This window comes from Sarcophilus harrisii, chromosome 5 (genome assembly GCF_902635505.1).
Source record: "Sarcophilus harrisii chromosome 5, mSarHar1.11, whole genome shotgun sequence".
Lineage (NCBI taxonomy): Eukaryota > Metazoa > Chordata > Mammalia > Dasyuromorphia > Dasyuridae > Sarcophilus > Sarcophilus harrisii.
Genome location: NC_045430.1, coordinates 14899255 through 15187612, shown reverse-complemented (window position 1 = coordinate 15187612; position 288358 = coordinate 14899255). Strand labels below are relative to the sequence as shown.

At 43.0% G+C, this 288358-nt stretch overlaps 4 protein-coding genes and 1 long non-coding RNA gene across 5 annotated transcripts in view; 1 reads left to right on the top strand and 4 right to left on the bottom strand.

Annotated features, from left to right (window-relative positions):
• Window positions 1–7476: 7476 nt before the first annotated feature.
• TXN2 (thioredoxin 2) lies at window positions 7477–18356 on the bottom strand. The gene is made up of 4 exons (XM_031940110.1): window positions 18212–18356; window positions 15213–15469; window positions 13678–13801; window positions 7477–8144 (listed from the first exon to the last, which is right to left on the bottom strand). The coding sequence occupies exons 2-4, from the start codon at window positions 15467–15469 to the stop codon at window positions 8028–8030; spliced, it is 498 nt and encodes a 165-aa protein (XP_031795970.1). The 5' UTR covers window positions 18212–18356; the 3' UTR covers window positions 7477–8027.
• A 23531-nt stretch (window positions 18357–41887) lies between these two features.
• Window positions 41888–58886, bottom strand: FOXRED2 (FAD dependent oxidoreductase domain containing 2). The gene is made up of 8 exons (XM_031940109.1): window positions 57977–58886; window positions 55317–55568; window positions 54002–54271; window positions 53518–53684; window positions 45803–45968; window positions 45010–45251; window positions 44150–44320; window positions 41888–43644 (listed from the first exon to the last, which is right to left on the bottom strand). The coding sequence occupies exons 1-8, from the start codon at window positions 58510–58512 to the stop codon at window positions 43409–43411; spliced, it is 2040 nt and encodes a 679-aa protein (XP_031795969.1). The 5' UTR covers window positions 58513–58886; the 3' UTR covers window positions 41888–43408.
• A 2518-nt stretch (window positions 58887–61404) lies between these two features.
• Window positions 61405–70799, bottom strand: EIF3D (eukaryotic translation initiation factor 3 subunit D). The gene is made up of 15 exons (XM_003771120.3): window positions 70665–70799; window positions 69885–70017; window positions 69684–69729; window positions 69359–69495; window positions 68213–68298; window positions 67757–67829; window positions 67458–67570; window positions 67166–67298; window positions 66717–66864; window positions 66394–66524; window positions 66185–66270; window positions 65977–66106; window positions 62978–63120; window positions 62580–62860; window positions 61405–62001 (listed from the first exon to the last, which is right to left on the bottom strand). Exons 2-15 carry the CDS (start codon window positions 70005–70007, stop codon window positions 61988–61990), a joined length of 1644 nt encoding a protein of 547 aa, XP_003771168.1. The 5' UTR covers window positions 70008–70017; window positions 70665–70799; the 3' UTR covers window positions 61405–61987.
• Window positions 70800–100618: 29819 nt separating this feature from the next.
• CACNG2 (calcium voltage-gated channel auxiliary subunit gamma 2) lies at window positions 100619–253387 on the bottom strand. The gene is made up of 4 exons (XM_003771121.3): window positions 251752–253387; window positions 123251–123334; window positions 105589–105729; window positions 100619–104306 (listed from the first exon to the last, which is right to left on the bottom strand). Exons 1-4 carry the CDS (start codon window positions 251960–251962, stop codon window positions 103771–103773), a joined length of 972 nt encoding a protein of 323 aa, XP_003771169.1. The 5' UTR covers window positions 251963–253387; the 3' UTR covers window positions 100619–103770.
• Window positions 253388–287702: 34315 nt separating this feature from the next.
• LOC116419333 overlaps window positions 287703–288358 on the top strand; it is a 4902-nt gene continuing 4246 nt past the window's right edge. Inside the window, exon 1 of the long non-coding RNA XR_004229607.1 lies at window positions 287703–287777. This is a non-coding gene — a long non-coding RNA (uncharacterized LOC116419333). The remainder of the gene's footprint in view (window positions 287778–288358) is intronic.

Here is a 288358-nt window from a genome sequence, read left to right as displayed (position 1 = left end):
AATCAAGGAAAGAAATAGCTCTTGGAGAGGTGCTTGGGTCACCTAAGATGCTCCTCAATCCTCCTCCATATTCTCTTCTTTAATCCAACAGAGAGAGGGTCAGGTCTAGCATCTCTGTGGCTGGAGAGCTCAGTGCTCTGCTCTATTTCTTCAAAGCTTCTAGCACAGTGAGTGACCTCTCCCTCCTCCCTACAATTCATGCCCCTATAACTAATTATGGGCCCCAGTCTGCCATGGCAGTCTAGGCTTAGAATGCTCCTAAAATCACTGGCTGGGGCAAGATGGGCCAGTGGGATCACACTAACACCGACTGAGTAGTTTCCTGTATGGCTTCGAAGTTCACGGCCATGTCCAGAGCTGGGGTTCCAGTAAACAGAAAGTAACCAGTCAAAACACTGCCTGGAATGCCTTTTGTCCAGCAGCATCCGGCCATAGAAGCAATACCAGCAGATGAACCAAAACAATATTCCGATCCAGCCCAAGCCCCCACCTAGTCACATCAAAACCTTCCTGCAACTTGAACATCATGTAAAACTTTTTAAGGATCATTGGGAAATCACGGGGAAGGCACTGGACTACAGGCTTCCTTTTTAGCAGAAGGAATTGCTGGGAAGGCTCCTCTATCCCACTCGGAGAGAAAAAAGAGAGAGAAAGAAGGGATGGGGGAGAGACAGAGACAGAGAAAAGGAAGAAGAGGAATGACATAGAGATTGGTAGGATAAATGTGTTTAAATCACTAACAACAGGTTCTACCCCTAGCTTCGGATACATAGTCCCTTTATAACAAAGATTCACATACCCATAATGCTTTAAGATTTACAATTACTTCCTTCATAGTCACCCTGATAGAGAGAGAGTGCAAGGATGGTTGTCCCCATTCTATAGATGAAGAAAATGAGGGTGAATAAATGGCAGAGCACGACTCAAACTTAGATTTCCATATTCCTAAGTCTGATTTCTTCCTCTATTACCATGCTGTTCCTTCCAGTAAGTAAACCTATATTTGGCCAAAGACAAGGGAAGTCAAAGAACGTATCTTAAATTCAGAAATAACTTGGGAGCCTTTCAGGAAGGGCCTTTGCCTCAGTGTCTCCGATAGTGCGTGTTCCCTCACTTCCTTTGACACTCGGATCAAGGGCCACCTTCTGGGCAAAGCCTTCCCTGACCCAGTGTCTCAATGTCCAGGCACACATCCTGGAATAGGAATATTCCCAGTAGTCCTCTGGGTGCCAGAGCCAGAGGATATTCCCAGAGCACTCTGTGCCTAGATGTGCACATCCTCTCCAGTCAAATGTACCTCCACCCTCCTTTTTGGCATAAATGGCCACCTTCTGAACAAGATTTGGAGTCCAGTGTCTCAAAGTAGCTCAGCTCCCTAAGTAACCTTGGTCCAGTAACTCCCCATCTCTGGGTCTGTTTCCTTCAAAAGCAAATGAGCTGACCTCTGAGGTCCCTTCCTGTTTTAAATCCTCTACTTTTTTCTCCTGTGGCCATGGGTAATACTCCCTTTTAGAGAATAAAACTCAGTAACTTTTGGAAATGGCTTGATTGTGTCCAGTCATCCAAAAACTGAGATCCTGCCAGAGTAAACAGATCATAGATTTGGAGTGGAAGGAATCTAGTCCGGCCTCTTCATCATAACAAGCTCATTAGCTTCTTTTCATCACAACATTTGTAAGGCCAAATTGAGGACTTCCTTTTGTCCTCACAACAGGCAGGGAATGACAGAGAAAACAAACTTTTTCTAGACTATCCCCCTCTCCAATCTAGACTCTGAAAGATCTATAAAGGGACAGCTGTTTTCCATAGGATCTCTGAGCTCGGAAGAGACCCTGAGCATCATTTAATCCAAGCCTCTCCTTCACAGATCAAGACTCTGAGGCCCAGAGAATGGCAACAGGTTAGGAAAGGTCTGCCTTTTAAGTCTCATTTCAAACAATTTATCCTTTAAATGTACAGTTCTTTTTGACATGCATCCCAGCACAGGTCAGGTACTGGGAAATACACACACTAAGGGATGGCTGCCTTTTTATAGTGACAAGAAAGTAGAAACTGAGTGGATGCCCATCATTTGGAGAATGGCTGAATAAATTGTGGTATATGAATGTTATGGAATATTATTGTTCTGTAAGACAAGACCAGCAGGATGATTTCAGAAAGGCCTGGAGAGACTTACATCAACTGATGCTGAGTGAAATGAGCAGAACCAGGAGATCCTTATACAGGGCAACAACAAGATGATATGATGATCAATTCTGTGAATGTGGCTCTTTCCAACAATGAGATGATTCAGATCAGTTCCAATGACCTTGTGATGAAGAGAGCCATCTACACCCAGAGAGAGGACTGTGGGAACTGTGGATCACAATATAGTATTTTCACTCTTTTTGTTGTTTGCTTGCATTTTATTTCCTTTCTCCTTTTTTTTTATTTGATTTTTTTTGTACAGCAAGATAATCATATAAATATGTATGCATATATTGTATTTAACATATATTTTCACCATGTTTAACATATATCCCATTCCTTGCCATCTAGGGGAGGTAGTGGGGAAAAGGCGGGGAAAAATTGGAAGACAAGGTTTTGCAAGGATCAATGTTGAAAAATTATTCATATATGTTTTGAAAATTAAAAAACTTTAATAATAAAAAGAGTTGGATGTCCTCGAACTTCAGCCTACAATCTAGATCTAAGGAAAGTTGTTTTTTTGATGGTAGCCTAATTTATAAAAGATATTTTCTTGCTTTACTCTGGTAGGAGCAGTATAGTATGGAGGAAAGAGTGTTGGGTATAGAGAAGGGCTTTGAATACTGGGGATGCGATTTATTAGTTGTGTGACTCTAGGCAAGGCTTTTGGAGCCTCAGTTTCCTCATCTCTAATGAAAGGCTACATTTTTTTTTTTGTGCTATCTAACCCATAGGATGCTTGAGAGCTAAGTGCCAGAGAAAAGGGGACTTGTTCTATAATAAATCCTGTTGCTATTGTTACTAAAAGGCACCACTTCCTCATTCAGGCCCATACTCTGCAAATAACACATCCAGGGCAATCTCTGACCCAATGCCCTTTGCAGGTAGGCACAGCACCCGTTTGACCTAAGCTTAATATCACAAATACAGAGGGGCTCTAGAACCAATTCCTAGATTAGGTGGGCAGAATAGGGCTGTCTGAACAGAACCCCAAGAGAAATTTAACAGCCAGAGACTTTCCCTTGTGGTTGGCCCGGGCAGCTCTTCTTCATATAGGCTGGTAGTTTGGATCCTAGGGATCAGTTGTCATTGGCACCTCTCTTTTTTTACTTTCTGTCCTCTTCTCTCTTCATTTCTTAGGCCTGCCGGTGGTATCGTTAGAGATTTTTTAACCTCACCCATGCTACTACATGGAGGTCAAGAGTTGTTGACTACATTCGAGTACATTTCCTCCTGAATCTCTTCCTATTTTTCCTTTTTTACCCCCAGTCAACAAAAATCTATCTTCACCCTTTCCACTCGTCAACCTTCATGAGAAAGAAAATCAAGATCCTTGTTACAAAAGTGTATATAGTCTGGCAAAGCAAATTCTGCATCGATCATGTCCAAAACAAACAAATAAAGTCTTCATCTGCAAGATTAGTCCATGGCTTCTTTATCTGGAGATATTTCATCAGGATACTTCTAGAACTGAAGTTGGTTATTGTACTGATCAGAGCTCCTAACTCTTTCAGTTGTTTTTCTAATGTTCTCACCATTGTATAAACTGTTCCTGGTTCTATGCATGTCACTCCCCACAACTTCATACAAGTATTCCCAGATTTCTTTGAAATTCTTCCATCTTTTTTTTTTTTTTTTTTAACAGCACAATAGTAAGTATTCTGTCACGATCATATGCCATCACCTGTCTAGTCACTCCCCAATTTGGGGGATTCCCTTCAGTTTTCAATTCTTTGCCATTGCAGAAATAGATGCTATTTCATCATAAGAATTTGTTTTGCTCAGGGCTAATCCTTTCTTATTTCTATCTTTTTTACTCCAATGAATGAAATGTATTTCTGTACGCAAGACTGTGTATTCTTCCTTTCTTTGACTAATTCAGGTGAGAATGGGGTTCAAGTGTCACAAGCACTCTACACACCTTCCTCTGTGTGTATTTTTACGTGTATGCCTAATTATGAGATAATTTCCCCCTTCTGCTTTTTTTCTCCCTCCTCCCAAAGTATTTCTCTTCCTTTTTTTTTTCCATTTTCACTCAGGAAATGAGGTAGCACTGAGGATAAAGTGCTTGAGTCAGGAAGATCCAAATTCAAATTCTGATTCAAACAGCTATGTGACCTTAGGCAAGCCACTTAACCTGTTTGCCTTAGTTTCCTTGATTGTATGATATGGGAAACACTGGCACAGGATGGCGTGCCCCCATCAGAGAAGTTACGATGAGCAAAGCAGAATTTAATTAACTCAGAAGAAATTTGAGATGCGCAAAATTAGAGAAGCACCCCAAATGTTCACAGGGACTATTTGTTTCCATCCTATGGTCCAGAGCATCTTGAACTTGTATTGGCCTGATGAGCCAAGTGGACACACTGTGATTCGACTCTAACATCTCTTTCAAGAACAAAGCACAAGCTGGTCTGTGGAAGGATCCTAAATGAGTAGCAGTTGAGGGAAGTTTAACCTAGCAACTTCTTGTTGTCAATCTTAGTTTGTAATTGCAGGGAATGTGCTGTGCCCAATAAACCACACCTATATTTTTGAGGCCTTTTTCTACACTTTTATATACTTAACTTTGGTATGCTACATAATACTGCAGCAAAAAGAGTAATGACTTTGGAATCAGAAGATTTTCATTAAATCTCACTTGTTACCAATTTAAAAAAAAAGAACAAAGGACAATCACCAAGCAGTTTCCTCAACACTAAAATAGGAATGGTAACATCATCTCCCTCCCAGGGTAGTTGTGAGGATCAAATGAAACATTTGTAAAGTGTCTAGTACATAGTAGGTGCTACATATTGTTACTTTCCCATTCTTCTTTGAAGATCAAGCTATAAAATAACTCTGTATCTAGTCTCCCTCTGCCTCATGATGAAAGTTCTGAAGGGATACAAATATCGCTCCATAAAAAATGTATCCTTATGATTGTTCTATCATGTTTGTATTTTATCTTTTTCTCTGGGGACTTTTAGACTTGGTCTTTTCATCGGAAATCTTCTATTTATTTCATTAAAGATCCTTTCTTCCCTCTTCCCAGCAAACCTCCCATCCATTCCTGCCAATAGGATTATATTCAGTTTTGTTAGTTCTTGTTTGTAAACTTATATCCTTTGCCTTCTGGAATATCACTACTCCTTTACAGTGGTTCTTAAGCTGTAATCCTGTCTAGATTCTCAGCATTTTAATACCTTCTGGCTGCTTGTAGTATTTTGCTTTGATCCCAGAAACTCTGGGTTTTCCCTACAATGACCCTGGTTTTCATTTTGGGATCTCTTTCAGGAGGTGACTACTAATTCTATATCTACACTGACTCGATTCTGAGATCTGGGCAATTTTCTTTTGATTTCTTAACATATGATTTCTAAGGTTTTTTTTTTTTTTTCTTTTTTTGGTCATGGCTTTCAGGTAGTCATGTTTGTTTTCTAATGATCTCTCCTTACTGGTTTCTAAATCAGATTTTTTGCTATGAGATACTGTTTTCTTCTTTTTGTCCCTCAACTTATTTTTTTAAAATTTTGAACTGCAAATTCCTTATTTTTCTTTTTAAATACACATTGTTTTATGCATTATATTGGGAGAGAAAAATCGAAACAAAAAGGAAAAAAAACAGAAAAAAGATTGAACACATCATGTGTTGATTCATATCCAATCTCCACAGTTCTTTTCTGGATGAACATGACATTTTCTGTCCAAAATTCACTGGGATTGCTTTGGATTTCCTCTGACTTTTCATTTTTCTTGATGCTTTATTAAGTCATTAACTTCTATTTGCTCTAATTTTCAAGAAGTTTGTTGCTTGGGCAAAGTTTTGTATCACTTGTATGAAGCTGTTAATTCCCTTTTCAAGTCTTTCTTCTATAGCTCTTTTTTTCCTCCAGCACTTTCATTTCACTTATGCCAAATATTCAGGATCTCGGGCACAGTTCAGGCTATAGACTAACAAGCTTTGAGTGATCTTAAGAATGATCTGATCCAAAACAAAGTTTGATTTCTACCCTCTCGGTCTGGGCTTTACAACTTCCTGACCTGGGTTTAGCTCAGACCAAGACACCCGTGGGCTTGCCCTATTTGACTACTGCTGGACTCGGGTACCTGGAAAACTGCTGGTTCAGAATTATGGCCTTTTTTATGGTCTCTGCCTTTGCCCTATTACGCTACAGTCTTCGGACTAGGCTGGAACCTACAAGCGGATCCTGCCCCTTTTCAAGTGTTTGTGGAACACAGCTGCTGCTGGCTTTCCCACTCCCTAACCTTTCCACATTGTAGTTCTCCAGCAGGTTCCACAAGGGCACTGGACCTTTGCAAACCATTTAGACCAGCTCCCCCCATTCCACATTATCCCACTTGGTTAACAGTGCATCACTTGGGCATGAATGAAGTATATTCATGGTACTACAGATAAAAAGTTTATAGAGAATCACAGCTCGTTGGGAATCTTAGAAACCGAGTCCACCTGTGAATCCACCAAAGGTCAACCTGGGATAAGCAAAGTGGCGGGATGGAAAACGCCCCACACATCCTGCTCCTATGATTGATGACTTTTATGACCTCTTCCTGGTCTAAGGCTGATATAAGATGGGATGGCACCTCCCTTGCTGTGTGAATAATAAACCCTCCCGGCACAACAGGGAAACGGGGCCATCAAGCTGAGATGCCAAAGTGGCTCGGCGCCCCACAAGTAGGAGAAAAATGTCCCTCCCTTGACCTCGGGAACGTGGCCTTTGCAGCTGCTATGGAGCACTAACCCAGAGACAAAGATGGAAGGGCCAAGAAAAGCTCGTTTGTCCCAGAAGCGGTCCCTTGTGAGTGTGGCTGGAAGGCCAGACATGTCTCCTTAGAGAACCTCCCACGGTGGGAGAGGGAATGGCCACCAACAAAAGGAGAAAGCAATGCCATGGATCCTAAGGTGGGCATGAGTAGATTTAATGAAAAGGCTTAAGGGCCAGGAAGCCAGGGGGTTGCCTATTAGTGTAAATGAGGCAGGGAACCAAGCAGAGACTAGAGGTCTGCTCAGAAGAGTTAAGAGGGTCTCTCAGAAAGGATGGAAGGTGTCTCTGCTGGAGCTCGATTTGTTCCAATTGTCTGGGCTCACACCTTTGGAGGGCTTCAGGGAGCCTGTGGCCTAAAGAGCCTCAGAGAGCTCCTCCTCTCCAACCCGGAGCCATCTCCTGCTCTCCCAGCCTCATAGTTGGAAAGGAGAGTAGGAGTGGGGGTCTTTTACAAATGGTGGTGGCTACAGGGGAATTTTAGGGTGTATCTTGGGGGCCTGTTCTTCACAGCAAGTGGCAGAAGTGATCAGTAAAGCTCTCTTTATTGCAGACCTACAAAATATGAGAGAATTTTATATATATCTCACTCTCTCTTTTCTTTTACAAAACAGCATCACAGGAGAAAATGTGGCAAGTAGGTCAGGCACAGGGTCACAGAGCCTCTGAAGTAAAGCACAGGTACCAGAGGACAAGAGAAAAATTTCACAGTCAAAACAGGGTGACCCCACTATGAGTAATCCTGCTGGAACAGGTCACTCTCCAAACTCTGGAGATGGTCACAAGCAGGGCCTAGGTTAGGGAGGGCTTGGTGGTGGTGATGGGAGGAGGGGGTAGGGAGCAAGCAGGGAGCCCCCACCCCCAGCCCTCCCTTCCACGTCAGCAGCAGCGCCACTTCCCTAAGAACCAGTCCTCTGCAGTCAGACAACTGGGAAATGCTCCCGGTCCCCAAGTTTGGAGATGCAGAACCTTCCCCAGCAAGACACAGGATGGGCCGACGGGACTAGACAGGTCGGGGCTGGGAAGGACGAGAGTTTTTCTAGGAAGGCCCCAGGGGAAGACTCGAGGCGGCCTGGCTCAGCAGCCAATCAGCTTCTTGAGGAAAGCCTCCAGCTGGTCTTCATCTTTGATGCCCACAAACTTGTCCACCACGTCCCCGTTCTTGATGGCCAGCACGGTTGGCACAGCAGAAACCTGGAAGGAGCAGGATCGAGGGGGATAAAGGACAGGACGTTATCTCTAGGCCAGAGAAGGCCTGCTGATTCCTGGGGGCAGCCTCCGTGGGGCAGAGAGGGGTGGGGGACAGCAACGTTCAAGACCACCACCGGTCCCTTCCTCGAGAAGGGCCATAGGGAACGAACATCCCAAAGTTCTGGGGTTTCCCCAATGGAAAAATACTTCTCCATTCAAGCTCCCAGTATTTACCCTTCTCTCTGAAAAACCACACACTGACTCATCACCCAGTGGTTTGACTGAAGACATGGCAGGGATGAAAATAACTACCACTATAAAAAATAGCCACAAGATGGGGGAATGAGAAGAGATGCAGACAGGGGCCAAAAGACCTTGGTGCGGTGCTTGACTGAGTTTTCTTGCTGCTTAAAGGCAGAGGGAAAAAGGCAGTATGATTTGTGGTGAGATTTACAGCAGGTACAACTCATCAATAGGAACCAAAATGGAGACTAGAATACAAAGCTGATCAAGGAACCATGGGGAAGTCTTCCCATATCCTGGGTGTTAGAGAAGGGAGGAATAGGAAGGGTCAGCCACGCTGCTTGGGATGGAGAGGAAAGGCAATATGGACAAGGTTCGGAAAGAGAGGCCCAGATGAGCCAGGCTGCGTCCCAGGCAGCTACTTTGGTGGGGGGCTAGTCCAAAGCGATGCAGATGGAGGAAGCCCACCTGCCTCCGTTACTTAGTAGCCACATAAGCCTAAGTTCCAGTACTTCCCTGAGCTTCAGTTAACCCATCTGTAAAATGGGGATAAAATCATCACCTCTTACCTCACTAAGTTGTTATGAGGCTCCAGTGAAACAAGGCCTTTAAAGACCTTTGTCAGCCTTTCACAAGCTATTACTGTTGTTGTCGGGTCCATAAACTATTTACAAGAGACACGAACCCTGCCTTCTTGGAGCCTGCATGCTGACAGAACAAAAGGTCCAGCACAAACATCTATTTTTTCCCTCCCATATAAGTAATGGGTATAAGATAAGCAGACTAGTTAAATATCTTAAAAGTCAGACATACAGCTGAACTTTGCCCTTCAAACAATCGGCTAGATCAGTGGTTTCCAGTTTTTGGTGTATTCTGGGCCCTTGCAGAAGAAGCCCATGGACCCCTACTCAGAGCACAAAATACAATACAGGGGTGCACAAACCAGTGAAATTAAACCAGTTATTAAAATATTTTTTAAAAAGAGGGTCATGGATCCCAGATTTGGAACCAATCAGGAGCTGATGAGGAAAGGGATTATGTAGATTTTATCTTTGGATATAGCTAGTGTCAAGCACAATGCTTTTTATATGGTGCCTGTTTTAATGTTTGCTGAATGAATGAAAAACAGTCAATTGTGAAGAGGCACTGGGATCACTCCCAAAGTAGCTGATGAACTGCATGTAAAAATCAATCTCATAGTCACCTCTCTCTTCTGATCCAACCCTATAATCAGTTGGATTCCCACTTTCCCCAACAAACCTGGGGCTGTGTGATACCCAGCAGTCTATCTACCCCCCCAAAAGACAAGAGTGGAGCCCACTGAGGGTACTGCAAAGAATGTCCTACGGGCTTAGGAACAATCACGGAGGAGCCTCAAAAATGATCAGGGCCAAACCCAAAGTGAACAATGGGAACCGTGGTGGGGTAAGGGAAAACGTTCATTTCTGTGTCTAAATCCTAAAACCGTGATTTCCTCAGTTTTATCAAAGACGCCAGCACAGGCGCGGACCATTCACGGTCACTCAGGCCCACCAAAGCCCCATGCTAAGTTGGTGAGCTACCTGAAGGACAGATTATGGTCTGTCTGTTGGGGCAGAAAGATACCCCGAACAGGGAAGTCCCAGGAGAGGCCGAGGAAGCTTTTGCCTGATCCCTTAAAAACTGGCTAAGTCTGCTCCTTGCACATGCAGGGCAGTGAGGGCCTGCAGCACCAAGGCTGAGGGGCCAGGCCAGCAAGCTGCCTGTGGGCCCTTTGTTTCCATTCCCGGCTTCTCGGAGCCCTCCCAGGCACATGATTGGGTGGGTGGGCACTGACAGTGCCAAGAAGCCTGCACGTGCCCCACCCCTTTCCTGCCCAACCAATGACCAAAAAAGGCTGCAGAGGCTGAAACAGGGAGAGGTGCCTGGGCCTGGCTGGGCTGCTCTTGGGCACCCTCTGGTGGCAGCCCACGCCAAGCCATGCAGCTGGCGCTCAGGGTTCTGCTAGAGAAGGGACACCTGGACTGAGGGGACACCCCCTCCCCTTCCTGCCCCCCAAGAGCCTTCAAGGAAGAGATGGTGAGGACGCCGGCTGCCTGCGGGATAAGGAAGGGTCCCCTCTGCCCCCAAGTGTGACACCACGAGGCTTGGCTAAGGCTGGTCCCTGGGAGGGGCCTCCTCACTGCACAGAGAGTCTGAAGCTTGCCTGAGGCCCCCTCCCCACCCCAGCAGTGGTGGGATACGAATCCAGGCCCTCTTGCTCTTCCCATCTCTGACATTCTACATCCTACGGCCCCTCAGTGCTCTCAGTGTGTGAACTGAAGCCAGTCACGTGTCTGCTCACCAGCAGCTAAAGGAAAAACGGACTAGGATCATTGGGTGGAAAGCCAGGGGCTAAAACACCATCAGGGAAGGGCCTCCCGCAGCCTCTCGTTCACCCCTCCCTGGGTCCTCGGATCACTTACAGCAGACCAAGGCCAGAGAGGAGGCCGCCGAGCTGAAGCAGGAACCTGAGAGCAAAGCCCAGCTTTTTGCCACCCACTTAGAGCGAGCCTGGCCGAGCTGCTCCGCCTGAGACTGGGTTCCTCATCCAAGCAACAAAGACAATTCTTAGACCGCCAACTGCACGGGGCGCCGGGCGTTACAGGAGAGCCCGTTTGCTGTCCGGTCCCTCTTTCCTTCACTTAGCCCTTACTAACAGCTCTAAGGCAGTCTTGCAGGCTCGCCCACCCAGTCCAAACCTCCTTCCCTAGTACAGACCCAGGCTGAGGCTCCATAAGCGGAGGAGAACATGGGGCAGCATGGGCCTGAAAGTTCAACAAGGGGTCCCTGCAGAGGAAGGGGGAGGGGGAGCTGCCACACAAAGAAAGCCCCCATCCTTCCAAATGAACAGCTCCATGCATTTTGGAACAGGAGGTTCTCACAACTGAGAAAAGGCCAGTCACCCGCAATCCCACCTCTGTTCTCTCTTGGACTCAGGCTTGGTTCTGGGACGAGGGAAGCTGCTGCCTGGGAGCACTCCTGCTGGGCTGCAGCTCCAGCTCTGACACCCCTGCGGGGGCCACTCTGCAGGACGTCCCCAACACTCTAAACGCACTCCCACTCTTTACAGGCTCCGGCTAAGGGGCAGACCCACAAGCTCCCTTCTCCCCCCCCATTACCTGCACCTCAGGCTCCTAAAAGCTCCCCTTCTCATAGGAAACAGAGGCATCATGGTGTCAGGGAGAGAGAATTGGATTTGCAGGAGGAAGAGAAACCTGGCATCAAGCTTTGGGGGATCACCTCTCTGAGGCCTCAAGTTTCCTATTCTAGAAAATGGGACCAATCCTTGTTTTACATCCATCCCAACATGATGACAAATGTGAGTCTTAGAGGGCTTAGTGAGTGTGGACTAGTTAGGTCCGTCTCCCCCACAAAGGAGGGGCCGAGGCTTTCTAGGGTCACCACACAAACTTTGGGGAAAGCTCTGACAACCGGGGCCAGCCCGGTAACCTGGCTGGGAGAAGGCCAAGAAGGCCCATCTCTGAATCTACCGGCTGTGAGCCTCGGCAGCCACTAAGCCTGAGTGCCCCAGACACCCCTAACAATGAAAGCTAACCCGCTGTGGTAAAGGAAGTCTGTCCAGCCAGAGCTCCTACACTTGAAAATGAGATGAAGGTCTGGGAATGATCAGGATCTTCGTCCTGCCCCCAGCCTGAGCTGGCTGGCAGCCACAGCAAAGTCCTGCGGAGCGGGGAAAGGCGATTTTACCAACTCCAGAACCAAGAGAGGTGAGGGCAGAGGGCAAAGAGCAGGACAACAGGAATAATAAAGAGAAAAGAAGTTGTTGCCTTATCCCCAGATATGCGGAGAAAGGGACTGGTTCTGGAAGCCAGAAACACTTGAGGGATGTAGGCTTGTGGAGTCAGGACAGCCTGGAGCCTGGGGGGCATGCTGAAACACAAGGCAAAGAATGCATACACATTCCAAAGCTCTGAGGGGGTCTCCCTCCCCCTGCTCTCCCCCCCCCCCCCCCCCCGGGGGAATCTGCTGAGGATTGTGAAATCTGAAGTTGGGCAGCTGGCCAGGGGGACATCGATTGTGGGGGCAGAGAACAAATGAATGCGTCTGGGGTGGGAGGAGGAGAAGGGGCTCTGAGAGAGGAGGACCAAATGAGGTGAAATCCTGGAAGGTAAAGAAGCATTTAACATGCTAATCAGGCACCTCGCCTGGCCTCAGGAGCAAGGGGCAAAGTTATGGGGGACCGATTTCAGCTCAACTGAAAAAAATACCGTCCTGACGAGTGGATGTGAACTCAAGTCTAGGAGGCTTCTTGGAATGACAGTGAGCTTCTCTCCAATAGAGTATGACAAAGCTGGGGTGGGCAACTGGCAGAGACGAGATTCATTGGACAATCTTGGAACGAGGAAGACCCGGGCCCTCTTTGGGCCAGTGCTATAACCTCTCTCTAAGGCCATAACCTCAGAGAAAACATTTACTTGGGCAAGTGTTTTCTATTAAGCGAACTCTCAGGCCTAGCCCCTATTTCTGCCAATGCTAAAAAGCTTTGGGTCTTTAGTCCACGAGCTGAGATTCCCTTCTCATTTCATCAGAAAGATAAAAGGGAGATAAGAGACTGAGCAGGAAAGGGGAAGCTGGCCTGCTGGCTATGGAATCTCAGCCATTTCCCCTGACCAAACCACTGGGCTGAAGCTTGGTGACCCAGATCCTCCGGCTCGTTGCTGCCCCAGGCCTAGCCCAGGCCCTCTCCAGCCTGGTGCAGACATATGGATTACCTCATTCTAGCTGCCCTAGGACTCTGGGACTCCTGGTGGGCTTCCTGATTGGGCAGAGGTCACCAGAATCTTTGCTGCTGGGGGAGGGGAGATCTCAAAAGATCTGTCTCTGGGGATCAATAAATGCTCTTTACAAAACGAAACAAGATTCTGTTCAGAGGAACGTTGTGAGGGATGTAACCTTCCAACTCTACCAAGGAACTGCTGAAACCTCAGAAGGGCACCCTCCCAAGGCAGGTCATGAGAGAGGGACGTGACATAATATGATCTGGAGACCCCAGAGGCTACCTCGCCCACTCTTTTCCTTCTCAAGGCAGCTTTAGGGTCATAGTCTAGAGAGGGTTGGTATGGTGGCTCTGATGCCTAAAACAAGAATCCCAGGAACATCAAAAGCCTAATGGGTATTTCTGTCCAAGGCAGAGGTGGGGGGAAGGAGGATGAAGGTAGGGATCACCAATCGCATCCTGTGGTTCAGGGGAGCAGGAGAGTGCCAGGGGCTGTGGCTGGGTTCCAGGTTACTGCGGGTACCTGTTTCATACCTCATACTCAATGGCGAGGTCTGTGTTGTCATCAATGTCCACCTTGGCCATCAGCACCTTCCCCTCCTGCTTTGCCACCATTTTCTCTAGCCGGGGCCCCAAGATCTTGCAGGGGCCACACCACCTCAAGAAGGGAAGGAAAGGAAGCATCTCTGTCACATAAGGCTTGTCTTACTGTCCTGATCTTGTTGCTCAAAGGGAAGGTTTTGTGGGAGTGGGAGCAAGCAGGCTTACTGGGATTTGATAGGGATGAAAAATAAAAAGTTATTGATGAAACTTTTTAAAAAGAGGCAGCTGAAATGACATGAGGAAAACTCAACAGCCCAAGCCTCAGTTTCAAAGAATTCTCAGTGTATCTCCATTTAAATATATCTTCCTCATAAGAAAATGTTTGTCCTCAGAAAACGCCATCTGCACCCAGAGAAAGATCTAAGGAGACTGAATGTAAATCAACACATGCTAGGTTCACTTCTTTTTTCAGTTTTTTTTCCCCCTGGTTTCTCCCCTGGTTTCTCCCTTTTGCTCTGATTTTTCTCTCTCAACATGGTTCATAAAGCAATGTGTTTAAAAAAAAAAAAAAAAAAAAAGAAAATGCTTGACCTCCTGGGAAGCACCATCAAAGTTGTGAGCTCCAGCTGAACATGACCAGGAAAAGTGCCGGGGCTGACAACTGGAAGTCAACCACACAGCCTTGGTTTCTGACTGTGAATGAATACGGCTTATCAAGAGATGGCTTCTCCTTCCTCAGTTACCTCAAACACCCAGAGGGAAAGTGAAGTCAATCAGTGAGTCCTAACGAAGCACAAGATTCTAATAAAGGAAGAGATGTTTGGTTCAGGAGCTTTAAATTCACCAACTCTGGTAGCAGAGGAGGAGGAGTGCTTGGGGGATTGCTCGTCTACAGCTTATGCAAACCACTGCCCCATCCCCAAGCAGTCAGGAAATCCCAGATTTCTGGAACTTCAGAGAACCCGGAAGCTCAGTCCAAGAAATATGATCTCCATGGACAGATGAGGAAGAGAGTGAGAGATTAAGAACTAGAGAGATGTCCCAGGTTCTAAATTGTGGGGACCTCCACCTTTAACTCTCACCTTCGACCTAGGAGGGAGTGAAGCCAAACCATCCCATCCAAGGACCACAAAGACGTCAGGCCAGGCTTAAAGGGGAGGCTGTGGGGGCTTTAAGCAAGCACGTGACCACGGCACTGGGGATCCACAGCTTGCTGGGGGCATTTCCATTCAGGGTCAAACCTGAAGGTGACGAATGTTCATAGGGCTTCCCCAGTTTTAGAGAGGGACAACTTAAAAATATGACAAAGCTTCTCTGTGAGGTTATTGAACTGTTTAGAAACCTAAGAGGCCAAATACTACCTCCTAATGGTATTCTGGATACTTAAAAAATAAAAACTACATTTATTGAAACTGAGGATAATTTTGAAAAATATTCCAGAGGTGGGGCCCTGGAAACAAGGGAATTCGTGGGAAAGTGAATTAAGGACTTAAGAACCCTGGTCTCTGCATAAGCCCGATACTCACTGTGCATGGAAATCCACAACTACCGGTGTCTCAGAGTTGACAACTCTGTCCTGAAAGTCGGGCCCATCCTGGACGTTAAACGTAACCTTAGAGGTCTTGGTGGTGGAGAATGTCCGGGCCAAACTGAGTGCAGCAGTGGGTCTAGCAGGGCTGCCCTGGGCTAGAACCTCAGGAGAAAGGGGCGCCCAGCGACACTGAGGAAGCTTCCTGGAGAAGACAGGGGCCAAAAATCTCCTGAGGACCAAACGCTGAGCCATCTAAAAAGGAAAAAAAGAGAGGGCGAGGATTTGTGAAGGCAGTGAACTGGGGCAAAAACAAGGCCGCCAAGACCAGGACCACAGAGAGGAAGCATCCCGGAGGGGTCCAAATTCAAAACAAGGACGCCCAAATAGGAGAACGAGTGTGGTACTGGAGAGAAAGGGAAAAAAGGATGATTGGCAGAAGAAAGGGTGAAATCGGGGGCAAAGGTAAACAAGGTAGGGAAGGTATGATCTCGGAGTATACCATTGGCAACACCTAGATGTGTAACCTTGAGCAAACTGCTCATCTGTAAAACAAGGAGGCCAGAGGATTTCTGAAGTCCTTATGAGAGGGAGAGCTTGACCCAAAAAGCCCAAAGATTTACCAGGTGGCTGTGTCAGATCTGCTGGACCTAGATACAAAAGAGACGCTCTCACTCAGCAGCTTCCTTTGAGGGTCTTAGTCCACTAGGCAGATACAAATCAACAATAAATGGAAGGGAAGGCAAGTATATTTGGACAAAGGAGAAATCCACACAAAGTGCTGTAGAACATTGTGAGATCTTGGGATGGCAGGCCTGGAAGAGGCCTTAAGATGTCATGTTGTTCTACTTCCTTTTGTACCCCCAAGGCCACTGATGCCCAGATCTGAACTGCGTCAGATAATCAATTGATCTACATATTTATTAAGCATTTACTATATGCCAGACCCTGCAAGGAGAGAAAAGCATGAAGAAGTCTAAGGAATTGATATTCTAAAGGGAGATACAAGTAACAGAAAAACAAACACATAAAGATAACAGACACAAGTATATATATAATAGTTAAATATAAATAGCTTCGGAAAGAGGGCATCAGCAGCCGGTGTTTGAGCACCATCCTCAAAAGAGAGGGAATCTGTGAGATGAAGAAGTAAGGAAGGCATCAAGTCCACGCAAAGGTGTGGAGAGGAGAGTTCTTATTATCACCCCCATTCTACACACAAACAGAGAATTCAAGCCCAGGATCACACATCTAGGAGTGTTTTCCTAACTCCAAATCTAACACTCCCCACTGTAACAAATGCACGCTGGAAAATAGGCTGGGTCCGACTTACACTAGGATTTAGAAGCTAGAGGGTTTATTTACATTCTCTGTTTATTTACATTCTCTTTTAGATTCAATAAGGGGATACCAGAGTGGCGAAGTCCGGAGTTAATGGCCACATTTATTTTTAAGTGACTGGTGGCTGTGTGTAAGTTGAACTGGGGAGGTAAGCCTGGATGGTGGGAGAAGAGTTAGGAATCTGCTATAATGATGAAAGTCAGGGGTGATGAAAGTTTGAGCTAAAATGGCAGCTGTAAGAATGGGGCGGAGTCATATGGGAGAACTTTAAGTTATAAGGAAAAGAGCACTCAGTTATACAGGAGATTTAAATACAGATCTTCCGCCTCCAACACAATTATCAAGAGCTTAAAAAATCTTGTGGCTCTTCCACTTGGGGCAAACCATTTCTATCCCAGATTTTTGAACTGATTGGTGACCCCATGTGAAGTCTTGCAATTGAATATGAAGGTCACGAAATTATGATTATCAGTAAATGTTTAACTTGAATGCCTATTTTACAGACTTATATACTCAGGGTCACATAAAAATTTCTAGTCCTCTTCTAGGGAAGAGAAATGGAAAAGGTTTAAGAAGCCTTGATTTCCCCGGATGGAGGGAGCAGGTGGGAAGGTGAAGATTCCATTTCCAAGGCCCTTGACCTCTGAATGTAGGAAGCCACCCCTACATAGCAAGTGTGGGGCCTGTGAACTTGTTTTTAAAGAAATATTTTTATAATCAATTTGATATAATTAGTTTCCTGAGAAGAGGTTTGGAGGCTTTACTAGACTGACCACCCAGACTCCAGGACAAAAAGAGTTAACTCCTGTTATGAAGGGTCAGAAGATCAAAGGAGATAACGCATAAAGTTTTCTGCAAACCTTAAAGTACTATGTTAATGTGAACTATTTTAATTATTACAGGATTTGAAACTAACGCAACTTTAGAAATCATCCGATACAACCCTGTAATTTACAGATGTGGAAATTGAGGCCCAAAGAGATACAATATTGCAATCCTTACACCTGGCTAAAGGCACACGACATTGCAATCAAATACAAAGTATTTCCTACACGGGAAGGACCACACTAGAGACTGGGGGTGCAAACCACAAAGATGACAGTTACTACCCTTAAGGAGGATATCTACCAGGGGAAACTGTGGTCAGGAGGGGGGACATTTGAGCAGGGAGAGACCACCCAGTGATGGGGGCAAGGGCACGGAAGGAAGCTGAGGAATGCAAGGGGCAGAGATGAGGAAGGCGGGCACTGCAGGTTTGGAGGGACAGGGCCAGCCAAAGCACGGAGATAGGAGTCAGCAACTGTGGCAATGGGCACGTCAGTCCTCGAGGGCAGGGGCGCTCTTGTAAATAAATTGGTCTGGCACGGAATCAATGCCCGTAAATGAACAGGGAACGCAAGCAGCGGCCGGACCAGTAAGGCCTTGAATGCTGGGCTTAGCAGTGGGCAGCGAGGGCCCGGGCGCAGACACGTGCCCAAGGGAGATGGTGACCCCGAGGACCAGGGAACCCGAGTTCCGGGGCCTGAGTTTCAGGGACTGGGCGGAACGCGGGGCCCGGGTGGGAGTGGGGAGGGGGCCGCCAGGGCGGACGGACCCGGGAGGAAGCTGGACGCCGCCCGCCGCCCGCCCCGGGGATTCCCCACGCGCGCCTCCTACCTCCCTGCGGCGCGAGCGCGGCCACGAGACCGAGCGAGCGGAGGCACTGGGGCCGCCCTACCCTCTCCTTTGCCGCCGCCTCCGCCCCCCACGGCCCGGCCCGGCCTGGCCCTGCCCGCCCGTCAAGGGCACGGCGAGCGTCACTTCCGCCTCGGGGTCGGGCTTACGTCACTTCCGCCAGCCGCTCACCGACTGCGTTTTCCTTTCCCTAGAGAGTGGAAGGAAAAGGAGGACAGTGCGACCGGAGGAGGCGGGGCCTGGCGCCGCAAGCGCACAGCGCAGTAAGCGTCGCTCGCCGTTGGGGCCGGAAGTGGGTGGGAGGAGCGAGCGAGGGGACGTTAACGCCCCGCGGGTCATTCTGGGTGACCTCGGTCTCCCTGTTTGTAACGTGAGGGGGTGGGGCTGGGAGAGAGCTTTGGGCCAGAACAGGCGGTATGACCTTCGCGGAACCCCGCCCGCCCCGAGCTTTTGTTCCCCATCTGCAGAATGAGCGGACAGTCCTCAGCCACCCGGAAGACTTCCGGCTCCGCCCCGCTCCAGAGAACCCCGGGATTAGGCGCTTCAAGCCCCTCCCCACAGGCCTTCGCCCGACCAGTGCCCCAGGATATTCTCCACTCCGCGACGTTAACCAATCAGTATTGTTTAAGCACCTACTATGTGCCGTGATAAATTCTGCCAAAAAATGGCAGAAGACTAACAGGTCCTTTCTTCAAGGAGCCCAGAGTCTAGTAGGGGAGATAGTAATTAATAATCATGAAGTGCCTACTATGTGTCAGGTGCCTTACTAAGCTCTGGAAGTACAAAAAGTGGTAGAAGACAGTCTGTCCTCAAGGAGCCCAGAGTCTAGTGGGGGAGACATGAAATGCCTACTATGTGTCAGGTGCCTTACTAAACTCTGGAAGTACAAAAAGTGGTAGAAGACAGTCTGTCCTCAAGGAGCCCAGAGGCTAGTGGGGGAGACATGAAATGCCTACTATGTGTCAGGTGCCTTACTAAACTCTGGAAGTACAAAAAGTGGTAGAAGACAGTCTGTCCTCAAGGAGCCCAGAGGCTAGTGGGGGAGACAATAACCATGAAGTGCCTACTATGTGTCAGGTTCTGAAGGTACAAAAAGTTGCAGAAGACAGAGTCACTGCCCTCAAGGAGCCCAGAGTCTAGTGGGAGACAGCAATCAATAACCATGAAGTGCCTACTATGTGCCACGCACTGCGCTTAGCTCTGGGAATACAAAAAGTGGTAATAGACCCTGCCCTTGAGTTCATAGGCTAATTATTAGGGGGTGGTGACAAGCAAGCAAATATGTATAAAGAGCTATAGAGAGGATAAATAAGATAATTAACTGAAAGAAAGCATTGAAAAGGGGGTCAGGAAGACCTCAATAGGTGGGATTTTGGTTGGGACTTGAAGGAAGCCAGAGAGGTCAGTAGTTGGGAGTGGAATAGAGAGTTCCAGGCATGGGGGACAACCAGGGAGAATCAGGAGCCAAGAGATCAAATGCTAATTGCTGTATAGGACACTGCCATCTTCCCTCTCTGAGTCTTTACCCTGGCTATGGCTCCTATTTGGAACACACTGCCTCAAAATCTCTGGCTTTCTTCCAGACTCAGCTCAAATCCCCCCCTTCTTTAGCAGGCCTTTGTGACTTCAGTGGCTCCTGCAGATTTATTTTATTTTTTTTGTTATTGAGTCATTTCAGTCATGACCAACTCTTCATGACTTCATTTGAGGTTTTCTTAGCAAAGATGCTGGAGTGGTTTGTCATTTCCTTCTCCAGTTATTTTTACTGATAAGGAACTGAATCAAACAGGATAAAGTAACTTGTCCAAGATTATAATGCTAGTAAGTGTCTGGAACCAGATTTGAAGTCAGGAAGAAGAGTCTTCCTGATGCCAGACTCAGTTGTCTATCAGCCGCATCACTTAGATGCTCCCTACTACATCAAGTAACAAATAATATGCGTGGTGTTCCAAAATAGTAATTCAATTTTAGTCTTTAATAGCTTAAAACTACTTTAAGATTTTTTGGTACCCTCTCTATAAAATATCACACAGATAAATGAAATTGAGTAAAATACTACCTCTGAATATAAGCGTATCATAAGATACCCACTTTGTAAAGTTTTAGGGTAACATCGGAGCAGAGATTTTTATCATTTATTACATAAATTAGTAACAGTCTACTCCCATAATTGGAATAATCTCTCTCTCTCTCTCTCTCTCTCTCTCTCTCTCTCTCTCTCTCTCTCTCTCTCTCTCTTCTTTGCTAAGGCAATTGGTGTTAAGTGACTTGCAAAGGATTACAAAGCCAGGAGGTGTTAATTGTCTGAGGCCAGATTTGACTCAGGTCTTCCTGACTTCAGGGCTGGTAGTGCAGATTTTTTAACTTGAGAATATGATCTTGGTTCTAAAATATTTATGAGCAAATTTTTTTAATTAGTTTGTTAAAACTCTAGGTATTTTATCCATTTAAAACTATTATTCTGAGAAAGGGGATCTGTAGGCTTTATTAGACTTGTCAAAGGGGTCACTGATGTAAAAGGAAAAATAAAAGAGAAAAGAACAAATATTTATTGAGGACCTACTATGTGCTGGGCATTTATGAATATTATTTCTTAAAGCTTTTTATTTTCAAAATATATGCATGTATAATTTTTTTAACATTGACCCTTACAAAACCTTATGTTCCAAATTTTCTCCTCTTTGTGCTCCCCCCACCCTCGTACCCCGGATGGCAAGTAATCCAATATGTCTTAAGCATGTTACAATTTTATATTAAATCCAATATATGTATATATTGTTATCTTGCACAAGAAAAATAAGATCAAAAAGGAAAAAAAATCAGAAAGAAAACAAAACGCACACAAACAACAAAAAGAGTGAAAATATGTTGTGATTCACACTCAGTTCCCACAGTCCTCTTCATCACAAGATCATTGGAACTAGCCTAAATCATCTCATTGTTGAAGAGTCACATCCGTCAGAATTGATCATTATATAATCTTATTGCTGTGTATAATCTCCTAGTTCTGCTCATTTCATTTAGCATCACTTCATGTAAGTCTTTCCAGACCTCTTTGAAATCATCCTGCCAATCATTTCTTATAGAATAATAATATTTCATAGCATTCATATACTATAACTTATTCAGCCATTCTCCAACTGATGAATATCAATTCAGTTTCCAGTTTCTTGCCAAACATTTTTGCATAAAGGATCTTTTTCTCTCCTTTTAAATCTCTTTAGGATATAAGCCCAGTAGAAACACTGCTAGATCAGAGTATGCACATTTTGATAGCCTTTTAGGCATAGTTCCAAATTGCTCTCCAGAATGGCTGGCTCCATTCACAACTCCAGCAACAATGTATTAGTATCTTAGTTTTCTCCCCTCCCTTTCAAAATTATCTTTTCCTGTCATTTTAGCCAACCTGACAGTTGTGTAGTGGCACCTCAGCGTTTGCATTCCTCTGATCAATAGTGATTTAGAACACCTTTTAGAATGACTAGAAATGGTTTTAATTTCTTTATATGAAAAGTGTCTGTTCATATCCTTTGACCATTCATCAATTGGAGAATGGCTTGAATTCTTATACATTTGAGTCAGTCATATATTTTAAAAAGAGAGCTTTATCAGAACCTTTGAATGCAAAAATGTTTTCCTAGTTTATTGCTTCCCTTCTAATCTTGTTTGCATTAGTTTTGTTTGTACAAAACCTTTTTAACTTAATATGATCAAAATTATCTATTTTGTATTCAATAATGATCGCTAGTTCTTCTTTGACCACAAATTCCTTCCTTCTGCACAGATCTGAAAGGTAAGCTATCTTTGTTCTTCTAATTTGCTTATAATATTATGTTTAAATCATGAACCCATTTCGACCTTATTTTAAGTGTGGGTCAAAGCCTGTTTTCTGCCTTATTAGTTTCCAATTTTCCTAGCAGTTTTTGTCAAATAGTGAGTTTTTATTTCAAGAGCTGGGGTCTTTGGGTTTGTCAAACACTAGACTACTATAATCATTGACTATTTTGTCCTGTGAATCTAACCTACTTCACTGATCAACTAATCTATTTCTTAGCCAGTATCAAATGATTTTGATGACTGCTGCTTTGTAATATGGTCTAGTACAGCTAGGTCACCTTCATTTGGAATTTTTCCATTAATTGTCTTGAAATTCTTGACCTTTTGTTCTTCCAGATGAACTGTTATTATCTTTTCTAAATTTGTAAATTAATTTCACGAAAGTTTGATTGGTAAAGCATTGAATAAGTAGATTAATTTAGATAGTATTGTCATTTTTATTATATTCACTTGGCCTACCCATGAGCACTTGATATTTGTTTTTTTTCCCAGACAAATTTTCATTTATTCATGAGCAATTTGTCTAAATGTAAGCTATCTTTGAATATAGGCCACATAATTTAAATAATATTAATTTCTATATATTTCTCCAAATATGAACACACGAATGCATGAATTTATATGTGTGTGAATAAATAGAAATAGATCTATATATACACACATACATATATTTACTTTGTGGAAAATGCTAATTATTGGACATTTTATAAAAAAATTTGAAACACATTTGGATTATTTTGACATTTCTTTAAATAAAATATGAAGCCATACAACTGACACACAAGAAGGAATCTAAGTAACAGATTGTGAATATAACTTGTTAACAATTGGTCTTTAACTATGATATGATATATTATAATATAGTCAATTGGAAGTTGTATTTTTATCAAACTTTCCCCATTAAAATGACTTGTTTCTTGGTTAAGTATAAACACACACACGCACACCTCATATGCATCTGTGTGTATATATATGAAGCACTTGATATTTGAATCATCTCATTGTTGAAAAGAGCTGTTTCCATCAGAAATGATCATCACATAATCTTGTTATTGCCATGCATAATGATCTCGTGGTTCTGCTCTTTTTATTTAGCATCAGTTCATGTAAGTCTCTCCAGGCCTCTCTGAAATCATCCTGCTAATTGTTTCTTGCAGAAAAATAATATTTCATAACATCCATATATCACATCTTATTCAGCCATTCTCCAACTGATGGGCATCCACTCAGTATGAATATTATTTTGTTTGACCTGCACAGCTCTATCAGGTAAGGGCTATCATTATTGACATTTTACAGTTGAGGAAATTGAGGCAGAGAGCAGTTAAATGACTTGTTTAGGGTTACATGTCTGAAGTCAGATCTGAGCTCTAGTATCCAGTACTCAATTTACTGAGCCCACCTAGCTGCCTCATAAAACCTCACAAAAGGTTTTTCCCTTCTGTTCTGATTTTTCTCTCCTAACATATTTCATATGGAAATATGTAAAAAAAGGAATGTTAAAAAAATAACCCTAAAAATATTTTAATGTAATTGGGGAAAAAGAAAGAAAAAGGGAAAAAGGACCTATGTGGGCAAAACAAAGCGGTTTTTTTTCATAATTGCCACAAAATAGAAACTAAGATGGTATTCTCCTACTGAAGAATGGCTAAACATATGAATAGAAATGTGCATTTACATTGTATATATTCATATATTTATTATTTTATGGAATTTTATTTTGCTACAAGAAATAATAAACTTTCAATTTCAGAGGGAAAAAAACCTCACCAAAAATGTTTAATGCTAGTGTCTAAGATTACCTTATACTTTTTATGTCATTTTATATCTGTGTTTATGTATATATATATATATATATGATACATATATTCATATTGGTGTTTCTCTATTGTTACAATGTTAGCTTTTTTGATGGCAGAGATACTTTTGTTTTCATAGTTCCAAGTCTGGCTTCTAGTGTTTAATAAATGCTTGATGTATAGGAGTAATTGAATCCTAGTTTCACATCCCCTCATTTACGGCTTTCTCTAGTCATTCTGATCCATATTTTGCCACTGGACCCGGATGACTCTGGAGGAGAATGGTTGGCAATCTTGCACATCCCCTTACTTAAATCCAGTTCAATTGTGTGTCATGACATCACCTCCCTGATGACATGGTTCTCTTAGAGAACAAAGAACAAACAACAGCTTCCAATCCCCACTGTTGTGTGTGAATAACTGAGGAAATAAATTTTGAACTATGTAATTTATTTGCAAGGAATAGAATTGTAGAACAAATTGGGACCAAGGTCCCTCAATAGGCACAAGGACCTTGAATAAAGAACTTGCACAGATTTTAATATATTAAAAGAAAACAATAAATAGGATACAAAACAGGACATTGGATTAGGTAATCTGATTTCTTGTTGGAGCAAAGATTAGAGAGTCTTTGAATTGGGAGGGAGAGGGAGAGAGAAAGAAAGAGAAGAGGAGAGAGAAAGAGAGGAGAGCAGCAAGTGAGTGGAATTCCCAGAAATCAAGTGATTTACAGATAAACAACAAAGTGGAGTCAGTGTTCATAAAATGGAATTATGTTGGTTCTTTAGTTTAGATAAAGATACTAGTAGACCTACTTTACAGGGTGATAGTGAGGGTCAAATAAGATAAGGAAAGGATTGTGTTTTCTGACTCTTAAAACCAGTATCTTTTCTAGTCTTTGAAGGGTTGTCACTGGTACACAAGTGTTGTCTTCTACATCCCCTAGGATTATAGATTTGGGGTTACAGGAGCTCATGGGCTTACAGATGGCAGAGACATAAGAGGTCAACTAGTGCCAATTCTTAATTGTGCAAATCAGACGATAGAGATCTAGATCCGGAGAGGTCCCACTGGTGTTTAAACAGCAACAGAGCTGGCATTTTAAAACACAGGTTCTCCGACTACTCAAATTCTCCAAATATGTGGAGGGCTGTCACATGTGAGAAGAATTAGGGGCTCTGCTTGATGTTTGTGTGTAGATCTGTGTCCTCCAGATAGCTAATAAGTTTCTTGAGGTCAGGGACTGTGTAATCTTTATCTTTGTATTCCATACTACAAAACTGACTTCAGAGGATAGGCTAGGAGTAAGGGGAATGGGAAGAGAGGCTTTAGCTATGTAATTCTAGTCCCAAAGCCCATTGATATGGGACTTTTCTCCTCATTGATGGAGATCAAGTCTGATCCATCCTCACTCAGGCATGACATTGATTTCCACCAATGAGGGGAGAATTATATACCAATGGACTTTGGGTCTAGGGTTACATTCAAATGGAAGGAAAAGCTTTCTGACATGTAGAGTTGTCCAGATGCAGAATGCCCTGGGATAGAGTTCTCCCATTAATAAGAGAATTTCATGTAAAAGCTGGATGATCACTCTCATGCTAAAAGGGGCATTTTCTCTTCAGGGTTGGACTAAATCAGCCATAGATTATATGACATACTATGTAAATATGAGGTGTTATTATTTTTGACCTTAGGTAAGTCTCAGTGCCCTTTGTTTCCTTATCAAATAAAGGAAGGTTTTGGACTGAGAAGTAGCACGCATGGCAGAATAGAGGAAAATAGTTGTTTGTCCTTCATTCTCAAGAGGATGAAAGACTTCAGAATGATGACTTGCAAGTGAATTGGATTTAAGTGACCTATGGATTTGATATAGGACATTTGGGTTTGAGTCTCAGTGATCCAGCTCACAAATGCCTTTGATTGAGTGAAAGTTGTAAAACAAAAACAAGAAACAAAAGCTTCCGGTCCTCTGACTTCCTCCTGCTGATTTTGGCCACCTCACATTATTCTTTGTTCTCAGATGGGGCCATCCTCAGCTCGGCTGCTCTCAACTGTCTGCCCCTCCCCAAATCAATTGCCCAACTCCTTTGAGATGCCAGCAGCAGGCCTGCAGCTGCCTCCAAATCCTCAGGCTCAGGATGGGGTGAGGGGAACGCTTGGAATGAATCCACATTCACCAAGCAGCCTGTGCTCCGTGCCAAGTATTCAGCACAATGAGCTTTCTTGTCACAGGCAGGGATGAAGATGGGGGTGGGTGGTGGGGTGGATTAAACTTCTATCCCCTCTGTAGTCCTGCTTTCCCCAACTGACCTCACATTTCAGTATTTGATTCCTCACTGTGCCAAAGTCAACCCAGGCTCTACAGTGGTCACCAGGGGGCAAGGAGCTCCAGGGGCAGCACAGGACAATTCGGCTTCTGATGAACACATCCTGCAATGCAGCTGTGGCCGCTAAATAGCTGACGCTGGCTAATAGGAGTGCTCAAGTCCCACCTGCTTTCATTTCTGCTTCTTTGTTTTAATCAAAGTTCTCTTCAAGAACTGCATATTAGTCTTATTCAGCATTTGTGCAGAATTTTGCAGAGCCAAATTACATTTCATCCTTAGAATGTCAAAGTTGTGCCAGGATTGGTATCCCCATTTTACAGCTAGCGGAGTGGAGAGATAAGGGCTGCACGTGAAGGCAAGGGCATTAAGTAACTGTACCATTGAGACTTCTGGTCCAATATTTGCCCGCTGCTGTTCAATAGCGATATTTAATAATAATTCTAGGATTTAGTAATAGGCCCGTCTACCCTTTCCATTTAATCATCTTATCCACATCCTTTTTATCGTCCTGGAACAAACCAGCCCAGCCTTGTACTTATAAACATCCCTGTGGGAGAGACAATTCATAAGGTTCAATTGGGCTTAATTGATCTGTTCTCAGCATGTTGGAGTGACAAGGGGGCAATTCGCAAGAATTTTATTATGAGAAGGCACCAGGATTGGTTAAGGGGGACATGTATATGTCTCTTAAAAAAACCTCATGTGCAAGATAGCTACTTAAAGCCTGGAACCACTTGGGTTTCTTTATCTGTAAAGTGATGAGGTTAGTTCTGTGATCTATAACAGTGATTCTCAGACTTTTATTCTTGGTATCTTTAAGCTATCAAAATTTACTGAGCAGAGACAGCTAGATGTCATAGTGGATAGAGCATCAGCCCTGAAGTCAGGAGGACCTGAGTTCAAATCTGGCCTCAGACACTCCCTAGCTGTGTGACCCTAGGCAAGTCACTTAACCTCAATTGCCTCAGCCAAAAACAAACAAACAAAAACTTACTGAGCATCTGTCCAAAGTGTTTTTGTTTATGTGTGTTACATTTGTAGACATTTACCATATTAGAAATAAAAACTGATTTTGAATTTGTAGACCTACTAAAAGGGTTTTGGGGCCCCCAGAATTATCTGGACCACCCTTTGAAAACCACTAGTTTATTAGGTCTCTTCCAATGCTGAATTCCATCTATGATGTTTCTGAGGGAAATATTGTGTTGATTACTGGGGCACAGTTCCCCAAATGAACACTTGGACTCGCTGGTTAGGTCCCCAGAGGCCAACAATACCTCCACCCACAAGGTTCTAGGAACCATTTTCAGAGGCTGGGGTTTCCAATACGAGTTCATGAGCCCCCATCAGTGCATTCTCCACTGTTTATCAGCCATAGTTAATTAGTTTTTATTAAGAATATTTACTAAGCTAATATGGGTTAGTAAGCTATATAGTTTATTTTATATAAGGTTAGCTCTTACAAAATCATCTCACTCGATCAAAGGAGATTGTGAGCTGGATCACTGAGATTAAAGCCCAAATGTTCTATACCAAATCCATAGGTGCACTCTCAGTGCAAAGTTCAGATCTATGAGCCTAAGAGTTTTAAACTCAACATATGTGACCAAATAACAAACTCACTCCTTATTACTGGAAATCCTTTTCTCCCTTCTGGAATCCTCATAAATTTCCCCTTAGGTATTCCTCTGTACCTGGCTTTAGTATATCTTTTAGTTCTTGATACAGATTCTGCCATCAGGCATTTCTGCTTGAAAGACATTGCTACTAATAAGGGACTCCAGACTTTAGTACATTTGGAAGTTCACAAGTCCCATGAGTAAGGAAGGGAGAAAAACTTGATTCTTCCCTTTCTCCAAGGCATTTCTCTCATTAATCCTTCACCTTACTTTGGTCCATTACTTGATTTACCTGCTGCTGGACTGCAGCATTGCAAATTGACTTTCTGTGTTAAACATGAGCTCAGAGGTGATGTGATTTACCTAATTACAAGGGGTACAAGTGTTTGCGTGTGTGCACACATGTGTATATGAGAGAGAGACAGTGAGAGAAGAGAAAGAGAAAGAGAGAATGAGTTGTATCTAATAGTCAAAGCATCATTCTTCCAAATTAATGAAATATTTGCTCATACCTTGTTCACAACTTTGATGATTCAGTGAATTGATCTGGGGTTTTTGTGTTTACATTAATTGGAGTAAAGATAGAAACCCCAACCCTTAGACAAAGAAAAAATTTGTTAGCCTCTGCCTGCAAAAGCTTATTCCTTATATGCAGAAATGAGACAAATAGAGCTATGATAAAGTTAGGTAATAAGTATAAAGGAAGAATATAGCACATGAGAAATAGGATGAAAAATGAAATTGGTAGGGTAGAGGGTGAGCAAAAGGGGGTTGGGAAGGCTTCATGGAGGAGGTGGGATCTAAGCTGAGCCTTTAAAGGATATGGTTTTCAAAAAAATGTCTTTAAGCTTGAGCAAAATTGCCCTGGACTTAGGAAAGTTGGATATGAGAAAAGTAGGATCAACTGCCATCGTTCTTCCCTTTAAAAATGCTTTAGTTAGTTCAGGGATGTTGATGGGGATAGGGGAAAGCACTGATTTGGAATCAGAGATCATGGATTCAAATCCTGACTCTGCCACTTACTGCCTATATGACTTTGGGAACATCACCTGATCTCTGTTCATGATTCCATTTGGATTTTATGTGATTTTTAAGGTCCTTTACAGCTTAAAATCTCTGCACCTATGAATATATTTGTATGTATTTATTGGTCTCTGTGTGTATTCCAATAGTATTCCAATAGCTTATAAAAACCTAACAATAAAATAGTAACGTTCTAGTCAGGAAGAAATGGGGGACATATCAGTTGGCTGTGTTATAAATTTTTTATCTAGTATTTTTATTCAGTAAGTTGGCTTGAAAATGTCCTGCAGTAGAATTTTTGGCAAGAAGTAATCTCAAGTTGCTTTGAGCTAGTGTATTAAAATTGGAAAAGAAGGTCTCTGCTTTTTTCTTGGCTCGACTACAATTCCTACTACCCTTATTCCTTCATTTGTAAATGAGAAGGAATTACATTTTTCTATTGCTCCCCTTTAAGATCCCCAGAGGCAGCTTACCAGATGTGGAAATCAAAGATAGGGATACAGCTACATTTTATGTTGGGAACATCTGTATTTCTTCAATCTGATGACTTTCTAGATCCTTCCTTTCATAAGCACTATGATTTTCAATACATAAAGGAAAGGCTGTGGCTTTGAAGTTTTGAATTTTCCATGTGAACCTTAAGAAGGTCATTAATTCAACTGCCATTTGCTTTGGTATGACATAGTGTAAATTAGCTTGCTGAATTTGAAATTAAGGATCAGGGTTCAAATCCTGTATCTGTACCTTGCTTAGCATTTAGTAAAGATGTGTTGAATGAATAAATGAATGAATGAATGCACTTGACACCTGTATGAGCTTGCTAAGGCCCTTGATTCCTTTGATGACATCTCTAACATAAGTAATTTGAACAAAAGGACAGGCGACAGGGCAGTAGACACGTGCTGACTGAGCCTCTCAGCAAGTCACACAAGTCACAAACGAGTGACCCCAAATTCTCTCTATTCTCTAGGCAACTCTCTGAGGCTAGAGGCTTCAGGGATGGGTACTGACCCACTTACATAGTACATACACTTCTCTTCCAGGTGTTCCATATAGGAAGTCCTAAGTCCTATCCCTAAAGCCTTGAGCAAGATGACTTTCAAGGTCTTGTCTGGGTCAGGATCCTTGGAACTTGTGTTCTTGACTGGGAGTCCAGTCCTGTATCAATGACTTCAACAGCTTCTACTCACTATAAATAGAGACTCTTCACTCTTCAGAAAGACTGCCAAGGACTAAAGGGAGGAAGAGGGAACCACAATTTGGCCAACTGTTGGCAGCATCTTGGGTTGGGAACTTGTTAGTGTCCTCCTTCTTCCCTCCCTCCCACCCTTCCTTCCTTCCTTTTTTCCTTTTTCTTTCTTTCTTTTTTTCTTCCTTCCTCCCTCTTCCTTTCCTTTCCTTCCTTCCTTTCCTTCCTTCCTTCCTTCCTTCCTTCCTTCCTTCCTTCCTTCCTTCCTTCCTTCCTTCCTTCCTTCCTTCCTTCCTTTCTTCTTTCTTTTCATCTTTTTAGTTTCCTTTTTTTGAGAGAGCTTTAGAACCTATTCTCCATGAATAAGGCTACTTTCCTGTAATAACTTATTCTTAAACAGAATAGGGAGTTTATTTTGCCACTACTAACATTTCTTATCAATGGTTGAAGTGTGTGTAGTAGTTACTCTGCTTCAGTTGCAATCCATATGTGAGCAAAAATACCAAGATAATAAGCAATATTTGCCCAAATTGGTTTAATGTTTTATCCTTTTGTCTCTAGAGGCAGTCCCAGGGTTGATTTCCTGTCTTCAAACTCTGTTCTTGGGTTTATTTGGCAAAGAATTCTAGGGCTAAATAAAGAACAAGTGATATGCCATTCCCCATAAACTATGAAATTTTGGTATTATCATTTTTCTGGAAGGTTCACTGAACTATGGGGCTCTGGAGATATGAATTCTAGACCTAGTTGCTCTGCTGAGTAAGATATTACTATGGCCAATTCATTTCACTTGTCTTGGTTTCTTAATCTGTAAAGTAATTGGATTAACATTTTGTTTTACCTATTCATTCAACAAATACATATTGATCATGGTGGGAACTTAATGTTTGTTGAATGGAGTCCATACTATATGCAAGACTCAGTGAATCAAAGACATGGGAGTGCAAAACCACAGGGCACATATTGTTCTTGAAAAAGCACTTTTGGCTGGAGCAGAGTCTGTGAAGGGGAGGAGACAGGAGGTAAGGTAAGAAACATAGGCTGAAGTCAAAAAGTGGAAACTCTTGAATGCCAAGGGAAAGGGCAATGTTTGTAGAAAAGCTATTGTTTATTGAAAGAGTGTTAAAAACTCTGTAAATTAAAGATATCATTATGCTAGTCTATCTCACCATAACTATATATATATATATATATGTGGGAACCCTAGTGAGATGTAGCTCAGAAGAAGGAATATGTAGCTCAGAGGAATGGTTTTACTCAGATTTGCCTGGAAAGTCTCCCATCTTGTAAAATGACCAAAATTTAGAATATGAGGGAAAACTTTTGCATCAAGAATAACCTAACTACACTTATCTAAGTAAACATTCAGAACCAGTTCCAGGAACTGTAACCCTGCCCCACCCCAATGACTGTTGAAACCCAAATGATTTGAAATAAAGAAAATGTCAAGACTCATTCACTTAGTAACTGAATGAGTGATTATCAATATGAGACAGAAGGACAGTATGGAGTCTGGTTAGTAACCAGATGAATTCATTTTCCTGTCCCTTTGCTGCCCCATGGATCATATAATTGTATTTTATAGTAGAGAAAGAGAGAAGCATTAATTTTTTTTAGCGTAAAAGTGTGTGTGTGTGTGTGTGTGTGTGTGTGTGTGTGTGTGTGAAAATACACACTTAGCTTTGTAGTTTAGCTAAGTGATTCCTGGGGAATGGTTTGCTTGGACTAGGGATATAGTGGGAATTAAAAAGAATTTTGTGAGAATTGCTCACATGGCTTAGACAAGTAAATTGGGTACTGGTGCAGGGTCTGTAACACAAAATAATTAAATAACCTCTGAAACCATGAGCTGCTGAAGCAAGAGACCCTTCTCCCAAGGGGAAAGAAGCTGAACCCCAGATAAAAGCCAGCAGATGTAAGGAAAGGACAGAAGCCCCAGAAGCAGCATCAGCAGTCACAGCAGAGAAACCTAATTGACTGTGACGGTGCAGTTCAGTGAACAGAGCAGCAGAGGTCGCCAGCTTACTAGTGCTGTGAAGTTTACTCCATGACTACTACCCTGAAGAACATCAGCAGCTCTAAGTCAAGTAGGGGAGGACTGCCCTAGTCACATATGCATGTTTTCTGTGTGTATGCACCTTCTTAGATGTCCCCTGTAATTCCCCTCCCCTTCCCTGTCCCAGTGATGTGAGAGAGAATAGCCCTTTGTGTATGAGAAAAATCTTTCTGTTCATTTATTTTTATATGTTGCTTAATTAAATGTCTTTAATTTTGCACTAATGTGACTGGTAAAAAAGAAACACATTGGTGGGGGCTCACAAGCTGAGTGTTTGAGTAGATGTTGATCCACACCTACAATATGTTTTGAAGACCCATAATGAAGAGGGTCTGATTTAAATATCTTCTTAAATTTGTTTATAGTTCGGTCACTAAGTAAACATTTACTAATTATCTACAAGGACTTTGGTTGGAGTCTGTTGGGGATAAAAATGAATAAAATAATTGCTGCCCTCTACAAGTTCACACTCTAATGCAGAGGAAATATGAATATACATAATTATCATAGTCTCTTTACAAATTGTAAAGATACAGATGTAGGCGTAATGTCAAGAAAAACTAATGATAGGAGGTGTCTAAAAGTGAAATGGGGGGGCTTTGGAGGTGGTGGGCTCCATTTCTTATAAGGAGATTGGACAAATATTGTTTGGTTATCTTATGGTGGATGTTCATCCCTTTTGTATATAAGTTGAAGTAGAGGACCAATAGGATGCATTCTGATTCTCTAGTCTGTGACACTATGAAGTGACCACAACAATATGGTACGAGGCAGTAAGTGTTGCCATCTGGATTGAATAAAGTACTGCAGGTATTCTGAACAGGGAGAAATCATTTGCAATTGGGGGGAGGTAGGAAAGGCTTCCACGTGCCATTTCTTTCTTGTCTTGAAGGATGGATAGGATTCTAAGGGATGAAAATGGCATGGTTGGGAATACGTGATCATTCAATTATCATATTAGACAATAAATGCAAAAGTCAATGTAGCAAGAAATAGAATCTAAGAAAGTATCTTATCATTTCTATTATATCTACATCTCAGTCTCTCACACAAAGGCTGCTAATACCTCTGTCTTACCTCCCACAGATTACCCAATTACCGAAATGGAAAGCCTCTTATTCCTGGGAGTTTGGCAAAGTGTCTCCTTTGTGTTTAGAGAACACTACTTTAAAATATATGTTTTGGTTGGTGTTCACTCAAAATGAATGGGTGCATTTTGCTCATTCAACTGAGTAATCAGTATTGCTTGAATAAGGACATTTCCTAAGCATGGTGTGAATTGTACCAAGACCTGGGTGAAGTACAGTGTCTGAAAAGCTCATTTGGGTATTGCCATAAGCTCTAAGAAGGCTGACTCAGAATGGGAAATGATGGGTAAATTCAGCTCTGAATTTAATATGGAGAAAGGTTTTATAGATTCTTTAGGGGTATCCAGGGGGCAGTGCGGATTGTTTTGAGAGGTATTGGGTTTCCCAGCTGTAGAAGAGATTTATAATCAGATATAATTTCAAAGTCTCTATATCCCTCCATCCCAACTCATGTCGGAGTTACTACTCCTGAATTTGTCCATTGTGCTACCTTGGAATCATGCAAGCTTAGGTCTTGAAAGGGACTATCTAATTTATCTCTTATGTGACTGAGGATCCTCTCCACAATAATTATTCAGCCCTTGGCTTGAAGATCTCCATGGAGGAAACCCACTGTTTCCCAAAGCAGCCAATTCCATTTCTATGGATTTAGGAACTATTTCTTAGATTGAATTAAAATCTGTTCCTCTGAAATTTCTATTTGTTGTTGCCATATGGGTAGAACCCTGAATGTGGCGTCAGAATCAGGAAAAATTGGGTTAGAATCCTGCCTCAGATACTTAAGAACTATGTCATCCTGAATTCACCACTGAATAAATTCTATAAACCTTAGTATCTTTATCTGTAAAATGGGAAAAATAAAAACACTTACCTCCTACAGCTATTATGAGGTTAAAATGAAATTGTGTATAAAGTGCTCTCTAAACCTATGAGCTCCCAACTACTTTAGCTCCTAATTCTGTCTTCCAGGGCAGTCAGAACAGATCTACTCCAGTTCTCAACCTTTCTTATGTTCTGGACCCCTTGGACAGTCAGTCTGATGAAATCTAAGGATCCCTTCTCGGAATTATGTTTTTAAATACATAAAATAAAGCATATAGGATCACAAAGAAAGCCAATTATGGTGAAATATAGTAGTCAACATATTTTAAAAAATAGAATTTTATGGACCCCACATGAAGAATTACTGATTTAATCCTATTCCCTATGAATGCTCTTCAGATACTGAAAGACAGCTAGTCAGTACCCACTTCCACTCTTAATTTCTTCCTGGATAAACATCTCTAGTTCTTTTATTGGATTCTTATAAAAAACCTTTTGTGATTCTCACAGTTCTGAAGTTCTGGGAGCTTAAGGAGTCAATACGTTATTCTATGGGCAAGAGGGCAATGTTGGTTGTGGGGTAGGGAAATGTCATAATTAGCTTTGCATTACCAAAAAAGCTGGAGCAAGTGTTTTGTAGAACTGTAGGCTGGATTGTCATGGTGGCAATTTCAAGGTGAGCAGATGATCTGGAAGGCTTCAGCTTGCAGGTCTAATAGGATATGAGTCTGGGCTTTGGCTGGTAATAGTCAATATGAATTTCTATTGGGCTCTTCTCTCAAGTTGTTAAAATAATGTTGAAATATTTTAATTATTATATATTTATAAAAAGAAATGAGAGGTCCTATGGGGTAGTAGAGAGCTGGCCATGGAATTAGGAAGACCTGGTTACATCTTGGCTGTATCTGGGTCAGTTACTTCATCTCCTTAGTGTCCCCCCACGCAGCTTCTAAGACTTGAGTTGCAGAGTGGGTGCCGATCTGCCTTGGTAAAGGGAATCACTCACCAAGTTACCAATGAATTAAAAAAAAAGCTTACATTTGGAACAGCATTTTCTTTAGTTGCAAAAAGAAAAACACATTGTCTCATGTAATGCTCCTAGCAACCTATCAGGTAGATAGGGTATGATCTCCATTTTGCAGGTGAAGATGGATGTCGAATTTTCTCTGGGCAGTCCAGCCTCCCTCTTGAAGCCACAGGAATGTTAATAAAACATAGCAATGATTAGGTTCCCTCCCTGCTTGAAAAACAACATCGAATTGCTGAAATTCATACAGCTGGTAAATATAATAGTGCCAGATCTCCTGGCATTGAAACCAATTTGTTTACCATTTTTCCACATCATTTCAGCTGTGGTATTCATATGAGAAAACTCAGAATTATCAACCCAGTGCTTTTAATGAGAACACACTGACACAGAGATTAGATTAATGAGAAGATCGGCTGTTGTTCAGGGGAATGTGGCTGCTGTCCCCATGACAAATGATAGTTAACACTATCAAGGTGCATTTCTACTCCCTAATTGTACTAGAGCTGGGATTTCTCCAGGCTCCATTTTGGCTTGATGGTGGAATAGCATCTCCTATAACTCATTGGATGGAGAGCAGCAGATGGTTTGGGAACAGTGGGGTATAATGGGAATAGTCCTGAATTTGGCGTCACAAGAGCCAAGAGCAAATTGCAGCTCTGTCCTCATTCTCTGTGAAATCTTGGGGAAATGATTTCCTCTCTCTGGACCTCAACTTCTTCAACTGTAAAAAGAAAGGGGTGGAACTAGATGGTCTCTGAGGCTCACCTTTCCAACTTTTGAATGGGATCCCATGATATAGCTATTACAGCATGGATACGAAGCTTGTATCATGAGTATTGCTGAGGTGACAGAACATATTATATCTATATCTATAGATATACACACACACATATATATGTATATATATATATATATATAGTATCTTTATATTTTGTTTTATATTATTTAATTTATTAGGCTATATGTACATTCATTTTTGTATAATAATAGCTTTTAATTTTTCAAAATACATGCAAAGATACTTTTCTCTTGAAAGAGATCCCAAAATTAAAACTCTCAGGAATATTATAGTCAAATTCCTAAATTGTATTAATCACTGTTGTGCTAGAGTAATTTATCTTTATTTTCTCAATGGTACTTTATTTTCCCCAATACATGTAAAGGTAGTTTTTCTATGTTCATTTTTTAATAACAGCTTTTTATTTTCAAAATACTTGCAAAGATAGTTTTCAACATTCACCCTTGTAAAAAAAAAAAAAAACCCAAAACCTTGTGTTACAAAATTTTCTTTCTTCCTTTCCCCCAGCTTCCTCCCCTAGATGGCAAGTAACCCAATATAGCTTAAACTTGTGTAATTCTTCTAAACAAATTTCTACATTTTTCATGTTGCATGAGAAAAATCAGATCAAAGGGGAAAAAATGAGGAAAAAAAAAGCAAAACAATGACAATAAAAAGGGTGAAAATATTATGTTGTGATCCACATTCAGTCCCCATTGTCCTATCTCTGGATGCAGATGGTTCTTTCCATCACAAATCTATTGGAATTGGCCTGAGTCACTTCATTGTTGAAAAGAGCCTAGTCTATCACAGTTGATCATCACATAATTTTGTTGTTACTGTGTACAATGTTCTCTTGATACAGAGGATACTGTTGAGGAGATGCTATGATCAAGGGCATACTTGGGTTAAATGCATTCTGAAATCATCAAAGTCGTTTTTCCTAAGCAGGCTGATCTAAAATTTAGACATGGTTCATTTGTTTTTTTTTTTTTTTTTTTTTTTTTAGTTGTTCTCAAATTTCAGTCTTTTTTCTTAGATTCTTTTTTTTTTCTTTTTTTATTTAATAGCCTTTTATTTACAGGATATATACATGGGTAACTTTACAGCATTAACAATTGCCAAACCTCTTGTTCCAATTTTTCACCTCTTACCCCCACCCCCTCCCCTAGATGGCAGGATGACCAGTAGATGTTAAATATATTAAAATATAAATTAGATACACAATAAGTATACATGACCAAAACGTTATTTTGCTGTACAAAAAGAATCAGACTCTGAAATATTGTACAATTAGCTTGTGAAGGAAATCAAAAATGCAGGTGTGCATAAATATAGGGATTGGGAATTCAATGTAATGGTTTTTAGTCATCTCCCAGAGTTCTTTTTCTGGGTATAGCTAGTTCAGTTCATTACTGCTCCATTAGAAATGATTTGGTTGATCTCGTTGCTGAGGATGGCCTGATCCATCAGAACTGGTCATCATCTAGTATTGTTGTTGAAGTATATAATGATCTCCTGGTCCTGCTCATTTCACTCAGCATCAGTTCGTGTAAGTCTCTCCAGGCCTTTCTGAAATCATCCTGTTGGTCATTTCTTACAGAACAGTAATATTCCATAATTTTCATATACCACAATTTATTCAGCCATTCTCCAACTGATGGACATCCATTCAGTTTCCAGTTTCTAGCCACTACAAAAAGGGCTGCCACAAACATTCGTGCACATACAGGTCCCTTTCCCTTCTTTATAATCTCTTTGGGATATAATCCCAGTAGTAACACTGCTGGATCAAAGGGTATGCACAGTTTGATAACTTTTTGAGCATAGTTCCAAACTACTCTCCAAAATGGTTGGATTCGTTCACAACTCCACCAACAATGAATCAATGTCCCAGTTTTCCCACATCCCCTCCAACAATCATCATTATTTTTTCCTGTCATCTTAGCCAATCTGACAGGTGTGTAGTGGTATCTTAGAGTTGTCTTAATTTGCATTTCTCTGATTAATAATGACTTGGAGCATCTTTTCATATGACTAGAAATAGTTTCAATTTCTTCATCTGAGAATTGTCTGTTCATATCCTTTGACCATTTTTCAATTAGAGAATGGCTTGATTTTTTATAAATTAGAGTTAATTCTCTATATATTTTGGAAATGAGGCCTTTATCAGAACCTTTGACAGACATGGTTCATTTGAAACGGGAAACTTATACTGGTAAATTATTTTTAGTAATTGCTTTCTTAAGGAACTCTATTGTCAATTGGGGTTTTTATAACACAACAGCTTGCTAAGCTTCATTGTCCTGATTTTGGGGGTGCTATATCCTGCTCATTTGTGGGGGGTTTAGTGGATAGAGCACTGGGGTTGGAGTCAGGAAGATTCATCTTCCAGAGTTCAAATTAGATACTACCTAGAAGTGCCACCCTGACCAAGTCACTTAAATTAATCCTCTTTACTCAGTTTCCTCATCTGCTGGAGAAGAACATGGCAAACTGCTGCAGTAACTGCCAAGAAAACCCCAGTTGGGGTTTCAGAGAATTGGATATGACTAAAACAACCGAAAAACAATTCTGCTCATGTTATTCCTATTTTCAAAAACTTTTAATATCCTTCTATTGCCTTAATTAAAATTTAAATTCTTTAATCTGAAATTCCTGGATCTTTGAGATTGGATTCCATTTGATCTCTCTAGACCTATTTATTAATTAACATAATATAATATACATGATATTTCATGACATAAAAATAACATAATAGCACAACACAACACAACATATGTCTCACTATTTTCCCTCATACTCTATGCAACTTCTTGTGCCTAAGAGCCTCCACTGCTATCCTTTCTCTGGCCCTTGCTGGTGTCATGCATTCTAATGGGATTGTCCCACCCCAGAGGTAGACTGGAGCCAGGACTATGAGAACTGACTTTTAAAACTTCAGCATGAGCATTTATTCCTTGGAAACTGGCAAAGGCTGTGGATCAGAACTTGATTGTTTTGTTGATTGTTTAGACTTGAGAGGGATGGAGAAAAAAGGTTATGATGCAGATTAAATTTAAAAGTATGGGTATTTTTCTGGTGGTTAAACATTTACCAGCACATCCCTTTCCATCCCTTCTCTGACTGTTGAAATTCTACACACCTTTAAAGGTTCTGCTCAATTCCTCCATGAAGTTTTCCCAAATTCTCACAGCTGGTAATGACCTCACCCTCAATTTTGTGCTTGGTCATCCCATAAACTTGCAATATATAAAGCTACATTTATATGACACATACCCACAGATACACTTAAAGCATGAACATTATGTTTTATTTATGGGCATGTCTCAACTCCAATGGAATGCAATCTCTCAGGGTTTCTTTGAAGGCAGGACTCTATCTTGCTATCTTTGTTTCTCCTTCATTACCTAGAACATAATGAGAACTTACTGAATTCTCACTGAGTTACATTTTGTAGTTCTCACTATGGAACTGAGATATGGTCAGCTTCTAGAGCTCTGGCCTATTTTTCTACGTGTGCAAAATGAAATCTGAAGTGGAAGTCCTTGAGGGCTTTCCTTCCCCTGTAGTGAGGATGTGGGTCTTTTCTAGGTTGATTCAAAGAAGTGGTATCGTAGTTAAGTTTGAAATAGCGTGGGGTCAGCGATATAGCAGATGCCATCTCCAAATGAAAGATGAAGCGGGTGCTTCCAAAAATTTTGGAGCTGCCTCCAGCAAGAGGCACATCAGCAATGTATACATTGAAATGAGAAAGGAGAGAGACTAAATGCTCTTCCTTCCATGCCCGTAGACATCTGTTGCACGTTATTTTTGTTTCTGGGTAAATGGATTGGTGCTGTGATTTACTTAGATTAAATACTTGGACTGAAGTGTCTCATATATTTCCCCATCAACTTCACGATGCAGCAGATTTAGTTTCAGTCTGGGATGCCAGATTGAATTAAATGCTTTTTTAAAGCCTGAAATCTGACAAAAATCTTTCCCTCGTCAGCTCTTTTAGTCTATTTTTTTAATGAGCATCTGCAGAATAATGGTGTGGTCTGTGGTTTATTTTCTAGAAAGGAATCCAATTTGGCTTTTGGGGATGATGTCATAATTGCTCAGATAATATATTATGCTTTAAGTGAGGATAATGCTGAATGACTTCTCATAATACTGCATACTCAGGAGGAGCCTGGCTTGTGGGGCTCCTGTGCCACAGGATGGGCACAAGGCTCAGCTGATGGAGAGGGCTAATCCTCTTCTCTGGGGCGCCTTTTATCTCATCAGCACTTTGTGCTTTGACATTTTCTTTAATCTCTTCTTGGAACCACGCTTTTTCCTGGGTCGCATCTGAACCACTCCTTCATTTCTGTCACTTTGTACTTAGAGAAAGGGAGACTAAGAGAAAGGATGGAACAACTGATGGTCATATTGAATATTCAGAGCGAGTTCCTTGTCACTTTGCAAGTCTGGTGGAAAATGATGAACTGACCAGGTTCTTCTAGGTGAAATTTCATTTTCTGGAAGCAGAGTCCAAACGTGGTGGGTTTTGGATGGGTGCCACTAAGCAGATATACTCATTTCCCCATGAGTTTATCTTATAGGAAGGCTTTGGGGACAGGTTTTGTTTGCAGAATGGTGCTGCCAGAAGAACACTGTACACAGTAACAGCAATATTGTACAATGATCAACTGTGAATAACTTAGCTTTTCTCAGCAACACAATGATCCAAGACTATACCAAAAGACTCACGTGGAAGAGTATTATGCACCTTCAGAGAAAGATCTGCTGGAGTCTGAATGCAGATTGAAGCATATTTTTTAGCCTTTATTTTATTATTATTTTTGGTTTTGTCTTGTTTTGTTTTGGTCTGTGTTTTCCTTTACAACATGACTAATATGGAAATATGTTTTGCATGACTGCACATGTATAACCAGTATCAAATTCCTTGTCTTCTCATCGAAGGGAGAGGCGAGGAAAGGAAGGAGAGAATTTGGAATAACAAATGTTGAAAATCAGTTTTACATGTAATTTAAAAAATTAGAAAAAGAATTTTGTTTCCAGGATATATGTGTATGACTAGGAAAGCTGCTGGTACACCAGTTTTCTCCTCTGTGCACATTGTGTTTCATAATCCTATGGCATGAGTGGGTTCAGTGTCACTCTCCGGTGCTCACCTCCACCTTCACACACACATTGTTTTAAGCATACTTCCTCCTCATAGATCTAATTACTTTTCTCCCCAGATGGACCAATCATTTTTTACGAGCTTCCTAAAAAAGGCACCAGGGCCTACTCAGTTTAATTTGATTCTTATTACTCTCTGACTTCAAAAAAAATCTAGTGAATTAATGGATCTTGGTCCAGTTGAAAACAGAGAACTTGGAAAGAAGTATTTTAGACCCCAAATTGAATGATGAAATTTTGTAACAAAAAAGCAGGTAGTAGTTGAGGATCGTGAAGATGTCACCATATTTAACAGCATATATGATATTTGAGTTAATTACACTTATTTTTGAAAAATTATGGGAAACAGGGAGGCAAGGATAAAAAAAAACTAGACAAAGTAAATGTGGTGGAGATGAAGGCAGTTCTTTGTGTGAAATTTAAAAATTGGTAAGAAAGCAGACTGTTTAAAAAAAAAGCGAATCATCGCAGACAATGGAATCATGGTTTTATCACAAGTGAATCAATCTGGTGGGAATGCTGACTGAATTAGCAGATGAAGAAAAACAGCAGATGTCATACTCAGACCACAGTAAATCAGTGGTGATGACAGCAGCTTGGACCCTTGTCGACTGAGCTGATTTCAAATTGCCTTTGATGAAAGTACATTCTCCAGCTCAGCTGAGGAGGAGCTCATTATAGGGACAGGAGGATTCAGGATCAAGCTCAGCCATATATATTTAGAGAGCCATGTGGCTGGCAAAAGCAGGTCTTGTTCTAACTTAAAATTCACCCAGGACAGCATCAATTCCATCCCTTTTAATTTATTTTTTATTATTTTTTTTTCTAAGGCAATTGGGATTAAGTGACTTGCCTTGGGTCACACAACCAGGAAGTGTCTGATATCAAATTTGAACTTAGGTCCTCCTGACTTCAGGGCTGGTGCTCTTCCCACTGCACCATCTAGCTGCCCCAGTTCCATCCTTTTGCAATGAGACTCTTACTAGTGACTACTCCTAAAAGCAACCAGACACAACTTATCCCATCCGTGGGGTCAGGGTCATTTAACTGTTGCCACCAACGATTGCTCCCTGACTATTTTGCTGTGTCCACTGCAGAACAGAGGAGCTTCTGCTCAGAGGATGCTAGGGAACTGTGGGTCTGGACAACGGGGCAGAGAGAAGGTGGGGGTGGGAGCCCAGGACACGCAGCTCAAGGGGGGGCTCACCTTGGCATTTGGACTTAAGGAAAGAGCTGTCCTGCGCTGGAGCACAATGAGATGCAGGAGAAAATTTGAGTGCCGTCGGCCTAATCTCGCGGGAGGAAAACATGACTACCTGCGTGCTGCCAGGGCCAAGAGAACTGCTCTGTCCTTCCTGAGGAGAGCTGACCGCCAGAGGGTCACCTTCATATTCCAGTTGGAGAACTCCCTAATTCACAAATGCACATAATTGTTCACTTGTGATCCAGACAAAAAGAAAGTTTTTTTTCCCCTTTATTTATGTAAGGGTTAGAGTGGCTTGGTACAAAAGAGGAACTAGAGGATTGTGGGTCAGAACCCCTGGCTGCAGCCCAGTGAATCTGGGCCCCCGGCTCCCTCAGTTTGCTTCAGACTGAAGCAATATCGCAAAGGTGTCCATGGCGTCTGGAGAAGGGGAATGGACTCATCCCAAGAAGGAAGTGGGCAAGACCAATGGGAAGTGAAAGAGAAGATGGAGAGAGAAAGGAAACCTCTCGGTTTCAGTGAAAAGCCGGGTTCACCACCTCACTGTCAGAAAATGCTCCGGCCAGTGACGTAGAACTGTTCTGCGCAAAGAATTATGGAGACAGGACCAAAGAACTAATTACATGTTATTTTGTGGAGAAGAGACAGCATGATCACAATCTATCCTTAGGAGAGGGTGGGTTGTCGTGCCGGATGCCAAGGGGACAGAGGGAGTAGAAACACCTCGGTGTGGTGCAGGCAGGGTTCCCTGGAAAGGCATGGACATGAAGTGGGACGAACACCAGGCCGGACGTGGGCTGGGGGGCAGAGAGAGTATCTCGTGGGGAATCGGAGGGGAGGATGAGCTGACCTCTGGGGTGTGCCCTCCAAGCCCCTGGGGCACCCTGGGCTCTGAGACCCAATGCCTGATTGGTGGGACATAGGGGAAGGGTGCTCCTGGGAGGACAGGCCGTTACCTGTGAGGTGGGTCCTCAGAGTAACCACCCCCCACCCCTCCTTGAAGGAGAGGGAACAGCTGGGTCAAAGGGGTCACCATGAGGCCCCATGGGCATTCAGTGATCATTGGACGGAGGCAGCAGCTCCCACCCTGGGGAGGACCGGGGGCTCGGGCACCTGGTTCTGCACAGAGGGCACCTCGTCCCGGCACTTCCCCCCCACTCCTATGGCTAACAATGGTCAGAGCGGGTCTTTGGCAGTCGAAGGTCGGGTGTTGAGCCTGAGTCTCTCACAGGTCAGAGCTCCTCCCTAATGCTGGCGGCGTGCTGGGGTGGGTGATCCGGAGCCCTGGGTTCTCCCGGCTTCCAGTCTGCTGGCTGTTCGTCCATAGCCGCAAAGTCCTCCATGAGACCGCTTTCGACGGCGTGGCGCCGGAGCCTCTCATTCCCCAGGAGCCCTTGCATGTTCATGTAGCCATGCTGGCAGAAGGGGGGCAGCTTCTGGCGTGTTAGGGCAAACAGGAAGCAGGACTCTGTCCAGAGAGAGGGGCAAGAAAGGATTTCCCTGGGTTACTGTCTCAGGAACCTTCACAGCAGCCAACAAGCTCACCGGGGAGGGAGGCTGGTCGCCGTGGCTGCGCACGAATACTGCCCGTTACTGTGTGGAAGTGGGGTTTAGGCCCACAATGGCCCAATGGGACCAGCAGGCTTCTCAGCCATGGGGCTTAAAGAACAAAAATCCAACCAGAGAATTCTGGGAATAATTCCATAAGCTAGGAGTCGCTCTAAAAGAGCTCAGCTCTTACGACATGGCCCTGCCGAGTGTTCTGCACAGCCCAGGAGATGAGGGGAGGTCCTGGCAAGGAGGGCCAGACCCCGTGGCTCGGCCAGGTCTGGCCTGGAGCAGCCGCCAGGGCCCCATCCCAGTCTGAGGGAGGAGGCAGCGAGCAGAGGGGGGTGCAGGGCCCTGGAGCAGGTGGAGGACCCAGGAGGATTAAGCCCCTTTAGACGCTCAGGGCCCACACCCTCGGGCACTACCTGCATAGAAGCTTCGAAGGTCACTGTTCAAGCAGTTTTCCAAGAATCGCCTCAGGGGGAGGATGTGGGCGATGGGCGCCGTCCAGTCCGTGAGGAAATCCTCCACAATGTGGTGGATGGCGACAGGGCGAGGCAAGGGCCAGCCCGGGGACCGGGATGCCATCTCCTTCTCTGGAAGGGGAGAATCAGAGCCTGTTAGCCAGCCTGCAGTCAGGCAGGGGGCAGAGGGCCTTTCAATTCCTGCCCACTGTAATGCCAGCTGTGCCAACAGGGCTCAGAGCTCTCCTCCCGGACACAGAACCGAGCTGACTGGAGACTCACCACTCAAGGTGAGCCAGTCCCCTTCTGCATCCTGGAACCTCAGGACTGGGGGGATCTTGGGATGCCCTGGTCTAACACTCAACCACTGAGACAGCCCCAGGGAGGGTGCGAGGGTGAGCTTGGAATCAGGAGGACCTGATGCTTCTGAGCTGTGTGCAAATCCCATCCCCTCTGCTAAACCTTAGTTTGTTCATCTGTACAACGGGGATGATGAGTTTCATGAGCCCAACAGTAATCTGGGGAGGGGAACTCATCGAGACAAGGTGTGGAAGGAGAGTGCAGAGCTCTCTTGGAGCAAGGGCCAGGGGCTAGCTGCCACGACCATGCAGGATTCCTGCCCGGCACCCCCGAGAGCCTTCTCCTGCCCTTGCTGGGCACTTCATGGACATGAGTGTGCCCCCTCAGGCCCCTTCACTTTCAGAAGCCCTTAGAAATCCTGTTCTGTGGGGCCCTCACTAAAGGCCTAGTTTCTCAGCCTCCTCCCGCCCTAGAAGGGCTTCAGCTCTGCTGGCCACCTGCCTGGGAAGGGCCCAGCTCACCGGTGGGGAGGCAGTGATAGTAGTAGATGACCGGGTGAAGGAAGTTGGATTGCCAGGCGTCCTGCACGTCCCCCACGGCGCGGTCGTAATAGAAGACGTCTTTGTCTGGCCCCGAGAAATTCTTGCCATACTCCATGGTGACGACGAAGAGCCCGTGCTGGGCTTCCCGGCCCGTGAGGGTCTCCAGCTCTGCCAGCATGCGGATGGGGAACTCCTCCAGGTACTCGAAGCCTGTGGCCTTCCTAGGGAAAGGGCGAGAGGGGGACCCGTCTCTGCGGGCAGTGCCGTGTCCAGGGGGCCCAAACCTTGTGCTCTGTCTCATTCCGGGAGCCAGACCCCGTTACCCAGGGACAGTCTGGAAAAACCCACCAAAAGAAAATGTGGTACTAGTAAAGCTATGGAGAAGCTGGGGTTAGGGACCGGTGACCAGAAGGTCACAACCTTCTTGCATTTATGCACAGGCCGTGTAATAGAATTAATTATTATATGAAACATGGATTTCTACAAAAGAGGGAGCCCTGGGGAGGGAGGAGTGGTGGTGGTGAACCAGATGCAACAGCTGGTGGACTGAGCAGGCAGCCAGCCCCCTCTGGGCTAGGCTGGGACACATCCAGGCAATGGGTCGTCCTGTGAAAAGTACTTTATGTTCTGAACATCCACCGGGCGCTGCGACCCCACTGCTGCTGTTACAGGGCGAAGAGAAGCGCGAAATACCAGGACAGGTTTTCCAAAAGAAGGGGATGGGGCGATTCCAAAAGCCAGAATGAAAGGCTGTGAGGGCCTAATGACTTACTCCTTCAGAAGGATGACGTCTGCCAGCACACTGAACATCTGGTACAGGCCCGAGGCCTCGTTCACCCGGCGGATAATGGCGTTGGTGAGCTGGGTGATGGGATACACGGGAGAAGGCCAGGGGATGCCATGATGGCGGTGTTCCAGTAGCCGGTGAACTGCTCGCGCTGAAATGGAGACAGAAGGCAACCCAGTAAATCAGGGTGGGCGGGAACCGGTTTGAACAGGCTCCAGAGAGCCGATGTTCAGTGTGAATGTTCACTCCTTGGAAATCAGCAAATATTACAAGTCGGGGCTTGGTTTGCTGTTTGGTTGATTGTCTAGACGCAAAGTGATGGAGAAAATGTCAAAACTGCAGACTGAACGCAAAAACCGTCTTGCATACACTCCCCCACCACCCCCACCCAACAGCTTGTTGACAAACGTTTACCAGCACCCCTTTATGATAAATGGAAACGTGGTATTTGTTTTTTTCCAACAGGAGGCCAATGGAGGAGTCATCAGCTTTTACAGAGCGTCCATTGCACCTTCCCTGGTCCTGCAATCTAGGGTGTGTTGGGGAGGTGGAGAGCAATGGTGGCAGAAGACCGTACAAGCAAATCAAAGAGCCAGCACATCCCAAGCCAAGCTCGGCATCCTCCCCCCACCTCCCATCCTCCCCCTTCCCATTTTCCCTTTCCCTCCGTGCCCCCACCTTTTCTCCAGGCTTTGACGTCTTTCCTCTCCTTTACCATCTATGTCCAATCTGTAAGTTTTGTCAATTCTTCCTTTAAAATATCGGGAAGATATTTTTTCCTTTTTCCCAGTTCATTTAAATATGATTTTATTGCTATTTTTTGTTTCCTGGTGGCCTAGATTTCCCTCTGTATCCCTTCCTCCTTCGCTCTCCCAGAAAGTTAACGCTCGCAATGTAAAATTTTCCAAAAAGGAAGAAAAAAAAGGAAAAACGATTCTCTTTCCTTTCTTTCTAACAGGGTCACCCCCCCCCCTTGCCAGGCCATCTGCTGGCACGGGGTCCTGCCTCATTGTATCAGCCTTGATTGCTCTCTCACTCATTCCTTGCATGCAGGATCTCCTGAAACCCTTCATTTTGTCACAGCATTCACCGATCGAGCAGCTGCGGCTGCCCCTACTTCCTGCTGAATGGTGTTCATTCAGCCTTTGTCTCTTTGCCAGGTGTCTGTCCAAAAGCATCTCCCACCATTTGCCAGAACATCCTCCAGAGTCGGGTTGTGCTCATTTGTGCCCCTGGATCTTTGGTGGATCAATCCCCTCCCCCTCAAATACCCTCATGGCTTGTTCTTCAAGCCTTGCCTGCCCCGTGAAATCTTGTAGGATAATGGGGCAGTGCCTTGGAAATTAGCTAGGACCACTGCTCATTTCAGAGAGGGGGAAACTGAGGCACAGAGAGATTTGTGCACTTTTTCCAAGGTTTAAACTCAGCCTCTTTGGCTCACGGCTGGACCAGGCTTCCATGGTGAGCTCAGAGGCTCATTATCTCCCTCTCATCTGTCAGGGCCCTTTGTATCTGGGGCACGTGTTGGTATCTGTTTCTTTACTATATGTTTCATCATCTCCCCCCCAGATTAAGAAGCTCCTTGTAAATAGAATCACAGGAGCCCGGATTTTAGAACTGAAAGGCAACTTGGAAATCCCCGAGTCCAACCTCTTCATTTTCCAAATGAGAAAGCTGAGGTCTTGAGAAGGGAAGTGATTTGCCCGCCGATACCCGGCTAGGGAGGAACCCGCAAGGGTTCCCCCTCTAAGAGAAGAACCCGCAATCAGTTCTTTCCGACTCCAGGTCCAGCGTGCTATCTGCTGTGCCCCGCTGCCACGTCTCCATGTTGTAGCTCACGCAGCACTGGCTGGACATGTGCCGGTCATCCAATAAACAGCTGTTGAATTAAATTGATTAGATTACTCTGAAACACACCATACACTCTCCGGGCTGGGGAGTCACTCTCTTATTTGCCTTCGGATTATTTGCCTTCGGAGAACAACGGCTTAAGCCAGGCAATAATGTGCTGATTTACTGTCACGTCTGTGCACTTGCTGGGGGCAGGAATGGGGGATAATGGGAGCTCCACGTTTAGGTAACAGTCTGTAGTTTATAAATCACTTTCTTGTGGGAAGGTTGGATGGGGGGGGGGAGGGAAGTTTTTTGACATTTATATGAAAAAGCTGTTCTGTCTGCTTCCCATGCAGTGTGGGCGGCATTGGATCATTGCTGGATACACAGCTGTTCTCATTGTTCCTCGGTGAGTACTGTATTTTTGTCTGCTACCACATATTTGATCAGTCAGCAAGCCCTGTTGATGCTTCCTTAGTAGGGTGTTTTTTTAAAAAATCTCATTTTCTTTTCTCTTTTCACCAGCCCTTTATCATCTGATGTCTATGAGTGTGATTGCACGAGTCTCCTCCTGGTCTCTCTGCCTCCTGCCCATTTTCAACTCTAGCCTGTTATGCACATTGCACCCAGATTCATCTTTCCTTATTAAAAAAGGAAGTAAGCTTTCAGCAGTCACCTCTGGACTCAATGACCTTATTACCTACAGGATAAAGTTCAAATGTTCTCTCTAGGGCATTCAAGGCTCTTCATCAACTTAGCCAACCTTGTCTATCACTAGTCCCCCGTGAGAAACCTTTACTTGGGTCAGACTAGTCCATAGTCACTATGCGCCTTAAAGAGACCATAAAAACATCATTTGTTCATATCCTCCTCACCTAATATACGTTTCTCCAATCCTGTCATAAAACGCCTCCTTATCTCAAAGGAACTGCTTAAAACCCATCTTCCCCTTGAGAAGCTCAGCCCCTTTAGTCTTGCTCGTTCTCTCAAAATTAATTCCCGTAGCTTCATGGATCTGTGCTGTCCTGGATGAGGACACTGTCCAGTTCTCCAGATTACAGCCCTGCAGGCATCCTTAACCTGTGACTTCCATCCCTGTAAATAAATTCTTCACAGGTTTACCCAGGATGCAGAGGGCTCATTCTGCTCCCCCCGGCCCTTCTTCCATGACCAGGCCACCTCCTTTTCTGGCCACACGTGGCTATGACCATCTCCTTGATGTCACTTCTCATAGATCGCCATATGTTGTAGCTAATTACCTTCTAATTTCGAAATTCTAAACTCCTATTTCTTAAGACTCCTCCATAGCACATAAAGGGCATTAGGTGGAGCAGGTCCACGATCTCAGCATTAGAAGGGATCAAACAGCAGGAGCTCCTTTAGCCTCCATGTTGGAACCTTACAGCTTCTGGAAGCAGCTCAGTCATACAGACATCAAGAGAAAAGGCTCAGCCTTCAGCATCTTTACTTAAGCCATTGTGTAAGACCTCGGCTATTGGAGTACCTGTGGCTCTCTACTAGAGAACTCACCCCAAGATGACAGGATCCAGTAATTATTATTCTTCGGGGCCAGCCAGCCAATCAATTCTGAACCTGTCCAACTGTATAATCATCTACCTCCCGTTTGTCTGTTGTGTTCACAAGGATATCATGAGACCTTGCAAATACGGTGAAATCTTACATGAATGCTCCTTTTCTAGCGGTCTACAAAACATGATAAAAAGGCAGTGAAGTTATCTAGCCTGACCTAGTCTTGATGAACCCATGTGGTCCTTACTGATCATAGATTCCTTTTCTAAAAATCCACAAATCATTTCTTTAATAGTACATTCTAGAATTCTGCCAGGAATTGGAAACCAGATCATTTGTTTAAACCTTGAGGATGTTAAGCTTTCTTTTTTTTTGAAAATCAACTCTAGCACTTCTCCCTTCCACCACAATTTCCCAATGATCATTAAAATTGACTCCACAAGCAAATATGCTAGTTCTTTTGTTATTCTGGCCTGAAAACTTGAATTCATGAGGGGTAGGGAGGTGCCCTGTTGTCAGCCTGTCACATGTTTTTGGTTTCAATTTCCTGTTGATCATTTTTAGTTTACTCTTGTCAGTCTAGAGATAGTTCTTGATACAGAAGATAGAAGTAAAATAAAATGTGAATGGCGATTCCCACGCCTTTCCCCAACATCCTTTATCATCACCCTATCCGTTCCAACTCAACACACTTAAAAAAAAAGCCTTCTAAAAAAAGAAGCATTCAATGCTGGTTTCCTGTTATCTTCAGTATTCAGTGCCAGCTTCTTGTTTTCTTGAGCAATCAGTGCTAGCTTAAACTTATGCTGAACTAATTTTCTAGGATCACGCTATTATTCCAGGTACCTGCTCTTCTGCAGAAGTCTTCTCAAAATCTAAGCTGTTCCATGAGCTTTCAGACATGTTGCTCCTCTCGGGGCCCATGTCTCCTGAATAATCTGCCTTTGTGCCATCGGAGTTCCATCCTCTTCTTCAACCATTACCCATTATAAGATGGAGTACCTGCTTCCTTTCAAGGATCCTTTCATTTCTGTTCGGCAACCAGTTTATTCTTACTGGTCAAGAACATAGTAGTTCTCCGAGCATGAAGTTAATTCAAGAATTCATCTTTTGGGGCAGCCTGAGGGTGCAGTGGGTAGAGCACCAGCTCTGAAGTCAGGAGGACCCGAGTTCAAATCTGACCTCAGACACTTAACACTTCCTCACTGTACAACCCTGGGCAAGTCACTTAACCCCAATTGCCTCAAAGAAAAAATTCATCTTCCATTCTCCATGTTCAAAAGAGAAGATCCCAGCAACATCCAGAGAGTTTCCATCCATCACTTGAATATTCTACCTTTGGGCTAGATTTGCGACCAGCTTCTTAAACTCATCATCCATGTCCTAGTTCTGGCCACACAATCTGTCCTACCCTCTCCCCATCACATTCTTTCTTCCTCCGCTGGCTTTTATTTATGAGCTCTTCATTCATGCTCTCTCCGACTGGGACACAGATCTCTTTGTTCTTAATATGGTATCTAATGTGACTCCACCCGTCCACTTTCATCTCATCTGTGCCTTTTGAATAAATTTTCTGTTTCTAAAACCATATGGCTGTCATGAATCACATCCTATCGACTCAATGAACTCAAATTTCCCTCCATTTCTTAAGCTTTCTGGCTTATCTTTTTATTATTTCAATCTTGTTCCTTAATATATTGACACATGAAGCCATGAATTTTTGCCTTTTCTCTGTATTCAGATGTGCCAAACCAAAGTGTTTTATATTTACATTATGCATTGTAATGGGGCTGGAGAGCCATGAAATCCCACTATCATTCTCTATGCTTGGCTCATCACTCATTTAAAATACTTTGTCTGTTACCACATATCCATTTAACTTTTTTTTTTTTCTGAAGCAATTGGGGTTAAGTGACTTGCCCAGGGTCACACAGCTAGGAAGCATTAAGTGTCTAAGACCAGATTTGAACTCAGTCCGCCTGACTTCAGGGCTGGTGCTCTACCCACTGCTCCACCTAGCTGCCCCCCATTTAACATAGTTTTACAGAAGGTTATTTTTTTGCAAAATCTACTAGGGAAGTTAGGTGCTGTGGGCATGGGGGTAGGACTGGGAGGGATGCTGAAAAACCCTCTCCAGACTATTTCCCTGACAACATGCATTCGGATGTAAAATATACGGTCTGGAAATCAACAGAGAAAATGATGCACCTTCCCTGCCAAATTGGAAGAATAATGAAATGTAAAAGTTAGCATTAAGGCAACACTGGGCCTTGGATTTAAATACAGAGATGTCAGGGTATAAAGCCCTTATGGCTTTTATGGCAGAATTAATTGACCCACGTAGAATCCTCTCTGCAATAAACCGTGATTCAACAGCAGAATGAGCGATCTAGAGCATCACGCAGATCCAAGGTTTGCATCGGCCGCCATCACTAATGAGAGCCTTAAATTTCCCCGTCCCAAGCTGGCGTGCTCCTGCTCAGTCTTCCATTGAGGTGGGTTTCCGCATTTGACTTCCAGGGGGTATTTAAAGTAGTTTAAAAGAACAACAATGCAATAAAGCACCAAGGAATAGAGAGTTTCGCAATGTGGCAACTACGTCTCCATTGCACCAGCCTGCAGAAGAAGAGCAGAAGACTGGATTCTCTCTTCAGCTTCTTTGATAACCTGGTAACTCTAAATGACTCCCCTTTTCTGGGTCCTGTAGTCTTCATTTATAAATGAGGGGCTTCCAAGCCCAAACAAATGGCAGATGGGGGGGTATCCCCCTGTTGTAGCCTTGGCTAGAGGGGAATGCAGGAGTGGGAGCAGGAACCAGGGAGAGGAAAGAGGAGAATTTCAAGAATCACGCTTATAGTCAAGAACTTTGGATATCTGATGCCAGAGGGTGTGGGATGTTTCTGGCACACTGATGGTGTTGGAAGTCCCTGGTCTTGTCCAGGGCCTGGTAAGTGGCTCTGATAAGGTTAGATACTTCTGTCTCAGAAAGAATGATGGGAAACCCCATATCTCAACTTGAATTAGCGGAGCGACTGGGCAGCCCAAGAAAGTGAGGGAGATGTTGGGCTGTGTTAAGAGGCTCCTGGGAGTGTGGAGGCGAGAGTTCTCCATCCTGTGCCCTGAGCAGACCCACCTCTGGAACACTGTCTTTGCTTTTGGGGACCACAACTTGGGAAGGACCTAGAAGAGTCCCTATCATGGGAGATCAATGGAAGAACCCGGGACTTCTTAGCCTGGAGAAGACTCGGAACAAGTGGAGAGAGACAAGATCCGGCTTTGGGGCTCTAGAAGACCCAAGAGGAATGAAGGAGGGAAACTGTAAAGGCACCAAGTCAGACTTAAAGTCAGGATGTGTTTCCTGATAGTTCCCACCTTCCCAGAGTGGAAGGGACAGGAGGCGGTGGGTTCCCTTTGTGGGATGTCTTCAGGCAGAGGGCGGAGGACCACCTGTCAGGGAGGTTATGGGGCAGGGAGAATCTTTAATGTATGAACCAGACAAAATGTAGGCATCATAGGGAATAGAGTGTCAGGAATTCACATCCAAGCTTCAACACTTCCTAACTCTTTCCACCCTGGGTAAATCCCATAAGCCTGACTGCCTCAGTTTCCTCATCCATCAAATGGGTTGGAGAAGGAAATGGCAAACCCCTTTGGTATCTCTAATACGACCTGGAGATTCAGGCCCTCTGCTTGAGAATTGGCAGTAATTAAACGGCGAAGTCAGCTGGCCAAGATACCAAGCAAAGAAAGAGCCAGAATATACCCATTCATCAGCTCCTGTGACTCACCTCCCAGCCACAAAATGTCTTTCTTAACTTCATGCAGAGAAACAAATACGAACATTATTTGATCACAGATTCACTGGAGGTCAGAGCTGGGAGGGACCAAAGAGTTCATCAATGCTCTAATTTTGTAAAGGAGGAAACTGGTGTGGCCCAGATCTAAACGTCCGAGGTGGCACTGGAACCTGAGTCTTTCCCAACTCCAAGTTCAGCACGTTACCTCCACTAATAAAGGACCTGAGCTTGGGACATCCCATTGTTCCTAGGTCAAAAATGGAGTTAATTGTTATAATGAGTCGTGGCTGCTAAAGTCTCCAGCTAGCAAGGCAGAGAGAGGACAAAGATGTGATCTGCCGTTCCCCAAGGAAATGTAGGAAAGGATGGGGGAGGATTCTGCTCCATCCCCACCCGGCAGGGAGGGGGCACTGAGCCTGGGCCTGCCAACCTGGTGCCAGCTGCGGCCCAGCCCGCGACCCTGTGCAGAGAGGCTGCTCTAGAAGCCCAAGCTGCTCGGTCTGGGGTCAGTCCTTTACCTGGTGACCTGCCTGTGCTCACCTGTGTATCGGAATCCGTGGATGAAACCTCCGGCAGATTTCCTGTAGTCCACAGAGTGGCTGGCGGTGCCCAGGACAAAGAGCCCACGCGTTTTCTTGGACTCGTAGCTGCCTTTGATCAGCGGGTACTTTTTCTTTTGCCCTTTCCCCGGTTCCAGCCCGAGAGTGCTGCAGGAAGAAAGGAGGGATGATGGCTTGGGCTTGGGATCCCAACTGGTCTAGAGCCCTCTGCACCTGAGCTGCCCAGACATCTCGGACGCAGGCTCTGTACAACCTCAAAGCTGAGTCTTGGGAAGGCTGCAGTTTGGGGAGAGTGGGGAGAACGTCCTGACCTCCCTAGAGGACACAGAAGACCCCGGTGGGCAGCTGGCCAAGGCCTTCCCACCCGGAGCCGTGAGCAGTGCCGGCATCGGCCCTCCTCTCTCAGGGTGTCAGCCCCCGGGAGAACCATTCCCTCATTCCTGGTGGGCCCGGCTCAGACTCACCTGCTGAAGATCGAGAAGTCGAAGGTGAAACCCAGGCAGCGGATTACGCGGTCGTAGGGCACGCGCATTGCAAAGTTGTCCACCTCATCCTGGGGCAGGGAGACAGTCTCGGCGCTGATGTTCTGGCTGGCTTTGTCCAGGAAGACCTGCAGGGTGATGTGCAGTCTGCCCTTATGGTCCTTCACGATGGCCAGGTCCTTCAAGTCCGTTTCCAGCAGTCCGTCCAATGACTTCAGCTGGTAAGTGTCCAGGAGGCCATTGTTGACCGCTCTGGGGCCCAGAAAGAGACTGTGAATCCTCTTGTGCAGAGGGAGAGAACTAGATCTTATTCTGTCTCTAATTGTGAGCCTTTCTCCGAATCCAGGGGAACTCTGATGGACCATCTACACCTGGGGCCTTCAAGGCTTTCATAGCCTATAATTTCCCTGGAGATGGGACGCTCTTCACTAACTCTACAATTCCTCTCTGATGGAAGATTTTTGAGAACTGGGACTACATGAAGCCAGTCCTCATGTTGGACGTGCCATGGATCATGAAGCTCACTGGCAGAGCCTTTCTGAGGCAGTAGCACCTGTTCAGTTTTGTGTTCTACAGGTTTAGCTTTCAAGTACCCATGGCCACATCCAGACACTGAGGAAGCATCAGAGGAGGCCTGAATAAAGAAAGCTGAAATCCCCAAATCTTTTAAACCAGTGGGCATTGCCTTTATGACTCAGATGCAGTGCACTGTAGTACAGTAAAGAATCCAGAGCAATCGCTATGAAAGTGTTCTCCCTACCCATGATATCACAAAGCTACCCATCTTACGTATATGTGTGTGTGTATGAGAGAGAGAGAGAGAGAGAGAGAGAGAGAGAGAGAGAGAAAGAGGGAATGATGATGAAAAGAGAAAAGGAGAGAGGAACACAGAGAGGCAGAGAAAGAAAAGAAAAAAAAATAGGAGAGAAAAAAGTAAGAGAAGAAGAAAAAAGACTGGAGAGAGGAGGAGAGAAGGGAGACAGAGAGAGAGAGAAAGAGAGACAGAAAGAAAAGGAGAAGAAGAAAAAGAGAAAAGAAGAAAGAGAAAAGGAGAAAGAAGAAAAAGAAGAGAAGGAGGAGAGGGGAGGAGAAAGAAAAAAAGTAAAAGAAGAAGAAAAAGAAGAGAAGGAGGAGAGGGGAGGAGAAAGAAAAAAAGTAAAAGAAGATGAAAAGAGAAGAGGAGAGGAAAGGATAGGAAAGAGGGCAAGCACTTATGTTAGAGTTCTTTATGAAGCCCTTTCATCTGGTCTTTGGTTTTCTTTGCTATTTCCCATTCCAGCCCCACCAGGGACCCTACCTCAGGTCCCCAACGTAGTGGGTGGCCCAGGAGAGGCGGATCCGAGAACGGCCCACCATGTGGATGAAGTTGGTATAACCGAGGATGTTTTCAGCTGTCTCAAAGGCTGAGTTCCCACGGCCCAGGATCAGTACATTTTGGCCCACAAAGTCCTCTGGGTCAATAGACACTGATTCATAGCCCTCCACATATTCTGATCCTGGGAAGTCGATCTCATTGGGGATTGACACACCTGTAGCCACCAAGAGCACACTGCAGGGAGAAAAGTGAAGGGCGTCCTGGTTAGTTCTAAAGGTACTGAGGATATGACACCTAAAAATTAATCTCATTTATACAGTTTACCAGTTTGCCTGTTTCTAACAATCCCCAATTAATCTTTCTTTATTAAATGCCCACTATGCCAGGTTCTCCTTTAGGGCATGGGGATACGAGTACAAAGAACAAAATGATCCCTGGCCATGAGGTGCCTGTGGCTAGGTTGCGCAGTAATGCACAGCACACCAGGCCTGGAGTTAGGAAAATCTGAATTCAAATCCAGCCTCAGATACTTCCTCGCTGGGTGACTTTGGCCAAGTCACTTCATTCTGTTTGCCTCAGTTTCCTCATCTGTAAAATGAGTTGGAGAAGAAAATGGCCAACCACTCCAGTATCTTTGCCAAGAAAACGCCCAATGGGGTAACAGAGTCAGACAGGACTGAAAAATGACTCAGCTGACTTTAATGAATGAAACAACAAATATTCAGGCAAAACCAGAATGAGCCTTAGACCTGCAGGGAAAGCTGGAGATGAACATGTCTAACCCCTCATGTTAAAGTTGAAGAAGTTGAGGTCCATGAGCTTAAATGTTTGGGTTAAGATTATCGTGCAAATAAAGAGCAGAAGCAGGACTAGACCCCAGGTTTCTTGGGCTCCTTGCCCAGGGGTCCCACAAAGCAGAATATGAGCTTGTCACATCCTCATGCTGGGCTGCTGTTAGCATGGAGCTTTCTCTGGCACCCCTCCAGCCATGCATGGAAGAAATCTGACAAGTGGTCATCCTGTGTCCGCTGGAGAACCCCTACAAGGAAAGGGGAGCCCAGGAGCTCCAGAGCCAGCCCACTTTATTTCTGGCCAGTCCTGCTTGTTAGGAAGCCCCTTAATTCCATAGCTATTGACAGTCCCCAGAGAGGTTACTCTGGCTTATTTGGGAGGTGCCCCCACTCTACTGGGGACCTTATCGAGTAGAGACAAGTCGAATCTGAAGCCTGGACCACTTTTGGCTTTTCCTGAGCCAGGCTCGAGCCCACAGTTCTCCCGACGGCCTGGCCTTTTGTCTCCCAGCTCCTACTGGCCCCCCAGCACCTGCAACAACCTTATTCTCCATCTATGGCAGGAATCCTAAAGAGACCATCACCAACAGCCGTGTGAGCATCTTCCTACTTCACGTTTGTCTCCAGCTCACCATGGGATGACTCACTTCTGTCTGGCAGAGGCTGCACCTTCTTTGGAATGCGGTGCCAAGGACACTGTGCTCCATGTCTGTGGCCTGGCTAAAGTTACCTGCACTGGGAACTCTGGCCCCTGTGGGCGGTGAGGAGGAAGAAGTGGACATGGCAGTCCGTGCCCACCGGCCCGTTACCTGCACCGGCAGCCTCGCCCCTGTGGGCGGTGAGGAGGATGTAGTGGACATGGCAGTCCGTGCCCACCGGCCCCTGTTACCTGCACCGGCAGCCTCGCCCCTGTGGGCGGTGAGGAGGAAGAAGTGGACATGGCAGTCCGTGCCCACCGGCCCCTGTTACCTGCACCGGCAGCCTCGCCCCTGTGGGCGGTGAGGAGGATGTAGCGGACATGGCGGTCCATGCCCACCGGCCCCAGTTACCTGCACTGGGAGCTCTGGCCCCTGTGGGCGGTGAGGAGGAAGAAGTGGACATGGCAGTCCGTGCCCACCGGCCCCTGTTACCTGCACTGGTAGCTCTGGCCCCTGTGGTCGGCCAGGAGGAAGAAGTGGACATGGCAGTCCGTGCCCACCGGCCCCTGTTACCTGCACCAGCAGCCTCGCCCCTGTGGGCGGTGAGGAGGATGTAGCGGACATGGCGGTCCGTGCCCACCGGCCCCAGTTACCTGCACTGGGAGCTCTGGCCCCTGTGGGCGGTGAGGAGGAAGAAGTGGACATGGCAGTCCGTGCCCACCGGCCCCTGTTACCTGCACCGGCAGCCTCGCCCCTGTGGGCGGTGAGGAGGATGTAGCGGACATGGCGTCCATGCCCACCGGCCCCAGTTACCTGCACTGGGAACTCTGGCCCCTGTGGGCGGTGAGGAGGAAGAAGTGGACATGGCAGTCCGTGCCCACCGGCCCGTTACCTGCACCGGCAGCCTCGCCCCTGTGGGCGGTGAGGAGGATGTAGTGGACATGGCAGTCCGTGCCCACCGGCCCCTGTTACCTGCACCGGCAGCCTCGCCCCTGTGGGCGGTGAGGAGGAAGAAGTGGACATGGCAGTCCGTGCCCACCGGCCCCTGTTACCTGCACCGGCAGCCTCGCCCCTGTGGGCGGTGAGGAGGATGTAGCGGACATGGCGGTCCATGCCCACCGGCCCCAGTTACCTGCACTGGGAGCTCTGGCCCCTGTGGGCGGTGAGGAGGAAGAAGTGGACATGGCAGTCCGTGCCCACCGGCCCCTGTTACCTGCACTGGTAGCTCTGGCCCCTGTGGTCGGCCAGGAGGAAGAAGTGGCCGTTCCAGGCGCGGGGGCTCTTGCTGAGCGTGACGCGGACGATGGCCGTGTGGTAGCGCACCTGCAGGCCGAGGCTGCCCGCAAAGTCCCCCAGGTAGCGCAGCATGTCCTCGGCCCGGGGGAAGTACTCCTTGGAGTAGCGCCTGAAGAGGCGGCGCGGGTCGTGGCTCAGCAGCGAGTTCCAGTCGTGGCGCAGGTTGAACTCGCTGTTCACCTTGCCCGTGTACCGCTTGTTGATGCTGATGAGCTTGCGGTGGCGGGGGTAGCGGACGAAGAAGCTGCCCGGCGCCCCTGCCCGCTCGAACACCACGTAGTCCCTGCCCGCCTGGCCCAGAAAGTAGGCCATCTGCAGGCCCGCGGGGCCGGCGCCCACGATGCAGTAGTCCCAGTGGGGGAAGAAGGGGATGTGGGGCGGGGGGCTCAGGCTCAGGGCGGAGTGCAGAGTCAAGGTCAGCAGCAGCCCCGGGGGGCCTCTCGGCAGGGCCATGGCAGCGAGGGGCTCAAGCCAAGGGGGGGGGGTCCTGTCTTGGAGAGGAGTCAGCTGTCACCTCTGGGTACTAGCCTGCCCATCACCTCCTCCTTGTTGCCATGGCAACTACTAGGGATGCTACTTTCTCGGGCAGGGGGGAGGAAGTTCCCCTCCCACGCTCCCCCAGGCTCAGGGGGGCCATGCTGCCCACCCTGGGCTTGCACCTGCTGGGGAAGTCTATCACTCTTCCCTCAGCCCAGGAAGGGGTGGGATGGAGGGCAGCACGATGGGGCGTGTCCCTGCCCTAAAGAGGGCGTGGTCAAACCAGGCCCCTCCTCCGTCACGTGCCCCTTCGGACTCCCCCTCCCCCAAGCCACGCCTTCCCCTGCCCTCCTCACCGCCCTCGCCTTCCCAGGTCCCAGAGAGGGCGAGGAGCCTCCCGATCGCGAGGCCGCCGCGCAGTCAATGAGAGCGAGGCTGGCGCGGGCGGAGGAGGAGCGGGGCTCTGGAGCCTGAGGCCCCGCCCCCAGAAGCAGGGCAGGGGCGGGGCGTCACGTGACCGCGCGGTCCCCTGGGATGTGCTGCGGCTGCGCGCACTGGCCGGTCCCCGAGCGTCCCGAGTCACGTGTCAGGGGACCCGCCGAGATTTAAAGTGGTAGAGAACGAGGTGCTTTTCCCTCCTCCTCCATCGCCCCGCGGGGGCCTGGTGACGCCTCCAAAGGGGCGGGGCGCGATGCCTTCACCGGAGCGAGCTCCCCTCACGAGCGGGGAGGGGCGGGGAGGGGCGTGTCTGAAAGCTGGCCCGTCCCGGCGAGGGGCAGCACACCTGCAGCTCCCTTCCATTATTAGCGATGCCGTCCTGGGCAAGTGCCCGTACTTCTCCCCCCGGCCCTCGGCCCCCGGCCCGTCTCCTCCCTGGCTGGCCCCGCAGGTCGTTCCTACATGAGGACTCCCTGGTCATCTGGAAAGTGGGCCCCTGCCCAGCGCAGCGGGGACCCGATCTCCTTACTCCCCGGCGCATGACTTCGGGAAGGGGCCCAGAGCTTGACCAGCTGATGCCCAGCACCCAGCTTGGCAGGAGCCAGAGATGGGCAGGGGAAATGGGGAGACCTGATGAGCCCACTGCAGATGGAGAAGACCTGGCCCATGCCTTCAGGCAGGGCTGGCCTGCTCCTTCCCACCCAGTCCAAGCCTGTGTTATATGGCAGGGGTCCACTTCCTCCTGGGCCACAGCCCACGGTACCTTTTTTTTTTTAGTTTATTTTTAATACAATGCTTTTTTTTTTTTCCCCTTGGCTGGGGCAATTGGAGTTAAAGTGACTTCCTAGGGTCACACAGATAGGAAGTATTATGTCTGAGGTCACATTTGAACTCAGGTCCTCTTGACTTCAGGGCTGATGCTCTATCCACAACTGCCCCTTCTAATACATTGTTTTATGAAATATGTTGGGAGAGTTTTATTTCCTCATTGCCTATTCTAATTCCTTTAATTTCTTTTTCTTTCCTTATTATTGTTAAAGCCAACAATTCTTGTGGCAGGAACCCAATCCTGTGAGGAACCTCTCCAAACCAACGCTGTCCCTTGGATCGCCATCGGCCATTGGGCCTGTCCTGTCCAATTCTTCCAGCATGGCCGGATTTGCCACATAAAGATGTACGCCCTGCTGGTTCAGTCTTTAGGAACCCACAGTTGCTTTTGAGCTTTGAGCATCAAGAGACGTCTTGAAAGTCCAGCTTCTTCTGCCTTTCAGGGGTCTATGAGTTTGGCTAGTGGGGGTCCTTGCTGCCCAGGCCAATGGTTAGTGTCCTGCCTCTGACCATGGCCTTGGCTGGGGTCCAAGGGGGCTGGCACCAAGGCCTAGAATCCAAGCCTGCCAGGTAGGACTCACTGCCCTGGGGCACAAGCCTGAGAAGGGAGGGTCACTTTTCCACTTAGAAGAGGCAGCAGAGAAGCACCCAAGGCTACTTTAGGTTTTCTGGGTAGTAGAATACAAAGTGGCTAGGATAGGTCCACCTTGACCTTCCCTGAGGCAGTCAGTCCCTTGAGGGAAGCCCAGGACAGAGAATGAAGAAGCGGAGATCTGGTCACCCTTTCCCTGCTAAAAGCACCATCAGTTCTGGGGGCCATGCTCCAAGCAGGAAGACGCTCTGGGTAGAGGTGTCCAATGGGAAGGAGAGTGAAGGCCCAGTCATACATCTGCTGGCAGGGGTGTAGAGCCTAAGCCTTGGGGGCACTGAAAGAGGAATTGTTGGCTGTTCCACAGGGAACCAGAGGGTGGGAATTGCACTGGAAAGGTGCAGACTGGGCTTTGAGCTCTGCATCAGAAAAGCTTGGGCTGCGGCCCTCCCCCAGAGGCCAGTGGGTGACAGATCACTCGGATCCCTCTTTTATCCCAATCTGTATTAATCACTTCGATGACTCCACAGGGTTAGGGATTTTAACTTCTGGAACTGTGAGCTAACAGCCTGTGAGTTCACTTGCTCTCCACTCCCATTTTTGCCTTGTTTTGGTGATTCAATGACATGGAAAGGCCCCGAGCCAGTTTTGTTGGTCCTTGGCCCCTCATCATCCTTCTTCTGCCCATCATGAGGAGATGACAAGGAGCCCTTGGCCAATGGGTGATTGAGCTCCGTCACCAGCCCATGGTGTGCTCATTAGGACCTCCAGGATGGTCAAGATAGATCAAAGCCTGCTCATTAGCCTGTGTGTCAACCAAGGGGATTCTGGAGTTTGTGTAGACAGTCCTGGGGGTAAAGAACAAGGACTTTCCACCAATCTGACTCTCTGGTCTGCTCTGCCTGAATCCCCCAGTATCAGGTACCATAAACAGGCCTGGAGGAAGGGGCATCTTGGTGAGGGAGGTCCAGGTCCGCTTCTTCAGTTTGCCTCCTTGTTTTTTCAGATGGGAGTTTTAGGCCTCCTGGTGTAGGTTTGTTCCTGGTTGGGCAAGGAGCTGTCCACTAGGCAATTTCCTTCTGAGCACATGCCTCTCCCACCTGCCATTGTCTTCTTGCTACCTCTCTCCAGAGTACTTCAGCTCACAAGAATCCCAGGTCTAAGAGTTCGGGAAGGTGCCCACCATCCGGGTTCCCTCCCCTGGGCAGTGCTTAGTCAGAAACACCCAAAAGCACTCAATGGTCTTCCGGTGAGACCAGGCCAGAGAGCCTTTGTCCACCATGGGCCTGTGAGTGCTGAGAACAAGCCTGGCTGGAGGCAAGGTGGGGAAGGATGGGCTGTAGGCCTGTGAGTTCTTCAGCCATGGCAACCCCCCTTTCAGGGGCCTCAGACTTGGGCCGCTCACTGCTGACCTCCAATGACCCCTTTGGCCAGTCCACTCAGTGATCACGCCAAACAAACAGATGAATTAGGTTTCTCTTTATTTCATCTATTAAACCTCTGTAGACAAGGCTAATCCCCACAGGATCCTCTAGTCCCTTCTAGGCAAAGAGGCTGAAGATGTGCAGGGGTGTACGTCTGGCCTTGCCGTCCCGTTTATGCTTCTTCCTCTGAAAGACAGGGAGCAGGGGCATGAGTGCACGGCAAAGGGTGGCCTTTTCCCTACTCCTCCAACATCCCCAGTGACTCTCAGGTCCTCTCTCCAAGTGCTCGATGGGACAGAGATCGCTCTTGTGTAGCCACTGACCACCCAGTCAGTGATTAACACCCGGCACTGGCTTTTGTTTCAAGAGCTGCTGATTTTAGCCCTACGACTCCAGGGGGTTTGCTGGCCCAGACTTCCCTCCTCCCCCAGTCCCCCAGCTAGCTGCTGTCTGAAGGGGGACTGGAACCCAGGTCTTCATCCCCTCTGGCCCAGTGCTACACCTGCTGGAGCTCTCAGAGAGGCCCCTGGATAGTGTCCTGTCTAGGTGGTCCACTTGTGGCCATGTGAGCAGGAGCCCAAGGCCTGGGAATAGCCCCAGAATCAGAACCCGGTAATGTCACTTATTAGTCCCGAGGCCTATAACCCACTGGAGACACCCCCCAGTGCATCCCCTTCACTGTCGCAGAGATCTGGTAATGGAGAGGGAAATCACAACTCAGGTCCCTTGAAGACCCCTCCCACCCTTTCCCACGGCCCACAGACCTTCTTCGTCCTCGTCTTCGTCCTCATTGTCGTCGTCCTCGTCGGAGCTGAAGGTGCCATCGGGCAGGCTGTAGACGCGGATCACCTGCTTGTTGGGGTCTTTGAGGATGAGGTACTTGCCCTCCTCTAGCTTCATGCAGATGTCGATCACGCAGCGCAGGATGCCCCAGGCGTTCTCCACACTCAGGTTGATCTGGCTGGCAAACTCATTGGGCTTGAACTGCTGGGTGCCCAGGATGACGTGACGAGCCGAGTCCTTGACGTGGTAGCGGGACACGTACCTGAGGGAAGGAGGGAGTATGGAGCTCTGTGGTGGACTTCCAAGGAAGTCCCCAAGGGTGATCATGGCCAGCGGAACCCACGCCCCACAGCTCCCCGGGGCTGGTCATGGCTCTCACCCGAGCTTGAGGTACTCCGATCCGGCCAGCAGCGCGCAGCAGGTCCAGCGAGCCAGCTTGTAGCTGTTGTTCTTAAGCTCCGTGGCGATGACCGCCCCCCTCTGAGAGTCCAGTTTCTGACGCCAGTCCACACCATTGCAGTGCTGTTAAGGGAAAGCAGAGCCACCGCCGGGTGGTCAGTGTTCTGAGGCTCTTTCCCAGCTATAGCCCACTGGGGTGAGGGACCTGAAAGGGCCAGAATCCAAGGAGGAAGAAAGAAATTGGGTGTGCTGACATTGGCCTGGGCAATGGCCCCTCAAGGACTAAACACCAGCCACGGATACAATAAGGGAAGAGGGAAGCTTCCTGCCACCCTGGGGATGCTCCTGGCTCAGATCAGACGGCTTAGCGCACATACTCTGTGTGTACCTAAGTGGGGTGCCAGGAGGAGCACCTCAAGGACGGGATGGGGCACTGAGGGCTGGGTCAATCAAGGAGCGAGACATGGCCAGATTGTGGAAGGGTGCTCGGGGGCAAGGACTGGGTCAGAAGGCTCCTTTTCTGAGGGGGCCATGAAGCTCTGAAGGGACTCTGGGGCTGCCTTCTACAAGGCCCAGAATGAGAGCACAGGATTGGGCACGGGATTGACCAAGGCTGAGCAATGGAGAGCTGGGCAGGGTCTTGAAGCATGGAACCTGTTAGGACAACAATCCAGCTCTCTTAGTGACTTCTGAGTTCATCTCAGACATAAAGTGCAAGGTCAAGAAGCTCCATAGATGACAATAGAGGGGCACCATAAAGCACAAGATCAATAATCCATAGATAGTGATGGAGGGAGGGGTACCACCAGGAAGTCAGGAGACAAGGCAGAGCTAAGGGACACTGTGAAGGCTGGGATGGGCACTGATAAGCCTGACCAGTGTGGAGAGAAGACAGGATGGAATTAGGAAAAGTGACTGCCAGTGGCAACAGACCAGAGAGCGAGAATGCAGGCTGATGGGAGAAACCAAGCTTTTTTAAACATCACATTGGCCTAAAAGGATGGGTACCTGTCAGATCCTGCCGGGAGTTAAAGAAGAGGGGCGGAGGAATAACCTGAGAGGGTTAGGTGGCCAGGAGGGTCACCAGAGAATGACCTTTGAGGCAGAATCAGTGAAGAGGCAGCTCCAACCCAAAGCATTTGCATCACTACACGGGTGAGAGTGAGTGAGTCTGGAGAAATGACCTTACTGAACCAGAAGGGGGCATGAAGTGATGGGTAAAGGCTCTTCCATCTTTCCCTAAATGGGGGCAGGGCAGCTCCAAACCCAGGAGACCAGCAACAGAGAAAGCTCCTTCTGGGAAAGAAAACTCCTAGCTTACAGCCCTCACCTCCCCGTCCACTACAAAGTTAGAAGCATTCAGGAGTAGCCTCAGACTCTGTGGCCCTCTCCTCAGCTCCCCTCTCTGAAAGGCCTCGGCATCCTCTTTGGCTTAGGGGCAGCCTCTGTTTCCCTGATCCTGCCTGGCCAGATGCTGCTCGGCGGCTCTGTCCATTTCTGGGGACGGACCTTGGCCTTGCTCCCCGCCGCTGCCTGTGTTTGTGCCTACGGCTCTGTCCCAGGCCTTCTTCTCTCTGCTCTCACTTGGGAATCTGGTTGGCCTTGACTGGATTAATGATTCTGGATCTATCTATCCAGCTCTAGTCTCTTCTGAGCTCCAGGCCCACAGCACTGACTTGATGTCCCAAGACATTCTCAATCCAACACCTCCAAAACAACTTATTTTTCCCGTTTAAATGGCGGCAGCTGGAGACACAGTGAACAAAGCACTGGGCCTAGTCTTGAAATCCTGAACTCTAATCAGGCTTCAGACTCCAGCTGTGTGACCCTGCACAAGTTACTTGACCTCAGTTTCTTCAACAAAGGGGAGACACAGCATCTACCTCATGGTGTTGTTATCAACCCTAGCCTAGTGCCTACCACAAGGGGGTGCTATATAGATGCTCACTCCCTTCTGTCCACTCCCCCCATCCTCTGGCCCTTTCTCAGCAACTCCCTGGATCCTTTCAAAATACCTTCTCACTGGGAAGATCTGCTCTTCCAATCTGGCCTTTCACTCTCTTTGTAATCTGGGCCATCCCCCTGCCCTTCAGGTACGCTTCAAGGCAGACACCTATCTGTGCTTCCTACAGGACTCGAGAGACCTTTCTGGGTATTCCTGGCTTCAATATTACCAGGATAACCTCCCCCCCCCCCCCCCAAACTCTGGATTCATCTTGCCTGCTCTGGTCATTATAAGTGGTTCAGGTCCTGTTAGAGTGTAAGCTCATTGAGAGCGAGAGGTGGGACTGCTTTTTTTTTTATGTGCTCAGAGCTGATCATGGTCCTCAGGGATGGATGGATGGAGAGTTCCCTGCGATCCCTGACATGTGAGGGACTACCTACATTCTCTTGGCTTCAAGGCCAGTTCTAGGAGACTGTGTTCAGGGAAGGAAACAATGGATTCCACATTGGCTTATGTTCCTCCAAGCAATAAGGGAGGTGGTAGCGGGGGGCCCTTTCCTGCAGAGACCCAGGGAGGTTTGGCGGTGGCTGACAGTCGTCTCTCACCTACCCTTTAGCCTAGGACAAGTGAAGGCAGCCGCTTCAGAGGGTGGCAGTAGTCACCCGGGACCCTGAGAAGGAGGAACAATGGAGGAAGTGCTCCTCGGACCGAGCCTTCCTTAGATGGGTGTGACCAGGTCAGTAAGGAAGCCAAGTCATGGAAGGGAGGCTGCTGGGTCACAGACAAAACACAAACCTGAAGGAGGCTTTCAGACCAAGCTACTGTGGGAGAAAAAGAAGACACCACCTGCAGATGGTGGCAGGGCAGCCGTGAGAATGAAGCAGTGAGCGAGCGACAGGAAGCCACAGTGGCCATCACCTGTACCTGTCTGCCAGAGGCCGAGAACCTAGGAGATGTGGATGCTAAGCATGGAGCCATGGGGAGGCTGGCACAGAGTCCTGGGTAAATCATCAGGGGGTCAGGGGAGCACTCACTCTGGAGTCCCACTCATTGAGGGTCTTAATGTTGATGAAAGACACCTCTCCGTTGGCCCCGGTCATCACGCCATCGTGCTCACAGCGGACGATGAGGTCGATGTCATCACCAAGCTTCCACCTCCGGTACCTGCAGGACAGAAAGGAGACTCAGCCCGGCCCGGCCCCAGCGGATCACACCGCCTGCCCCAGCACAGACCCAACGTACCGGTACGCCACCGAGGCGATTTCATTCTTGTCCATGTCATCCTCCACAAATGGATTTGGATTGGGAAACTTGTACCTTTCCTTTCCCTGCACCAAATTCAGAAGAGATGGTGAGTGTGGCAGCAGAGCTTGGCCCACCATGCCCTGCCCAGTGAAGCCCGGGGCCCACATGCCACCAGTGCCTGTGGGAAGATCCCTCTGCTGTCTCACCATTCGTAGGCACTGCTGGGAGAAGTTGTGGTTGATGTAGGTGGCCTCCATGGCAAGGTTACGGGGCGAGTTGAAGGAGTTGCCTTCATCCTGAGGGGGCTCGTTGGCAGTTTCACTCACGGTCAGGAGGTCTACGAGGCAAATGGGAAGGTGAGAGCCCCTGAGCAGGCAGGCAGGTGGGGCCCCCTCCCCAGGGCAGACACCCCCCAGTCGGAGCCCTCTCCCACTCCCTCCAAGGCCACCTGGATCAACGCACATGACAAAGTATAGAAGGCAGGTGACAGGCCTGACCTCACGTTCCAACGTCCACCAGGAAAACTCACCAAAGTCTGAGTTGTCCCTTTTGTCAAAAAAGAGCTTGGAGCCGACCCTCTGGACGACAATATCCCAGGAATAGACCGAGCGAGTGCAGCTCATCAGCGTGGCCAGGATGGCGTCTGTGGCGAACACATTGCCCTGAGTCTTTGCCAGCTGCCAAGAAAACAGGGAAGGATCAATCGCCCTCAAGGGCAGACGCCCGGCAGCCACAGTGTGTGCTGGGATGCAGAAGTGGTCAGTCTGCGGCTCTGTGGCTCCTATGCTGGTGCCGTGACACCGATCAGCCAAGGGAGCGCACGTACGGAGCCACGTCACCCGTGGCACACAAAGCTGATCCCGGCGTGAGCAGCTAGATCTCCATTTAAATCTCACCCCTCCCACATGGACATGGGCAGAGCTGGCTGGTCCCTGGACACCCCTGTTCTGACCAGAGAAAGGGGAGGGGAAGAGGCACCTTGCGGATGACGGGATCATCTGTCGTGGTGACGGTGTGGAAGATGCGCTTGATGCTCCGCAGAGGCTTCTCGTTCCTCGTGGTGATCCGGTCAAAGGCCTTGTCGTAATATTCCAGGGCCCCACAGCACTCGCTGCAGGCAGGAGAAGGCAAGTCAGAGATGGGTGGTACTTGGCTGGAGGGCCAACCCCGCCCCCCCCCCCCGCCCCCCCCCCGACATGAGAGCTGACCACTCAATGGCCTGGGCCCTGGGGAGCACACCTGGCGTGGAGGGAGGACAGGGGCCACTCACATGTCCTGCGGCTCTGACACCTCTAAGTAACGCATCTTCATTAACTGAGGAAAATCCATTTCTTCCTTCACTTCCCAGTCACTACGAACCTCAACGGAAGAATCTCGGGGCTTCTGTGGGAGGAAAGTCATGGAAAAGGAAAGGAGTGTGAACACACCATGGCCATGTAATTGCACCTGACTCCCTGCCAGTGCAAGGATTCTCTTCCTGAGCTAAGTGGGTGCCCTGGGAGGGAGGAAATGGGCGCCCCACCCGCTGGGGTCCCCCAGGCCACGCTCAAGCACAGGACTGGCTCGTACCTGGGACTTTTGGTCCCATTTCTGCCTTACTCCAAACTGCTTCTGGAACTTCTTTTGCAGACGTATACGGTCTCTGAAAGGCCAAAGAAAATGTAACTTTAGCAAAAGCAGGTGTCCCTGGGCTGGTCTGCTCCTCACAACGAATGGATGGCCCCTCTCCTCAGCAAAGCTCTAGAGTCCTGATGCTTCCCCTGAATCTCTCAATGGGACAGTCCCAGAGAGCTGAGGTCAAAGCTGCCCTGGGGAACCTGAGGCAGGCGCAGCAGCACCTGGTGAGCCGGCCTCTTCTTCCGGGGGTATCACACACACGTTCTAGGGTACAGTCACAGGAAAGCAGCATGACTCATCCAGCCCAACAGAACAAAGGCCCAGCCTGGCTTCTGCTCCACTCACTACAAGGCTCAGTCCAGCATGGAGAAATCAGGTAGACTCCTAACAGAATCCGCCATCCCTTACCTTTCCTTCTGCTTGGCACTCTTAGGCAGGGTCTGCAGGTTGAACTGCAACATATTCCGACGGTCCTTGTCCCTCCGAAGATTCCGCTAAGGAAGAGAAGATCCCACAAAGTTAGGGTCTGTGACAGATTAGGTCTGTACACGAATGTCCTGGTACTATAAGTAAGCCCAATATCTGGGGGTGCAGGTGGGAAGCATCTAAAATGAGCAACAACTTTCTTTTGCCACTTTAAAGAGCTTACATAACATGACTGGGCACATATTGTTAAGAAAGGTCCCCAAGAGTAATTAGCTCAGGGGCTAACAGGAACAATCACAGCCCAATCCAGCAAAGGGCACATTTGGCAGAAAAGCTCTTTTGGGAGTTTTCAAGGCTTGTTCCATGGCTTTTACTCTTAATTCATGGCTATCTTGGAGAACATAGGTATAGACTGCTGTCCTAGGCACTGAAACCCCCATACACAAATGAGGTTGTATGTAGAAAAGTGACAAAGTGTGGTTGAAAGCATTAAAACCTTTTTACTTTAAAACCACTAAAGCTAACTGCGGCTTATTTTATGGACAGCTTTCTTAGAAAAAGCTTACTGCAGAAACGAGTGTAAGAGACACCCTTCCTTCCCCTAGTCAGGGCAGGTCTGGACAATCCCCACTCTTGCCAGAGCCCCCACCCATCCATGGTTAGTGTCTTATGAGAATGTTGTTAAGCTTCATCTCACTTCTTACATCCGCCATGCGCATCTGACCCCTTTGTGAAAGGACATTCTTGCTGCCCACCATTTTGGGTTTGGACTGAACCCAGTGTTCAGTGATTTCAGGGGTACGGGAACTCTCAGGTGAGGAAATGCCCTCTGCCAGTTCACTTGTCCCATAACTCCATCTTTGAGAGTGGCTCTGACCTTGCTCAGGGTCACACAGACCGGCCACTGGTATCTCGAATGTTTACAAACTCTGGAATTAAAATCCTTTTTAGCCCTACCTGTGAGGAGCCTGAAAAAGCCCTGGAAAGGTAAGCAACTGCTAATGGGCCACTTTTTCCCAAGGAAAGTTTGACTTTCCTTGGGTGAATTAACCCTAAGACCCATAGGTCAGCATTTTCAGCAATACTCAGACTGTAACAGCAGGACCCCCCAAGATGGTCTGGTCCTACCTGGGCAAATCTCATCCTATTCCTCTGGTAAGCCGTCTTCTGGGTCCGGGCTGTGTCTACCAGTTGGAAGCTGGTCTCGTCCTCCTCATGGAAATAAGCATACTGACTTCCACCACCGAACTGGGAGGAATACTTATCTGAAGAGACAACAGACCAAACACGGACTCAGGACCTGAAAGGGACCTTCGGGGCCCCCAGTCCAGCGGCTTCTGACGAAGAGCCGGGCCGGGGAGGGGAATGGACAAGGGAGTCACACCACAGAACAAATCCTCTTCAGACACTTCCCTGAGCTCCAACTTCACAAAGTCAATTCAGCAACACTTACTCGTATACCTCTTATCCTGGTAGGTGGCACCGGTCCAGTCTGCAACCTAATGGGGATGACAAGGAGAGAGAAGGTCCGGGTCAGCGGCCGGTGCCCCTAGGCTGACTCTGAGGTCTCGGCAGTCTCAGCGGGCACCCTCCCGAGGAAGCCGGACCCCCCAGCCAGCCTCGGCCGGCCTTCACCCACCAGCCTCCCGCTCACCTTGCCCAACCGATCTCCTTTGCTGAACGGCTGGTAGGGCATGTCCCGAAATTGTTCGGGGACGGCGCAGGGGCCCCAGCCTGAGGGGTTGTCCTGGATCACCGGAGTCACAAATTTTGCCATCTTCTCAAACCTTAAAAAGACAACGGGGCGTCACCGGGGAAGGCGGAGAAGCTCAGAGGGAGAGCGCGTCTCCCGCCTGCCCTCCCCGGGCGCACCCAGCCCCGCCCACTCGGCCGGCGGGGCTCCCGGTGTGTAAGCCACTTCCATTCCCCCGGAGCGGCCGGGCGGCATCACGGCCCGACTTTACAGCTACCAGAGCCAAGCTTGGAGAAAGGACCCGGCATGAGCGCCATGACCTTCCCCGCAGCCGCCTGGTGCTCGCTCGGCCCGTCGTGCGCCCCGGGGGGTTCCGGCCGCTTCCGGCTCCTTTTACAGACCGGGAAGCCGGGGCCAGACCCGCCCGGGTTCCCACTGCGGGCGGCTCCGGTTTTATCCCTGCGCCCGCCCGGCGCCGGGGAGAGCGGAGGGCCGCTGGCAGGCGGGCGCGGCCCCAGCCCGGGGCGCGCCCCGGTTCTGGCCTGGGACTCAAAGTGCCGCGGCAATGACCAGCGGGAGGCCCCATCCGGGGAAGCAGACCCGCCCCGTTGTATAAGGGGAAACTGAGGCCGGGCGTGAGGCCCGGCTAGCTTCTCCGGCTGCGGAGAACGCGGGAGTCTAGGGCCGCACCCGCCGCGGGGCTCTCCCGGGTCCCCCGGACCCGAGCCCGGCGCCGCTCACCTGTTCAGGCCGCGGCCGGTCCCGATGGAGACGGATGGTTACGGGCGCGGTGCCGGCGCCGCAGGCCACTCTTCAGTGGCCGACCAGGAAGGGACGCGGGATGCGCGCGCAGCTCCCGGCACCGTAAAGCGGCGCGGCGAGGCCGGCTCTGTCGTAAAACAGCGGGAAAAGGCGCCGTCTCGTTCTCTTCGGGTAGGGGACGTGGAAGGCGGGGCGAAGCCGCAGAGCCGTAAAGGGGAAGCGAAGCCCGGAAATGCGTCACAGCCTTAGAGGGAGAAAAAAAAGAGATGGACCTAAGCGTGTCCACGGTACGTAAACTGCACATCCGGCGAGGGGGCGGGATTACGTTTACGATTGGAACGTGTCGTTCAGGTGGTGATGGCTGTAATCTTCCCTCCCCGAATCCCATAATGCCCCGCGGTAGAGCCGACGCTCTCGCCTGCCCCTCAGTATCTCCTAGTGCCTCGCGCAGTGGGCGGTTCCCTTGTTATGCCCTTCTGTATCCCATAATGCCCCGCGCTCCTGCTCTTCAGGCTTCCCCCGGGCGTTCGCGGCTCCCGGTGCGCCCTGTCTCGGTCCCTCTGCCGCTGCTGGGGAGGTCGTGATAATTATAACCGCAGCGCGCGGTTTGTGAGACACGTAGCAGGTGTATGAAGTGACCTGCGCGAGGTCGGGACATTCTGGGTTCGAATCCCGCCGCAGGCGCTTTCCGGCCGCGGGACTCCGGACAAGTCACCTCCCTTCTGCCTGCCTCAGTGCCCTCGTCTGTAAAATGGGCGTCACAGCTGCACCTCCCTCCAGTTGTCTGCAGGAAACAGTATTCTTCAAGAGCTTTGAAACCCTTAAAACGCCATATAAATGCTGTGGGAGGGGCTGTTGACACTTTAATTTTTATTTTTAAATTAACAATCACTTTTCTGCAACAACAGCCCTAGGAGGTAGGCACTGCAGGGATCGCGGTCCTTCCCCTTTTGCAAATGAAGGAACTGGGGCTTCAGAGAGGTTAAGTGCTTTACCAGCAAATGTCTGGCTGGGGTTGGAATCCAAGTGTGAGCAGTCCTCTGTACCCTGGAGGGGCTCACCTCCTTTCTAGCCACGCCCCCAGCCTCCCAATCCCCACCTACGGGCTCACGATGTTTATCCTAAAATCGTATATTTTAACCTCTTAAACCTCCGCATATGGTTTTGAGAAGCACCGTGTGCAGGGGAGAAGTTTTTGGTCTTGAGACCCCTTTATATTTCTAAAAATTACGAAAGACCCTCTCCTCCACGAACTGTAGTTGTCGCGGGAGGTATCTTGCTATTTGTCGTGTTTCAAACTAAACGTCAGCGTTATCCTGAAAATCATTTCTACCTGGTGGACTCCCTCACCCTTGGGCATCCGATGATGGAGGGGGAAATCAGTCGGGCTGGATAGTCCGCACCTGGCTTTGCGTTCCTGCTCAGAAACTGACTGGCAGGATATTTAACCTCAAACCTAAGTGAGTTACAGTTACAGTTTCCCCATCTGTAAACCGGGAACAAATATTTGCCACGGGGTTGGGAGGTGCCATGAGATACATTTGCAGAGCTTTGTTGCTGTAGGCATGAGATACATTGTAGCTACCATCGCGGTGATATTTGAGGAGCAGCGGTCCAGATCCTAGGGTCTTCTCGGGGAGGGCTGAATTACCTTGGGGTCAAATCTCATGCCTCCTAGCTATATGACCTTGGATAAGTAACAAACGCTCTTGGCTTCAGTTTCCTTATCTGTAAGCCCTCCCCTCCCCCTTCTTAAATTACCCCTGTGAGTAATAGAATCCCAGTGATCCTATTAGAGATCATGTGAATCAATTTTTGTAAAGTTTTTTCCCAGTACTGTCAGACTCTTTGGGACCCCATTTTTTGGCAAAGGGTGATTTGCCATTTCTTTCTCCAGCTCATTTCCCGTTTGAGGAAACTGAGGCAAACAGGGTTGAGTGACTTGCTCAGGGTCACACAGCTAGTGTCTGAGGCTGCATTTGAACTCAAGAGGATGAATCTTCCTAACTTCAGACCTGGCATCCTATGTATTATGGTACCACCTAACTTAAGTAGGGTTGAGGTTCTCTCTATAGCTGGAATTTGGTGGTAGGCTGGGGAACTGGGGGCTTGGTTTCAATCCAGGAAAAGATTGGAGTTTATTGACATACGTGTGTGTAACTTTCCTAGAATCACCGAATGTCAGAGTTAGAAGAGTTACCCGTCTTTGTATACCTAGGGGAATATATTTAAAATTTTTAAAAAATTATAGCTTTTTATATGCATGGGTAATTTTTCAACATTGACCCTTGCAAAACCTTCTGTTCCAATTTTCCCCTCCTTTCCCCCCCCCCCCCCGCCCCCTCCCCTAGATGGCAGGTAGACCAATACATGTTAAATATGTTAAAGTATATATTAAATCCAAGATATGTATACATATTTATACAATTATCTTGCACAAGAAAAATAGGGTTTAGAAAAAAGGTAAAAATAACCTGAGAAGGAAAACAAAAATGCAAGCAGACAATAACAGAAAGAGTGGAAATGCTAGTGGTCCCTACTCGTTTCCCATAGTTCTTTTGATGGTTATAACTGGTTTCTTCATTACTGAACAACTGGAATTGATTTGGATCATCTCATTGCTGATGAGAGCCACGTCCATAAGAATTGATCATCATACAGTATTGTTGTCCTGTTTCTGCTCATTTCACTTAGCATCAGTTCATGAAAGTCTCTCCAGGCCTCTCTGTATTCATCCTGCTGGTCATTTCTTACAGAACAATAATATTCCATAACATTCATGTACCATAATTTATTCAGCCATTCTCCAACTGATGGGCATCCACTCAATTTCCAGTTTCTGGCCACTACAAACAGGGCTGCCACAAACATTCTTGCACATACAGGTCCCTTTCCCTTCTTTAAGATCTCTTTGGGATACAGGCCCGGTAGAGACACTGCTGGATCAAAGGGTATGCACAGATTGATAACTTTTTGAGTGTAGTTCCAAATTGCTCTCCAGAATGGCTGGATTCATTCACAATTCCACCAACAATGTATCAGTGGGGGAATATACTTTTGATGTTGTTCCATTTATCAGATGAAATCAGCCTCTTTGGAACGTCCTCCTATTGATCCTGGTCCTGCCCTCCTGGAACAAGCAGAGCATTTCTGACCCCATTCTGTAGGACAGTCTTTCAGATACTTGTTCACACTGTTGGGTACCCCTTTCTCCTCCCCAATCCTTCTTTTCTCAAGCATAAATACTCCCACTTCTTTTTGGGTCTCCTCATATGGTTTGATTTCAAAGCTCTTCTTCATCTCAGCTACTCTCCTCTGGACACCTTCCATAGCAATGTCCTTCCTAAAGTTTAGGAGGTACCTAGGATTGAATACTGTAGTGCAGATATGGTCTGCTTGGAGCAGAGAACAGCAGGTCTGGGAGGCTGCTATACTTTTATTAGCTTTAATGTGACATAGACACATGGACAGGTGTGGACTGGGCCAAGCTCATTAGAGGGGAAGGATGTCCAGCTTCGTCTCAGGGGAGGGCCAATCCTACCTGTGCCTTGGGAAGACAAGAGGCTCCAGAGCCAGACACAGACATGCCAGGGGCAAGTCAGCACTCAGACAGAGAGCCAGGGTCAGAAAGGGTTAAACAGAAGGCAGCTAGCTGCCAGGCTCTTGTCAACTAGACAGTTTATACTTTTGTCTTCTTTTGCCTTATTTCATATTTTCCCCAATTCCCCAGTACAGCCTTTAAGCCTGGGAGAGTCTGGACAGAATCAAGAGCAGAATTTGCTGACAAAGTGCCCAGTGATCTAAGGAGAAAGGAGAGAAGGATTTCTCTGGGCCAGTGGGGAAGCTTCCCTGATCTCCCAGGGAACGTGTGACTAAGCCACACATTCTGCCCACATACCTTCTCCTATTCCCCCCTTCCCCCCCAGCTGAAGGGGGCTGGCTTCTTTAATGTCAGTCCTGCAATCCCAGTGAGAGGTATGAATAATGTGGGGATTTCAGGCACCTTAGCAAGGCCCATGGGATATGTGTGCTCACCTCTGTCATGCCTTTAAAAAGACCCCTGACAGATTCTATTTTACACCGATTGGAGACTACAGTTTATGGGGAATTTTGGAATAGTTGAGGTTGTTTCTTTAGCCTTTTTATGGGTCATGACCACTTTGTGAGGTGAAGGGCAGAACAGAGATTTTTTAAAGCTGGAGAAACTGAGGCTTAGAGGTCACAGTTTATAGCGAACTCATTTGGCCTCCTCCATTATATAGGTGGGGAAACTGAAGCTTAGAGATCATAGTTCATAGGAAGCTCATTTGGCCTTTTATTTTACAGGTGGGGAAACTGAGGCTTAGAGGTCATAGTTCATAGGAAGCTCATTTGACCTCCTCCCTTCATGTAATAGGTAGGGAAATTGAGGCTTAGAGATCATAGTTCCTAGGGTGATCATTTAGCCCCTCCTCTCATATGGCAGGGGAAATGAGATATCCCAGATGAGAGAGCTGGGACTAGAAACCAGAAATTTTGGGGACCCCGATTGGTCCCCTTTTTATCATACTACCCTATTCCTGATTACTGTAGGCTCAGAGATTTCTTGCTGGAATTGATCTTAGAAGTCATATAGTTCCATTCTCTCATTTTGTTAATGGGTAACCAGTTCCCTTGTTACACAGATGAGGAAAATTGAGGCCCAGAGAGAGGTGATGATTTGTGCAAGGTCATACAAGTAGGATATGATGAGGCTGGATTCAAACCCGGCACTCAGCACTGTTCCTGGTACACAGTACTTGAGTGATTGATTGAAGGAAACTCAGGCCCTCTGACTGCAGCCCCTTTGAATCCTGCTGTCCCATTTGGGGGGGGGGTGTTCAAAGAGCCCAGGTAGATGCTCAGATGTTGTAGGGAAATATGGAGAGGGCCCAAGGAAAGGAGGGCATTGCATCATCCTGCTGCAGTTGGGGGATGGGGAGGGGGCCGGGCAGGGGGAGGAAGGGAAGCCTTTGACTCACCGCTCTCCTCCTGCCTCCCCGGCTCTTGTCGCCCCAGCAGGTTTTAAAATAGAAAACCTGGGAGGATACAGGCCTTTAAGAGTCTCGGGATGAAAGGCATGCCATCCATTCAGAGTCTCTGGTATTCATAATCATTTTTTATTTCAATTGAATGTAGACTCAGTCATCACAGGACCAGTTCTCAGAATAGAGAGGTAGGGACCTGTTGAATGAGCCAGCCCACTTCCTGCCACCAGCAGGCAGCTCTCCAAGTGCTGAGCCATCATCCACTTTCTGCTGGAGCTTGAGATAAATCAGGATTCATGGTCCTGGCTACAAGAGGCAAAACAGATTTCCATTTTCCATCCTTTCCTGCTGTCCTTAGGACCAAATCACTTTGTTGGTTGGAACAGTCTTGTGGTTTTCTCTCAGAGGAACATTCTCTGAACACTTTCCGAACCCTCAGATTTCTGTAGGATAGGCAGGTGGGGGGCTGGCTGGAGAGGACCTCGGGTCAAATTCCAGCTCAGCCATATTCACCTGGGTGACCTTGCTTTTGCTCATCTATAAAGTTGGAATTGGAGAATTATAATGCACAATCTCTGAAATCTCTTCTAGCTGAAAGAGTCTGGAACAGAAGCTTATAGATAATAAATAAGAATCATTTTATTTTTGGGCCCTAGCATAGCACCTGGCACACAGTAGGAACTTAATAAATGCTTGTTTCTTGGTTTAATTTAATTACTCAAAGTTTTTGCACTCAAAGATTTACCAGTCTCTCCTCCAGCATCATTGTAGGTAGACTATATGCATTTTTTTCTTGGGCCTACTTATTTCACTCTGTATCATTTCCTACAAATCTTCCCATACATTTCTGAATTCTTATTTCTCACTGCATGGCATATTCTATGATTTTCATGTAGCATGTCTCAGTGAAATCTTCGCTAATCAATGGGCATCCCCTCTGCTTCTAGGTCTACAAATGGGGGCAGGGAGCTAAGAGAACAAAGAGAAGGAAAAAGGAGTATAGTGACAGAGCCGGCAGGGGCTGCATCCCCTCTGGACCAGCTTCCTCACTGGTAATACAAGGATGATTGGGCTCATTATCTCTAAGGCCCCTTCAAGTACTGCTGTTCTATCATCAGAAAACTCCAGGGACCTCCTTTTTTCTTTGGCATCATGTATAGACTTCTCTGTCTGGCATTTAAAGGTCATCACAAGCAGGGGTCTGACAACCTTCACTGTGCAATGTTCCCTTTCCAGAATTCATTGGTTCAGACAAATTGGTTTTCTCTCTGTTACTCCTACATGACATCCCATCACCATCTCCAGGCCTTTGGCTGTCCCTTATGCCTGAAAGGCATTTAAACTCCTAGGTGGTTAAGTGGATGGAAGGCCGGGCCTGGAGTCAGAAAGACCTAGATAAATCTAGCCTAGCTGTGGGACTCTGAGTTAAGTCACTTCAACCTGTTTGCCTCAGCTGGAGAAGGAAATGACAAACCTCTCTAATATCTTTGTCAAGAGAACCCCAGTATGGTCACAAAAATTCAGATATGACTGAAAAACAAGAACATGTGTCAGACACTGACCCATGACTACGAGGCCCTCCTTCCTGCAATTACCTTACATTTAACTTGTCTGCATGTTATGTGCATTTACATATCCATATGTAGGACAACATAGGAAATGTTGACTCTGTGCCAGTGACTGTGTTGGGCACCGGGGATATAATGATAATAACGAAACCATCTTGCCCTTATGGAGGTTCCATTTTCCCATGGATAGGCACTGTGCTGGGTTCTGGGGATACAAAGGTAAAAATAAAACTAATCTTTATCTCAAGGAGTTTTCGTTCTATAGAAAAGGAAGATGAAACCCAGAGAAGGTCACATAGTAAGTTGACATCAGAGAATGGGCTGGAATCCAAGCCTTCCAACTCTTCACATGATGCTCCTTGTACTGTACCAAGCCCGAGTACCCCAGGCTGATGTTCAGGAAAAGGTCTTCCCTTCACGTTTCCTTTTCTGGGAGAACTCTTCACTTTGCAACCATCAGAGGTAAAGTGAAGCCCTTTGGGAGGGGATTGGAGTTTGGACTGATGCGTATGTTCAGACAATTGCTCTTCTCATTCTGGCTTGTGAGGGCTCCTTGGGGCCACTATTTAGTTAGGAGTTGAGGAATAAGGTAAAAGGGAATGTGTGTGGCTTTGGGACCCAATTGTGAAAACAGTTCCCCTCATGCTAGAGAGAGATTCCAGTTTTATAAAGGGATTTTCTCTCATGAGCTCTCTGAGTACCAATGTTGTCTCCATCTTACAGATGAGGAAACCGAGGCTCACAAGGTTATGACAAGCCTATGTGTTAGAGCTGAGATTTGAAGCTGAGTCTGGGCTGCCAGTCCAGTGCTCTTTCCATGCCCTCATGGAGTCTTGCAAGACTTGGAGAAGGAGCACACAGCTTTGGGGCCTTGAGGCTGTTCTTTCCCTCTACTGGCAAATTTCAGGACCATCTGCTCCTCTCTGACCTTAGTGATGTCCCCTAAGGCTGATGGGGAAGAGGGGCTGTATCTTTTGCATATAGAAGGTATCTGAGAAGCTCCTCATCTCTTCCTGCCCCTGCCCCCAGAGATGAGGCCTGAGGGTAAGATCAGCTGAGCAGCAATACTTACACCCTGCTCACCAGCCAGACCCAGAATCATGAAGTCACCAGCTTTCAGGCTTGGGAGGGTACCTGGAGGCCATTTACTTCTGCATCCGAGCAGGAATCCCTCTGAACTATCCCTGACAAATGCACGTCTAACCTTTGCTTGGAGTCATTCTTGGGGTGCTCTCAAAGTCAAAATTGAGACCAAAAGTTAGAGCAATCCATCCATCTGGGGTCCAGGATGGATGAATCTCCTTAGGGAAAAGAGAGTAGGGAGGAAAGCGAGGGAAGAGGAGCTTTTCCTTCACCATCTCTCTTGTACTCTTCAAAGCACCTAACTCTCTACTAGGCACAGAGTTGTAAGTACTGATTGTAAGTACTGATGACTCATAGACTGTCAGTGAGGGAGAGAGTTTAGAACATAGACTGGTAGAGGTAACAGAAAATTTAGGATATAGATTGTTAGAGCTAGGAAAGTCCTTTTTAAACTGTGAATTAGGACCCCATATGGGGTTTCATAACTGAATAAGGGGGTGCAAAATTATTTATTATCAGTAATGTTTAATTTGCATACATATTTTATATACCTGTATATTCGAGGTTGTGTAAACATTTCTTGGGTGAAAAGGGGTCATAAAAGGAAAAAGTTTAAGCCTTACTTTAGAACATGGAACATTAGACTGAGAGGAATCCTAGCCTATGGAATGACAGAGTTGGGAAGGCCCTTAGAACAGGGGATGTCAGAGAAGGTGGGATTTTAGAACAGGGAATATCAGAGCCAAGTGAGACCTTAGAACAGGGAATGTCAAGCTGAGAGGGACCCTAGAATTTGGAATGTCAGAACCCGGAGGAATCTTAGAACAGGGAATGTCAGAGCTGGGAAGCCCCTTAGATATAGAATATTAGAATTAAAAGAGACTTAGGACATTGAAGGCCAGAGCATTTATGGAGGAACTTTAATGTAGGTTGTGTCAGAGCTGAGAGGGCTTTTTATATCAAAGATGTCAGATAATAGCAAATGTCAAAACTGGAAGGGCCTTAGAATGGACTAAGCCTTCCCTGAGCCCCCTAAGTACCAGTGACCTACCTCATATGCTAGCTTGGATTTACCCCCTTTGTATATTCTATTTTTTAAAAATTAATTTGATATTTATACTATATATTCTTAGGTATGTGCTTCCTCATTAGGATGACTGCTTCTTGGGAGCAGGGATTGGTTCATTCTTTCTCTCCCCCCTAATCTCTATCTGATAGCTTCTATATTTTCTTTCAAATCTCAACTAAAACCTCACCTTTTTACAAGAAGCCTTTCCAGGGGCAGCTAGATGGCACCCATAGGATAGAGCATTGGCCCTGAGACCAAGAGGTCCTGGGTTCAAATGCAGCCTCAGACATTTAACACTTCCTGGCTGTGTGACCCTGGGCAAGGCACTTAACCCCAATTGCCTCAGCAAATAATAATAATAATAATAAAAATAAAAAATAAAATAAAAAGTATTTTCCAATTTCCCCTTGATTCTAATATTTTTCCTCTGACATCATCTCCTATCAACCCTGACTAGAGCTTCTTTTAACATAGGTGTTTGCAGCTGCCTCCACCATTATTTCTTTGTGAACTCCTTAAGAAAAGGGACTGTCTTACTGCTTTCTTTGCGTGTGCTTCTATCGCTAGCTCAATACCAAGCATATATTATTCACTTAATAAGTGCGTTTGCCTGATTGATTGACATTGTGTTCCTCATTGTAGGTGTTGTGTGTTCTCCTGGCTGAATGTCACATGTCCAACTCTTTTGGACTCTCTTTACCCTTGGCTGCAGCCTGTTCATGAAGACTGAGAACCAGCAGGGATCACCACTGTAGATTGCAAGCCTGGGAGAATCCTCAAAATCCCTTAGCCCAATCTCCTTATTTAACAGAAAGGCTAACTGAGGCCCAGGGAGATGAAAGTATTTACTTTTGGCTTTGTAACTCCAGTGCTTAGGACAGTGTCTGGCATTTAGTAGGCCCCAAATAAATGCTTGTTGGTGGATTGCTCAAGGTCACGCATGGAAGGGATCCCAGTCAGGAAACAAACAAATCCTGTTCCTTTGATTCCAGATCCTTAATCCAGGGGACCAGGGACCCCTGGAGATGGCAGAGATATTTTTATTTCTAATGGTAAATATCACTGGATAGAATTCAGTACAATTTGCGACTGACTTTGGGGTGCTCAACAGTTTTTTGAAGGTTCAGGGATCCTGAGACTAAAAAATCCTGAGACCCCTGACCTTGTCCAGCCCCTTTTTTTTCCTGGACGAGGAGAGGAAGGCACGAATGGTTCATTGGCTTGTCCAGGTCTCACAGGTTACTGAGTTGGGTCTCCACACCAGGTCTCACAGGTTACTGAGTTGGGTCTCCACACTCAGGTCCTTAGACCACAAATCCAGTTCTCTTCCCCCCTCTCTTCCCCCCCCCCCCCGCCCCCAGCTATCTACTTTGAGGGTAGGGGAAACATGGTGGCATTGAATGCCATAGATTTTCTCCCTTCTCTCTGGGATGCTGGGCCACTTTGGGAAAAGCTGAACCAGGTGCCCCCTCCCACCTTACCTCTCCTGCCCAGCGCTGCTCGACCACCACAGGGTGGCGATGTTTCCTAACTCATGGATGGACAGGAGCTTTGGACTGAGACCTCAGGAGTCCCTCTCCTTCCCCTGTTGAAATGTGCTGCAGGTTGGGGGCTGGACTGCGCCAACTCCCCCTGGCCCCACTGCCCCCCCTCCCCCAACTCCCTGGGGTTGGCTGTTGGGGTCTCTGTGGGCCAGGGCTAGGGAGAGGCACCCATATCCCCCATAAGTCTGCTGGGACTTTTCTCAGGATGAGCCTCGGGGCCTCCCTCCCATCCCCTCCCAGACAACCACCGCATAGCAGGACCCACGTGCTATATACAGAGCGTTCCTTCATTGACATTCAAGGCTTTCTGCAATGTGGTGCTAGCTAGTCTTTCTAGCCCTGCTTATCTCACATCCTCCCCATTCCACACACACACACACACACACACACACACTCAGTTTAGGTAATCTGAATAACATTGGCTCCCTCTCCCTGCCTTCCTTCCCAAGCCCCTCTTCTTGGGTTCATTCCTTTGCCTGCAATGTCCTCCCCATCTTTTAAAATCACTCCAATTCCTCCAGGAAGCCTGCTCTGATTCCCCAGGTTTTAGAGGAATCAGAATGTTGGCTGATGACCTTTGGCTCCTACACGTTATTATATTCACCCTAACTCTAATGAACTTGCCATGTAATCCTAGGCATTTTTGTGATTTTATCACTCCGGGATCCTTGATCAGGAGCGGGAAGCAATTTCAAAGGCTCTCTCATCTAATCCCTTTATTTTCTGTTGAGGAAACTGAGTCCTAGAAAATCAAATGATTGCCCCAATCAGGCACCAAGAGGTAAAGGCAGAATCTGAACCCAGCTTCCTTTGGCTCTGAAGTCGGCAGTGTTTCCTCTTCATCCCATCTTTGTTGGTATTTTCCCCTCCATGAGTGAAGGAATTGTGTCTTATCTAGACTCTGGGTCTCCCTTGCTGCCCTTTATACATAGGAGGGGTTTAATAAATGTTTAATGAGCATGCAGAGATGCAGACATCTTCTGGATGAATACAACATGTACAGCTCTTTTGGATCCTCTTTATCCCTGGTTGCAGCCTCTGTATCATGAATCTGAGAACCAGCAGGTTATCACTGTTTATAATTTTGTAGATTTCAAGCCTCAGAAAATCCTAAAAGTCACTTAGTCTGATCTTGTCCTTTAACAGTGTCCAAAAACTTAATTTTGACCTTTGGGAAGTAAGCAAGACCAAGAAAACACAACTCATGTCATACCCACATGGTGAAGATTGCTCTAAAAGACTTAAGAATTCTGATCAATTCACAACAACCAGTCTCAATTTCAGAGGACTGAAGAGGAAGTTTGCTATTCCTCTTTATTCTTTTAACCTTCATTAAGACAAACAATCCACATTGTTGTTGTTTTTCTGGACCTGTGATTTCACTGATCTAGGGAACTCTCAAAGGAGGAACTTCTATATAGTAATATTTGGCAAATTTAGAGTCTGAGAAGGTTGGAGCAGCAAGGTGACATAGTACATAGAGCATCCACTCGCGAGTGAGGAGGACCAAAGTTCAAATCTGAACTCAGATACTTGACACTTCATAGCTGCTGAGCAAGACACATAATCCTTACTGATCAGAATTCTCAAGTTTTTCAAAGTCATCTTTACAGTATGGGTATGGCATGAATTGTGCTTTCTTGGACCAGTTTACTTTCCTCTGTATCAGTTAATATAAGTCTTCCTAAGATTCTCTGAAACTTTCTCTTTTATCATTTCTTGTCCATTCCAGTATCTTTTCCAAGAAAACCCCAAAATAGAGTTGTGTAGCATTATAGATACAGATAAAATGACTGAGCAACAATAACAAAAATTTTCTATTACATTGCTATACCATGATTGCCTAATGGATGGATACCTCCTTAGTTTTCAATTTTTCTTTCTTTCTTTCTTTCTTTTTTTTTTTTTTTAATTTAATAGCCTTTTATTTACAGGATATATACATGGGTAACTTTACAGCATTAACAATTGCCAAACCTCTTGTTCCAATTTTTCATCTCTTACCCCCCCCACCCCCTCCCCTAAATGGCAGGATGACCAGTAGATGTTAAATATATATTCTTTCTTTCTTTCTTTCTTTCTTTCTTTCTTTCTTTCTTTCTTTCTTTCTTTCTTTCTTTCTTTTTCAGTCATTTTAATCATGTCTAACTCTTCATGACCCCATTTGGGATTTTCTTGGCAAAAATGTTGGAATTATTTGTCATTTCCTCCTGCAGTTTATTTGACAGATGAAAAGACTGAGGTACACAAGGTGATGTAACTCGCCCAGGGTCACATAGTAAGTGTCTGAGGCTGGATTTGAACTCATGAAGATGAATCTTCCTGACTCCAGGATGAGTGCTCTATTTACTATAGCACCACCCAGTGTCCATTTCCAATTCTTTATCATCACAAAAAAGTTTTGCTATACATATTTGGTATATATAAGTCTATTTCTTTTTTTTTTTTGTACTTTTTGAAATATAGATTTAATAATGTTATTTCTGTGTCAAAGGTACCCACAGGTTAGTAACTGTTGGACCATGACTCCAAATTGTTTTCCAGAATGGCCAGGCCAGTTCACAGCTCCACCAACAGTATATTAGCATGTCCATTTCCCCACAGTTTATCCAGTTGTCATTTTTTGTTGTTTGGATCCTGACTCTTTCAAAGTCTCTTTAATTTCCCATCATATCCTCTATACCTAGAACAGTGTCTGACATATAATCAGAGCTTAATAAATGCTTGTTAATTGAGGCAACTTTTAAAGGCTTACAGATGAGTTGCCCATCTGTATCGGCTCCCTACACCAATGAAATCACAAGTTCACTAATGGAGCCCATAATTATGTTTCACTTCCAAGTTTACAAAACACCTTCCTTATAATAACTTCCTGAGGTAGGAAATTCTCCATGATGATGTTCATTTTATATATGATATGATTCAGATTGGACAGTAGGGTTAACTAGATGGTGCAGTGAGTGGATAGAGCACTGGCCTTTGTTAGGAAAATTTGAGTTCAAATCCAGCCTTTTCACTTAACCCCAAGTGCCTCTCAAAAACAAAGGAAAAAAAATAATCAGATTGGATTGGTCAATAGTCACAAAGCAAATGGGAGAACTTGAATGTCACCATACATCATGGTCATCAAGAATAGGAGCTATCCAATCCTTGGTGCTATTGTTTCATTTAAAATCTTGTTTTAACAGGAACAACTAAAGACATTTAGCAGGATATTCCTGGATTAGAAATAACTTTTCTGGCCTCAAGTGGCACAGTATAATTGATCTTTCCAAAATTACATCATACATTTAATAAAATAACAGGTTTTTCTTTCTTCTCAGATCTGGTTTTAGGTGCTGGTTAAATGTTCTTGATTATATGTTTCAGAATAAAACCCCACAAAATATATGCATAGAATTTCTCTATTTCCCCTGTTTGTTTGTAAGGGAAGGGAACAATGAAGTTAAATGGGACATAGTTAGTCCAGATAGATATGATGGCCAGATTATAACTGTGTTAGGCTGATGTTCCTAGACTAAAGAATCCAATGATCCTGGGTTCTGTAAATGTGTTTCATTTGATCTTTGTTCCCTTAAGTGCTAGTAAAATCCTTTTGAAAGGCTCAAACTCTGTCATAGGTGGTTGAGAAAGGAAAAAGGAGGACATTCTTGGGGAGACCAAGTATTATTCCAATTAGGCAGTCAGGGCAATTAATCTGTGCAAAAGGATGAGGGCAGTAGCTGTTGTCCATAATTTCAAGGAGACCACTAGGTTCTATTTTATTATGACAGACTTTCTGAAGGCAATATACAGAATCAGGAAAGGTATGAAACTTTTGGGTGATCCATTGTACCAGGAAGAAGAGATGAAGAGGCAGGTAAGAAGTCTTGGGACCGGGGCAATGGGAGTTTTGTATATTTAGCTTTTCAGATGGCATTTTTTTTCTATTTGTGTGTGTCTGTAATATTCCACTATATTCATGCATCACAAAATTGTTAAGAATCTCTATTGCAGATAATGATGAGCCTGTGGTCCAAGGTCATTGTGTTATTGACCATCTCTGTTGAGCCTTCCCTTTTCTCTTGGGCAAATGAGTATCAGAGATCATGGGCTCCTGGCAGTTAGAGGTTGTGGACCCCTAAGACGGATTCATGGAACAGGTAGAGATAGCTAAAGGAAGAACTAGTCCCCTAGTCTCTTTGCAGATAGTAGCAAGGAAAGATTGAATATGGACTAGAAAAGAAAAAAAAATCTAGTCAGGCTTATGTAGGCCTTGGACCTGCTCAGGGTCCTTTAGCCCAATTACAGAAGGAGGGGAAAGGCTGAGGCAAAGCAAGATGGGAGGGGGAGTCGAGCTGCAATTATTTGAGTGAAGGATGGAGACTGGCCGAGAAGGATGGAGACTGGCTGAGAAGGACGGTACAAGGAGAGAGGGGAGAAGGGCTTCCCAGCCCCCAGGATGAATCCAAAACTAGCTTCATACTAGAAAAATGAGAGCATTTACTGAGTAAAGCTCAGTATTTTCATCTCAGCCTCCCTGATGTGACATGTTCCTTCCCTCTCCTCCATTAAATCTGGGGCTGGTTAGCTCACTTGTTAGCCCTGTGCCCCTGAGGCTCTGGGCTTGATCCCTGCCTGGACGATGAACAGCAGGAATGTTCTCTTGACTATCTGACCTGGATGATGAGACTGAGATAGAAACGCTCAGGGAAATTGGGGATGCTACGAAATTAGGGCATGGGATTGATTTAGAGCAAAGAAACAAAGGGTCAGGGGTAAATGGATGCTTTTGGGGATGAGGGAGGGTGAGAGGCTGCATTCTTTGGGCAATGGGCTGGATGAGACCTGGCCCTCTTGAACATCACTAACAAATGATAAGAGACAGTAAAGAAGACAATATTTCCCAGTTTGCATAAAACCACAGACACTCTTTTATGGAATGAAGAGCCATTGGGGACAGATTGTAGGAAGTGGCTATTCATTTGGCCAAATGGACAGGGACAAAGGGACACAGTTGGTAGTCTCCCTTCCCCCCAGTCACAGAAGCATAGATTTAGATCTGGGGGGATCTTGATGGTTAATAAAACAAGTCTCTCATTTTATTGATGAGGAAATGGGGTTGTGACACACACACACTCATCAGGGGCAGGATTTGAATTCAGGTTCTGTGACTCTAGGGTAAATTTTCTTTCCATTTTACCACATATAATCCGGACCCACATTGTCTGCAGCATATGAAGGATTCTTATTCATCAGTCAGCATCTAGAGAGCATCCTTTTGTTCACTCAAATAATTGTGAAAATGATCGAGTAATCAATAAACCAGGGCACTATGCTAGGTATCTGGAGTAAAGATAAAGTTAATCTGCTCCTGCCCTCAAGGAGCTTATATTCCATGGTGAGGACGGGGAGTAACAATGTGTTTAAAGATAAATGAATTCAAAACAAGTAAAATATATTTTAAAATCCTCTCTGTCCTAGGTGGTAGGAGATTTGCACAGTGCCTGGCCCTTACAGAGCTTATGGTCTTAGTAGAGGGTCTCACAGCTAGAAGTGTTAAGTGTCTGAGGTCAGATTTGAACTCAGGTCCTCCTGACTTCAGGGCTGATGGTCTATCCACTTTTCCACCTAGCTGCCTCACATGGTGCTATTTTAGGTCCTAGGAAATGCTCTTTCCTCCCTCCTTCTCCAAGTAAAGCCATTTTCTGGATCAAAGAGGGAATGGTAAATGTATATGTTGGCTTGAGCTATGGGGACAAAAATGCGGTATTCCAAAAGATCAGGGGCTTTGAATTAGATGACTGAAGGCATCTCAGGGGGCATCTAAGTGACTGATTACAGACCACCCCACGTGAGTAACCACTATCTTCCTGAAGATTTCTAATGAAAGGGACTCTGCCTTTGCGCTAGGCTTTGGGTTCCATTTTGGGATGGCCCTAAAAGCTAAAAAGTTTTTGCTAACCATCAAGTCTAAATTGGTATTTTCCATCCATTGTTTGTGGTTTTGATTTTTAGGGTCAAACAGAATAAATTAAATCCCTCATCAAGTATCCTTCAGATACTTTGACTGAATGAATGAATGAAAAGCATTTCTTGGCAGCTTGCTAAATGCCAAGCATGGTGCCAAATGCTGACCATACAAAGATAAAAGCGAGAAGTCCGGCTTCCTTAGTTGCCCTGGGTCTGCTGGGGAGGCTGATTTTTGGCACCGTGGAACTTCCTTTCACTCTGGGCCTGCCTCTGGGGGAAGGGAACAAAAGCCTGAAGACTTATCCTTGGCCTTGATGTTAGACTTGACCTTGCTCTTGAATCTCTTCAGAAACTGAGGCCCAGAAAGACCCAATCTCGTAACTACAAAGTATCTAAAGAAGTAACCAAGCTTGGGTCTTCCTGAGTCCAAATTCAGTGCTGTCTACTTTGCCATCCTTCCCCTTGAGGTGGAGCAGGGATTTGGGGAACTGATGGAAGTCTAGACTAAGCATTCTGGGAGGACTAAAGCAGGCCAGGTCAGCTTATTTTGTACATATTTAGAGATGAAAGAAAATCATTGACCAGAGAGAGGGGATGTGCCTGGAGCAGGCTGGAGGAGAGGGGATCAGAGAAAGCCTTGAATAAATGACCAAGACTTACAGGGAGTAGGCAGAGGAATTTTAATGAGAGTTTCTTAGTATTGATCGGTGGGAGATACAGCCAGCAAGGGAAAGGCAGACAGAGGGAGCTGCTCTACTCTTAATACCCAAGGACACACTATAATTTATCAGTGTCAGCCCAAAGGCAAGCCAACCTACCCTTAACCTCTTTTCTCCTTGCTAACCCCAGGCTGAATGGTTCTCAACTTTATAGACACGCCTTCTTCCAATTCCATCTCCCTTCTGTAAGAGGTCAGAGAATCATAGATGGTTCCAGGTGGAAGCTTCCTAATAGTCTATCCTTATGCCTTTATTTATTTTTTAGATGAGGAAACATCAGAAAGAGAAAGGGTTTAGTCTGAGTTCCCACAGAAAGTAAACAGCTGACCAAGTTCAAGGCATTTACCATTTCAACCTACTGCCTCAATTCTTCTTCCTTACTCTTCCATTACCCTCCAGCAAGAACATTCCCTTCAGGTATAATGTCATCTTCTTTGTCACTTCTCCATTTGATGTCTATCTGGCACGATTTCCCTGTTCTGCTCTGCTTTTCCAAGTTTTCCCCATTTTCCCAGACTTAACTTAATTAAGTTCCATCTCCAAGAAAAAGCTTTCTTTGACCATTCCAACTGGAGATATTTTCTTGCTGCCTTATCCCAGAAACCCTTTAACTTTTCATTGCATCATAGACCTCTTGGGCAATCCAGTAAAGCCTGTGCATCTTTTTTCAGGATAATGTTTTTAGAAGCATCAAGTAAAATAAATAGGATTACCCATTAAATGAAGCATATTATATTGAAGTATAATTAATTGTTGATTTAGTAAAAAAAAAAGTTCACAAATACCAGATTAAAAACATCTTACCTAACAAATTGAATTTTTTCTTACTTTCATCTTTGGTTTTTACACCACCTACATTTCCCACTGTATCTCTCTACCCACTCCCAGAGAGCCATTCTATATTATAAAGATAAAAAAGGAAAAAAAAATAGTTCAATAATATACTAATCAACATATTGGAAAAAATTGACATTTTATGTTCCACTTTCATAGTCTCTCATTTTTACAAAGAAATGGGATCAGGGAATGGAGTAGAGAAATGCTTTCTCATAGTTCTTCTCTTGGGTTCAAGTTTGGTCATTATAATCTCACATCATTTTATTTTGTTTTGTTACTGTTGCTTTTTCTATTTAAGTGGTTGTAATCATTGTGTATATTGTTCTCTTGGTTGTGCTTAACTTTTCATCAGTTCACGAAAGTCTTTTTACACTCCTCTGTGTTTGTCATGTTCATTTCTTACAGAACAGTGAAATTCCATTACATTCATGCAAGATATCTTATTTATTCATTGCTCAGTTGATGGGCATTGACTTTATTTCCAGTTTTTTCCAACTCCCAATAGATATTGTTGAATAGATGAGGTCTTTCTGTTTATTATCGACCTCCTTGGTGTATATGACTAGTAGTGAGCTCTCTGGGTCAAAGGGTATGGACATTTTAGTTATTGTCTTCTGTAGAAAGAAGTTAATTAAGCCCTTGGGAGGCCACAGTCACCAGTTGAGAGAATGCAGAGTAACAACTTATTTACTTACCTAGTAATTGCTTAATAAGAATTTGTTGAATTTGTTAGTAGGGGAGGAGAAGGAGAGCTGTTGATGTCCCTAAATTCTGTGATATCAGCAAGGGTTCCACTGAATTCTTCGAGTTATTGCCATTGAAGGCTGCTATATCTTTGGGGTTTGGCCCAAAATATTTTCTAGTTTTAGAATATAGTAATGTTGGAAGTCTACTTATCCTTTGCCTGTCATTGATACTACTATGTCATTTTGATGCTAATGATCTGACTATGGGTTGAGCAATGGAAAGATCCCAGGATGATGAGATGGAGAATCAAGACTGAAATCCTATTTCTGCCCCCTGCTATCTGTGTGACTGGGGCAAAGTCATTTCATTTTGTTTGGTTGTTTGGAAAATGGTGATATTGGACTATATATGTTCTCTAATGTTCCCTCAGGCTTTAAATCTATCACCTTATGGTTCTAGGTAGTCCATTAAGGAATTGCATACAGAGAAGACCTAAACTTTGGGATGTAACAAAATCTTTTCAGGCAAACCATTGTCCTGAGATTTTTGTGTAGAGAGACTGTCGTCTGTCTGTAAACGAAATCATAGAATCTTATGTCATAAAAGAGAGTATGGCATTCATCTAATGCAAATCCTTCATTTAATTTATCAAAATTTAAAAAAAAATCCTGGACTTAACAAATATGATCTAAGATGAGTGTGGTAGGAGTGATATCCCAATACCCACACTGTTGCAGATTAGGTTAGTTTTTTCTTGTCTAATTATGTGGTTAAGTTCCATTATATTTATATGTCATGATTTCTTCAGTCACTCCCGAGTTTATGGGTGTTCTATCACCCCTACTATCATCATCACCATCATCAAGTAGCAGTTATATAATATTTTATAGTTTGCAATGCACTTTACATATATAATCTCATGTAATCCTCACAATAACCTTGGGAGGCAGATGCTATTATTATCCTCATTTTACACATGGGAAAACTGAGGCTGAGAAAGGTTGAGTGACTTGCCCAGGTTGGCACTGCTACTAAGTGTTTGAGGTAGGATTTGAACTCAGGTCTTTTGATACTTTTTCTAGTTTCTTTCTTTCTTTCTTTCTTTCTTTCTTTCTTTCTTTCTTTCTTTCTTTCTTTCTTTCTTTCTTTCTTTCTTTCTTTCTTTCTTTCTTTCTTTCTTTCTTTCTTTCCCTCCCTTCCTTCCTTCCTTCCTTCCTTCCTTCCTTCCTTCCTTCCTTCCTTCCTTCCTTCCTTCCTTCCTTTCTTTCTTTTTTTCTTTTTTGTTGTTGCATATTTAATTAATTGAACTGTTCTCTCTCTCCCTCTTAGGAATCTCTCTGTTTCTCTGTCTCTTTCTTTCTCTTCTCTCTTCTCTTTTCTTCCTTCCTCTTTATTTAGGGATATAGATATTCTCCTCAAGATTTTTTTAGTTATATTCTCCCAATTTGGTGTCTCTTTCTCTCTTTTTTTGGTCCTTTTCTTTGATAATATTATCTCTTGTATCTCTAATTTACTCTTTACACTATTATTTCTTTAGATAGAATTAAGTTATTTAGCCCCTATTTAATTTTTAATGCTTTATTCAAAGGCCCTTTATTGAATATAATTTTTTATTGCATCATTATCAAGTAAAAGAGGTCTTAATAATTCAATTTTTATGAGGTTTTTAACTCTCTACTATGAGTTTTTTTTGGTTTTGCTTTTGGAAATATGCTATTCTCATTCAGTAATCACCAGAGATCTCTTATATCTGACTTTTCTAAAATTCTATTCAGGTTCATCCTCCAATGTTAGAATTTGTTTACTGATGACTAATCATTCCCAGAATCTATTCTCCCTCTTATTATTTCCTCTCTCATTTCCTTCCTCTTTCTCTGTTGAATTGGATTCATTTCTATACCAAATTGGGGATGTGTGTGTGTGTATGTGTTATAATATTTGTAGTTAGGAAGACCTGAGTTCAAATATGGTCTCTGATTCTTACTAACCATGTGACTCTTGGAAAGTCACTTTACCCTGTTTGTCTCAGTTTTCTTAAAATGATTTAGAGAAGGAAATGGTAAACTACTCCAGTATCTCTGCCAAGTAGGCCCCACATGGGATTACAAAGAATTTCATGATGTGAAATATACTATGCAGTACTTTTTTTGGGGGTGTATTTTTTTAGTTAGTCCAATAATTTTCACATTTTATCACCTTGATCTGATTTTCTAGGTCAGGTGTTTAGTCTTTTGATTTTTGTTCCAATATTTATCACCTCATGGAATCATTGGTTTGTTTGATTTATTATAATTCATTATAATTATAATTATAACCTTGGACCAGGTTTTTCATCTCCTATATTAAGCATACTGTCTTTCTTGCTAAATGTTTCCTTTAAATATCTCATTTTGATCACAATACTATTTTACATCTTTTGCTTCATTTCTTTTAGGAATTCAATCAATGTTTTGGTCAACCAGTGATTGTTTTTTTGAGGATTTACTTGTAAATTTTGTGGAACTCTCTTTTGATATTATGTCTGGGTATTACTAGGTCCATAAACTTTCTTTATCACTGGTGATCTTCTTTTGTTTACTCAATTTCCAAGCCTTATATTACTGCCTAAATTAAAATTTGAGGCCAAGGCCAGACTTTGTGCTCTTCTGGAAGAAATGGTGGGGTCTTGTTTGGTCCTTATCTGTGTAATCTGGGGTCCCATTTCTGCTTCCTCCAAGTATTGAACACAAGATCCTTCAGGAACCTTAGGATGGCTCAGGACATTTTAGTTCCTTAATAAGTCTAATTAGTGATCTCCTGGTTGAGCTTACAGACTCCTAATCTTGGCTTGGGTTTGGGAAACCCTGTTTGAAACTCCAGTAGTCAGTCACTGGCTCTGGCTCTTAGTGGCACAATGGAAAGCTTTGTTTGGTCAGAGAAACATAACATCAGACTCACCCCTTGGTCCAGTGGATCAACTCCTGGGTCTCGCTTTCTCCTGAGGTTGGAAGGTTTTTAAATCACCTATTGTAGTTTTTATTTGGATTTATGGTCTGGTACTCTTCTTTGAACTATATTAGAGTAGTTTTGTGAGAAAGCAGGGGATTTCTTTGTTGCTTCTTACTCTCATCTTTGTTGGTCTCGCTAAATCCTTTGAAAGTAAAACAAACTGAGGTCCAGAGAAGGGAAGGACTGTCCCTAGATCACATAACTGATGAGTAGGGAAGATTTAACTAGAACCCATTTTTCTAGTTCAATCCCAGGGTTTTTGCAGTACAAAATGCATTTGTTTACACACTGCAAACGTAGAGATCCTTGAACTGAAGTAAGATGGATTCTTGACAGCCTATGGGGCTCAATCACATGCTACTGAAAGATCCTTTTTTGCCCTAGCTTCTCTTAAAACAGACATTTGAGGATCTCGTGGGACTCTTGAAAGCATAATTCTTATTAGACTCTTCTTCCTCATATCTAGCTCAGCCTTGTTAACGAGCTCCATCCTGTCAGCCCTTGACATGAAAGAAATCAGGTTGTGCTGAAATCTTGGAACTCAGCGAGGGAAAAAATATTAAAAATTGATTACCCAACCCAGAGTTGTTTTATTTTGTTTCATCTGAGATATAATACATCCACCCACATATTAGCATGTCATCATGGAAGAAGAATTAGATTGGGAGCCAACAGATTTGTATTCCAGTTCTGGTTCTATTTATTATTCACTGTATAATAGTGGATACACCCCTTCTCTGGACCTTAATTTCCTCCTTTGTAAAATGAAGCAGGAAGATTCTAGATCCCATTTGCCTCTAAATCCACATCTTCTGAATACAAAGCTATTCTTCTTTCTATTATGCTACATTGTCTTTGCAAAAGCTACTGCTGGGAATTCAGAGAAAAAAGGGTCAATTAGTACTGGAGTAGTAATCAGAGGGGGCATTCAGATGGTGCAGCAAATAGAGTGCTATACCTGGAGTTAGGAAGACCTGAGTTCAAATATGGCTTCAGACTCTTACTAACCGTGTGACCCTTGGAAAGTCTCTTTACCCTGATTGCCTCAGTTTCCTTATCTGTAAAATGAATGAAAAGGAGATGGCAAACCATCCCAGTATCTTTGCCAAGTAAACCCCACATGGGATCACAAAGAGTTGGACATGACTGAGATGGCTGAACAACAACAAAGCAATCAGAGAAACCTTCCTTGAAAAGATAAGATGTAGGTTCTCAGTTTTTCCAATCTCAGTTAAATTGCTAAGGGCTTTTTCAAGTCTAACATGAGAGTGATGGATGTAACCATGTGCTTTAAGATTTTAGGAATTCATGATTTCAGCACTGCTTTGAAGGAGTCTCTTTATTAATTCTGATTGCTACCCCTCTACACGTTAGGAATTATAGTGGAAAACATTTATGTCCCTGAGGCAAAACCTCTGGTGAAGAGCCTCTCTGAGCTAGGCTAATTCTTAGACACAGAGTCTGTCACTGAACCTGAGGCCTTTGCGGCCCAGTAGAATCTGACAGAACTCATGCCCAGTTGTCATTGCTTTCAAACTCCTAGGATCAGTCCTGGGTCATGATGAAACACGGGAGAATGGTTGTGAAGAATGTATGAGAATAGACATTAGAAGCAGCATGGAGTAGAAGACAAAGATGTTGGAATTAGATGTCCTTCCTTGGCCATATACTGACTGTGTGACCATAGCCAAGTCACTTAAACTCTCAGTCCCTTAGGCAACTGTCTAACATTATAAATTACTGACCAGGGTCTGATCTGTATTGATAGAGGAAGTTCCTCTCTGGGACTCCCAAAACAGATAAAATCACAAGTCTAGTTAAAAATAAAATCATCTGTCTCCTTTCTTCCCATCCCTTCCCTTCCCTTCCTGTTCTTTCCCATCCCTTCCCATCCTTTCCCCTTTTCTTTCCATCTCTTTTCTCTTCTTTTCCCATCTCCTTTTCCTTTCCCTTCTTTTTCCTTTACATCCTCTTTCCCTTTTCCTTTCCATCCCTTTTCCCTTTCCTTCCCATGAATTTAACTCTTCCCTTTCCTTCCCATATCTGACCTTACTTTACCTTATTTTTCCATACTATTATCTATATCTTATTCCTCATCCCTTTTCTCTCATAGCTTGTTCCTTTCTACTTGTCTTTCTTCTTCCTCATTGATATCATATGGGTACTAATATAGTATGTGGGCTGTCCTTTGAATTCACATGCCAGCTCCATTTTTTCCTGACCACATATTCTACCCAGCCTCCTATGTGTTCTCTGGAAGCCCTGCTCTATTGTTACCAAATTGCCAAATGTATAAGAAGTAAGCTTTTTTAGATTAGAGATTGTTTCATCCTTTTTCTTTCATTCTTGACAGTGTTTAGTGAATTGCCCAACACATTGCAGGAACTTAATAAATACAAGTTCATTCATTGAGATGGATTTGGGCCTGCTCCTGATGAATTACTCTGCATGTATGTCATAGTGAATTTTCCATGTGCTAGTTGCTTCTCTACAATAGAATGGAAACTCCTTGAGGTAAAGATTTTTAATTTTCCCCTCTTTGTATCCTAGAACTTAGCACTATGCCTGGCACACAGTAGGTATTTGATAGACATAAAATTTATTAAGTACTTACTATGTGGCAAGTGTTGTGCTTATCATTGGAATACAAAGAAAAAAATGAAATATCTCTGCCCTTAAGAGGATACAAACTCAAGCAGGACAATCCCTTTGGAAGTCATATAATTGCTAGCTATTATTGTTATATCTGGAAATAGAGACATAGAGAGATAGCTTGGGGTAAGAAAGAGACATAAACTTGGGAATGGGGTTCCCTTCACTGGAATTAGACATCAAAGGGTCCTAAAGTTAAGGACCTTCAAACTTGAGGGGCAACATAGTGGAGTGAATGGAGTCCTAAAATTAAGGACCAAGTGGTCCTTAAGGTCCCTAAGATGGGACCTTAGACATCAACTCCCAATTTTACAGAGGAGGAAATTGAGGCGCAGAGAAGGTAAGTAACATGCCCAGAGATCTCATAGACCATCAGTCCCCATCCCTTCCTTTTACAGAGGAGTGAAGAGGCCGGAGAGGAAGGCATTTGTCTAAGTCGATGTCTATTTGTGGACATATATGTAAATTGGAGGAAGGCTGGGAAATGTTCTGTGGTCTCTGGAGGATTTGCAGGCTGGTCTGAAGATGCTTCTCTCTCCAGTCTGCGCATCCTAGGAGGGAGTGGTTGGCAAGCCTCCAGATTTCCCAGGCGGCTGTTTGGAAGACGATCCAAATGGATGCTCCTTGTTAGTTAGGTCTAGACGCCTGCCGAGACGGCCGCCTCTCCCCCAGATGCTGCGAGTATTTCTAGACTCTGGCAAGGTCACAGAGAGACGAGATGGCCTCTCTCTTTCCAGAAAATGCAGACTCTGTTCACATTTTCCCAGCACCGGAATCAGGAGAATGAATGGATTTGGTAACACGTCTGTTACCTAACTCTTTAGAGAAAGCTAGGTGGCAAAGTGGACAGAGCTGGGACAGAGGCTGAGTTCTGCCCAGATGCTCCCTGTTGCGTGATCCTGGGCTAGGCATCTGCCTTCTGTCTGCCTCAGTTTCCTCATCTGCCAAATAAGAGTGATAATGGCTCCTATCTTGCAAGGTTGCTGTGTGAGGACCAAATGAGATATTTATAAAGTGAGGAACACACACTCACACATATATACATGTATACATGTTTGTAAATGTATATACATATATGTGTATATTTTTGTGTCTATACATATCTATATAAGCATTTGTGTGTGTGTGTATATATATGAAGGCATATTTGGGTACTGTATATATATATGTGTGTATATCTCTATGTCTGTGTTTATATATATATGTCTATGTATATATCTATACATGTATATGTATATGTGTGTGTATATATGTATATATGACAGTATCTTTGGGTAATATATGTGTGTATATGGATACGTATGTATGTCTATGTGTCTATGTGTATGTGTATATATATGTGTATATATATATATATATATACACATATACACATATACATGAAGGCAGCTGTGAGTAGCTGTGACTCTACTGTTAATATCATGACATTGATATTAACTCTCTTGAGGCCTCAGTTTCTTCACCTGTAAAAATGGGATGTTTGAGGTGGATAACAGTTCTCTTTATGGTCTCATCTATCTCTGATGTTTTATAATTTCATGTTCAAAGAGTAGATGGTCTTTGGTCCTTGGAGTCCAGGTCCAAAAGGCAGGGAGAGAACTGCTATAGGATCATCAGGAAGCTGGGGTGTGTGTATGTGTGTGGTTTCCTGGGCCTTATATAGAGAAGCAAGGTTAGTGGTCAATTAGGTCAATGAGCTTGCTTATTCAGGGATCCAAGGAGCATCTTCATCTGGAGCTAAGGATCTGGGACTAAACGCATCCTTGGGTCCCTATTTTCCTTGCATCAAGGTTTCTTGTTCTTTTTTTTTTTTTTGGCCTTAGGTCAGCTCAGCAAGGAGTCTCCAGTCACTGTCCACAGGGAAGGTCACCTCTTATCTTAAGAATAAGTTTGGTTCTTTCTCAGATACAGATTGCTCTCCTTTACTGGGCCTGTTCCATAGAAGGAAATAGAAGTATTGAATCAATCTGTAGGTTGGAACCATGGCCACAGGTTTCAAAGATTTTGCAATAGAGTCACTTCTTAGTTTTAATTTAGCAAATAGTTATTAAAGGCCTATTATGGGAGGGATGGCCTGTGGTGTAATGAAGAGGTTCTCAAATATTTCCTTTTCAGGATCTCTTTACAGTCTTAAACATTATTGAGAAATCTCAAAGAGCTTTTGATTATTTAGATTATATCTGTTGATATTTACTGTGTTAGAAATTAAGACTGACAAAATTTTAAAATATTTATTAATCAATTAAAAAATAACAATAAAGCCAATACATATTAACATAAATAACATTCTTATGAAAAATAACTATATTTTCTAAAAGAAAAAAATTTAGTGAGAAGAGTGGTGTGTTTTACATTATATATTATATATATATATGAAACAAATCTCTTTAATGTTTGATTTATGAAAAGACAAGTGAATTCTTCTCTCTTCTTCTCCATTCCATTTATTATGACATTGTTTTGGTTGGAATACATGAAGAAAATTTGGCCTTATATAGATATGTAGTTGGAAAAAGGAGTCTTTTAATCGATAAATCATCTTAATGTTATTGTGAAAATAGTTTTGGTCCCGTAGATCCCTTTGAAAGGGCCTTGGGGATTCCTGGGAATTTGAAGAATCACTCTTTGAAAACTACTGGTATGGTGAATCGGTAGCCAGTCTGAACGCCAGTTAAGAAGCAGGTTCAAGTCTTCCTTCTGATAACACATATGTGGCCCTGAAGAAGCCAGCTGACACGACCATTCAGTGGGCTAGGCAATTCTTTAAGACTAGAATTATCTCAGTTATGCCAATCTTGGTTGGGAGATGGAACCTCCTCACTATATGAAATCTCAGCTCAGGGCCAAAAAGGAAATAAGATACTGACGTTGGAGGGTTCAAAGATACAGTGCCTATCTGGCACAAGGCAAATGGGACATTGTCCTAGGGTGCTGTCCAGGGTCTGGGCTTTTCACCCTGTACCTACAGCTCCCTGCTGGCCTATATTCTTATGTAGTATAATCGTCCTAGGCTGTCATGCTTTGAGAATCTGCTGTCGTGCTCCCCTTTTGTGGGCTGTGTGGAGGGGCAGGGAATGAATCCTCCCAGTTCAGCTGCTGTCCTCTCTGCACCATTTTCTGCCCCGATTCGAATGTTTTTGCTCACACACAAAAAATTCCTCCTTTTAATTCTGCAAAGACAAAAATTAAACTTCCCTTGCCTTCAAAGGGTTTCCATTCCCCAAACTTGAGGGGCAACATGGTGGAGTGAATGGAGTCCTGGACTTGGAATCAGAAGGAAACTGAATTCAAATCTAGCCTCTGGTACTAGCTATGTGGCCATCGACAAGTCAATGTCATTTGACCTCTCTGTTCTGTTTTCTCATCTGCAAAATGAGGAAGGGTCAAGCATCATGGAACCGAGGGTCCGTTTTAGCTCCAAACTGTGAATGGATGATCCTATGAATGTAGCCTGATTCTCCTGAATTTCTGACAAAGCTCAGTTCCCAGTAGATCACTCTGAGCTAACCTAATGGACTTTTTAGAGTAATAAGACCAGTCATCTAAAACCTTATCTAGTAATGGGTTTGTGGTGGGTACTTCTCCACCCCTATCTATGAGCTATCTAGCAAAATATTAACAAATTTTCACATAAAAGTGTCATGAGTATTGTAGCCTCCTCTGCCCTCAGAGATCCTTGGTAATATGTCCTTTTGCCTTGTAAAACCCATCTTATGGATCAAAGAATTTGCTGATTTTGCTACTCTCGTTTACTTCCCAACAAGATTTAATTAATTTTAGAAATAGCTTTCTCCTCCATCTTCCTCTCTCCATATTGGCTCTAAGGATTTAAATATAAGTGAGAGAAAGTGGCATTCTAGGTGGATATCTGTCTCTCCCTCTTCCCCATTGCTCCTCCTCACCATCCATACATTCTCCACAAAGCCCAACTGTGCCTCAGGATCCCATTCACATGTGGAATTCCAATCATGTCTAGGATGGCGTGTGTGCTCAGTTCTGGGCGCCACATTTTGATGGTCAGCAAGCTCAACGTGAAGTTTTCTATGACTCGCCAAAAACTCTGGTGGGTTCTTATGAGGGTGAGAGAGGAAGAAAGCTTTAAAGGGGCCAGTTTTGTCTTGGATGAAACTGGTGATGTGGGGAATGGGTTGTCTTAGCATTGAGATGCCGTAAGATGTCATGTATGAGTTCTTTGTTAGCCTTAAAATGCTCTGTAAATGTGAGCTATTGTTTGCTTTAATCAAATAAGTTCTCCAGCCTTGGTGATCTTCCAGTTAGGCGAGATAGCTCCTTATTAACGCTAATATAAAAGGGATTTTTATTTTAGGAAGTAGGTGGTCTAGATAAACCCGGAAGTCTTTTCACATTTGGAGATTCTCTAATTGTAGGTAATTGTCCCAGGTTCTTTGGCCCTGGTCATGCTATGTTCAGTTCTGGGCCCTGTATCTTAGAGAGGAAAGCATGAAATTATATTTTGACCCTAGAAGGGTGGCCAAGATGATGAAAGGTATGGGAAGACTAAGTGAGGCAGGTGAGGGACTAGATCTTAGAGTCTTAAACTGTGGTTTGCAACCCTGTATGGGGTCTTGTAACTGAATGTGGGGATCATGAAATTATGATTTCTTATCAGTAATATTTGATTTGTTTATTTATTTTATATACCTATATACGTGGGGTCACATAAAAATTTCTCAGCCAGAAAGGGGTTAGGGTAGAAAGGATTTAAGAAGCCCTGGACTACAATGTCTCTGAGCCTTTCAAAGGCTTTCATCTGCTTTGTACATCTCTTGTAGATATGTCATTATGGAGGTGTTGGGTGCCCTTCTCCCTTAAGTCAGAATATAAGCTCCTTGAGAACACAGACTATTCTGGCTTTCCCTCTGAAACTCGAATGCCTGGCATACAGTAAGTGTTGAATCAATGCTTATTGATTGATCAGAATAAAAGGAGATTTGTTCTGTGTAAGTCCTGGAAGAATAATAAAGAGTAATAATAGTTACTGGAAATTGATTTTATAGAAGGAGAACCTTTCTAATACGTTTAGTCAACATAAAATTCCCTGTGCAGTAGTGAGCTCTGGATCACAGGAAGTGTCCAAGGGGAAGATGAATAGCTGTCTGTCAGGGATGCTGTCAAGGGGGCTTCCTGTGTTTGGTGGTAGATGAAACTAGATGATCTCTCACCTCCCTCCCAATTCTTATTTTCAGGGCAAGAGAAACTCCATTTATAGGGAAAGATGTTGAATAAATCCACTTATTTGAGGACCGAGCTATAAAAAAAAATCTTTATTTCATGTACCAGGATTTTTTTTTTTAAGTTTTCGGCTTTTTAAAATTTTTTTTCTTTTAACAGTCTGAAAAACCCCCACAAAGTAAAGAAAAATGGAGGTTGGTTTCTTGAACTGGTCTGAACTGGAATGCGAGCCATAACCCTCTCCAGCCCCAGTCCTTTCTCCTCCCCCCAGCCCTTGCACCCTTTTCTTTTGCACAGGAATGGCTCACTCATACTCTCTGGCTCCCTCGGCCTCTTTGTAAACTCCTAGCCCCATGCGAGCCTCAAGTTCTGTTAAGAACCCTTAGCTATCCATCCCTGATTGAGCTCTATCAGGGTCAGAGCACAGGACGTCATTTTTCACTATCGTCCATTGATTGGTTGCTTGGGTGGTTTTTGTTTTGTTTTGTCTTATTTTTTGCCTTTCTCTTTAAGGTCTGGAGTCTGGGAGGAGTGGGAGAAAAGATAGATTGAGATTCAGAAGGCATCCCATCAGTCCTGCCCAGACTGAGCAAAAGCAGTAAGATGCTCATTGTCAGCTCTTTTTCTCTGTGTTGCTAGGGCCATGTTGCTCAGTTGAATGCACACAGCAAGCTGCCCAGTGTATTTCCATGCTGGGGTTGGGGCTTGGAGGGGTGGAGAGGGAGATTCAGTCCTGTGTTCCGTGCTGAATTTTAGTCCCTCCCCACCAGCCACAGGTTCCTTCTGGACTGGAGAGAACAGTAAGGAACTCGATGTTTCAGGCCCTTTTAGTGGCTGGCTTAGGCACCCCAGGGATCATAACTGGGCAGCCAGAAAAGGCTTCAGACTGGGCATGTGTCTGGAAAGGGATGAGGTCAGCGTTGACTCCCGCGGAAGAGTCAATGACTCAACCCAGTGGCTAAACCTATCCTTACACATTGGACCATTCACTGGGGAGATTTCAGGTTTGGGGAGAGTGGATGAAGGTCTGTCTCATGGAAGTGAACCCCTCCTTTTCTTTGGGTCAGGGGAGAGGACAATCCTAGCCCCTAGACAGAGACCAAATGGGAGCTTGCCCTTCATCCACTCTCCACCAGCCAGATTGCCAACAGGAGGTCTCTTCTGGCCTCCATATATGGGACTGTTGCCCAGGCTCCTAGCCGGAGGCCGGCTTCCCTCACAGAAGCTCAGGGTCGCCAGAGAGTCTGGATGACATTCTTCCTTCTGCCCACCAGGGCAACTGTTCCTGATCTTGGTCATGGCACTGAAAGAAGGGAAATGGAATAAATAGTGTTCAAAGGGACCCCTGGCACATCTTCCCTCTTTGCCAGAGCAGCAGCACAAACATGTCGAGCTAGGTTGTTCATGGAGTGTACAACCTGACTTTGACATGGATGGGGGTCAGGGAGTGGGGAGCACAGTGAGGAGGTTTTGGGATCTGTGTGTGTGTGTGTGTGTGTGTGTGTGTGTGTGTGTCTGGGTGGGGGCCCCCTGCAGGGGGGCTTGGTTACTGGGAGTATTATCGGCCAGGAGTCTGACCATGGTGGCGGGCGGGGATGGATGAGCAAGGTGAGTGTGAGAATTCCCAAGCTGGAAGGGCTCATCCAGTCCCAGCCTTCCCCTCTCCCTTTGACAGAAGAGACCAAATGACGTGTTCAAAGTCTCACAACAAGTTTGTGGCAGAACCAGGGGCCAGAATCCAGATCTCCTGGCTTCCCAACCAGAGGCTCTTTTCATGTAGGGAAGTCTCTGTGAAGATGGGAGTCAGCAAGCATGGTGTGTGTGTGTGTGTGTATGTGTGTGTGTGTGTGTGTGTGTGTGTATGTTATGGCTTTCATGAGTATGAATCAGCATTAATTGAAGGTGAGCACATGAAGTTGGATCCTAGAGGGAAAAGAGGGGAGAAGCTGAGTATGGGGGGGGGAATCTAGATAGATAATTGAGTCCAAGCGGACATGAGTCAGTGTGTGCATGTGTGAGTGTGAGTCTTCTTGGGATGTATGGTCTTTGTTCTCAGTTACTCCCTCAGTAAGTTTCTTTCTCTTAGCAGGAAGGGATGATTTTCTCATGGAAAGAGCCATTTCCCCTTTCTCTACCAGTCAGCCCTGCTCGTGTTCTTTTGGTAGTTTTTCTTGTTCTTAAAAAATTTTAAATTATTTCATTTAAATGGATTTATTTTCTGTTTTTCTCTTTACATATTCCCTGCTAATATTTAGATTTCTCTTTTTACCCCCCCCTTTTTTTTCACAGTTTAAAGCTGCAAAACAGTTAAAATAAAAATATGATCTGATTTCTCTTGCAAGGAAATCCACATATTATATTTACATGTATGTAGTTTGTAGTGTTTTTGGAGTAAAAAAAGCCACTTTTCATTTCCCTTTCTTTCTTTCTTTCTTTCTTTCTTTCTTTCTTTCTTTCTTTCTTTCTTTCTTTCTTTCTTTCTTTCTTTCTTTCTTTCTTTCTTTCTTTCTTTCTTTCTTTCTTTCTTTTTTAAAGAAACCTTTGTTATAATGTCACTGTGATCAGTTACTTCCCTGGAGTTCCCTCTCCTCTGACCCCTGGCCCCAGGGGAATAATAGGCCCCATGGCTGACAACTACTCTTCATTAAGGAACTGAAGAGTAGTGGGAAGCCTTGGGCCAAGGGGACCATTTGACCCCAGGGGACTGGGGGTGGGAGGGTTGGTGAGTCTAAACTGGGTCACTTTCATGCTTCTTCCCTATGGGAATTGAAGAGAGTGACTCTGTTTTCTAGGTCATCGAGGACAGTGACCTGTTGAATCTGTCCAATGCAAGTGGACCACCCTCTTCTACCCTCTTCCCTGTTCACCTCTACTGATCCTGAGCACAGGAATATTTGAGAAGTTGTTCCCCATGAATTTCTGGGATTTCTAAGCATCCTGGAAAGTCATGGGCAGCCTTCTTCTCTTTCCCCATCACTCTGGGGCTGAGGGGTCACAGTGGATCATCATTAAGCACTGGGAGTTTGGAAAGGGAGCAGTGGCCCACCACTTTCCTTCCTTCTCATGCTTTAGGGACCCATAAGAAACCAAGAAATCTTGACTCCCCTAAAGATCTACAAGTTCAAAGGCTAGCACTGAGTCAGAGAAGGCATGGGAACTCCTTGCTTGGGGACATTAACCCAGAGACTCCAGGGCTTGGTGGTCACTGCTAATCACCCCCAGCCCTCTCATCGCCCTGAGGACTCGGGGCTCTGTTCCCCTCTACCCCCTAAGAGGAGTCAGAGCCCACTTTGGGTTAAAAGTGAACAGAAAAGAAATCTCATTAAATTAAAAAAATAAACCCTGAAAGATTCCCAAAAGCCTCCCTCCTCATCCTTGTCTTTATTTATTTTTTAAATTTCTCTTGGTTCCCTTGGTTTTTTTTTTTATTTGTTTTTATTAAATGTTAAAATAATGGTACATGGGAAATCATGCATTTTCTTTAAATTTATTTTCTATTTTTTCTCTTTTTTAATCTCTCTTGCTTTTAAAGTGTTTTTTCTCCTTTTTTCCACATTTTTCCTGTTGTTTCTCTTCAATTCTCTTATTTTGTTTTTGTGTTTTTTTGTTGTTGTTGTTGACTTATTTTTTCTTTTTTTCTTTTTTTTCCTTTTTTGCTTTTGGAAGGTTCCCCCTTGTTGGTTTTGTTCCCCCCCAAACCCCCCACCCCTCTTTTTCCACCCCCACTGACCCTAGCCTGGCCCGGCCTTGTTCCCCCGGCCCCTACTTGGAGCTCTGGGCCTCGGCTTCATACAGGGGTGGTACGGCGGTTGGCTGTGTTGGTGTGGATAGAGTCCTTGTTCTCTTTCTGGATACAGTTGTGAACTTGGAGGAAGCTATTATCCCTGTCGGAGTTGTACGTGGCGGTGGGGGTGGTGGCGGCCTTCAGGGGGTCCCTGGTTAGGGTGTACATCGAGATCTCTGTGGAGGGCAGAGTGTTGAACCCTTTGATGCCCACAGGAGAAGCATCCCTGGAGTGGGAAGGCTCGGTAGAACGGGAGCTGGAGCGACTTCGTCTCTGGTAGCGGTAGCGGTAGCTGGGGATGCGGGTGATGGCGGAGGACTGGAGGTAGTCCGTGGCACGGGCATTGGCTCGAAGCTGTTTGTGCCGGTCAATAAACATGTGGACGGCCAACACTCCCACCATCTCGGCAATGATGAAGGACAGGGCCCCAAAGTAGAAGGACCAACCGTAAGAGTAGCTATTTTTCTTGGAGTCACTCTTGGAAGGGTCTCCAGCATTGGCTGATATGTACACAATGATGCCGATTATATTACTCAGACCTAAGGGGAAGGTGATGGGGAGGAAGGAGAGAGGGAGAAGACTTATTAGTTTCCAAGCAGCCAGTGGCAGCTGGTGCAAACTAGAAGCATTAGGAGCGAATATTGAAAATAATTCATTTTACAGTTAAGGAAACTGAAGTTAAGCAAGGTAACACGGGGACTGTGGATCCTCTCTTTAGAGCTAGAAGGGACTTAAAGAGCACCTAGACCCATCTCTTTTGCTTTAAGGAACTTTGAGAAACTGAAGCCGGGAGAAAGGAAAATGACTTATTACTATCACACAACTGCCAGACTGCAGCTCCTGGGATGCAGGTCACCTCAGAGGGCATTCAGTCCAACCCTGCCATTTTACAAATGAAGGAACGAGTCCCAGAGGCTTCATAAATTTGTCCAGGGTCACACTTATCCCTTCCAGCCTCCCCTTCTGAGCACAGTTCAGGTGCCAGCTCCTGCAGGAAGCCAGCATTCCATAACTGCCCACTCTGGCCAGGGCTCTGTGCTAGGGGCTGGGGAGACACAGAGGAAAGCAGTAAAAAAGTTGTCTCTGCTGCAGGGAAATGACATTAATGGAGGTCAAGGGTGTGTACACAGCATATAATTCACAAATGCCGCAAGAGGCAGCATGGTGCAGAGAGAAGAGCACTGGGTTTGGAGTTCAAAAGACCCGGTTCAGATTCTGCCTCAGATACTTACTAGCTGTGTGACCTTGGGCAAATGTCTTTACCTCTGTCTGCCTCCAATTCTTCACTTCTATAATCAAGGGATTGCGTTTGATACTAAGGTAATTTCAGGCTCTGAGTCTATGATGATTTGTTAAGGTCCTTTTCATCTCTGACATCTCCTGTTCTAAGGCCCCTCCCAGCTCTGACATTCTCAATTCTAAGATCCCTCCAATCTCTGACACTCCCTGTTTTAAGCCCCCTCCAGATCTGACACCCCCTGTTCAAAGCCCCCTCCCAGATCTGACACCCCCTGTTTTAAGCCTCCTCCCAGCTCTGACATTCTCTATTCTAAGATTCCACCAGCTCTAACCTTCCCTGTTTTAAGGTCCTTCCCAGATCTGACATACCCTGTTCTAAGCCCCCTCCCAGCTCTGACATCTCCTATTCTAAGCTCCCTCCCAGCTCTGATGTCCCCTGTCCTAAGCTCTTCCCCAGCTCTGACTTCTCTATTCTAAAGTTCCACTCAGCTGTGACTTTCCAAGTTCCAAGGCCCCTCTCAGCCCTGACATCCCCCGACCTATCTGGCCATAGAAGTGCCCATCCCGCCATCAGCCCTTTACCTGCAGACACGAAGAAGATGCCGGCACTCAGGATGATGTTATGTCGGGTTTTATAGAACTCACTGGCTGCGATGCAGAGGCCCCCCATGAAAAGCAGAATCACACTCAGGATGGGGAAGATACTGGAGGCCCTCACAGCCCCTGCGAAGTAGAAAAAAGGAGTGGGAAGAGAGAAAACAAGTTGGTGGGAGATGTCGAGTACATGGGAATAGGGGGAGAAAAGGAACACAGAGGTATGGGTAAAAGAGCTGGGGAGAGGAAGGAGAAGCAGTGAGGGGGAGAGAGAAAAGCCAGGAGGAAGGAGAGCTGAACATGTTGGGGACAGAAGGAATGAAAAACATGACGGGGAAAGGACAAGAAGGGTGAGAAAAGAGGGAATGCTTGTGATGGAAAGGAGAGAAGAGCAGACAATAAAAGGCTAAGGGAGCAGCCACAGCTCCCATGGGAGGGACAGGACAGACTCCACCTCTGCCCACCTCCTTATGGGAAATTAGTGGAGGCAGGCATGGGGATGGATGCTGAGAAAATATCAGGGAGCAGGTTGGGAGGAGGATGGGAAAGGCCAAGGTGGGCTGAAGAGAGACATCTGCTGTAACAGCATCTCCCTCCATGAATATTCCAATAGGTAAAAGCTTTGCTCTTCCAGTCCAGGCTTATAAAAAGTCCAGATCTTTTCCATTGCTGATCATTCATTCATCCAACTAACATTTCTTCCAGAGAGTTTTGCTCTAAAGTCTGGGAAATTATTTTAAAACATTTTGATAGCTGGCATTCGATATAACTGGTTTCCCCCGTAATCCTATGCTTTTTATTTTATGCATTTAAAAGCAGGATTCTGAGACAGAGTCCATAAACTTGACAAGAAGGCTCCAAAACATACAAGATTCAGAGTCTGCACGTCATCCTTTTATTTATGAGCATCTTGTGACGCAGTGGCTAGGTAGAAGGGGGCATATAGTGGGCAAGACCTGAATTTGAATCCTCCCTCAAGCATTTACTAGCTGTCACTTTTGAACAAGGTTTTAGTTTTATTATCTATAAATTCGTGATAATAATGCACCTCCCTCACAGGGTTTTGTGAGGATCAAACAAGATAATATCTGTGTAAATCTTGTTGCTAACTTTTAATACATTTCATTGAAATCTTTTGTTTTCTTACCACCTATATTTCCCATTGAATGTCCCCTTTCTTCCCCCAAAAGCCATTTTTTTATACTAAATAATTTTCTTATACTAAATAGTGTTTCCTGTTCCCTGTTTAAGGGGAGGGGAGTTCAGTGAATCTCAGTAACATATTGATTAGATCAGACATTCTATACAGAGTTCCATACTCATAGTTCTCCATGTTTGCCAAGAATCGCAAGAAGACACCTTTTCATATTTCTTCTTGGGACCAAGTTTGGTTCCAAATAATTGGGACTCGTTTAATTCCCATTGATTTGTCAGCAAGCATTCATTAAGCACCTTCTGGGTATGGTTCCCAGCTCATATTATCTCTATACCTATAGAAAATAGAGATGTACAGAAAGAGAGACAGAGACACACACAGAGGGAGAGACACACAGAGAGAGAAACACACATAGAAAGACAGAGAGACACGCACAGATAAAGACTAAGAGATAGAGACAGAAACAGAGACACAAAAAGAAACATAGACAGACAGTGGACAGACTGAGAGAAAGAGACAGAAAAGTGGACAAATAGAAGAATAGAGATAAACAGAAAGACAGAGACACACACACAGAGGAAGAGAGGGAGGGAGGGAGAGGGGAGAGAGATAGAGGGAAGGAGAGAGACAGAGAGAGACACACAGAGACAGAGAGACAGAAAGAGAGGCAGAGAGGCAGAGACAAAAAGAGACAGAGAGGGAGAGACACATACACAGAGAGACAGAAAGAGAGATAAACATACACAAAGAGGGAGAGACAGAGAGGGAGAAACAGAGAGCGAGAGAGAGTGACACAGAGAGAGACAGAGAGAGGGAGAGACAGAGAAAGAGAGAGAGGGAGAGAGACAGAGAGGGAGATAGAGAGACACACAGATAAAGAGAGATGAACACGTGCACGTGCGCGCGCACACACACACACACACACACACACACACTTACACACAGAGGGAAAGAGAAACCCAGAGAGACAAAGAGACAGAGACAGAGATACAGAGAAAGACAGAACTTGACAGAGATGGATAGAAATAGCTACTGTGTTGCAGTCAGCTAATAGCAATACAGAAGAGCTACACCAATGAGAGATTGGAGGTTTGGCAGAACTTGTGATACAATGTGAATTATAAACCCCAGCTGGAGAATATGGGCAGAGGCTTATTGCAGGACAGTTCAGCAAAAGCTATTTCATTTCTACTAAGGAAATATTGTTTTTGTCCAGGAAGAAAGGCCCTTGGGACGATGGGTATAAAGCTGAAAGGAGCCTCCTGAAAAGCATCTGGTTTAATCTTTACAGTTGGAGGGGAAATGGAGACCCGAGGAGGAAAATATTTGTTCAAAGTTGCACAAGTAATACAGGGAAGGGGCAGGATTTGAACTCAGGTCTTGGGACTTCAAGCCAGACTTCCTTCCCCATTACCACAGCATGGTGTCTAGGAAATACAGACCCAGGAGAAAGCATCTCCCATCTCATCACTCCCCCCCATCCCAATATTCCTCTCCCTTCTCTCTGCCATCCCTGCTTTTGCTTCATCTGCCTCCCAGGGCTTTCTCTTCACCTCTGCCTCTTAGCATTTTACAGCTTAAGTGTCACTTCTTCATGGAAGCCCTCCTGGTTTCTCCTCACCTTCCCCTAGGTCCTGCTAGGTTTTCTAGACAATCTATATAAGCTCATAAAGTGACAGATAGAATGTAAGCCCCCTGAGGGCAGGGACTGCACGACTCCTGTCTTGATTTTTTCAGTGCCCAGCACACTATAGGTACTTAGTAGGTGTTTGTTGATTAATCGATCTCATCTCTGTCTTTCAAGTACAGTGTTCTCCTCTCAGCCACGTTGGAACGATAGGTTTGAAGGTGTCTTAAACCCATTTTTCAGGTGAGGAAAATGAGTCTTAGGGAGGAGAATGGGCCTGCCTGAGGTTATACAGATGTCAGTGTCATGAGTAGGGATCCAGCCTGGATCATTTGTTCTTTCTATTAAGCCTTTTTGGAGGATTCATAACTGGGTTTGGGAGCTAAGTGGTTAAGAAAATTAGATAGGAGAGGGCAGGCAATTGGGTCCTGCCTTCTGGAGGCATAGAATGCAGTCTCGGAATGGATCATGGGAAACATACAATTCCTGGGCCCAGCCCTGGGATTGCGGGTGGGCAAGCTGGGCAGCCTCTCCCTCCCTGCCACGGGACCACAGGCTCATCAGTTTTGTGCTGGAGGCTATGTGGTCCATTTGCCCTTACTTTACAGATGAGGAAACTGAGGCTAAAGAAACAAATAATTTACCCAATATCACACAGGTGATGAGGAAGGATCTGTACTCATCCCCTTGGACCCCAAAGCCTTCTTTTGACACCATTATTGTTTTTCCACAAAAGGGTGTTTGTTTTAAATACAGATTATAAACTGATATTTTTAATGGTAGGAATTTCAGCTCTCAAATGGCCTGAGGGTTTAATGAGGTGATAAGTCAAGTCAGAGGCAAGTTGCAGGGAAGGCCTGAAGCCTGCAGTGGAGAGAGAGCAAGAGACACTCAGGGGAAGCAATTTCCAGACCAGGCCTGGGGCTCCCGAGTGTCTTGTTTCAGGTTGGTACTTAGCAGATATTCTCCCAACAAAGACTTATTGCGTGTCTTTGGCACTGTCTTCGGCCCTGTAGAAGCCCTTGCCCACTAGCACCTTACAAATACCTCAGAAATTCAAGGTACAGGCCCAGAACATAGCTAAAAAGGAAATGCTCTAGGAGCCCTCGGGAGGAAGGAATGGCAGCTGCTGAGGGATCCAAGAGGACATCCTGGAAGAGGCAAGGGTGCAGAATGTGGGAGAACCCTGAGCTAGTCCAACTCCTCACCACTCACCACTGAACTGTGTGGAGTCCCTAAAAGGCCCTTCTTAGCATCAATTCTGCTGCATCATCCCAAATCCTCGAGCTTTACCGCTCACGTTCAGACTGGACAGTGGAGAGAGAGTCAGAGGGGATGGCACTGAGTCCAGACGCTTCCTCAGGCTTCCCTGTCCTGGCCTAAGGGTCAGCTGTGACTCGGCCAGACAGGCACAATGGTCTGATCTGCCAAGTGATTGCAGAGAGACTGAGTCTCAAGGCTGATGTCCTCTGCCAGAGGTCTGGGGTGACAAGGGTTGTGTGTGTGTGTGTGTGTGTGTGTGTGTGTGTGTGTGTGTGTGTATAACAGAGAGAGAGATGGAAGAGAAAGGGAGAGAAAGACAAGGGAAAGAGAGAACGAGAAAGGGAAGGAGGGAGAGAGAAAGCCAGAAAAATGGGGGAAGGAAGAAGGAAGGGAAAGAAAAAGAAAGAAAAAGCGGGAAGGAGGGAAACAGGGAGAGGAAAAGGGAGAGGGAGGGAAGGAGGAAGCAAGAAGGAGAGAGAGAGGGAGAGGGAGACCCTGAGAGACAGAGAGTCCACATTTCCTCCATGGAATAATATGTGCAGAGATAAGCTAAGTGGTTTATCACTGAGGATGAGCCCCCTTGGTGACAGGGAAGCTCCCCCACCAAAAACTTGGGGTGTGACTACATTCCTTGCAGTCTTTGGCCTTTGATCCTGCAGGCTATACCCACCAACGTGACCCTTACTCTCTATTTGATCTTGAGTAAATCACTTAGATGTGCTCCCCCCGCTTCAGTTTTCTCATCTGCATCGTGCTGGAGAGTAGACCAGATGACTCCTGAGATCCCTTCCAGCTCCAGGAGGGCTGTGATTCTCTGATCCCTTTTATCTTTCCCATTCCAAATTTACCAGTCTAGACAGTACTCCTTCCCTTACTAGTAGAGAGAAGGAATACTAATATCTGGCACAGAGTAGCAGATGCATCAGGAAGGAAAGAAGCATTTATTAAGCACCTATTATGTGTCAAACATCCTACAAATTTGATCTCATATGATCCTCACAGCAACCTATGGAAATAGGTTCTTTTTCTTCTTCTTCTACTTCTTCTTCTTCTACTACTACCTACTACTAATGATGATAATTATGATGATGATGAAAATAATAATAATGGTACCTGCCATTATTATCCCCATTTTAGAGTTGAGGAAACCGAGGCAGAGAGAACTTAAATGACTTGTCCCAATTTCCAAAGCTAATAAGTATCTGAGGCTGGATATGACTCCAGATCTGACATCCTATCTGTTTCACTGCCTAGCTGTCCCCTATATTATCAGGGCCTTTTCCTGAGATAAGGTGCTTGGAATGGAACATCCACAGTAGACATGATCTGAGAGGGCAGCATACAGAGGGGGTCATTACTTCCCTTGGGTTATTATTATTCATTAAGGCAGCTTAAGATCAAATTAAAAGATTAATTTTTTTTGGCTGCTGTGGCATGTTGTTGATTCACATTGGACCTGTTCTTGTGAATTTGACTACCCCTTGTTTCTGTGAATTTGTCTACCCATATTTCTCTTCCATTTCATGCTTGTACAGTTGGATTTTTGGAACACAAAAAGGTAAGATTTTACATTTATCCTTCATGTACTTTACCAAAATGGAGGAGAAAGTAGTAACAACAACAATAATAAATAATGATAATGATGCTACTATTAAAACTTCTCCTCTTTTTCCTCCTCCTCCTCTTCTTTCTTGTTCTTCTTCTCCTTCATTTTCTTCTTCTTCTTCATCTTCATCTTTTTCTTCATTGTCTTCTTTTTCTATTTCTTCTTCTTCTACTACTACCTACTACTGATGATGATAATTATGATGATGATGAAAATAATAATAATAATGCCTATCATGGGTAGTAATCCCATAAGCTAAAGTACCAATATGATGGCAAAGAAGTATCAAACAAATGGGTGGATTGATTTATTTGATGACAAATCAGGATGACCAAATCTTAGATTTGGGTTATTCTTAAAAAGCCTGGACTTAACTGGTCAGTGAAAACAACACAACGTACTAATAGATGCTGAGCAACAAACCAATTCAAGCTGTAAAAAAATTGAGCACTTGCTGAATACCTAGCAACACACAGACTGGCAATAAGAATTCTATATCCTAGACTCCCTGTTATTAAAAAAAGACAAACAAAAAACTCTGATAGATGACAAGTCCACCTATTCCAAACAAACCTCAAAATGTCCCTTGAGAATCCATTGAATAAACTCTATGGAAACTGGACCATTATCATAGATGGAACTGTTACCCATAAATACCCGCTTAGAACATTCATTGACACTAATATAAGAACAGCAGTTTCAATTGATGTCCCTCTACCAAATGCAACCTCCAAACACTGGGGAACAAGAAGCTTTCAATATAAACTTTCAACATAAAGAAACCTCAAAGAAGAAATCAAAAGCTCATGGGTACAGACAAGGTCTTTGTCCTGCCTGCTACCAAAGATGCTTTGCAGTAAGCCTCCAGAGAATGAGCTCATTGCCAACGTATTTATTCAATGACAAAGGTCAGCTATTTTTCCCACCTGTGTGAATGTAAAATATCTGTAGAATGTAAAATAAAAAATATAAAAGACTCGTGGTCAAGGAAATGATACTCCATTTCCCACCTCTGGCTGTTTGTACTGTCTGCTTTGCCTGACAGCTCCCTTTTCCTCCTGGCTTTCCTGGTTTCTTTCAAGCCTCAGTTTCCACAAGAAGCCTTCCTTAGTTCCTGGGATACTAGAGTCTTCCCTTGGAGATTACCTCCAACTTATCCTGTGTACATCCTGTTTGTTTATAATTATTTGCAGATCGTCTCTGCTGCTTGAGAACAGAAACTCTTTTGGTCTTGCTTTTTATTTCCAGCACTTAGCACATTACCTCACATGTAATAGGTGCTTAATAGATACTTTCACAATAGCTTTTAATAGTTAGCATTCATAGTGTACTTGAAGATTTATAAAGCACTGCATCTCATTTCATTCATACAACAATACTGGGAGGTAAATGCTGTTTTTCTTCCCATTTTACAGATGGAAAAGGGATGGTAACATTTATTAAGTCCTGACTATGTGCCAGGGACTGTGTCAAGTTCTTTAGAAATATCTCATTTGATTCTCGCAATGACCCTATGAGATAGGTGCTAAAAAAAACTTATTATAACTCCCATTTTGCTTATATTCACTCGATTCCATGCATTCTGCCTTGTATCTCTGGACACCAGGGGAATGGCCTGTTCAAACCTGGCCAAATCCACCTTGAGTCTAGCTCGAGGTAGGGAACGTCTCCTCTGGACTGGTTTTGCGATGTACTGAGCTCTTCCCTATCCTTGGGGATTCACCCCGAGATGCTGCTTCACACAGAACGTTTTCAAGGTTAATAGATCGAAAAAAGTGACCTACTTTTAATCCATTTGTGTAAATTTTTAGTCTGTCATTCCTGATGTGTGGTTATTTCCAACTTCAAGATTAACGATCCGCTAGTTTCTTTAAAAAACTCATCCTCGCCAAGGCACTGATGCTCAGAGGCAGCCTCTGAGAAAGAACAGATGGAATGTCTCGGGTGCCCCTCCCCCTCGGCTCTGCTGAGCCAAGGAGCCCCATTGTGGAGAATTCAGCTCCTGGATACCCCCTACCCCCTGCCTTGAACCCCTCCTCTGGGGAACTGGACCTTCACTGGGGTTCTGAGAGCAAGCTGCCTGGTATCAGGGGCTGGCCCAGGGACCCATCCAGACCACACAGGAAGCTCCTTTGTGCACAGATTAGGCCTTTAACTTGCTACATGTCACTTGAAGAGGAGAACTTAGGACAGAATGTCAGAGCTAGGAGAATGTGCAGGGCTGGGGAGGGGGCTTTAGAATAGGAATGTTGAGTTGGAGGGAATTGAATAGGGAGGTAGGGGTTGGGGGGTTAGAATAGGGATGTTAGAGTTGGGAGGGAGTTTAGAAATAGGGTGTAGAGTTGAGGAGGGTTGAATAGGGATGTTGAGTTGAGGGAGTTTAGAAGAGGGGATGTTGGGAGTGGAGGGAGTTGGGATGTTGAGATGGGAGGGAGTTAATAGGAAATGTTAGAGTTGAGGAGTTAGAAATAGGGATGTTGAGTTGGGAGGGAGTTGAATAGGGAGTAGAGTTGGGAGGGAGTTGGGGATGTTGGGAGATGGGAGGGAGTTGAATAGGAAATGTCAGAGTTGGGAGGGAGTTAGAATAGGGATGAGAGTTGGAGGGAGTTAGAATAGGGATGTTTGTGGGGGGTTAGAATAGGGATGTTAGAGTTGGAGGGAGGAACAGGAGATGTTAGAGTTGGAGGGGGTTAGAATAGGGATGTCAGAGTTGAGGGAGAGAAGAGGGGATGTTGAGTTGGAGGGAGTTGGGGATGTTAGAGATGGGAGGGAGTTTAGAAAGGAAATGTCAGAGTAGGGAGGGAGTTAGAATAGGGATGTTGGTTGGAGGGGTTGAATAGGGATGTCAGAGTTGAGGGAGTTAGAAGAGGGGATTAGAGATGGGAGGAAGTTAGAATAGGGGATGTTGAGTTGGGGAGTTGAAGAGGGGATCAGAGATGGAGGAAGCTTAGAAAAGGGATGTGGAGTTGGAGGGAGCTTAGAGAGGGGATGTCAGGGCTGGAGGGAGCTTAGAACAGGGATGTCAGAGCTGAGGGGGCTTGAACAGGGATGTCAGAGATGGAGAAGCTTAGAACAGGGATGTCGGAGTTGAGGGAGCTTAGAACAGGGGAGGTCAGGGCTGGGGGGGCTTAGAACAGGGATGTCAGAGTTGGAGGGAGCTTAGAACAGGAGATGTCAGAGTTGGAGGGGCTTAGAAAGGGATGTTAGAGTTGAGGGAGCTTGAAGAGGGGATGTCAGAGTTGGAGGGAGCTTGGGGAGTAGATGGAGGGAGTCAGAATAGGAAATGTCAGAGTTGGAGGGAGTAGAAAGGGTGTAAGCTGAGGGGCTTTAGAAATAGGGATGTGAGTTGGGAGGGAGCTTAGAACAGGGGATGTCAGAGCTGGGAGGGAGCTTAGAACAGGGGATGTCAGAGCTGGGAGGGAGCTTAGAACAGGGGATGTCAGAGCTGGGAGGGAGCTTAGAACAGGGGATGTCAGAGCTGGGAGGGAGCTTAGAACAGGGGATGTCAGAGCTGGGAGGGAGCTTAGAACAGGGGATGTCAGAGCTGGGAGGGAGCTTAGAACAGGGGATGTCAGAGCTGGGAGGGGGCTTAGAACGGGGATGTCAGAGTTGGGAGGGAGCTTAGAACAGGGGATGTCGGAGCTGGGAGGGAGCTTAGAACAGGGGATGTCAGAGCTGGGGAGGGGGCTTAGAACAGGGGATGTCAGAGTTGGGAGGGAGCTTAGAACAGGGGATGTCGGAGCTGGGAGGGAGCTTAGAACAGGGGATGTCAGGGCTGGGAGGGAGCTTAGAACAGGGGATGTCAGGGCTGGTGGGGTGGGGCTCTTTTAGGCAGGGAATGTCAGAATTGGAGGCACCTTAGACCAGAGAATATTAGAACAAAGGATTTTAGAACTGGAAGACACTTGCAAACATAATATTAGAACTGGAAGAGACCTTAGTAAATGTTTACTAGACCTACAGCCTCTTATTTCAGATGGAGAAACTGAGGCACAGAAAAGGTACTTTCTTTTCTCAACACCCTCTTGGGAATGAGGAGCTGTCTCTGGTTGCAGCAGTTTGAAGGACAGAGGCCACTAGGTGGCGTCATAGTGCTCAGAGTGCTGGACAGAGCCCTGGAAGAGGCGACTTCAAATCCATCCTTAGATGTTTGCTAGTTGGGTGAGCCTCAGGAAGTCACGGCACTCCTGTTTGCCTCAGTTTCCACATCTGTAAACTGGGGATAAAAATAACACCTACTTCCCAGTGTTCTTATAAAGTTGAAGGTTTTTTTTTTTTGATATTTGCTTTTTATTTTTATTTTTTAGGGTTTTTTTGGGGGGTGGGGAATGATACTTGTAATGTGCTCTGGAAACCTTAAAGTGACTCCTTAAATACCAGCTATGTTAATATAATTAGCGAAAAACCACACATCCTCTATTAGACATTAAAATGCATCTGCATCCCTGAAGCTGCTGTAGGCAAACGGCCACCAAATGGTCAGCGGGAGGCTGCCAGGACCGGCCTGGGGTGTGCGTGTGGTCTGACTCCTTAACCACCTTTATTGCTTCCCTGGACCAACACTTCAGCAAGCTAGCTGCAGTGGCGGTTGTGAGCCAAAGGAAACCGGCAGAATGAGAACATCAGAGCTAGAGAGGCTCTTAGAAGCTGCTGTATCCAATTGCCTCATTTTACATTGGATGGAAACTGAGGCCCAGGGAGGAGAAGCATCCGGCTTGTTGTTACCTAGCCAGGTCTTTGAACGCATCCCAAAGTTCCTTGCTCTTTCCCTGACTCTCTGCTACCTTTTCATCCTTCATTTGTCAATTGTTAATGTGACCAGCACCCCGTGGGCACTGCCCAAAGGCCTGGGCAGCCTCAAGCCAAGCCAAGCATCCCAAGAAACTTCTCAGAGAAAATCAGTCATCAATCTGAGAGTGCAGGGTTTCTGGGAGTCCCAAGAAAAGCACGTTGGGGGAGAAACCAGACATCTGCAAGGCCTCCTGTTTCATTTCCCAAATCCCCGTAGCTGCTGGATGGACCTCATGCCTCCTGGGAAACAAAGATGCCAGGATGGATCTGTCTTGCTGCTTTGATTGGAGAGGCCATTGCTTAAAGAGACAGCAGTGATCCATATCATAAAACACCGCCTAAATTTTTAATATGATCGATCTGAGTGTAACAGAAGCCAATTTAGCCTGGTGAGGAAAGGCAAGGCCCCACTGGGCACAGAGCCTCACAGCTGCCCTGAAAGGGATCTGAATGAGGGGCCAGATGGCCCTCGGTGAGGAAGGAACCTTCCCTGAAGGCACTGTCCTTGAAATCTCTGGGTGGGCGGCTTGGGAAAAGGGTAGCAGAAAGGAGTGAGGTACTGTCCTGAAGGGAGTCTGCATCTGGGGTCGGATACTGACCTAGAATTATTACCTGAGTTTCCAGGTTTTTCCTTCTTTTTTTTTTTTTTTTTAATACACATTTCTTTATGAGTCATGTTGAGAGAGAAAAATAAGAATGAAAGGGAAAAACCACAAGGAAAAAAAACAGGAAAAAAAAGAGGGGAACATAAAACGTTTTGATTTACATTCAGTCTCTGCCAGGTTTTCTTTAAGATGAGAGGACTGGGTTCAATGGCCCAGAATGATTTCGGGATTCAAGATACAGTTTATCAGGTTGCATCCTAGCTCTGCTGTTTTTAAACTGTGGGACCTTAGTAAAAATCACTTTCCCATTTGCAACCTCAGTTTCACCATCTTTAAAATGGTATGTATTGTTGAGTCATTTTGGTTATTTGTGACCCCATTTGGAGTTTTCTGGGCAGAGATAGTTATACAGTGGTTTTCCATTTCCTTCTTCAGATCCTTTTAACAGATGAGGAAACTAAGGCAAACAGAGTAAAGTGACCTGCCCAGGATCACACAGTTACTAAATATATGAGGTCTTCCTGACTCTAGGCCTTGCACCACCTAGCTGCCCATATCTATCTATCTATCTATCTATCTATCCATCCATCTCTCTATGTATCTATGTATCCATCCATCCATCCATCCGTCCGTCCATCTATTTTTTCTATCTATCTATCTATCTGTCTATCTATCTATTTCCTTATAGGACAGATGATCTCTAATCCCCCTTTTGGCTTTATCTCTATGAGCATTGTAAGCTTTTATTTATTTATTTATTTTTGGATGATGAGGCAGTTGGGGTCAAGTGACTTGCCCAGGATCACTCAGCTGGAAAGTGTTAAGTGTCTTAGGCTGTATTTGAACTCAAGTCCTCTTGATTTCAGAGTTGGTGCTCTATCCATTGTGTCATCTAGCTGACATTTTGTTTTTAAGACTGCTAGTTGGATTCTGTGTCCCCAGAAGTCAAGAGCCCTTTGCCTCAAAGGATCATAGATTTGGAGTTGGAGAGGTCAGAGAACCAAAGATTTAGTGCTGGAAGGGCGTTATAAGTCACCTTATCCAGGTGTCTCATTTGGGGGGTACAGTGACTTGCCTGAGATCACACAGCTAGGAAGTATTGGAAGTCGTATCCTAACCTTCATTTTCTGACTCTGAATCCACTGTGCCAAAATGCCTGATCCTCTGGGAATCCCTGCCATCAAATCTTAGATTGTCAAGGCTGTAAGGGACCTTTGGGGGCAACTAATACAACCCCCAATTTGGCAGATGAGGAAACTGAGGTATAGGAGGAAAGGGGAATAGTAAGGATTCAGTGCCTGATCTTTTGATTTCAGCCCTCACATTCTATCCCCGCTTTCACAGGATCATAGGCTGGTTTGGAGACTTAAATTGGCAAGGAACCTCAGAGCTGTCTCATGCCTGGAAGTTCTAGTGTCCCCTCTAGCTTGGACAACCTCCAATTTGATGAGATGGGAATAGGTAACCCAGCCCTACTGTACTGGTCACACCAGATTTGGAGTCAGAAAATGTGGGTTGGGAGGCATCTTTAATGCTTGTTCACTGTGGGACTCAAAGTTTAAATAACATCCTCAAAATTGCTCGTGTTTATGTGGCAGACTTTGTTTCACAGAGATGAGATCAAAGGTTGGCCCTGGTCCTTGTAACCTGATCCCAACCATGGCTTTGGGAATGAAGTGTCCTTGCCATTTATTGAAGGTTTGCAGCACAGATTATTTGAATCACTAGCAGAGAGGAATGACCCTCTTTTCATGTTCCCCATGTCCATCTCCAGGGGGAGAGCTTCACATGATTTGGTCCAGGGACACCCCCCATATTCCTCAGTCAGCCTCTCAATCTCCCATTTCCACACGTTTTCCTGTTCCCTATGTCTGGCACTCTCGTCCGGCTCATGTTCGATTCTTAGCTTCCCTGGCTTCCTTCAAGTCTCAGTTAAAATCACACCTTATACAAGAAGTCTTTTCTGCTCTTCCTTAATGTGTACGCCTTCCCTCTGTGATGATCTCCAATTTATCCTGCCTCTGTCTTGTTTGTACACAGCTATTTTTTTTTATTGTCTCCTCCCTTAGATTGACAATTCCTCAAAGATGGATTATGGTCGGTCTTTCCTGGTATCTCCAGCACTTGGCATGGTACCTGGCATACAGTAGGCATTTAATAAATGCTTGCTGACTTGACTCAACAGATAGTATGGCTATTGCTTGAGTGGTACTTTTAAATTAAGTTCCATTAAAGTTTTTAATATAAAATTTAATATAAATTTTTATATTTAAAATTATTTCAAAACTATAATTGTCATGGAACTGGACTGGGGCACTTCTCCTAGAGCTGGGCATTCATTCTGTTCTCTTGCTAAAGGAAATGTATGACAAGGCAACTCCTAATTGGTCACTTAGTCCCTAGGCCTGGGGTTACACTGAAGATGACTCAGCCAGAAGGAGCTGCCCACTCAATAGGCTATCACAGGACAAAGGCTTTATTTCTTTTTCTTTTACCTGGCTGTCTTCCAGCCTTTCCCTTTGAGTTCTAGTGGTGTGGGACAGAAAAATTTTCTCCCCTCGCACTCGGTAAAAATGGGTCCAAAATTTAGTCTTCTGGCCATGAGAAAAGTGCTTGCCTGGGTGAAAGGGGGACCCAGAATGCTTCCTTCTACATGGATGTTTCTTCCCTGGGCAGAGGTCTGCCACCAGCAACCAGTAATCCCCAGCAATGGATATTCCCAGTCTCAGTGATGACTACTTTGTGAATGCAAGCATCCCTGAGCTCCTGAATTAATTCTGACCACCCAGCAGGAAGTGTTTCCTGAAGCTAAACTGCTTCTTAGAGGGCAAGGTGACCGCCAGCCAGATCATCCTGAACTTGAAAGGTCTAAACAACCCTCCCTGGCTGGCCGGCCGATTTGGAACTTAAAAATTGCTCAGCCAAATGGAGGTCTGAGATGAATATCTACCCGGGGATAGACGCTGCACCTTTATCTCTGGGAATGATTCTAACGGTGGAGATGGATTATGGGTGTATGTTTTAATTAGGTATCTGTTAATGAATGCTTATGAATCTTTTTCTGCTTTAAGCATTTCTTTCGTGGTTGAGAAAATACAAAAGAAGCTCTTATACCTGACAAATATTTTGCATGTTTAGTATCTTTTTTAGAAAATGCCTCATAAGTTTCTTTAGGAGGAGGTTTTCGATCTGAAGCAGACCTAAGTATTGTTGAAAACAAAGCTTCTTGAACTTAAAGCTCACATGAATTGGGGATTACAAAATTTTGATTTATTATCAGTAAATGTTTGATTTCTATACCTGTTTTATATAACCAGGGATGTGTAAAAATCATGAGTTTAAAAGTCTGATTTAGAATAGGCGTCAGTACACTATGGTCATTGGGCCAAAATCAGCCCACCGGATTCTTAGCTGTATGAAAACGAGATGGGGCAATTAGATGCACAGTGATCATGATCAGTTTTGGAGTCAGGAGGACCTGAATTCAAATATAGCCTCAGATACTTAATAGTTATTAGGTGTGTGATCCTGGATAAGTCACTTAACCCCAATTACCTCGTAAAAAAAACCCCTCAAAACCAAAACTAAACAAAAATAGGAGATGGGCTGGATTTGGCCCTTGGGTTGCAGTTTTCTAACCCCCAGTTAAGGAATTTTCCTTGGAGTCCTACATTAGGGAAGGGGCTTAAAGAGCCAGAAAAATGAGAAGAGCCTGAGTCTTCTCTTTTGGTATTCACGGGATGAACTGGGGCCCTGGGTGAGCACAGAACATAGAGCTCTTGTGGGAAAGGCTTTCTGAGTTCCCATCTATGACCTGGTCCATATTTGTCCTATTTCTTTTGGAGCTAGCTTGTTTGCCCTAGATTTGGGAAAGTACAGAATTCCATTTGGAATGTTCCAATGTTTTTCAGTGAGAGAAATGGGATCCTTATGTGTCATAGGTACCCACTGGAAAAATCGTGTTAGGACCTCCATCTGGATTTACATGTTCATTGGAAGACATCCAGTGAAGAAATGTATGGGTTGCTTGAGGAACTCATGGGAAGAATTTTCACCATGGATTCTTTGATTTATCTCATGAAGGTAAGGGAATAAGTTCTAGTTTTCTTAAGAATAGCCCTTCATGATCTGGGTCCTCATTTGGGATTATAAATTACCTTCCCTTCAAAAAAAGAAGCCATTTTAATTTTTCTTCCTCCTCCACCTTTTGCAAGGGTTGTTTTTGTAATTTTAATTTTGTTTTCTTCTAATAATTTTGGGTCAGTTCAGATACTTAAAAATAGCTTCCTATGAAACCTATGAAAACTTGGTAAAATGTTGTTTGCTTATTACACTTGTATAATTTTGCATATGAGGTTAAAGGTTATCTCCAGATCCACCGAGTATGGTCGGTTTTGGCCCTCACAACAGAGTATTAATTTTGGGATTAAAAAAATTAATAATGGAACTCTTGGTATGACATTCATGAGACCATTAAGAATAGTGCCATATGGACTCTGGTGAGACTCTTTAGTAGAACATTCTGTGGGAAGCATATAAAGGGTTGTTGGAGCTTCCCTAGAACCTCGGTGAGCTATCCAGACTCGGCAATATGGGCAAATGTGTCCCAAATGTCCAGATGATCTGGAAAAAATCATCAAATATAATGGGAAAGAATGAAGATAGACATCTCCAGCTTGTTATAACGTGGTGTTATTTCTTGAATCAGAGGACATAGGTTTAAATTCTCATTCTAAGCTTAATTTCCTTATGTGAACTTGGAAAGGTCACAGCCTCATTTTGAATGTTAATGTCTTAAATATATTTTTCCTTCTTTTACTTTCCCCCTTTATTTTATCCTTTGTAATATAAGATCCTTGAAGACAGAGACCAGGGCATTTTTTCTGTCTATAGCCATAGCCTAACCTAGTACCTGACACATAGAAGGTAATGGATGTTGGTTACATTGAATTAGAGTTCCTAAAATGAGACTGAAAGAGGTGATCTCTCTAGCTCTTGGTCTATGTTGATGACAATGTCATTGCTGTGTTTTCTGAATTAAGATCCAAAGCTTTCTCTATTATGCTACACTATCTCCTTTTCTAGGAAACTGCTTTGCTTTGCTTGCCTTTTAGCTGAATAAGACATCTCCTTAGGTTCTCTCTGCATATTAAACATATTTCTCAAGGTTGCCATAGTGATTTTCCCTAAAGTGCAAGTCTGAACATATCACTCTCCTATTCAATAAACTTCAATGGCTCCCTATTATCTCCAGAACAAAGATAATACCTCTGTTTGTAATTTTAAGTGCTTTGCAACCTGGCCCAAAACAACCTTTCAAGTCTTCTTACATATTCATCTTCTTCACATACTCTATATTCCAAACAAATAAACCTTCTTGCTGGTTTTTTTATATGAGGGACTTCATTTCCCTTTTCTGTGCCCATGTACCAGCCATCCCTCATGCTTGAGATGCCCTCCCTCTTCTTCCCTTTCTCTTAGAATTCTTCCCTTCCTGCAAGACTCAACTCAAGCACCATCTTGTTCTGCATGAAGCCTTTCCTTGTCATCATAGCAACATGTTCCCCAATCAAGTTACCTTGTATCTAGTCTATATGTTTTATATCCATACATGTTTCTCTGATTCAATGGAAGTTCTTGAGGGACACAATTCCTGGTACATACTAGGAACTTAATGGATACTTATTGATTGATTAATTAATGATCCAATTAATAAATGATACCAAAATTTAATTTTGGCTTTATTTGATAGCTTTTCCCCTAAAATCTTAGCCCTCTTTTTTCTTTTTGTATGTAACTTTTGTTTTAGTTCTTCCTTTTTAATTACTAAGCATTTATTTTTTCCCCCTCCTGATTTTTCCTCTCCTTCCTTCCACTGCAAACAAAAACAAAAACAAAAACAAAAAAAAAAAAAAACCCACAACACAAAAAACAAAGAAAAAACCCAATTCTGCCCTTCTTTTCTTCAGTGGAACTGGTAGATAAATAAGTGCCTGGCACATGGAAAGTGCTTAATAAATGGATCTTAAGAACTTGATTGTTGGTTGATCCAAGAAGGAAGGATTGATCTTTCCCTGTTCAAATTCCTCATTCCCTTTGAGGTTTAGAACACTTTTTTCACAATCTTTTACTCAGCCAGTCAATGGAAAGGTTAGCATTCCCATTTACAGCTGAGGAACTGAGATGTAGAGAATTTTAATGATGTGTCCAAGGTCACACAGGAAGGATATTAGGATCCTCCATCATGGACTGGAAGGACCTTAGGGATCTTCCCACTGACCACGTGGGTACAGTCATAGATCTATAGATGGAAAGGACCTCAGAGGATATCCAGTCCAACTCACTCATTTTATAGATGGTGCCCCTGAGTCCCCCTTGCTCAGGATCACACATCAAAGAGTGCATTTGGTACAGTCTCCTAGCATGGCTATATACCCAAAGGTTGGCTCTGTTAAATTTGCCCAGAGACTTTAGTAAGAGCTGACTTCTGAGTCTACTTTTGGTGAGGTTCTCCTGCAGAGATCCCAGATCACTGGATACTATCACCTTTCCCCCCCTACCCCCTGCCCCCCACTATTGAGAGGAAGAATCAGTGCACTTACGGAGGAAATACTCTGCTGTGTCGGCTTCATAATCTGCATCCTCAGGGAAGTGATCGATTTGCTTACACAGACCTTTAAAATTCCCTGAAAAACAAGGAAGGAGAGAACAGATGAGTACAGAAGACCACCAGGAACCCCAGTTCCCACTTGTCTCCTTCTGCCTTTATTGCTTCTTAGGAATCCATCGCCCCTTCCCCCCAATGAACAATCCCCAAACTTTCCCTTTAATGCATTGGGCGGTCACAGACTCATAGCACGGATCTAAAGGCCTGGCTTCCCTGAATATTCTATGCTTAGAACTATCCTCCCAAGGGTTATCTGTGCCTTAACTAGCAAGAAGAGTTTTTATTATTGTCTGATGACTGTCATTGAAGAGATAGTTAAGCACTGGTCAACTTGATATAGCTAATGCAGTGAATTCTCTGGTGTAGGGAGCAGCCAGGAAGGCAGGGCAGCTAAGCTGGGGAACAAGAAGGGCATCAATTAATGCCAGTAGTTCTGAGGTGAGGGGGGCTGCTGGAATGTTTTTCTCCCACTCTGAGACTGTCTGTAGGCCACAGATGAAAGCACCCCTGGCTTGGGGTTTGCAAAGTGGCCTTTGCACTGCTGATGATGTTGGCAGGAGGAGGAGCAAGAGAACCAGGTGAAATCTCTTCCTGGAAGATCAGTGTCTCTCTCTGATGCTTCTGAGCAGGATTCCTTTGTTGCCTGGTTTTTTGGTATTTTATGTGTCCCTGGGCAAGTCTTGTGCAATGGGCTGTGTTATAAAATGCCTGAAGTCTCAGGCACATGAAAATATCTAAGGGTTTGGATGACGATGACTCTAAAACAAAGTTTTCAAAATTTAAAAAAAATTTCTGTTCTAGATTTCCCCTTTCTTTCTACTCCCCTTCCCTATCCATAAAGAACACAAGAAAAATGATAAGAATTATGAAAAAACTTATGTCTACATTAGCCATTTCCAAAAATTAAAAAAAAGCAACAAGAAAAAAAAATGAGAATGAAAAAGTACGTCTCAGTCTGCACTCTATGAGGATCAGTTCTCTATCTGGGGGTATCACAAAGTCTTTGATAACAGAGTCGGGCCCTGGCTTATTCTGTTGTTGTGCTGGTTAGAGGTCATGGAACCTTCCAGAGGTCATAGGACCCTAACAATGACTGAGGAATAGGATGTGGAGGTTCTTCAGATCCTCTAGTTTGGAGAATCACCCTACAGACATTTGTGAACCATTAAAAACCTTAGAATAACAATAAAACATGTTAACATGGACATCACACTGAATGATCATTCAACAGTCAACAAAATTTTACAGTCATATCCTGCCTAGTCCAGACAAATGTCATTCGGCAATGATATTGTGGCTATGATAGAATTGAATCCTGCTCTAATGTCATTGGGCTGGTTGCCTTATATACAAATGAGATAATTCCATGTACTATAGAACTACAGAACTAACTGTCCCCTGGAAATAGGTTGTTTCACTTAAAGTTGAATATGGTGGGACTAATTAGAAGGCTTAAGTAGGATGTGGTTATATTAGATACTGCTATGTGTGATATACTGTGCTAGATTTCAATGATCCTAAAATCTTATAGGGAGATAAAAAGGCACACAAATAACTGAAAAACAATTGTAAATATATATACATATATTTAGTTTATATATAAATGCAATACAATATAAATATCTATATGATATTACATGCTAGTATGATATATACATTATATTATATTCACTGGGCTGGGCCAGACTATATGATATATATTTATATATTACATATGTATTTTATATATGTGCATATATATGTATACACAGACACAGATATATCCATATGTATGTGTGCATATATACATATATATGTTTATATAAAATTCATGAGAGGCAACATGAGAGGTATCCATTGTATGGTGGATAGAGAGCTGACCTCAGACTCAGGGAATGCTGCTTGACATATAGGAAAGCTAAGAAATCTTGATGGAGGAGATGGCATTTGGTCTGGGCCTTGAAATTTGGGTGGAACTAGACTAGGAGGAGGCTATTCCAGGCTTACAGGACAGGATGAGCAAAAGAGGCCTAAAATTAGGAAGGTGTGAGATGTGTTCATGCACCAGTGGGTGGTCAGGTTTGACTGGAGTAAAGTATATAAAAGGGCAGCTGGATGGTGCCGTGGTGCACAGAACGCCAAGCTTAGAGTCAGGAAGAACCGAGTTCAAATGCAGCCTCCAATACTTACTAGCTATGTGACACTGGGAGAGTCATTTCACCCTCTTTGCCTCAGTTTCCTCATCTGTAAAATGAGCTGGAGGAGGAAATGACAAATCACTCCAGTATCTTTGCCAAGAGATCCCAAAATAGAGTCACGAAGCGTTAGAAAGAAATAACTGAACAATAACAGTTTATAAAAGGTATGGGTAAACCTATAAATGTCAGTGGGATCCAGTTTGTGTAAATCAGGACTAAGCTTTGGACTTCATTTGGAAGGGAATAGGGAGTCATTAGGGGTTTTGGAGCGCGATCACTTCTGTGTAATAGGAAGATTAATTTGGCAGGGTGGCTAGATGGGATTGGGGAAAGTCTAGAGGCAGGTAGGTATTGTAACAATCCAAAAAAAGTAATGAAGCCCAAACAAAATCCATCACATATGTAATAATGTTCATAAAAAGATTGTGTAATTGTAACGGCTCATTTTGGCATAGGGGCGAGATAAGGAAATGTGCCTCCCTTCTTTTCTTGGAAAAGTGAGAGATGATGGCGGCAGATTGTCGTAGGTGCCGTTAGATGGGCTGCTTGCTTGTTATATGAAAAGATTTAGAAGGTGGACAGATTCAGAATACATCCACCTGAAATAGATTGAAATGTAAAAAAACCCAAGAAGCATCAATAGAACTTTGATTTAAAAAAATAGTGAAGGTTTCTCGCCTGACTTAACTTGGTGGATGTGGGAGAGGGAAGGAGATCGATATGAGAAATTCTGCCCAGAGAGAATCAACAGGCCTTAATAACAGGTTGGGTGGCGGATGAGGGAGAGGGGAGTAGCAGAATGACTATGAGGAGTTGATCCTGGTCACTGGGAGGAGGGAGCAACACCTGATAACTGAGGGAAGAGGCTTTAATTTTTGTCTGTCTCACTAGTGCTGAGCACAGTGCTGGCACATAATAGCTTCTAATCACTCATTTAATCAATAGGCATTCATTATGCACAGGACACACTATGCTCCATCTCCCAACTCTGTACGTTTTCATTGGCTGTTGCTTCTGCCTGGGATGCTGTCCTTCTTTCTGTTCTCTCTTTCAAGATGCAGCTGAGATCACACTTTCTACAAGGGACCTTATAGGTTGTCTCCTCTGAGATCTCTTCTATGTATGTTTTGTATTCCAAGTTCACTCTCCAATAGATTGTAAGCTCCTTGAGGGCAAAGACCCTGTTTCTTTTTTGTTTGTTTTTTAATCTGCTTTTCTTTCTATTTCCATTGCTTAACTCAGGACCTGACAGAAAGTGCTCAATAATGCTGGTTGACTGACTCACTAGTTGCCAGGTACTAGAATTCAAAGACAAAAAAAATTAATAAAAAAACAGAACTGAAAGAAACCTTAGAAGATATAGCATGCAACCCTCCCATTTTATAGATGGGGAAAGTGATACCCAGAGGCATTAAGAGCTTTGCCCAAGATCCCACAGCTAGCTCCTCTCTCTGGCAGGATTTGAATCCAGGGTTTTCTGGTGCTTTATCCACCATACCTAACTGTTTCTTACAGGTGGCTTGCTAAAGAACTCATCCAGGGTACTGCCTGCAGACACCTGAGGCTAAATATTTTCTCTAACTAGATACTAAGGTCGGTTGTCTTTATTTGCCAAAGGGCTGACTTTCTGTAGTAGTTAAAAACTGGAAACAAAGTGGGTTCCCTTCCATTGGTGAATGACTGAATAATGGAACATTACTGTGTGATGAGGAATGATCTATAGGAATAATTCAGACAAACCTAGGAAGACTTAGATAATCTCATGCAGACTGACGGAAGCAGAACCAGGAAAGCAATGTATCCAGTGTTTGCGATGATGTTAATGGAAAGCATAATAAGATGCCATGGCTAATTACAATGACCCAGCTCGGCCTTGGAGAAGAGATGAAGAAGGATGCTTTCCTCCTTTTATCGTTGAGGTAGGGGGGGCGTAGAGAGGTTGTGACTCATCCAAGATCAGGCTGCTAACCAAGAGATGATTTGTGATCTTATCATTCTAAATCCAGCTCCAAAAACATGATTCTGAGAACGCTTCCCCAGACTGAGTGCCAGAAACAGGTCCAGGACACAGAAAAATGAAGTTCCTTTGAACTGGATCGATTCACATTTTTAAAGCATTTATAGAAGTGTTTTCTCCGTTTTTCAGATGTAAAAAGTAAGACCCAGCAAGTTTAGACAATACGTCCAGAATGATACATAAAGGTTGGGAGTTGTACCTGGAGTACAGGGTTTTTGATTGGAAGACCAGTGCCTCCTCTCCATCTAGTCTGCCTCCTACCAGACGCCACATAAGCCATCCTTCCTGCCAACGCAGACCTTGCCTCAGGAACTGAAAATCTTACAGTGACCCCTCTGGCAGCTGGTGCCTCCAACCAAATGGGGAGTAGAATGGCTTTGGAACTGTAGGTCCAAGAGAGAACGCCTTCACCAGCTAGCCATTTCTCCAAGAGACAACCTGGCTTCTCTCCTTGGCACTGGCTGTGGGGAAGAGGGGCTCAGACCTTCCCAGGGACCCACAGGAATGGTTTCCTGGCTTGCATGGGTTGGCTGGGCAAGCATGTACCAGCTATCCCCTAAGTCACCCTAGCCATCAACCAATAAACCTAATGGAAATAAAATCCCTAAGGTCATTTGCTCAGACCCTCCAACCGACTCCCAGAATCCTCCTAGAACTGGGCACGGTCTGAGCCAATGTGGAAAGCACAGAGACGGCTTCCTTGGCAAGCTGGTTGTGGCTGCTGCCAGGGACAAACCATTTGAAGACGGGAAATTTCAGCTTGCAGGTATTAAGTAGCTTAAGAGGAGGTTTCATCAGCTTTGTAAAAACCATGTTAATATCCCACAATAACAACTGCTGCCTCCTTTCTTTGTGGTACAATGAGCCGCTCATGGAAACCTGATCATTAGCAGTGGGCCAGACGTTCGTTTATTTCTTCCATATTCATGAAAAGCTGAAAGAGCTAGTAAATGAGCTCCCACGGAGGATGTATGTGTAACACACACTGAGGCCGGCCTAGGAGGCAATCAAGTAATTTTTTAAGTGGGGGTAAATGAAGGGGTTCATTTGGTTGGCTTGCTCTGCATTCAGACACTTTCCATCCCGGAGCCGTTTGGTAGGGCACGGATCCAGTGCCTAGAACAATGTCTGGCACACAGTGGGTGCTTACCTAATGATGGTTTATTGATTAAGGAGAGTATTGACTTTGGACTTGAGTTTTGTGGGTAACTGACTCTAGGCTACTCAATTACTTACATGGTACTATCCCCCACGCTCCCAGGCTCTGATTCACATCTGATTTTTCTCTCTCTCACCACTTTCCAAGTCCTGTCAACTAAGAAAATTCTATACTTTTCTTCTCTAATTATTCCTTTTTATCCTAATGCCAAGGTCATCCTCATAATGCACAGGTCTGATAATGGCACTCCTGCTCAAATGCCTTCCCTGGCTCCCTATGGCCTGTAGAATAAAGTTCCAATTCTTTAGCCTGTTATTTGAAGTCTTTCACAGTCTGGTTCTGGTTTTTCTTTTGTACCACCCCCCTCTCCAGACATATTCCTCAAAATTATCCCCCTCTCTCCTACTTCTGAGCATTTGTACACTTCTGTTGCTTGGAATGATTTACTGACATTCTTCCCCTCAACACAGACATATATGCAAGTTGAAATTTTTTTCCTCCCTCAAGGCTCAGTTCAGGTATCTCTTCCATGTCACCTTCCGGATCTTCTTAACTAGAAATCATTCTTCCCTCCTTCAATTTCTCTTTGCTTCTTTCAAATCTTAGATAAAGTCCCCCTTCCTGCAGGAAGTCTTTTTGGTTTCTCCCAAGGCTCATACCTTCCCCTTGAGAGGGCCTTTCTTTGATTTTGTCTGTATGTAGCCATTGGCACATCGTCTTCCCTATTAGACTGTGAACTCCTTGAGGGCAGGTCTGTCTTTGGCCTTTCCTTGTATCTTCAACACTTAGCATCTTGCTATAGTAAATGCCTCATAAAAGCATATCGCTTGACTTTCTCAGCCTAATCTCAGCCCAATTAAGCTCATATACTTAATCATATTCAACTTCATCATGGGGTTGTAGATGTAGAGGCAAGAAAGGCAATCCTTTCCAGTCCTATCACTTCATTTTACAGGTGAAGAGACTGATGTGCAGAGATTAATAATAATAATCAGCATTTATTTAGCACATTAAGGTTTGCTAAGATATATATTGGTTGTTGTCCTTCATACTCAAAGAGGACCAAAATGACATCACTATGTTAGGGTCGAGCTATAGTGTGTTTTACTGTGGCTGATCAAACAACATGACTCGGAATGCTCTGCCACAGGTCGGATACAAATAGTCCCTATAACAATTAGCGTAGCTTCTCTAATTTTGCACATCTTGCGTTTCTTCTGACCCAATTCAATTATGCTTTGGTCATAGAGCACAGCACCTTCTCTGGTGAGGGCATGCAATTGCTGGGCAGTCTTGTGCCAGGGTCTCCCATATCCACATATACATATGTAATATAATCTCATTTGTTATAGATTACACATAAAATATATCTCAAAATATACATACATATATGTATGATATCAATATCCATATCTACCTATTTTTCTATCTATCTGTCCATACATCTATCTGTCTGTCTAAATATCCATCTATCCACCTTTTTATTCACTTATCTATGATTCCATTTATCCATCCATTCACCTCTCTGTTCATCTATCTGTCATCTATTTGTCTAAATATCCATCCATCTATCCAACTCTTTATTCACTTATCTATGATTCCATCTATCCATCCATCCACCTCTCTGTTCATCTATCTGTCTATCTATCTATCTATCTGTCTAAATATCCATCAATCTATCCAACTCTTTATTCACTTAACTATAGTTCCATTTATCCATCCATTCACCTCTCTGTTCGTCTATCTATCTATCTATCTATCTATCTAAATATCCATCCATCTATCCAACTCTTTATTCACTTATCTATGATTCCATCTATCCATCCATCCACCTCTCTGTTCATCTATCTATCTATCTATCTGTCTAAATATCCATCAATCTATCCAACTCTTTATTCACTTAACTATAATTCCATTTATCCATCCATTCACCTCTCTGTTCATGTATCTATCCATCCATCCATCTATCTATCTATCTATCTATCTATCTATTTCTCTATCATTTGATCCTCACAACAACCAATCCTCTGAGTTAAGTGCTATTGTTATACCTCTATTACAGGTAAGGAAACTGAGGTCCAGAAAAATGAGTTGACTTGCCCAGAGCACACCAGTACTAAGCAGAAGAGCTAGGATTTGGCAGGTTTCCTAGATTCAGACCCACTTTCCTCCCTGTTGAACTGTGCCACCTTTCCTTTAGGTTCCTGGTAACCAGATTTTGGCTCTGTACAGAGAAACACTAGGTTGTCCAATAGCAGGGTGAGCGGATGCACAAAAAAGGGAGCTCTTCCTCACCAGTTCTCTTCTGGCAGAAGAGAAGAGATTATTATGAATTCTAGAAAAAGTGAGTGAGAAACTCTAAGTGTTGCTTCAGCTTGGGAAAAAATAATCTTGGATTTTATTTTTACCAAAACAGTTGAGAGAGAGAGAAAGAGAGAAAAAGAATAGGAATAACTATTGACCCATTTGCCTACTTTTCCATCCTTATCCAATCTTTGTGAGACTCATCTGTATTGCCTCAGGGGTATTCTTGATGAAGGTTTGAGAAGAGTACAGGCAGGACATTCCATACCCCAGCAGTTAGGAGGCACCGTACAGTACAGAGCAGGACCTGGAGTCAGGAAGAAAGATTTCTTTCCCTCAGTTCAAATCCCATCTCAGATATTTACTAGTTGGGGTCACTTGGGCAAGTCACCTCACCTTGTTTGCCTCAGTTTCCTTATTTGTAAAATAAGCCAGAGAAGAAAAGGGCAAACCTCTCTAGTATCTTTGCCAAGTAAGTTCCAAATAGGGTCTTACTGAACAATGGCAATATTCCATAGCCAAAGTTGTGTAGGTAAATGTTTAACAACAAGCTCCCTAAAAACATGTATGCATGATCATTTTTCATCTCAATTTTCATCATTAACATTTCCTTTATCACCTTAAGTCTAGACAATCAACAGAATAATAAACCAAGCTCTGACTTGAATTGTGTACCAATTTTCAAGATATAAATACTCACACTTTTCAATTTTGACAATTTGCCCTGATTCTAAGAAAAAAAAAAGAGACCATCAAAAGCTACTCTCAGTTGGTGTTGTTCATAGTTAGACGTTTTCCCCTCTATGTCTATTGTTGAGTAGGGACTTGTGACAATTTGGGGTTGTGAAATAATTATTTTAATCAATGGCTCCTATCTGAGGTGATACCAGAAGCTAATTTGGAGAGAGATTCTTGGGGCCTTTCATGAATTAGGATTTTGGATCATAGATCTAGAACTGGCAATATGGGACCTTTAGCAACTGTAGAGCTTAACCTCCAGCATTTTACAGATGAGAAAAGCTAAGAAAAGTGATGTGTCCAAGATTTTACAGCGAGTGAGTATCTGAGATATGACTGGAACTCAGGTTTTCCTCACTTTAAATTCATCTACTACCCCAAGCTGTCTCCCAATTAAGGAAAGGCTTCCCTCTGTTTGGGGAAAGCTGAGTCTGATTGTAGGAGCCAGTGGAAAAAGTGAGAATGTGTGAGGGAGAGGGGATGACTCCTTGAGAAAGTATGAGAGCGGATGGGATTGAGAGCAGAGAAAGGGAGAGTGGGTCTTGGTAAGGACAGAAGGGCCTGGTCTCCTGTGTCCAGGCAGAAAGAAGAGAGAGTGGGTGATGTTGTTGAGAAGTTCCCAGGGACAGCTGGGAGCAGCTGAGGGAGGGCGGACCAGATGGCTTTCGGTCTGTTCAGAAGACTAAGTCATCTGCTGCTGGGGCTGGGGGTAGGGGTGTGGCTGGGGACGAGGAAGGCAGGAGTTTAAAAATCTAAGCAGGGGAACAGGATAGACAAGTCAGGAAGGATAGAAATGAGGCCGGGACAGATGAGAAAACCAGGTGAGACCTTTTAAATGAGGCTTCTCTTCCCTCTCACTGGCTTCTTCCATGTCTTTCCCATTTTGAAAAAAAAAATCCCCCAAACCATTCACTTGCTCCTCCCCTCCCTTTTCTATATCCTTTCTGTCTTCTGCCCTTTGTAACCAAATACTTCCAAAATAGGGGCTTCTACTTTCTCTCTTCTCATTCCCTTCTTAACCTCTTACAGTCTGGTTTCCAATTTCATCATTCCACTGAAACTCCCTCCAAAGTTTCTAATGATCCCACTTGCCAAATTCAGTGGTCTTTTCTCAATCCTTATTCTCTCATACCTCACTGCAGCCTTGCTATGAGATCAACACGTGAATCTTTTTCCTCTTTGAAATTCTCTTCTCTCTAGGTTTTTGGGACATCCCCTCTCTCCTGGTTTTCCTTCTACTTTTCTGACCACTTCTTCTGTCTCTTTTACTAAATTTTTGTCTAGATCACACCATCTAATGGGAGGTGTTCCTTAGGATTCTATTCTGGGCCCTCTTTTCTTCTGTACTACTTCACTAGTTGATCTCATCAGCTCCCATGGATTTAATTACCACCCCTATGCTGATGATTCTCAAATCTACTCATTCTACCCCAACCTCTCTGCTCACCTCCCATCTCCATCTCCAGCTGTCTTGGAGACATCTCAAACTGGATGTCCAGTAGATGTCTTCAGCTCAATATGTATAAAACTGAACTCATTATTCTCACTTCAGTGGCTCCTGATTAACTCCAGGACCAAATATAATGACTTAGCCCCTTACTAGATTTTCTTTCTTCTTATTTTCCTCACCACATACTCTTTGATCCAATAGCCATGGTTTCCTTGCTATTTCTTCCTTCTTAGAGAGCTCTGTCTCTGTCTCTCTCTATCTCTGTCTCTCTCTGCTTCTCTCTGTCTCTGTCTCTACATCTCTCTCTCTCTAATAAGGCAGTTGGGTTAAGTCACTTGCCCAGGGTCACACAGATAGAAGATATTATGTATCTGAGGCTGGATTTGAAGTTAAGTCCTCCTGACTCTAGGGCCACTCTATCCACTGCACCATCTAGCTGCCCCTAAATGCTAATTATTAACAGCAGTGATGATAATTATTATTCAGATCCTTTCTAGCTTAGACTATAACTTACTTATGGATATGGCCAGACAGGATGGCATTTTCCTACTGGGAATTCACTTCTACAGAAAGCCAGAGACAACCTTTCCTTTCCCTTTTTAACGGAAGATTTGTCTCTGCCTGAAAGAAGTTTCTGTTCTATTTGAGCTGGAGTAGCTACAATGCTACTGGACCTTAGGGCACTTGGAGCAACTCTATTACTTCTCTCCTTCATCTTTTTTCTTCTCTTCTCTCTCTTCTGTCAAGTCACTAAATCACAGACTCTCTGAGACTTTGGAGTCTCTAAGAATGGACCTTCAAGATTATTTAATCCAACTGCCCATTTTACAGATGAGCAAACAGGTCTGAGGGGATCATAGACTCAGATGTAGAGCAGGAGGGGAGCTCCAAGGCAGAAAATGTAGGTTCAGTGAAATGAATTAATTACCCAGATTCACATGGCTAATATGTTAGACATGGGATTTGAACCCAGGACTTCTTTACTCAAAAAGAAAGAAAAAAAGAAAGGAAGAAAGAAAGGAAGGAAGGAAAGAAGGAAGAAAGCACTATTATGCTACTTCTGTTGAAGGTTCTTATACCCCCTATACCATCAAGTGATGAGGAACTTTCCTTTTCTCCGCTATTCCTCCTCTTTTCTTAACCCCCCCCTTCTCTCTTTCTTTCCTCCTCTACTTAATCATAGAATCTTATTTTGGGGCAGGGTGGGGCAGGGAAGGCATGCCTGTCTCCTTCAATCTCTCCTGCAAGTCCTTAGACAAATGAATGATGAGAGCTGACAACAATCATATAAACAGCCTAGCAGGTAATGAATAGAATCTTGGTTGCAGGTCTCTAGCCACTGACAGAGAGCCCCATTGCCCACGTTTCCCCAGCTAGACAATCAGTCCTGACTGGTATTCTGGATGCTGCAGTGACTGCATTTTTACTGTGGATAAATCAGCAGAGCTTTATACAGGAAATGGCAGGGACAGGATAAGACAGAAAAAGAGAAATGGGTTGTCCCTCCAGGCTCCTTAGTTTCCTTCCTTTCTTCATCCTCCATCCTTCCTTCCTTATTTCTTTTTTCTTCATTCCTTCCTTTTTATTCCCTCCTTCCCACCTTCCCCCTTTTCTTCCCTCTTTCCCTTTCCTTTCCTTTCCTTTCCTTCCTTCCTTCCTTTCCTCTTCTTCCTTCCTTCCTTCCTTCCTTCCTTCCTTCCTTCCTCCCTCCCTCCCTCCCTCCCTCCCTCCTTTTTTCTTTTCCTTCCTCCCTCCCTCTCTCCCTTCTTCTTTCCTTTCCTCCCTCCTTCCCTCTCTCCCTCCTTCTTTTCTTTCCTTTCCTTCCTTCCTCTCTTCTTTCTTCCTTCTCTCCCTCCTTCCTTCCTTCCCTACCTTGTCTTCTGCAAACTGAAGGGACTGAGCTAGTTGATGTCTAAGATCCTTTTAAGTGCAAACATTCTCAGTTTTGAGATCTCATCCAGGTTTGCTACTCTATGTTCTATGGATTTCCCAGATTTGATATTCCATATTCTGAGTTCTCTTTCATTCCCTATTCTAATCCCTGTTCTTAGGCCCCATCTAGCTCTGACATTCCCTATTCTCAGGGTCCCTCCCAGCTCTGACATTCTTCCTCCTAAAATACTTCACAGCTTTCATTCCTACAGTACCTCCCAGGTTTCATTCTAAGTGTGTCATTCTCCCTAGTGGTTTTTCAAGGGTTTTCAAGGGAGTTTTTAGACAAAACTGAAATGAAATTCTTCCTTTCTTCTTCAGCTAGTTAGAGAGGAGACTTCAGTTGTTCCAGCCTGAGGACCACCGTCAGATCTCAGCAATGACCACAGGTGTCAGGGGCCTCTGAGGCGGCAGCCCTAAGGCATAGGAAGTAATGAAGGAGAACTGGGAGAATGAGAAGAAAAATGTGCTCATAGTTTGAGCTGTCCATGGTGGAACCAACCAGCTGCCTGTGGGGACAGTGAGCTTGCTGTCAATGGAGGGTTTCAAGCAGAGATAGATTAGTATTTGTGGGGGTTACTGTGGAAAGGCTTCCTGTATCAGACATGTTAGGTGACACCTGAGGTGCCTTCCTGTTCCTTAATTTTATTTCCCCAAATGATTTCCTTGCTACTACCTCACTTGCCCTTGGGATGGAAGTACAGCATGAATTGTGATGTCCATTTTACTAAGGAGCAAATGAAGATTACATAAGACAATAGAAGTGACTTAGTGATAGTGCAGATCTAGAGCTGGAAACAAAATGAAACCTGTCATTTTACACATGAGAAAACTGAGGCACAGAAAGGTTAAGTGACTGGATAAACTGATGTTCCTTCCAGTTCTGAAGTCAGATCCTTTGATAAAGTGCGCCTTGGTCCATTCAAAACTATTGAAACTACTTGAAAATATTCCAACTTATAACTCTAGGATGGAAATAAGACTTATAATAAGAATATCTATTAAAGTATAAAAGTACCAGAGAGGTATGAGCTGAGGTCCAAAGGGGAAGGCTGGTGTTTTCTTAAGGGATCAGTAAAAGCTTTCTGTAAGTTGGGTTTTTAAGAAAGGGTAGGAATTCAGTAGGCAAGAGCAAGAGGGAGGGTACAGAGGGTACAGGGAAAGAGATGAGCTAAGTTGAGGAGATTGCAAATTATTCCAGTGTGGAATGCCTAGAGGGAAATAAAACAAGTCTGGAAAGATATGGCAATGTCAGATCACAGAAAGCTTTGAATGTCCCAAAAAGCAATTTGAACCCTATTCAGTAAGAGGAAGCCATTTGCAATTTATGAAGTAGGTAATAAGGACCAGATTTTGATGCATACACCAGTTTGAACAAGGTAAGAAGAGGAGAGAGCAGAGGTAGCATTGGTGAAATCCAATTTTTCTTAGGGGAACTTTAGTCAGTTTGGGGTTTCTTTCCATAGTTTGCTGATAATTTTTTTCCAGGTACTAAAATGTGAACTTGGTTTTCCTAATATCTTAAAAAGACTGACCTATACTTACTTCCCATTACCAAATGGTAACATCTCACATGGAATCTAGGTGACATCCCGGGGAATTTGGCCAAGTCCACCTGTGGGTCTTCCCCTCTAATGCAGCTGTCTGCTCTGTCACATCAGAGACATCAAGTTGCCCACACCCCATGTCAGGTACTCTTCCCACCTCCACACAAGACAAATGAATTCTGCTGCCTCTGCAAAGAGAGCTGGAAACAAAGATCATGAGTCCCCACCACCTCTTAATTCTTCCTCTGCCTGGTGGCTGCAAGAGAAGTGCTTGGCAGAGAAGTAAGATAAAATCAGGTCTGAGACAAAATGGGAGAAAAATATGGAAGAATTAGGGGATCAGAAGCACCCCTCTAAAAAAGGGAAAGTGGGCATGGAGAATTTCCCACATAATACCCTAATTGTCTCACCTCTGTGCCTTTGCCTTCCCTTTGCCTAGAGTGCCTTCCCTGCACATTTCATAGAATTTCTTATTTCCTTCAGAGCTCAGTTTAAGTATTTCCTTTTACAGGAGACTTTTTCTGATTTATGCACTTTCTTCTAGTGCCCCCCCCCTCCCCAAGATTCCATATTTCTATTTGGATGAATGATTGCTTGGTCTAGACAGAGAAATGTCTCTGAAAGCAGGAAGAGTTCAACTCTTGCCTTTGAGATGTCCAAGTGATCCTGGACAAGTCACTTACCCTTTCAGTGATCTTGGCAACTCTCTAAGACTACAAATTTTAGAGAAGGTGCCAGCCTACATTGGTAAAGGGAATTTTCTCATCTAGGAATTTATAAGTCCTTTTCCCTTATATATGAATATATTATCTCTTCTCCCACAATTTAAAGTTCCTTGAAGGTAGGCATTCTTTCTTTTTCTGTCCCTTTGTATTCTGGCATGCAGCAAGAGCTTAATAAATGCTTGTTGATTGATTGAATAGCAGTTGCCAAGGTCTGGCTTTGCCTCATTTTTGTATTTGTATCCCCAGTATTTAGTTGGTGCTTAATAAATATGGGCAGACTGATTTAGCACCAGAACCTTTGGACAAAAGGATAGCTTTCTTCTTCCCTAATCACCAATTCAATAGATGTTAGATTAAAAAAAGGAATTATTGAGGCTGTAAAGCCTATTTTCTTGAAAAAGATAAGGAAACTGAATCCAGGCATGAGATGGAGACTTGCTTCAGAGAAAGGTTAGAGTTTTTGGAACTCAATATCCAAAGTTCAATTCAATTCAATTTGAGTGATGTCAACTCTTATTAAGAATGGGCAGCTGGGGAGGCAAGTACCTAAGTGTATCTGTGACAGAAGGGATAGGATGACAAAAGAAAAGACAGGCTAGGGGGAATCTGAAGAAGGAACTTTCAGATAGGATTCAAAGGGGAATAGGAAGGAAGTAGTGCTTCAAGGCATCACTTGCATTAGGTATTGAACAAAGGGAGACTTCAATAGACAGAGATGAGAGTGGAATTCTATTTGACCCACAAAGAATTATGTGAGCAAAGATACCATGGGGATGGGGACAGGATGACAGTCTGATGAGGTGTATGGGAACAGTAGTGAGAGATGAGGCTGGAAAGATATATAGAAGTCAGATAGTGAATGGCCTTGAATGTTAGGATCAGAAGCTTCTGCTTTATTCCATAGAAAGGGTTTTGGTTAGTAAAGTGATATGATTACAGAAGTGGAAGGAGAAAGAGATTCCTTGGGAATTAGTGTGAAGGATCATACAGTTGTAGGACTGAAAGGGAGCTTCAGGGCTATAAAGTCCACTCCTGAGCTCTGAAGATAGAGTGTCTGGGTATGGAAGGCTCCTTGAGGAAGCCTAACAAGTTTAACTACCCCATGCATGGGTCAGATTTATGACCTTGGCTTTTCTACCCCCCGTGAAAGGATAAGAGATAAAGGCAGTAGCTAGAAGGCATAGAAGAATTATGGCAGCAAAGGATTTAAATCTGGAAGGATCCTCTGAGGTCAATGTGTCTACCTCCATTTCACAGATGAGGAAACTTAGGCTTAAGGAAGTTAAATGTCTCCTTCAGGGTCAGGTAGGTAAGTGGAGATTTGGGAATTAGAACAAAAGACCAACAATACAAAATCAGCACTCTTTCTGTTGTACTATGGAATTGGGAGTGAACTGTTGGAAAACTTCAAACATCTGTCTGCCTGCCTATCTATCTATCTATCTATCTACCTACCTACCTCTATTTACCAATCTATCTTTATCATTTATCATCTATTTATCTACATATTTCTATTTCTATCATATCTTTCCATCTATCCATACACCCACTCATCCATCATCCATCCATCTATCTATCTATCTATCATCCTTATTTATTTATTTGCTGGGCAACAGGGATAAAATCACTTTACCTCTCTGGGCTCAATTTCTTCACCTGGAAAGTGATGGAGTTGGATTGAGCTTTGGATCCAAGATGTGACCTAAAGCCCCCCCAAAATGACCTTTGCATGTGGCCCACCTGAGATGTTCAATCAGTTTTCCTACCCCACAGATGCTTTATGCTCAAACACAGTTTAATCCATTAGGTAGCAGTCCTCATCAACTTGATCAAAGGCGGTCAATGACTAACTGTAGACTGCTCTCTTCCCTTTTGTGTGAACAGAGATGATTAAATTATTTTGGTTTGCTTTTGTACAATTGCTAAAAATATCCATCGTTTTGAATCTGATGTTCAGTCATGTCTGATTCTCTGTGACCCTATTTGAAGTTTTCTTGGCAGAGGTACCAGAATAGTTTGCCATTTTTTTCTCCTTTTGCAGATGAGGAAACTGAGGCAAACAGGACCAAGTTATTTGCCCAGTGTCACACATCTATAGTATCTAAGGCGGGATTTGAACTCCTGACTCCAGATCTGTCACTCTATCCATTTCACCAAACAGCTGCTACTTTTGAATAGCTAATGCCATCATTGTCAAGAAAAACTAGCAAGGCGGGCTCATATATTATCTGATTTTGTGGATCATTATTGAAAAGAGTTGGGTGCTTCAACCTGGCTTAAAGTTCTTTCTTCCTCTCGATTCTTCTATTTTATTTATTGACACTTCAATGACAATTTTTGAAAGTGAGTCAATTCTTCTGACCCTTTAATATTTCCCCAAAATGAAGTTTCTCTTCTCAGACTTCCTTAAATTTTTGTTAGGAAATCCAGAGGATTTAGGAATAACCTCTGTTTATATGGGACTTTACTTTACCTAATGGGGTCTCTGATGGAGGATGATATTAGGAGATAAGACTGATCTTGACTCAATGAAAAATTGGGAATCATCTGATTAGTTTTGGTCTCTTTTCACTTTTTTCTTCACCCTTTTGGTGTCCTTCCTCCCAAATATAAGGACTTTCTTTCTTCTTATCAGAACTGGCTAGATGTCTCAGGGGAAAGATCTAATATACTCACTCATGCTAATGTGCTAATAGCTGATAAGGATAAATGTTATCTTAAAAAACCTAGGGGTTTTAGAAGACTGGGAGTTCAGTATAAGTCGATAAAGTGAGATGGCAGCCAGAAAGAGATTTTTGGCTGTTGAGTGTTTGTCCAGAACTAAGGAACGGACAGCTCCTCTAATATGGGGAGCGGTAGTCCTAGAGCTTTGCCTTCAGACTGCATTTGGAGGTATTTTGGAATACCATATTTTAGGGAGGATATTGACAGTTTAGAGACTAGAATGATGAGGGATTTAGAGACTAGGCTAAATAAGGATAGGTTGAAGGAAATCGGCATATTTAGACAAGAGAAGAATAGACTTAAGTTGGATATAATGTATTGGGAATATATAGATATATATTGGATATATAGGTATTGGGAAGACTGTCAAGTGGATTTGTTCCACTTGGCCTAGGGAGGTAGAGTTGGGGGTGGGTAAAACCAGGCCCAAGGGATAGAAATCACATAGTAACAGATTTATGCTTACCATAAGGAAAACTGTCTAAATCAAAGATATTCTTATTTCGTGGTAGCTCAAAAGCTAGAAATTAAGTGGTCCTTTTATTGGAGAATGGCTAAGCCAATTGGGGTTTAAGAATGCAATGTAATATTATTGTGCTATAAGAAATGAGAAAATGGACCATTACAGAGAAAACTAGGCTGATCTCTATGAATTGATACAGAGAGAAGTAAGCAGAAATAGAACAATTTATACGATGAAAAACAACTTAAAATCTGTTTAGAATTCTGATCAAATATTTCGAGAAGCCACGAGTCCAAAAGAATGAAGATGAAGCATTATACTCCCTTCCTGACAGAGAAGAGATGAAATAAAAATGCAGAAAGAGATGCACATTTTTCAGAAACAGCTAATGTAGGAATTTATTTTCCTGGATTTTGCAGCTATGGATCGAGCATTTTGTTTTCCTTGACTTCTTTTTAATTGCTCAAAGAGGGGGATAGGATATAAAAACTGTTATTTAAAAAATAAAAATAATCAGCTTCTTAAAAAAATAACCCATCAGAACTCTTCCAAATTAAAATGAATGGTTAAAGTGAGTTTTTCTATCAGTCAGTCAATAAGCATTTGTTTAGTGTCTACTGTTTCAGGCACTAGTGATTCAAAGAAAGGTAAAAGATAATCTCTGTTTTCAAGCAGCATATAGTTTAATGGTTTCCAAGTAAAGGATCAGTGCTTTGAGGATGCAGTGGTGGGTCTTCATTATGTATGATTTTGAGCGGATGCTCTCTGAACTGCCTACCAGGCTTTTATGGCACTGGGGCTATTTCTCCCAAAAGTCAACCAGGCAATGATTTAACCCAAAGGAATGACTAATGACAGCCAGGAGAAAGATGGTGATAGAGCTCTTCACTGCTTACAAACATTTCCTTGCAATAGCTTCTCAAGTCTGACAGTCTCTTTTCTAAGGTTTCTCTCAGATCAGACAGCTCGGTTCTAAGGGCCCCTCCTATCTCTAGCAGTTCATGTATCCCTCCTCGCTCTGATATTTTCTATCCTAAGATCCTTCTCTCCTGGTTCTGATGATTTCTGTCCTGAAACCTCTGCAAGGTCTGATGTTTTTTTGCTCTAAGTGTATTGCAACTATTGCCAGTGTCTTCTAAACACTGATGTATACTCTTTAAAAAATAAATTTTGAAAGGAAAAAGTCTATTAAATGCCCATTTATGCAAAACAGTGCACTTTATTGTTTTGATTATAGAACATCTTCAGTATCCTTCAGAAAATATTTTATCCTTTCTTTTTGGATCAGAATGCTATGCCATAAAAGCAATTGCTTTCAATCATAATATGATTTTTCTTTTCTTTCCTGTGTTATGTTTGGATTCGGGTAGGGTATGATAAGTAGATATGCCAGGCTGGGAGTCAGAAAGACTCATCTTCCTGAATTCAAATCTGGCTGCAGACTCTTACTAGTTGTGTGACCTTGAGCAAGTCACTTAATCCTTTTTGTCTCGGTTTCCTCATCTGCTGGAGAAAAAATGGCAAACCACTCCAGTATCTTTGCCAAGAAAACTGCAAATGGGGTCACTAAGAGTCAGACATGAAAATGACTGAATAACAATAGAGTGCTGAGTCTGGACTCAGAAAGATGTAAATTTAAATTCAACCATAGAGGGCAGCTAGGTGGTGAAGTGGATAGAGCACCAACCTTGAGCTCAGGAGGATTTGAGTTTAAATTTGATCTCAGACACTTTACACTTCTAAGCTGTGTGACCCTGGGCAAGTCACTTAACTTCAATTGCCTCAGCAAAAAAAAAATCAGTCATAGACATTTACTAGCTGAGTGATCCCAGAAAATCACTCATCCTCTGCCTCAGTTTCCTTAACAGTAAAATGAGATAAAAATAATATCTATTTCCCAGGGATGTTGTGAGATCAAATGAGATGTTTGTAAAGCACCTTGCACCTTAGCACCTTGCACATGGTAAGCACTACATAAATGTTAGCTATTATTATTAAAATGTTTAGCATAGTACCTGGTACAGAATAGATGCTATGTAAATGTTGGTTAACTATTAGATATTATCCACAGGACCATAAATTTCTGGGACTTCTGAAACTGAGCTTTAGAGAGGTTAAGTGAATTGCCCACATGGTCCACAAAGGACAGAGGCAAGGTTTGAATTCAATTCCTCTGTTTCCAAAGCCAGTGCTCCTTCCATTCTATCTCACTGGGTGTGAGATGCAGTGTAACACACTGGGAATTAGGAAGCCCCCTTCTGCCAGTGACTTTCAGTGTGACCTTGGACAAGTCATCTGAGTTTTTGGAAGCTAAGTTGTAAAAGGAGGGAAGCTAAACTAGCTAGTCCCTAGAGTCTTCCCAGTTCAAAATTCCACTGATTCAAAAATATGTCCCATGTAGGTCAGATGCAACTCAGATGCAGATTTGTCTGAGCATAGAAAGTTACTTAAATTGGTCTGCAAAAAACACTGTTAAAACAATGAAGGCAGCAGTGTTTTGATCACTCAGGAAATGACCACTTGAGGCACATGTGTCACCCATCACCTGCACATCTAAACTGCCTAGTGTCCTCAATGGTTTCCATGAAAACAGGATATTAGGGATAATGACATTACAGGGGACAGTGAGTTCCATAAGGAACAATACTCTGAACATTAGCAGTAAACAGCCCGATGCCGAGGAAATGGAATTCAAAACACCCCCCCCCCCGGCAACTTTGCTAACCAAGGATATTTAGTATAACCTTCTCTCAGTTTGCTTTCCCTCTCGATTAGATTGTAAACCTCACAAGGACAAGCGATGTATCCGAATATGTTGAACTGAGTATCTTCCTCACTAATAAAATGGTGGAGGGTTTGGAAGTTTGCACAGTCTTGACATTTGCTATCTCAGAGCCTTACAACAACCTCGTGAAGTGAGTTTGATGGTGAGGTCCACAGTGATGAAGTGAACATTCCCATTGTTACAGAGCTATTAAGGAGAGTAGGTGGGAGTCAAATCCAGGTCTTAGTTACTCCAAGGGAGGCAAAAACTTCTCTTTTTCTTCCTCTCCCCAGAGCTTTGCACTTAATGGGAACTTCATAAATTTGAATTTATATGGCAAAGAAGAGTGCCTCTTTCTGCTTGGTCCCAGAAAGAACAATGGCAGACACCAGCTTTATACTGGGAAAAGACGATATCCTAAAGATGGAGCTGTCCAAAGGATGGAAAAAGAGAATTCCCCATTATCCCATTCAAGTTCTCAAACCACATTTCTTGGTTGTCATATTCATTCTCCCAAGTTGTTCCTTCCTTCCTTAAAGAATCATAGAAACATCAGATCCTGAAAACCCTAGAGATTTAGACCAAACTAGGTATTGTAACAGTGGAGGAAAGTAAGGTCCAAAGTTAAAGGGACTTTTGTCGTGATTGGATGATTAGTCGTCAGGTGACATGGAGTTTCTTTTCAGATATGGATTGGATCTTAGAGGATGCCTTCCAAATGTGAGATTTTGTGAATGTGAGTGAGCTCAATGTTCCAGGAGAGTCTCTGAGGCTCTGAATTTCAGACCTGGAATCAATTCCCATCTCTGCGACCCCAGGTAATTCCCTAAGATTATTTAGATGTGAAGACTTTCTTTACGAGATGTTTGTTCCTTATGATAATGAAATCACAGATTTGGACCACACTGGCTCTCTTAGTCAGTGGAACACTGTTCTTGAAGTCAAGAAGACCTGAATTTGAATCTTACTTCAGACACTGTGTGAGTTTGGGTGAGTCATTCATAATACCCATGTTTCCTCATCTGTAAAATTAGAGTAATAATAATGGCACATATTCCCCAGAGCTGGTGTGAGGATCAAATGAGTTATGTAAAGAGCTCTACACATTATAAAGTGTCATATAAATGCTAACTATTCTTATTTGTTGTACACATCTCCCCAGTACCTAGAACAATGCCTTGGGCATAATTGAACACCTGTTCAATAACTGTGAGTTGATTGAATTGAAGAGTATTTTATCTGCATCTTGAGAGACAGTCTGCATGAGAAGGACATTCTGAAAGTCAGGCTGGAGTTGGGATATAAGGGACTGTTACTGGGAAAAGACATTGCTACTAGAGATTATTATAAAAGGTGGTACTGCCTAATGAATAGTGGGTTGGGCTTGGAGTCAGGAGAAACTTGGGTACACATCCAGTCTCTGACATTTACTAGCTAAGGGACTGCAGGCAAGTATCTTAATTGCTGAGAATTTCATCTCACAGGATGATTGATTAAATATCTGCATCTCACAAGTGCAAGGTGGAATTACAGCCAACCTGGAGAGCAGAATGGCTTCTGTGACTTTTTAAGTTGGTTAATAAGATAGCTTAGCTCTTGTGGATTTCTCTGGGAAATATTATTTTGTCCTTTGCTGCAGTGTACTGCCTGGGCATACAATTCTCAAGTCACTTCAGGCTATGTAGTTGTGTATGATTGTTTCCCCCAAACAATTGTTTTAATTCATGGAGCAAAGAAAAGAAGAAAGAAGAGGAGGGAAGAAAGAGAAGGAAGAATGAGAGGAAGGGAGGGAGAAAGAGAGACAGAAGGAGGGATAAAGGAACAAAGGAAGAGAAAGAAAGGCAGAGAGAAAGGGAGAAAGAGAGTAAGTAGATGGAGAGAGGGAGACAGAGAGAAGGAAGAGAGAGGGAAGACAGAGAGAAGAAGAAAGAAAGAGACAGAAAGGGAGACACAAAAGAAGGAGGAAGGCAGAGGGAGGGAAAGAGGGAGGAAGAGAGAAGGAAGAGTGTCAGGAAAAGATGGAGAGAAAGAAAGAAAGGTAGAAAGGAAAATAGAAAGGTAGAAAGAAAAAAGGAAAGAAAGAAGGTAAGGAAGGAGGAAGGAAAGAAGATTATAGAGGGAAAGGTCCTGGATCTGAATTCAGACATTTTCTGGCTTCAGCTCTCTCCGCCTCTGTGACCTTGGACCTGTGTCCCTTTATCTTTGGATCTAACTTTCCTCGACTGTTACAATAAGTAGTTTGACCTAAATCTCTAGGGATTTTCAGGATCTGATGTTTCTATGATCCTTTAAGGAAGGAAGGAACAATTTGGGAGAATGAATATGATGACAAGGAAATGTGGTTGAGAACTTGAAAGGCATAAATACAAACAAGTTAGCTTGTTTATATTAGCTTTGTTGTTAAATGTATATCTGTACCATAAAAATGACAGATTTACTCACACTCTAGAATGCTGAATTCTAACCTCAGCTTTGTCCTGGACTTGCTTTGTTAGTGGAACAAGTCATTTCATTTTCTTATGTTCTCATGTTTCCATCTCTCTAAGATGATAATATTGACCTACTTCACTTGGAAGATTGTCCTATAAGTAGAAAAGTTTTTGGTCTGGTGTGCTTTTTTTTCTAAATTATTTTCCTTGAGGAAGAACTGACCCTTATCACTCTTTCTCCTATTTTCATTTTTGAAATTGGTTGATAACATGAAATGGAAAACACCAGATTTTCCATTTGTGGGATTTTTTTTTGGATTTCATCAGAAAGCATCTTGCTTCAATTGACTGTAAGATATCGAGATCCTCCAGGGAGCATGAAAAGACCTCCCAGATCCTTTTGCCATCCTCCAGTTTTTGCTCATTGCTCCTACCAAGTTTCTCTTAGTATTCTTTGAACTTCTTTCAAGATGAAATTTGACTCAGAAGATGGCTTTGAAAGATGACCTGTGACTGGGGTGAAGTGTGCTAGATGAAGGCAGAATTAAGCAATCTCCCCCAAGTTTAGTCAAAGTCTTCACCTCCCTGGATGTCAGGATAAAAAAAGCTTTAAAATCCAGATCCCATGAATGCTTGCTTTACAACACCTACTCTCAATGTCTACAGGCATCAGCAAAGGGAATAAGAAATAGTGACTCCTTCAGAAGCCCGGGATCCTCTTGTCATCCTCCAGTTTTTGCTCATTGCTCCTACCAAGTTTCTCTTAGTATTCTTTGAACTTCTTTCAAGATGAAATTTGACTCAGAAGATGGCTTTGAAAGATGACCTGTGACTGGGGTGAAATGTGCCAGATGAAGGCAGAATTAAGCATTCTCCCCCAGGTTTAGTCAAAGTCCTCACCTCCCTGGATGTCAGGATAAAAAGAAAAAAAGCTTTAAAATACAGATCCCATAAAAGCTTGTTTTACAACATCTACCTCAACGTCTGCAGACACTGGCAAAGGGAATAAGGAACAGTTACTCTTTCTGAAGCCCAGAATTTAATTTTCTCTTGGTCTCTCTTTTTTATTAAAGATTTTATTGTTATCTTTTGTTTTTAACATCATAATCATTCCTGGATCAATACTCTACTACCTAATCCTGTGAACTCCTCCTTATGATAAAGAAAAAGGCAATTAAGCAAAACTGACCAACTAAACCAACCACATCTAGGCAATATTCCACACCCAGAATCCTCATCTTTCCAATTAAAAAAAGGAAGTTTATTTCCTCCATCTCTTTCCTAGGGCCGAGATTAGTTATAATTACATACTATTGAACTTCATTTTATTGTTCTTTTCATTTATATCATTTTAATCATTATGTACACATACACACAAGCGCACACACATATACATATTTTTTCCCTCTGGTTTCACTGCATATTAGTTTATAGGATCATGAATCTAAACTGGATGGTATCGTAGCGTTTGGTGTAGTACCCAGGACAGAAAACTTGGAGTCTGGAAGTCTTGAGTTCAAATCTATTCCAAAAACTTGCTAGCTATGTGGACCTGGCAAAATCCCAATCCTGTTGGACCTCAGGTTGCTAATTTATAAAATGAGAAGCCTCTAAGATTCCTTCTTGTGATGGAGTAAAACCCTCTCATTTTTCAGATGAAGAAACTGAGATTGAGAGAGGTTAAATTACTTTATAGTCATGTAGTCACCAAATCTTAGTTAAAAGAGCCTTGAGGGAACATTCATTCCAAGTTATACCTCAACAGGAACCCCACCTTTAGCATCTCTCACAAGTAAAGATCTCTAATATAGTGATGAGGAGCTCAGTACCTCCCCAGTCAGCCCACCCCACTATGGGTTGGGTTTATTATTGGGTTTATATTGTCTTAATTTTTCTCTATAGCTTTTACACTTGACTTCCTTCAGCACAGCAACTCAAATCATCAAATGTTTACATACCTATTCATGTCTGGCACTGTGCTAGGTGCTGGAGATATAAGTGATAATAATAATCATAATAATTTACATTTCTATAGTGCTTTAAGATTTGCAAGATACTTTATAAAAATTATCTCTTTTGATCACTACAAAAATATTCTAGGAGATTAGTGCTATTGTTATTTCTTGATACAGATGGGGAAACTGAAGCGGAGGGAGGCTGAGTGACCTACCTAGAGTCATGTAGCTGTTAAGTGTCTGAGGCTGGATTCAAACTCAGAACTTGCTGACACCAAGTCACAACTCTATTCATGCATCTAGTTACTAAAGACAACAATGAAATAGTCTTTCCCTGTAAGTTGCTTATATTCTTTTGGGGGAAACGATGTTCACGCAGAGAAGTAAATATATACATATGTATAATATAGAATATTTGTTTATATGTATATATACATAAACCATACAAAGTAAATGTGTGTGAGAGAGATGAGAGCTTTCGAATTCCCTGGGATCAGAAAGGCTTTTGTAGAACTTGGTATATGAGTTGTGGTTTAAAAGAAGAGGAAAGCTCTAAGGACTAGAGCCTTGAGAAAGAAGTGCTTTTCTAAAGACAAATCATGTATGGAGAATGGCACATCAGTTACTTAATCTGAAATTGAGAATGTGTGAAGGAGGGAGTTTGGAAAATAGGTGGGAGCAAGGTTGCAAAGGACTTTCAATGACAGAAGAATTTGTACATTAATATAATAACATATAACGTAACATATATATTAATATGGTATATGTAATTTGTATATCTGAGAAGCAAGAGGGAGCCATTGAAACTTCTTGAGCACTGGAGTGGCCTAGTGGCATCTATGTTTAAGTATCAATTTGCCATCTATGTGGCAGATGGATGGAAGAGATGGAAGAGAAGAGGTGGAAGAAATGGAAACAAACTGGGAGCTGTTCTAGTAATCCAGTTGAGAGGGGAGTTTCCATGTGAAAAGAATGAAAGGGATGGATGCAAGAGATATTATGGAGGCAGAACTGACAAGCCCTGGTAATTGACTGGAGGAGGATGAAGTACTGGCCAAAGGAGGCTAACCCGGAAGACAAGAAGCAGGTTGAGAGGAAAATGTCAGCACTCCGGACAGCGGCATATTGTGGAAAGAGAGCACCAAGTCTAGTCTCTCTTTCCCAAGGCAGCTCTCCAGATATTTGAGAAGAACTATCATATCCCTCCAGTCTCTCCCTCCCACCCTACCAGCAAATGTTCTCCTCCCCATGCTAAACACCTCCAGTTCTTTCAGCTGATACTTCAAGTGCTTAGCACAGTGCCTGGCCCACAGCAGCTCCTAAAGAAATGCTTATTCCCTCCCCTTCCCTTTGTATAACCTGGTCGCCTTCCACTATTTCCTTTCAAATTTGTCTTTCTTAAAATGTGGCACCGAGGAGAGAAATAATATTATGTTTCTACTTTGCTTTATGTTTTACAAATTGTTTTCCTCAAAGCAGTACTGGAAAGTATTATTATCCCCATTTTATAGGTGAGGAAACTGAGGGTCACAATAAGGAGGTGGGGAGGGATACTAACAGGGGTGTGCTGATTAATTTTTTTAACAGGTGGCTCTCTAAATGAGAGGATGTACGTTCAGGTTTACCCTGCAACATTTGAATCTTCCCCATCATTTAAAACCTAGATAATCAACAAAATAGTGAATCAATTTCTGATTTGTAGCCTTTGAGCATAAATGCTTACATTGAAAACTTACTGATCAGAACTCACTAGCTGGCTCTGGAACAGCCTTGGGTAGTTCTAGAACTTGGAAGGATTTCAGAAAGAGGCTAGTTCAGTCCCCTTATTTGGCAGAAGGGGAAACAAAGCCTGAGGGAAGTAAAATGAATTTTCTGAGGAGATACATATATAATATACATATATACAAATACACACACACACACACACATAATCACCAGATCAGGATTTGAATCCATATCCTCTGACTTAAGATGCTTTTGTTGCATTTGCATCTGAAGTTTTCTGACTCCAACATTCAGTAGAGCTGCCTTTCTGAGCATAAAGCCTCCAGCTGTGGCCTGAGGGGAGGAGGATAGTCAGGGGAGGGGGAAGCAGAGGAGAGGAGGGAGGAGAAGAAGAGGTAGAGAAATGGTGGAAGTGGAAGAGAGGAGGAGGGAGAAGCAGAGGGGAGGAAAGAAGGGGGAAGTGAAGGGGAGTTAGAAGGAAGGTGGAAGTGGATGGGAGGAGGAGGGGGTGGGGGAGCAGGCGGCGAGCTCTTGCCTTCCTCATTCTGGACCCTCTGCCTCTACACACAGCCTCATTCTGAAATCCAGTTGTCCTCAGCCAGTCAGGAGGATAAACCATCAAACCGCTGCTGTCCCTTGCCTGGCTGACCTTAATGAAATCGTTCAGCGTTCATGCATCGCTCTGGGTAATGGGAAAGCTGCTCTCTGTGGGGAGCTCAGAATTTCTATCTCGTTTTTATTTAGGTCTATTCTTTCTCAGCTATAACTGGTTGTTTGGCTCGTGAAAATCTGCCCAGAAATAAAACACAAGGGCCAGGTAGGAGAAAATGACCCGCAATTTGGGCTCTTGGGATGTGCTCGAGATGGGTAATAGATCCCCGCCCGTTAGCGGGCTATCCAGCTGCTGAGAATTCCCAGGAAATCTCTCCCACTGGAGAACGTGCGCTCCAGCAATGCCCTGGCTCAGCCACACTAATAAGCCTCGGTCGCCTTTAGCTGGTGAAGAAAGGGGACAGCAAAAAGCAAGAATCCCCAATTCTCAGAGGAGAGCAGCAAGGCCGAAGGGGACTAATTCCAGGGCATACCTCCCATGAAGGATAACTAGGCTCTTCCAGGTGCTGCAGAAAATGGGGCTGTGACTTCCAAACAGCTCCAGAGGGATCTTGGTTTCTTAAAAAAAATCCCCATCCTAAAAAAGTAAGCAGCCGAATGTTCAGAAAAAATAGATCGTTGATACAATTTTGGTTCCCAGGAAATATAGAAAACAAAAGAAAAACCTTTTACTATGGATTGGTTTTGGAAGCAGAGGTGGTGGTTGTTTAGCATTTGAGACCTGTCAGACTCTTTCGACCCCATTTGGGTTTTCTTGGCAAAGATCCTGCCTTTGGCTCATTTTACAGATGAGGAAACTGAGGCAACTAGGGTTAAGTGACTTGCCCAGGATCACATAGCTAGTAAGTATCTGAAACTCCTAGGTTGAGATCCTGTCTGTCACTTGCTACTTTCATATGTTTGAGCAAATCTTTTAACTTATCTGCATTAGAGTTTCCTCACCTTTAAAGTAATAGATTAGACTAGATGACTTATAAAGTTCTGTATGGTTTTAAGCTAATGATTTTATGACCCTCCAAAAATTGTTTGTTTCTGGCCCTCAGTGTCATCCTCTGTAAAATGGGAGAAATTGGATTATATAGTCTCTGAGATCCCTTCCAATTCTAAATCCATGACTATGATTCCATCCGACAAAAATACAAATTAAAGGTACAGGAGACGATAAAGTTGTCGAGGAAGAAAAATCTAAGAGTACAAGAGAATTTCAAACTCAGAATCTGATTGAGTCAAGGACTTTGTCCAAAGCCAAATTTCTGAGTGAAATAGTTTTATTGGTGGAATAGACATACAATTAACAGGAGCTAATGATAATAGTAAACCTTGTGTTTGACAAGTGTAAAGACTTAACTTTTTGAATAAGAATTCATTATTTGGTAAAAATTGTTTAGAAAGCTGAAAAATAATCTGGCAGAAATTGGACACAGAGTAATATCTAATGCCATTTACCAAGAAAAGGTCAAAATGAACCCATGATCTGAATATAAAGAGGAATATTACAAGAACTTGGTGAATTGGTAAACTATATACAGGAAATTATAAAGGAAAATAATTTATTTGTAGGCTTCATGGTTAGTACTAGAAGATAGATTACATATCCTTCAGTCTAACAACCTAATTTTACAGGTGAGAAAATTGATGCTCAAAGAAAGAAGAAATTACAAATCCAAGATCACACTTCACTTCTTCCTGTTTCTTCCACACTCCCTTCTCTCCCACAGTCTGACCAATGCTTTTCTGTACAATTGGTTCCTCCTTCCTATTCTGGAACCAGGATCAAAATGACTCATTATTCTTGACTGGGTTGTATCACTCTACTGTCCTAAGGCCCTACTCAACCTCATGCCCCTAAACACCAGAGGGTTTCCTCCTGGCCCCCACCTCCCTAAGTGTGTTTTGTCCCTTCATTAGAATGTGAGCTCTCTGAGTGCAGGGCATGTCTTTGCTTTTGTATACCCAGGACTTGAGTGCTTGGCACATATTAAATAATGAATAAATATATTTACAGGGATCTTTAGATGTCACAGTGGATAGAGGACTGGCTCTGGAGTTCAAATCAAGCTTCTGTCAGTTACAAGCTAAATGACTGGGCAAGTCACTTAACCCCAATTGCCTCAACAAATATAAATAAAGATGTATACATGTATGTGTGTGTATATATATACAAATCCCTAATTAGTGACAAAGGCAAGATCTGAATCCAGTTTTTCTGACTCCATTACCAGTGGTCTTTCTACTGTTCCCAGATGTAAGCACAAACAGTTACACTGATCAAAACCTGGCAGAGAAAGGTTTCTCTTGACTCCCGAGTGGAACAGCTGAGGTTATAGGATTCTAGGATTTGGACCTGGAAGGTACCTTAGTCAGCTAATTCAGCTTCTTCATTTTATAGATAAGGGAACTGCGAGTAGAAGCCAGTAACATGAAAGTTTCTGATAGACTCTTTAGGGGCATCAGATAGCAGGAAGTATGGGTACTTACATAATAAATGCTCACATTTCTATAGCGCTGAAAGGTTTACAAAGTAAGGGCTTTATATGCATTAAATCATTTGAACTTGAAGGTGACCTTGAGGTTACCTTATTTATTATATATTCGATTCTAATTCTATTATAATCTCCTTTTGCAGAGGCAGAATCTGAGGGTCTTGTCCATGGTCATGCAGCCAAAAATGTTAGATATAGGTTTGAACCAAAGACTTCTTGACTCCAGGTGTTGAATACTACATGCATGATCTAACTGATATGAGCATTCTCTGAGATAAAGCTTCCTCATCTGTCAAAAAAAAAAAAAAAAAAAAAAGGAGGGAAGGATTGGACTAGCTGGTCTTTGCGGTCCCTTTCAATTCTAGGTCAATTATTTGACCTATTTGACCTTGGACAAGTCATTCTCTCTCTCTATGCCTCAGTTTACTCCTCTGTAAAATGAAAGGCTTGGACTAGATGTCCTTTGAGGTTCCTTTCAATAATAGATCTACTATCTTCTGATCCCACCTATCTAAGTGAATTTGAGAAAGCCACATTTCCTCTTTGGGACTCAGTTTAGTCATTGGTAAAATGAGAAGGTTGATTATATGGTTTTCTAGTTCCATATCTTATGGTCCTCTCACATGGGCAAATGGTAGCCCAATCCCATTTCATTTTTCTTTAAAAATCTTCCATTGTAAATCTTTCCAACACCCAGGAAGTCTTTTTTCTTCATCTTTGAGCACTTTTGTCTGCAGCAAAAGACCTCTCTGTTTCTGTCTCTGTCTGTCTCTGTCTCTGTCTCTGTCTCTCTCTCTCTCTCTCTCTCTCTTTGTCTCTGTCTCTATCTGTCTCTGTCTTGGTATCTGTCTTGTTTCTCTGTCTCTCATATATTTCTGTCTCCTCCTCCTCCTCCTCCTCTTCTTCCTCCTCCTCCTCCTCCTCCTCCTCTTCTTTGTTCTTCTCCTCCTCCTCTTACTCCTCCCTCTTTCTACAGCACTGCACTATCTCCTGTTCTGGTCATATATAACCTTCAAAATAATCATAATTGAGGTTACCTACCTAAGAAAGCTGTATTCAAACAAAAGAATAAAACTAAAAATCAAGAATACGGGGGCAGATGGAAGACCCTCCTGGCTGAGAGGCTTATGGCTTGTTGGATCCTTTAAGGAAGAAACATTTTGGAATCCTTTAGACATTACACCCATCTGGCCAGAAGTAAGGAGACAGACAATCTGATCGCTTGAGATCTTATTCTGAGATCCTGGGGTTCACGCACTGGGTTTGTAAACCTTCCCTATGGGAACGGCTCCAAGCATGACTCCCCATGCTGAAGGGCTGGGGTGATATTGGCGTTGACACAGCCCTTGATGTTGGAGCCTTCCTAAAAAGCCATAATGAGACATGGGTTTAGACAGCTTTTTAGACATGTCTGTTTTAGAAGCAGTTTGACCTATGGAGAGAATGTCAAAAGAAACAAAAACATTCTGACATTTTAAGAGCCTTAATTTACTCTGGATAAAAGCCACTGAATCTGAATATGTCAAGTGTGAAAAGTAAAGCTTTCGGATCTAGGATCCGCACCCAGTGTGGGGAGAACATTGCCAAGCTGGCTGCTTCAATAAAGCAGGGCTCCGCTCGTATGCTTGGGAGAAACATTGGCAGGACTTGTAACATACCTGAGGAGGCTGGTTTAGGATGGTGAGACTGCTGGATTTCTAATCAGAGAACTGTGTTCAAATCCTGGCCCTGCCACATGTGGTGTGACCTTGGGAAAAGCCTTGTTTCATTTTTCTGTGCCTCAGTTCCCTCCTTTAAAATGATATTTAAAAAATAGATGACCGTAGAATTCCTTTTTTCATATCTAAATGTGTGATATATGATTCCCTGATCTAGGCTCTTACAGTACAGTTAGAAATAATTCTGGATTTGGGGCAGCTAGGTGACACAGTGGATAGAGCACCAGCCCTGAAGTCAGGAGAACCTGAGTTCAAATCTGGTCTCAGACACTTAAAGACTTCCTAGCTCTGTGACCCTGGTCAAGTCACTTAACCCCAATTGCCTCAGGGGGAAAAAATTAATTCTGGATTTGGAGTTGGAGCACTCCTCCAATTCTCCCACTTGTGACTTTGAGCCTATTGCCTCCAATTTCCAAGCCTCAGTTTTTCCTTCTGTAAAACAGGGATTGGAGTGGGTGATCTGTGAATCTTTAGAGCCATGTTTAGGGTTCTAGGCCCTGCCATTTATTACTTGATGATCCTGGCCAAATTGTTAACCACTCTGAGCCTCAATTTCTCTTCTTGCCGCACAGGGAGTTAATACTTTGGCTTCTTACTTTGCAAGGTGGTTGAGTTGAAAGTGCTTTGTAAACCAAAGTTTCTTGTAGGGAGCTATCTAGAGGGTGATGGAAAAGTGCCCATGGATTTTTTATTCATGGGATTTAGACCTAGAGTGATTTCAATGCTCCTTCATTTTGCAATTGAGAACAGTGGTGGGAGAGATCTGAGAGTCATCGAGAGGGAAGTGACTAAATAATTTTATTCTTGTTGTTTGGCCACGTCTGACTCTTTGTGATCACATTTGGGATTTTCTTGGCAAAGATGCTAGAGTGTTTTGCCATTTCCCTCCCCAGATCATTTTACAGATGAGGAAACTGCAGTCTGGTGGGTGACTTGCTCAAAGTCTTACAAGCATTAGAGGCAGGATTTGAACCCTGTTCTTATCCCTGTGTATGCTGCTTCCCCATTATACCAGGGCCTACGGCCTCCTGATATGCAGATGATTATTTCTGGCTTCCTTTGTGATCGCTTGTACCTTCCCTCTGCTCCTCTACGGGCTCCAGAATAATTCTATGAGACATTCTGTCTCTGCTTTCCAATTCTTGCCTTGCTGGGGGAAAGGGAGGGGGAGGTGGGCAATGCATGCTGGTGATTAGGAGTTCAATCAATAGGACCAGGCCTCCTGGAGAAAGATGCCAGGCTGGTATTGGGATCTGAAAGAAAAGGCAGGATGCCCCGCTGAGCAGAGCCAGAGTTCAAGGGGTCATCAATCCGAAGGCTCAGTGGGAGGCAGGAACAAGGAATGCTTAATTCTCTGAAGTGAGCATGGAGTCAGGGAGAGTGAGGTGGAAAGCATCAGTAAGCAACACATAGAGTCCTCCAGCCCCAAGAGGGTCTGCAGCAGGCAGGTGTCAAATAGATCAAGGGAGAGGAGTTCAAGCAAAGAGTTTCTCACCATTTGTTACCCTCAGTGAACTGACCAGGCAGGTCATTGGATCATGGGTGGGGATGAGGAGGTGGTCCTCCTTGTGGCCTGGACCATCCCCCGTACATGGACAAGTAATCCCAGTTTATTCTGTCTTCTCCAGCAGATTGTCCTTGAAATGATCCCCACTCTTTTGCTTAGCATCGGTCTTTGAAACCTAGTTACCAGCTGCTTCCCTATTATTTACAAACATATTCCAACATCATCATTTTCAAAACACCCTCATTTGATCTGACCAGCTTCAATGGCAATCATCTTCTCTCTCTTTTCTTTTGTAGTCAAAGTCCTTTAGAAGGCTTCCCACAATGGGTGCCTCAATCTATTTTTTCTCCTTTTCTTCTTATAGTCTGGTTTTAGACCCCATCATTCCATTGAAATTGTTTTCTCTCTCTCAAGTTACTTATGATCTCCTAATTCTTCAATCTAATGGCCTTTTGTGGTCCTCTTTTTTCTTAATTCATCTGCAGCCTATGACCCTGTAAATCACTCTCTTCTCTTAGATAAGCCCTCCTCTCATGCTCTCTTACATTTCTCATCTGGCTATGTGTTCTTTGCCCAATCTTCTTCCAGATTACACCCACTATCCTTCAAGAGTCTGTCCCTCAAAGGTCTCTCCTTCTCCCTTTTCTCTCTTTCTATACTCTCAGTGATCTCATCAGTTCTTATGGATTCAATTGTTGTCTCTATGTGGCTGATTCTCAAGTCTCTTAATCCAGTCTTTACCTTTTTCTGGACCTCCACTCTCACATCTCCAACTGTCTATTGAACATCTTGAACTGAAAGTCCCGTAGATAGTCCAAAGCTTTCCTTTTAAGCTTTCTCCCTTTCCTGACTTCTCTAATAATGTTCTTCCTAGCATCAACACAGGTGTCCTAGTCTCCTCAGTTTCTCTTAACCCTCATATCCAATCTATTGCCAAGTTCTATCATTTTTACCTTTACAACATCCCCTACTCTTAGCACACAGTAGTTGCTTAATAAATGCTTATTGATTGATTAGTTGACACTGGGCAACTCACCTAATTTCTTCAGTCCCAGGTACCAACAAATAGAATTTACTCTGTACCAGGGAAAGAAGTCATAGCATATGAGGAAACTTGGCTTGCCATAGCTCCTTTGATTTATTTTTTCACTTTATAATATTTTATTTTTTCCAATTATGTGTTAAGATAGTTTTCAACATTCTCTTGTGGGGTTCTAAGTTTCAGAGTAAATTCATTGGAAAATGGAAATTCCTCACTGGGAGCGTTCCCTACACCAAAGAAATCATTGATTTGGCCCCTGGAACAAATGTGCAAGGCCATGTGTTCATGGAAACCTCACTAATAGGGTGGGATCCCAGTGCAAAGAAACTAAAATAGTAGAATCTCAAAAAATTAAATCATAGATGGAGAATCTAAAACAACCCATGATATCCTGTAGTTCAATATCCTCATTTTACAGAAGAGGAAACTGAGGCTGAGGGAGGGGTAGTGATGATCTGTGTTCACATAGGTAATAAGTTGGCAGAGCCAGGGTTTTGAACCCATGTCCTTTCCAGGCTCTGTGGTCCTACTACCAAACCTATCATTTTCAATGCACAGAGATTACCTTAAACCAAGTTCCCCAGGTGTGTTACAACAATTCCTCTTTCCTCAGGACTGAATAATTTCGATTTGTCTTTGGAATATGTGAGATGTTGTTGTCATTTCTCCTTGCCCTTCTTCCCAGCAGTCTCTTTACTTTTCTACTTCTATTTGTCTTTTGGCATTGTCTAAATTGCTTTAGGTTTTCTCAGTTCTGCTAACTGGGGACAGGGAGAGAACGCCTGGGAGAGTGCTGAGTGGTAGAAGGGAAGCAGCCAGAGATTAAATATTTGTTCTGGATAACTCAGAGACTACATGAGCCAGGTCTGGATAGGTACCCAGCTAGGGTAGGAGATCTTCTTGCTGCTAAATTGAACCTCACATTCCAGATCAGGCGATCATAGATACAGAACTGGGAGGGACCACAAACCCAATTCCCTCATTTTACAGCTGGGGAAACTAAGGTTGAGGGAGGTTAATGGACTTTCCAAGGGTCACACTACTAAGTATTTGAGGAAGGATTGGAACCCAGGTTTTTCTGACTATCCACTATTCTACACTGCCTTCGAAGTCCCAAATAGGAGTAAGGAAAAAAAAATGCAACAAAGTAATAAGAAGATAGTTTCAGCATAGGTGATAAATCCAGCAAAGAAATTTGTTGTTTAGTTATTTCAGTCATGTCTGACTATTTGTGATCTCCTATTTAGAGTTTTTTTGGTAAAGATACTGCAATGGTTTACCATTTTCTTTTCTAGATGATTTTCCAGATGAAGAAATTGAGGCAAATAGGGTTAAGTGACTTACTCGGGATCACACAGATAGTAATAGTCTGAGATGAAATTTGAACTCAGGTCTTCCTGACTTCCTATCTCTGTGCTACCTAGATACCCCAAAAGGGCACCAGAGTTTGGTATCAAATTCTAGTTCTTGTCTTATTAGCTTTGTGATCTTAAAGACACCTTAACTTTATCTCCTCCCTTTCCCTCATATCCCATCAGTTCTCAAGTTCTATGATTTCTCCTACCTTGATAGCATCTCTTAGATATTCTCCCTTCCCTCCTCTGACATTGCTACCACCCTGGTGTTACCTCCCTCACTTTCTGCCTTCATTATTGCAGTGACCTGGTGGGTGATTTCCTTGCCATAAGCTCATCCTTGCCTACCTGAGCCCATCTTATATTCAGCTATTAAAATGAACTTCTAAACCCCATATCATCTTTCTCACTCAATTCCATAGATTCACCATTACCTCTGGGATCAAACAGAAACCCTCTGTTTGGTTTTTAAAGTCTCTATATCCTTGTCCTTTTCTACCTTTCCCATCTTTTTTACTCCTTGTCAGTATCTTCTCCTTCCCCAATGTATTCTGTGGTCTAGTGACATTGTTCTCATTACTGTTCCCCAAACTGGATACTCCATCTCCTGACTCCAGGTATTTTCACTATCTGTCTTTCATGCTTGGAATCCTAATTGCTTCCTCTTGATATCCCTAGCTCCTTTCAAGTTCCCAGTTTCCCTTAATGTTGATGTCTTCCCCTCAAGATCATGTCTAATTCATCCTGTTTATGTCATATTTGTTTGTATATTGTATTCACCATTATTAGATTGTAAATTCCTTGGGGACAGGGATTATCTTTGGCCTTTCTTTGTATTCCATGGCTTAACACACAGACCTTGCCACACAACAGGTACTTAATAAATGCTTGTTGACTGATTGACTAGTCTCAGTTTTGTGGACTTCAGTTTCTTCATCTATAAAGTGAGAGGGCTTTATAATGGGTTCTTTACCTTTTTAATATTATTCTCTTTTGAGGTTGGTAAAGCCCATTAACCTCTTCTCAGAATAATGTAGTTCTTAAAAAATAAAAATGGAAGAAAATGTTAAATTTCAGTTAGAGGTTCATGAAAATTAAAATATTGGTTTTTCCTCACCCATGTCCATGGACCTCCATAAATCTATCTCAGATTAAGAATACTTGGACTAGATGGACACTGAGTTCCCTAGCTCTATGTCTCTGAACCTATGGGAAGCAGTAGCGTCGAAAAAACAGTGTATTCAAATCCATTTCTGATGCTAACTTTCTGTGTGACCTTGCTTAAATCACTTAATTTTATTAAGGAGACTTCATTTTACTTCTTTTAAAAATGACAGGATTGGACTTGAAGGCCGCTGTGGTCCTCCTAAAGCTGGAATTCTCAGCTCCTTCCCTAGGGACATTATGTTTAAGTAGGGGTACCTTTTCCTATTATTGCAGAAGACTTGTGGGAAGACAATGAGTGTCAGAAAGATGCTTTAAGTATAGGCTAGTCAGCAGAGCTGAGGGCTGGATATTATCTTAGGTAATTTCTACAGTGATTGTAGAAATCTCTTTCTCTCTCTCTCTCTCTCTCTCTCTCTCTCTCTCTCTCTCTCTCTCTCTCTCTCTCCCTTCCTCCTCCCTCCCTCCCTCTCTCCCTTTTTCTGTCTCCTTTCTCTCTCTTTCTTTCTCACTCTGTCTTTCTGTTTCTCTCTGCCTCTGCCTCTGTCTCTTTCTTTCTCTTACTTTCTGTTTCTTTGTCTCTCTGTCTCCTGTCTGTCTGTCTGTCTCTCTCCTCTCTTTCCCTTTTTCTCTGTCTCTTTTTTTCTCTCTATCTAGATATCTAGACATATATAGTCTGCAAAATCACCAGCTTCAGTAAAATGTGGACAGTCTCTTCTTATGTGAGATGCAATAGAAAGAATGCTGAATTTGGAGAGAGAGATCTGTGTTTAAATTCCAGCTTTGCTAATTAGACTCCAGCCAGTTCATTTCTCCAACATTACAATGTTTCTGTGACCTAGAGGTGTGGCTACTCCCTTGAAGATGCAAATGTGGATATATCCATGTTTGGATGTACCGTGTGAATCTTGTCTGTGTCTTCCCAGAAATCAACCTGAGGGACTCTGCCCATTGCGGTGGAGATCTTCTTTGACATTGTGTGAATTCAGTGTTTAACATTTTTTGTGTTAAATATCTATTAAGCATCTGTAGAATATAAGCCACTGGCCTAGGCAATGGAGTTATAAAGAAAAAAATAACAGTACTTGCTTTTATAAGGAACTTTGATCCTGTGTGACTGAGCAAGTAACTCCATTTTCCTAGGTTTCAATGAAATTGGACAAGATACCCCTAAAGTCCAGTTTGAAATTTCTGATCCTTTTACTTGGATTTGTGTCCTTTTTTGGGGGGAGGGCAATTTAAAGATTTTATTAGCAAGGCCAACAGATTATTACATTTAAAAAGATGGCTATTTGGTCTTCTCTTTTAGATTAAAGCATGTCTTTTTTTTTTTTTTAAAGGCATTTGGGATTAAGTGACTTGCATATGTTCACATAGTAGTAAGTATCTGAAGTTGGATTTGAACTCAGGTCCTCCTGACTCCAGAGCTGGTAGCTCTTTTCACTGTGCCTCCTACCTACCCCTTAAGTTCATGAACTGATGACTTTTTTTTATAATAAAATAGCTTTTTATTTTTCAAAATATATGCAAAGATAGTTTTCAACATTCACCTTTGTAAAACCTCGTGTTCCTAATTTTTCTCCCTCCCTTCCCCCCTTCTCTTTCTCCTAGACAGCAAGTAATCCACTACAGATTAAACACGTGCCATCTGATGACTTCTTGATCACTATACAATCATAGACAGTAACTCCACTCTTTGGGGAATTTGAGGTTTGCCTCCTGGAGCCAAGGAAGCAATTCAAATTTTACTGCGTGACCCCAGACAAATCATTTCATATCTGTCTGCCTTAATTTCCTCCACTATAATATATATATATATATATATATATATATATATATATATATATGAAAGGGATCGTAATATAAAATGAGATAATATCTGTAAAATCTTTTGCACAGTCCTTGGCATCCAGTAGGTGCTTAATAAATATTTTTCTACCTTCCTCTGTAAACTAGGGCAGCTAGTGTAGGTGATCCCTAAGGGCCTTTCCATCTGGAAGCCTAGGACGCTGCTGCCCCGTTCCTTTTTACTGATTCCATTAAGCTGGAATAGAAGGAAACTGGCTCCCTTCCCCCCTCCACTTCTGGCCAATGTTTCCTCCCTCTTTTGAGCCTCACATTCTATACTGATAGAATCAATGCTTTTGTGTGCAGTTGGGTCTCTGCCTGCCCTGAAACAACTCTATTTACTTCTCTTCTTGACGGTGGACAATTGAAATCATTATCCAGGTAACTCGAGAAAAATTCCCACCATTTAAGATACAAACAGAGGGTTTGGCAGTGGGAGAGGAGGTTGAATTAGCTAGGTTTTTTTTTTTTTGTCTCCACAATTCAAGTCATTGGCTGTCTCACCATGTCATTTAGCTAATAGCCTTCCTAGGGAAGTGTAGTGAGAAGAGACTCATTTTCATTATCTAGAAAAAAAAAAAAGGGCCTGGATGGACCAGAGGATTTCTTCCAGTTCCAAATCTATGAGCCCATAAAGTCTTGCCTTCTGGAACCCGGGGTCATCTTCATCAGTCATTAAAGACTTTTGAGCCGTAGATTTAAAAACAGAAGGATTGATAAAAGCCCTTTCCTTACACAGATGATGTAAGAGAAAGGAAGTGGATTGTCTAGGGCCATCTGGAACCCCTCATTAGCTGTGTGATCTAGGGCAGGACCTCTCTTTGCCTCAGTTTTCTCAACTATAAAATGGGGATGAGAATAGCACCTAGCTCCAAGGATTGTTATCGGGATCAAATGAGATCATATCCATAAGGCGCTTATCACACTGCCTGGCACATGGTAGCTGTTTAATAATAAATAATATTACATATGAATAAATAATAAATATATATTTTGTATAAATAAATAATAAATATGTTATATATAAATAATAAATATATATTATATAAAAATAATAAATATGTAATATATATTCATATATAACATTTATTATTTATTTTTATGTTATTTATAATATTTATAATTATATTATTTCCAATTAGGAACACGAGGTTTTACAAGGGTGAATATATAAATAAATATTTATATATTATATATAAATAATAAGAATAATAAATAAAATAATAAATTCTGGTTCTCTTTCCCTTTTCCCTTTGACTTTAAATCTAATAGTCGTCCCAGGGTGACCCATGGGTTCTTCTGGAAAGCCAGGGGAAGATTAGTGATCCTCAAACCTGTATCGCTCTCCAAGGGCTATGGGGAGAAAGTACTTTGCTTTTCAGAAATGAGGGCCTCTGCTCTGGTTCTGAGCTCGGATTCGGGCCCTGTCTAAGCTGTAGCTTTGGGACGAACCGATCTCAGCCAGCAGCTCCTCGAGGGACAGAGCTGCCATCAGCCAGTTTTCCTGGCATTTTGTACCCCAGCCTCATCTAGCTAAGTAAGCCACTTGATGGTAATTAATAATCCTGTTATGGTAACTTGATCTCATTTGCATTGGGCCACCAGGTGCTTTTTCACTGGGATTTGTCTGGTCTCTCCAGTTAGATGGCAAGTCTCCCCCGCCCCCAAGGACCTGCTGGGACGTGTCAGCAGGAGGGGCTCATCCTTGGAGGGAGTCTGAGGACTCAAACTTTTACTCCATTTCTACATAGGAGAGCTCCTGGACTTGTAATTTCATTTTTAGAGGGGACTCCTGGGTGAGAAAATTTGGAGTGTGTGTGTGTGTGTGTGAGTGTGTGTGTGTGTGTGTGTGTTAGCACCTTTTCTTCAATTCATAATCTAGAGAGAAGCCTGAGGCCCTGAAAGATAAAAATGATCTGTCCAATGCACATCAGAGGCAGAATTTGAACTCAGATCCTTCTGTCTTGGAAGCCACTTTCTGTCAATTGCATCATTCGCTTCTCCTGATGATCTCACTAATTACTTGGGGAACCTTGTTCCGCTCTATATAGAGATGGGGTCCTGCTCATATGGTATTTAAGAATTTTTCAAACAATTATGGAATCTTAAAATTGCCAAAGACTCCAAGTCTATCTGGTTCATTCCATGTTTTATTTGATCATTTTGGTCATGTCTGATTCTCTGTGATCATATTAGGGGTTTTCTTGGCAAAGATACCGGATTGTTCTTGCCATTTTACAGAAGAGGAAACCGAGGCAAGTGACTTGCCCAGGGTCACACAGCTAGTAAATACCTGAGGGTAGATTTGAACTCAGGTCTTCACGATTCCAGGCTTGGTACTCTATCCACTGCCTAGAGAGCAGGTAGAAAGACTTAAATTCTCATAGTTCAATTTATATCCGAGCTGTCCTTGGTTCATCTCACACCTGACTGAGAATCCCCTTTACATTATGCATGACAAGCAATCATAAGGAAGATGGTTTTAAAAAATGTTTTTCATAGAATCTAACCCCATCTCTTTCTGAAATTTAACCCCAGTGAGTCTGGCTCTGTTTTCTGAGGTCAAAGAGAACAAAGCTCTTCCCTTCTCCACATCACAGCCTTTAAACGCTTGAAAGAAGCCTCCAAACCTTTTACAGAGACCAGCTCAAACCCTTGGACCCAGTAGATGCTTAGTAAAAACTGTTTTTTTGAATGAATAAAATGAATGGGAAATTCGGCGCCGTTCCACGGAGTCCTGGGTTCTCTTATTTTTATGAAAGGCTCTGTGGCTCCTTCAGGTTGCTGCTCCTTCACTGGGATGCAGAAAATGAATCTGGGTTTGTATAAAGGAAGTTAAAGGTCCAGGAATGATCTTTCCTTGACCCCCAGACCCAGGAGATCAGCCCCCGGCTCCGATGGGCCAGGCAGACCTGCTATTGCTGGTAACCAGGGGCCAGCTGCCCCTTTGGCCTGAATGTCGAAATTCCTTCTGGGATTAAAGGCAGTAGCATCCTCTAGGTAGATTTTGATGCTTCACACTCACACACATATACTCACACTCACACACAAACACACATTCACACATATACACTCACACACATACTTATATACTCACATTCACACACACACACATACACACACTCCCACATATTCCCACACACACTCATACACACATACATATGCACACACACACATACATACACACTCGCACTCACAAACACACTCACACAATCATATACACACTCACATCCACTCACACTCACACACTATTACACACATACACACATTTTGATGCTTCACACTCACACACATATACTCACACACACACACAAACACACATTCACACATACATATATACACTCATACACATACATATACACATTCACACATACACACTCACACACATACACACATTCGCACACTCACACATACACATTCTCACACTCACACACTGACACTGATACACACATATGCACACATTGCCACTCTGGTTTTCTATACATCCTTAACATCAGAGCATAACCTGCTTTAGTTTTAATGGAGCAGCTTCTTTTTAAGAAATTATAGACCTACATTTGGAGCCAGCCTCCTTTCCAACTTTGCCACACATTCTGTACTCCAGCTAAACTGGGCTCATCCCATCCTGCATGAGAAGCCTTTTCCAAACGTTTAACTCTAAGATCTAACTCCAAATACTACCCTTGACACTGATGTGGGATCACAACCCCTCTGAACCTCGGTTTCCCAATCAGTTAAATGCAGGGCTTGGGCTGGATGGCTTCTGGGATCCCTGACAGATCTAAATTTATGATCCTGTGGAACCGGCTCTGAGTGGGCAACAGACCCACCCCTGGATGGCCCTCGGGTGTCCGGGGCTGTTCTGATAGACAAAGAGGGCCAGATGCTTTGAAAACTGGCCCGGTCCTGAGAGTGTTGGGGAAGGGTCTCCAGGGATTGGTAGTCCACCTGTCCCTTGGCTGTCTCTCCTTCCTGCTTCCTCTGTGAACAGGTTCCTGACCCAACCACCTCATGTTAGGGATAGGGACTGAGTATTGGGTGAGACCTCAGGAAATGGGAACAGAATGAACAGAATTGAGGCAATGAGGGGTCCTGGTGAACAGTGTGCCCCAAATTAAACTGGCTACACTGTCTCCTTTCTGCTCTTTCTCCTGGCTCCCAACCTCCCAGGTTCAAACCTGGGAGCCTCTCTGACTCGTTCCTCTCCCTCCCCTCCCTGTCCTCAGGCGCCAGCAGCAGCAGCTGGGACTCATCAAGCTGGGCACTGAGGCATGGCCATCGCCACTCTTGGCTGCTCAAAGGGGTGACCTAGGCAGCCAGGCGGGAGATGGGAGAGTCAGAGAGACCGAGGCCGCTGAATTCTGTAAGCCTGGTCTTTGGTCTCATTCTGCTGTGATATCTAGACTCCTCTACCTCTTCTCAGAATTATGCGCTGCCTTGTGAATGGACTACGCTGGCCAAATGGAAGAGTCCTGTCACGATTCCTAAGGACATCAGTTTACCGAAATGTAAGATCTAGGGAAAGAGTAAGAGAGACTGCCTAAAGTCCATTTGACAGATGAGAAAACTGATATTCAGAGAGTGGGGAAATGACTTGCCTCAAAGTCACACAGATAATAAGTGACAGAGAAAGGTTTCCTGAATCCAAATCCCATCTTCTGTCCCCTGTATCTCCTGCCAGTGAGATTCACCCCTTCATTTTCATAGACCACAGAATCATCATTTAGGACTGGAAGTGACCCCAGAAGTCACAGATGACAAAACTGAGGCCCATAGAAATGAAATCACTCTTCAAGAGTCAAGAACTAGTATCCATGGCGCCATGCTGCCATCCCTTTCAGCCCTACTCCTTCATTTTGATAAATCCCTGGACCCAAGCTCTAAAGTGGGAAGTAGGTCCGAAGTCATCCAGTGCAGCCCCTTCATTTTACAGAGCCAGAAACTGAGGTGCAGGAGGAAAAGTCACTTAGGATCAGAGATCTAAGGTCAGTCACAGCTTCTATGTTTAGCATTCTTATTATAGAAGCAAGGTGGACTAGCAGAAGATCACAGTAGAATGCTTAAGGATCACTTGCTGAACTGAATTAAGCAGTCACAGGTAATCATTATGGCTTCCTCTCAGAAAGGGTCTTTCACCTTTTTTGTGACCTGGACCCCCTGGGCAGTCAGGCTGGTGAAACCTGTGGACCTCTTAGAATAGTGTTTAGAATGCACAACATAGAATACAAATTACAAAGGAAACTTTGAAATATAGTTATAAAAGATTCGACAAGTTCATGGACCCCAGTTTGGAGCTCCTGCTCCCAGAAGTACCTTTCATTCATGCTTTAAAGTAGTGGACACAACTTTGTTTCATTAAGTCATGTTTTGCATGCAACAACTACTCCAGTCATTTTTCCTCCCTCCTTCCTTCCTTTCCTCCTTCCTTTCCTTCCTTCCTAGCTTCCTTTCCTTCCTTCCTTCCTTCCTTCCTTCCTTCCTTCCTTCCTTCCTTCCTTCCTTTCCTTCTTTTCCTTCCTTCCTTTCTTTCCTTTCCTTTCCTTCCTTCCTTCCTTCCTTCCTTCCTTCCTTCCTTCCTTCCTTCCTTCCTTCCTTCCTTCTTTCTTTCCTTCCTTCTTCTCTCCTTCCCTTCTCCCTTCCTCCCTTCTTTTCTTTCTTCCTTCATTCCCTCCATCCTTTCTTCCTCCTTCCCTTCCTTTTTTTTTCCTTCCTTCCTTCTTCCCTTCTTTCCTTTCTTCCTTTCCCCCCTTTCTTTGTCTCTTTCTTTCTTCTTTTCTCTTCCTTTCTTTACGTTTCCTTTCATTTCCTTTTATTTCCTCTCCTCTCCTTTCCTTTCTTTTCCTTTTCCTTTTTTCCCCATTGCTAGGGCAGCCCAGACACAAAGTTTACATCTAAACTTAGCCCAACATCCCCCAACCCCCCCCCCCACCCTTAGGTGAGACAATGTTACAAGGGGCAATTGCTTCTGTGAGACAATGTCAAAAATGAGAGCCGCACTCCTAGGCAATTATAATCAAAGGACACTAGGATTCGGAGCTGGGAAGCCGGTCAAGATGACACAGTCCAACACCTTTCCTTTACAGCTGGGACCCACGCCTGAGGTCACCAGCATAGGCAGTCAGTGGCTAGCTATGACCCCTGTTCTCTGCCTCTAAACCCCGGGGATCTTTCCAAGACGTCACTTAGCTCTGATAGAGGGACCTTCTGTGCTCAGTTCTGTTTATTAAGCATGTCTGAAAAGTGGGGGCCTTGGAACAAAGTGGGGGACAAAAAGGAAACATTCCCGCCCTGAGAAGTGGCGGGAATTAAAAAAAATAAGAAAATACTCACGAGATAAATTCAAAGTTCCAGGAGACATTCTAAGGCTAGAACCTGCTAAGGAGAGATGAGAAAAGGCTTCTTGCAGCTGGCTGGTACGAATCTGGAAGCGGGCAAGGTGTTCCCAGAGCCGAGGACTGAGCTGGGCTAGTGAGGAGCATAAGGCCTAGCGCACGTTGGGAAACAGGCTTGGGAGCTTTGGGAAGCTGGCTGAGGGGCTGGAGCACAACAGCAGGTTTCCCCATTCGATGGCAGAGTTCAGTTCTAACATATTAACACCATTCTGGCAGAAACCCCGTGCGAAGGCAGCATGGTGGGGCTTTAGCATGTTTCCGAGCTGTCCTGAGCCCGGTCGCACATCTGACTTGTGAGGAGTGTTAATGGGAGACAGGAGGACACTGCGGCCCTCGCTCCAGGACCCCACTGCTGATAATTGCTCACAGGCATGACCCTAGCCCCCGCCCAGTCAGGGAGAGAGGAGGTGTCCAGAACAGCCCTTTGCTGAGCATGTGGGTATTTGCTGACATGAGTGAGCTACTCCTGTGTCATCCTCTCTAATCTCTAAGTATTAACACTCTCCATATGGGACTGGGAGCTGGGAAGAAACTTAAAATATAGAATGCCAGAGCTGGGAGGGGGCTTAGAACAGGGGATGTCAGGGCCAGGAGGGGCTTACAACAGGGGGTGTCAGGGCTGGGAGGGAGCTTAGAACAGGGGGTATCAGAGTTGGGAGGGGCTTAGAACAGGGGGTGTCAGGACTGGGAGGGAGCTTAGAACGGGGTGACAGAGCTGGGAGGGTTAGAACAGAGAATGTGAGAGCTAGAGGGATTTTAGAACAGGAGGTGTCAGGGCTGGGAGGGAGCTTAGAATATGAATATCCCAACCAGGAGGGATTCAAGAAATTATCTAGTTCAACCCCTTAATTTTACTTACAAGGAAACTGAGGCCCACAGAGGAATCGAGCTACAATATAAAATACAAAATTAAGTGCCTTAGAAACATGCAAACAAAGTGTTAGGAGAAGTCTGGGGGAGGGAAAGGTCATTCCCCACAGGGGGATCAGGGAGGGCTTCCTGAAGGCTTTGGCATTTGAGCTGACCTTTAAAGGATAGAAAGAATTCCATAGGCAAGGATGGGAATTGTGGGAAGATGGTCATTTCTGCCTCAAGGAATAGTCTGAACAAATGCATAGGGATGGGGGTGGGAAGGAAAGCAGGACCATGCATGGGGGAGGGCGTGTAGGCCAGGCTGGCCGCCATCATTAGGGAAGCCTGTGGCTTTGGTTTTGGGATTTGCAAGGAGACCCTTAAAGGCTCTGCCCCACAAAATCATTTTAAAATTCGGGAAACTAGAATCCCGGAAACCAGAGGGACCAATTTTATGGCTCTGATCTTTGAGCCTTTGAGACTCTACCACTTTTCAGGTCTTGTTCAATGGACAGAGCCTTGCCTCAGGGATCTGGGTTCAAATACTGCCTCTAATACTATTTATATGAGCTTGAGCAAGTGACTCTTTGGGTGTTAATTTCTGAAAAACTGATGGGGTTGGTCTTGGAGGCTTTATCCATCCTAGGGACTCGATCATCGGATCAATCAATCGGAATATCAATCTGATGATATTCCCAGCTGGGAATCAAGGTGAGAGCTTATTTTTTAAAAAAAAGCCGGTGCATATCCCAGTCTCAGAGGTAGGGGTGACTAGGAGTCTTTGAAAGGGTTATTTTATAGTCAGTCAGTGCATTGCTTTAAACTCTGGGTCTCTCGAGCAAATAGTTCAGGTTGAGTCCCACTTGGTGACTTTCATAGAATCTCAGAAATGAAAGGGATTTGCGAGGTCCCTGACTCCAATCTGTGTCTGAGCAAAGGTTTGACAAATCATCATCTGACCTAAAGAGAAGGGAGGGAACCCATTACCTCCCAGGCAGCTCACTTCACTAGGGAACAGACAAAGGAAGTTTTTCTTGAGGTCAAGGCTAAACCTGTCTCTCTCTAGCTTCTATCTCTGACTTGGAGTTCTGACCTGAAGTCTAATTCTTTTACTGTGTGACAGTCATTCAAATGTTTCCGGTAGCTATTTTATTCTGTCTCTCTTCCACAAGGCTTCTTTTCTCTCCAAGATAAGTGTCTTTAGTTGGGCATGGAATTATGGTCCTTTGCCCTCCCCAATTACCCCCCTTCGGCTGCTCCTTAATTTACGTCCCAGCTAAAACGTGACCCCCAGAACTCACCATCAATCTGGCAAGGGTGGAGGGCAGTGGGAGAATTATCTCTCTCTCTCTGTTTTTTAAATTGCAAAATAGATGACTCTGCAAAGCAGAAGGCCCCTTGATGGAATCATTCACCATGACAGAGCTTTGTGGGCAGGGTTTCATGGTTTAATTTTTAGGGTACCCCGGAGGGAAACTAGAAGGGCCCTGGTCAGTGATGGCCAGCTGCCACACTCCCCGGTGTGGTCTCAAGGGTGTGCGAGGCAAGATCACAACCTCGGCGTCCTGCTTAGTGATGGCTGTTGCCATGGAGAGCAGTTTGAGCCGGCCAGCTGCATCCAATTTAGAAGGAGTCGGAGGATGGGACGGGTCACACACCACTAAGCACAGAGATAGGCAAATGCCCAAAGGAAGATGGGAAAAGCAAATGGAGAAACCCATTTGTTCTAATCTTGATCCTATCTGTCTCAGTCATGCCCTCGACCTTGAAGCAGATCTTTGATATTTACCCCAGTCAATTCTCTGATTCATCAATAAGCATTTTTTAAATGCTTTCTGTGTACCAGATCCTATGTTGAGTCCTAGTGATTCCTCTCTAATGGAGGAGACACCATCTCGAGTTCAGTACAACATTATCTTTTCTCCCCAAATGCCCCTTCCAAACTTCCTTATTACTGATGAGGGTCCCCCAGGCTAAAAACCTGAGTGTCGTCCCAGACTCCTCACCCTTTTTCACATCTTATGTCTAATTATTGCCAGGGTCTGTTGATTTTACCTTCTCTGGATCTGAACTCTTCTCTCCTCTGACCCTATTACTGCTCTGGTTTAAAATCTCAACCCTGGACTATTGCAATAGGTCTGCTGACCGGTCTCTGCCTTAGGTACTCCTGCCATTCCATTCTAATCCATCCAGTCAAATTGATCTTCCTAAGACCTAATCATGTACCTCCTATTTAAAAACCTCCAAGGGATTAACTATTTCCTCTGTGAACAAACAAAGTCATCCTTTTGGTGTTCAGAGCTCTCCACAGTTCCTCTATTTCTGTTCTTCCCATTCCTTACACTTCTATATTTGGTGACCTATTGACACTGGCCTCTTGATCGCTTCTTCCAAAAGATCTCAAAGACCTTCTTCCAAGATACCCCTCATCTCTCAGCTCTTCTTTTGCCCTTCCTCCTCTCTACTTCCTGGCTTCCTTTAAGTTCTAGATAAAACCTCATCTTTGACAGGAAGCTTTTCCCTTTCCAGGCCCTTCCCTCAGCGGATCATCTCCAATTTATTTTGTCTGTACATAGTTGTTTGCTTGTAGTCTCTCCCATCACAATGTGAGCTTTTGGAGAGCAGCAACTGTATTTCTGTCTTTCTTTGTAATCCTGGTCCTTAGCACAATGCCTGACACCAGTTCTTGTTATTTTTCAGTCATGTCTGACTTTTTGTAACCATGTTGGGGGTTTTCTTGGCAAAGATGCTGGACTAGTTTACCATTTCCTTCTCTAGTTCATTTTACAGATGAGGAAACAGAGGCAGAGTTAAATGACTGGCCCAGAGTCACACAGCTAGAAAGTATCTGAAGTTGAGTTTGAGCTCATGAATGAGTCTTTCTGATTCCAAACCCAGTGCTCTATCCCCTGTACTACTTAATGTGTCCATCCCACACATATTAGGTGCTTAATAAATGCTTATAGACTTGACATGAACACGCATATAAAGTAGGCAGAATTACTAGCTGTGTGATTCCTGGCTAGTCATTAAACCTCTGTATATTTCAGTTTCTAATTTGTAAAATGGGGAGAAGAATAATACACATCTCTCAGGGCTGTTGTGAGGATAAAATAACACATTATATGGAAAGTGCTTTATGAACCTTTTAGTCTTAAGTATGCTTTGGCTCTTATGAAAACAAGGTAACTATGGAGGGAAGGAGGAAAGGCCTCCTGAAGCAGGGGGTGCTTGGATTAAGACTTGAGGATATCCATGAGCCTCTGCCTCCTGCAGCTGAAATTCTGGTTCTGAACACTCGGCTCCTGCCTGTTCCCCCCCAATGAGCCCCTCCATCTCTCATTTTGGACATTCTTTCTGACTCTCCTCTATCCCTAGAATATTCTCCCTCCTCTGCCCCCAAAACTGACCTTCTGGGCTTCCTTTTATTCCCAACTAAAATCCCGCCTTCCACAGGAAGCCTTTCCCAACCTCTCTTACTTCTAATGCCTTCCTTTATAGTTAGTTCTTATTTATTTTGTGTGGAGCTGGCTTTGTATGTATTTGTTTGCATGTTTGCAGCAGGTTGTAAACTTCTTTTTGTATCCCCTGTGCTTAACACAGTGTCCGGCGTATAGTGGGTGCTTAATAAATATTGATTGATTGATGTTCCTGGCCCCTAATTCTATGGGGACTTCCTAGGTAATGGACTCTTAACTGAGGAAGTCACAACACTCCCAGCTCAACCTCATCCCATGGTGCAGTGGTCGGTCACCTGGCCATACTCTGGGCTGAAGATGAAAAGATACGGACTTTGTGTTACAGAGAAACGGGAAACACAAAATGTGTGTGTGTGTGTGTGTGTGTGTGTGTGTGTGTGTGTGTGTGTGTGTATGTTCTCCTCTCCCTCCCACTTAAGAAGTCAGCTCAGGGAGCGGGCTGTCAGCCCTCCTCTGCCTTAAGCCTTTAGTCTAGAAAGGGCACCATTGACCCAGGCTTGGGGTGAGGGATCTGACCTCAAGGCTGGCTTTGGAGTTTGAAGGGCACGTTATTGTCAAGGGATGGGAGAGGACTTCTGGAAGGGCTGCCCGCCTGCCTGCGGCCAAGAACCAGGAGCCTCCATGTCTTTGGATCAGCTGTGTACCCTCGTGGGAGAAGCCTGGGTCTGCAGGAAGGCCCTCCTGGGTCCCCTTAACCTAAGTGGGTCTCAGTTTCTTCATCTGAAATTTGAAAGAGGTGAAACAGGAGGAAATCTAAGGTCCTTTCCAGCTCTCTGAAATCAATAGATGCTAATGAAGCACACAGTCTTATCTCTAGCCATTTAACTGCATTTCCCCATTTCAGTTTAATAATCCAAATTGGATCCTGGTGCCCTGGGTAACGACCTTCCCTTACGCTGGCTGGATTTAAGACTGCCTGGCCCACGGGGCCCAATCGCTTCCAGCCCTGGGGCTCCTTAGCAGTCACCCAAGTGCTAGTATTTGGACAGGAAATCTGGGTCATTTACAGTTTATGTCTCAAAAATGAAATGTTACTTCATTGGTTCCTCTTTGGAGTTATCTGCAAATGGTGAGTATTGCCCAGGAGGAGTCCATCTCCTAGAGTCTAGTAGCAATCTCAGTGCTGGAAGATTTCCTGAGATGGGGCCGGGGAGGGAGTCGGGGGGAAGGAGGAGGGGAGGATGGGACAACTGCTGCTCGTTTGGAATCGCTGTGTGTCTAAGCCCTGCTGAGACAGACAGAGTGAGTGAGAGAGGGCACATGAGGCGCCCAGAGGGTTGGAGAGAAAAGCCTGGATCCTGTCCAAAGTGAGGAGGCAAAACCCAGTCCAACTGTGGTGGGTGTTAAAGCTTTTGAGAAGGATGCAGACAGAGGGGGAGAAGAGGAGGGGGCAGACGGGCGAGGCCAGAAAGGAGAGGGAGGGCTCTTCCTACCTTCTGCTTTCCCTGTCTGAGCACTGGAGAAAGCCTGGAATTCCTTAGCCCTGGAGCCATGGGGTGCTGCTGGGACTGATGTAGCCTGGTCTCTCCCGGGCCTTCTGATTACTTAATAATCTGTCACCAACAACCAGGAGAGGAGCTGTCACTTGCGTGCAGTTTGAGTCAGGAGAATCTCCCGACCCACAGGCTAGAGGGTATTGGGTCAGATGGGTGACTGATTTTTTTTACCCTTGATTCTATAGACATCGAATGCCGTTCCCTTTCTGTATAGAGTGCCAAAGTTAACTAGTCAATCAACAAGCATTTATTAAGCACCTATTATGTGCCAGGCTCTGTACTAAGTGTCTGGGATACAGAGAAAAGCAAAAACATAGTGTCTGCCCTCAAGGAGCTTACAGTCTAATGGGGACAATAACATAGAAACAAGTATGGTCCCAGATGAGGTAAAATGCATAATTATCACAGGGAAATCACTAGCATTAGGGAGAATTAAGAAAGGCTTCTGGGTGAAGGCAGGGACTTTAGGTGGAGATGGGGAGAGAGAGCATTCCAGGTTTGGGGGACGGTGCAAATGGAAGTGACCAGGGTTGGAAGATGGCGTTTTTAGTGGGAGGAGCAGCAAGACCAGTATCTTGGGTTGCAAGGTACGTGAGGGTACCTGTATGAATCACTTAGCAGCTATCTCTATAACTCCATCTATAGCTACCTAGAGGGATGGTGGGATAGATAGTATGATGGACTAAAAACTCTGGATTTAAATCCCAACCTAATAATTACAGGTTGTGTGGCCACACCCTCTGAGCTCAATTTTGCCATCTGTAAAATGGAGATAATATTTGACTATAGGCAGGTCATTTCATTCCTTTTTAGCTTCAGTTTTCCCATAAAACAAGGGTAATAATGTGTGAGCATGGGTAAGTTACTTCATCCCTAAATAAGAAAAATAATACCTTCAAGACCTAACTTATAGAAGTATTATAGGGTTTAAGCGAGGCAATGTATGTAATGTAATGAGGTAATGACCATGGGTCAGTTACTTCATCCCTAAATGAGAAAAATAATATCTCCAAGACCTGACTTGTGAGGTATATTGTAGGGTTTAAGTGAGGCAATGTATATAATGCACCTGAGAAAGCTCAAAGTACTCTGGGTACATCATTTTCTTTTAAAACCCCCCACAAAAAATAACTAACCCGTTTCCCATCATCCAGCCTGTTAAGTGTGGCCAAAGTAGCCTTTTGCCATTATTTTTACACACAGGGGTGTCCCAGTTGTTGAGTTTACTACAAACACTCAGGCCATGAATGCTTGTACTAAAACCAACCCAAATGTTTCTTTTTTATGGTCAGATGTGGGCAGCAGCAGGGACAGCGATGTGGCTGACCAGCCTGTCCTGATGAGACTCTCAAAACGGAGTGAGACTGGCTCATGGGGAGCCATCCTGGATGTCTCTCCAGCTGGGGTGGATCTACAGGGGCCTTCTTCAGGCTATAGGCAGCTCAGGGCAGGAGAAAGGCATGAAACAGCCATATTTCTGTTAGCCTGGCAGAGGGAGGATGTCTGTGAGTCACAGGTATCCTCAAGCTTCTGGTTTAGACCAGCGCCTTGCTAGATTTCTCAGAAGGCTGCTGCATTGCAGGGAGAAGGGTTGGGACGGCTGCTCTAAAGAAGCTGGTTAAATGTTACTCTGGTCCCTGACTCACTCCTCAAGCGTCACTGAGACTCAAGTTCCAGTTTAGGCAATTCGATGACAAGCGTTTTTACAAAGCGCCTACTATGTGCCAGGCAGCGCGGACCAGCACAAAGCCAAAAACAGACAAGTCCCTGACCTGAAGGAGCTTATATTCTGCTGCAGGTGGGATCTGTACACAGCTGAGTAAATGCTAAATAACTGCAAAGCAATTTCAAGGAGGGAATGTCAGGAAAGGTCTTGATTTGGGGACGTCACCTAAGCTGTGCTTTGGATGCAACTTTTGGATGCTTTTGGATGCAATGGGTTCTAAAAGTCAGAGAAGCACAAGGTTCCGTTTAACAACTGGTGTTCCTGTTTCTGAAAATAGTGTCATATCCACATAGGCAAGAAAGGAACTCAGAGGCCATCTAGTCCAAGATGGATTTTTACAACTCATTTGACAGCTGAGAAAAAAGGAGTGGTGAAGAGATTTGCTCCCCATAGTTAGTAAGCATCAGAAGGGTGATGGGTATCTGTTCTAGATTCGTACAGTTTTAAGATGATTTTTGGCCACATGAAAGATGAAGGCTAGGTCTTTGGGATCGTTGGCCAATTTGGGGGCACTTGCTTAGGATCCTGGATCAAATAAATCCAGCTTTAGGGAGATGTACCCCATGGAAGAACCAACCGCAAAATAATAGAGCACAATGCTGGGCAAACAGTAGGTGTTTAATAAATGCTTATTGACTTAATGAGCAATACTATTCCACTCTCTGTGGCTCTTGGCTAACCAGCTTCGAAGGCAGCTGCCTATCTATTTCTCTCTCTCTTTTAAAATTTTAATTTATTTTAATAATAATATATTTATATATTATAATATATAATAATAATAATAAATTGATTAATTAAAATTTTTTTTTCTGAGGCAATCGGGGTTAAGTGACTTGCACAGGGTCACACAGTCAAGAAGTGTTAAGTGTGTGAGAGCAGATTTGAACTCAGGTCCTCCTGACTTCAGGGCTGGTACTCCATCCACTGAGCCCCCTAGCTGCCCCTCTATCTCTTATTTCTCTATCACAGATGGCTCATCCACCCAGTAACTCTTGAGTTTCCCTAAAGAGCTGTGCGCTATTTGTCCTATAGGGGTTAAACAATGCTGCCGCTGTCACCCCAGAGGTGACAATCTTGTCCACTGCATTGCTCAGTGCCTTACCTCCCTCAAAAGGTTGTAGGCGGCCTAATTAATGACTGTTTGCAAAGCACTTAGAAATCCTCAAGTGAAAAGTCCCCTAGAAATGCCAACTGCTGTGTTATTGTTACATATGTATGCAGTCGGTTTCCAAAGACTCCTTCTCTGACGGGGGAACACTTTTGTGTGACAGTGTGGAGAAAGCTTTGTGATTTGGCGTACAAGGTGCTGGGATTCTACCACAGCCTTATGTTCCATTGAAAGGGGAAACTGATATCCAATGACCTACTTTTTTTTTTTTTTTTTTTTTTGCCTCTCCTTGACCCAAAAAAGGATCTCACTCACTCAGGCAAAATGAACATATTTGTTGGTACACTTACGTGAAAAAAGAAGCAGTAAATATTTAAATTAATGATGGATTATAAACCAAAATACATATTTCTGCTTAGAATTTCCAGCCCAGATTCTATTTTTTTAATAAGGAATCCTTCCCATATGGTTTATTTGAAGTTCTACCAAACTCAGGTAAAATGTTTGAGATAATTTAGTAAAGGAAAGAGCTGGGATGCCAGAAAAACTCAGGTAGCCCTGGGCAAGGGACAGGGAGATTTAGAGGGTCTCAACTTCCTCCTCTGCAAAATGAGATGATTGGAATCAATATTTTCTTTAGTTGATTCCAGATAATATTTTTTTTTCCATTTTACAGATGAGGTGGAGAGAGTCTGATTTGTCTTAGGTCACACAGGGAGAAAGAATCCAGAATTGAGCCCATCTACTAGATCATTTTATTGCTTTTGATCTATTAGGGCCAAAATCCATGGCAGCTTGGTAACTTGTACCCATTGCTCAGAGTTTTGCCCTTTAGGACATAAAATAGTTCTGATCCTTATAGAACAGCTCTCCCGAGCCTTCTCTTCCTCAGGTTAAAAACAAATCCTTTGATTGAGCCTCCTATGGCATGAACTCAGGGTCTTTCATCATATTAATTATCTTTCTCTGGACACTCTCCACCTTATCAATGCTTTTTTTAAAGTATGATTTAGAAGATGAACTCAATACTCAGGTATAATCCCATTGGGGCTGAGGACTACAGAATCATCACTCATTGTTCCTGAATGCCCAGCTTCTCCTAAAGGAATCCAAGCTCAAATTTAGCTTTCTAGGTATGTCATAGACTTTTGGCTCATCAGTCCAACCGCGAATGAAGCTTGAAGGTTACTCTTACCTCCCCTCAGGTCCTTTTCAGACTAAGTGTTTCTTAACTACCTAACTCACATCCTGGTTATTTGATGTGGCTCTTTTCTGCCATATCACAAGCTTGACTGAAATAAATCACTGAAGCTCCCTGAGCCTTAGTTTCTTCATCTGCCAAATGGGGATGTTAACACATACACTCTCTGCTCTACAGGGTTATAGAAAGGAAAGGATTTTTGCAAGTTATCTCTCAAGTAATTTATTAATCACCTACTATTTTCCAAGCTAGGCACTGGGAATATGAAGACAATGGAACAAGATAGAGAAATGTGAGTTCGTTAATGTGCTTGAAGTAATGTCTAAAGGAGGTTAAAACAGTGGGGTTACAACTCAGGGAACCAAAGCACCAAACTAGCTCTTGTTTCTTTCAGCAACAAATACGAACATTAAAATGGTCAACCAGGTTTAATGGTGGGGAAGAAGATCAATAGAACTGGCATAAAACACTACCTCTTGCATCAGTGCCCTCAGCCTGTCAACGTCCATGGTTTATTGTCCTGAAAGATGATTTTCACAACCTGTTCTGCCTTCTCATCCTCTTCTTTCATTAACAATCATTCCTTTCCTTTCCTCTCCTCTCCTTCCTTTTCCTTCTCTTTCCTTCTCTTCCCTTCTTCCCTTGTCTCAAATGGGAACAGAAAGAGTTCCTGCTTTTTGTAGACCTCAGGGCTTGCCTGATGCTCCCAGGATGAGAAACAGTTAGATGGAAGAAGCTAAGCTCATGTTGACCCTATTACTTCTCTAGTTCTAGACATTGACACTAATTCTGAGCTTTCTGAGAAACAGCCCTTAGCCTGGCTCTCTCTGCTGCACCTAGCATATTTTCACTTACATCACCAATAAATGTGCACACATCTAAGTCTCTATTAGATTAGAAGCTCCCTGAAGCAGAGACCACCATTTTTCATTCTTGTGGCCCCAGCACTGAGCACGATTGCCTACAATTCGAACTATTAAGTAAATTTTTGTTCACAGAGTATCAGAGTTGTAAGGAACCTGGAAACCTTTCTTTCTGATCAGTCTGCCCTCCAGATTATTTTACCTTGTCCCAGAATTCTCTTCCTCTCAGAAGATAACTGCAGCCCAGCAATTCACATTTTGGAAGTTCCCTTTGTTTAATGGCTTCTCCCTCTTATTGGAAGAGCCTCCATTTGAGGAGGGTGCTGAAGCCAGCCAAGTCAGCTGGCTTGCACATTCTCAGCAGATTTCTCATGCTTTGGACTTCTCTGCCATATCCTTGCACCATCACCACCCCTTCCCTTTTCAGCTTCCTTTTATGTGGTATCTGCCCCTCTTATTAGAAGGAAAGCTCTTTGAAGACAGGAGCTATTTTTTCTATTAGCTTGTATTTGTGTCCCCAACATTTAGCCCAGAGCATGGTATGTAGCAAGCACTTAATAAATGCATGCTGATTAACTGTTAAATCCCTAACTGACTTGGAACTTCTATAGTATCACTTATGAGAAAGGCACTGGACTGGAAGTCAGGAAGATCTGAATTCAAATCCTATTTCGGACACTTATAATCTGTCTTCCTTCCTTCCTTAGGCAAGACATTTAGCTGTTCTTTGTGCCTCTATTTCTTTATCTGTAAAATAATAGATCTGGACTTGATGACCTCTGAAGTTCCTTCCACCTCTAGGTCTGTAACTTTATGTCACAGATTTCTGTGCCTCATTTTCTTCATCTGTAAAATGAGAAAGCTGGATTTGATGTCTCTAAAGTTCCTTCTAACTCCCAATCTGTGATCAAAGTGACATTTAAATAGCACTTTATATTCATCATTTCATCTGATTCTCATAATAACTGTGAGGTTGGTACCTGCAGGTATTAATCAGCACAGGGTGAAACTGAGATTCAGAGAAGTTTCAAGGCTTACCTTTCCTGATTCACCCCAGCTACTGCTACCCCCATTACCTTGATCAATTCTATATGTATTTTGGGTCCTTTTTCTTTGGGGGTAAGGACTGTCTGTGCTATCTTTGTGTACCTGCAGGGTTGGCACAGAATAGGAGCTTGATAAATACTTATTGATTGATGGAGCTCTTCAGGGTTACACAAGAAGTATCTGATCCAAGGACTCGAATCAAGGTCCTCAGAGCTCCAGCTCTAGCATTCTATTCACTATGTAACTTTGTCTCTCTACCCAACATGTGATGGTTTACTCTTTGCTTGAAAAATATATAAGAAGGGGACATCCACTATTTTCCAAGACAGCATTTTTGGACAGTTCCAATTTTTATGGAGGTTTGCTTTTATCAAGGTGAACTCTACCTTTCTGCAACTTGCCCCCATTGGTCCCCTCAATGGGGGTAAGTTGCAGCAAGATAGATTTCATCTTGATATAAGATTCACCTTAGAGAAAAAGTCTAATCCCTCTTCCATATGACAGGCCACCAAGTACTTGAAGATGGCTATCACTTCTCTTCTCCCCTTCCCTAAGTCTTATTTTCTCTTAAAGTGGGTAGAAATAGAAACTTTAAAACTTTGTTCCCAGAGGTGTGTCCAAGAATGTCTCTTCCCCTTTCTACCTGCGGCTTAGATATTTTGATCAATTAACAAGCACTCATCCATGATGAGAGGCAGTTGGATACACTCATGATGATGATAATAAGAGCATTTATAAAACACTTTCGTATTGGCAAAGCATTTTTACATACTATATCATTTAATCCATATGACGATCCTGTAAGGAAGGTGCAATTATATTCCTCTTTTTTTGATGAGTAAATTAAGGCTGAGAGATGTTAATCCAGTGTCAATTAAGACAGGATTCCAGTCTGAATTCAACATTCAATCTACATGCAGTGTAGATCATGGAAGCGTGGAAAGTCTGAGTTCTCTATACTAATGAAATCATGTTCCCATCCCTATTATATATTATAGACTGGAGTAGCAAATCCCAAAATAATATATTCCTTTTTCTCAAGGAACTTACATTCTATCAGAGCCAAGAAGTTCTATTCTGTCATGTGAAGGACTGAAGCATGCCTGGCTTAGAAAGTTTGAAGAGGTCCATGGTCAAACACTAAATTCTCTCTCAAAGTCTGGGAAGGCTTAACCACACTCTGTAACCACTGCTAGCTTCTCCCTGTTGTCCTGGCTCTAGTTCCTAGAAATCTAGCCTCAGCGATGTGCCTGTAGACTGAGTCAGAGCTGGAGGAGACCATGAAGTCACTTTGTCCAACCTGTACATGATCCACACCCAGAATTCTTTCTCCGGTACACTTATTGCTTAGGACCCCTCGTTCTCCCCATTGCCAGTCTAGTCCAGGGCTACATTGTCTCACCCATTCTGCTTTGTTCTCTGGAATCTCCACCCTCATGAAGGATGGTGGAATGGATGCTGGATGTGGAGATCTAGATTCTAGACTTGGCTCTGATTCTCACTAGATGTTAGCTTGTAGTCAAGTTTTTCTGAGCTCCAGTTTTCAAGCTATCAAGTTTCCCTAGAGCCTTGAACATTTCAACCATATGGTACGGGATAAAGTGTATCATCTGCAATCAGAGGACTTCAAGTATAACTCCTAGCTTGAACATTTACTAATTGGATGACCTTGGGTAAGTCTTCAATTTCCCTGAGCCTCAGTTTCCCCATATGTAAAATGAAGTGGTTGGATAAGATGGTTTCTGAGAATTTCTCTTTTATACGCAAACCTGATTCTCTCCTTAAGAAGTCTCCTCCTTTGAGCTTTCTTCACTCCAGCTGCTTCTTCCCTCTCCCTTCTTCAATTTCCAGTGCCAAAAGGAGGCTTAAAAGCACTGTCTAATCCCCACCCACCACCTCTCAATGATCTCTCTCTTTTGGGATCTGTGCAATCCAAATGCTGCATCCCCTCTTCCTATCCCTGCTGCTGTCGCTGACTGGGCTCTGGGTCATTCCTCTCAATTTGTTCAGTGACTTTAGTCCCCGATTCCTGGACTTCCTCTCCACTCATCCCCCTGCCATTATTTTGGAAGTCTGGCTATTTATGTTGAAAATCCTCCTCACAATGGGACCATATAGTTTCTAAGAATCAGCTCCCACAACCTTCTTCATCTTAGTGTGGTAAACAGAGTACCTGACATACATTCAGGAAGATTTGAGCCCTATGAGACCTGCACAAATGACTTAAACCTCTTTGAGACTTTTTTCCCCTCATCTGTAAAATGGGAAAAATAACAGCATATCTATTACAGGGTTGTTGTGAGAATCAGATGAGATATCTTATAGAATATATAGAAAAGAAAATATTTTCATATTAGATAAAATATTTATATATTTATAAAGTTATAAAATATCTTTATAAAATAATAAAAGTATATTTCTAAAATAATGAAATGCATAGGTTTATAAAATAAAATGATATTTATAGCATCATAAAATACATAAATTCATAAAATAAAAACGTATAAAGTCATAAAATAGTAACTATATAAAATAAAAATATATTTATAAAGTCATAAAAGACAATTTATAAAATATACCAATGGAATTATTAAAATATGTTTATGAAACACAAAACTATAGTTATAAAATAAAATATACTTATAAAATAATATATAATCTTACAAATGATTTACAATAATTTAATATAATGATTATATATAATTTTACTTAAGGTACTACAGAAATGTTAGAGATTGGACTTGGATTTACGACTTCATAGGGGTAGGAAATTCCCAGTAAAAGTATCCTCTGCCAATACTTGTCCAAGGTCACACAACCAGGATGTATTAGAGGCAGGGACTTGCACCAGATTTTCCTAGATTCCTGGTCAACTTTCTGTAAACATGAATGTAAATACAAATTTTAGATATTATTGTTGTTGTTATTAGAGGCAGTATGATGTCTCAGATAGAAAGCTGGCTTGAAATCTGGATATCTTGGGTACAAGTCCGGCCTCTGGCACATCCTCGCTGTGTGATCCTGGGGGAGTGACTTAACCTTTCAGTGCCTTGGACAAATCTAGGGCTATATGTTGTAGAGAAGGTGGGAATGTCCTTATCTGGGAGTCAGGGGGTTATTTATCTGTAATGTCTGGGCTAGCTTTCTGCGATCCTCTATATCAGGGGTCCTCAAACTTTTTAAATAGGAGGCCAGTTCACTGTCCCTCAGACTGTTGGAGGGCCAGACTATAGTAAAAACAAAAACTTTGTTTTGTGGGCCTTTAAATAAAGAAACTTCATAGCCCTGGGTGAGGGGGATAAACGTCCTCAGCTGCTGCATCTGGCCCGCGGGCCATAGATTGAGGACCCCTGTTCTACATCGATCCAGTTTGTACATGAAGTGGAGAACTATGAGAGAGACTGGAAAGACTGAGGGGTGCCAGGTTTTGGAGGGTCTTGAATGCTGGACAAAAGCCTTTGAAAAGAGGGGGGACATAATGATATTTACACTTGGGACAGATTATCTACTTACTGGTGTGTCCTTGTATGTCCTAACAAGTTTTCCTGTAGGGTAGGACCCTAAAAAGGGTGACTCTGAAGCCAGTAAGGTCCACATGTGGGACAATTCAACTTGCTCTGCCTCCTCAGTGGCCACAGGCTGCACGCTTGACCTCTGACACCTACCCGATGAATGTATGTTGCTGCTCGCCAGAGAAATGGGGCAAGGGAATGTAGAATGATCCACCCATGCCTGCCATATCAGCTAGTTCTGAGGGTTGGTCTTTCTGAAGGGAGCCACTGAAATCACCCATGACAATGCCCATCGACACATCAGTCATGGAGCAAAATATCCTTGACTGTAAGCGATGATAGCATGAACGATCCCAGTTGATCGAGCTTTAAAATTCAATTCAGAGATTTTTTTTGAGGGGGTGGGGTTGGAGGCAATGGGGGGCTAAGTGACTTGCCTAGGGTCAAACAGCTAATAAGACTCGATTTGAATTTGATCTCAAGATTAGATTTAAATCCAGGAAGATGAATCGTCCAGTGCTCTGTCCATGGTACCACCTACCTGCCCATTTATCTGTTTACATGTGGAATATTCTCAATTAGAATATAAGTTCCTTCAGTCCAGGGACTTTCATCTCTGTACCCCCACATCTTAGTATAGTTCCTGATATAGAGAGTAAATGCTTAATAAAATGCATGTTCTGCTAGTTGTTTATTACAATTGTAAGGAAGTCCCTATCTGCTCTGATCTGCAGAGCAATAGTGCAATCAGGTGGTAGCTATAACCTCAAAAAAGAGAGAATTAAGTAGCAATCAAATCCAATCCTCTAGAAAGAAATTCTATAAAACCCAGAAGACCTCTGACAATTTGTAAGAAATGGAACAAATCTCCTTTTCCTTAAAATAAAATGTAAAGGACTTGGTCTCTGAGAAGGGCCAAGTCTTTTGGAGGGGTGTGAGGAGGTGGGTCTATCATGCTTTTTTATTTTCTTTTACCAGCAGGGATTTGTCTCTTATTTTATTTTTTCTACTCAGCCTGGTGCTAGACTTAGAAGACACTGGCTATATAATAGTGATTACTAGTTTATCCTCAGCAGTCTTTGGGGGTAGATTATTGTCTCTAAAAAGGCATCGTGGTATAGACCAATCATCGTTCTACCCAAAAGGGGTCTCAGATATCATTTTATCCAATCCCCAATCCTCTCATTGTGCAGATGAGGAAACTGAGGCACAAAAGGGTGAGTTACCCAAGGTTACATGTAGTAAATATTAGGGTCAGGATTTGAATGTAGGATTTTGAGACAGAGTGCTGGGGCAGAGAACAAAGGGAGATTTTAACCCTTTTCCTTTTGTTTATTAGTTGTGTGATCTTAGATATGTCCCAGCCTCTCTGAGTCTCAGTTAGTTCATCTGTAAAATGAGGAGATTGAAGTAGTATAGAGTATTTCCAAGGTTGCCCTTTTCTCATAGAGAAAAGAATAAAGGCCCTAGGGAAGTGACTTGTCCAAGATTAGGACAAGTACATTGTGCTAAGTACTTGGGATACAATGAGATACAGTGATAAAGAGGAAACTGTTCTGGCCCCATCTGACTTACACAATATGTGTTGGTGATGGGCTCTCTTTACATTATATACTTCTCACTGCCTCTTAAAACTGGAGACTGAGTGATTCTCCATCAGCTCTGATATTTAGTCCTGTGATCATGAATAAATCACTTTATTTTTCTGTCCTTCAGTTTCTCCCTCTGTAAAATGGGGATAATTCTATATACCCACAGCACTTACCTCACTAGGTATTTCTTTCAAGTATCAAATGAGTTACAGTAAGTCAAATACCTTTCAAATCTGAAACACTATGGAAATTTCAACTACTATATATCTCCATGGAACAGATTATTCCCTTGTTGGATTATCCCTGGCAGGTCTGGATTTCAAATTCCTATTGAGAGCTGTCACTCACCTTGCTTGACTAAGTCCTCTGTTGACATAAGCAGGATTTTTTTATTTACTCTAGCCTAGCAGGAACTAGCAGAGAAAGACTTTTAAGCCAACATTAAGACTTTTCAAACTCTAGAGAAGATGTGACTCAGCAAGTTTATAGAAAGACCCTAGCCTTTTTTTTAAAAATAGGAACGTGAAATCAGAGCTAGAAGGAACTGGAGACATTATTTACTTCAGCTCTTGGATTTTTCTTACAAAATGAGAGTTATCAATGCCTTCGGCTTAGAGTCACTTTCTGATCTACCTGGCGCTTTTCTTCACAGACCTGTTTATAACTAGAAAACCAGAAAACAAAACCGATAAACACACCGAGAGTCTGATAGTGTATGGATGTCTGATAGATCCATATTTAAATACAAGCCACAAAATTGCTTTCAAGTAAACATTGGAATGATTTTTTGATTGGCTGCCATGTTGGACTTTCAACTCCACTGCTCTTCTATTACTAGGATAATCAAGAATTACCTCTATCTGAACAGAGAAGCAAACATATTGTTTTCATTATCACTGAACAAATGAGAGGTTTAGATACGTAGGGGTTATGATGCAATCCATCAACATTTATTAAGCACCTGCTCTGTGCAGAGAACTGGGCTCAGAAACCAGTGGATCCACAAAAGAAGGAATTCCTGTTCTAATTTAGATTCTAATAGGAAAAGAATAACCATTCCCATTTTAAGGCTTACAAAACACTTTTTGCACAACCCTCTCCTAAGGTGAGGAGTGAATACACTGATTACTATTATCTCCCCTGTAAAGGGGATGAGTAAAGATTATAAAGTAATAAAGATGAGATTATTGGAACTCAGAAACCCCCCCCTTCCAAGAAGTTAAATGATCTGCCAAGTCTTCCGCAGCTAAGTGAAGAAATAGGAGGGAAACTTGGATGTTCTGACCTTAAATTCCATGTGCCTTCTGCAAAATGTGGCCCTTAGAATAATGGAGATAGAGATTCTGAAAGGGTCTCAGTGCTCATCTAATCCAACACCTATCCAAAAGCACCAGAACCGGCATGAAGGTGAGCAGGGGGACTTCCAAGGAAAGGCAAGTCACTTGCTCCTAAAGCAGCTCGTTCTACTTTTAGACAGGTCCCATCATTTTGAAGCTCCTCTCCAAGGAAATCCCAATAGACTTTGGATAGAAAATGCCGTCTGCATTCAGAAAAAGAACTATGGAGGTTAACTGTAAATCAACACATGCTATGTTCACTTCTTTTTTTCTGTCTTTTTTTCTCTCCATGGTTTTTCTCTTTTGTTCTGATTCTTATTTCCCAACATGATTCATAAAGCAATGTGCATTAAAAGAATAAAGAAATAAATTTTAAAAAAGAACATATTTCCCATTCTGAGTTAAAACTAGATTTCTCTTGAATCCTGAATATTTTGCTTGTTTGTCCCAGAATAGATTCTTTCTATTTCGATACACAAACCATAGGACCGTATTAGACTTAGAGCTGGAAGAAAGCTTAGTGGACATTGAGTCCAAACTTCTCATTTTACAGGTGAGGAAATAGGCTGAGAGAGTTTAAGTAACTTACTTATCTAAGGTCTCATCGATAATAAGTGTGTGAAACAGAGTTTAAATCCATCTTCCTGACTTCCAATCCAGCCCCCTCTTTTTACTATTAAATTGCTTCTTTATGGTCCTTTCCTATTTCCTTTTCCTGTTAGATGGTGTTAATTTTTCTGCCTCTGCCTGTCCTAAAAGTATAAACCAATGGAGGAAGAGTATTGGTGTAATTATATGTGGAATCAGATTTTGTTTTGTTGTTTTTCAGTTATGTCCAATTCTTCTTGACCTCATTTGGGATTTTCTTGGCCAAGATACTGGAGTGGCTTGCCATTTCCTTCTTCAACTCATCTTACAATGAGTAAACTGAGACAAATGGGGGAAAGTGACTTTCTCAGGGTCACACAGCTAAGAATATTTGCGGCCAGATCTTCCTGATTCTGAGCTTGGCACTCTATCCATTGTGCTACCCAGCTGAATTAATATTTTCAATTATCATCCCTATGCTGATGACTCCCAGATCTATACATCACAAAATTGTTTCCTGAGGTCCAGTCCTATGTCATAAACTGCTTATTGGACATTTCCAGTAAAAATTACATTTATCTAATATTCAATATATCTAAAGCAGAATTCATTATTCCTCTTCTCCCAAATCCATCCACTTTCAATGTACTTGTATAATTGTCATGCACACCACCATCTTGTAGTTAAATAGGAAGTTTTGTGTCATTCTCAGCTCCTCACTCTCATTGAATTGGTCTCAATGACCCATTCAAGACATTGTCAGTCCTTATGATTTCTTCTCCCACAACATTTGTTGCATCTGTCTCCTCTCTACTCATCCCTTATCTCTGGTCCAACTGTCTCTCTCATGGCCTAATGTAATAGTCTCTTAATTAGTCAACCTGTTCTTAGTCTCTCTGCTTTCCACTCCATCCTCCACTTAGCTGCAGAATAATAATCCTGAGGGACATCAAGATGGTGAAATAGGTAGAAGCAGTATAACCCAATTCCATTCACCCAAACTACTCTAACAATAATATGAGAAGAATTCCAGACCAATTAAGAATTAGGAAACTGAAGGAGAAATTATAGTGGATCTTATTTCTATTACAATAACACAATTCTGACATAAAAGCAAGTGACCATGGCAATAACTACAGAATAGGGGTAATCTGGACTACACACCCAGAGCTCCAACTGAGAGCAGCATGGGATACCCAGAGAAGACCATGGACTCAGCCCCAGGTACAAGCTAAAAGCAAAGATTTTTCTAGAGTGGCCACGAGCATGGACTCAGCTTCCAGATTTCTAATCTAGGTCAGCAGCACGAAATGTGCTGAGAGCTGATACTGGACTCAGCCTTTGCCTGGCCCCACCTCAGGCAAGCAGTGAGGGGTTTACTTCATGAACTCCACTCAGAGGTTGGGCTCGCTCAGGGCAAATGTTTCCAGAGAATCTAGAGTAACAAACTCAACCCTCAGAGTTCCCAGATAGGCCAGAAATGTCAGGTTGCCTAGAGCACATCACTGGAAGATTGAATAAATAAAAATTAACACAACCCCCCCCCCAAACTATTATGAGGTCAAAGATGATCATTGTTTAAATCCAGAAGAAAATAGCTCAAAAATATGACATCCCAAAGAAAAATATAACTTGGGCATAAGACCAATAAGAACTTCTTGAAGAAATAAGGTAAGAGTTAAAAAAATGAGTTAGAAATGGTATTGTAAATGAAGTGAATACTAGAAGAAAGAATTGGAAAAGCAGTGCGAAGTAGGAAAGAGAGACTTGGAAAAAAGATTAACAATTTAGCCCAAGAGTACAAACCTTACCCAAGCAACACACTCCCTCAAAGTTAGAATTGATTTAAAAGCAGTTAATGACCTCATGAGACAACAAGAAATGCTAAAAACAAAGTCAAAAGACTGAAAAATAAAAGAAAATATAAGATATTGTATATCAAAACAACTGACCTGGGAAAAAATTGCAAAGAGATAATTTTAAAATTATAGGATTCCTTGACATCCACCCAAAAAAAGAACCTTGATGCATTTCAAGAAATGATGAAAGAAAGCTCCCCAAGATAAGCATTTTATTGAAAGTATCTCATTCAGTCTTCACAATGACCCTCAGAGATAGGTACTATTGATTTACATTTTACAGTTGAGGAAATGGAAGCAAACAGAATTAAAGTGACTTGCCTAGATTCACACAGTTGGAAAGTGTCTGAGGCCAGATTTGAACTCGGTCTTCCTCACTTCATGCCCAATGCTACTGTGATTGATAGTAAAAAGTGGCTTTTGGGGGAAACCAGGTCTTTGTGACAGAACACCTCAGCACTTATCATAGGACCAGAAATATAGAACTAGAAGAAGTCATCAAGTTATCCTTTTTATATATGAAGAAAGAGAGGAAGACAGAGGTTAAATGACTTGATGAAGGTCATTCAGGTAGGAAATATCTGAAGCAACATTTGAACTCGGGTCTTCCCGATTCCAAGCCCAATACACTGTCCATTATTCCCTCCTGGATGCCATTGTTGAAGTGAGAAGGAAGAAAGTGGTGGTCTGTTTCCCTGGGGTCAGATCCAGACAGAAAGAAACAATGCAGCCATTGCTGGCATTTACTTCTGCTGGCCCTCATCATTGGGGAGATGCAGAATAATCTATTGCAAGCATTCTGTACCTTTCCATCTAAGGATGACCTGCCAGAGCTTGAGCTCAGCTGGCATAGCCTTTCAGAACTCTGTGTCACCCCCACGTCACAGGGAGGCATTGGAGGATGATGTTAGCTGAGGGCTCTGCAGCACTCTCATACCCCAGTTACCTTGGGAGATCACCAATGTGATACCCAAAAGGCAGATGACAAGTCATCCATCCCCTTTCATACCAGCTAACCTAGAACTCCGTTAAGTCCTCCAGAACAGGCTCCCCCACCATCTTGGAAGCTTTCCTCCAGCCTGTCTGACACTTAAGGACGGGATTCGATTTTTCCGGTTATATGTCGACTCATTGGCCATTAGACAAAACCTTCACGTTTAGAATATCCATAATTAAGGTAACAGCCATGGATGCTCTAAAATCTGTCCTTTTTTTTCACCCGTTTACTACCACCATTGAAAAGTGGAAGGGGCTATAAAGGATGATGCACCATTTTGTATTTTTTCTTTCTTTTCTTCACGGATTGTCATGATCAAAAACTTCATCAGCAAATGGCCAGTCTATTGGTGATGAGTCATTCTGGTCTTAGCTAGGCCAGTCCTTAGACCCGGTCTATCACTGTGGCTAGATTTGGACCCTTTCTACCCTGATCCTTGTGCTGTTCTGCTATGGCCCTTGGGAACACAAACACGGGGTCTCAGTGGAAGATTGTTGTGGGCTGGTATCCTCAAGTTGATTGGTTGATATGGATCCTCGGTCTGATGGAGTGGATTGGAAACTCGTGGATTAAGGTTTTGCAGGGCTGTGTGTTCTGAAGCAGACTGTTAAAGTCGCCCACGATTCTGGTGCTTTGAGATCTAGATTTTTTTTACCTTAAAAGTTCTAAAGCCTTGGGGTAACTGGGCTGGGTTGCTGGCAGGGCTAGACATACTCAGTAGTAAGAAAACTGGCTGGTCTATACCATCTTTTCCTCGAATATTTAACACGATATTATCTGTAGGGCATTGTCTAGAAGGTCCCCATATGTTTACAGACACAATGATAATAGCTGACATTTATATAGTGCTGTAAAGTTTACAGAGTCCTTTACAAACATTGTCTCATTTGAATTTCACAATATCCCTGGGAATCATCACTGGCTGCTCAGGCTGCTAATTCCAAATCCCTCTTTCCCCGGGACAGTTCTTCAGATGACATGCCAGCTATTTGTCTCCTTTGATCAATCAACAAGCACTTATTAAGCACCTACTATGTACCAGACATTATATAAAGTCTGAGGATATAGAACAAAGATGTAATCCTTACTCTCAAGGAGAGTATATAAAGCTCTCTCTCTCTCTCTCTCTCTCTCTCTCTCTCTCTCTCTCTGTCTCCATCTTGTCTCTGTCTCTCTGACTTTAAATATAAGCTCTGGACTTTTTAATAATAAAAATGATTCTTACTATAATTTGCCTTATTTCAGTAAATATTTTGTAGTTACTAATTTTATTTTTGTGCTACGGAGTCAGGAGAATAGGTTACAGGCAAAGAAAAATGGGAATGGGCAGAAAAGTGATATTTAAATTCCAATTTTAGGCAAAGGTAAGGTTACCATAGGAGGGAAAAGCAACTCACATTTAAATCATAATAGCTTTTATATACTATATAGTTATATAGTTTATACACTCCATATCTATTTAACTATATATACCATAGGCACTAATTTTTATAACACACACACACACACACACACACACACACATATATATATATATATATATACATAAAACTTATTTAAGATATTATCTGTATGACAATTCTGGGAAGCAGGTGTTCTTTATGATCATCCCCATTTTACAGATAAAGAAACTGAGACTTAGAGAGGCTAAGTTATTAATGCATCAAACTGTGAGCCATCTTTGTTTCCTTTCCAGCCTATATCTCTCCCTAGCCTGAGCTAACAATGGCCAAATTTGAACTGAGCTTTCCCAGGAGTATAAAGCTAGTAAATGTCCATTACCCCTTTTAGAACACACATGTAGTAGATGTTGGAGGTATGATTCGTACTTAAATAGGTTCATTCCCTCTACAATCCCTTTTTTCTCTTTGTCCATTCATCTCTGGCTTTATTTGTTAATTAATAATTATCATAATAATTAATATTAGATTATTATTGTTATTATTAAATTATATGAAACTATACTTAAAAAATAAAGTTAGGGCTCTGCCATATGCAGAGAAATAAAGATATAATTCAAATGTAAAAAAATTATGGAAAATATTGAAGATCATTAGCTCAGACCAGGGAGAAATACAGGCTGGGAAAGGAGCAAAAGTGGCTCGCAGTTTGGTACATTAGAAAAAATGTGAGGTTTTATGGAATCTTGGCTAGGCTTACTACTTGTGTAACTTTGGGCATGTCACTTTTCTGTGCCTCAGTTTCTTCATCTGTTAAATGAGTTTGACTAGATGGTCTCCGAGGTTCCTTCTATGACTATGATCTATGACCTCAGCTCTGAGAGAGGGATCACCCTGAATGATGAGCTTTATTTTCCTCCTTTGTAAAACGAGGAGACTGGACTACATCAGCGTCCCTAATCTTTTTTTGTGTCATGGACTCTTATGGCAGTCTGGTTATGGATGCCTTCTGAGAATGATGCTTTTTAAAATATCCATAATGAAAGAAAATATCAAATTTAAGTTCGAGGTTAGTGGAAATAAGAACAGTTTTTTTTAACCAAACAGATTCATGGATCCCCTTCCCCCAAGTCTTTCCACGGTTTCCCTTGAAGGTCTGTTAATAAGCCCTGGATTAGGGCTTTCTTCCAAAGGACATTCTACGTCCCAGAATTTTGCAGAGAGAGGAGCCTGGCTAGGACAAGTGGGGCTGTGTTGGAATGAGATTTTCCTCGTGCGTGTGTATCAATTTGTTCTCCAGGGGCACTACATTTTGAGAACGAAGGACGAACAACAATCCCCAGATGGTCACCAGGAGAGCGGGTCTTGTATATCCCTGCCCCACACTGTGCCCCTCCCGCCCCCGAGGGAGCGCCCGCATCTAGGACCGAGTTGTCAGTCTGCTCCACGGCCAGAAAAGCATCCCACCACTGGGGATTTGGTCTGTGATGATTTTAAATCTCAGCATCCGCTGCAGCTTTGTTCCCTGTAGTACCTTCGGAGGCGCCTGCCTTTGCTGTGGGGCATGATTGCTGGGGCTTTGGAGCCTGACAAACAGATATGTTAGCCAAATCCCAGAATGCTAAACCTCAAGCTTGAAAGAGATAAATTCGGAATAAATAGAGAAGATGTTCCTCCACACAAAGGGCATGGCAAACTAGTGCAGTCTATTAACCCAAGGGGCGGCATAGCTGGAAAATAATCAGATTTTTTTTTTTAAATGGAGAGAAATTCTAGGTAATCATCACATAATGAATTATTAAAGGAAACTAGAACAATTGGAGGGCTCGTTTTAATAAGATCTGACATTTACATATGTGTGCATGTACATACATCGTGTATATATACATGCACATATGCAAGCATCCATACACACAACAGCAATAATAGTAGCATTTATATAGCACTTACGGTGGGCCAGCCACTGTGCTGAATGCTTTACAATTATCATCTCATTTGATCCTCACAATAGTCCTGAGATGTAGGTAATTATCCCCATTTTACAGATGAAGAAACTGAGGCAAACAGAGACACACAGCTAATATCTGAAGCCTGATTTGAACTTCAGTGTTTCTGATTCAAAGCCTAACACTAGATGGAATCCCCTGAAATATTAAAATTATTATTATTCAAAGTTATAATATGGAAATATAAAATTTCCAACCCAATGGAAATTTGCTGCATAAATTCAAATGAGACCATTTGGGGGAATCTTTAATTTGCACTAATGGGGACCTAGCTAAGGTCTTCAAAGCCTATGCTATGACTTATGTCACTTTTAGACCATAAGATCACAGACTTAGAGCCAGCAAGGATCCCAGAAACTCTTTAGTACAACCTCCTTATTTTGGGGAAACTGGGTTAAGAACCTTTCCCAAAGCTAGTAGGAAGCATCAGAAGCTGGATTTGAATGGAAGACTTCTGACCCAGGGATCAATAACGTTCTTCTTCTTGACCCATGCTTCCTTTCATTCAGCATCTAAGGGAGGTGCTGTAAGTGTCTCATAGGGAAGTCAGATGAATTGCCCGGGAGGAATGAGCTAGGGCCACAGTGTCCAGAGCACTGGGCTTGCGGTCAGGAAGATTCACTTCCTGAGTTCCAATCTGACCCCAGACATTTACAAGCAAGTCATCTAACCCTGTTTACCACAGTCTCCTCATCTGTAAAATGAGCTGGAGAAGGAAATAGGATCTCTGCCAAGAAAACTCCAAATGGGGTCACAGAGAGGCAGACAGAACTGAAAAAATGACTAAAATTTAATCAGAATTCATTCTTATGATCTTATGTATTTTATCCTACATAGTAGGCGATGGATCCATAAGCTACCAGAAGGGTCCAGGACACAATGATATATTTCTGGACCAGATGTGGCAGGGACCTTAAAGCTCATCTCCCTTTCTGGTCCATTCCCTTTCCCCTCATTTTTTAAAGACTTGGGCAAGTTCAATTAACTAGTTCGATGTTGCCTTGGTAGTTAATGAGAGAAGAAAGATTCTAGCCCAGGTTCTTCAGGTCTTTCTCCCCTCACTGTATCTTATTTATCCCTCTCTCTGAATTTTGGTGTCCAAGGGGGACAAGTAGGGTCAGAAACCAACCAAGCAAACAGAAATCAAAATAATATAAATCCAGGAGTACAGGAAGTTCAAAGTAATGATGACAAAGGTATATACTGTTCCAAACCAGAAGCCTGAAGGAACTGAAGGCACTCTACAAGGTAGTCAGTAAGATGGAAGACCCAGGAAAGGGGAAAAGAGGGTAAGAGATTAGAGGCCAGTACCACCGTCGAGGAGAGGAGGATGGGACCCTGAGAACATTTGCTGTTCCACCCTCAACTATCCACCCTCAACTATCTTTCTTTCTTTCCCACACTGGACAGACCCCATGCCAAGTGAGCTAAGATGGAAGGGATACTGGGGCAATGATACATTTAAGCACCTGGCTGAGGAACAGCGCAGGAGAGAGAGAAGCTGTCATCTTTTTCTGGCTGGGGCTTTCCCTGAAGTTGCAACTGCAAACACAGAAGGGGAATGTCCACCTTGGGCTTCTCTTTTTAGGGTTTGTCAGACTGTGTTCCAGTCCGGGTTATATTGGGGCAAAGCCCTAAGGAGAAGTTTGTTCTTGAACCTCAGAAGGGACTGGATCCTCCTGAACTGGCAGTCTGTACTGCAGTAGACCAGTTCCGACCCAGAGACACACACTGACCTGGGGCTCAGCGAGAGATTCCAGACCTTCTCTAGAAAAAGAACCAGCTGTCCAAACCTGAATGGGCTCCGGGTTATAAGGACCAACTTGTTTATCATCATCTCCTTCAGTTTCCATTTGCATCAATAGTACTTCCCATCCCTCCATATCTCCTCTCTATCTCTGTCTCATCTGTCCATTTCATCCTTGTTTTATGTTTATTCCCTAAATCAATCAACAAGCATTTATATATACCAAAGATGCGATCTTGACTCCAAAATTGACTCTATCTATTAGGCAACAGTGCCTCTATGGTTTCAACTAGTCCCTGTAAAATATAAGGAAAGTAGGAGTAAGGCCTTCAGATTCCTAGGACTTCTAGGAACATAGGTTAAGAACTTGAAAGGATTTTAGAGTCTTACTGGCTCTTCCTCTCCCATCTCCACACCTTTGCCCAAGGTTGTACCCCACACACTCCTTCATTCCTGCCTTTTTAGCATTTCCATCATTCTTCAAGGCTCAGCTCAATTATCATCTCCTAAAGATCCTTTTTCTGATCTTCTCAGATCCTAGTGCATCCCCCCCCCACTCTTGACATTATCTTATATTTATTTTGTATCATAGTGGAGAAAGAACTAGCCTCAAAGTCAGGAAGGGCTGGCTTCAAGTCCTATCTCTCACTCTTACTGGCCCAGTGACCTGGGGGAGTAAGTTAACCCTTTAGTGACCCAGATGATTTTAAGAATATAAGTTACACATGTATGACATATATTGGATTGCTTGCCATCTAGGGGAGGGAGTGGGGGGAGGAGGGGGAAATTTGGAACACAAGGCTATGCAAGAGTCAATGATGAAAAATTATCCATGCATATGTGTTGAAAATAAAAAGCTTTCAAAAATAAAGAAAAAAAGATTAATTGTACCTAAAAATTAATATAAGTAACAGAAGAGCCATTCTGCTTTGGGAGAGGGGACTTCCCCACTTGGCAACTTCCTATAGCAGTAAAATCATCCTATATGTCATATATTGTTCTCCCTGACCAAATGTAAGCTTCTTGAGGGCAAGGATTGTTTTAGCTAAATCTCTGTTTCACTAACACCGAGAATTGTTCGTGGACAATAGTAGGGGCTTAATAAATGCTTGCCAATTGAAAGAATGATAGGCACATGGCTCTTGGTGAGGAGCATCTTCCCTGGCTATGGATCTGCTTAGCTACTGCCTGGAAAATCCAACTGATTGAGATGCCTCCCTATAGATTGACCTATATTTTGGCGAGGTCCTTCTTTATTCTCACGCAAGTGCAATCTCCTGCTAATGACAAAAATGAGTCACATTCAACCTTTGTTTTTCTCCTCCTTTATAGTCAATTTCCCCCCCTCTACGCCTGGGAAACATCTTACTCTTTTTTGTCTTAGAAACCTATAAAGTTGTGACACTTTCGGCCTGGAATTCAGGCTGGTGTGAGTCAAGCTGAATGAAGAGTGTGCTGTTGAGTTCTAACACAAACAAAGATATCATTATCAGATCCTCTGTGATTGTCGGAGCACTGGCACTGTGGCAGGAGAACGGGAGAGTTACTCATTGTTGGACTTTTTCAAGACAGATAAACATTTGTTAAGTTCCTGCCATGTGCAATAGCCCAATTCTGTTTCTTGCTACCTGGGAGGTTGTAGGAAAGTTGCTTAATCTCCTTATGCATTTTTTTTTCATCTGTAAAATGAGGGGGTTCATTTACATGTCTTCTAAGGTCCTTTCCAAGTCTAGTTTTATTACCCTATAGTCATTTAAAGCTGGAAGTTCATCTAATTTTTTAAAAAATGAGGGTATTCTATTCCAAAAATATGTATTAAGTGCTCACTTTCCTGCCTGCTATTATATTTTGCACCTGAGGGTGCAAAACCCAAAATGAAAAATACCCTGAACTCGTGAAGTTCTCCTTTCATTTGGAGAATATTCAATACACATGAAATATAGTTCTTTACCTAAATCATTTTATTTGAGCTTTAGACATATACCTATTTTTATGATCAGTTGTACTGATATCTCAATTTTACAAATGAGTAAACTTAAGGTATAGTATAATATATAGAGAGAGCTGGCTTTTTTTCAGTCTTCCCTCTCACATGTTGATGGTGGGAGTTTGAGCAAGTTAAACTTTCACTGTCCCTCTCTGCCCCACTTCAGAAATTTTTTTTGAGAGACCCCCTGGCATTAGGAAGACCTAAGTTCTTAGACAGTTAAGAGCCATGATGCTGGCTCAGATACCGGAGAATCTGAGTTCAAATTCTCCATTCAACATTTACTAGCTGTGTGACCCTGTCACTTAACTTCTGTTTGGTTCAGTTTCTTCACCTATTGTTGTTGTAAGGATCCATTGAGATAGTGATTATAAAGCATGGGTAAACCTTAACGTGCTATATAATGCTAGTTATCATTATTATTTTTTCTTCAAGTTTCCTCTCTGTCATTTGCCGTTTCAGCTCTGACTCCAAGAGAAATGACTTGGCTAAGGTTACATAGCTTTTAACTTAGAAGAATTAGGATTTGAACATGGAATTCTGGATCTCATGTGGTTGATGATCCCTGTAAAGAAAAGCAGTGAATAGGGAGCTAGACTGGGAGTCAGGATTCAAACCTTTTACATGGCTCATGGTGGGAGTGAGAAGGAGGTGGGGATGCTCTGAGGTTGGGAAATAAAGAGAAAAAAAGAACACAAGCTGATCTGCTCCCATGGGAACAGACCCTGCATTTCTAGGGCTTTCCAAAGCCCCCTGCTGCTTCAGATCACACCCCGCCCCCATCCCTCCCCCTACACACATGAGCACCCCGCTAGGTCATGACCACTGGCTGCTGTCTCTTTTTGGAGATGAGACTGGAGCGTTCAGCCATATGTTCATTACTGAAAACATCAACTACCTAATGCCATGCACTTCCCTGCTTAGGCACCATCAGTATTCTGTGCTAGACTTGTAAAAACTCTGTTCCTTTTTGCTTCCCACCCCAACCAGGGACTAGGTGTACTAGATGTACCTTCTCTCACCACCCTCGTCTCTTGTTCTGAACTTTCTTCCCCCAACAGTCCCTCCCCTCCTAAGGGTAAGAATACACATAAATGTAGCTATTCCTTTCACCTCCCTGTTCTCAAAAACATCCTTTGAAGTTCACTCCATCAGCTATCACCTCATACCTTCATCTCACGCTTAAACCACTACAATCACCTGCTGATTGGTCTTCCTGTCCTAAGTTTCTCTCCACTCCAGCCCATTCTCCATTCAGCTGCCAAACTGATCTTCCTAAAGTCTGACTCTATAGCCTTCCCCCTATTCAGTCAACTCCAGTGATTTTCCATTACCTTCAGGATCAAATATAAGATCCTCTGTCTGGAGTTCAAATCTCTTATCTCCTGATTCTGAGCATTTCCACTGTTCATTCCCCATGGCTGGAATGTTCTCCTTATTTATCTATTGGCTTCTTTCAAATCTCGCCTAAAATCCCACCTTCTACAAGAAGCCTTTCCCAATTTCCCCTAGTGCCAATTGTTTTCCTCTGTTGACCATCTCTGATTTATCATATATATATATATATATATATATATATATATATATATATATATATATATTACATAACTTTTTGCATGTTATCTTTTTTCCATTAGATGGTGAGCTCTTTGAAATCAAGAACTGTTTTATACCTTCCTTTGTATCCCCTACACTTAGAATAGTGTCTGACACATAGTGGGCACTTAATAAATGCTTATTGATTAATTGATCAATTATTACCTTGCTCAAATTCTTATTGCTGTCATCTATTGGACTCTGAGTCAATTTTCCCTCTTTCCTTGAGAAGTTCAGTTCCTGGCTCACAGTCTTTCTCTCTATGCTTACTCTTTATTCTCATATTTGGCGGCATCCCTCCAAAGACCCTCCAAAAGAAGACTTCTTCTCCCTTTTCCCATCATCTCCCAACCTCTCCCCATCGGCTCCACCTCAGTCACACAGAAATCAGAGCCTTGACTCATTACTCTTCTACCTTCATGATCTAGAACTCTGAAAATTTTCTCTCTGACCCCAGCTTCCTGTCCTTTCATTTCTTTCTTTGCCTTACATAATCCCCAACTCCTTCTTCCTTCCCTGCTCTCCCAGTCCATCATCCCTGCTCTCGTCTCGCTTACCTCCCATTGTCACCTTTACCCTATGGAGGCCCAGCTCTCTGGCCTCTTAGAATCACAGAATCATAAATTTAGAACTAATGGACTGCAGAAGTCATTTAGTCCAACCCCTTCATTTTATAGATAAGAAAAAAATCATTTGTTCAAAGTCATATCAGTAGGAAGTGGCAAGGTTGGGATTTGAATCCAGATCCTCTGACTTCAAACCCACTGCCCATTCCTCTATAATACATTGCACTACTCTTGATTCCCTAACCACTGTGTCTTATCATTTCCGAGACAGTGACAAAGCTCAGTTCTGAGTGACCCTTATTTTCCTTTTCATGGTACAGTGAAAAAGGTCCTGGCACTACACTCCCAAGACTTGGATTCAGATCTCACTTCTGACAGTTGCCATTTATTTATTTCCTTTCCTTTTCTGATTCCTTAGCTTCCTTTAATTCTCAAATCAGATGACATTTCCTTTTTGAGATCATCTTCTGTGCTTTTTCAGAAATGATCTTGTATTTATTTATACATGTTATATTCTCAATCATCCAATCAACAAGCATTTAAAAAATGCCCACAATGTACCAGCCACTGTTCTAGGCATCAGTAGAATGTAAGCTCTATGAGGGCAAGGACTTTATCTGGGACTATCCCTTTATATACCCAGCACCAGGGACAGTTCCTCACATACAAAAGTTGCTTAATAAATACGTGGAGATCAGAATTGACTTGAGCATCAAAGCAGCATCAATAGGAGATAATTGAGTGTCAGTAACTACACTGATACAACTAGGATGATGTTGAGCTCAGACTGATATGGTGATTGGCAAATAATATCACTAATTGACATTTATAAAATGTACTTTACACACTTTTAAATCTCATGACAATCCCATTTTATAGAGTGGCTTGCTCAAGGTCACTTGGCTATTAAGTAGCTAAGTCAGCACTTGCGTCCATGTATCTTTGAGCCCCAAGATTTGGGGGATCCCTATCTTTCCAAGATATTTAGATTCCCCATAAACTTGGAGTTGTTTTTCCAGGTGAGGACTGAAGGCTCATAGTACTTTGGGAACCAGAAATAGTCTTTGGGACTAGTCTTGGGAGACTTCCCCTTCCCCTGATACCAAAGGGGCATAGAGATGTCTATTCCTCTGAGAACTGCTACTTCCACTGTCATCAGTATCATAGAAATTTTTAGAACTCTTCTGAAGAGATTAAGACGAAGCGGATTTGCTGCAGGCCAGAGATAACAATGATTAAATGAAAAGAGTGTGGGATAAATCAAATGCCAGAGTAGGTTGCTAAGTGCTCTGTTTATTGGAAATTTGAAGCCAACCTTTTGGTTGTTTTCCTTGGGCACAGCAGCTTTCTGGCTTCCTTAGCCTGCCATTCTGTGTTTTGTAGACACACTGAATAGATTGGGGGTCTTAGACCTCTTCTCGGACACTGGAGCTAGAATGGCTCTTCACATAGAACCTAATTATTGAGGTGCCAGCTTCCCTGGATAAGGCCCTATTTATCCAGAATATGAATCAAATACTCAGAAAAGGGAAAATGAGCTTCAATTATCTAAAACCCACTGATCTGTTGTTTAGAGGATTTCTTGTTAGGAATATAACCAACTAACACTAAGGGCAGCATCTCTGCCTCCTGTTTTCTTTGGGAACTCCATCTCCTAGAAGCCTGCAGAGAACTTTGGAGCTTTTTAGTACATCTAGGGGGACAGAAGGATGGGAACCTTTCAGAGAGAGGTGGTCTCAAGTCTAGGGGGCAAAAAAATGGGAAGATGGAAGTTGGGCTTATTCTGATATCCTGTTCATTCAGTTGCTATTGTTGTTATTCAGTCATTTCAAACTCTTCATGATCCCCTTTGGGGTTTTCTTTGCTAAGGCAGTCAAGTGCTCTGCCATTTCCTTCTCATTTTATAGGTGGGGAAACTGAGGCAAAAAAGAGTTAAGTGACTTTTCCAGTCTCACATGGCTAGTAAATATCTGAAGTTGCATTTGAACTCGGGTCTTCCTGACTTAGTCCTGGCACTCTGTGCCCCCTAACTGCCCCCCTCAATTGTTTCACTAGGGAGCAAATAATGCTCTTGGTATAGTACTCCACAGTTTCTGGACTGGCAGATGCCCTCAGGCTACTGTTCTGCATAGAGAAGTATAACATGCCCAATTCTACTGCTGTACACTGTAACCCAGTACCCTGACTTGAGCTACCCCTGGCTGTGGAGGAAGAAGGTTATATACAAATGAAGACTAGTGGCTTCTGGGAGATGTACAAAGTAGCTTTGGGAAATGGATGGTAAGAATTCTACCTATTTAATTCATTGTTCAGTTTGCATTTAGGTTTAAATAAATGTCTCTTGCCTTACTATAGCTGTCTTATTCTAGTTTGGTGGGGACAAATACTGTGGGAATGGGGGCTCATGAGAGTCAATTAACCCCTTGATTACTCAGCCCAAGCAATAAATATCAAGAATCAGTGTTAAAGAGTCCAAGAGGATAATCTAATTATACAATCTTAAACTTGGAGAAGACGCCAGAATCTCTTCACCTACCAGATTCTTATCTGAAAAATGGGTATCACGATTTTGGCAGTTTTGAATGTCTTGGTGGATAGGGGGTTTGTGCCTGTGTCCCCAGGTAAGTCACTAACTTCTGTCTGCCTCGGTTTCTCAGCTAAAATGAGAATGCTTTTTTCCCCTTCCATCTTCCTATTAGGATGTTCAAAGGAGGTAATGAATGTAAATTATCAGGCAAGCTGTGCATTGTAATTGTGCGTTATCATCATTCTTAATATTATAATAGTATCAGGTAGTCCAATCCTGACCTAAAGCAGGAATCCATTTCTACTTTTGATTTGTATACTTCCAAATGACAGGAAGCTCACTATGGTGCTGAGAGCTGTGGTAGGATAGATAGTATGAAGTGGAGGAGCCAGTCCTGGTTTGGACACATACTAGCTATGTGACCCCTCAGTTTCCTGATTAATAAAAAAAGGGACAACCAAAACATTTTCCTCCCTAAATTGTTAGAAGAATTAAAAGGAAAAAATGTGCTAAGTGCTTTGGGGAACCTTTAAAAAAGCATTTTATGTTCTAATTCATATTCTTATGAAGTTCCAGGTCTCGGAAGTTTATATTCCAGAGGGGAGAGGTTTTATGTGTGTGTGTGTGGGGGGGGGGGGGGGGGGGGGGGAGGGTGGGGTGGAGAGGACTATCTCATTTTCCAATTCCATGAGATTTCTGCTTTGTCATCCAGTGTGCACGTGGTCAAGGTATCTCCTCCCCTTCTCCTCTCCTACACCCCCCCTCCCTTAGCCTACTCCCCCCTCCCCCAAGCACATGGAAGTCAGACTCCTCAGGACCCTTCTTTTTTTTGCAGCCATCCTAAATTTTCCAAATCTGAGTGGAAACCTATAATATTAATAAATGACAGAGCTGAGCAGAGAAAAACCTCCTTCCCTTTGACATGAGGAGGATCACAGAGATTGGAGAGATCTTTAATCTTTATTAATGTGTCTTCAGGGGGTCTCTCTTGCTAGCTGTGGGAAGTTGGAACATGCAAAGGTTCGATCAGCTCTCAGGGCTCAGCTTCCCTGGGGCTCCTTGGATTCCTGTCTGATCCTGTTTGGAGTCTAGCAGGACCACGTCATGGGGCCTGCTGTTTCCTGGACAAGTACACTGTGGTAGTGACACAGCTCCCATTGGTGGGGGGCTGGAAGAGGGAGAGGGAAATCCAGGACACGGGCCTAGGTCACATGGGCCTGTGTCTAACCAAGAGGCCCAGGAGGCTGTGGGCGCAGGGCCTGGTGGACGTGAATCCCTGGCTGTAGTCACTGGCACAAAGAACCGTGAGAGGGGACCCACCTAAGACAGTGACAACTGAGATACGGTGACTAGAGATGTGGTCTTCCAGACTCTGGGGCCAGCTCCATATCCATTACTTTTTCTACACAGGTAGCAACTCCTACCCAGTAATGATGATTGAGAGGATGAAGACTATGACAGATATTTCTATAATGCTTTAAACCAGGATTTCTTAACCAGTGGTCCAGGAATTATTTTTCTACCAATTTTGAGAATTATATGAGTATATAATCATTTTAATGTATGTTTTATTATATACTTTATATCTAATATATATAAATATTAAATATAATAATGTAATAAGATATGTGAATTTTATATCTAATATTTATATATATTATATATAAAATATATTAGAGAATTATACATAGTTAATAAATATATTTATATAATTATATTGATAATATATATATTTCCCCCCTTTGCAATCCCCTGTATTTTATTTAAAGCATTTAAAAATATGCTTCTGAGAGAGTCTATAAACTTTACCAGACTGGCTGACAATGGGGTCCAGGACACCATGAAAGGCTCAGACTCCCTCCCTTGAAAGTTAATAAGCCTATGCAATTAAGAGTTCATGACAACCCTAAGAAATAGTTTATTATTATCTGTATTTTGCAGATGACAAAACAGAGGGTCGGAAAAGTGAAATGATTTCTTTCTTTACTGTCACACAGCTAATGAATATCAGTCAGGTTTGGAACTCAGACCTCTCCAAATTCTTTTGTCCAGTTTTCTTTTCATTATATCACATAGCTCCTAAAAATACATCAAAGAGATGGGACCCCATCAGTTACTAAGCTCCTGTTACTCTTATAACGTTCTTGCTGTTCCCTTGGGGGAAAAGGAAAAGAAGGGAATAAACATTTATATTGTACCTACCATGAGCCAAGCACTGTGCTAGCCAACATTTATTTTTTTCTTTACTTTTAAAAATTTATTTACTTAATATTTTCCCCAGTTACATCCAAAACCATTTTAAACATGTATTTAAAAAATTCTTGAGTTCTAGATTTTCTGCTTTATCTTTACCCACAATTAAAAAAAAAAAAAACTACATGTGAAGCTATACAACACGTCCATAAAAGTCAAGTTGTGAAAGAAAACATAGATCTCCCACCCTAATGAAAATAAAAACCCTCAAGAAAAATTAAGTCAAAAAGAGAGAGAGAGAAAGTGAGAATGCTTCAATCAGTTCCTTCTCTGGATCTGAATAGGATTTTTCATCCCAAATTCTTAGAATAGTCATGGATGATTGTACTGTTGAGAATAGCAAAGTCATTTACAGCTGGTCATCCCAGAACTTTGCCATTACTTCACGGAGGACTTTTTAGCTAACCAACATTTATTAAGCTCTTTCTATATACCAGCCCCTGGGGATTCAAATATAAGGAAAAAAAGGATAATTGAAATGGACTCAGTCCTTAACAGGTTTAGAAGGAAACAAGAACAGGAGAAAGAAGGCTGGACTTCTCATGAGTAGATATGGGTTTGATTCCATGATCTGCTTTTCCTAGCTGTTTAATCTTGAGTGCTTAACCTCTAAAATTTTAGGAAGAGTCAGATCTTGGAAGATGGAGGCTTTCCAATTGCTATTTTGTTGTTGATCAGTTGATCAGTTGAATCAGTTCTTATCTCTAGAACTGGAAGGGACTTCAGGCCATCTACTCATTTTATAGGAAACCGAGGCCAGAAAGATGACAGGATTTGCCCAAGTTGTTTGGGATCTAGTAGTAGATCTTTAATCAACCTTTGTTGATTGACAATCCAAGTTTAGACAGTTGAGTGGAAGAGGAAAATTAGAATCCAGGTCCTGTGACTCCAACTTGATGGTCAGACCTAAAGTCTGGAAGAACTGAGCTTCAGATATTTACTAGCTGTGTTGCCCTGGGCAAATCAGTCAACTTTGCCTCAGTTTCCTTCTCTGTTAAATGAGCTGGAGAAGGAAATGCAAACCATTGCAGTATCTTTGCCAAGAAAATCCCAAATGGGATCATGGAATCAGACAACGATGAAAAACAACGGAATAACTGTAACCTTGACTCAAAAAACACTATATATTTTTTGGCTGCCCCACATTCATATTTGTTTTCCTAGAGCTAAACAAAGCACCCTGCATACAATGGGCATTCAATAAATGTTTGTCAGGTTGAGTCAATTCATCAGGTACCCATAATAATCCTTAGACAATCTGCATCTGGGGTGTCTGGAAGGGGAGTGCTTCGGTCTGTAGCTACAGAAATATGTGCTATTGTGATGAAAATAAGAGCATTGGGAGAGAAATTAGCTTCAATAAGAGATGGAATAAGACATCACTTAATCCATCTATACGAGGGACAATGTAACGTAATAAAGGCAGGCCTCACAAACAATGTCCCCAAGGGAAAGAGCACATGTGCTCAGTTGAAATTTAAAAATAAACAGAGTGGCTAAACACAGAAAACAGAAATTTCAGGCGGAAGCTTGAAGGCTGGAGAAATAACGGGGGTGGAGCCCCCGGGACTATTCCCTGGGGCACTGGATTTAGAGGTACTCTAAATAACAGCATTTACAAGTCCTTGGGCTATTTAGAAAAGATTGGGTTTAGCACTTATTTAGGCAGAATAATTAGTTAAAATAGAAGGTAAAAGTAGTCAGATGGAAGCAGTTTTCTCTCTTCCCCTCCTCACTTTCTCTCCCCCCAAAGACTTGGGAGCTCTTTGCCCACTGGGCTGGTTTCAGTGCCTAGGATGGAGCCTGACACATAGGAGATGCTATGGGATGTGAGCTCCTTAAGGACAGAGGCTGTTTTCGCCTGTCTTAACGTAGTCAGTCTTAGCACAGCTCCCCACACAAGATAAGCACTTTGTAAGTGCTTGTTATTGATGGATTCTTCCCCCAACCTTCCCTGCTCTTTCTGCTCATCCTCTCAAATAGGACCTCTTTTTTTGCTGCCTGCCCTGGGGCTTAACAATTCTTAGTTATAGCTTTGCCCAGGGCTAGGGCTAGGCTCATCGACCATAGAGCGAGGTTCAATGGAAAAGATGGGGAGGGAGAAAGCCGGGTCTGAAGAGGGCGATCAATCGATTAACAGTGTGCCAGGTAACGGGCTGGATGTTGGGGATGCAAACATAAAGCAAATGATCACTGCTAACAAGGAGCTTGCTTTCTAATGGGGAAGACAACGCCCACAGATAGAAGTATCTTCTATCTCTCTATCTCTACATATCTGTATTGATGTGGACATAGCTATAGCTACTGATCTGGCTATACATATATCGAGATAACTATATATCTCCATATAGAATACATACCTCTCCAGCAATCTCTAAATATAGATACCAAACTAGCTATATCTATATTTCAAAATACTTATGTATCTTTATATATAGATACCTATCTAGCAATATTTATATATGATACTTATCTAGCTCTATCTATCTATCCCTGTCTATCCCTATCTATCTATATTGATATGGATATATCTATAGATATCGACTTATCTCTGTCAAGATACCTATATATCTCTATATACGATAGATACCTCTCTACCAATCTGTTTATATAAATACCAATCTAGCTGTATGTATATTTTGAGATATTTATATATCTCTCTAAATACATATTTATCTAGCAATATTTATATGTAGATATTGATCCAGCTCTATCTATCACCTATCTTTCTATCTGTCTATTTCTACATATTGATATTTATAAATATTGATCTATCTATACCTATATCAAGATAACTATATATCTCCATATAGAATAGATCCCTGTCTAGCAATCTCTAGATATAGATACCAAACTAGCTATATCTATATTTTGAGATACCTATATCTCTCTCTCTCTATTGATACTTATCTGGCAATGTTTATATATATAGATACTGTTCTAGCTATATCTATCTACAGAATCCTATATATCGCTATCTATGTAGATATAATATATACTTATCCAGCAATATTTATAATAGATCTATATCTACACTGAGATACCAACCTAGCTGTATATAGATATAGCTTTATAAAGATCTAGATGTTTATAGCTGTCTCTATATTTATGCTGACCTAGCAATATCTTCATAAAGATACTGATCTAACTATACCTACATAAAGACAAATTCTCTCTTCTATCTACACATATCTATATATCACTATCTATCTATCTATAGATATCTCAGTATCTATATTTACCTATATAGATACATATCTATCTATATCTAAATTTATTTACATAGAAAGTTAATAAATACTTAATTATTAAATAAATAATAAACAAGTACAGTTCTACGTAGAATGTATGGAAGGCAGTTTGGTGCAGAGAGCAACAGCAGTTGGGGTGGATCAGGTAAGGCTTCAAACAGAAGGTGTTGCTTGAGGTGAATTTTGAAGGAAGAGAGATGGAGGTGAGGAGGCAGGGCATTCGAGGTGTGGGGACTGGCCACTGTTAAGGCTTCTAGATGGGTGATAGAGTGTCATGGGTGAGGAGCAGAGAGAAGGGGCCAGTTTGATTGACTCACAGAGGGCAGAGGGGCACCAGGTGTGGAGAACATATAAAGATGACAAGGAAATAGTCTCAGTTATTAAGAAGCTGTGATTTCATTGGAGAGGAGAAGCCAGCTGCATATCCGACAGCTTTCTGTGGGCCAGCTACAGTGCATTCATGGTGGCGTGTTATTAAGAAGGGCAATTTTTAAATGAATTTTTAAAAGATGGATAGAAAAAAATAGGGCAGGTTTTCCCTAATGGAGCTTTTTCTCTGAGGACATTAGAACCTAGTGTCCCTAACGCCCAAGCCAGTGCTCTTTCTATATTACCATACAGGCCACACTTCTATCCAACTGGTTTCTCTCAATTCCTCTGCCTGGCTTGGAAGACCCCACACTCACTCTCCAACCTGATTGCCCTCTACTTTCCAAGCTCACTGTTCTCTCCACTTAGGAAAGGCTCTTTTCCCTAAGCTTTCCAGAGACTCAAAAGCTGAAGAACCTCCGGGGTCCAATTCAGGCTCAGGCTATTTACTAGGAGAGAAAGTAATTTTCCTTCTCTGAGCCTTTGTTGCTTTATCCCGGCAATGGGTAGATTACAGCTGCTCTTCTTCCTTTGAGGGGTAGTAGGAAGGAAAGTGCTCTGTAAACTAAGAAACTCTCTGACATTGGAGCTGCCATTATTTACAAACCTGAGGCATAATCAACAACAACAACAAAAAGACCCAGCTCAGCAGTGAAGGGCCCAAGTGCCCGATTATTATTATAAGCTAAGCAAACGGGGAGCCAATGGAGGAATAATAAGTCTGTGAGGGACCTGGGAAGGTCATTTAGTCTATCTCCCCCTCTAAAAGCTGAGTAAGATGGATAGTTGTCTAACATCATTTAAAAAGCCTCCAAGGGAGGGAGCTGTCTTTTCCAGTCACTCCATAACTGGCAGGTAAAGTGAAAGCTGAAATTTCTCCTTAGAGAAACTTTGTTACTATGCATTAAATAAGTGTCTCTCTGGACATCAGTTTCCTCTTCGGCGTAATGCAGAGATTGGACTAAAAGGTCTCTAAGGTCCTTCCCAGCTCTGAAAGTTCATCATTTTAAGTTTTCCCAACATGCCTGTGTGACCTTGATCAAGAAAGTTCTCTTCCTGGGCCTCAGTTTTAAATTTTGGATAATTAATGAATTGGATAAAATGATTTCAAGAAACTCTTCCATCTCAGGGATCCCATTTGGTAAGGTCCCTGACAGCCCTGATATTCCATGTTCTAAGCTCTCTCCTAGCTCAATAATCCATGTTCTAAGTCCCTTTTCAACTCAAACATTTTGGTTCTTTTTTCTTCATTTGTTCATTCTTCCTTTTCTTCCTTCTTTCTTCCCTCCCTCCATCCCTTCCTTCCTTTCCTTTTCTTTGTCCTCTTTTTCCTTTCTTTCCCTCCCTCCTTTCCTTTTTCTCCTCCCTCCCTCTTTCTTTCTTTCTTTCTTTCTTTCTTTCTTTCTTTCTTTCTTTCTTTCTTTCTCTTCCTTTCTTCCTCCCTCCCTCCCTTCCTTCCTTCCTTTGCCATTTACAGTTCAAATACTGTTCTGTTCTAAAGTCCTTCCCAGCCCCGACATCCCCTATTCTCATGCCCCTTTCATCTCTATATTCTATATTCTACAGGTCAACATTCTAAGTTCTTATTTATTTCTGTAATTTCTCTGGCAGAAAATGGACCATCTGCTTAACAATCCATAACCCTGAATCATAGTTTTAGTGCAGAGATCCTCAGTTTTTCTTGGGTCTATGTCATCTGGATAATTTTCCACTTCCTCAGATTTCCTGAAATACTAGGATGAGAATAGTCAGAATGTGAAGGGACCTCAGAGACATCTGTTCCAACCATCGTATTTTTTTTACAGAGCAAGAAACTGAGGCCCAAAGAAAGAAGGTCATACATCTCATTCATAGGAATTTGAACCTAAAATCCCTGGACTTCCAAACACAATGCTCTTTCTGCCATTAAATTGGGGATCTCACTAGAACCACCAATAATTCCCTAAGGCTCCTGTGCCTAGTTTTCAATGTCCTGTCCTATTTACCAACTTTTCTCTTCCATTCCTCTCCAGTGCTGGGGCCTCAGTAGTTAGGAAGGTTCCTCAATTCCTCTTGCAGCTTCCCTGCTCATTTCTTGCTCTTTAACCTTACTCAGGCACTCCTCCTTTCCCTCTTTTGTTCATCTTGATCTCCCCTCCACAAAACCTCCTTTCTCATTTTCTCTCACTCACTGTGTGATCCTGGACAAGTCCCTTCTGCTCTGAACCTCATTCTTTCCCTGTTATTAACCTCCAGGGGCTTAGGATTTTCTTTTCCTCATGGGACTGGAGAATGTGGAGAGACTTGGGTTTGAATGCTGAGATGTAACTGGCTGAATCCCTCTGTGATCACCAGTTTCCTATCTGAAATTGGGAATAATGATCTCCATGTTATCTAGGGTGTGAGTGGGTGTTGTGAGGGTTGGAGGATCATCCACTGAGAGCTAGAAAGGGCCTTAGAGGTCAGCAAGTCCAGCCTGTTTATTTTACAAATGAAGAAACTGATGATTCATAAAGCAGTGTGTATTAAAAATAAATAAACTTACTACCAAAACCCACTGAGACCCAGGGTTTCAAGGTCACAGTTTTGTAAACTGCCCACACTGTTATGATGGAACAGGGGAAGGGGCATAGATATTTTATGTATACAGATTAATAAGGTACAAAGTAGAGACTGAGATAAAGGGGAGATTCAGATAAAATGATCTAGAAAAATATGAGGAGGGAGAGAACACTTTCAGTCAGATGGAATCGGGGAAGACTGCTTGGAGGAGTCAGCCTTGAGATGACTGACTGATGGTTAACTAGACTTATCCAGAGAAATAGGCAAAGAGGGAAATAAAGGGAATTCTGCCACTGGGATTTACTTAAAATCCAAAGCCAATATTGTTTAACACTCTCTCTCTCTCTCTCTCTCTCTCTCTCTCTCTCTCTCTCTCTCTCTCTCTCGGTATGATGAGAAGGGTAAGCAATGTGGACCTTTTCCTTTCTTCCAGGAATAGCCATATTCAATAATGCTATTTAGAGATTTTAAAATTACACTTTGGGGGGAGGGGGAATAAGTGACTTGCCCAGTGTCTGTCTGGGGCTGGATTCAAACTCAGCTCCTTCTGACTCCAGGACTGTCCATTGCACTACCTAACTGCCCTTCCTTAAACTATTTTGATCACAGTGAAGAGTGTCCAGGCTTTGGAGTCAGGAGTCCTGGGTTCAGATCTCATTTCTGAGGCTGTCTTTGTGATCTTGGACAAGCTGACTTAATTCCCTGGGTAAGCTTCAGTTTTGAAGGGGGTGAGACAAGATGGCCTCTAAGCTTCCTTACAGCTCTAAATCTAGGCTCTATGGACCTACCTGGGCCTCAGTTTCCTCAACTGTAAAAATAAAATTCCTTCTGGCTCTGGATCAATTATTGTATGACCTTCTGAGACCCTCAGTTTCCTCCTCTTTAAAAGGGATGCCAGATGCCTCTGAGGTCCCTTCCTTCTCTAGAGTGATGTTTCTAGAATACTATCTATGGCCTTCGTGAAATTAAGCAATAAGGTCAACTATAAGAAGATGAACATTAATTTCACTCGAAGGGATGTTAGAGTAAGTGTAGTCCGACTGTCTTATTTTCCAAAGGATGCATCCAAGGCCATATGGCGATAGTAAGCATAACTGGGAAGCAAATCCTAGTCTTCCAATTCAAAATCCATTTTTGCTCTGGCCCAAATTGGTTTGCCCTTATATCAGAAAAAAAAACTACGAATTTTTTCATCTGTTAACTCCCAAATCCTTGTCTCTCATGACCTAATTCATTCAATCATTATTTATTTTTATTTATTTATTTTTTTGCTGAGGCAATTGACCCACCCAATGAGCATTTAATAAGTTTATGTTATGTTCTAAGCAGAGTGGGAACAAACATTTATTAAATGTTTACTATGTTCCAGAGACTGTGCTAAGCAGTTTACAAATATTATCTTATTTAATCCTCCCAACCACCCTGGGGAGGAAGAAACTACTATGATTCCTATGGGAATTAAAAAAAAATAAATCTATGATGTCCTTTGTAGAGAGAATTGGCAGAAAGACCTCAAAGATCACATAGTCAAACCCCCTTCATCTGACAGTGGAGGGATCTGAATTCCAGGTTGGTTAAAATGCTAAAAGGTACCCAGCAAGAATCAGTCATGGGATCTGAAGCCCCACTCTTCTCATTCCACTGTACCATAGTGTAATACAAATCTTGGACCTTGGAGGCCATCACTTACAGGTCAAGAAACTGAGGCACAGAAAGGTTTAAGTTAATGTCTTTCTCCAGGGTCATGAAGCTAGGAAGTATCTGAGTATTCATGAGTCCAGACTTGGTGTCCTTTTTACTCTGGTCAAAATTGTTCAGGGAATTAGGGATTTTAAAGTTTTTAAAGTATATCATGACCTCATGACCTCATTCATTCATTCACTTTTTTTTTTCTGAGGCAATTGGGGTTAAGTGACTTGCCCAGGGTCCCACAGTTAGGAAGTGTTAAGTGTCTGAGGCCAGATTTGAACTCAGGTCCTCCTGACATCAGGGCTGGGGCTCTATCCACTGCACCACCTAGCTGCCCCCTAATTCATTCTTACAGCAGCTCTTGGAGATAGTTCACATGTCATGGTGTCTCTCTGGGAATAAATACAAAGGCCCTGGGGATAGGAAGACAAAAATCGAAAAAACAAAAAAACAACAAAACCATTCTTCTGGGATTGGGAGGGTAGGGGAAGATCCAACATATGCACAGATTAGTCTAGAGATGATAATTTGAGGAAGGAGATGCTGACTTCCAGGGGGGAAAGCCTCCTGTCAGAATGAGCTAAACTTTAAACAGAGCCAGAAGCGTTGGGATGAAACAATCCATATATTTTCTTAAGGTCTGCAAACTGACATCTGCTTAATCCAGGCTTGTAACTGACAGGATCTCATGGCCTTCCCCCTGCAGCTCCATAACTGGCCCCCTGAAGGGTTCCGCTGTAGCAGGCAGGCAAGCATTCAAGCCAATTCACCAGCATTTTGGTGGATGACTCATGAAAATTTCCCTTTTGACTATTTGCTCTCCCTTCTCCAGAGCGCTGAGTCATCGATGTTTTTAAAATAAAAGAAACACATTTTAAGGTTTGCTAAGCCCTTTTCCCCATTATAGCCCTGTCGGGGAGCTGGGGCAAGGGTTTTCAACCCCATTTTACAGATGAAGAGACCGCCGGTGGGAAAGGTTACCCTTGCCCAGGGGAACATAGCTAGTAGGTGTCTGTCAGCATTCGAATCCAAATGGTCCTCCCTCCTATGCCTTTTAACAGGGTTGGAATATAACTGTACTTCCAGATTCACCATAGAAAAAAAGCCCAAAAATATTGCTTGTGGCTAGCTTAGGACTCCAAGTTCTCTGCAAATGGATAAGCTTTGTCCATCCTCGCAATGTTCCGTCTTGCCCCAAATGACTAAACTGTTCGTTCCTTTGATCCCAACGTCCTGCTGCTAAACATATACCTCTCAGGAGGTCAAACACAGGAAGAAAGGCTCCCTACATACCAAAATAATCATAGCAACATATATATATATGCTTTTTTCCTTTTCCTTTTCTTTTTTTTCTTTTTCTTTTCTTTTCTTTCTTTCTTTCTTTCTTTCTTTCTTTCTTTCTTTCTTTCTTTCTTTCTTTCGCTGAAGCAATTGGGGTTAAGTGACTTGCCCAGGGGCACACAGCCAGGGAGTGTTAAGTGTCTGAGGCACTGCCCTGGCAATGTGCTCTTGGGTAAATCACTTATTGATTTGGGGGGCCTTAATTTCTCAACTTGTTAAATGAGAAGGTGGGACTAAATGCACTGGAAAGTTTCTCTCCATTCTAAATCTCTGTGTAAAGAAGATGACATTATGGCTCTCTTTACGTCATGGTTTCTCTTCATCGGTTATGGCTAGGATGACAGACCCAGAGAGGCTTGGGGATTCATGGAATCCTAGAGCCAGAACACAAAGGGATTTTAGAGACCATGGAGTACAGCTCTGTCGCTTGACAGATGAAAAACTTCAGGCCCATGGAGGTAAGTGACTTGTCTGGGGTCAGATAGCTAGTATCTGAGGTTGGATTGGAACCCAGCTCTCTGCTTCCAAGTATAGTGTCACCTTGCCATGTTGTATGTAAAGAAGATGATACATTAAGGATGGACTGGAAATGATTGGGGGAAAAGACAGAACTCTCCAGTTTCTAACAACGCTGGACCCATGAGTAAGGCATTTAAGGGGCCGGTTGACCACCTCCAAAAGGGGCCACAAAGGCTCTTGGAGAAGAGCCTCATTGATCGGTTATGATCTCTTAAATGCTTTTGGACTCAATGAGGTGGGAATGGCTTCTCCCCGAAGATGCTGTTCTCATGGAAGGCACTAGTGGCAAGCCCCCTGGAGCATCCCCGGTAACAGATGGTGCAGCAGATGAGACTCAAGAACTTCAAAGGGAAAACTGGGCCATGTGTTCAAGGAAAAAAAAGGGGAAATCAAAGACAACCATCCTTTGACCACAGAGGCTGCTGCCCAAAGAGCCCCCCAAAAGTGAAGCTAAGGCCACTCCAAAAGAGTTCTGACTATGTACTCTAGCCTGATTCTTTTCCTCTGTTTTTCTATCTTTATACTCTTCAGACTGCTGGCATCTCTGACCTTCCCTCCAGTCTGTGTGCATTAATATGGCAGCTTCTGCAGTGCTGAACTGGGAGCCAGAAAGGCTGGCTTCAGATCCTGCTGCTGATACTTGCTAGCTGTGGGATCCTGGACAAGTCATTTGACTGCTCTCAGCCTCAGTTTCCTCATTTGTAAAATGAAGGGATTAGACTCGATGACTTCTGGATCTGTGATCTTAGGGTCTCTGGCTGTCCTACTCTTTGGCTGTGAGTACTGGGGTGTGAAGGTGGCCTCTTGTCATAAACATTTCCATCAGCTGGGAGAGTCTTTCTTCACTCTAGCCCACTGCCACCAGAACCTATTTGAAGCTGCTCTCTGAGAGAACCCGAACCCCATCTTGTTAACCCCAACATTTTCCTGGAGATACTGGACTGCTATGAAGTCATAACAGATCTCGGTTTCCAAAGGACCATAATTGCTGATGACTCAGAAGGTACATCCATGGAGAGTTATATGGCAGGTGCAAGTGGGCTGAAACACAGCTTGGGTTTGAGAACTGAGACAAAGGCAGAATCCGGGGGAGATATTGGTCAGAAAGGGAGGTGGCCAGGTTAGGGACTAAGAACGAGAAAGAATAGAAAGGCTGCCGGAGGGCTGCCATGGCACCTGCAGAATATTGGTGCAGCGACATAATAAATGTAGAAATATGTTTAAACCTATGTCAGATTGCTTGCTGTCTTGGGGAAAGGGGAAGCGACGAAGGGAGGGAGAAAAATTCAGGACACAGTTTTACAAAAATGAATGTTGAAAACTACCTTTACATGTATTTGGAAAAATAAAATACCATTGAGAAATGTTTGGTTTAGGAGATAGAGCACCGAGTGTAGAATCAGGAAGACCCCTATTAGTTGTATACATTTGAGCAAGTCATTTATCCTATTTGCCTCAGTTTCTCCAACTGTAAAATAAGTAGCACCTACCTCCTAGAGCTGTTGTGAAGGACAAATGAAATAATATTTATAAAGCCTTCAGCTACTATATTATTAGAGTTGTTATTATCATTGCTCTTATTAGTTAAAAAACAAAAAACAAAAAAACTCTGTTAGGTCCTCTGGGGAGGATTGATGGGAAACACGGACAAGATTTGAACAGGATGAGAAAGTGCGGCTGGGTTGGGACCCGCAGCAGTGGAAGGGCTACCCGCATGGACAAGTTCTTGGATTTATTAAAGCATTACAGCGTGGTGCAGCAGAGCCAAGCTAAATCCATTTCTAAGGCCAGTGGAGAAGAATTCCCTCCAACAACAACTGTATTTTTGAATATTGATTTTTTTCCCCTTTGCAAAGTGCTGTGAGCCTCTCAAAGGCAGTGATCAATTTTCTCTGTATTACATTCTGCTGACTTATGACGCAGTCCCATTTTTCAAAGGAGGTATCCAGGTAACTAAGAGGTTAACTTGCCAAGGCTACCCTACAGGTACAACCCGGCAGGCTGAGCTGCACCAAAAGCTTGAAAAGAACAGCATGAAGGTCCCTGTCTCTGGGCCTTTTATCTTAGGTTCCTAGAGTAGTAAGGTGGCACAGTGCGCAGAAAGCCAGGCCTGGAGTCAGGAACCCTAGTCTTCCCGAGTTCCAATCTGATCTCAGGCACTTCCTAGCTGTGTGACCCTGGGCAAGTCACTATACCCTGATTGCCTCAGTTTCCCCATCTGTAAAATGAGCTGGAGGAGGAAATCCAGTATCTTTACCAAGAAAACCACAACTGAAATGGCTCTACAACAGCCTCTGCCCACTGATCCCAGTGATGAGCTGTGTGTCCACTGGCAGGTTATTGTACTTTTACGAACCAGAGTTTCTTTATCTGTAAACTGAAGTCAGAGATTCCCATGGGACTTTCCTCAAGGGGTTATTGTATGACTCAGATCACACAATCTATGTAAAGTGTTTTAAAAGCACTATGACAACTGATAGTTGTCATATTTATTTATTTAAATATTAAAAAAATTTTTATTTAAAAAATGCTCTTTTTTTTTTCTATTTTGAATTTGACCAGCATCAACAGCTGTGAATATTTCCATGTGCAAAGGGGAATGAGAAGCTGTGAATCTCTCTATTACATACAACTTGTTTGTTAAAGTACATTATAGATTAAACAGGTAGAGCCAATACTGCCTGGCCTATCAGTGACTCCTGAACTTCCTTCTACTCTCTTCTGTGTGCTTTTGAAATATTTCTTTTCTTGGGAAATATCTGAGACAGAATTTGAACTCAGGCCTTTTCCTGATTCCAAGTCCCTGTATTCTATCCACTGCTTTGCCAACATTTTTTTTCCTGAGGCAATTGGGGTTAAGTGACTAGCCTAGGGTCACACAGCTAGGAAATATTAAGTTTCTGAGACTACATTTGAACTCAGGTCCTCCTGATTTCAGGACTAGTGCACTGGTGTCTTTTGAATTCCTAAGTGGATGCTATTTCCTGGTCTCTCTACCTTTACACTGACTGTTTATTACATCTGAGATACTTTCTCTCTCTCCTCACTTTTATCTCCTAGAATCCCTGGTTTCCTTCAGGTTACCTCAAACACCCCCATCCTTCCCAGCTCTGAAGTTTTTCTCGATGCCTCCAGCTGTCAGTGCCTCCCCCTTTCAAAATACCTCTCAGGAGCTTGTATATATTTTACATACATTTGTTTGTACATAATTGTCTCTCCCAATAAAATATAAACTCTTTGAGGGCAGGGACTATTTTACTGGTTTCTCTCTCTCTCTCTCTCTCTCTCTCTCTCTCTCTTTTTCTGACTCTGTTCCTCTGTCTCTTTCTGTCTGTCTTTCTCCATTTCTCTCTGTGTGTTTCTGTCTCTCAAAAGCTCTCTCTCTTTGTCTCTGTCTCTTTCTATCTCTCTTTTTCTCTCTGCATCTCTCTATCTGTTTTTCTCTCTCTCTTTCTCTATCTCCCTGTCTTCCTTTTTCCCTTTTCCCTCTTTCTTTCTCTTTCTGTCTCTTTCCCTCTCTATCTCTGTTTCTCTGTCTCTGTCTTTGTCTCTCTGTCTATCTCCTAGTCTTTGTCTCTTTCTTGGTCTCTCTGTCTCAATCTCTTGATCTCTGTCTGTCTCTCACAATACATGTATACACACATATACAAACATGTGTACATACATAAATTGTGAGGAGGGACCAGCTCTGTTATTTCATTGGTATAGAGAATTTCCAATGTGACAATGCCTTTTATCAATGCAGATTAGGACTTCCTCTTCAACTTAACTAACTTAGAGAGTCAGTTCTCTGCAGTTTTGGATATTAAATGACTAGTCCAAGATCACACAAACACTAAGGAATTAAGACTGAGGCAGGAGAGGTGATCTGCCCAAAGTCTGTGTCACGGACTAGGTTGAGCTCTGGGTTGACATCTAAGCCTATTATATCTCCAGATCATACACATATATAGGTCTGGGTCTAGATTATCTGTGACTTGTCAACATACACAAACACATAGACACACACTCACACATATATGCACACAACGTTAACACCAGGCTGGAGTCTCATGGAAATATCCCTGCCTACATCTGACCTGCTATGATTATTCTTGAGAATTTAGACCCATTCTACCTTAGGATAAATGTTAGCTTAATATCTCTGCTTGCCCTGGATAAAGTCAGAGGCTCATTGCAAAGCTGTCTGATGTAGATTTTTTTCCCTTTTCCTTTTCCTTTGTGTGTAATGGTGTGTGTGTGTGTGTGTGTGTGTGTGTGTGTGTTTAAAATGTTTCATAAGCACCCGGTACTTCTGAGATGGCAGTGAGAATAATTCTTCAATGTCCTCTTCCCTCTCTTTGGTTCTAACATCTAACCACATCAAACAGCCTTTGCTTCAGAGAAGAAATAATAATGAATGACTTAAAATAACCCTGCTGGAGAAAATGAAGGTTTGATTTGAATTGCAGAGGGATTGACTCCTTTTTGGATCTTTCTTCATTTCCTGGAGAAGGCTATCAACCTCTGCTGAATTCGTCAATGTTCAAAGCAGCCAAGGATTTAGAATAACGAAAGTGAAATCATTTATCTACCTGTAGATGTGTCAGACACCTCTCATTATCCCACTCTGGCACCTAAAAAATAATCACCTTGAGTGTCGTAATCCCCAGTGTTCCTCTTTCTACTGCCCTCTCCATCATTTCACAGACCTCAGGTGACCAGATCATTTCTTGGTATGATTATTGCATGGAAATGCATCAGCTTCCTGGGAGGACCAAAGCAGACCCAAACACTACAAAGATGCCCACTTCAATAGTTCCTCTAGCGGGAGTCCTGTGAATTTGATCCAAATCAATCCACAAACATTTATTGGGCATTTATTCTATCTCAGATGATGTTCTGGGTATTGGGGAGACAACAACAGAAACAAGGAGGGCACATTACAGGAAAAAGGGCACTTGCTCAGATCGAGGGACTTGAATGCAAATCCTCCCTTTGATATTACCCTGTGCAAGTGACCTTACTTGTACAAATGAGGGGGTAGATGAGATGACCTCCATGTTTTCTTCTAGTTTTCTTTAAATCTATTGTTCGCATAAATGAAATAATCTTTGTCCTCGAAGAGCTGACAATAGACCCTAATAGAGTCCTTGGTATACAAGTACTTAATAAATGTTTGCTGATAGACTGATTTACAAATCTGCAGGTATAACAATATGTGCTCTTTGTATGGAAGAAGGCACTAATAGCTGAAGGAGGAGGATGAGGAAAGGCTTTTGTGGAGAAAATGGGTTTTGAGCTTTAAAGAAAACTAGGGATTCTAAGTGAGGAAGGAATGCATTTCAGACATGAGACGCTGCTTCTGCAAAAGCTTGGAGATAGGAGATGTGGCGTTGTATAAGAGGAACAGGGGGAAGTCCAGCTTGGTGGACTCGGATCTAATCCATTCTATTTCAAACCAGTCCAACTCAATCCAACACGATTCAAAGATTATCAATTAATTCTATAAAGAATTTAAACTTCTTGAGGGCAGGCATTGCATTTTTTTCTTTGCTTCTCCCTAGTCCCACACAATGGCTGGCACATAATAAGTGCTTAAAAGTGTTTTTTTTTAATTGAACTGAATTGAATTTCCAGGGAATTCTCAAATAGAATCAAAATATAAATATGAGGACATGACAAGGCAGCCTTATCTGATATGACTCTCCATGATTTTACATGATTTAAAAGAACAGTGTGGATGGCCCAGTTCAGTAGCTACTAACCCAGATGAATTTATCATTAATCCCTAGTTATTCAAGTAAAGCAAAATACTATATGTTGAACCTATGGCACAATTTAACCATAATAAACATGTAGATCTAATATTTTTCACAGTGGAATTTTAGAGCAAATAGGGAATGGAATGATACATCATTTAGCTCTGGAAACAGAGAGAGTCAACAAACTGGCTAAGAAGAGTTTGGTCCATGAATCAAAAAAAAAATTAAAAAATATCCTATCACATATTAAAACTTTTTTTTCGATGGGATTATACAAAATTGAACAAGATCTGTCCATCCTTGTTGACACTGACTAACTCTTATGCTTTTCATTAGGGGGTAGATTTTGAGGTTGTCAGTGACTAGGCTGTCTGGCTCTCAGTCTCAACAATATGAAAGTAGATCACCTCAGGCTTGGATTGTCAATACACAGTAACCTGCATAATGGACTGACCTGGGCAGGTGTTCATAGAAAATGTCATTAGGCTACAGAGCTATTGAACTGTCACCTCTCCAAATTCGTGCTTGGCTTGACTTTCAAACTTCCCAAGGATGGAGAATAAGCTCATCCTAATCATTCAGTCAACAAGAGTTCATTAAGTACCTACTAGGTATTATTACCTGTGGGGGTGCTGGAGATATAAAACCAAAAAATTAAATAATCCTATATTCTACTGAGGGAAACAAAATTAATTAATCAATAAGCAGGTATTAAACACCAAGGCACTAGATTTACAAAGATGAAAGACAAGAGCTTACATTCTACAGGAGGAGAATAGGTAAAGACAACATGGACACATAGAAGTATGAGCAGAATAAATACATAAATCAATAAAAGATATGATCATAAATAAATGAATAGACTGGCAAGTACTTATTATAACATGGGTCAGTATGCCGACTGTTGGGGGATAAAATACCAGTGCACATTTGCATAGATAACTACACGCAACATACTTACGTGAAAGTAAGGTGATCTATGAACTACTAGTGTTAGACAGAAGTAGGAAAATTGACTTAAGAGCTAATAGCTATTGATATGAGTCCATTAAATTACAGCACGAGAATCCGACAATCCAATGATTATCCCAAGAGAACCATCAGGATGCAATCATCCAATTTTTTATCCATATGTTGATTTGTCTTTATCCCCCTTGACCCTTCACCTCTGTTCTTAGGAATTGGCTTCACCTCCCCTTCATCTGCTGTCCTTCCTTACACATTCACATTTGACCCAATTTCCCCTCCTATCCCAAGGCTCGACCCAATTCCCTTGCCTTCTCCCCCACAGTTCTGACCCAATTCTCTCATCCTCTCCACAAAGGCTTGACCCAATTTGCCTTCATCCTTCCCCCTGAACTCACAATAAAATTCCCCCTGCTCTTGCCCACACATATGGGGCTGACCTAAATTCCTTCTCTCTCCCCCAATCATTCACACCACTTTCCCCTCTTTTTTTTCATCACTGTGGGACCGGAGGAGTCAGAGAGCCTCCATGATGCAATCCCTCTCTCTGTAAATACAGGGTGTGTGTGAAAGTGAACAACCAGATTAACCTTGACATAACTTCTCTTTCCTCCCAAGTACATTGAGTTGACCTGACCTGCTTCTTCTGCTTCATCAGCCAACCCCAAATCATTGGTCCTTCTTCCCTACCTCCATCTTCCCCAAGGATACAGGAAGCTGTCATAGCTGTGGCGCCCACCTCTACCACCTGGGCCAACATTCTCAATTAGTGTTATTGGTGCCATCAAGATTGGGCAATTGGCTGTGGCACCTGCCACGGCCCCAGGAAACCATCCAGCTGTCCGTGCCGTAATCAGTCCTTAGAAATGATTTTGCTGATAACAGAACCTTTCACTAAATTAGGCAGAGCAGGGGGTTATGGCAGAAGAGCTCTGACATGGGAGCTGGGACTCAAATCCTGCTTCAGATTATAGTAGCAGGGTGACTTTGGGAAAGTCACTTACATTCTCTGAGTTTCAATTTTTTTTGTCTCTAAAGTAGGGATGATAATAGATCAGAACTCATAGGATTACTGTGAGACTCTAATAAGATAATGTACATAAAACTCCATGCAAACCTTCAGAGTTGGGAGTTGTTGTGATGATGATGATGATGCTATTGAAATTTTCTATCAGAGAATGATGGAAATGGAAAAAGAAATAGAAGAAGAGACCTATTTTGGGGTATAATCTCCAAAGAGGCCAAAGACAGAAGAACCCTTTTTTGTCCCAAAATATCAGTACTTTTTGTAGGAGAAAAGAACTAAAAAGAGGGGCTACCCATCAATAGGGAGGAAAGGCTAAATCAATTGGGTGCATGAAATTAATAGGGTATCACTGGACTGTATGAAAAAATGAGAATGAAAATACAGAGAAGCTTGGGAAGACTTCTATGAATGGGTACAAAGTAAATAGCATCAGAAACAAGGATAGGAGAATGGAGGATCCCTGGCTTCTCTGCTGTGTGGTAATGAAAAAAGGAAGGGAAATGGGTACAAATCATTGGCGGAGAGGGAAGCATTTCCCTTATGTATGGGCAATAATGGGGTGAATTTAATTGCAATGTCTGCAATGGTATAGCCGGAAACAAAAACCACATAGACCTAAGTAATGCGTTAATTGTCAGGATCAAGCTGGAAAAGTCACTTCCCTATCTTATTCACAGAGTGGGGGAAACTATGGATGTGGAACACTATGTATACTACTGGTCTGAGCTGATGTAGTGGCTAGTTTTGCCCAGCTGCTCCCTCCTTTTCCATTTTCTCTTAGTTTTTGTAACAAGGCATATTTTTCTGGGTAGGAGAGGAAGACAGATATATTTAGAAACGAAGGTGAAATTTAAAAAAAAGATATCAGTAGCAATAATAGAAGAGTCATGGCAACACATTATTTCCCTTCCTGGGTCAATGCGACTCCTCAGAAGGTCAGAGGAGACTGCTCCGTGGACTGTTTGTTCCTGGTCTCTCCCTATTTAGAGGATGAATTAGTTTCAATTACCACAAATGGTTTTATTTGTCCATGAGGAAGCAGGCTGCAGTCATCAACTCATTTCATCTATGCCACTAAATGATCACCAAATGGATGATAGAAGCACAGAGCCTCACAGCTGGAAGGGACCTCAGCAGGCATCTAGGCCAGTGCTGGAGGAACAAGAACCCCCTCAACCGTCTCTGGCAAGGAGTCGTGTGGCCTTTCTTTGGAGATCTCCAGGGCTGGGGATGGGACGGGGCTGATCCATTCCATTTGGGGACTACCCTCATGGTTAAGAAATTATCTGAACACATAAATGAGTTGTGACTTTGTCGGCAGAGGGGCCATTCCCTCATGGAGACTGCCATCCATCCATCACTGAAAAGATAAATCCAAAGGAGTGCTTGGGTTGCCTCAAAGTGATAGTTCAGAGTTCTCTCCCTTGCTTTCCAAGTAATCTTTTTTTCCTTCATAGAGGGCACCTTTATGCCCAATCTTCCATTCTTTCTTAAATAATACCAGATAGAGCATTTAACTTTTTATTTCTGTTTTCCTCCCCCCCACCTATTTATTTGCAGGTTTCTCTTTTTGTAAACGAAGATGAAGAAAATTTACTTCCTAGTTCCCCCAAAGCAAAGAATAGTGGCCTTGTAGTCAGTGTCTATGTGGTGTCTGTGACAGCTACTGACTTACAGGACTCTGAAGGAATCATTTCTCTTCTTTGAAACTTAGTTTTCTCATTTGTAAAATTGGGAGAGTATATCTATGTTGGAGATGTATCACAGGCAGCGAATGAGGTGTGTGTAGAGTACCAGGTGAGTGTAAGCTATTTTTGACTCAGTGCTTTACCTATTTCCAAGAAAAAAGTGAGTAGCAAGAGATGTTTATGATTTAGTTTTTTTTGGTACTCATTCTTTTTTGGATACTTCTCTTCCCCCTCTCTTCTCTCTGTCTTTCTGTGTCTTTGTCTCTGTCTCTGTCTCTGTCTCTTTCTCTGTCTCTGTCTCTCTCTGTCTCTATCTCTCTGTCTCTGTCTCTCTCTCTGTCTCTGTCTCTGTCTATCTCTCTGTCTCTGTCTTTCTGTCTCTCTCTTTCTCTCTCTCCTCTTCATTTCTGCCTTTTGCCCACTCCCAGAGTGGCACAATAGGAAGCAGAGAACCTGGGTTCTATTCTGAACTCTGCTAATTACTATCTGTGTGACCTTGGACAGGTCTATTCATGTTTCCCCATCTGTAAAATAAAGGGATTGAACTCAATATTCTCTAAAATCCCATCCTCTTCCAAATCATAAATTTATAACATTCCCAATCACATCCAGTAGTTATTAATAAGGTCTATCAGTAACTTCAACATCTCTGTGTTTCAGAAAGTCCCATCTAAAAGACATTTTTGAAAGACCCATCTCACATAGTACTATAATGTATAGCTGCAGAATAATGGAGAAATATCAAAAATTTTTGTTGCTTTTTTCAGTTGTGTCTGACTCTTCATGACCCCATATGGGGTTTTCTTTGCAAAGATATTGGAGTGGTTTAACCTCTCTTTCTCCAACTCATTTTACAAGTGAGGAAATTGAGGCAGACAGGGTTAAGTGACTTGCCTAGATTCACACAACTAAGTGTCTGAGTCTGGATTTGAATTCAGGTCTTTCTGACTCCAAGTTGAGTGCTCTAATCCAATGGTCAAAATTACCTATTTTTATCTGGAATCATTGTTGGGAAGAGCGGCTACATTATTCTACCTTTAAGTAGGTACTTAACAAGTGCTTGCTGATTGGTTGATTGATTTTTCAGAGGGAAGAGTGAGGATGGAATTAAGAGCAATGGGTGAAAATTGTAGAAAGTAGATTCTGACTTGACATCGGCTGACTGATGGATCCACAAAACAAGCATTTATTGACAGTTTACTATGTGCTAGACACCATAGATAGCTTTGATGATACAAAGGAAAAAAAAAAAGAAACACTCCTTGCTTTTAAGGAGCTTTCTATCCAGGAAGCTTGCTGATAATCATGGCTGCTTAAAGATGACATTGGTGAGCTTGGGAGTGCCCAATCACGGGACATTTTCAAGCAGAGGTTGGCTAGCCACCCGTCAGGGAGGCCAAAGGACACATCAAATACTTAGTCCATGGTCAGTATGTGACCCATGACAGTTCTCAGGGTAGCCTGAACCAGATTAAAATATAATGGGGAAATATTTAACAGAATAAATGAAGATAAAATAAATTGTATATTAAAGCTAAGTCAATACATGGCCTACAGGGGTCCCCATTTTTATTTGAGGGTGATTAGGTGGCACAATGGATAGAGCTCTGGTCTTGGAGTCAGGAAGATTCATCTTTCTGAGTTCAAATCCATCCACAGACACTTATTAGTTGTATCACCTTGGGCAAAGAACTTAACTTTGCCTCAGTTTCCTCATCTGTAAAATGAACTGCAGAAGGAAATGGAAAAACACTGTAGTATCTTTACCAAGAAAGCCCCAAAATGGGTCAAAAGAATCAGACATGACTGAAAAGGGACTTAATAACAACAAATAATACGTGCAAGTGTTGTCCTAGGCTTTAGGAACAAAGAGAGATGGGACTTATCCAAGTTTAAATAGTAAATAAAGACCTAGGGCTTTGATTCAATTCAAAGCATTTATTAAATGTCTACTGTATATCAAACTGCTCAGCAAAGATAATAACAAAACTTCTCTGAAGGAGATGACATGCTATGAGCATAAATAGGGATAGGAGATATGCCCAAATAACTTAAGAGAGCCAGGAACTCGAATCCCTGTCGATTGGATGCCAAGGGCAACACTCTTGCCATTACTCCACAGCTGTTTGAGGCCTGTTTGCTGGTACAGAGCCTTAAACCTTGCCGGGAGGAAGAACATTAGATGAATTCAATAAAATAACAAATGTTTGATTGATCGCCCCAATGCTAATGATAACAACATGATTATTTTGGACAAATAATTGCCAAATATATAAAATCAAATTGGAGGACCATAATAATGTTGCTGTAATTACCTTATAAGTCAGTGGGCAGTTCCAGGGGCTAATTGGGTTGGGAGAGTGCATTAGCTTATTATTGATACTCAATAACCCACTTATTTTAAACACAACAATGACAATAATGCTAACCACGATAAATATCCCAGCCTCTGGAGACCGTTTCCCTTGTCTTGGAATTGAGCAGAGAGCCAAGTTGTCCTATCATTTTGCTTCTTTGGGGGTCATGGAACAATTCCTCTGTTTTGTTTTTTTCCCTTCTTGGACCTACTGGTTGCTTCCTTCTTTCCATTGGCCTTATCATGGGATTTGAAGGGCTGCTTTAAGCTCACTGGTTCCCAGGGGCTCTTCCCAGGGACACCTTATTATAGTCTTCATCCTCTCCTCCCTACTGATCATCCTTCCCTTTTATGCTCTGGGAATGAGTAACAGTTGTCCCCATTCACTGAGCCCATGTAAATAGTCAAGTCTGTAATTTTCACTTCAGAGCCACTGATTAACACCTAGAATTAGCATACCTCCTTAAGAAAGGCTGGAGTCTTTCTACTATTTCAGCAACAGCCTGAGTCTCTCCTGAGTCTCTCCATGTAACCAGTTTTTCCTTATGTTTATCTTCTTTTGACTTTATCTCTGGATCTTAAACACAAGCGGCCCTCAGATTAGGTAAGTATCCTCCTCCCTTCAGAGATGGCCTGAGAGAAGAAATAGCAAGCAGCTCGTCTAAGTGGTAGAGGGAAGACCAAACAGAGAGATGAAAAGCTCTTATGACCCTCTCTGGCCATCTCTATATCTCAGGCCCGAGATAATCTCTCTTAGACCTAAGTATTATATTATTCCAGGTCCTTTTCATCTCAGTCATTATTGTGTTTATTTTCCTCCATCGCTTGTTCTCTCAATGAAAACATGGTCTTTACTTGGAAACCAGGGAGCTTTTTCCTGGGAAGTGTCTCTTCATCTTGAAAAGGGCCTGTCTCTTCATATTTGAAAGACTCAGGGTATGACTCTGTGTGATAGGGTGGGGTGGGCCCAGGGACCCTCAGGAAGAGGAAAGAATCAATTGCCCTGTCACTGGAGGAAAGGACACTAGAGGGTCATATAATTCTCTTTTTTTACAAACAGGGAAATTGAAGCTCTGGAGTGAATTGACCAATGTTATAATGTAGTAGGCCTGGAGTTTCAACCAGGTCCTCTAAGGGTCTACTGGGAGATGAGATATCTCTCTAAAACCCTAGAGGAAGAGAAAGGGGAGATTTCACTAGCTCACACTAGTTTGATTTATAAAATAAGAAATAGGTTGTGTGACAGATATAAAAGAAAGAGAACTATCTCTGGAATTGGAAAGCCTGAAATTCAGCTCTTTCTCTGATGGTTGGGCCTTGGTTTCCCCATTTATAAAATAAGGGATTTGGGCTGACTGGTCTTGGAGTCCTTTCCAGCTCAAACCCATGATCCTATAAAGAATAAATCTATCTCCGTCAGATCTTTTGTTCCTTTCCAAATAGTGAAATAGAACCCTCAAAGCTTCCCCAATGCTTCTCTATTTCAGAATGTTTCCCCTAGGTTCCTTTTTGTTCCCTTTCTGCGGAATAAAATTTTCTCTCTTGTTCCCATAATACACCCCCCTCCAACCTTGAAAGCTTGAAAAAAGACAAGAAGTGATGGGAGGGATAAGTTCCAACCTCTTGTCTCTGACCAATATTGGATGGTGGTTTAAACTCATTAGTATCTTAAAGAATCTTTAGTAGGAAGTGGCCGATTCTAGGAAAAATCCATCGGTCTCTAGGGCTATTGTGGTTAGATGGTTCTCTTTATTTCTCTTTGGTCCTAGTATCACAATTTCTTCCCCACCCTCTTTCCTGGCCACAGGGCTTCTTATTTCTCCAGCCCTGTATTCTCCCTCTGTGCTCTATTTTCTTAGCTATTTCTCTTTCTGTATTTGGGGAGACGTGGGTGTGGGGGAGTGCTATCTCTCCCTGCCTAGGGAAGGGACAGGCACCTCCCTGCATTCTGCCACTCCATTCCTTCTCTCAGCCCAACTGTCATGGTGCCTTGGGGCTCCAGCAATCCATCTGCTTTGTTAAGGGGCCGCCCTGTACACCTGTTTCTCCGGATCCCTTGAATATATCATCTTCCTCTTCACTCTTTTTCCGCCTCATTCTTATTCCAAGAGAGACTCTGCTTTCTGTCACCTTGCTGCCCACCTCTGACTTCCATCCTTCCAGAGACTGAGAAGCTGGGATGATGTTTTCTCATCACTTGTCCCCACTTCCTGTCCTGCCTTGCATCTGTCCTTCCTTCCCCTTGTCAGTTCCACTGATTCTATTTCTGGTCACTTTCTTATAGGACCATGGAGCCCTTGAGGAGATCGGTCATAGGATCACGGATTCAGAGTTGATGTACACAAGCCACCTCATATTCAAAAGCAGGGAGTGGGGAGCAGTGGAGTGGGCTGCTTGATTTGGAAGCAGGAACATTTGGCTTCAAATCCTACCTCAGACACTCAAGAGTTTTGTAATCTTGGATAAATTATTTCTCTGCTTTGGTTTTCAGTTTCTTCCCTTGAAAATTGAGGGGGTTGGAGTCAGCCCCTTTGGAGCCTGCTGGATCAGAAGCTTTAAATTTTTTTTTATGTCTTGAACCCCTTTTGATAGCCTAGAATGCCCTTCTCAGAATATTTTTTTAAATGCATAAAACAAAATGCACAGGATTATATATCATTCATGATATATATAAATCATCCATGATATACATCACATAGGATATGTGAATAGTTATGTTTTATAAATCTGTCTCAAAGATATCTGAATGTATATATTAAATACTGTCATATATCTGATATATCATAAACACACGTCTATATATAAATCTGTATCTATATCTGTGTGTATGTATGTAATCACAGAGCTCATTTCTAGATCAAGGAACCTCTATAGAGGCCTCTAGCTGGCTCAGTGGAAAGAATTCTGGGACTGAAGTCAGGAAAACATCAGTTCAAATCTCACTTTAGATATTTACTAGTTGTGTGATCCTGGACAAGTCACTTAAGCTCTGTCTGAGTTTCTTCAACTACAAAATGGGTATGATAAGAACATCTGCCTTTTCGATCAAATCATCATTTGATTGCGACAATCAAATGAGATAATATTTGCAGAGCTGGGCACACAGCAGATGCTATAGAAATGGGCACACAGCGGATGCTACAGAAACTCTTGTCTCCTCCCTGTCTTCCTCTCTGGGTGATACTGTGTAAGTTCATTTGCAGGACCTCCTTATCCGTAAAAGGATGGTCTCCGAAAACTCTTCTAACTCTAGATCTATGACATCTGAAGTCCCTTATAGCTCTGGATCTATAATCCCGGGATGAAACCAGGGCCCTGCGAGGTTCTGACTTTCTTAAGGTCATATAAATTTTTCTAAGAGCCAGAGCTAGGATTTGGACGTATGTTTACTAAAGCCAACATTTCTTCCCTTGTATTCTATGGACCACCTGGCTATCGAGCCTAAACTTGATCCCCAATCCTTTCTGCAGTATCCCAGAAAGTACTTAGTCATGTCAAAGGGTCCCTCCCTACCCCCAACTATGATGAGGTATTCTTAGAAATGGAACCATAGTCTCAATGCAGTTCTCTCTCTCTCTCTCTCTCTCTCTCTCTCTCTCTCTCTCTCTCTCTGTCTCTCTCTCTCTCTCCTTCCCTCCCTCCCTTCCTTTTTTCCTTCCTTCCTTCCTTCCTTTTTTCCTTCCTTCCTTCCTTCCTTCCTTCCTTCCTTCCTTCCTTCCTTCCAGGAATATGCTCTTTTATCAACTCTCTCCAGTTGTAAGGGAGTTTCTAGACTTCCATATGGAGGTCAGATCAGCCTTTGTGTTAGCCACTCTAATGGCCTTTTTGTCACCTGGGCTGACAGATAAACAGATTTCTCTTTGCACCTTGCAGACAATGGACCAAAGCAAAAGCAGCTGAAATGAATTCTGTCTTTGAACTCCTATGTCAAAGTCTGGACTGCCCAGCAGTGTTCCGCCACCTTCCCCTGCCCCCTGCTCAGATTCCTCAGCCCACCATAGCCCCACACTCCCTACCCCTGAGTCCAGAAGTCCCCACTGCTGTGAGCATCCCACATAATCTCAAGGAACTGACAAGACAGTCTCAGTTCAGCCCATATCCCTCTGTCCTCTGCAGTTATGATATTTGGTTTTGGGTCTTCAGTTTGGTCCAGGATCCTCATTTTCTACTTCAACCCCCCTTTCCCTACTTGCCTCATTTCCTTTGTCCACTCCCACTTCTCCACCTCACTCTCCATAAACTTCAGGCCAATTGACTCAGTGCCTTTCCTTATTGAATATCATTCTTGAGCACTCCTAGAGCAGTTTGCTTACCTAGGCAGTGTGGTAGAGTAGATAGAATATTTGGGCTGTGAGTCAGAACTAAAACCATTCCAGTACAAATCTGCTCAGTCAGTCAGTCAGTCCATCAGCAAACATTTTATCAATTGCTCTTAACTATAGGCCAGGCAGCAGGATATACAAAGAAAGGCGAAATTCATTTCTTGTCTTTGAGGAGATAACAGGTAAATCTCTAAATAAACACACTATATTTACAGAGTAGATAAAGGCAATCTGAAAGGGAAAGGCATCAGTACCTGGTGGGTTGGAGGAAGGGGGAAAAACACGAGGAAAGGACTTTTGTAAAAGGTGATATTTGAGCTGAGTCTTTAAGGAAATCCAGCAAACTAAGGGACAGGAGAGGGCAGATTGTGAGTGAAGTCACAAACTCTCTCAATCTCTTTGCTCATATGTATGTAATATTATAGGATGCAATGGTCCCTCTAGGGTCCCGTTACCTCGAAATCAATGATAATCTGTTTCTAAATTACAGATTTATGAGAATGGACTTTATCTCTCCATTCCACTTTGTTTTTTAGTTAATTAAAAAAATTTATGAGGGCTCTGGGGCAGCTGGTAGCATAGTGGATAGAGCACTGGCTCTGGAGTCAGAAGGACCCAAGTTTGACACTTATGAGCTATGTGACCCTGAGCAAGGGACCCCAATGCCTCAGGGGAAAAAAGAGTCAGGAGAACTTTCCCTCTCTGGGAACTGAGGGCACTGGACTGTGTGGTATAGTGGGTCAGAGCCCTGGAGGAACCTGGATTCAAATTCTAGCTCTTCCCTGTCCTGGCTCTTTGATCTTGGGTAAATCATTTCCCTTCTAAGGGCCTCAAGTTTTCTCATCTGCAAAATGAGGGAGATGGGCTGGCTAATATCTGAGGTCTCTACCTATCCCAGGTTTACATCTTGGCTAACTGTATGGCTATAGATTCTTTACCTCTCTGGGCTCCATTTTCCAATCTCCAAAATGGAGGGAATGCACCATAAAATCTTGGAGTGAGTGCCCTTCCATTGTAAATCCCATGATAGGCCAATTCTGCCTCCTCTTCCCTAAGAAAGTTTTCTTTACTCTACCCAAACTTTTAGCTCTGAGGGGAAGGCTAGTGACTTGTGAGATTCTAGACCTGATTCTTTTACTAACTAGTTGAGTAACCCTTGGCAAATCACACTCCATATATGGATCTCATCTGTTTTCTTATCTGCAAAGTAAAAGGATCAGATCTTTGAGCTTTGACATTAAATGCCCCATACAGGTCTCATATTCCATGTTCTAAGCTCCTTCCCTGACATTTCATGTTCTAAGCTCCCTCCCAGCTCTGACATTCCACATTCTAAGCCCCTTCTAGCTCTCACATATCATGTTTTAAGTTCCCTTCCAGCTGTAACATTTTCTGTTGTAAGCTCCCTCCCAGCTCTGACATTTTATGACTGACTTTCCCATCATTCACATTATGAATTAACTCCATTATCAGTATGTGATAGCATGTCTTTGTCAGCTATTTATTAGATGACTCTGGAGGGAAAAGTGAGGCTGGTGACTTTGCACAGCCCTCCCTCCCTCCAATCCACTTCACTTGCAAGTCATGGCATCACCTTCTTGATGCCATGATTCTCTTTGAGAGTGAAAGAGAAATAACAACAACCACAATCACAAACTTGAATTAAATACAGATATTATTTGGATTGAATTTTTTGTATAGGTCTCTTTCAATGTCCAGTTGGCGACATCTCCCACCTTATTGCCTTTCTACTGGTCATCCCCCAGACTTGGAATGCTCCCCACCAACTTCCTGACTCTCTTTCCACACCCCAATGATTAATTTAGATTATTTTCTATTGATGTATATACATATTTGTTCCTGATAGAATGTAACTTCTTTTTGAGTAGAAATTATTTCATTCTGCATTTGTATTTTAGCATCTAGCATAGTTGAATACAGTTGGAGATGAATAAATGCTAAGTGACTGTTTGCATTTGGGCTTCCTGAAGAGAAGACTATGTTCTGACCAATGGATGCTGATGTTACTCTTCCCCTGAACATGGATTGGGAGCCTTGCACATAGTAGGTTCACAACTAATGGTGGTCTCATTGTGCTGAGGGTTGTTTTCTGATCAAAAATATAAACTTAGCTTAGTTTTCTGATCAAAAATACAAACATTGAAGGAGACCTATACAAAAATTCAATCCACAAATAATATCTGTACTTAATTCAAGTTTGTGATTGTGGTTGTTGCTATTTCTCTTTCATTTTCAAAGAAATCTATGAAATGTGCCCTTGAAGAAGAAAAGAAGCATCTTTTTTTCAATGTAATAAAAATTGTTTTGCCACTGTTCCTTTTTTTTTTTTTTTTTTTGGTCTGAGAGGTAGCATGCCAAAAAGAGTGTGTGGGTTCAAATCCTGCCTCTGACTCTTAGAGGCTCATGACTCTAGAATAGGAGCTTTTAATGATTTGTGTGTGTCTGGACCCCTTTGAGCAGTCAGTCCATTGAAACTGTGATTTTGAGAAGCATGCTTTTAAATGCATAAAATAAAAGGAAGGCTTTCAAAGGTAGCCAAACATATTGAAATACAGTGATCAAAATTCTCTAAAAAAGCTTCATAGACCCCAGGTGAACAACTCCAATCAAGAGTAAGAGGGAGCCAATGAGGCCATCTAGGTCATTTCTTTCATTTCACAGATAAAGGATCTCAGATCCCAGGAAGGTGAAGGTCTCTCAAAGGTCACACAATGACCAGAAATAAGGCCAAAAATAAGATCTTTAACCCAGTTTCATTGATTGTAGGAGCACTTCCCTTTCCATCCCTCTTAGATGCCTGCTGGTTTTGGGATGTTCAAGTCCCTTTTCAAAATACTTATTAAAAACTTACTATGTGTCAGGCACTGGACTAGGGGCTGGGAATATGAGCACAAAAAGGATATCAATCCTTTCCTGGGGAAATAACATGCATACTAGTAAGTCAGTATCTAATTATATATATGCATGTAAATGTATATTTCTCCCATTTTCCCTCCACCTATCAATTATCTACTTTTCACCCTCTCTCCTTCCCTCCCTTTATCTATCTATCTATTTATCTATCTATCTATCTATCTATCTATCTGTTTGTCTGTCTGTCTGTCTATCTATCTATCCATTTATCTGTCTATTTGTTTTTGTCTATTGATCTGTCCATTTATCTATTCAACTATCTCATTTATGTCCGTTTGTTGATCTGCCTATCTATCCATCCATCTATCTCTCAATCAACTATCTATTTGTCTGTCTCTTTTTCTTTCTCTGATCTTCAATTTTTATCTGTATTATTTATCATCAATCTATATCTATCTCAGTGAGCCAGTGTATCTGTCTGCATATACTTATTACTTTATCATGATATGGAGCTCTAAGTGATCAATTTTCTTTATCAATAGAGTTGTGATAGTCTCTCTGTCATTTATAATATAATATATTAATATTAATAATTATTAATAATAAGCTAAATGGCTTACCCATAGTCACACAGTCTATGCAGGACAGAGCTGGGGCTGAAATCACCTGACTCCCCCTCTTTTCTGTGTGTACAAACACTCATTGCCTCCCCTCGACTCTTAGGAGGCCACTCCAGGGACTTCTCAAAAAATGTGCTTGTATATGTGGGGATAAGGAAAGTTCATAGATTGTAAAAGTAGAAGGGACCTAGTAGACTGTTTAGTCCAACCCCCTTCATTTTACAAAGGAGGAAACTGACCCCTAGGGAAGGAAAAGACTTATCCAGCATCACATAAATAAGTACAAGATTGCTCAGAACTAAATCTAGAATTTTGCCTACAAGGGATTCTTTTTACTTTATTATTTTTATAAATACTGGTTTTTATTATCAACCTTTTCCCCCTATTAAAAATGTTTCTCTTAGTTTCTTATTCATATATATATATATATATATATATATATTTAAAAAATCTTACATCAGGCTTACAAAGGTTATGTGGCTTGTTCAAAGTTATATTGTCATTGGTAGAGATTAGGACTAGAACCCAGTCCTTCTACCCTTTTGTTATTTACACCCAGCCCTTTTGATTGACTTTAATATACTGCCTGGCTCAAGAGTGTTGCGCACTATTAGGACAAGAGTCATTACATGCCCATTTTCACACTCTTATATCCCTTATATCACCTTACTTTAAATATGGAGAGATGGCATTCCAAACTATTAATGGAAATCTAGTTCAATTCAATTCAAAAAGCATCTAAATGGTCTCCTGCCTCCCAGAATTGTGCTGGTGAATGTTAACAATAGAGTCTCTCAAATTTTAATATACATTATTATTAATTATCACATTAATATAGAATAATTATATCATACATTATTAATAATATACAAAAATATGCAACAATATAGTAATTAATAATATGCATTATTAACATCACTTTATTAAATCTAAAAATCAACAAAAACATAAAAAAATCAAACTCTGATTTGTAGTATTTGTTGATTTTTAAGGTGTAAATGATGACGATGAAAAATTAACAATCAGCCCTCCAGCACAAAATATACAAATATTCAAAAAATATACCAAAAAAATGAACCTTCATTCTAAGTTTAATACATGTTTGCAGATCAGTAAATACAGGTAACAAAGTAAGTCCACGGTGATTGGAGAGGATATTAATAGTTTGTTCCTCACCTCTTAGAATCCCCAGTCTCCCTGAAGATTCACCTCAGTCTTACCTTCTACATGGAGACTTCCCCAATCCCCAAAGCTGCTAACCCTTTCCCTCCCCACCTCTCATTTACTTTGTATTGATTTTGTCTGTAAAGCTGATAAGCTAAAGCTACTTGAGAGCAGAGACAATTTCATTTTTGTTTTTGGATCTCCAGTGTCTGGTATACAGTAGTGATTAATAAATGCTTATTGATGGACTATGTACCAAGCATTGTTAGTCAATGAAAAACATAGTTAAGAATTAGTAGAAAACTTGAGGCAGGGGTAAAAGAGAAGTCAAAAAAAAAAAATGAAAGGAGAATTTAAAAATGGACCAGGGAAGGTTTAAAGCTGAGAGTCTATAGTAGCTTGATTTTCCAAATTATTAATATTCTCCCCAAACACCGTTATTTATTTTCTTTGTAATCTGTATTTATTGACCTGAAAACGCATGCTAGAGTTAGAACAAAGGCTGGCTTTTTTTGTATATTTGTGTATAGTATATTTTTATATATTTTTTCTGTCACTAGCATAATGTCTGGTACATAGTGAGCATTTAATAGATGCTTGTTGATCAGTTGATAGTTGCGATTGTATCTGGGACAAATTCAGTTGATAGAGACTCTGATAAAGTTAAATTGGAATCACGGATGTATCACAGTACACAGGGCCACCTGAGGTGTCTGCAGTCTCCCCAAGGCGAGATGAACTACTACCTGGAAAGTCCTTGCCCTCACCACTTACTCTCAGAAAGGGACTCGGGAGGAAAGCTAGACCCCAGGGAAGGGTGCCAGGGTGGGAGCCATCAGAAGAAGTTGTACCCACTCCCTTGAGGATTATAAAGGGAGGTATTGGGACTCGGGTAGCTGGGAGGAGAAAGCACAGTGGCAAAGTACCCCTCCCTCCTCTAATACACATCATGTGAACACCCTGGGGCAAAGTCCTATTCACCCTAGGCTTGTTATAGCTCTGGAGGGAAGACATCCCAATCTAGAGATATATGAGAAGGAGAACAAAGGCGCTTGGCACATGGTGCCTCTGTACGTTGGGAAAGGGGTCAATGGCTATTTAGCCAGCCTGGAAAGAGAAGCTGCATCATGGCTAAGGGAGGTGATAATTCCCCCCACAATGAGGTCTCAGCCAGTGCACCTGGGGTTCTGGGCATAATTCTTGGCACTCTGGTTAGGAGTTGACAGGCTGCAAACAAGGTTGAAGGTGTTCAGAAACTAATGAATATACTGTCAGCAAGGACTTTCTCTGTCTCGGTCTCTCCCTTCCTTCCTTCCTTCCTTCCTTCCTTCTTTCCTTCCTTCCTTCCTTCCTTCCTTCCTTCCTTCCTTCCTTCCTTCCTTCCTTCCTTCCTTCCTTCCTTCTTTCTTTCCTTTCTCCCTTCTTCCTTCCATCTCTTCTTCCTTCCCTTTCTCCCTTCTTCCTTTGCTCTCTTCATTCCTTCTTTCCTCTCTTCCTTCCTTCTTTCCTTCCTCCCTCCCCTTCCTCCCTCCCCTTCCTTCCTTCCTTTCTTCCTTCCTCCCTCCCTCCCTCCCTCCCTCCCCCCACCTCTCTCTTTCTTTTCTTTCTTTCTTTTTAGTGGAGCATAGTACAGTAAAAAAGGGCAATAGATTAAGGGTTAAAGAACTTATGTCTAAATTGGATGCTGCCATTCTCTACCTTGAGGCAATAACATGACCTCCCTGGGCCTCAGTTTCCTCCTCTGTATAATGTAAAACTTAATGACTTCTCAGGTCCCTTGTACTCTAGATCTGGCATCCTGGGTTACTAAATCTATCTGTCCATTAGGCTGAATGGTAAGTAATGAACACAGAAATTGAGGTGTAAAGGGTTTTCTTTCAGGGACAGAGAGAAGGGAAATCGGGATCATGCATCAATATCTGAAGGGCATATCAATAGGAATATGGGCTTGTCCTGGGGTGTGTGTGTGTGTGTGTGTGTGTGTGTGTGTGGTCTTGATTATCTTTGGAATCATGCTTCATGCTTCAAAGCCAGGGATTGAGAAATGATTTGTAAAGACTAGAATTATAGGCTCATAAAATCACAGATGTAGAACTGGAAAGGACCTCAAAAACATCTAGTTTAACTCTAATTTTACAGAGAAGAAAACTGAGACCCAGAGAAATTAAATGGTTTGTCTTAGATTACATAATGGTAGAGCTGGGCTAGAATCCCCTACATCAGTAGCTTAAAAAATTCAACTTTTACTATAAATGACAATATGTTAAGCTAGACAACAAGGCAGCCTATTCCTGGGTAACTGGAATTACTTGAGTTATTTGATATTTGATGTGTCACATTGGGCTACTCATTTAATTTTTATTGGACTCAGTTATCTCATCTGTAAAATGGGAAGGGATTGGTCCAGATCCTAGCTTCTTAAAAAAAATTAATTGTTGATTGTGATAGTATTTAATTTTCCAAATACATGCAAAAATAGTTTTCAACATACAACTTTGCAAAGCCTTGTGATCCAATTTTTTTCTCCCTCTCCTTCCCTCTTCCCCTTCCTCAAAACAGCAAACAATCTGATATAAGTTAAACATGTGCAATTCTTCTAAAACTAATTCTGTATTTGTCATGCTGCACAAGAAAAATCATAGATCGTAGCTTTTTAAACTGTAGTTTGCAGTCCTTATGGGGTCTTGTAACTGAATGTGGGGCTTGCAAAATTATTATTTTTAATCAGTAAATGTTTGATTTGTATACCTGCTATAATTATATACCTCCATACCTGGAATCATGCAAAAATTTCTGTGGCAAAAAGGGTCAAAAGAGGAAAATGTGTAAGAAACCCTGGTCTAGATAACTTCTAAAGGGCATTGCATCTCTAGATTTATGCTACTTACTGCCTAAGGGATTTTGGGTAAGTTATTTAACTTCTCCTAACCTCAGTTTCCCCCTCTGTGTAGATCAAATGAAGTAAAAACTTTAAAACTATATATAAAAACTAGTAGTTTATTCTAATTTTTATTATTATTCCTTTATTTTATGGATGAGAAAATGGAATCCCAGAAAGGTTATTTCCCCAAGAGTTATATAGCTAGTAAGTAACCAAAGGCAGACACTCTATTTCCTCTGATACCCTGAGCCCCAAGGCTCATCTTTTTAGTTATGATGTCCTTTGACACATTGGTAACATCCCCAAAGGAATGTAGATCAACTGCACCTCATGCTTATTCTGCCTCTGTCTCCATCAAGGTGGAGTCAAGTTAAAAGGGTCATTAAGGTAAGATTAAAAGTGGAAAGGGGAATCAGAAAATGAGAACAAGTGAAGAAGCAGCTCTACCACCGAGTTGTTGGGCTGAGGGACATTATTTTGAAGGGACTTCAGATTTTCTCTCTTATCACCCCAATCCTGCCAGTCTGGAAGTATCAAATCCCTCTTAGCATCCTTGAAAAAGCAGTTATCTAGCCTCCACTTGGGAAATCCCAGTATTTGGGACCTTAATGCTCCCATCCGTTTAAAAATGATGGAGCCAAAATGTATCTGAGAAATCATCCCATACAAACTTCCCATTTTATCAGTGAGGAAATCAAGACTCAGAATGTTAAGCAATTTGCTTCCAGCTAGTCTGTGGCAGACCCAGGTTTGCTGGTTTAGTGCCCTTCTCTCTCTAATACACTGTCCCATCTCACCTGATGTATGGAAACTTCTTGAGAACAAGATGCAGGGTGATGGAGGGAATGGAGAAGGGGCCTTGAAACTAAGACAACCTGAGTAAAAATTCACTTCTAGCTCATGCTGGTTATGTGACTCTGGACAAGTCATTTAATCTCTAAGAATGTGAATTTAGAGAAGGTGCCGACCTGCATTGGGGGGGATTTCCTCACCTCAGGATGCCCTGAATCAGTAAAATCTCAGGATCAACTCCTTGAGAGCAGGAATATTTCATTTTTAAAATTCATATCACCTGGCATATCACAGGCATTTAATAATGTCTGGCTAAATAAATGAATGAATCAGTGTACATATTGTTTTCCATTCCTTGTCCCCATCCTCGACCAATAGATTGTAAGTTCCTTGAAAGGAAGGATTGTTGCATTTTTTAAAAGTCTTTGTATCATCAGTATTTGGTAATATTTGGCACATAGCAGGAGCTTTGTAATCGATTGTCTTACAGAAGAATAGGGGTGTACCTTGTTTAGGGTTTGAACCACCATCTCTGGCTAAAACAGGTGAGGTTAGAAGTAGAGGATCTCTAAGCTGAAAGGATTTCAGAGGACATCTAGACTAATCCTTACATGGACTCCTCCCCTTGCTTTCCCCCAGATAGCATCACTGGATCCCCATCCTTCAACTGGAAACCTTCATCATTGAAATAGAACTCACTATCTTCTTAAGTCACTCAGGACCTGACAGCTGCCCTGGGTTTCCCAATGCCCGATGGATGGGGGGCCTATGTATAAGCAGCCCTTACATATAAAAATCCCTTTCTTTTCTCTTAATACGTGGAAAAAAATCATGCCTTTTCTGCCCTAAAGAGAAAGGAGACTTCCCCTTTGATTCCATTACTAAATCCACAGTCTGTTCTTTCTCTAGTCACTACTCTGGCTAACAGCCTTCAAGATCTGTTTATTCTAGCTATTTGTCAGCAAATTTTCATGGTTATGTATGGCTCTTGGAGATTTTATGGACTAAAAAAGTTGCATGCACATAAACGTATACATGTACACATACATGCATGCAATAAGTGTCCCATATATTGAATGACAAACATATGTCTTTATGTGTAAGAGGAGAAGTTGATTGGTCCTGTTAGATTCTCCAGAAAGTCAAGTAGCATTGTTGTTTTATAAGGGGACTTGGGAGCAGGCGGGTAGAGAGTATAGTTGTGTCTGGATCAAATCTTTTTGACTGCCTTGAGGTGGTGATGGGGGTGTCCTTCCTTCTGAATCTCCTCCTCAGTTACTTGGATCTCCCTTCTCCCCACTCCTAGTATTCAATCAAATGAAATAATGCATTTAAAGGGCTCAATAATGCTAACACGACGTCTGTGTTGTATTAACACAACAATGCTATTTTTTATCAGCTCGTGGAATTGAGAAGTCAGAAGCAGTACAGCATATGGGTTGCTAGAACCCTACTGCTCAGATTAACCAGAGAGATAAATGTGGAGTCTAATTTGGAGGAGGGCTTGGTAGGTTGAGGAAGACAGGAGCTTCTCTATTCTCCCCAAAGAAATCAAAGAAAGGGGAAAGGACTCATATACACAAATATATTTATAGCAGCTCTTTTCATGGTAGTCAGATTTTGGAAACTCAGAAGATACGTAACTAGGTGGAATAATGAACCCACTGAAATCAGAAAGAGGGGAATCTAGATCCTGCCTCAAATACTGTGTGATTTTGGGCAACCTCTGTCTACCTCAGCTTCCTCTTTTGTAAATAGGGGATAAGAATAACTCCTGCTCATAAGAGTTGTTTTGAGAATCAAATAAGTTAATACATTAAGTGCTTTGCATTAAGCATTTTATAAATTATTATTATTACTATATAGTTAAACAAATGGTGATACGTGAACCTAATGAAATATTATTGTATATGAAATAGATCATTTCAGAGGACTCTGGGAAGGCTTTGATAACTGACAAAGAGTAAAGTGAGCAGAATAACAACTTATGCAACATCAACATTATAGAAAAAAAAACAACTTAAAAAGACTTTAGAACTCCAGTGAACACAATGGTAAACCATAAGTCTAAAAGAATGGAAGTGAAACGTTATGCTCATCTCTTGTCAGATTTGAAAAAATTTAAATGAGAAAAGAAACAGTTTTTCAGATATGTTAAAGTTGGCATTTGTTTTTGCTGAACTGTATATGTATATACTGAGAGCTTTATTTGTTTTCTAAAGATTTTTATTTGCCTAGTAGGAGGGGTATTTGCCTAGTAGGTAATGAGAGAGAGATATTAATAAAAGAAAAAAAGAAGAAAAAACAAATTAAAGGAGTTTGATGAAAAATTATTCTGAGAGGAGTAAAAAGTCAAAGCTGGAAGATACCTTAGAGAAGGTCAGGGACCTTCAGAGAAGGGAGGGACTTCACAATATGGATTTCAGGGAAAGGGAGGGGAACTTTAGGACATAGATTGTCAAAATCTAGACTATTAAAGAAGGAAGATACTTCAGAGACCATTTAGTCCAATGCCCTCAATTCCCAGGTGGGGAAAACTAAAGCCTAGACATAAGGAATGATTTACTCATGGTCATACATCTCACTAGTAACTTCTTTATATCAACTCTAGACATTCCCCCCCCTCCTTTCCTCATTTTCTACCCCTTTCCCTTCTATTCTCCCTTTTCTCTTGTTTCCTGTCTCTCTCCACTGCTGTCTCCCTTCTCTCTTTTTCATCTTTTCTTTTTTTTCCTACCTCTCCTGTCTCACTCATGTTCTCTTTTATCTATCTGCCTTCTCCCCTTCTTCTTCTCTTCTCACTTTTCCTTTTATGCTCTCATCTTTATTTTTCTTCCTCCAATTTTTCATTTCTCCCTCTTTTCTTTCTATTTATTTCTTTCCCTCTCATCTTCCCTTTCTCATTCTCCAATTTCTTCTTTCCCTCCCTTTTCTCCAAGCTTCCCTCTTTCTCTTTCATCTTTCCAGCACCTCCTTTCCTTCTTCTTCTATCTGTTGTATCTTTCCTTCTTTCTCTTTTTTTCCTTCCCCTCTCTCCTCTCCCTTCCTCCCTCCCTCTCTCCTCTCCCTTCCTCCCTCCTCTCTCCTCTCCCTTCCCTCCTTCCCTCTCTCCCTCCTTCCCTCCTTCCCTCTCTTCCTCCCTCCCTCCCTCCCTCCCTCCCTCCCTCCCTTCCTTCCTTCCTTCCTTCCTTCCTTCCTTCCTTCCTTCCTTCCTTCCTTCCTTCCTTCCTTCCTTCCTTCCTTTCTCTAAATCAGCAAACTACCCATGAACATTTCTGCAATTAGAGTACAACAAATTGAGACAAAGATGACTGAGATAGTATCTATTTAGAGGCATTTGCCGACCTTTGTCAGAAAGCATTCATCCTGATTCTCTGCACCTTTTCTATAATCTTCGGTTTAGATTGTGTCTATGGAATATTTTGCTAGAAACTGAATTTTTCTTTCAGTTCTTTCATTTCCTAACATATTGCAATGTGAGCCATTCTTCTTTTTCACATGGTTTTTGTTATTTTATAAGATAGTAAAAAAAAAAAAAGATGCTTTCACCACACTTGCTTCCTTTGTCTGATTTAGTGTCAAATTCTCTAATGACACAAACTGAAATCTGTCTTGTGGCACAAGGGAAATCATTCACTGATCTCTATCCAATCCACTACTTGAAAAAAATGCAATAGCATTAGATGGTTTGCATCGAGTATCAGAGATTTTAGCAGTGGAAGGAAACTTAGGGTTCATCTGGCCTAGCCCCCTTGATTTACAGAGGAAGAACCTGAGGCTCAGGGACAGGATTTGGCTCAGATTACACAGTCATTATCAGATTCAAGTAAAAAAATAAAATTATATCATTTTAGAGACCTGAGAGTCCATCTAATCCAGTCCCCTTATTTTCTATAGTGGGAAACTGAGGCCCAAGAGTCAATGTGTTTCAGTGTCATATAGGAATATAAGTTTAGAACTGTAGAGACTCAGAGGTGGCCTAGTCCAATCCCTTCATTTGACAGATGAGGAAATGAAAATCCAGGGAAATAAATGACTTGCCTAAAGTTATAAAAATTAATAGCAATAGTGTTAAAAAGCCTTTAAATAGCAAGTTAAAGTCTACAAAGCACTTCACAAGCATTTTTCATTTGAATCCCTCAAAAGCCCTGTGACATAAGCCCAATTATAGACATTATTTCACCTATTTTGCAGGTAACCCCCCCTAGGCTCAGAGTGATTAAATAATTTGCTCAGGGTCGCACAATTAGAGACAGGATTCACACCGAGATCTTCCTGAATCCAAATTTAACCCCTTGTCCATTATACCATGCTGTTTGTCAATAAGTAAATAGTATAGATAGGTTACAAGGCATAAAATGATGAATTTATAGCAGAAGGAACTTTAAAGATCATCTAAAGCTTTGCTCTCATTTTATAAAGGAAGTGGTCCATAAAAGTTATATGACTTGCTGAACATTAAAAGGGAATTCTGGGACTTTGATTGGAATAGTCTGGCTTCATATCCACCACTCACTCCTCTCTTCCACTCTGCCCCTCCTGCCCCAATCTTATTCTTTTGACTCTACCTGAGACCAGAGAATTAATCTCCAATTTTCCTATTTTATGCCTGAGAAACTCAGGTCCAGTGAGAGAAAATAATTTATTCAAAGACAAATGGGTGAGTGGGACCAGAACCTCAATGTCCTGAGCCCTGATCCAGTGCTCTTTACACTTATAGGGATTGAGGCAAGATCGAGTTCATTGTGTGAATTGAGGAGGGTGAAAAGGTTAGAATGGGTCCAGTGCCTACTCTCAAAGAGTTTCCATTCCTGGGGGACAGGGAGGGAATGTTCATAAATAAGTTAATACAAAGACATATAAAATAACTTGTGGTGGCAAAGGCTCTAGCAATGGTCAGGATAGATTTCCTATAAGAGATACCAATAGAAGAAAATTCAATCAATCAGTCAGTCAATCAATCAATCAACACAATGGTAGGCATTGGGGATAGATAGGCAGAAGGAAATATTCATTACCATCATGGGGCTTACATTCTATTAGTGGAAGACAAGTATATAGAAATATACAGATAGAGATTTCACTGGTATGGGGAACTCCAAATGAAAAAACTCTCTGCACCAATGCTGATATCTTTCCAGCTCCTTTATATTTAAAGGTTGTTAAGCACCTAGAGTTCATGTCATTTGTTCTTCAGGGTCATATTGCTAGCAAATGTCAGAGGCAGGACTATGAACCTATGTCTTTCTACTTTTAGACCAGCTCTCTATCCACTGTGACACACTACCTCTCATGATATACAAGATATATACAAAATGAATGCTTTTCAGGGAATCAGGTAGTCTCTGAATTTCCTTCTACCTCTGAATCTATGAGCCATAAGTGCCTGGAACAGATCGAGGTTGATTTTTATGGTGTGATCTCGGGTTGACAAAGTTTTCCATGTGATCAATCAGAACTAGAAAGGATGACAGTCACAGCCTAGGTTTGAGGTTCATTGTTAAGAACAGTGAGTATAAACCCAGCTAGAGGGACTGCATTGGTTGTACCACTGACAGAGACTATAGTGAAGTCCTGGAAGGACTGTGAAGGTATTGTGACATAGTATTTGGAGCAGGCATTGATTTTGAGCTCAAAGGCTTTAGATCTATATCTCAGCTCGGCCATTTATTAACTGTGTGTCTTCCAACAAGTCTCTTCTCTTCTCTGGACTTGTAACAAAGTAAGGGATTTGTATAAAAAATGTATTTTGTTCTGGTACACCTAATTCCCTTCCCCTTATAATCATTATGGTAGGTTTATAAGTATATAAAGGACATAAATTTGTAGTCTATAAGTATGTGACTTATAGAAATCATATGCTTATGATATATAATGTTTATAAGTATACAAACTTATATAAAGTATATACATTTATAGCATAAAAAGTATATGAGCATATAAACATATTAAGTATCTAAGTTTATAGTATATAAAGTATCAAAGTTTATAAGTAGCTAGTATAAAGAGATAGTAGCAAGAAATTAGATTGTAAAGAGGAACCTAAAAGTCATGGACAAATTTTCTCAAAGATCAAAAGAGCAAAATTTATAAACTGTATCACATATTAACCAACATTCATATCCTGGTTATATATATATATATATATATATATATATATATATATATATATGAAATAACCAGGAGAAGTCACCTAAGTGCTGCTGTAAGTACCTTTTGATCCTATGACATGTTAAGTCCCAGACAAATTCCATATAAACCCTATAAAACTGAAACCTCAGATTCTTGTTTCCCTACTCCAACTCCAACTCTAGCCTTCTTCCATCTCCATCTCCATCAGGCTGATGCTGCCTAGTGCAATATTAAAATAGAATAATCCATGGCTTTGTGAGTGAAACTTTCTGCCTCTTTCCCCTCTTCATCCCCTTCCACATGCTATCTAAACAAAATAATTTTGATTATTTATTTGATTCTTGATTTGCTCGAGCAAACAAATACAGCCAAAATTAGAAGAAAAGCAGGAAATTTGGAAAAAAAATTGCAGTAAGTGTTTTTTTCTTCAAATACACAAAGAACTAAGCAAAATTTATATATAAAAAATAGAAGCTGTTCCCCGATTAATAATGGTCAGTGGATCTGAAAAGATGGTTTTTGGCAGAAGAAATCAAAGCTATCAATAGTAATACGAAAACATTCTATCTCCCTTCCTTCACCACTTTATCCTCTATTCACACACACAGTCTGCCTCTGTTCCTCTTTGGTTATTTGTCTCTGACTTTATGGACTTTTTGCCCCATCTCCCCACTGTATTAAAGTATAATTGCTTCACCATTTCCCACCGCCAGTCACAGTTTTTCCCAGTAAGTATACAAAGAACCAAGTGTGCCTGCCACCCTTTTCATAAATTGTCAGGATTGGATGGGATAATCTCTCACAGCCCTTTGACACTAAAGCATGGTGTGGAGCAGCTGGAAATATTAACTGAAATTACATTTATTCAGATAGGACCATGAATAGGATGAGCAGTGTCAGGTTGGAACTGACGTTCACTGGCCCATCTCAAGAGAAGAAGGATCAAAACTATGACCATAGAGCTTTATAGACCAGAGAGACCTTGGTGAAGATCAGTGAATATAGGATCTTAAAAGAAGGCATTCATAAAGACCCCCTATTGACACATGTTTGGTCTTCCAGGTAAACATCATTGAAATAAATTTTGCCTAGAATGACCAGTTGGGGCCACTAGTACTTGAGTGAAAGGTAAGCTGAAGGTCAGCTTTATAACTCCTAGAAAAAGCTTCTTGGTGGGTTGGAAAGAAAAAATGGAAGTTTTAGATTTTAGTTGTTTTGGAGGGTAGCATGGGGTAGTAGTAGATTGAGATCTACTACATGTTGAGAGAATATGGGTTCAAATGCTAACTCTGTTACTTTCTGAAAGTGACATCTGGCAAATCACAAATTCTCTGGACCCCGGTTTTCTCAAATAGAAAACTTGAAATTCTCTGTCAGATCTATGGATGGGAGAGAGTTAATGAATAAACAAGAGACAGAAAGATTCATAGGAGGTAAATAGGTAATTTTGATTATATAAAACTAACAAGTTTTTGCACAAACAAAACCAATAAAACCAAAATTAGAAAAAAAGCCAGAAAACTGGAAAAAAATATTCAGCAAGTTTCTCTAACAGATGTCTCATTTTTCAAATATATGGAGAACGGAGCCAAGTTTATTTTTTTAAAAAAGAAGCTGTTCCTCAATTGATAATGGTCAAAGGATCTGAAAAGGATCTGGCAACGCTATCAATAGTAATATGAAAACATGTTCTAAATTAATAATGAGAGAAATACAAGTTAATCATATATGAGCTGTCATCTCATAGTCATCAGTTTGGCTAACTTGAAGACAAGAAAAATGACAAATGTCAGCAGGGATGTGGGAAAATAAGTACCCTAATGCATTGTTAGTGGAGCTATGAAGTAGTTCAGAGAATAATGTATAACTATGCCCGAAGGGCTATAAAACTGTATATCCTTTTGACCCAGCAATATCACTCCTATGTTTATACCCCAAGGAGATCAAATAAAAAGGAAAAAGACCTATATGCACAAAAATATTTATAGCAACTCATTGTGGAAGTAAAAAAAAATTAAACTGGGAGGATGTGACTTGGGAAACGGCTGGATAAAATCTAATGTATGAATGTGATGCAATATTATTGTGTATAAGAAATGAAGAGAATAGTTTCAGAAAAAGCTGGGAAGATTTCTTTGAGCTGATGCAGAATGAAGTGAGCAGAACAAGGAGAACAACTTACACAATAATAGTGATATTGTAAAAACAACAAACTGTGCAAGACTTGCTAGTCCAAATTACAATGATCCATCATCACTCCAAAGAATTCATGATACTATCCCCCCATCAGCTAGATAATTGATGGACTCAGAGTGCAGATTAAAGAATTTTCTCTCTTTTTCTTGCCTTTTTAAAAAACATGGCTAATGTGGAAATGTTTTGAATATTTTTATATGTATAATGGGTATCATTCATGCCTTCTCAATGGATAAAAGAGAGGTGGATAAAGAGGAAACATTTGGAACTTAAAATAAAAAAAATTGGCCTGGATGATTTCTCAATCTCCTTTTAACTTCCAATTTAAGACTTAGGTCAAGGAAGATGTCACTGCTCACAACATTGCCATGCTACCTTGAACTCTCTGCTCTTTACTTGGGGAAAGAACAAGGTTTGTTGGAGAGAGAATTAAATTTGAAGCCCAAAGATCTGGATCTAAGACTGAGCCCAATTATTACTCATAGAATAATATTGGGCAAGTAACTAGACTTCTGTGGGCCTCAGTTTTCCTTTCTGGAAAGTAGCAGTTTCCTTCCTGGTGGATTGTTCTGAGATCAGTTCTTTGTGAGACAGAAAATATAGAAAATACTAAGTTGATGTATTATTGTTTTGTCTTTTTGAAAACTGACATCCTATGGAGTTCCTCAAGTCAGTTGAAAGGGAGGCAGATGAGATGGTTGCTTTTCCTTAGGGACAGAGAATGTGAGTGCTTTTCTGTGCTATTTTTCTTTCGATTATGTTTCTTCACACCAGCCTGTTCTGAGCTGTTTAGCTCCTCATGTCACACTGTTCTCATATGGTATAAGAATGTATACATAACTAACACATTATCTTTCTTTTTTCCTTTTGATTTTGGCTTATAATTTCATTTATGTGGAGAAAAATTCAGTGTGGAAAATCCATTCACTAATGCAGATCAGCTCAACTTTTGATTTTAGAGAATCACCCGAGAATCACTAACAATAACAGCAACAACAACTAGCACTTATAAGGCACTTACTATGTGCCTTAGCCAGATATTGTGCTAAGTGCTTTAGAAATATTATTGCATTTGATTTTCACAACAAGGCTGGGAGACAGGTACTATTGTTATCTTTATTTTATGGTTGAGAAAACAGGTGAAGTGACTTGCTCAGGATCACACAGCTACTAAATATGCAAAGCCAAATGTGAGCTCAGCGATTTGTCTAGGGTTACACAGATAAAATGTGTTAACGGAAGGACATGAATGCAGGCCTTTCTGACTCTAAGATCACTTTGCATTAGCTTGACATGCTGTTATTTAACCAGTTTATATTTTTAAGGGAGGAAAAAACCATGATATTTTTATCTCTCCACTCCCGATATCCTTACCGTACTCCTTTTTCTATATCTTTTCTATATCACGTTGGTACCTGGGTCAGACAGCATTAATTATCTTTCTGGAGTTCTGAATCAACCAATCAACAAAATACTTATTGAGGGTCTACTATGTTTGAGGTACTGAAAGGAGAGTTAAATTATACTCTAATTGTGGTGGAAAATACCCCAAGTGCTTTGAAGGCCAGTGAGTAATAGCTATGCTTAATAATAATTATTGTTATTATCTATACCTACAGGGAAAATGGTTGGAAAAGTTGTCAGTTTCACTGAAATGGAAATAGCTCCCGAAAATACCTCCAGAAATAAGAGTGAACTGAGTTCATCGGTCTTCAGAACAGAGGAACCATGAGTCCAAAGGAACTCGAGAAGAAAATTCAGTAAAAACAGGGAAAATAGCCATGTTCTGCTTCAAAGGGAGTGAAACCTTTGAAAGGTTGGCAGGGATGCTTTGACAGAGAGACAAGTATATGTCTTTGTGAGAGGGGAATGAAAAGAGAAGCAACTGGACTAAAATGCTCAAACTCTTCAGCAGAGTGGGATTTAACAGCACCGATAGCGAGAAAATGCTTTCTTTTGCCCCAGAACAAGGCTTTGAGGAGAGAGAGAGAGAGAGAGAGAGAGAGAGAGAGAGAGAGAGAGAGAGAGAGAGAGAGAGAGTGAGAGAGAGAGTGTAGAAAGGAATACAGAAACAGAGATACAGAGAGCAGGGGGAAACAGGAGAGGAGAGAAAAAAAGAGACAGAAAGATAATGACTGAAAATTTCATGCCATACTTAATCTTATTAAAAAACCCTTTCTTTTTACTGGTAAGAAGTATCTCTAGGAAGAAAATTGGAATCCTTGAAGAGGGAAGAAAAGCTCAGAAAGGAACAAACAACGAGCTTTTTCCCATTGGAGAGGACATTTTCTTAGGTGATTTACCACAGAAGAGGCTGGGCGGGGGGGGGGGGGGGGGGGAAGAAGCCATACTAATACCTAATTATATCTGGTTTGTATCAGAACTACTGTCCCTTTCATTACCTTCTTCTCTGAAAGGATTCTAAGATCATCTCTTCATCCTAAGGCCCCTCATGAGGGTTTCCTGAAAAGTTCAAGAGCCCTCTTGTCTGATACATTTAGCCTGGTATGGCCCAAATTCCTGACCCAACCCATCTTCCCTGAAATTAGACTCATGTAATGCAATATGTGTACACACACACACATGGAATCTCAAGTCATCCATGAAGTTGCTTCTTTAAGATCTGAAATCCCTCGCTCCCTGTATCTCTTGCTTCCCTTTGATAGAAGACCTGAACAGGTGGTATGTCCCTTGCAATTCTTCAGCCGACCCATTAATTTCAGAGGTAGTGACTGAGACAAGGAGCCTTTTCGTAAGGTTTTGCATCAGAAAATGAAACAGAAAAATCTCTGGAAGCCACTAGCTGGGCCGAAAACCAGAGAGTGGAAAACATTGGAAAAAGCATTAAGTTGTCTTTCTCTTGGAGCCTTTAGTGAAGACTTGGTGATGATTTTGAAATATATTCACAATTCCTTGGTGGTGGGGAGAAAATGGGATTTTTTTGGGGGGGGGGATGGACACTTTGGTGCAGGAATGTTCAGTACTCGGAAGGGAGAAACAGTGATCTTGGCAAAGAGCGTCTCTATTTAAAAGAGTCCAAAATAAACAGCCTACTAACCAACTATGCAAAATGTCACATTCACCCTTCACTCCAACCTCTGGGATCGAGCTAATTCCTTCCTTCCTTCTCGTTCCTTAGCCACCTTTGCAATGTTCAGACTGTGGCCTAGGGCCCTGGGAAGCCCTGTTAGATCAGAGGCCCGGGCAATTACCAGCATGGCCCTGGTCCTGTGCACCCCACCCTTCTTGCCTCTGCATTTGGCCACAAGTGGGATGAGGATGATGGCTGCTCCAAGAGACTGTGACTAGATGCAAGGCGGAGCACAGCTTCCCTAAGGCAGTGGTGCTTGACTCTTCCCCCCTCCCACTCCCACCTCCCCCCACTGCTCGGAAGAGGGAGGGGGGGTCTTGCAGGGGCCAAGCCCACTGCTTCTGCCTGCATCTCACGCCCCTTTTGCAGTGTTGCAAGTCAGAACCTCTTTGCGGATGATTCAGAGGGAGCGTGGATGACTTGGGAGAGAGTTCAAGCCGATCCATTTTGGGATGGGGGCAACAAGAAGAGCAGGTTTTAAAAATGAAAATATCCTTTTCTCCTTTTAATGCCCAAATAATAAACCGAAGTTCCCCTCGGGTCGTTGGGCCTTTGGGGAACTATAAAACGCTTTAAAGATGCACTACTTAGCCTTGGCGATTGGAATCCTTGGAACACATCTATTTGTGTAGCTAAGACCATTTTCAGAGCCTCTGTCCCCCCTCTCAGATTATACCATTTCTCCCCCCCAATCTAACCTACCTGTCTCCGTCCATCTAACTTCCCTCCAAGGCCAGCAAAGTACCACTCTTCTACTTCCCCTAAAAGCGACCCTATTTCCCCCCACTAGCCTTGTCTCTGGGCAGCTGAGGGGACCACGGCTGCTTAATTAAGGAGAAGTCTGGCCACTGTTAATGACTGGCTGCATGAAGAGCTCTCCCCCCTCCCCCCCCAGCCGTGTGTGTGTGTGTGTGTGTGTGCATGCGGCTTTCCAAGCTCCCCGATTAATTTCCTGCTATTGATTTTCTGGCTTGGCGCTGGCATATAGTATGCAGGAGAGAACTCCGCTGCAGAAAACGGTCCCAGGCAGCGGCTCGGATTGAGAAAGGGCACCGAATGCAGTATGCGTCAAACAGACCATCGCTCAATGAAGTCACTTAGCTATTCAAAACATGTTCAGCCATCACTCAACCGTTTGCACCAAGAAGGGGGGAAGGGGGTGGGGGCGGGGGAGGGGCACGGCGAAGAAGAAGGAGAAGGAGGAGAAGGGGGGGCGGGTTGGGGGGGGGGGGATTTGCGCCGCTTCCCGGACAAGACCGTTTCCAAAGAGCGGTTTTGCTGAGACGCCAGGACTGGAAGCGGCCTTTATCCTTCCACTTCTCTTCTTTTACGCTCCTTGGCTGCTCGCGGACCCCGCACGCCCCCCACCCCACCCCCTCCTCTTCCTCCTCCCCCCACCCCCCGCTGCCTCCTTCTCAGCTCCCCGCAGCACCAGCCCAGGGCTGCTTGGAGAAAAAGCTAATTCTGCAGCACTAACCACTCAACACTCTCTTCAAACAATACCCCCTCCCCTCCATTCAGTCCTCAGATCAGCAAAACGGCGCTTTGGGTCTCGGAGCACACAAACAGAGGTGTGGATTTCTCTGGGCACATAACTGTAGTTTGTACACACACACACGCGTGCGCGCGCGTGCACACACATGCTCATCCCCCTCCCTCCCTTCCTCCCTCCTCCCTCCTCCCTCCTCCCTTCCCTCTCTCCCTCCCCAGTCTATTTCTCAATGCAGATTGTATGACCTGCAGGAGTGTTTTCCGTGTACAACTGTGCGCCTGCCCCTAGTGCACAGGCTTGCATCCGTGTCCTGTACTTCCAGTGCTTATGGCCACAGACCACCCCACTTCCCAACACACACACACACACACACACACACACACATACACACGCTCTCCAACGGCACTACAAAATAACACACTGAAAGGTAAACTGCTGACATTCCCGCCCCCAGTCCTTCATCCCCCCACCCCCCCATCTCCCTTTGCCCCCGCCCCCTTCCACAATGTCTGATTTCAGGATGTGGCTGCAATGCTGAATCTCGCCTTGTTTCCAGCTCCCAGACACGTCAATCTCTCTGGAAGTGAATTCCCGTTCCCTCGAACCGAGTCGGAGGGGAATTACTGCCCAGCAGAACTTGGGCTTATTTTTCTGCGAGAGACTTATTTATTTTTAGGTTTTTGTCAGCCTCAGCGCGGCCACACACACACACACACACACACAAGCACCTCCGACCATCGGGCCCGTTCAGAGACATTACGAAATTCTCTCCAACTCTGTACGAGGGGCTCTTGAGGGGCTGCCCAGGAGGGCTTCTTAGAAATAACCGAATGATGGCAGGAACAGGGAAGGTTTGCCGGTGAAGACGTGCATGGGACTTTATTATTATTATTATTATTATTATTTTAGGGGGGGCAGAGGTAAAGAAGGGGACGCAGAGTGCTTTTGGATCTCTTTTCACGAAAACAGGACTAGCGAGGAGAGAAGAAATTGGTTTTTTCTAATCTAAGCAGCTTAAAACCAAAGGGATTTTTCCTTTTCTTCCTTCCCTAGGCAGTGACAACCCAGAACCCAGAGCGGCGGCTCACCCAGACGCTTTTTTAGCGGCTCTCTTGTTGTTTTCACTATACATAGATTATTCCAATGAGGAGGTTGGGGTTGGGGGGAGGGAGAGGAGGAAAGAGAGTATAGTATGGCTTTTTCTCCGAGCGCTTTTCTTCTAACTAACCCAACCAACCTTGATGCTAGGCGGGCGGAAGGAATGAAGTAAGAAAATGGTGGAATGTGGAGGGATTTATTTAGAGGAGGGGAGGGAGGGGTGGGAATGAGAGAGAGAGAGAGAGAAAAAAAAAACCGGGGGTGGGGTGAAGGGTGGGAAGGAGGAGGGTGGGAGGAGATCCGGATTCAAATACCTTCCAGGCAGCAGGTTCTCCATAATCCAGAATGGGTCATGACTTCTTCGTTCTTTTTGCTGGTTTCATTCTCACTGACACTTTTAGTCTTGCAAACCCCTCTGGAGTACAGCCAGTAGTCGGTCCCCACAGCTATGGTCATCAGGCTGAAGGCAGCGAAAGCACCAACGGTGGTTAAAAGCATCTGAACACCTCTGTCAAACAGCCCCATAATTCTTCATTATATAAATACCCCAAACTGACTTCGGATTCTTGGGAGTGAGTGTGTGTGTGTGTGAGAGAGAGAGTGTGTGTGTGTATCAAATCAAAGAATAATAACTCCACTAAGAATATAATGGGTACATGTGTGTATATATATTATATAGAATATAAAAAAAGGGAGGTAAGAAAGCCCAAGGGAAAACTGTAAATTATAAAGACCACACGGGAGGAGAGGCTTGCCTTTTTGAGATCAGAGACTGTTCCAGTTGCAGTATCAAAAAAGAAAAAGAAAAGAAAAAAAAAAGAAAGAAAAGGAAAAAATAAAAAAGACACCCCCCACCCCCCCAAAAAGGAGATGCCTTAATCCCTTTTCCTAAAATTCTGGTCTCCAGTTTCCATATGTGATAGCTAATTTGGAGATGGCTTCCACAGGTTCATCCTTAACACAATCTCTCATGACCAGGACCTAGACAGTTAGAGATGGTTAGAGCTGGGATGCAACCTTCCGTCTTCGTGCTGAGCTCTGCAGCCTGCGCCATGAAAATCCAGTTATCTTTCTTGGGGGTCTCTTGGCTCTCGCTTTCTCAAACCAGACTGCCTAGTATACGGTAAGCCCTTGATTTCAGCTGAACAGGTGCGGAGCTCTCGCCTTCCATGGCTGTCCCCCGGGCAGCGGCGGCGGCGGCGGCGGTGGTGGCGGCAGCGGACGGCGGCGGCGGTGGTGGCGGCAGCGGACGGAAGCAGCAGCAGCCGCGGTAGAGGGAACAGCCCCGAGAGCGATTTTTCTTTGTAGCGGTCGGTAAATCTTGTTTAAAGTGGGGGAGGGAAAAAGGAAGGGGGGGGTCTCCTGGAGAATCGAGATGGATTTCCCTTCTCAGATCCACGAAGCTCCTGGAAATAAGGGGACGACTGTCTCGCTGCTGCAGGATTTGCCACCCGGCTTTTTTTTCCTTTCTCTGGGCTCCCCCTCCCCACCCCCCTACTCGGGCTCTCTGGCTCCCCTTCTTCGTGGCTCTCCCACCTACTGCATTAACGTGGTGGTGCTGAACTGGACAGCTCCCCTGCGCCGATTACTCCGCGGTGCTGGAGAACAGCTCCTTTGCCTCTTGCCCGGGATGCTGCTGGGAAACCGGGCTGGGGGGGGGGGGGGGGGGGGGGGGGGGGGGGAACGGGAGTGGGGGGGGGGAGAAACAAGAGCTTTCCTGCTTAGATCCTTTCCCTCCAGTATCTCCAGTACGATAGTAACCCTCCTCTTTTCCTAGGAGGAGGAAGGGAGGGGGAGAGGGCGATTAAGCCTTCCTTCTTATCCTTTCCAGTTTTTACCCCCTTTCCAAATCCTGGAATGATTGCGCCCTTAGGCTCCAGAGGCTTAGAAGAAGGCGTAGCTAGAGATAGCTCGCTCTCTCTCTCTTTCGCTCTCTCTCTCTCTCTCTCTCTCTCTCTCTCTCTCTCTCTCACACACACACACACACACACACACTCTCTCTCTCTCTCTAGTTCTCTATCCCCCTCCCCCACCCCAGTCTTTCTTCAGCCCAGCCTCCTTATCCCAGGCATACGTGCCCTGAGCTCTAGATACTACCCTCACATCAGACTCAGAACGGTATTAAAAACAAAACAAAACAAACAAACTTCAATCAGTTGCTTCTCTGCCCAGTAGGTGATGAAAACATAACGTGGATGGGTAATTACAAACATGATTTAAACAGAGCGAACACTTCTACATCAGAATTTTCACTTCTCCCCAATTTAGAGAACCCCCTTTTCTCCCCCCACCCCGTTGCTCCTTTCTGATTTCTTTGTCTCTTTCTGGTCATGGTGTGCTCATCTCTGGTTGTGTGTCTGTTTTTTTTTAGCTTTCTGTGAAATCCCAAATCTTGTTCCCACAAGCAGACATTTTGAAAAGATTATTCATGAAGAGGGTTGGGGGGGAATGGCTCTTTAAAAGAAAATGTATTTTTATTTTAAGCATAAATAGGCTCGTAGGAAGTTGGTTGGGAATCTGACTCTACAGTCATTAAGAGTATTCTAAGTTTCCCATGTCATTCATAATCCAGATTCAGGAGTAGAGAAAAATCTTTGCAGTCTAAACCCCCAGGCATATCACAGCACTTTCTCTTCTCAGCAGGATCATTAGACTGGGCTAATTACAAAAGTCCCTTGTTCTTCCTCCATGTGCAACTTTTCATTAATGTAACCCCAGGGGAGGGAGGAGGAGGAGGAAGAGAGGAGGAGAGAAGAGAGGAGAGGAGAGGAGAGGAGAGGAGAGAAGAGGAAAGGAGAGAGAGAGAGAGAGAGAGAGAGAGAGAGAGAGAGAGAGAGAGAGAGAACATTTAATTCCTGCTGCTGCTCAATTAATATTTCTTTGATCGGTTCCACAGCTGAGAGGACAAACTAGCAGAAGGGTCACTGTTATTGTCATGGTTAGAGAGGGATATGAATGTCCTAAAATAGTTGGAGGGTTTAAGACAATTGCAGTTTCATAACTCTTATCTTTCTACTCTCGATTCTCTTATTTCCTCCTCCTCACCTTCCCCCCCCCCCCTTTGCTGTCTCTTGAGGTCACGTGCACTATGCAATCTTTTTGAGGTCTGATGCACATCAGGGTTTAGAAAGGAGGAATGAGTTAGAAAGAGATTTCATGTGGTGTAATATTCTTTCCCTATGAGATCTCACCTGTCTCTAGTCCAGTTTTGTGTTAACTTGCAAAGGTTCTTGGATGCTTTCACATGGAGTTTTAAGTGCCTCTGTAGCTCTTTTGTAAATGACTACCTGTTTCTTCCCTCCGCCTGATACATTCTCAGCCGCACTTGTTTCCCCTTTCTCTGAAGCTCAATACCAATAGAAACAGAACTAGAATACCTCATTCTTTTCAAAAGTTCCCAAATTGGGGGTTCTCCAAATATACTGTTATGAAGAGTCCTGGATATGTAGTCAAAGGACTGGGTTCAAATCCTAGGTCTGCTATTCGGATAAATCTCTTTCCTGCCACAGGCCATGTTTTCCTTATGTGGTTAATCAGAGATGATGAAGGTAGGGGGAGAGAGGAAGTAGGATTAGATGACCTGTGGGTTCTTTCCAGCTCTAGATTTATATGGTCTTTAAAGTTCTAGATTTCAGCATCTTTCTCTAAGTAACAACAAGACCATACAACATGTACATAGCATTGTAGATGCAATAGTGCCTTCCTCATCACAATCCACAGAGTGCAAGGATTATTCTACTTATTACCTCTATAATCCAGGTCAAATCAGTTTTTCTGGGCCTCGGTCATCTTCTCTGTAAAATTAAGATATTGAACTAGATGTGTCTGAGATTCCTTCCAGCTATAGATCTAGAACCTAAGATTTCCATTATGTGGAGGAGGAAACAGGTTGGAGTAACTTGCCCTTGCTTCTCTAAAAATCACTGATTGGCATCAGAAGGTCTATTTTCTGTCTACTAAAGCCAAGTATCCCTTACAGTATCAAGTATCTTCAAGTAAAATAGAATCTTTGGCAGACTAATGTTGTTGTTTCCCCTAGGAGGGCATCCTTGTTGACCTATTCAGCAACATTCAACAACAGCAGAGATGTCTGTTCCAAGAAAGGTTCTGCAAGCTTCAGGGCAACAACATCCTTACACAATGGAGTATGTAGACTTCAGACAGTTATTTTTCTCACCCCAACACTGAGGGGAAAAGAAACAGGGATCATAGAAGTATAGATTTAAGGATGGAAGGAATTTTAGATCTTCTGGTTTAATCCTATTATCTTGGATATGGGGAAACTGATTCTTAGAGTCACAGACACATAGGTAGCAAAGAGTAGTCCAAAGATTCAAACCCAGGTCCTATGATGCTCAGTACGGATCTCTTTCCACCTTATTATAGCTTGCCAATCTCTTTGAGTAGAATATTATTGAAATCAAGGACAAAGGATCCCGGATATGGTCACAGACAGGAGAATCCATTGTTATTGCCTTTGGGATAGAGGGATTGACTACCGAATACAGAGCCAGAAAAAGGATTATACTGTGGACAGAGGTAACTTTGGACTTGTACTGAGATGTTCCAATCATAGCTTCATCTCTATGTGATCTTGACCAAGTTACTTCTCTCTGGGTCTTAGTTTTCTTAGTCGTAAAACAAGTCAGTGGGACTAGACAAATTCTTTGCATGGTCCCCTTCACTAGTTGTGTGACTTTGGGTCTGGTTAGCTTTCTGAACTTCAAATTCCTCATCTATATGATGGAACTAACTCTGCAGAGCATTTTCAAGGTAGATTTCAAAGTGTTACAGCGATGAGAGCAGATATTATTATAATCAATGTTACTAATGTGATGACTTTGCCTTATTTTGGCCCATGGCATTGTAGTCAGACAGGGGCCAGGATGACAAACTCAAAAATGCAGATTAATTAATCCACCACATATTGTTGAAGAAGAATTACAGAAGTAACAAGTTCTGAGGTCTAGGGCTTCAGACCTGACTTACCCACTAATGTGTGTAACGTGGTATAGTGGAAAAAGCAAACCATTCAGTCTCACTTTTACCATTGTGATCTTACATAAGTTACTCACATTTCTGGGCCTTCGTTTCCCCATCTGTAAAATGAGGAGTTTGGACAAGTTGACCTTACAGCCAATTTCTACCTTCACATCATGATTCTATGATTCTTTCCTTGGGACTTTCTTTCTTTCTTTTTTTGCTTTTATTTATTTTTCTTTTTTTTTTAAAGCTTTTTATTTACAAGTTATATGCATGAGTAATTTTTCAGCATTGACAGTTGCAAAACCTTTTGTTCCAACTTTTCCCCTCCCCCTCCCCCAGATGCAAGTTGGCCAATAGATGTTAAATATGTTAAAGTATAAGTTAAATACAATATATGTATACATGTCCATACAGTTATTTTGCTGTACAAAAAGAATTGAATTTTGAAATAGTGTACAATTGGCCTGTGAAGGAAATCAAAAATGCAGGCGGACAAAAGTAGAGGGATTGGCAATTCTATGTAGAGGTTCATAGTCATCTCCCAGAGTTCTTTCACTGGGTGTAGCTGGTTCAATTCATTACTGCTCCATTGGAACTGATTTGGTTCACCTCATTGTTGAAAAGACCCACATCCATCAGAATTGATCATTATACAATATTGTTGTTGAAGTATATAATGATCTCCCTGTCCTGCTCATTTCACTCAGCATCAGTTCATGTAAGTCTCTCCAGGCCTTTCTGAAATCATCCTGCTGGTCATTTCTTACAGAACAATAATATTCCATAATATTCATGTACCACAATTTATTCAGCCATTCCCCAATTGATGGGCATCCACTCAGTTTCCAGTTTCTGGCCACTACAAAGAGGGCTGCCACAAACATTCTTGCACATACAGATCCCTTTAGTATCTCTTTGGGATATAAGCCCAGTAGTAATACTGCTGGATCAAAGAGTATGCACAGTTTGATAACTTTTTGAGCATAGTTCCAAATTGCTCTCCAAAATGGCTGGATGTATTCACAATTCCACCAACAATGTATCAGTGGGACTTTGTTTCTTTAAACATCTCTGTGGTCCTTAACTGACTATAAAGTTCTGTCTGTCTTAGGTTAGTTTTAGCTTTCAGACTCTAGGAGGTCTTTTCCAGTTCCTACAGTTCTAGGATTCTAGAACCCAGAAGAAAGGGTATATTGGGAGGCAGAAATGGTGAATGGGAACATTGAGAGTAGAGATGCCACAAAAAGCAGAAATTCTCACTAGTCCTTCCAAACTCTCCCCTGATCTGGGGTATGGCTAGAGGAGAGAGGCAAGTGCTCTGTTCTAACCATTGTTGTTGTTGTTAAGTCATGTTGGTCTTGATCACAGCATTCAGATCCTTCTTCCTCCACTATCTTCTGAAATCTATCTAAGCTTGAGTTCCTTGCTCCCAGAACATCATCTATCCATCTCATCCTCTGCCATCCCCTTTTATTTTGCCATCTGTGGTGATCTTTAGTCCAAAAGAACTTGGGCCTCAGTTTCCTTCTTTGCAAAGTTAGAATGATATATGTCATATTTTCAAGTCACGGCTGTTGGGAGAGTCCAAGAAGATAATGTACATTACATTGTTGTTCAGTAGTATCCAACTCTTTGGGGCCCAAACACACGAGGTCCTTCTAGCCTCCACTATCTCCCAAAGTCTGTCGAGGCTCATTTTCATTGCTTCCATAATGCACTCTATCCATTTTATCCTCTGCCATTTCCCTATTCCATTTGCCTTCAATCTTTCCCAATATCAGGGTCTTTTCCAACAAATACCATTTTTTATGATTGGGGCAAAGTGTTTAAGCTTCAGCTTTGGTATTTGACCTTCCAGTGAATACTCTGAATTAATTTCTTTAAGTATTGACTGATTTGATCTCCTTGCCATCCAAGGGACTCTCAAAAGTCTTGTCCAGTACTACAATTTGAAAGCATTGATTATGCAGCACTCAGCTTTCCCTATAGTCCAACTCTCACAGCCATTCATCACTACTAGAAAAAACATAGCTTTGACTAAATGAACCTCTGTCATCAAGGTGATGTCTCTGCTTTTTAGTATGCTAACTCTTTCTCCAATCAAATTCCCATTTGTTGACAAGGGACAAGTCTGTCCCAGGATCCACTGCTTATGGAATCACAAACGTCCTCCAAAGATACTGTAGGTCAGGATGAAGAAGTTGGAGGACACAAAGGCTCCCCTAAAAGGAATCCAGGATGGAAGAGAGCCCAGGAATTCAAGCAGGGAAAAATTTTTAAAAATTCCCTCATGATAGCAGCTTGAGGTAGTTGTGGTGAGAGGGTACTGGGAGGAAATTTCAAGATATCTTGCTTCATAGGACAACTTTCCTATCAGAAACTTTCTCAAAGAGGTCCTTGGAAGGATCAAAGTCTCTGCTTGGAGACTCTGCCACTCCGCCATTTGGGGAATTATGTCTCTGGGCAAGGGTCTTTTTGGCTTTGAAGAATTCATCGGCTCCCACTGAGCCAAACCTGGGGCTCGTGTCCTGACATTTGGTTTCTGGCAGCAAAGACCATTCTTTGAAACTTACTCTTGACTTCAAATTAGTATCTGTCTCACCAAAACACATTGAATTTTCCCACCTCCCTACTTTTATCATGGGTTTCCTGTACCCATAACTAGATGATCCTTCCTCCTCAGCTTAACATGTTAAAAGCTTTTTTGGTTCATGTGTGGCCCCAAGTGATTATTTCCTAAGTTTGAAGAATATCTTTGAATGGAAACATTTCATTCACCTTTACTTGTCAGTGAACTGTTTGTAATTTTAATTTTTTTAAAGAGTTACCATAGAAATTATAATAATAGCTAACATTTGATTAGCATTTTAAGGTCTACAGAGCACTCTGCATATTATTTCATGTGATTTTCACATCTTGGTAAGGTAGTTGCTATCATCACCCCCATTTTACAGATGTGATTATGTGACATGTTCAGAATCCGCAGTGTATGAAGAATTCAAACTCTTCTTTCTGGCAAGTTGAGGACTTAGAGACATGATCTAGCTGTTTCTAGGTGAAGGTAGCTTGCCCAAGATTACAGGGCAGTGTGGAACAGGGTTGAGATTTGAATCCAGACTCCAAGACTGCTCATGGCATCCTCTGATAATAACTCTTTTTCATCTTTAAATATCAACTTAAATGATATCTCTTCCAGGAAGATCCTCACCAATGGCTTCTCTGCTGGGATCTTACAAAATGCTAATGCTTTATTGTGTTAAGTGCCTTAGAATCATTTTGTGTCTCATTCTTCCAAAGAGACTGTCAGTTACATGAGGACAGGAACCTTTTTCTTTTCCCTCACTTGATACTGCACCAAGAGCTTAACGAATGCTTGTTGAAGGAACGAATGTCTCCCTCTTTCGTGTCTCTCTGTCTTCCTAGAACTCTATCTTTGTCTCTCTGTCTGTGTTTGTTTGTGTCTCTTCCCCAAAGGAACGTCATTATATGGGCAGGCATCTCTAGTGTGATTTGGAAAGCATTGACCTGGAGGTCAGAAGATCCTGTCTCTGCCCTATCCATAACTAACTGGCTGGATGACCATGGTAAACCTCTAAATCTTGCTAAGGCTCAACCTCATCCTCTTTAAAATGGTAAGAAAGTGGTCCTTACTCTGCCCACTTTGGAGCAACTATATAGCTCACATTTAGAAAGCCACTTAAAAGTTGCACATGCATGATTTCACTTGATTGTCACAATATCACTGTATTAGTATTTACATTTTACAGATAAAGAAACTGAGACCTATAATGATTTGTCCAGGATAACAAAACTTGAAAGTATCCAATGTGGGATTCAAACCCAGGCTCTTAGATCAGAGCTTTATCTACTTTGTCTTATGGTTTTCTAAAGAGGAGAGTGCTTTATTGTGATGTATTCTTATTATCAAAATATATATGAATCACAGATTCATGGAATATCAGAATGAAAAGGGACATTAGAGGCTTTTTAATCCAATCTCTCAGGCTATGTATGAGGAAGTGACTAACCAAGGTCACCAAGGAATAAGGAGAGAAGACCCGCATAAAAAAGTTGAAACCAACTCCTGTAACAAACAAGTTTAAGTTATTGTAGAATTTATAGTTGTCAGGGACCTCAGAGATGATCTCCCTCAGCTCGTGTTTTTTCTAAGTGAGCCCTAGAGGTTAAATGACTGCCCAAGGTCATAAAGTACAGAGCAGAGCCATGCTTGGAAGCCAGGTCCTCTGACTCTGGGCTTCATGTTCTTTCCAGTACAACTCACTCAAAACAAAAGAGATTTTACAGTTTGAGGAAGAGAAAGAGACAGAGGCAGAGAGGGAAAGAGAGAGACACACACAGAGAGATAGAGACACTCAGAGAGAAGGAGAGACACAGAGAGTGAAAGAGACAGAATTATGGAGAGAGGGAGAGAGATAAAGAGAAAAAGGGAAATAGAGAAAAAACATATAGAGACAAAGATGAGAGACACACAGAGAGAAAGAGAGAGAGAGGAGGGTGGCAAAAAAGAGAGAGAAAGAGACAGAGAGAGAAAGATAAAGAGAGGGGGAAGAGGGAATGATAGAGATAAAGATGGAGACAGAGAGACATAGACACACAGAGGCAAAGAGACACACAAATACAGAGAGATGGAAGAGAGACAGAGAGAGACACACACACAGAGAGAGACAGAGAGAGAGAGAGACAGAGAGAGACACACACAGAGAGAGAAAATATAGAAAGTAGGGACCACTGAGGATAGCAATATTTTTATGTGACTTTGGGGAATCGATATTATTCAATTTTTGATGGAAAGATAGGCACAGGTATCCTATTTTCAAGAATAAGAGATGGGAAGTGAAAAGGCTTTTTCTCCCAAAAGGCAAAATTGCTGAGTGAGAGAGAAGGAACAGACAGACAAGATAAGCAGAGAAAAGGAGGCAGGGAATCGGGATATTTAAAGTGGAATGGACCCCTAGAGAATTAGATTTATTTTTTATTTTTTTTCCAATTTGTTCTGAAAGCAAACAAGAAGCCTGTGGATGAAATGTGTGATTCTGAAGAAACACTGAGATCTTAGCTACAGAGCTGAAAGGGACCTCATCAAATTCAAACTCCTCATTTTACCGAGAAGGAAAAAGAAGCTCAGAGAGAGATACACTTTGCCCAAGGTCACAGAGGGAGCAAATAGCACAGTCAAGGTTAGTTTTTTCCCATTCTTATATTGAACTTAACAGCTTACAACAAACCCAAACAATGCAAAATACAAAGGACAGGATTGTAGACAAAATCATGAACTTGTCACATACACTTAAAAAATAATAAATATATAATACATAATTATATATAGATATAAATATATGTTTAATATATGAAACACGTCATTCTATTTGTTTGTCCTATACTTTTTGTTCTTCCTTTATGAATTTTAAAATGTTTTATTATTGCCACCATTTTTTAATATATCACCAGCTTCCCACCCCCATTATAGGAACCCTCTTTTACAACATCAAGCAAAACAAATTCACACATTTGCCCTGCTTGAGAATGCACAACTCCTTCTGCACCTGTAGTCTTTCCATTACCTGCCAGGAGGGCAGATATGTCTCAGCATCACAGCATATTCTATTGCCGTGATCCATAGCTTTATTGATTAGAGCTCTGAGGTTTTTCAAAGTTGTTTTCCTTTGAATTATTATTGTGTTTCTGTTCATCTCATTCTGCTTCAGTTCATACAGGTGTTCTTGGATTTCTCTGAATCTATCTTATTTCTTATGATATAATAATATTCCACTATATTTATAAGCTACTATTTGCCTATCTTTTCTCTACTTCTTTGCTACAACAAAAAGTGCTGCTACAACTATTCTACATATGGATCCTTTTCCTATGCATCTTGGGGTGCATATCTAATGGTACTCTGTCTGGGTTAAATGGTCCCTTTTGGAGTATAGTTACACATTGTTTTCTAAAATGACTGATCCAATTTACAATTCCACCAATAATGCATCAGTGTGCTTATCAAGAGTTGAAATTCAAGTCCAGGTCCTCTTCCCGCAGCATCAGGTCTCTTTCCTTGCATAGTATGACCTGTGAGTGATCAGTGGACAAAACAAGGAAAAAGAGAATGATATTCACATCATACAAAGACCAGTTGAAGCAAGTGGAAATATTTACCAGGACATGGAAATGGCTGAACGTGGTGTCTGGAAACCTGTGTTTGAATCATATATAAAATGTACTAGCCATATGACACTGAATCAGTCATTTCCCTAAGACAGCCTCGGAGTTGTGAGAAAAGTACTTTGTAACAAAGTATGGTCTAAGAACATGAAGAAACATTCTTGTGCTATAAGAAGTGATAAAAGGGTTAGTTTTAGAAAAACCTAGGAAGAATTATATGAAGAGATGCAAAGTGAAATGAGTAGAACAACCTACATAGAAGTGGCAATATTGTAACAATAATCAAATTGGAAAGAGTTAGTAACTCTGATCAATACGATGACCCGCCATAATCCCAAAGGACTTGTAATTAGACACACACTCTCTCCACCTTCAAAGTAGACAGTAGATCGATTAAAAATGCAGATTGGAGCATTTACTCCCTCTGTCTTTTTCATCCTTTTTTGGAAAGGAGAGGTATGGCTTGGTGAATGTGAAAATTTGTTTTGCATAACAACAAATTTATAATAAGTCTTATTTTTTTGCCTCCTCATTTGCACAGTGTTACATAGAAATAAGAAAAATCTTTGGAGAGAAGAACAAAGCAGGTATCTAATGCCATTGATTCTTTAATCAAACTTTTTTAAATCAAAAGTGACAAAAAATGGGAATTATCAGTGTCGGGGGTGGGTTTTTTTGGAAGACTGGTGTACTGGTACATTGTTGGTGGAGTTATGGATTGGTCCAACCATTCTTGAAAGTAATTTATGATTGTGTAAAGAAAATGCCCAAGATTCTCATTCTTTTTTACCTATATTTTCCACCACTAGGCAAAAACCTTAAGGAGGTTACTGACAAAGAATATGTGTCAATCCACAGCATGTCTTTGTGTGTGAATATTTTTGTTGCCTCGATCAAGGGTAAACCCTTTGAGGGCTGGGATTGGCTCACTTTTATCTCTTTATCTTCAACAACTGGCAAATGGCAAACACTTAATCATTGTTGATTGATTGCATGATTGATAATGGCTTTTGTGGTAGCAAAGAATTGGAAATAAAGTAAATGCCTATCCTTTAAGAAATGGCTAAACAAACTGTGGCATGTTAGTTCTGGGATTTTATCTTAAGTCTAGAAAATTAACAAAAAAGAATCAGAGAAGCATGAGAAGACTTGGATGAACCAATGCAAAACGTGACTAGCAGATCAGGAAAACGATAGTGACATAAACTGAAAAACAAAACAAAACAATTCTGAAGATGTAAAAGAGGCGGCTAGGTGACACAGTAGATAGTATGGAACTTGGAGTTAAGGAGATTCTAAAATACATACCCACTGGGTCACTCTGGGAGAATCTTTCAGCCTTAGTTTTATCTTTTGCTTAGTGGGGAGAATAGCAGTACCTATCTTACAAGATCATTGTGAGTATCAAAAGAGATGATATATGCAAAGGATTTGTAAATTTAAAATATTATGCAAATGTTATCCATTAAAATTACCCCAGGTACCTACCAACGGTGGGACCCTTGTCTAGTTATTTAACCCTATTTGCCTCAGTTTCTTCATGTGTAAAACGAGCTGGAAAAGGAAATGTCAAACCACTCCAGTATCTTTGCCAAGAAAACCCCAAAGTCACAAAGAGTCAGACACGAGGGAAAAATGACCAAGAAGCAAATTAAAATTGTAATAACCAAGTTTGGCCCTGGAATTGAGGAAAACATGCTTCCTCTTCTTTTTTGAGGTAGGGGACTAGATATGGAATATTTTATATACTTTCAGAAATGTTGGATTGCTGTTCTCTGTTTCTGTCTCTCTGAATCTCTCTCTTCTCTTCTCTTCTTTTTCTGTTTCTATGTCTGTGTCTGTGTCTGTGTCTGTGTCTGTCTCTGTCTCTCTGACTCCCCCTTTCTCCCTCTCCTCTCTTCTTTTTCTTGTTCCTCTCTCTGTATGTCTCCTCCTCTGTCTGTTTCTCTGTCTCTCTCTCTGTTTCTGCCTCTTTCTCTGTCTCTATCTCTGTGTAAATTTCTCTTGTTCTCTCTCTCTCTCTCTCTCTCTCTGTCTCTGTAAATTTCTCTTGTCCTTTTCTCCCTCTGTCTCTGTTTCTCTCTCTCTGTCTCTCACTCTTTTTCTCTGTCTCTGTTTCTTTCTCTCTCTGTATGTCTTTCCTCCTCTGTCTGTTTCTCTGTCTCTCTGTCTCTTTCTCTCTCTCTGTCTCTCTCTGTCTCTGTCTCTGTAAATTTCTCTTGTCTTTTCTCCCTCTGTCTCTGTTTCTCTCTCTCTGTCACTCTTTTTCTCTGTCTTTATTTCTTTCTCTCACTCTCTTTCTCTGTCTCTGTTTCTTTCTCTCTCTCTGTATGTCTCTCCTCGTCTGTCTCTTTCTCTTTCTCTCTCTGTCTCTCTATCTCTGTGTAAATTTCTCTTATCCTCTCTGTCTCTCTGTGTGTCTCTCTCTGTCTCAGTCTCTCTGTATTTCTCTCTGCCTCTATCTCTCTGTCTCTGTCTCTCTGTCTCTGTCTCTCTCTCTCTCTCTCTCTCTCTCTCTCTCTGTAAATTTCTCTTGTTCTTTTCTCTGTTTCTCAGTCTGTGTCTCTCTGTCTCCCACTCTTTTTCTCTGTCTCTATTTCTTTCTTTTACTTTCTTTCTCTCTGTGTCTTTGTGTAAATTTCTCTTATCCTCTCTTTTTGTCTCTCACTTTTTTTCTCTCTTACTCTCTGTCTCTGACTCTATTTCCCTCCCTCTCTGTGTGTGTCTCTCTCTATCCCTCCCTCCCCACCTCTCTCTCCACCTCGCCTTTATCTCTCTTTTAGTTTCTAGGAGTATAAAGACATAAAGGGAAAGGCTCTGGATCAGCCTGTGCCAATTACCGGCTGTGCAACCTTAAGCCAGCCACTTACCGGCTTTGGCAGAAAATTCCGTGGATCTAAAATGGAGCTCGGTGGCTTGCCTGAACTTCCAGGGGAGGGGCCGGTGGTGGAGAAAGAGCCTCTCTGAAAGCCTCCAAGTCTTACCAGGACAGGAGGCCTGACTGTAGCTGGCCATGAGTGTGAGGCTGGCTCCCTTGCCTGGAATCCACCCCTTCTGAGCATCTTCCTCATTAAATCCTTAATCACCTTCATTACTCAGCTCCAGTGCAGCATGAAGCACATCTGCTCCCTGGAGCTGCCAGTGCCTCCACCTCCCAAAATGACCCAGTATTTATTCTTGTGGACACTCATGAACGCATGTGTTGCACCCCACTAGAAGGGGACCTCTTTGAGGGCAAGGGACTATTATTGTTTTGGGATCCTGAGGGCTGAGCTCCTAGGAGTAGGGATGGGACCCTTGATTTCATTGGTGCAGGGAATTCCCAGGAGAGGAAACTCCCTCCACCAATGTGGGTCAGGACCTTCTCTGCAACAGAGTCTTAGAGAGTTGCCTAGAACACCGAGAATTTTAGTGACTTACCAAGGGTCACTCAGTAAAGATGTGTTAGAGCTGGGTCTTGACTTCAGTCTTCCTGGTTCTGAGGCCAATTTCCTACCCACTGTCCCATTCTGTATTTCTCTGTGCTACATGTGTTGTTATTATTCAGTCATTTCAGTCGCGTCTGACTCGTTGTGTCCCCATTTGGGGTTTTCTTGGCAAAGATACTGGAGTGGTTTGCCCTTTCCTTCTCCACCCCATTTTCCAGAGAAGGAAACTGAGGCAAATAAGGTTTAAATGACTTGCCCGGGATCACCCAGCTAGTAACTACCTGAAGATAGATTTGAATTTAGGAAGATGAGTCTTCCTGACTCCAGGTCAAGTACTTTATCCACCGTGCCGCCGACTCCCCAGCCCAGCACATAGTAGTTGCTTCATAAAAGCACCCGATTGATGGATGGAGGAATGGACAGACTCTGGAGTAGGCGTCCAGAAAGCTCGATTCAAATTCTGATTTTAACACTAGTGGTGTGGCTCAAGTCCAATGTCTTAATGTGACTGAGTCTCAGTTTCTGAATCTATAAAATGGGGATGATTATCTAACTCACAGAAAAAACCTTATGAGCAGTAGAGAAAACCTGAGCTACTTAGGATGGTGACTCCTTCCCCTTCCCTTCCTCCCCCAAATCTTTTCTCTGTCACAGGCGGGTATGTATTGGGTGATGTCACTGAGGATGGCACAGGCCGCCTGTTCCACTTTGGGGCACTTGCGATTATTGGGAATTTCCTCATTAATTGCAGTTGAAACCTGCTTTCCACCCACTGGCTCTGGCTTTGCCCTCTGGGGCCCAGTGGAATAAGCCAAATCCCTCTAACTCATTACAGCCTTCCCCATCGCCCAAGACAGATATTCTCTGATGCCCTGGATTGTGCGCTCCCTCCTCATTCACTCTTCCCTCATCGCCTCTTCATCAGGGAACTGAGCACGGGGCGAGGTGGGCGTTCAATGAGCCTTAATTAATAATAATCAGGAAGATGCTCTTGCATTTGGAACTTCTGGCAGATGATGCCTCTGCCAGTCCTACCCCGACCTGGGAGGGATTTCTCCTTGGCTTTTGTACAAACACACAATGCTATCTCTTATCCTCCCATTATATAACTGCCACTATGACCTACTCAGACACTTTTGTTTCCATCGGAGGCATTTCGGGGGCACGGTAGTGGAAAGAGCACTGGGCCTGGAGTCAGGAAGAGCCGAGTTCCAATGGGATCTCAGACACTCCCAAGGTGTGTGCTTTTGGCAGGCCACTTCACACCTGTTTGCCTCAGTTTCTGCAACTGTAAAATAGGGATAAGAGTAGCATCTACCTCTCAGGATTGTTGTGAGGATCAAAGTGTTTAACTCAGTACCCAGGACATACTAGGAACTTAACTGCTTATTGCCTTCTTTCCTCTCTTTTTCTTTCTTTTTTATTCCTCCCTCCTTCCCTTCCTGCCCTCCTCTTCCTCTCTTCTACCTTCCTTCTTCCCTTCCTCCTTCCTTCCTCCCTTTCTCCCTTCCTCCCTTCCTCTCTTCCTCCCTTTCTCCCTTCCTCTCTTCCTCCTTCCCCCCTTCCTCTCTTCCTTCCTTCCCCCCTCTCTTCCTTCCTTCCCCTCCCTCCCTTCCTTCTTTCCCCTCCCTCCCTCCTTCCCTCCCTCCCTTCCTTCCTTCCTTCCTTCCTTCCTTCCTTCCTTCCTTCCTTCCTTCCTTCCTTCCTTCCTTTCTTCCTTTTCTCCCTCCCATTGAAGGCCTTCTCCCATCCAGATCCAATTTACCTTTCCAACTTTTTTTGACATTGATATTATTTACTTTCACTCCAATCCTGCTGAACCGAACTCCTGGTTCCCCGTTCTCCCATGTTGGCTGTGTGAAACTGTACTGCCTCTCCTCCAAGCCTGGAATATGCTTTTCCCTTGTTTCCACTGGATTAAGTCTTGTTCTTCCCCCAGTTCTCAACTCACGGCCATATCCTCCAAAGTATCTTCTCAGATTTTCCTCCATGTAGATCTGTGTCCCCGCTTCCTAAAATTCTCCTGGTTTACAGTGTCTGGGTCTATCCTTTACCCCTATTTCACCCTAACCTGTCTAATACAAAACAATCTGCATGGTGTATGACTGAAGTAAAATGTAAGTTCCCAGAGGACAGGGGTCCTGAGTCCTTTCTTAGTTTTCACACCATCATTGAACTGCATACAGGTACAACACATCAAATTAAATGAATCCTTGCCATTTCCCCAGGATGTTAACGGTTCTGTGCTGGAAGAATCAATCACTTAATGAATCACCAAGCATTTATTAAGCTTCTACTATACACTTGGACATTTCTGGGTGCTGAAAATACAAAGAAAAAAATCAATTAATCAATCTCTCTCCTTTTAAAGAGCTTGCAGCCAAACTGGGGGAAGACAGCATCAATCAATCAAAAAGTATTTAGGAAATATCTACAATATGCCAGCACCTTTGTGCTACGTGCAGAGGAAACAAAAGTAAAACAGTCCCTGCCTTCAAGGAGCTTATAATCTCCCTCGGGTAGATAATATATACATATATCAAATATCTGTAAAGCATTAAGCACAGTGCCCAGCATATAGTAGGAGCTCAATATATGCTTGTTTTCTTCTTCTAACACACACATATAGTACAAAGTAGATCCAAGGTGATTTGGGGGCAGGACACTAGCAGCTGTGGTGATTCCCTGAGTGGGAATCAGGGGAAGGCAGTACAGGATTCTGAGAGATGGAGACAAGGAAGAAATGTGTTCCAGTCTTGAGGAAAGTCAGTGCAAAGGTACAGGAGGGAGCAAGACCAGTTTGGTTGGACAGAGTGTACATGGCAGAGAATAATGTACAATGAGGTTGAAAAGGTAGTTTTGAGGCAGGTACCAAACACAGAAAGTTGTATTTGACCCCTGAGCAATAAGAACACTAGACATTAGTGTGTGTGTGTGTGTGTGTGTGTGTGTGAGAGAGAGAGAGAGAGAGAGAGAGATAGAGAGATAGAGAGAGACATAGAGACACAGACACACACACACACACACACAGACAGACAGACATAGAGACACAGAAAGACACACACACAGAGAAAGAGAGACAGACAGACAGACAGACAGAGACAGAGAGAAAGACACAGAGAGAGAGACAGAAAGACAGAGAGAGAGAGAGAGAGAGAGAGAGAGAGAGAGAGAGCGCCTCAATAATATCATTTTGGCAGTTGTGGGAAGGAAGGATTATAGTATGAGAAACTTGAGGCAGAGAACTAATTAGAAATCCAATGCAACAGTCCAGATAAAAGATGGCAGCTGTGTGGGTGGAGAGAGGGGTCAGATGTGAGAAATGTTGTTGAGCTAGATGGAACAAGATTTGGAAACTGTTGAACTATGTGGGGTGAGCGAAAATGAAGGAGCTTAAGATGACTCCCAGATTGGCCAACCAGGGGACCAGAAAGATGGAGGGGCCCTTGGGTATTAGGGTAACTGAGAAAAGAAGACGGTTGGGGGAATAGGAAAGGGAGCAGTTCAGGTTTGGATGCATTGAATCTGAGACACTTCTGGGACATCCCATTTGGAATTTGGGCCTTGAGGTTGGGAGATGTATTATTTTCAGTCATGTCCAACTCTTCATCACCCCATTTGAGGTTTTCTTGGTAGAGATACAGTCCCGACAAAAATGGCAGCTATGTGGGTGGAGAGAGGGGTCAGATTGAGAAATCGTATTGGTTTACCATTTCCTTCTCCCGTTCATTTGACAGATAAAGAAACCGAGGCAAACAAGGTTAAGTGCAAGGTCACGGAGTAAGTGTTTGAGGCTGATTTGAACTCATCTCTTTCTGATTCCAAGTCTGGTGCTCTATTCCCCACCCAGCTCTCTCACCTCCTAGGCTATTCACCACCCAGCTGCCTGGAAATATGGCGGAGCTAGGCACAGAAACAAACAGCTGGTATCAGAGACCAGATTCTGGCCTGGCTCTAAGTCCAGCCCTTTAGTCTAATCTATTTTGGGGTTTCTTCTTTGTACCATAGAGAGAATTATATATTCATTCCTTACTTCAGGTCAATATAAGAAAAAGTGTTTTGTAAATCTTAGAGCACGAGAGAAATGTGAGCTATTATTATTAAGGTCAGACCGCTGGAAAGTGGGGTTTTTCCTGAGAAACTCAGGCCATGATGGCCGCAGTAGCGGTGTGTGTTTTTGGGGGGAGGAGGATCCTCAAGACGAGTCCTTCACTAGTTTTCAGTGGGCTCACGGTTCCACTTCTCTCTCTGCCCTATTGTGGTGGCATTTGTATGTAGAGAAACAGTATGATCAATGAGGGCTGGAGAGAAATCAATGCATGAAACCCATTAGTTCTAACAGAGGACAGCATCCAACAGGCCTCCCACAGTGGATCATGGAACTGAGGGAGAGAGGCGCCCCAAGAAACTGATCATGGCTGAAAGAGGAAGGTCTGCACAATGTGGCTTTGGATATCTGCTCTAGAAGATAAATGGGGGTTCCTTTTAGTCCCCTTTCCTATTTTCTCCTCTTCCCCTTTCTTTTTCACTATTTTTGTCTCCCATCTTCCCTAACTGTCCTTCCTTCTCTCCTTCTATTTATTTTTCTCTTCCCTTCCCTTTATTTTTGCTTCTTTGGCTTTCTTTTAGTCACCTCTTTCAGTCTTCCCTTCTTTATTTTTATTTCCCTTTCCTTTCTTCTCCTTGTCTTTTTTTTCTTCTTCTTTCTTCACTCCTCCCTATTTCTTCTCCTTTGTTCTGCTCCTTTCCCTTCCCTTCCCTTCCTTTTTCTTCCCTTCCCTTCCCCCCACATATTCACACCCACCCATCACATGTCCCAAAGACCTCTTCATATAACTTGGTCCTTAGAATCATAGCTTTCTATAGCTGAAAGGACAGTGAAGGAGTAAGCCGAAGCTCTGAGAAAGCCTTGGACTTGCTGGAAACAGTTTAGGATTAAAGTCAATACTCTGACTCGGACAATTCCTTTTCCTGTTATTCCACACTCACTCTACAGGTCTGGGCTACTGAGGCCTTGAGAGAGAGAAGACATTGAAGGATCCTGCAATCTTGAATTGGAAGGCACCTTGTGGCTCTTCAGAATCCATCTCCTCCAAGCCAAACCCTTACTTGATAAAATGGCAGTTTCAAAGCACCTTGAGAAATAGCACCTCATTAATTCCACAGAAATCAAGAGATTTTTGACCTCCCTGATGTAGAAACTCGCTCCACCAAGTCAAATAACAGCTTATCTTTACAGTGTGAAAGTTGACCGAAACTCATGACAGAGCTCAAATGTCAGATGCCTGCCTTTCACAGCCAGCAGTCTACACATGATGTCTCGATGGTCCCTGCTCTGTTATTTACTGTCGATGTGACCTCAGAGGAGTCATTTCCTCTCTGTGGCCTTTTCCGTCTCATCTGTGTGGGAGAGACCCCTGACCAGGGACACATCGACTCTTTCCAGTGACTCAATAGTTCATGCCCTGTAGTTTTACTTCCAATTTTACTGAGGCTCTGTGTGTATCACTTGTGTGACCTTGAGCAAGTACAGACCTTGGCTTCCTCATCAATAGAACGATAGTCTTGAACTGGATGGCCTTTGACATCCCTTTTCACTATAACTCTTATTTTTCATCCTTGGTTCTTAAAGGGGGCTAGTGACATCATGGGGTGATGTCTTGATTCTGAGTGAGTTGGATCCAAGTGAAGCTGAATCATGCAAAGTCTTCAGCTTCATTTTCTCCTCCACAGTCATCAGCCTGGTGACAAGACATAAATCAAGATGGTGGGCGATGGCCCCCACGCAGCTCTAGCTCTAAGATCCTCACCCAACGGGCATGGTGATATTCTTTTTCTTTGGACAGGATATGATTTCTTCAATGCAGCAAATGCTCCTTTCACCAATGAGCCAGTCTTGCAACTTATGGTCTTAAGGAATTTCCTGGGGTCACGGAGACTTGTCCAGGGTCACACAGCCAGTATGTGTCAGAGGTCAGCCTTGAACCAGATTTTCTTGCCTCCAAAGATAGATTTCTCAGCTCTATTTTATAGCCAGGGAAACTAAAAGCTAGAAAGGCAAAATGACTTTTATTCGAGGACACACATGAAATGAGGAGCAGAGCCTGTCCTGTGTATTTTTCCTCCTTTTCCAGGATGATCCTTCAGGAACCAAAGAACCAACAAGCATGTGAACCCATCACATGCAAGATACAAGCTCTTTGTATGGCCGGACAGCCATCATATATGGGGACCAGATTCAAGATTAGTTCCTAAAAGGATCTAACAACTGATTACTAAATTTATTTATAAGCTGCTGCCATCTTTGAGAGCCTTGCTGAGCTGCAAGTCATAGAGAGGGATTTTCAAGAGCTCTGTGGTGGGTTGATATTTTCATTGTACAGACATTACAATATTCTATCTTTGTTGACTAATGAACATGTAGTGAATAGATCGTTGGTCTCATACTCAAGAAAGCCTGGCTTTGAATCCTTCCTCTGATCCTCTCTGGGTGATCCTAGCAAGTCATTTCTTTGTAGACCATGGTTTCTTCATCTTAAAATGGTGGTGGGGTCATGGTGCCTTTCAGCACCAGGCTTCTGGGTCCGTGATTCACTTCTTATCAGATGAGAATCTGGCTCCTTCCCTGAGCCAATTTCTCCCTTCATTCACTCCCAGGGATCTGGCTGCTTACCAAGGGTCAGAAAGGCATCTTGGAGTCTCTACCGGTTTTGCCAAGTCTTCTGCTTCCTGATCTTATTTGGTGGCTCCTGTGTGACCAGTTGATAGGTACTGGTCTGGTTCCTGCCAGGCAGATGTTCCCATCACATCTGTAGAGGAGATGCTTCCCTCACAACCGGCACTAATTGACCGTATCATGGGTTGTGGCCCCAATGGGTAAGTGGGATATTTGATGTTGGACCAATGCCTGCGATGCATTGAGTGGTCCATGGTTATCGTCTGGAATCTGACCCTGGATGGCTGTAATGCTGCCCATTCTTATCAATCGAACACATTGGGATCAGGTCCAAAAAAATCCACTTTACTGCTCTACCAATAGTTCACTAGGGCGTCTCATCTCCCACTTCCTCAGTGAACAGCACCTGGGGCTTTTCTTTGAACCTCTATCCTAATCCTGCATCATCTGTTGAAGTTGAGAAAAAAATCCTCTGCATCCTTGTGTTTTAGGGTCAGAGCAATCAGAATTAATTATACAGATTGTACAATTGCAAAGTCAGTGCAGTGAGAGAGACAAGAGACAGACCAAGAGAGATACAGCAACAGAGAGAGAGAGAGAGAGAGAGAGAGAGAGAGAGAGAGACAGAGAGAGAGAGAGAGAAAGAGAGAGAGAGAGACAGAGAGAGACAGAGAGAGAGACAGAGAGAGACAGAGAGACAGAGAGAAAGAGACAGACAGAGAGACAAAGACAGAGAGACACAGAGAGAGACAGACAGAGAGACAGAGACAGAGAGAGAGAAAGAGAGAGAGAGAGGGACAGATAGACAACACACATACACAGAGAAACAGAGACAGAGACAGAGGGAGAGACAAAATCAAAGACATAGAGAGAGAGTCAGAGAGAGACAAAGAAAAAAAACAGAGACAGAAAGAGGGAGAGAGAGAGGAAGAAAGATGGAAAGACAGAGAGACAGAGACAGGAAGAGAGAGACAGAAGCACACAGACACGGAGAAACAGAGAAAGAGATACTCATAGAAAGATGTAGGAGAGAGGGAGGAGTGAGGAAAGGAGGGAAGAAGGGAGAAAGGGGACCTGGGTTCAAATTCTCCTTTTGACAGTTATCAGCCATGTGACTAGGAGGAAATCACTGAACCATGTCAGTCTTAGTTTCTTCATCTATTAAGTACGATAATAAGCCTTATAGAAATTAGCCCTTAAATAAGATCATTGTACATTGTAAACACTTTAATGGTTTATAGAAATGCCCATTCTTATTTCTCATCGTTAGCTGTGTGACTATGGGCAATTCATTTCACTCTTCCGACTCTCAGTTTTGTCACCTGTAAAATGGAGATCGTTCAATGTACACTTCTTTGCTTGAAGGGTTATTTGAAAAAAAGAGCTTTCTAAATTGTAGAATATACTTCTCAGATAACAAATGGGTGGCCCATTAAAGTTTACAGAATACTTCTCTTTTAGTAATCCTCTGAGGGAGGTCATTCACTGATTATCATGTCTCTTATTCTACAGATGAAGGAACTGAGGCTCAGACACATGGAAAGTAACTTTCTCTAAGGTCTCCAAGTTTCTGATTTAGCATGTTTTTGTTTGCTTTTTTTTTACTAGACCATTTTGCTTAGGCTTGAAGTGTTGGGGAAACCTAGTTTCCCAAAGAAATAAAAGGCATTTCAATGTCAGAAGCTGCAAAGTCAAGGAAAAAAAATATTGCCCTGGCCACATCCCCAAAATGTATGTCTCATTCTATGCCTTGAATCTGTCATCTCTTCCAGGGGGTGGGTAGAATGCTTCTGTTCTTTGGCAAATCACTTCATTAATCAGAATTTCTCAAGTCTTTCAAAACTTTCTTTATGATGTTTTCATCATTAGCTAGGTTTTCCTCTTGGTTCTGCCCATTTCACTTTGCATCAGTTCAAACAGGTCTTCTCAGCTTTCAGTGAAAAAAAACTTTTTCCCTCATTTTCTTATTTTACATACAAATATAAAATATTTCATCATTTGCTTATGTTACACCAAAATGGAACTTAGATTAAAGATGCAGTGATGTCAAGTGATGTCAAGAAAGAAAGGATTCAAGGCTTCTTCTCTCTTTGTCTTCACAGACTGGATTTCTTCTAGTATCCACTTCCATTTGTCCTTTCTCCCAAGAAATGGGCTGCTTTGGTAATCCCCATTTTTGGACATATTCAAGAAAAGGCTGGATGATCTTTTGTTGGGGACCTTTGTGCTTTAGGTACGAGTTTGATCTGATGACTTTTTGGGGCCCTTCTTCAGTTCTTGCCTGGGTTTTCAGAGAATCTTGGGTTCATTGACCAGTTCTTCTACCTCAAGTTGGGGGAGAATTTTCTTGTAACACAGCAACTTAGGGTATAATGGGAAGAAGAATTAGTATAAATCCTCAGTCCCCTTCCTCCCAAAACATGCAGCTGCTAAAAGATAGTAGGACGGCATTTTGGCCTGAGTGCTGGACCAGTAACCTGATCCAACTCTGTAAATCCAAGGATTAATCAAGGGAACTCACAAGGAACTGACTCAGCCTTCTGGGATGGGCTTCTCGAGGTGTAGAATGAATTATTTGCCTCATCCATCATCTCCAGTCAATGGCATGACAATGGATATATATTTCTAGCTCTCAGAAGCCAGATGAATTGAAAACACTCTGTGAGCTTGTCAAGGAGAAAACAAGATCCCAGAATGGAAAGGAACCTGTCTCCTTCGTGTTCCTCAGCTCCAACGCCGTCTCCCCCTATAGTCTGTTCATTTTAGGATTACAGGGATTGAAAGATGCTACCTGAAACCTTTCCAAAGCTATATTTATATTGGCCCCTTTTGTGTTTTTCAATTGCTGACATCAGCTTTTACCTGAGAGAAGCCCAGCCATTGAGAATAGGTGGGTGGGGAAGGGGAGGATGTGCCTCATACTTTCACTGTCCATTTGGACCCCTTGGAATTAGGCCATAGCTTCCTCTTTGGAGACCCTGGGGTAGTGAAATAAGCATTGCTTATTATTAATTATTATTAATAATTATAATAATTAATAATTATTATTATTAATTGGGAACAGATGGTTCAGATCCAAATTCTTATTTTGACTGACTGCATCATCCTGGCCTCCAGAAAGTATGTTTCCCCTATGGAGGACTTATTGTAGGACGTGGAAAAGCTTGGCTTAGTCTGAGAAAGCCTGGGGGGCTGCGAGATGCATTGGTACAGAGAAGGATCACTGTAATGTCCGGGCTAGCTTTCTCAATGGTCTCTGAGTCTGAGCTCGAGCACCTCTCACTCTAGTCTCTTGAGTCTGCTCTTTCTCAAATCCTCTCAGCCTTTATATACCTTAGAGTACAATGACATCCCTACAGCACACTGAGCATGTGCCAACTGTAGAATCAGTACATCACCATACCAAGTACTAAGTGTATGTGAACTAGAGAACCATCATCTCATCAATCACACTAAGTTAACACCCTGCTGTAGGTATCTTTGTTTTAATTATACTTTTCTCAGAGTCCCCCAATATCTGTGGTCCGCTACAGATCACAACAGTGAAGTCATCTCTTCTTCTTTTTATTTTTGCTGAGACAATTGGGGTTAAGTGACTTGAGCACGGTCACATAGCCAGGAAGTGTTAAGTGTCTGAATAAAAATGAATCTGGGTTCTTCTGACTTCAGAGCTGGTGTTCTATCTATTTCACATCTAGCTGACCCAAGATCATCTTTTCTTTTTTTTAATTAAAGCTTTTTATTTTCAAAACATACACATGGATAATTTTTCAACATTGACCCTCGTGTACCCTTTTGTTTCAGATTTTTCCCTCCTTCCCCCCACTCTCTCCCTTAGATGGCAAGTAATCTGATATGTTATACATGTTAAAATATGTTAAATTCAATATGTGTAAATATATTTACACAATTCTCTTGTTGCACAAGAAAAATCAAATAAAAAGGAAAGAAAATGAGTAAGAAAACAAAATGCAAGTGAATGACATCAAAAAGTGAGAATGTTAAGTTGTAGAGATTGTCTCTTCTTGACAAAAATCATGTTGACTCTTGACTATCACTGCTTTCTTTTCAGATATCCAATAGCCCTTCCTTTAATATATATTCTAGAGTTTTTCCAGGAATCAAAGACAAACTCACAAATCAAAAAATGAAAAGGTACAAGTTCACAGATCCCAGGTAAAGAACCCTCTTCTAGAGTCATTGTTCTTTTTACTGGACCATGCCACATTGCCTCACTGCTGATGGAATTGGGTTGAATTAAAATGTTAATGTCTTTGAGTCATTTCAGGTCCCCTGAGTCTCAGTTTACCCATATGTAAAATGGAGAGAATACTTCTTGTACTCCCCCCTTCTCATGGGACTGGAGTCCCCAAATCCAAAGCCCATTGTAGGAGATTATCTCCTCATTGGTGGAGAACATCAACCTAAATCCTCATGAAGGGCAGGGCAGAATTGTCCAGGATGGGAGAGAGGTCACTTCTGCTCTCTTCAAACTTTTCATTAATTTTCTTCAGACTCTGTGGTCTCTGCAGTCATTCTGAGATCATCTGGCTTTTAATTCTGAGAGGAAAGCAGGATGGTGACTACCATTTCAGGTTGTTTAAGGGAAAATAAGATCTTAGGAAGAAATTGATGTGTAGGGAGCCGGCAGTCCCCATCATTCCCTTATCCCCAGCTCACCACACTAGACACTTCAGGGAATTTCTCTTGGGGGTAGATCAGGGACTCTCTTGGTTGGACTTCCAGTGGGGGGTTCCTTCACTCTGTATTGTGTGGCACATATCACCCTAAGAATACTTTCTCTGATCGCCTCTCTTTCTATTGACATGGACAAATGATTTTCTTTGATAATTACGATGTGTATCCATTGTGGAAATGGTGTTTTGTGGGAAGAGAGCTAAATCTTGGATCTGAGCCTTGCTAAGACAGCCCCTTCCCCCTGTCTAGAGGTTCTGTGGCCAGTCCATTCGCCCAGGGATCCTGGAGAATGACACAGCCACCATTTTTTCCAGCTCCAGCCCCAGATGACAATGTGCTCCTGTTTTACATAGGGACCACTGGGGATTCTCCCTGGCGCCTGACCTATATTAGTTGAAAGCTCCATTTATTCTGGCCTGCATCCCTCCTTCAGCCATCCCTTCCTCCTTCTCCACCTCCCCCAGCACCCAGCCTTCCCCTGCACAAACACCTTTGTACCATCCAAGGACGTTGTAAAAATAAAATGATCACAACCCACTCCTCTGGGAACTGTGGTATGACAGTGTATCCTGCTCTGGGCTGGAGGAAAGAAGGCACAACCCAGTTTGAGGAAGATTGACAGAAAAAGGAAGGGAGAAGGGAAGGAAAAATTGAAGGGGGCAGGGGATCTCCAGAAAGGAAGGGAGAGAGATGGGGAGGAGTGGGAAAGGAAAGAAAGAAGATAAAAGAGAGTTAACAACGCCAGAGATGCGGTGGGGAGGGTTGCTTTGGAGAAAGACAAGAGGATTTGAGATTTAGGGTTAGAATTTGAATTCTGGGGGCAGCTAGATGGTGCAGTAGACAGAGCACCAGCCCTGAAGTCAGGAGGACCCGAGTTCAAATCTTGCCTCAAACATTGAACACTTCCTGGCTTACCTCCAATTGCCTCAGCAAAAAGAAAAAAAAAAGGAAAAAAAAAAAAGAATTTGAATTCTGCTTCTGCTACTGAGAGCCAAAGTGACCCTGGAAAAGTCCTTTACCTTCTAAGTATCATTTTCCTCATCTGTAAAATGAGAGCTATGGGGAGGATGGCATCAAAGTTCCTTAAGTTCCAATTTTTGGGAAATAAAGAAAAGTAGTTATAGAATATCCTAATTTGGGAGGACCATAAAGAGCTTATGGAATGTAAATTCATTAAGGGTAAGAATTATTTTATTTTGCCTTTGTACCGTCAGCACCCACTATGTGACTAGCACATAGTAGGCATGCTAAATTTTTTCCCCCTGAAAAAATGCCAGAAGGGAATGAATGTAGAGGCGTCCCCCTCCCACTTCTCGTTTGAGGGAAGGAAAGGAGGCTCAGCCCTTGCCCTTGGTTGCCTCGAGAGTTAATGGCAAAGCCGAGGTGGCGCAGGGGGCAAGTGTACACACGTAGCGAGGCAGGGAGAACACACAAGGGATTTTAGTTCCAAAAAGCAGAATTTGCGAGGCATTTATTAGTGAAGGTAAACAGATGGAAACAGATTAGGGAAGAAGGAAAGGACAAAATAAGTGAAGGAGAAGAATGTGGCAATGGGAAAACATGGGAGAGAACAGATGAAATGTTGGCAGCTTAAAATACCGTGTTGGATGATTTGATGAAAACAGAGACTGAGATGACAAGAAAACACAATAATAATTACCAGCATTTATTAATTACCTACTATGCGCAAGATATTGTGCTAAGAGATTTACAGATATCTCATTTGATCCTCACAACAACCTAAAAAGATAGGGGCTTCTATTATTCCCATTTTACAGACAAAGAAACTGAGTCAAAAGAGATTAAATGACTCAATGTTGAACAGCTAATAAGTGTCTGGGGCCAGATTTCTAATCCCTTTGCCACTTGGTCAATTTGAGAAAATAATCAATCTGGAGAACAGAAAGGGAGGGGACTTCTGAGATCTGCTCCAGCTTTGAGATTCTGTGAGTACTAGTACTGCTACCTCATGGAGTTCACAGACTGAAGAATGAAAGGAAGGCCAGATACATTTCTGTGTAGGACCCTGGTTTAGCCAGCTGTAAAATGAGGGAGTTGAGCTCTAAAGGTTTCTAAGGTTACCCCTAGCTTTGATACCTGTTCTAAGTCCTTCTCCTGCTCTGACACTCCATGTTTTAAGTCTCCCCCACTTCTGAAATCCCCTGTTCTAAGCAACCTCCCAGCTCTGACATCCCCTGTTCTAAGCTCCCTCCTGGCTCTGACATCCCCTGTTCTAAGCTCACTCCCGGTTCTGACATCCCCTGTTCTAAGCCCCCTCCCAGCTCTGATATCCCCTGTTCTAAGCCCCCTCCCGGCCCTGACATCCCCTGTTCTAAGCCCCCTCCCGGCCCTGACATCCCCTGTTCTAAGCCCCCTCCTGGCCCTGATATCCCCTGTTCTAAGCCCCCTCCTGGTTCTGACATCCCCTGTTCTAAGCCCCCTCCCGGCTCTGACATCCCCTGTTCTAAGATCCCTCCCGGCCCTGACATCCCCTGTTCTAAGCTCCCTCCCAGCTCTGACACCCCCTGTTCTAAAACCCCTCCCAGCTCTGACATGCCATGATTTTGGGAGGTTGTTCAGATAGAATCTGACAATGATTGAAAAGGGAGCAGGATAGAAAGAAAACCAGAGGACTGAGCCTCTAAAACAAGCATTTAATCAAATCAAAAGAATGCATCCCATTCTGTCTACTCTTCCGAAGGCTGTAATCTAATGTTCCAGAGGATTACGCCTTTCAGACTGTCGGGAACGCGGCATCCTAGTTCCAAGGGGCCGGGTCGCATTTCTCTGCATTCTCACATGTCTGTTATCTTGTCAGCCCAAACCATTCCTGCTTTTGGAACATAGAGTCTTGTAGCTGGAGGCCAGTCCGGCCTCCACTTGGGGCATCTCTTTTATTGGGTCCCCAGCAAGCGCTCATCCAGCCTCTGATCGAAAATGTCTTTCTGCAGGATTGGGAGGCTCACTACTCCTCTAGATAGTACATACGGAGAAACAGAGAGGACAGCAGACGGTTTGGATGGTGTGAAGAAGACCTCGATTTCAGTGTGTATTTGTGGTTGGATGAGTGGAGGGAACCCTATCTACCAATGCAGGTTAGCACCTGCTCGGCATTTCGTAGCCTTGGAAAGATAAGTGATCTGCCCAGGATCACGTAGCCAGTGTGTGTCAGAGGCACAATTTGAACTCGAATCTTCCTGATCGAGATGTCCGCTTCCATATCCAGTACCACTTCCCACACTGCCAATAAAGCAGTTAATACAAGAAAGTCAAGAGTTACAAGATGGTATAGGAGTTCAAAGAAGTTCATTACTATCAGCTGGGGTCATGGCTTCATGGGGACCCTGGAGCTTGAACTGGATCTTTTAAATTTTTTTTTAAATTAAAGCTTTTTATTTACAAAACATATAATTTTTCAACATTGTCCCTTGTAACGGGGCAGCTAGGTGGAGCAGTAGATAAGAGCACCAGCCCTGAAGTCAGGAGGACCCGAGTTCAAATCTGGCCTCAGACACTTAGCACTTCCTAGCTGTGTGACCCTGGGCAAGTCACTTAACCCCAATTGCCTCAGCAAAAAACAACAAAACAAAAACAAAAACAAAAACAAAAAAAATTGACCCTTGCAAAACCTTCTGTTCCAAATTTTCCCTCCTTTCCCCCACCCCTTTCCGCAGTCCAATACCTGTTAAATATACTAAAATATATTTGAACTAGATCATGAAGGCTAAAATTGCACAAAGACTTTTGAGGCACCCTGTACATGGAAATGCTCCTTACAATTAGCATTGTTAAATTTAGAATAAAACAAGAATAGAGTGTATGCCGTGAGATGCAATTGCTTATGAACTTTATGTCAGAAAATGGGAGAAGCTCCATAAGCCTACAGATGGGTAAAATATTCTGACTTTCAGAAATGGGAGGAGAGTTTGTTTTTTCAGACTAGAGATCTGTGAGCCTGACTCGGATTCTATTAGATTGGGAGCCCCATTATGGCGGGACCACGTGGGAACTGTGTTTTCCATCTCCCCCAGTGCTCAGCACGCGGGCACTCAGAAAGCATTTGTTGAACCATTCATTGTTCCCTGCAAAATTTTAAGAATATGTTAAAGGGATGATTTTTGAGCCTTTAGAAAGGGCATAAGAGCCACCAACTGGGTTCATCCAGCCCAAAGTCACATTGCTCTAACCTTATTACCTTTTTTTGCACAAGATTGCTGGACTGGTGGATCTAGAAATGTCAAAGACACAGCAGGGCTTTTGACAAAGTGCCTCAGGGTGTTCCTGGGGACAAGATGGAATGATGTGGGTTGGGCAACGCTATGGTTGGATGGTTTCAGAACTGGTCAAATGCCTAGAACCAAAGAGTGTTGATTAATGGACCTGTAAGGAGGCATTGATCAGACATGCCTAAAGGTGCCTCGCTGATTGGGTGTCACAGACTGAGGCTGCTTCCTGATGCGGGACTAAGGAGCAAAGGGGCAGACTCTCTTTAGAAGAGTGGTAAGAAATTGAGCTGTGAAATGGCTTGACCCTTCCGGGGCATGCTTCCTTTCCCTTGGATTTCCAGAACAAAATGTAGCAATTTCTCCTAACCTGTCTACAGCTGCAAGAGCAGAGAACAGCTGCTTAAAAGGGAAGCACAGGGGTCAGTTAGTCAACACAATTTTTTTTAAATTTGTGGCAAACACTGGGAAAAACACAGGATTGGAAAGAATGGCAGAAATGGAGAGGAAGCTGTATGTACCTGATTAGTCTGAGATTATTACCTGATTAGTATGTACCTGGTCTGATTTCTGATTGATTTTATCACCTATTTCCCTTTGGGAGGATGGATCAGAAACTAGAGTTCCTGAGAATGGACTTTCCTCACCCAAGATATGGGAGTGGGTGAAATATTGATGATGTTATTGCAGAGATATGTGGTGATAGCCTTAAGTTTGCTCATGGCCATTTTTCCTTTTATGTAATTGAAGTGATCCTCATGAGTTGATTGGTTCAAAGGATCAAAGGCTCAGGCTGTTGACATTATTTTCTGAGTACAAAGTCACCATGAGCAGCTCCATGTACCCTGGTGCTCGGCTGGTGAAACACAGTGGACAACTTCGGGGCAGAAAAGTTTGTTCAGATGAATCAGCTTATGATATTTTTAATGCCTACCCTTGTTGAATATTCTTCTCTTGCTATTGTTAAGTAAAACTCCTTTTATTAACCACTGATTCATCAATGAGGGTTTCATTTTGTTCCAGTATTGGACGCCGGCCTGAGTCAGACCTGGCTAAGAACAAATGGTAATTCCTCTAGGACATTCCCAGAGGCTCTATCCTGGGCTCTCTTTTCTTTCCTTTCTACGCCATCTCTCTTGACAATCTCATTAACTTTCATGATTGTTGCTAGAATCTCTTTGGAGATGACTTTCAGGGCTGTCTACCTAGCCCTAACATCTCTCCTGAACTTTAGTCCTATATATATTCTCTTTTGGATAGCTTGATTGGATGCCTTAAGGCATCTCAGAATCAACACGTCCAAACCAGAATTTATTATCTTTTCCCCAAAATCTTTTCCTATTACATTGAGAGTATTAGCATCCCCCGATCACCCAGTGTGGCTCCTTAACTCTTCACTCTTATTCTCTTTATCAAATCCATCACCAAAGCTTGCAATTTCTACTTCCATCAACATCTTTCACATACTTCCTTTTTTCTCCACTCATGTAATGACTTCTTCTGTGTGGTCTGCTTGTCTCAAGATTCTCTACATTTAATCCATCATTCATCTGTTATCTCTATCCCTGCTCAAACAAACAAACAAACAAATCCAGTGGCTCCCAATGACCTCTGGGATATAATGCAGAGACCTTTGTTTGGCATTGAAAACTCTTCATAACTTGGGCTCTTTCTATCTTTTCAGGTTTCAGTTTACCGACTCCCAATGAGCTCTGGGATACAATGCAAAGACCTTTGTTTGACATTGAAAACTTCATAACTTGGGTTCTTTCTATCTTTTTAGGTTTCAATCTAGTGGCTCCCAATGATCTCTGGGATACAATGCAAAGACCTTTGTTTGACATTGAAAACTTCATAACTTGGGTTCTTTCTATCTTTCCAGGCTTCAGTCTACCTACTCCCAATGACTTCTGGGATACAATACAAAGACCTTTGTTTGACATTGAAAACTCTTCTTAACTTGGGCTCTATCTTTCCAGGCTTCTTACACATTTTACTTCTCTCTTAGATTAGGTCTCTTGGATTTAGTTAGATGGTCTACTCAACTGTTCCTCATGACTTTGAACTTCCGTGCTGCCTGAAGTGATCTCTCCCCTCAGCATCCTTCGAGACCCACCTTCTACAGGAGGCTTTTTCTGGTTCCCTTTCCAGATCTTCCTTTTGGGATATCTTCAGTTTAGTCAGTATTTATCTCATATATAAGTTATATACCAGACTTTTTCCTCCATCCCCTCAGCTCAGTGAGATATGAATTCTGCGGGAAAGACCTCACTTTTGCCTTTTTTTGTTCCTTAAAAGTACATAACCCAGTGCCCGGCATGTAATAAATTCTATCTGCACCTAAACATAATGACTAATCATCATATAGGGTCCATGAGTCCACTGTTCGATAGGAACTGTGTTGTTAACTTTCTTGTCCGCTCAAGGGAGGCAAACTGTATATTACCCAGAATTCTCAGGTCTTGATCGATCTGGGTCTAGGGTTGGGGGGGGGGGGGGGGGGGGGGGGGGGAGGACATCTAGAAACCAGGAGAGCAAAGGGCTTACATTGGCTCGGTACTTTATTGTTTATTATTATGCATTGTCTCCTTTTTATTAAGTACTGTTTATTTACTTATTGATTCTATGCTGACTAAAAATGCTGTAGGCAGCATTCTAGCACACGTGTCTGCTTTTGCAGCAAACCAATTCCATTATGCCAAGGACATGTGATGAGTGTTCATTAACTATAGCAAGTCCAAAAAGAGACGAGTTAGCCAGTGGGTGGGGGTTCACAGCGAAGTTCTGATTGGTAGATCTACAAATCCATATATATTCTAGACAGTGAGTGGTGCTTCCCTGGAAAATGGGCTGGGGCTGAGGGAGAGAAGGTCCCTGACTCTCTGGTAAGTGGTGGGAGTCCGGCCCTCAATGTTTCAACCCTAGTTGAGGACTAATAAACTAACTGGTCGAGTAAGTTTGTGATCACCCAGTGAGTCTTTATCAATTCATGCCATCTACTGGCTAAATTTAGAAAGCATGCTTATCAAATGTTCTGATGACATAAAGCCGGAGGAATAGTGAACATTTTGAATGACAGAATTGAAATTTGAAATATACGCGTAGATATCAACAGATGAGAACGAAGGAATAAATGTAAGAAAAAGATAAGATTCGATGGGGATAAATGTAAAGTCCTGCCCTTGGGTTCAAAAAATCAATTGCAGAGAGATAGGATGGGGACAGTGCAGAACAAGAGGTGATACAAAATCTTATCTGGCATTTTAAGTAGACTTTAAGCTCGTGATGGGTCATAGTTTGACATGAAGGTAGCCAGAAAAGCTAATTCAAAGTTAGGCTGCAGGCTTCTTCCCAATGGGATTTCAGGGCACCTTCAGAGAAGCACAGGATTTGGAACTGAATGAGGTGATGATCCCACTTTGCTCAGGTGAGATCACTTTCACTACGTCTCTCTCTCTCTCTCTCTCTCTTTCTCTCTCTCTCTCCCTGTCTCCCTGCCTCCCTCCCACTCTCTCTCTCTCGTCTCTCTCTGTCTCTGTCTCTGTCTCTCTCTGTCTTTGTCTCTCCCTCCCTCCCACTATCTCTTGTCTCTCTCTGTAGTCTCTGTCTCTGTTTCTCCACAGCAATTCAAATTTCTACCGAGCTTTTTACAGTATTTGCCCACCACCCCTCTTCAAGGGGAATAATGAAAAGATAATTGCCCCCATTATATGGATGATGATACCAAGGCTTAGATTGTTGAAAGGAGTTCTGGAGGATACACATCCAAATACCATTTCCACTCTACTATGCTGCTGCCTTTCACATCCCATCTTTCTCTCTGAAGAATATGCACAACACCTCAACACACATTATTATTTTTTTTTGTTCTTACTCTAATGTTCATTTTTGAAATGCCAGGTAGAATAAAAACAGTCTAGGACCTTGAGTCAGGAGCACTTTGGCTTGAGCCCCAGCTTTCCCACTTAGGAGCTTTGTGATCTTAGGCAAGTCATTTCATTTCCCTGAGCTGCAGTTTCCTGATCTGGAAAATGGGAGAGATAGGACTTGTCTACCTTCCTCCTTCTTTTCTTGGATTTTTTTTTTTAGGAAAGCTTTGTCAACAATGGAGGTTTACAAAACTGTGAACAATTCTGATTTTTGCTGCTGCTGCTGTTGTCGATACGTCTCTAACACATCTTGTTCCTGGGTTTCCCTGCTGCTCCGAGCTCGTATTGTTTCTCTCTCCAACTCAGGGAGAATGGCAGAGTATTGCTCCAGCTGACCATTGCATGGCTAGGAGGCAAACACATGGCCAGCCGTGTGCGGGCCAGCTTCCGCCTGAGTGCCCTGACTCACATAGCCCCAGCATCAGCTCTGGTGAGGGCAGAGCAGATGGTCTAATAAATGAATGCTGTCTGAAGGGGTCAGGAAGGGGCTCACCCACCCTTCTCCTCTTCCTCCTCTTCTTCTTCTTCCTCCTCCTTTTCTTTCCCCTTCTCATGAAAGCCAGACCCATTGGTGGGCTAAATTCTCTTGCCACTGTCTCCTGGGAACCCAGTGCAGCTCCCGACAATACTCTAAGGATGGCACATAGACATGAGAAAGTGGCACTGAGGGGCATAGTCAGTGCCCAGGAGGTAGGTGGCTGGCAGGAGGAGAGCCTGAGTCTCTTAAATGTCTGGGCACTGCCAGGAATGGGGGAAGAGGGAAGATTCAGTCTCCTCATATCCCTACAATCCCTAGAATACAAAGGCTCATCTTTGGGTATTTTGCCAGGGGCATTGAAGTCTATTTTTAAGATGATGGCATAAAATTTAATTCTATGGGGTGGTCATTCTCTTTACCTCCCTCCCCTTTCCACACTGGTTTGGGAAGTTACAAGGAAGGTGGAGGGAACCATAACATAAGGGAGTAGACTGACCCACCCTTTCAAGTAGCAATGACAAAATTGATTTGGTTAGGAGTCCAGAATTGGAAAGTGGGGCAGCATGGACTCAGTGAACTCCCAATAGCTTTGGACAAATCCCTTAAATCTCTCTGGGTCTCAGTTTCCAGTTCAATACAATAAGAGGTTTGGGATTAGATGGTTTCCTGCTCTGAGTCCCATGGTTCTATACCATTAAACTCTCTTTTTGAGGTGAAATAGTGGACGTCAATAGCACAAGATATTTTCGATATAAATACTTAAAAATTATCATCTCTACTACCTTCCCACTTTAAGCATAGGAAGTTAAATAGTGGGTAGTCTGGGACCCCACACAGCTGCTGTGTTACCAGGAGCCTTCCTGGTGATTTGAGGAGGAGGCTGGGATTGTAGAACGGACCCAAGTGGGTCAATATCCAAATCCAGCAACATGAGTGCGAGGGCACGGGTGGGAGGGGGATGTTCTGGGGCTGAAGATACCTTTCTCAAATGGATCCCACCATGGAGAGGATGCTCCAGGTTGAGAGAGAATAATGATGGCTGAGATGGGCTGGAGGAACTGTAGGCAGAGATAGGTTACCTAGGACAGGCTAGGGCCACTATTTTAGACTATTTCATTCACTAATAGTCCTAAAGGTGTTGCTCTGATGAGTTATTTCTTTGTCTCATAAATTCTACCAAGACAACATCTCTGTTGGCACGCAATCTGTATCCTTTCCACTTCCAGAGTCAGCACATAGTAGGCACTTATTAAGTGCCCATTGATTGATGAATTGGTTTCTTTATTCTTTTCTAAAATAAGCTCCACACAACTTTGTCTGCAAGGAAAGGAGCCCAAAACCGGCTTCTGAGATCCAAGAGCAGCTGTGGGGATCAGGCAATAAGGGGTTAGGGGTGGCTGATCTCTGAATTCTGAGAGGCCACAGACCCCAGAACTAAGGAGCTGCATGAGCGAGACTTTATTTCCTTTCTGGTTGGGGAAGGCACAGGAGACAAAAGCGTACAGGGTCAGGCACAAAAGGATGAGGCAGGGACATCAGAGGCCCCGAGATTGATTCTTTCACAATCCTCTTAGCACTTGTTTCTCTGTCTTTGTGACATAGGAGGTGAAGCCACACAATGGGCTGTGGGAGTGGTTGTCAGCAGGGCAGCATCAAGAGCAGGGATTTAGGGCCTCCCTTCCTTGTGCCCTAAATGATCCTCCTTGGCTCTGAGGACAAAGGGAAGAGAGGATCTTTCTCAGGTTCTTCACTTTAGGGAAAAGTATTAGTATTTCTGGGACTGGGAATCCTGTTCAACTAGGAGGGAGTCTTAGAACAAGGGATATCAGGGCTGGGAGGGGCCTTAGAAGAGGGGGTGTCAGAGCTGGGAGGGAGCCTAGAACAGGGGATGTCAGAGCTGGGAGGGAGCTTAGAACAGGGGGTGTCAGAGCTGGGAGGGAGCCTAGAACAGGGGATATCAGAGCTGGGAGGGGGCTCAGAACAGGGGGTATGAACAGGGGGTGTCAGGGCTGGGAGGGAACTTAGAACAGAGTGTGTAAGAGCTGGGAGGGGCTTTAAGCCCTTTCTTATATAGAGGAGGACCCAGGCCCTGGTCAGTGAAGGAACTTCTCCAAGTTTCAATGATTGATAAATGGCAGATCAGAAGCTAGCTCTCCCACCTTTCACCTATAAGCACTGTCTCCATTGAGCCATAGATTTTTTTACCAGCCCCTTAGATATGCCCTGTGATCTCCATATTCTTTGGATGGTCCCTGCACACACAGCATCTTCTCTCTTTGGCTTCCCCCAAGCCCCTCCATCTTGTAGGCTCTGGGAGAGGGGC

Coding starts and splice junctions, on each gene's coding strand:
- FOXRED2 (XM_031940109.1), bottom strand. CDS start 58,512: ATGGCCCTGCCGAGAGGCCCCCCGGGGCTGCTGCTGACCTTGACTCTG. Junction 45,969..53,517: donor CCACGGATTCCGATACACAG/GTGAGCACAGGC, acceptor TCTCCATTTCAG/CGCGAGCAGTTCACCGGCTA. Junction 43,645..44,149: donor CCTTCGAAGCTTCTATGCAG/GTAGTGCCCGAG, acceptor CTCTCTGGACAG/AGTCCTGCTTCCTGTTTGCC.
- TXN2 (XM_031940110.1), bottom strand. CDS start 15,469: ATGGCTCAGCGTTTGGTCCTCAGGAGATTTTTGGCCCCTGTCTTCTCC. Junction 13,802..15,212: donor GTTGTGGATTTCCATGCACA/GTGAGTATCGGG, acceptor TCCCTTCTTGAG/GTGGTGTGGCCCCTGCAAGA. Junction 8,145..13,677: donor ACCTCGCCATTGAGTATGAG/GTATGAAACAGG, acceptor TGCTCCTTCCAG/GTTTCTGCTGTGCCAACCGT.
- EIF3D (XM_003771120.3), bottom strand. CDS start 70,007: ATGGCAAAATTTGTGACTCCGGTGATCCAGGACAACCCCTCAGGCTGG. Junction 68,299..69,358: donor ATAGGATGAGATTTGCCCAG/GTAGGACCAGAC, acceptor TCTCTTCCTTAG/CGGAATCTTCGGAGGGACAA. Junction 62,861..62,977: donor TCGGAGTACCTCAAGCTCGG/GTGAGAGCCATG, acceptor TCCTTCCCTCAG/GTACGTGTCCCGCTACCACG.
- CACNG2 (XM_003771121.3), bottom strand. CDS start 251,962: ATGGGGCTGTTTGACAGAGGTGTTCAGATGCTTTTAACCACCGTTGGT. Junction 123,335..251,751: donor GAGAACCTGCTGCCTGGAAG/GTATTTGAATCC, acceptor CTTGTTTTTCAG/GGAATTTTAAAGGTCTGTGT. Junction 105,730..123,250: donor CACAGCAGAGTATTTCCTCC/GTAAGTGCACTG, acceptor TCTACTTCGCAG/GGGCTGTGAGGGCCTCCAGT.